We start from the raw sequence: 288,358 nt of genomic DNA, 5'->3' as shown, positions 1-288,358 counted from the left end.
TTGTTGTTTTTTTTACAGTGAGAACAATATACAACATGTTTATATAAAATGACTGAAGACACTTGCACAAGATGTTGACAGTATTGCACATACAGTTATTTGCAAAAGTTTGGGCACTCCTGATAATTTTCATGATTTTTCTTTATAAATCATTGGTTGTCTGGATCAGAAATGTCAGTTAAATATATCATATAACAGACAAACACGCTGATATTTGAGAAGAGAAATGAAGTTTCTAGTGTAACAAGATGAAGTCTGGAATGAAAAGTCGTTCCCGCTAGCTTGGCTAATGGGGAATTCCCCTTTCCCTGACCTGATAGAGTTCTGGTCTTTAGTGCGAGCAGTCAGGGGTTCGATCCCACCGCCGTCCCGGCCACAAAGGTCCTCCGGTCACAGTGAGGACCTTTGGACAGCCGTGAAAGATCAGTCAATAGACAAGAACTCTAGCAGGTCAGCCAAAGGGGAATTCCCCATTAGCCAAGCTAGCAGGAATGTCTCTTTCAATCTGGACTTCATCTTGCTACACTAGTATTTACAGAAAGTGTGCAATAATTGTTTAAACAAAAGTAGGCAGGTGCATAAATTTAGGCACCCTTGTTTATTGATTTTGATTTTTATTGATTTGAATACATTTGCTCTAACTATTGGAACACAAAATTACACAGGTGAATCCAATCATGAGAAAGGGTATTTAAGAAAGGGCATTTTACAGACCTGCAGCGGGTCTGTAATCAACCACTTCTGCAGTGCAACTCTACTTTGAAGCATGAACCAATGAAGCAATGCTTCGATCCACTGGCTCGTTGGTTCTTTGATTCACTGCTCTTCAGAAGCGGAACGTCTGCCACTCTCAAAGCCTGGGCCTCTTGTCTTGTTGCAGTCAAGAAATAAGAATCGTCCTCTGTTCAGTTGGCACAGCTCCAAACTCTGCGCGGCTGTCTGCTGAGACAGAGTCCGGTCAGAAGTAATAACTTCAAAGCGAATCACCACTTTAAATAAAATGACACCTCTTTCCAAACGCTGTAATACAGACAATAAACTACAATTGACTAAAGTGTTTTTTTCCTCCCAAAATGAGATGTCCTGCATTCTTTATAAATTACATCCTGACGTGCAGCACAGCCAGCTGTAAGAGCTCAGCTCAGATATATGGAAAGACATTCATGCCAATAATGTCTGAAAGGAAATGCTTTTGACAAAAATGACAGATTTTATTTCCATTTATGTCCAAGATCAAGGATACACCATGTAGAGTTTATTATGTCCAGAGTTTAATGATCCAGTGACAAATTTCATTAGGGCTGAAACGATTAGTCGAGTAATAAGAATAATTCGATTACAAAAAAATGTTCAAGGCAAATTCTGTGCCTCGGAAGTTTTGTTTAACGTTGTAGTACATATGCCAGGTCTGTGTGTGGCGCTGTAACATCCCCAGAAAAACAAACAGAAGAAGACTAGCGCATGCATGAGCCGTGTACACGCTAATCACATGAGAACAACGGGACACATAGAGTGAAATAAAGCCTTTTATGAGAAAGATGGTCCATGCTGATCATCTGAAATAGCTTACTGTGCATGTAAAGAGAAGCAGTGTGTTTGTCCGTTTTTTTTTTAAACACCGTTTGGTCCGCTGCCTGCTCTCCGCTCGACGTGGGGAGTGGGGGCCTGTGGCTGCCTCTCTCTGCCCGGTGTGAGCGACTCAGCACTGGCCTCACACATCTCCGTCCCTGGAAGAAGTCCACTCTTCCTTCTGTGTTTCCCTCAGACTCGCTCTGAGTGTTTCGCTTTTTAATTTTCCCTTTTTTTTGGAGCAACACACAACGCGTAACTCAAATCAAATAATTATAATAAAAAACTGACTGTGAGGCTTGTGTGTTCAACCTCCAGCTGAAATGCATCTGATGAATCACAGAGAAAGAGGGATAAAAAAAATGTCACACAGGGACCCGGTTCACTTACCTTTATTAAAAATAAATAAATACAATAAAATGGTTCAGTTTTACAAGTTGGGGAAAACAAAAAACAGAAAGCCACATCCCATCACCATTTGAGCAAAATATCAAGACTTTGGCTGAGCTCCTGACACCAGGAAAGATCCAAAACTTAAATAAATGATTACCCAGAAAAACAGAAAGGGATACACTAAATTTGACCATCTCTGTGATGATGGAGCGATATTGTGCCATTGCTTAGGGAGAGCCCTGAAGTGTTCATGCTGTTAAAAATGCAAAAGTACTTTTTATTTGATTAATCACCAGAATACTGAATTATGAAAATAATCGATAGCTGCAGCCTTAAATTTCATATTTATTTGCTTTAAGACTCAATAAAATGATGTTGACATAGAAAACCTGTAAAGCCTACTTTTAGTACACAGAAAATTCACAAGAGGTATCGATAAGGAATCAGCTCGATAAGCGGAATCGATAATGGCATTGATATCAATAAAATCTTATCATTAATCGTATTGCACCAAATCGCATCATATCACATTGTGAGGAATTGAATCACCATCAAATCCATGTTTTTATATATATCAGTGGAAAGTGATTAAGTTCTTAGTGAAGGAAACAAAGCAGTCGTGAATGTTCAGTTGACACGTTGTTGTAAATGACTTGATCAGAAAATCAAACATGTTTGTGGAGCCCTCAGGTGACATTAAATGGAAATATCTCAAAGACTTTCAGTATTTAAGCTTTTGGATGTGCTTATTGATTAATCGCAGGCCAATTTCTTATGAAAATAAAGATATTGTTGACAAATATTGCATTTGAATGCATTTACTTTCATGTGTAGTGTCCGTAGACGATGAAAAAAACCCACCGGCTTCACCATTAATTTTGTGATCACATTGAAAAAAATTCTGTTGCACCTTGTGCTCTGAAATTTTGCAGTCTCATTCCCCGGATAGCAGAGTGTCATTTCATCACAATTAATTTGTATTTTATTGCAAACAAAAATGGCACCCTATTTTTTTTTTAATGTTTAAATCATATTCAGAATCAGGTGAGTTTTTGCATTTACAAAAAAAAAAAAGCCCACAAATTTTTATTTCATGACAAATGAGCCGACACTATGAGGTCAGTGCTCCTGTGTTGTTTGTGATACACTACAAGCAGGCTGTGTCCTGCCGGACTGCGCCACAGGTTAGACATGTCCCCCTGCAAGTCAGGCCGGACATGCACCAGGCCCTCAGGCTTTGTCCAGAGTGCACAGTGTGAGTACACCCTTAGGGCTCCTTCACACATAGTGCGTAGTTTGGACGAAGTGCATACTTAGTGCGCATGATGCAGGAATCGTGTGTAAATCAAATCAAATCAATTTTATTTATATAGCGCCAAATCACAACAAACAGTTGCCCCAAGTTGCTTTATATTGTAAGGCAAAAGCCATACAATAATCACAGAAAAACCCCAACGGTCAAAACAACCCCCTATGAGCAAGCACTTGGCGACAGTGGGAAGGAAAAACTCCCTTTTAACAGGAAGAAACCTCCAGCAGAACCAGGCTCAGGGAGGGGCAGTCTTCTGCTGGGACTGGTTGGGGCTGAGGGGAGAGAATCAGGAAAAAGACATGCTGTGGAAGAGAGCAGAGATCGATCACTAATGATTAAATGCAGAGTGGTGCATACAGAGCAAAAAGAGGTGAATAAAAAGAAACACTCAAACCAAACTGTGTAATGTCGGCAGGTGCCGGCCAGATTCCAGGTGACACACACAAACAGCTAACACCGCTCACGTGGCACTTAGAAAATGTGTGGCCAGTCGCACTCTTCACATGACAACAGACTGCGCACAATCACCGTCATACTGCTGTGAAATTTGTCTAAGTTCCCCACAAGTATGACTTTGCAAACTCGCACACTGATACGTGGGTGTGTGCTCTCCACTCACGGGAGGCGTGGCTTCCGACAGAAGCAGCTATGGTAATCTGTCATTCTGGACATTCCAGCTGGACAACACCTACTGTGTTTGTACAGTCATGGACTAACAACTGTCCACTGTGAGGTGCATGTGTCTGTATTTACGTGGACATAAATAAAAACATATATCGCCGTGGCAGCAAGCGAGCGTGCGCACGGGGTGGACACTGAGCCCCCGAGGTTGTAATGGACTGTCAAATCAGAACATGCAACGGGCAATTATTTTTACAAAAAACAAATGCAGTAACAACGTCTAAAAACCCAGTTAATATATCCAGGAGAGTTTTAGGCACAATATACAAAGAGTTTTATGTTGCAATATTAATGCTGTTGTCCGTGTGCAGCAGTTTAAGTGCAGCCTGATCAGAGCGTCTCAGTGCAGTTCTCAATGTTAATGACAGCGCGCCTTTTTTGTTTGTAGCTGGAAGTTGAAAATCACATGATGCGTTACGTCACACTTAACAACCAGATAGGGGCTGAGGCCCCCTCCTAGTTTCTCCAGACACCACACCGACTTTCTTTTTGTCTCACTATTTCACTCTCCACTTATTTTGGATTTTACGTTTACTCCAGACTTTTACTTAAAGTACATTTTATATGAGAAATTTACTTTTGATACTTAAGTACAGTAAATGTCAGATACATTAAGACTTTTACTCAAGTATTATTTTTAAAGGTGACTTTAACTTTTACCAAAATAGTTTTATGGTAAGATACTTGTACTTCCACTCAAGTATCACTATGAGGTACTTTATACAAGACTGCAGATATCACACCCATCTCTGGATGGAGCCGCACCTCAAACAGAAAAAAAAAACATAATAAGGAAACAAATACAGTATAATTTATCAGCATTAAGCAACAAGAAAAACAGAGAAATACTAAGGTGATCGCCGGCCACTAGCCCTAAGCTTCACTAAAAGACCCAGAATTTAGGTAAAGTTGAGGCCGCGGCACGCTCCGTTTACTAATAAAATGAAATAAAAGTGTCATGGTTTGGCCCTGTTCAAGGCTTTGATTCTTTCTTTCTTTACATCTCCTTCGGCTCCTTTGTTTTATTAGTGGATTATTTTCATCATGTGTTTATTCTGTGTTCCATTTTGCTTTATTACTTGGTCTCTTTGTCACTTTGTATTTCTTTGTCATGATTCAGTTCCATTCTAGTGTTGTCCTGCCAGTTTGTTTTCATCATGAGTTTATCACATTTATTGTATATGCTTAGTCACATGTTATTATTTTTTTAACTTTGGTGTTGCTCATCCGATTATGTTCCATTTGTTATTCATGGCATTTTCTGTTCATCAGTTATCTTGTATTTATTGCATTATTCTGTATTCTCTGGGTTTTGGTTATTTGCAGTTCAATCCATAGTCGTTGTGCCTTCATCAGTTGTTGTATTCTCTTGTCTGCCAGTATCTGTTTCATCCAAGTTTGATTTAATTCAAAGGTCCTTGTTTTTTCTCTCTTTAGACTTGCCACCGTATTTCTTAGTTCTGCCCTTTTTGGTTTCACTCACGCATTATTGTTTGTCTAGAACACATCAGGTTATTCAGTTAGTTTTTCTGTCATCTACTTATCTTGCTTAGCACCGGCTTGTTTTGCCCTCCTGCACTTTCTTGCCTTTCTTCCCTTTTCTTTGTTCACTAAACCGCACCTCCTTCCACACACCTGCTCCACATCAACCTGATTAGTTTGCTCCTTTTTAAAACCCTCACAGTTCCACAGCTCACGGCCTGATTGTTGACTTTGTACACTTTCTCGCTTCACGTTCTTGTCCAGTTTGCTCTTGTGTGTTTTGACCTTGCTTTTGTGCTCCGATCTCCGCCTTGCCGTATCCTAAATTCTGCTTGTATTTTGACTCTGCCTTTGCTTTGCCTGCTATATTCCTCGACGCCGTGTGAATGACCCCGGCCTGGTTTGTGGACCACGTCCCAGCCTATACCATGTCTGATACCTCCACTTCCATGTCTGACTACCAGTGTACCGTACCTAATGCCTGGTTTCAAGATAAAGCCAATTATTCATCTAAACAAACCATGCCTGTGAGTCTGCATTGGTCTCCTACTACTTCTTGCATCAAACCAGCACCCGCCCTGACAAAAAGAGTAAAAAGCGTAAAACAAAACTGTGCCAGTATGCTAGCCATATGAAAGGGAAAATAAGTACGTCTTAAGTCTGGACTTGAAAGTCTCCACAGAATCTGACTGTTTTATTGACACAGGGAGATCATTCCACAGAACAGGGGCACGATAAGAGAAAGCTCTGTGACCCACAGACTTCTTATTCACCTTAGGGACACAAAGTCGTCCTGCACCCTTTTTTTTTTCTTTTTTTTTTTGCACATTAGTGGAACTGTTGTTCATGCACAAGCTCAAAATCCTCTGAGATTATCACACAGTCAAGTCTCAATAAAGTTGTTGAGGAATGTCATTCAGACTGGCTTTCTGTCACACCTGGAGTTCTCCAAGGCTCCATTCTGGGGCCATTATTATTTATCCTATATGTCATTGACAGGCCCAGCTCTGCCTATCACTCTGCACTGGTTTTGCTGATGATTTGAAATGATCTAAGAAGATTGTCACCTCTTACAGAAAGACACTGATTCAGTACACAAGCAGAGCATGAGCTTGGATCTGCACTTTCATCCCTCCAAGTGTTGCGTTATGACAGTGACTGTGAGGAGACATACCATCCCGTTTGAATGTCAGATGAATGGTACCACCGTTGGTAATGTGAGCTCCCTCAAGGATTTAGGACTTGAAAGCTCCTCCAGCCGTGTTTGGGACAATCATAGAAGCATCAGCAAATGTTATGGTGAGTAGTTGCTGGCTCCAAATCATATGCAAACACTGTATCAGGCTGTGGTCAGGAGTAACCTGGAACATGGTGCCCCATCTACAGCAGTACCTCTAAACACAGCGTGTTCATTCTTGAAGGAGTCCAGAAGGCCGAATGCGTTTATTCTGGGTAGCCCTGACCAAGATTCTAAAATCAACGCGCTCCGTCTTTCATCCAGAACGGATCTCCCTGATTCGAACCTGTTGGCGCTCCTCACCTCTGTTTAAACATGTCACTTTTCTGTCCTCTGATATCTGCTGTCCCTCCACCAGCTTATGTTCTGATGTGGAAGCACGTACCTCAAACCAACCAGACCCAAACAATCTTTTGGCATTTTCAAATCACAAGCTTCTGTTTTTTTTTTTCTTTCAAATTAACACTGAATTTGATGCCCTACTTTGTATTATCAGTTACCATTTTCTGCTCAGAAAACAACAGTAAATCATTAAGAATAATTAACAATTTAAAATAATTTCCTGTATTATTTCTAGTAATTTGCTAGTCAATGCATAGTTGAGTGTATTGTAGTCTAGTATGTGGGCAGCACGGTGGCGTAGTGGTTGGCGCTGTTGCCTCACAACAAGAATGTCATTGGTTCGAGTCCCGCCGGTGTCCTTTCTGTGTGGAGTTTGCATGTTCTCCCCGTGTTTCTGTGGGTTCCCTCCGGGTCCTCCGGCTTCCTCCCGCATTCAAAGACATGCAGATTAGATGGACTGGACACTTTAAATTGTCCGTAGGTGTGAATGTGTTCGTTTGTCTGTATGTGACCATGAGACAGACTGGCGTCCTGTCCAGGGTGAACCCGCCTCACGCCCTGTGACTGCTGGGATAGGCTCCAGCCCCTCCATGACCCAATCTTACACAAGCGGTTGAAGATGTGTTTTCTAGTCTTTTGTCCTTTAGTGGGACAGTTTGCAGTGTCTGTTTTGTTCCGTCCATGGTGTCTTTATTTTATTGCTCCCCATCTTGCTGGTACATACATGTCAACCCCTTTGAGGGTCCACCTGTATAACCAAGTGAGAAAATCCATAAAATCAACACAAAATCCTTATAACCTCCAAATCGCACCAAAATCAGTTTTATTACAGTACACACAGCCGCATGGCGGTGTCACATAACTGGGTTTTTGTCCACATATGATGTGTTGCCACAATGACATTAAAGTCAGGATCATTAGTTTTTCCTCCACAGTTGAATTTCAAACAATAGAGATCTAGTAATTATGTGTCAAGCTGAATGTTATAGAACTGAATGTGTCAAATTTATTTTTTACAGAAACAAGAACTGTGTGTCACTAGTGGAAATACATGAATAAAATCATGAAAAATAAATCGAATATAATGAACAAAATAAAACATACCTCAGAACTTCATCAAGTGTATCGAAAATCACCTCGCCAGTGCCGATGTTGCAGACGGGCATGTCGATGATCCTCAACTTCGCCACTGTGTTTATTAGGGATGGGTATCGCTAAGATTTTATCTATCGATACCATTATCGATTCTGCTTATTAATCCGATTCCTTATCGATTCCCTTATTGATACCTCTTGTGATTTTTTTTTGTGTACTAAAAGTAGGCTTTACAGGTTTTCTATGTCTGCAGGTCAAAGAGCTTTTTCTTATCGTACACTCGCTCTGTGGAACGGTCTTCCTGCGACCGTGAGACAGTCGGAGTCTGTGGACATTTTTAAGTCAAGACTTAAAGCCTATTTTTATTCTCTTATGAATAGTTTTTATTTTTTATCTGTTTTATTCTTTTACTTCTGTTTTTCATTATTCTAATTTTTTAATTTTTATTTATTTATTTTAATTTTTTTTATCTTGAACTGTTCTATGTGAGACGCCTTGAGTGTTGTGAAAGTGTAGTGACACGGACCCACAACAGGGGGCGCAAATGAACGGTCAATAGATGAGCCAAAAGGTAACAATTTAATGTTGTGAAATGTGCACAACGAATATACAGACAATCTCAGAATATGATTACAGTCAAATTACAAAGGTGACGTGTGGGCAGGCTCGAGGATAGAAGACGTCTGTCCTGAGAAGGGCCGGAACCACACGATTTCTGCCACCACCGAACCTGGTGAATACTGGAGCCGCCAAGTCCCGAATTCCCAGGTGATCACCGTCTCCGACTGTCGGATCTGGTACTGCTGGCGAGAACAAAGACAGTCAAGTGTGGGTGTGTGTACACCCAGTAACAACAACGGTGGGAATGCCACCTCCACCTCTCACTCAATATGTGATGAGTACCGCAGTGATTCCTCAGGGGAAAAGAGTGCCGTCCTGCACTCACTCAGCTTCCACAGATAGAGGAACCGGTACTCCTGCAAACACTCACAATATACAGATATATTGTAACACAAAACGGCTGAGGATATTACCTTCAATGAAGTACGATATCTCGGCGATGAGGTGGAGATGACGTCTGGGTTTTATGGAGTGAGGTGATGAAGAATGAGTGACAGCTGTCAGGAAGTAATGAGTAACAGCTGTCACTCCCGGCTGTGTCCGTGGCGGCAGCGCCCTCTCGTGCCTGAAGCCCGCACTTCAGGCAGGGCGCCCTCTGGTGGTGGGCCAGCAGTACCTCCTCTTCTGGTGGCCCACACAACATTGAGATGGATTTTGTTGTAATTTGGCGCTTTATAAGCCGATTATATTGAAATTGAACATTTTATTGAGTCTTAAATTAATAAATATGAAATTGGTCACTGGATCCTTAAACTTTGGACATAATAAACTGACATGGTGGATCCTTGATCTCTGGACATAAATAGGAATAAAATCTGTAGTTTTTGTCCAAAGCATTTCCTTTCAGACATTATTGGCATGAATGTGTTTCCATACACCTGAGCTGAGCTCAGCTGGCTGTGCTTCACGTCAGGATGTAATTTATAAAGAATACAGCATGTCTCATTTTGGGAGGAAAAAAAACATTTTAGTGGATAGTAGTTTATTGTCTGTATTACAGCGTTTGAAAAGAGGTGTCATTTTATTTAAAGCGGTGATTCGTTTTGAAGTTATTAATTCCAACTGGACTCTATCTCGGCAGAGAGCCGCGCAGAGTTTGGAGCTGTGACAACAGAACGGAAGACGATTCTCGTTTGTTGACTGCAACAAGACAAGAGTCCCAGTTAGTGACTTTAATCTGCACAAAAGTGACTCATGATATTTTAATGGCTTTGAGAGGGGATAAGAAGCGGACTTGCCGTTTCTGAAGAGCAGTGAATCAAAGAACCAACGAACTAGTGGATTGAAGCATTGCTTCAATGGTTCACGCTTCAAAGTGGAGTTGCGCTGCAGAAACAGTTGATTACAGAGTCGCTGCAGAGCAAACCTTGAATATCCGTAAGACTTTATTTGTACGTCCATATGACTCTGAAACTCTGAAAAATCTGTCTAATTTACGGACAGTCCGTATAGGTTGACATGTATGTGCTGGTGCTAAACAAAATATTTCTCATCTCTTTTTGACATTTTAGATGCTGTGTAATTTAGTATTTGTGATATATTTTAATTTTATGGTGCTGGATCTGTTTTTATAATATCTTGGTGATTTTATAGTATTTACCTATTTTCTGGAGTATAAGTCGTGTTTTTTGTTTTGTTTTTGTTTTACTAGTTTGGGATGCCCGACTACTTATACTCTGGTGGGACTTATTTACTGAAAATTCATGTTTGTTTTTAGTAATAGTCAATCAATCAATCAATCAATCAATTTTTTTATATGGCGCCAAATCACAACAAACAGTTGCCCCAAGGCGCTTTATATGTTAAGGCAAAGCCAAAGAACTTTCCCAGGAATCAAAGCACTAAACAAAATAAACTTCAGTAATAAAAGAATAATGCACAAAAATCCAAATTACCGGACAGCAGTCTGGACATGCCAAGTAACAGAGATATGAAATGCAGTTCGGCACTGACACTTATCGATTCGAGGGAAGTGGGACCATATTTCTGTGATTAAAAGACCGGCCATTTATTTTTCTCAAACTGTGGTCAGACCCGGCACCTAAATGACCCTTACCAAAAAGTAGTACATGCAAGTATGTTTCAAGTATACTTCCAGTTTACTTTTTATATACTTATCAGTACTATTTTTTGGTAAGGGGAGGCAGGATGTAATTCAAGGCCAGTGATTATTAAGAAAATGCTGCTTGCTGCCTGCACTGTAATATGGTGTTAAGTTTCACACATGGCACCATGGGACGAACCAAAGACAACCACTTTAGATCAGAGCTCTCTGTGGGGCGGCGAACCCGTGCACCTGCTAAATGGTGGACACCACATAGGTAGGGCAGTCACAATTATTACAATATTCGCCAGTCGCGATTATTTTTCATATTTGCGAATATTTTTCAGAATCGTGATTACCGTGAATTATTTATTTTATCAACAAAGTTGCATAAAACGACTTGGAATCTGACGTCATCGTGCTGCAGCAGCCTCATGCAGCCTCATGCAGCCACATGCAGCCTCATGCAGCCACGTGCAGCCTCACTCAGTCTGTTTCCTCTCGTCTTGGTCGGATGGTTAGCGAGGCTCGGATAATAACACGGAGCATGAGGAGGTTCTGGTTCCAAAGCCACGTACCGCTGTGGATGCATTTCGGTTTTGTAGGGCTGGCTCGATGAGTCACGACTACGTCGGCGGTTGAAATCGTTAACAACTAATTTAGTAGTCGACGAGTCATTTATTTTATTTAAGTCCTTGTTTTTTCTCTCAATTCATAGTTTTAGGCAGCGAGCCGCCCTGCCGTCATTTGGACGTTCAAATTTTGAATAAGACGGCCGATTAAAACAACGGCTGTCTTATTCAAAGCCGTTTAAAATGCGCAGTTTACCGAAGGAGGTGTGTGTGTGTGTGTGTGTGCGTGCGTGCGTGGAGTCAACTCGCTGCAGACTGAGGGAGTGAGATTCCTGAACGGAGGCACGAGACGTTACGTTCTGCTGTGAACCATCAGTGCACTTAAGACAGCGAGCGCGGAGCAGAGAGAGAAGATTTTAACCCGAGTGAACATATATATAAAAAACCAAACCAAACCGTGGAGCTGCCTTTACTCTCTGTACTTTCTCTACACTTGTGGTTCTGATGTCACCGACCTGTTCACACCATGTGCACGTCATATACTGAATTTATGAGATGAAATAAACGGTCAAATATCCTTAAAAAAATCCTTAAAAAATGAGAATATATAAATTAACTGAGCAAAAATTACAGAAAAGCTGTGCAGTGATGTTCAGAGGCAAAGATAACAAAAATCTGAATTTTAACAGCTGTTTATTTTCCAAAGGTGTGTATTTGTTCAATCTTGAGCTTAATGTAGTGTTTAAGCACAAAACGTGACTGAGGAAAAAAAGGATGACTTCATCACACTAAAATGAACTGGAGTCAGAATAAAAATACAAGCTGCTGATTTCTGTTATTTTTCAAAGTTATTAAGCTGCAGCTATATGTTTTAATTATTTCAGAGTGAGTTGCCTCTTATTATATTCTGATTTGCTTATACAAAAAAACAAAAACAAACAAAAAAAATACGGGGAGTGTAATCAGCCTGCATTGTTCTGTTAAGTTTATATCAGTTTTCCTGAACATTTCCAGGTGTTTTTTCCTTCTTTATAAGAGTTTGGTGTTTGCTCCACAAAGTTTTAAAACACAATAAAATGTTCACACTGTTCTTTATAGCAGTTCTGTAATTTCAGAAATTCAACAGAAACAACCACAAATCAGAAAAAGTTGGGACTGTATGTAAAATGAAGATAAAAATAAAAATGTTGCACTATTTCTCCACTCAGAGAAGCCAAATGTTCTTCCAGAGTTGTGTAATCATACTATGATAGTAGAATATAAAGAAGGGTAAAAAAGAAAAAAAAATAGACATCATAATCGTCAATCGCAATTATTTGTCTGACAATTAATCATCTCCAGAAATTCCTAATTGTGACAGCACTACACATAGGGCTGTGAATTGTCACTTTTCTGTGTTCACTCCTTCCTCTCCTGTCATATTTTAAAACTTTTTGCAGTGCCCATTACATTTCGATCATGGATCAGAAAGTCTGCAAATATGACCAACTTCATAACACTGAGTTTGAAAAAGACGCTCAAATGACCCATTATTGGTTTGGAGGCTGATGATTGTATAAAGAAGTAGAGCTCATTGAGGGACAAATTAATCCAGAAAAAAGCAGCTGTTCATGTGGTAAATTTCATAAAGATGTGACGGAGAACTTTACAAGTGTCACGCACACATCAACGTCATTGCATGGCTACAGAGTTGGAGAAGCATGAATCAGGATTTACGATTTTAAGGTATCACTCCACAGCGGACTTACAAAAACAGATTTTGTCCATTTTATATGTATAACGGATTTTTGTTTTATACATATAGCGGATTTTGTCCGTTTTGCACATATAGTGGATTTTGTTTTACATGTGTGGGAAATTGGACACGTTATCGTGCAGATAATCAGAAATGATAATGGTGATATAGATCCCACTTTTGACACCAAAATATGTCAAAGCAGATGGATTGTTTTAGTCATTGAGATGATCAGGAATAATGGTGGCAGTGGTAGTTTGAACTTCTGACACTGCCCTGGGAGTTGCACCCAGGGAACTCTTAAATTAAACCAACTCAATCACAAGGCACGCTGGCATGTTTGCAAATGAGAGGCAGAAAAGGTGGTTTCACAAACACAACATCAAATTTTGTATTTACAATGTATTTTCTCTTCTTTTAAAAGGCAACACAAAACATACTTAAAATACATTTTTCATATGTCTGAACACAAAACAAGCCCTAAGGGCTAAACAGAAAACTCATACATCACATAACCTGATTCATAAATAAAACATTCAGCATTCATCCCGATTCCAGGTTGAGCAACAGGCTGCACTCCCCCTGCAGAACACACACCCACCGGCCACGATAGCCAGGAACAGCCAACACACCAATGTGAACAACGACACAGCTCAGGGGCACCACAGCACACCACTAAACACGGCTGTCAGTCTAATCAAGACAGAACCGACCAGGAAGGAACAAGGTGAAGCAGCGAAGCTTCAAGGAAGCAGCAGAGCAAAGCAGCAGTGGTTTCCACCAGCAACTCAGACACGCCGCTCTCAACTGCAGTCCTAAAATTGAACACACAACCATAAGTTTACACACATGGCTGAAACAGGAGGCCAACGCCACCGCCTCACCTATTGCTCAATACAGCGTGGGGCACAACAGCAACGCCACACTTGCAAAGCTTACAAAGAACGATACACCGTGTGTTGCCAGCAGTAACACTCCCAGGAGTCCGTGCGGGCAAAACAACCAAATCAACACCTAACAGACGACTTCAGAAAACTGCAGCTGCTCCCAGCTGCTTACTTGTCACCGCAGGATCACGGATGTAAGAGACGCCAGATCATGACACAAGGCCCAACCTCCGGCAACGAGAGACAGACAGGTGCTCCTGACTCGCTTTTATGCAAGTCTTCTCCTGCAGTGATTGGCTGAATCCAGACACCTGCCGAACGTCACCAGAGCAATTACTTCATCCTGCTACATACAGTTGTATGTAAATGTTTGGGCCCCCCTGATGATTTCTGTGATTTTCCTTTATAAATCATTGGTTGTTTGGATCAGCAATTTCAGTTAAATATATCATATAGCAGACAAACACAATGACATTTGAGAAGTGAAATGAAGTTTATAGGATTTACAGAAAATGTGCAATAATTCTTTATCCAAAATTAGGCAGATGCATAAATTTGGGCATCCCAACAGAAAAAAATACATCAATATTTAGTAGATCCTCCTTTGGCAGAAATAACAGCCTCTAAACGCTTCCAATGAGAGTCTGGATTCTGGTTGAAGGTATTTTGGACCATTCTTCTTTACAAAACATCTCAGGTTTGTTGGTTTCTGAGCATAGACAGCCCGCTTAAAATCACACCACAGATTTTCAATAATATTCAGGTCTGGGGACTGAGATGGCCATTCCAAAACGTTGTACTTGTTCCTCTGCATGAATGCCTTAGTAGATTTTGAGCAGTGTTTAGGGTCGTTGTCTTGTTGAAAGATCCAGCCCCGGAGCAACTTCAACTTTGTCACTGATTCATGAACATTGTTCTCAAGAATCTGCTGATATTGACTTGAATCTATGTGACCCTCAACTTTAACAAGATTCCCAGTACCTGCACTGGCCCCACTGGCCCCACAGCCCCACAGCGTGATGGAACCACCTCCACATTTTACTGTAGGTAGCAAGTGTTTTTCTTGGAATGCTGTGTTCTTTTTCAGCTATGCATAGCGCCCCTTTTTATGTCCAAATAACTCAGTTTTAGTTTCATCACATCATCCACAGCACCTTATTCCAAAATGAAGCTGGTTTGTCCAAATGTGCTTTAGCATACCTCAAGTGACTCTGTTTGTGGCGTGTACACAGAAAAGGCTTCCTCTGCATTACAGCATCATATAGCATCTCTTTGTGCAAAGTGCGCTGTATAGTTGAATGATGCACAGAGACACTATCTGCAGCAAGATCATGTTGTAGGTCTTTGGAGCAGGTCTGTGGGTTGACTATAGGGCTGCAGCTATTGATTATTTTGTAATCGAGTATTCTATTGATTATTCTGGCGGTTAATCAAATAAAAAGTACTTTTGCATTTTTAACAGCATGAACACTTCAGGGCTCTCCCTAAGCAATGGCACAATATCACTCCATCATCACAGAGATGGTCAAATTTAGTGTATCCCTTTCTGTTTTTCTGGGTAATCATTTATTTAAGTTTTGGATCTTTCCTGGTGTCAGGAGCTCAGCCAAAGTCTTGACATTTTGCTCAAATGGTGATGGGATGTGGCTTTCTGTTTTTTGTTTTCCTCAACTTGTAAAATTGAACCATTTTATTGTATTTATTTATTTTTAATAAGGTTAGTGAACCGGGTCCCTGTGTGACTTGTATTTTTTTTATCCCTCTTTCTCTGTGATTCATCAGATGCATTTCAGCTAGAGGTGGAACACACAAGCCTCACAGTTAGTTAGTTTTTTATTATAATTATTTTATTTGAGTTACCGTGTTTGTGACGCGTTGTGTGTTGCCCAAAAAAGTGAAAATTAAAAAGCGAAACACTCAGAGCGAGTCTGAGGGAAACACAGAAGGAAGAGTGGACTTCTTCCAGGGACGGAGATGTGTGAGGCCAGTGCTGAGTCGCTCACACCGGGCAGAGAGAGGCAGCCACAGGCCCCCACTCCCCACGTCGAGCGGAGAGCAGGCAGTGGACCAAATGGTGTTAAAAAAAAAACAGACAAACACACTGCTTCTCTTTACATGCACAGTAAGCTATTTCAGATGATCAGCATGGACCATTTTTCTCATAAAAGGCTTTATTTCACTCTATGTGTCCCGTTGGAAAGCTGTAGTTATATAATGGCTGAGTGGTTCCTTGTCATTTGATTGGTGCTTTGTGTGTCACATCCATCCATCCATCCATCCATTTTCTTCCGCTTCCCGAGATACTTAAACTCCTCCACTTGAGGCAAGGACACTCCACCGACCTGAAGAGGGCAAAGCACCTTTTTCCGGTCGAGAACCATGGCCTCGGATTTGAAGGTGCTGATTTTCATCCCGGACGCTTCACACTTGGCTGCAAACCGCTCCAGTGCACACTGAAGGTCCTGATTTGACAAAGCCAACAGAACCACATCGTACGCAAACAACAGAGACGAGATTCTGTGGTTCTCAAACCGGACCCCCTCTACACCCTGGCTGCACCTAGAAATTCTGTCCATAAAAATAATGAACAGAACCAGTGACAAAGGGCAGCCCTGGTGGAGGCCAACGTGCACTGGAAACAAGCTTGACTTACTACCGGCAATGCGGACCAAGCTCCTGCTGTGGTCGTACAGGGACTGGATAGCCCTTAGCAAAGGACCCCGGACCCCATACTCCCGGAGCACCCCCCACAGGGCACCTCGAGGGACATGGTTGAACACCTTCTCCAGATCCACAAAACACATGTGGACTGGTTGGGCGAATTCCCATGAACCTTCGAGCACCCGATGGATGGTGTAGAGCTGGTCCAGTGTGCCGCGACCAGGACGAAAACTACACTGCTCCTCCTGAATCCGAGTTTTGACTACCGGTCAAATTCTCCTCTCCAGTACTCTGGAATAGATCTTACCGGGGAGGCTGAGGAGTGTGATCCCCCTGTAGTTGGAACACACCCTCCGGTCCTCCTACTTAAACAGAGGGACCATCACCCCGGTCTGCCAATCCAGAGGCACTGTCCCCGACCACCACGCGATGTTGCAGAGATGTGTCAACCAAGACAGCCCCACAACATCCAGAGACTTAAGGTACTCCGGACGGATTTCATCCACTGCAGAAGCCTTGCCACCAAGGAGCTTTCTGACCACCTTCTTGACTTCAGGTTGGGTAATGGATGAATCCGCCTCTGAGTCCCCCGTCTCTGCTTCCTCTTCGGAAGATGTGACGATGGGATTGAGGAGATCCTCGAAGTATTCCTTCTACCGCCCGACAACATCCCCAGTCATGGTCAACAGGGTCAACAGCTCCCCACCCGCACCGTAGACAGTGTGGGTGGGGAGCTCCTTCCGCCTCCAGAGGCGTCGGACGGTTTGCCACAATTTTTTTGAGGCCGACCGATAGTCCTCCCCGAACTCCTCCCAGACCTGAGTCTTTGCCTCTGTGACTGCACAGGCTGTAGCACGCTTGGCCTGCCGGTACCTGTCAACTGCCTCCGGAGTCTCACCTGCCAACAGAGACAAGTAGGACTCATTCAGCTTGATCCATCCCTTACTTCCGGCATCCACCACCGGTTCGGGGATTGCCGCCGCGACAGGCACCAGAGACCCTGTGACCACAGCTATGAGTGGCCGCTTCGACAGTGGGGGTGGAGAACATGGTCCACCTCCATGTCTCCAACCTCCCCCGGGATCTGGGATAAGCTCTCCCAGAGGTGGGAGTTGAAGACCTTGCTGACAGAGGGTTCCGCCAGTCATTCCCAGCAGACCCTCACGATACATTTGGGCCTGCCAGGTCTGACCGGCTTCCTCCCCTCCCAGCGGATCCACCTCACCACCAGGTGGTGATCAGTCAACAGCTCAGCCCCTCTCTTCACCCAAGTGTCCGAGACACGTGGCCGAAGGTCAGATGATACGACTACAAAGTCGATCATCAACCTCCGGCTCAGGGTGTCCTGGTGCCACGTGCACTTATGGACACACTAGTGCTCGAACATGGTGTTTGTGATGGACAAACTATGGCTAGCACAGAAGTCCAACAACTGAACACCACTCGAGTTCAGATCAGGGAGTCCGTGCTTCCTGATCACCCCCCTCCAGGTCTCAATGTCGCCGCCCACGTGGGCGTTGAAATCCCCCAGGAGAACAATGGAGTTCCCAGTCGGAGCACTATCTAGTACCCCTCCCAGGGACTCCAAGAAGGTCGGGTACTCTGCACTGCTGCTTGGTCCGTAGGCCGAGACAACAGTGAGAGACCTGTCCCCAACCCGAAGGCATAGTGACGCGACCCTCTCGTTCACCAGGGTGAACTCCAGCACATGGCGACTGAGCTGGGGAGCAATAAGCAGTGCTACCCCAGCCCGCCGCCTCTCCCCGTGGGCAGTGCCAGAAAAGTGGAGCGCCCAGTCCCTCTTCCGGAGTTGGGTACCAGAGCCCAGTCCAAGCTGTGCGTGGAGGTGAGCCCGACTATCTCTAGTCGGTACCTCTCAACTTCCCTCACAAGCTCAGGCTCCTTCCCCCCCAGCGAGGTTCCACTTCCATTCCACTTCCTGACAGCCAGAGACTGTGAGTGCAGACCGGGCCGCCAAGCCACCCGCCCTCGACCGCCACCCTGTCCTCTCTGCTCCTGACCCTCGTGACCCCCACTGCAGGTGGTGAACCCACAGGAGGGTGGGCCCACGTCGCTCTTTCGGGCTGGGTCCAGCTGGGCCCCGTGGGCTAAGGCCCGACCACCAGGCGCTCACGCACGAGCCCCAACCCCAGGCCTGGATCCAGGTTGGGGCCCCGGCTCCGACGTACCAGGCGACATCTCGGTCCTTGATTTCATACTGGTCATGGGAACTTCTGAACTGCCCTTAGTCTGACCTGTTCCCTAGGACCTGTTTGCCATGGGAGACCCTACCAGAGGCATGAAGCCCCCGACAACATAGCTCCTAGGATCATCCGGGTACGCAAACTCCCCGACCTTGATAAGGTGGCAGTTCGGTGGGGAGGTATGTCACATGGATTAATTCACCCCATTTGTGTTGCATTTAGAGTGCGGCTTGGTTCCATTTAGAGTGCAAATTTGGTTCCATACGTTTGGTACCATTGCACACGTATGCGCACGCAGAATCGTACACACAAAACAAATCCACTGTGCTGTCTGGAGGCTGTTAGCAGGAAGAGAGAAGAAAAGCTGGACTCATTTTTGATGTGATTTTTATTTTTTTGCTGCACTGAGGACGTACACAGTCGACTGAGCCTGTTGTGTGTATGCGCGCAGGAGACAACAACACAATGTTTTGATTGAGCTAACTGATGCTACTACACACACACACACACACACACACACACAAAATCTACTCCACTGTAAGCTGTCTGAATACATGAAGACCTGTTCACATGAAACACTGGTGTGATTTTTGGCTGGACTGAGGAACTACACAATTTTTTTTTTTTTAATGGAAGTCCGAAGTCAGTGCACAGCATGACAACACGTTACAACCAAAATATAAGTCCCTTTTCTGTTGTTTATAAATTAATGAAAAAGTTCAATGACAAGGATCTATATTAGCCATTATATAAAACAAATAATGAATGTTTAAGTAAGTAAGTAAATTTTATTTGTATAGCACCTTTCACAGACAAGAGCCACAAGGTGCTTCACAACATAAAAAGCACAATACACCACACAATAAACCACACAGTGGCCAAGACATTTAAAAACATAGCATAGCAGCCCAAAACCTAAGCAAAAGCTGGGGTAAAAAAGAAGGTCTTAAGTTGGCTTTTCAAAGTGTCAACAGAGTCCAGTGAGCGCAGAGAGAGCGGGAGACCATTCCAAAGCCTGGGAGCAACAGCCTGGAAGGATCGCTCTCCTCTGGTTGAAAAACAGGTGCGTGGAACCATCAACAAATTTTGATCCACAGACCTCAACGCCCTGGCAGGGGCATAAGGCTGGATGAGGTCACAGATATAGAAAGGCGCCTGACTATGTAGAGCTCTAAAGGTTAAAACCAAAATTTTAAAATTGATCCTGTAGGACACTGGCAGCCAATGAAGCTCCTTTAAAATTGGGGAAATGTGAGCCCTCCTGTTGGCTTGTGTCAGAATTCTCGCTGCAGAGTTCTGTACCAACTGCAGTCGACACGCAACTCCTTCTTGTTTAGACATGAAAACAAACTTACAATAGTCTAAACGTGTTGACACAAAAGCATGAATAATAAGCTCTAAATCATTTCGTGACACCATTTTCCTGAGCTTAGAGATGTTTCTTAGTTGAAAGAAGCAGTTACTCATCAGCTGTTTACAGTGCTGTACTAAAGACATCTCTTTGTCAAAGATGACACCCAAGTTTCGAAGACTTGATTTTGCAGACTGGCCCAGGTCACCCAAGTACTGTTGAATACCTGGAATATGGGTGTCGGGTTTAGAATACTGTACCATTGATAAGAGGAAGAGACAACCAGGCAATAAAACAAGTAAGAGATAGAATTCAATTTAAGCTCGCGAGGAGTGCAGTCAGGCTGTACACCAAAGCTACACTAAAGTCTGGCCTGCGCTCCCGCTCTTTTATTTAGGACTTCCCTACATACATGGGCGGTACAGCTCCTGAGGGGAAGCGTGATAGCGCGTGAGCTGTTGCCGCAGAACTGCTGATTGCACAATACATTCAGGATGTTCAGAACCTTTTTAATCTTGGGCTCGGTTAAGATGTGTTTAAGACATCTAACGATTAATCACACTTCTTCTGACAAAAGGACTGATGTATCACAATCACACTGTGGTTGGAACATTCAATTCTCTATTCTTTATCTTACTGCTCAGCTTCGGCTGCGTCCTGCATGAGTCATCTTCACATGTCCTAAAAAGAGCTTAGCGTGCACACAGAGATACCACAACTTGCAGAAACACGTCATGTCACATATCTTAAGTAACCTTCACCCATCACATCAGTACAATACACTTTATCAGAGCAGAGAGAACTACATTCTACCAGAGCAGAGAACACAAAACATGCATGATAAAATAAAACAGTGTATCTACAGAATAACTCCAACATTTCCCCCCTGTTTATCATGCATTCCAACGGTATTACATCTTCACCTAAAAGTAAACAATTGTTACTAAGCAACCACTTCTTATTCAGATTTTCAGCTGCAGGGTCATTAAACAATGGTAAGAATACATTTACACTCGGGAGGTCTTATCGTTGGTGTTGAGGTCATCGTCAGGTTCACCATAATCACCTGGATCAGGGAACAGATCTGGAAGATAGTGGTCGTAGTCGTCTTCTTCATCAGTTTCATCATCGTCATCGCCTGGATGGTTACCCAGAAGGGGGTATGCCTGAGCTCAATCCTGTCTGGCTGGTGAGATAGCAGTGGTTATCATTCTATTGACTAGACCACGTAGACAAGGAATACAACAGCATCCACACAAGGTCAGAATTGCAGCAAAAACTGCTATAGATATAAGCGCAGAGGAGACCAAAGTGCGATACTTCCCAAACACGTCCAGCCACGAGTCCCAGAATTCGGCATTAACGCCGCTGTGATCCTTCATCTTCTTGTTCAGTGTCCGCAGGCCCTCAATGGCCTGGGTCAGGCTTCCATCAGCTGCTGTGTTATTCGGTATGAATGTGCAACACTGTTCTCCAAACATTGCACAGACTCCTCCTTTCTCAGTGAGTAGCATGTCCAGGGCTATGCGGTTCTGGAAGGCCATCAGTGAGGTGGCTGCCAGTTGGGAATGCACCGCTTTAAAACCTTCCTCTGTCCAATTTCCCAATTTCTGCACGTTGTAGTGGATGTAGTTTATTCTGTCTACGTTCTTATTAATTGAGCACCACCACCAGATGGAGGATTCAAATCCAGCTGCTATCTGATCAGCCAGTTTGTACTCATCAGGCATTCCTCTGGGGACTCCTATTGCGTCAGTATATGTTGGATCTCCCACTCCTTTCCAATCTCTTTTTACTCTATGCCAATTTTCAGGCACCACAGACTTTAGGTGCGTCAGCAAGTCCTTGGCTAAAATGGGAATGGCTTTTACTGGGAGGAGTAGGGACACTAAAGCACAGTAGCCTGACACATTCCTAGGCAATCTATCAAAAATTCTATTATCTCCACACCACCACCACACGTCACTTCGGCTGACTGGTACAAATGAACCGTTTATCTGTATTATTCGACTACACCACTTAGTCTCGTTCAGATTTCCCAGTGGTTTCCCTGTTCCGGGCAGTTTGATACAGGAGAAATTTCCCAAAGCTACCTTTTCTGAGAATATTGGTTTGTTTTTTACCGCAGCCGCAACGGGGTAAATGTGGTCCCATACTGAACAATTGTGGTTTCGGTGTATTGTTGTATTTTTCATTACCACCAATAGGCAGTCGTCCGATATCGCTGCTGGAATCACCTGTAAAATTGGTCGGGGCCCCATACATACTACGCAGTCCTGTTTTGTGGATTTTACTGCTTGCTCCGCCATCAGGAGCCAATTGTTATTTTGTCCGCTAATTCCCGTAGTTACCAAAAACCAATCATCTGCTGACAGAGGCCCTTTATGCAAGCGGGCCTGCTTGGCTCTTACAGACCCCGGTCCGGGGAGAAGGTCACCCAGTATTGTTTGATTCGTGGTGTCTCTTGAGGCATTTGTATTTGGTGTCTTTGGGCATAGCACAATCTTCCAGCAAGGATCACACCCCGCTTTGTATGCACACAGTGCAAACGTGTGACATATCCGTTCGATTGGTCTGCTTATCGGGAATTTTAACGAGTTTATTGTGAATGTCACTGTTTTGGTTCGGCCGCTGACTGTTAGGTTTGATATGATATTTTTCCAACTATACGCTTCGTCTGTCCACCCATAGGAATTTTGTGGCCAGGCGGACGGGTAGCCATTCGTCAGAAAGGTATTTCCCCACCAATGACTGGCACGGGGAAAACCCGTAGTCATGTAGAAATCATAAGCCAGCCATTGTCCAGGATCACCAATCCAGCTATCTTGTCTGAGGGCCAAAAAGGGTATCTGTACAACATAATAGATCCTGGGCGTGGTGTAACAGGCATAAAACCATTGGTAGGATGTTTCCTGGTCTTCACAAGGATTTAGTCCGCATAGTATCTGCCTCCCATGATTGTAGCAGGTTACTCCCTTTGAGGTAACCACATATCGTTTAACGCGGCGGATTGAATTTCCACTTGTAGTTGCGTCTGTTCTGGTTGTGATGTTCTCTACTTCCCCAAAGTCAATTCCCTTTTTCATTAATGGTGTCCACACGTGCATTCCCCATATAGTGACTGTTATGGCTCCTAACACTAATGCCCAGCAGCACAATGCTGTTTTCATCCATAATGGTGTATGGCGCGACATAGTCAGGATCTCCCTAAAGTCAGTGTCCTAAGTTTCTGGTCAGTGGCTTGTAATTTCTTCTGCTGATTTTCGTGTCTGCCCTGGATCTTAACACCAGAGCCACACACTATTATCAGACTTGCTCACTTTCCGTACTTACACTGGGTTTACAGAGATCACTTTCGTACAATGTGTTAAATGTATCCACGTTTGTCTTTCTCCTATTTTTAAGGCTGTGGGTGTAGTGAGCAGTACTTGGAATGGACCTTCCCACTTAGGTGAGTGCCAGTGTTTCCTCTTGATGCTTCTTATCAGTACCCAGTCTCCAGGTACCACTTTAGGGTTGTCCTGTGGAGAGATGGGATCATCAATGTTTGAGGTCCTGTCCTTTTGCTTTTCCAGCATCTTTCTCATATAATCAGCTAGGTTTGCTTCTTTTGGTATTTCCCATGGATTTCTGAACTGAGGTAATCTGTACGGTCGGCCAAAAAGGGTCTCATATGGTGTTAATCCTGCTGTACTTGTGATGTTTATATACATTTTTACTAAGTCCACGCACTGTGTCCATGGTCTGTTTGTTTCTTCCATCGCCTTCTTTAGCCTATTTTTAATTGTCCCATTCATTCTTTCCACTAGTCCTGCGCTTTGCGGGTGATATGCACAGTGGTTTTTTAGGTTTATGCAAAACAGTTGTCCAATGTTTCTCACAACTTGGTTTACAAAATGCGGTCCATTGTCACTATATATTTTTTCTGGTATACCATACCTAGGTACTATGTCTTTGCACAGTGCTTTTGCCACTGTTAATGCATCTGCATGTTTTGTGGGGAAGATCTCGACCCATTTTGAAAATGCATCAATAATGACCAAACAAAATTCTTTCACAGCTGCCTTGACGTCTGCTTGTGTCCAAGTTCGGTACACAAGAATAGTTCTTGGTCCTGACGTATGTGGATTTGCCACATGAATCATTGGATAGACTCCTGATCCACCTGGTTCCTGATCAGCCGGTGGGGCTGATGGTCCAGGTTGATTTTCTTCATCTTTTAGTGTTTTGGATCGTGTTCTCATGACGTGTTGTGTAGGGTCTACATATGATGGGGGTTGTCCCTGCGGTAAATCTGGATAGAGTTTATTCTCCTTTATTTCAGCTTCTGGCTGACTGTGTTTTGTAGTATCCAATTTTACTACCATTTCTACTTTTGGAGCTGCAGGCCCTGTCTCATTATCTTCTTGTCTGTGAAACATCACGTTCCCCTGCTCCTTCTTATCATTTACTGTTTCTTTCTGTCTTTCCTTTGCTTCTCTAAGGCCCTTCTTTCGTTTCTCAACTTCTCTTTCCCATGCTACAATTTCACCTTGACCTTTTTCTTTCTTTTTCTCACTTGTTCCACACTTTTTCTCAATACTGTTCTTTAGTTTAGTTAATGACTCTTTCTGCAGGCGTCCATCAAATCCATGATCTTTTATCCACTTATCTAAGTGTTTTGTTGAATTTGGATAAATTTTATTCATGTATATCCAATCTTTTGTTTTTAGATCGTCCCGGGACTTAGGTCTCTCATTTTTACTGTTAGATTTTCCCATTTTGTGTTTTCAGAACGTTTTAGACCAGTGATGGTTTTGCCCCTACAGGGTCCTAATCCACTGGTGTTGTTACAATCACAGGGTAGTGATCAACTATTCTGAGAAGTGCGTTCCCTTTCGCCACCCCGGAGGGCACGGGAAGGCCTTGCCTTTGCTTCTTCTCAAAACTTACTACTTACTTTCCTGTGAGATTTTCATAGAGGGGAGTCGAAGTGACTCCACACTCTCACTCAGTCACTTTTATTACACTCACACACAGTTATTTTATTTACACAAATACATAGAAACACTTTTAATAACCGTACGAGTATTCTTAGGTCAGAAGAGCTCGCCCTCCCGTGGAATTTAACTAATGTCCTGCATTAGGGGACTCCACCATCCCTGCGAGGTTTAACTGCCTTTTCACTGTGCACTTATTTCCCTGTTTAACCGTGACTTTCTGTCACTATTTCACTATTTCAACATTTCTATTTTACGCAGCCTACTGCTACCATTCACAACAACAATTTTATCAGAATCAAATTCTATACTCACACTCCGTCGGTCTCTTTCCCTCTCGGTGATCCCGTCAACCTTTCAGATCCCAGCCAACGGATTGAGCCAGTCCCGTCAAAGGGTCTGAGTTACCTTGGCCAAGGATTTCTCTGGTGTCGATCACGCTCGCTGGATCCGTCAGGTCTGTTGGGATCCCGGACGAGCCCCCAGTCATTGTCGGGTTTAGAATACTGTACCTTTGATAAGAGGAAGAGACAACCAGGCAATAAAACAAGTGAGAGATAGAATTCAATTTAAGCTCGCGAGGAGTGCAGTCAGGCTGTACACCAAAGCTACACTAAAGTCTGGCCTGCGCTCCCGCTCTTTTTATTTAGGACTTCCCTACATACATGGGCGGTACAGCTCCTGAGGGGAAGAGTGATAGCGCGTGAGCTGTTGCCGCAGAACTGCTGATTGCACAATACATTCAGGATGTTCAGAACCTTTTTAATCTTGGGCTCGGTTAAGATGTGTTTAAGACATCTAACGATTAATCACACTTCTTCTGACAAAAGGACTGATGTATCACAATCACACTGTGGTTGGAACATTCAATTCTCTATTCTTTATCTTACTGCTCAGCTTTGGCTGCGTCCTGCATGAGTCATCTTCACATGTCCTAAAAAGAGCTTAGCGTGCACACAGAGATACCACAACTTGCAGAAACACGTCATGTCACATATCTTAAGTAACCTTCACCCATCACATCAGTACAATACACTTTATCAGAGCAGAGAGAACTACATTCTACCAGAGCAGAGAACACAAAACATGCATGATAAAATAAAACAGTGTCTCTACAGAATAACTCCAACAATGGGCATCAGTGGCAATAACCAATGTTTCTGTTTTGTCTGCATTGAGCTGAAGAAAGTTATTCCTTAGCCATTGTTTTATTTCCACTCAACAATGAAGGAATCGAGCTTCTTAATCTCAGATGGCTTAAAGGAGCAGTAAAGCTGGATGTCATCTGCATATAAATGGTAAGAAACATCAGTGAATCTTTGAATGATCTTACCTAAAGGGATCAAATACAATAAAAACAAAATGGGGCCCAAAACAGAACCTTGAGGGACTCCACATAATAGGTCCGCAGACTCTGACCTTATCTGGTTAGCAGAAACGCTAAAGCTACGCCCGGACAGATATGAGAAAAACCACCGAAGAACTGACCCCGACAGTCCGACATGATCCCTCAATTTACTCAGCAGGACCTGGTGGTCAACAGTATCAAAGGCAGAGGACAAATCCAAGAGTACTAACACAGTGCATTTCCCAGCATCAGCAGACATCTGTTGTGTGGGCCGCCTGAAGAGGAGGTACTGCTGGCCCACCACCAGAGGGTGCCCTGCCTGAAGTGCGGGCTTCAGGCACGAGAGGGCGCTGCTGCCACGGACACAGCCGGGGGTGACAGCTGTCACTCATTATCTCTTGACAGCTGTCACCCATCTACTCTACATCATCTCACTCCATAAAGACCGGACATCATCTCCACCTCGTTGCCGAGATATCATCTACCTGTGAAGGTAATATCCTCAGCCATAAACTAACTGTGTCCTAGTCTGAATTCATTTTGCAGCTGCTTTCCTGTGGAGTGCCTTATCAGTGAGGTTGGCGTAATCCGCGACGGCTTCGCTTCACACCCCAACCAGATAAGTGTTTGACAGGAGCTGCACGAGTGTGTATTAGAGGTGGAGGTGACTTCCACCTTCTGACTGTTTTTGTTACTGGGTGTGCACACACCCACGTCTCACTGTTTGTGCTCCTCGCCAGCAGTACCAGATCCGACAGTCGGGGACGGTGATCACCTGGGAATTCGGGACTTGGCGGCTCCAGTATTCACCGGGTTCTGTGGCGGTGGAAATCGTGTGGTTCCGGCTCTTCTCAGGACAGACGTCTTCTATCCTCGAGCCTGCCCACACTTCACTTTTGTGGATTGACTGCTATCAGATTCTGAGATTGTCTGTATATTCGTTGTGCACATTCACAACATTAAATTACCTTTTGGCTCATCTATTGACTGTTAATTTGCACCCCCTGTTGTGGGTCTGTGTCACTACACTTTCCCCAACAACATCATAATGTCGTTGGACACTTTCAGAAGAGCCGTTTCCGTAGCGTGTTGTCTACGAAAACCGGACTGAAACCTGTCGTGAATGTTATTCTGATCCAGGAAGAGTGTCAGTTGGTCTGAAACCACCCTCTCGAGGATCTTAGACAGGAATGGGAGCTTAGAAATAGGTCTAAAACTACTTAGCTCCATTTGATTTAAACCTGATTTTTTCAGTAGCGGCAACACTATGGCATGCTTGAAAGCACTGGGAAACACACCGGTGGACAGAGAAAGATTTACCATTTTAGTAACACACGGACCTATTACCTCAAATACTTTAGAAAAGAGCCTGTAGGGAAGGATGTCCAGTGAGCAAGAGGAAGGTTTCATCTTGTTCACCAATGCCGAAATATCAGCAAGTGTCACAGCCCTAAATGAAGACCAAATGCTGGGGACAGGCTCAACAACAGTAGAAGTACCACACAGGGAGGGTGGGATTTTATCCTTGATCAACTTGATTTTGTCAATGAAAAAACTCATGTTTATGAGTTCAATGGTACGAATATTTAATTCGGTGAAAGCAGATCACATACCATTCAACGAGGCGAAGCTGCTTTGTGATCTGCTTTTTTTCTACAAAATTAAACAACTGAATGAACATCCTCTGAGGCTGGTGATTCCATAATTATTGCCAGGGGTTGTAGAGCAAAAACTGTGAAAACATTCCTTGCAAAAAGACACATAGGGTCAATGTCATGGCCTGCAAATAGTCCGGATCTTAACCCAATTGAAAATCTTTGGTGGAAGTTGAAGAAAATGGTCCATGACAAGGCTCCAACCTGCAAAGCTGATCTGGCAACAGCAATCAGAGAAAGTTGGAGCCAGATTGATGAAGAGTACTGTTTGTCACTCATTAAGTCCATGCCTCAGAGACTGCAAGCTGTTATAAAAGCCAGAGGTGATGCAACAAAATACTAGTGATGTGTTGGAGCGTTCTTTTGTTTTTCATGATTCCATAATTTATTCTTCAGAATTGAGTGATTCCATATTTTTTCCCTCTGCTTGGTCTAAAAAAGTAACCGTTACTGACTGCCACAATTTTTTTCCTGATTTCTTATAGTGTTTCTTAAAGCCAGAAAGTTGCCATTTGAAATGACTTTAGTTTTGTGTCATGTCTGTGATCTGCTTTTTTTCTACAAAATTAAACAACTGAATGAACATCCTCCGAGGCAGGTGATTCCATATTTTTTGCCAGGGGTTGTAGAAGCTCTGAAATGCGATCTGGGACTATTCCAGACGATAAACTGCAGTGAGTACAGCATCCATTTAGTGAGAAGAAAAAACGACTTTCCTTATTCAAATCCATTCCAGTAGTATTCTGCTCTTACTAGGATGCAGCAGTTTTGTAGTTTGGCAGATAGTTCTGGAGGAAATCACTGAAGAAATTAACACATTGAAAATATGATTTGACCAAAACAAGCTGTCATTAAACTTAAATAAAACAGGGATGAAGTGGAGGTGTCCCGTTTTTAAGTTATAAAATACATTTATCAACAGTTTCAGAAGAACATAACAGGTCTGTGTAACATAACAGACATATGCTCTTTAGGGTTTTAGCATGGAAAAATTAAGATAAAGTGAAATAAAACAATGAATCAATGAAGCAGTAGATTGAAGCACTGCTTTGATCTGTGAATCACTGCTTCGATTGGTTCAAGGTTCAAAGCAAAGCAAAGCTGCAGAAAAGTTGATTACAGACCGGCTGCATTGTCTGTAATCAATGTAGGGAAATGATCATTTTTCTAACAAACACCCCTAAAAACAATGATCACTCTGAAGGACCGATAAGGGAATTGTTAAGCAAAAAGCTTATTGATGTCGGTGGATCGAATCATTTAACGATACCCGAAAGGAACCGGTTCTCGATACCCATCTCTAGGGGTGCCCAAACTTTTGCATACAACTGCACATACAAGGGCTGTCAATAAAGTATAGGTCCTTTTTATTTTTTTCAAAAACTATATGGATTTCATTCATATGTTTTTACGTCAGACATGCTTGAACCCTCGTGAGCATGCGTGAGTTTTTCCACGCCTGTCGGTGACGTCATTCGCCTGTGAGCACTCCTTGTGGGAGGAGTCGTCCAGCCCCTCATCGGAATTCCTTTGTCTGAGAAGTTGCTGAGAGAGCATTTGTATTGTGTATTTATATAGCAGTAGAAAAGTGTAATAAATAAATGTTCAGGACCTGTCCAGAAAGCAACAGAGTTTAGAGACAAAACTCTGAAATGCTGCTGCTTGCACACAACGTAGAGGTCATCATCCTCACAGTTTGACTCAGGTGCACGTGGTTGAGACATGAGAACAGGTGGGGCCTTCTCTGAGTGAACAAAATCTGTTCTGTGCTTTTCCACGTTTGTTATCCACCCCATAATGTTGTCTTTCAGGTCACCACACGACGTGGGGCTGGTGGCTCAGTGGAATTAGGACTAGGATCCTGATATGTGGACCCAGCCTGTAACTGGGGGCCGGCCTTGGCAGTGGAAGTCAAAGGTTCTTGTCTGCTTCTTGCTGTGACCACTGGCTGGATGGGCCTCAGGGCCTATTATCAGACTTGGCGGCTTTGATGTAACCCATGTTGGAAGGGGGCGGTCCTGAGTTTATTGATTGAAATTGTTCTTTGCTGTGGTTTATACCTTCTATGAAAACAATTTGAATGCATGTTTATGTTTAAACACAAGAGTTTTAGAAATGAAGCTGCTGGCCCGAGCAGCCAGATCAAGAACACATTTCAAACTAAGGCATGAAAAAAAGGCCAGATGATGCAGTGTTGTACTTCCGGAGCTCAGTCCGTCCCAACGTCCTCCATATGGATGTACTTGGATGAGGATGACTTCAGACTCTGCAGAAGAATAATGTGACACATGATTATGATTATTATTATTACAAGCGAGCTTAATTTATTACAGGCGAGCTCCGTCTACCATAGAGCGAATGGCACAAAAAATCTCCCCAGTGGGTTAAAGCCATAAACCCACAGTAGATGAACATAGACATTATGCAGAAGAGTAGATGCCGCATTAGTTGCTGAGGCACAACCCATGCGCCCGCCATCTTGGAGCAGTCACCATAGTGATTTTATCACAAGGCACAGTAAAGGTTTGATTGTATAATCTTATTTTCTTTTTTAATCTTTCTAACATAAAGCCCCCCCCCCCCCACCCCAGAAGCTGAAAGCATTTATCCATGTTCATGCTCCACCGAAGCATTTACTCAAAAAAAAAAAAAAAGTCTGAAGGACCTAACTGACGGTGAGATGCTGAGAGCGTCACTCATCATGTGTGCGACATACATGTTAATTTATAATATGAGCTCTTATGGTAGATGAAGGCACAAACCGGAAATGGCTCAAAAAATCTGCCCAGTGGAGAAAAAGCCACAAACCGGACAACAGTGTTGTAAAAAGCCACAAACTGACGGTAGATGAACATAGACATTATAGAGGAGTAGATGCCGCATTGGTTGCTGAGGCACAAGAAGTGTGGCCGCCATCTTGGAGCGGTCACCATAGTGATTCTATCAAGGCACAGTGAAGGTTTGATTTTATAATCTTTTCTTTTTTAATCTTTCTGACATAATATGTGTGAAATACCAACTGTTCCAATACTTTTGGAGGCCACAGTATCCTAACCTTATGATGAGTGCAAAATGAGTGTGGTATTATTACAGTTTTGTTTAAGAATGTTTTTCACTGTTGCTGCACTTTGTGTCAAATCATAACCATATCGTATAACATACTGATATGACAATATTGCAATATGATAATTTGGCCATATTGTAGGCAAAAAAAGAAAAATGCTTAAAAAGGCAGGGAGTCTGAAGCCAAAAGGCAAAAACAAACAAAAAATTTAAAAAGGTGAGACACCCTCCCCCCAGCTGACAGGTTTTATCCATGTTCATCCTCCACAAAGCATTTACTCAAAAAAAAAAAAAGGTCTGAAGGACCTAAATGACATGGTGAGATGCTGAAGAGCTTCGCTCATCATGTCTGCTACATATACATATTAATAATAATAATATTTGAATTTGGTTGAATTTGTGTTTACAATTATTTTGTCTTGATTTAAAGGTCTCTTGTATCAACATGTATATCATACATTGTACTTATTTTTAATTTAGTATTATATTGTGAAAATATGTAATGAATCGAACAAATCAAACTTTACAATATTTGATGCTCTTAGTGTGAAGGCAGCGTTGATTTGGTGCTTTTATTGTGAAAGCCGGGCGGCGGTGACCATTTAATCCTTTCCCACAATGCTTTGTGTGCTTGCTGCTTCCTGATTATTTTCGCCGTCTGGCCTGTCAAAGTCTCCTGTTTTTGGATCCAAACCTCCGGATCCGCTCTCCTGGGTCTCCGTGAGTACCACCCAGCGGATCTTTGCCATCTGAAAACCGGTTTCAGGCGTTTGCTCGACGGCTCGCTTCGAACCGTCTTATACTTCCGGCCGAACCCCGAAACACCGATCAGAAAACCGGTCGGCTCTGATCGATCGGTTCCGCGACGGACGCTGTCTGTGAACGGGGTTTTATGGGTTCTGGTCTGAGGTTCCGAGTGAATTATAGCCACAGAGAAGGTGACGTGTATCCGGTGACAGCGGCCCAACGCGGGCTCGTTTACGACCAAGTATCGCGAGAACGGGCGCGAACGGACCGACCAGAACCACCGTTTCATTGATCACCGTGACGTCACCGGATGTGTCAAGTGTGTGAAGTATTTGAACTTTAAAGGAAATGATGATTTCTATGACAATATACATATGTTATTATTTTCTGCTTCTGCCTTTTTCACTTTGATCTGACCTGCATGTTGATTTGGCACAAGTTTGGTTTAGAACCGGCAACTTTTTGTTTTTGGAAGCAGCACGTCCATCACAAATAATTATTTTGAGTTTGCTGTTTTTTATTTAATTTTATTTTTAAGTGTGCCTGCAAACCACTAACTGTAAAGTGCTTTATATGTCACGCTCTCGGGATGCTGCCACAACATTTTCTCATTTTCCTGGTTGGGAATTGAACTATTGACGGAAGATGGTCATCTGGGAACTTTACAGGCTTTTGGGTCACTTGTGGTTACAGCAACCAGCACTAGGTGGACGTTGTATTCCAGTGGAGTATGTGCGTTGTTGGCAGCATGCAAAAGTGGCACGGTGGCTTAGTCAATCAATCAATCAGTTTTTTTATATAGCGCCAAATCACAACAAACAGTTGCCCCAAGGCGCTTTATATTGTAAGGCAAGGCCATACAATAATTACGTAAAACCCCAACGGTCAAAACGACCCCCTGTGAGCAAGCACTTGAGGACAGTGGGAAGGAAAAACTCCCTTTTAACAGGAAGAAACCTCCAGCAGAACCAGGCTCAGGGAGGGGCAGTCTTCTGCTGGGACTGGTTGGGGCTGAGGGAGAGAACCAGGAAAAAGACATGCTGTGGAGGGGAGCAGAGATCGATCACTAATGATTAAATGCAGAGTGGTGCATACAGAGCAAAAAGAGAAAGAAACAGTGCATCATGGGAACCCCCCAGCAGTCTACGTCTATAGCAGAATAACTAAGGGATGGTTCAGGGTCACCTGATCCAGCCCTAACTATAAGCTTTAGCAAAAAGGAAAGTTTTAAGCCTAATCTTAAAAGTAGAGAGGGTGTCTGTCTCCCTGATCTGAATTGGGAGCTGGTTCCACAGGAGAGGAGCCTGAAAGCTGAAGGCTCTGCCTCCCATTCTACTCTTATAAACCCTAGGAACTACAAGTAAGCCTGCAGTCTGAGAGCGAAGCGCTCTATTAGGGTGATATGGTACTACGAGGTCCCTAAGATAAGATGGGACCTGATTATTCAAAATCTTATAAGTAAGAAGAATTTTAAATTCTATTCTAGAATTAACAGGAAGCCAATGAAGAGAGGCCAATATGGGTGAGATATGCTCTCTCCTTCTAGTCCCCGTCAGTACTCTAGCTGCAGGATTTTGAATTAACTGAAGGCTTTTTAGGGAACTTTTAGGACAACCTGATAATAATGAATTACAATAGTCCAGCCTAGAGGAAATAAATGCATGAATTAGTTTTTCAGCATCACTCTGAGACAAGACCTTTCTGATTTTAGAGATATTGCGTAAATGCAAAAAAGCAGTCCTACATATTTGTTTAATATGCGCTTTGAATGACATATCCTGATCAAAAATGACTCCAAGATTTCTCACAGTATTACTAGAGGTCAGGGTAATGCCATCCAGAGTAAGGATCTGGTTAGACACCATGTTTCTAAGATTTGTGGGGCCAAGTACAATAACTTCAGTTTTATCTGAGTTTAAAAGCAGGAAATTAGAGGTCATCCATGTCTTTATGTCTGTAAGACAATCCTGCAGTTTAGCTAATTGGTGTGTGTCCTCTGGCTTCATGGATAGATAAAGCTGGGTATCATCTGCGTAACAATGAAAATTTAAGCAATACCGTCTAATAATACTACCTATGGGAAGCATGTATAAAGTGAATAAAATTGGTCCTAGCACAGAACCTTGTGGAGCTCCATAATTAACTTTAGTCTGTGAAGAAGATTCCCCATTTACATGAACAAATTGTAATCTATTAGACAAATATGATTCAAACCACCGCAGCGCAGTGCCTTTAATACCTATGGCATGCTCTAATCTCTGTAATAAAATTAGTGGTGAGCACTGTTGCCTCACAGCAAGAAGGTCGTGGGATCGCTTCCCTCCCTTTCTGTGTGGAGTTTGCCTGTTCTCCCCGTGTCTGCATGTGTTCCCTCCTGCAGTCAGAAACATGCTCCTTTCTCTGCCCCTGACCGAGGCAGCCTCTCTACATCAGGAGTTGGTCACCGGACGGTGGCTGCATACGGCCTGGCATCCTCAGAGGATCAATTTCATTGTATATATGTACAATGACAGTAAAGGCTCCAGTCTTAAAAATGACAGTGATGGACACCTAACGAGGCCCACCATTATTTGAGATGCAGCTGTAAACAAGGCCCACATTCAGGCCACAGTCCTATGTTCTGCACATTTAATTTCATTCATTCATTTGTGATACCTGCTCACTCCAGTCAAGGGTCACAGGGGGCTGGGGCCTATCCCAGTGTGTCGCAGGGCGTGAGGCGGGGTCCTGGACAGGACGCCGGTCTGTCACAGGACCACACACAGACGGACAAACATCCATCTGTACTCGCACACGCCTACGGTCAGCTTAGAGTCTCCAGTTCACCTGCGTGTCTTTGGATGTGGGAGGATGCCGGAGCACCCAGAGGGAACATGTGGAGAACATGCAAACTCCACACAGAAAGGACACTGATTAGAATCGAACCCATTACCTTGCTGTGACACAACAGCGCTAACCACTAAGCCACTGTGCTGCTCCACATTTCATCTGCATATTTAAGTAAAATTATACTACACATTTTTAATGAATAAAACTCGTCTTATGCAAAATGATTGTCGCGTCACCGTCATGCTTCATGCCCACGTTCGGCTCAGCAGTGTCAGGTTTTCTTTGATGGCTCTAACACTTCAGGTGCTGGAAAAATAATGACAGACCTGCTGTTTATTGTGTTTTTTTCTCTGTTTTTGTGCTTCACTTGGCAGGGGTGTGGTCATACCAGTAGTTGACTATTTCCAGTGCAGAAGGTTCCCGGTTCAAGACCACTCCTGTTCATTTTCCACACAATGTGGGGTCACGTCAGGACGGGCATCCGGTGTAAAATCAGTGCCAAGTCAACGTGCAGGTCCACCTGTGACTTGCTGTGGTGATTCTGAGTGAAACAAGGGAGAACGTTAAGGAACTTAGTAATTTAATTTTGGTCGGTCCTTTCCATCGTATGGTCTCAGGTCCTCCCTGGTAGGTGATAAGAGTTTTACTTTGCTGAACACTTAAGGCTTTCTGTCCACCTGCTTCTGGCTCAGTGCACAGATGCTACTGGACTCTCTGTTTGCTCCCATGGGAGTTAATGTTACTGCACAACATGCTGCTGTCATCATCCTTATAAAAAGCCAAAACAAAAATCACAGCATCTCGGGATGAATCTGGGTTCACATCCCAGGAATCAGCATCCTAACTTTGGGAGTACTCCTTGGACATGAGCACATTTGGAACCTTTGTTGATTTTCTAAAGTGTTGGTTTGGGTAGACCGGGCTGCTCTCTGGGAGATCCTGAAAGTGTTGTGCTTCCTAAACTCTTCAGTGCTTGTTGGGTCAGGTTGAGGAACCCAGTGACTTGGGTTCCTCTGTCATTGAGGAAAGGTTCAGTGGCCTTGACTTTTTCAGATGAAGCTTTGAACTTGAAGGAATTAGCATCACTCAACCCTTTGATCTCATGACTTCACCATCCCAGACATCTCTGGGTCTCAAAGGGTGAGGACCCACAGATATGAAGGTCATTGCTGAGGTCAGTTAATGTCTACAAGTTCAACACTTTCACCACATAAAGATACACTTCTGATGGCCGAGTCCAGGAAGTCATTCTCTCTGAGCTTGGTGTAGAACCTGCAGTGGGCCTGCTCCAGGTCGAAGACCAGGCAGCTGGGAGTCTGACCAAGCTCTGGGAAACATTGAACATGTTCAAACTTGGAATGAATTTGAGTGAGTTGTGCTGAGCTGTGAAGCACGGAAGTCATGCATCACATTGCTGTTAGTCACATGACCTTTGACACTGGGTGACCTTGAAAAATCAAGGTCCTCGTGGTTTAACTCGGCTGTGGAAGGGCTTCGTGTTAGTCGAGCAAAAAGTGGCTTAGTTTTTGATAGACTTGATCACTCCACACAGGTGGTCCTCCTCGTTTCTATTTCAGGGTTTGGGGGGGTGATGTTTCTTGAGATGTGTTTAAAGCGTTACTGATCATCTGATTGATTTAATCGCAATTGGTCCTGATCTTAATTCAGTCCTGAAACGCTTACGTCACTTTTCTGCTCCTTGTCAGGCCTGCAGCTGTTCTCCTGTAATAACACTTCGTCAGAAGCTTCGCTGCTCCACTCAGGGATGGAGGACTCGGAGACAGAGCTGGTGGTGTCGGAGTCAGATGCCCTTGGTGCTGATTTCATCACAGTGGAGCTCGACACACAGCCAATTGAATATGTGGTGAAGTGGGCAGAGGTCGGCTCCAAGTTCACCATTTCCTGCGTGAAGAAGGACTCTGATGACTCGGACCTGGCAGCCGACCAGCTGAAGATCGAGACAGAAGAGGCTTTCTTTGCCCCGTATGAGGAGGTGTATCCCTGTGAGGTGACGGAGCAGAGTGTGGAGATAAAGACGGACTCTGATGAGGATGAGGAGAATGATGATCATTTGGCACTGGAGGTGGCAGGAGGCAGCCAGCTGGACCTGGACGGTGAGGCGGACTCGGACCAGTCAGACTTTGAGCCGGTTGAACGGCAGTATCGCTGCAGCTACTGTGGGAAGTGCTACAGCCACGCATCCAGCCTGTATCGGCACCAACAGACGCACACAAGCAAAAGTGCTGCTGGACCGCCGCTGCCCGCCGCCAAACGGGCCCTAGAGCCAGCGGAGCAGGAGGCACGTTACACCTGCCCCCACTGCGGCATGAGCTTCAAAGGCAGCAGGTGAGTGTGGCCTGAACTCTGACCCCGCTGTCTGTAAGCGCTGGCTGTCGAAACTCCAGTTTCACTAGTACAGACTGGAGTTCCCAGCCACGTGACGGGTTTGTTTGTTTTTCACTGTAAGTGGAATAAATCTGTCATATTTACAGCTGGCCAGTAAGAATTAATAGGCGGTGTTTCCGCTAGAATTCAGTTTTTTTCCAGGGCCGATGAGACTCCCAAAAAAGACTTGGAATCGCTGACAAAGATGGTGTCAGAAATGCTAAAGGATCTAATCGTACCATTGTCCCACACAGATTGACCCTGGGCTGAAACATGTTTTTTGTTTTCTATGAAATTGATCAGTTTTACTGTTGAGTGGGTTTATCACTTAGAAAAATCACTGTTTCAGCATCACTAACCTCATCGGCCAACTGCACGGTGCAAACAGTATATTTGGGGATGAAGCAAAATTTATTGCGCATGTTTGTCAGTCATCTGCACCCACAGTTTTTCATGAAAGTTTAACTCCAGGCCTGCGGTTCAAGCAGAGTCCAAGCAAACAGTGGCCGGCCCAAAGGTGGCCCACAGGCTCCACGTTAGCAGCGCTGACTCAGGTACTGTACAGCAACCAATCTGACAAGACCATCGTATTTAAAAAGAAAAAAAATCAGAATTTTTATACCTTTTCATGACACTTGACCTTCAACAACACAGCTGTCTGATGTAAACAGGAATTGTTGAGGAGTTTCAAGGAATCAACTTAAATCTATCAAGTAGGTTTCAGGTTCTGGGGCCTTCTGTTGAAAGCTGTGAAGTGATGTTTAACATCACGACACCATCAGCTGACCACTGGCAGCATCCGCTCCCTGCATCAATTAAACATAATATTGACACCTTGTCACATAACCTCCGAATAAAAAAAGCCTGTGTGTGTGTGTGGGGGGGCAATAACCAAAGACAAATGTGGAAAGAGTGAGTTGCTATCTGAGCAACGCAACAGAAATGCAGCAGAAAGACTGCAGATGTAAATATGTGTACATGTGAGAGCCGTGGTGGTCGAAGAGCTAACCCACCACCCACTGAGGTGTCGGACCATGCTCCGCTGCTGTTGTCACCAAAATGGTTACTGACTTTCAAATTGATGAACATTTGGTGTTACCGTTTGTCATTTTATCCACTTTATTTTTTGTTGCCATTATTACTTCTGCCAAGGATGTAATAAAATCATCAGCGTTTATTTATTCATTTGTCTGTCTGTTAACAGGATTTTGTCAGACCTGCTGCACAGATTTTGACAAAATCTCACCACAGATAGATATTAGACAATGGAAGACTCCACTGAATTTTGGAGGCGATCTGGATCCGGGTTGGCATATATGTCAGAAACGTCTGTTTGCTCTTGTTAAAAATATATTTCTGGCCTCATGATGAACACTGAGAAATATCACCGCACTATCTCACATTTAGCCAGTTTAGTTCATCACTGATTAAGCAATAGTTTAGAGCTGTTTAAAACCAGTTTTCTTGTTGTGACAAAGTATTTTCCCCTTCCTAATGTCTTCTTTGTTTTAGCACTTCATACATCAAACATGAACCAAAGCCAAGTAAAACTGTTGCCAGAACCAACGGTTTCTGTGTCTAAAACCTGTTTTTGCCTTCGTCATTAAATCTATGGAGGCTTTGCAAACACGTGTCCTGGTCACTTCAGGCCACTCCCATCACCACACTGCCAGTCAAGCGCAGGGCTTCCAGGAGTATTTACAAAAGAAACTCCTTACATACTGCAAAGGTTTGGACAAACTTTGAGATGAACTCACCCTAACCCTTTTTTTTTTTTTCTCTTCAGTATTTCTAACCCTACCTTTTGTGATATTCTTCATCATTAACTTCATTGACTATGCCGTGTGCTGCTGTGTGTTTGTGGAGAAAAATCCAGTTCACTTTTTTTTTTTTTTTGTGGTCCCTTAATGAAAGGAGTAATGTTTTAGTGGCACTTTTTTTTTTTTTTTTTCCAAAACTTACTATTTCTAACCCTAGCCATGGTGTAATAGCAGAGAAAATGGCAAAAAACAGAGGAAAGAGGAGTTGAGATGGCTTGTTTTCACAGCCAAGCGTATTGTGATGGGTTAAACTTGACCTGCAGCTGTGGGTGGTACTGCCCTGCACGTGACCTGTGAGGTCACGTGCAAAGCCTCTATAAATGTACCAAACTGCATTTCTAACGGTGTTCAGCTTCACTAAACACACTCAGGGATGATTACTACAAGCCCTTTCAGTGGCGTGAAGTTCAGTGAAGGGTCTCAGCCTCAATTACATTATGTTAAATTTAAAAGGAATTCTTCAAGAGATGAGGGGGAACGTACCCGTACCCCAACATCAAAAACACCGGTTTGTTGGCCTGATGCTCAAAACCAGACCAAGTCCTCAGCCCTTTGAGTTGTTCACCTTCTTTGTCTTTTCTCACATGGGATAAACAGTGCTGTAATCCGCTCTCACAAATATCGACATCATGCCTCTTGCGTCAGGGGTCTCTGATCACTCCCTTATTAAGTTTACAGTCTTGTTGCCATGTTTAGTGGAACAAGAATCTTATTTATCGCCGACTACGACTGAACTTGAAGCTAGACTGCCTGATATCTTAGTTAAAACTCAGTGCTCAAAACTACACTCAACATGATTGCTCCACCTTTATTAAAAACCATGCCCCCAAAACACAATCACCTTTGTTCAGTGATTACTTGCATGACCTCAAGCATAAGGCTAGAGGTCTAGAACGGAAATGGTGCAGTTCAAAACTACTATTATTTCACCTCGCGTGGTGTGATGCTATCTTAGACTATAAGCATGCACTACTGGCTACTCGGTATCTAGATACAAATGTGTGCAATGCGAGTGCATCGATTCATTCAGTGTGCATCGGTTCAATTGACGAGTTGAATCGTGTTGCATTGCTCACTGCCTGCTTGCATCAATTTGTAAAAAATTTTTCCGAGGCACAATGAATGCACCACGGATGGTTCTGGACACCAGAGCGGCTGTTGTTTTTGAGGGTGTTTATTGAGAAAATGACTATTTCTCTACATTGATTGCAGACTGCAGTGGGTCTGCTTGAAGCAACAAAACAACACTTCGACCCGCTGTTCGCTGGTTCTCTGCTTTGTTGGTTTCCAGAAGCGGCAAGTCCCCTGGCCGGTGCATAAACTGATGTTGTCCATCAGGTAAAGGAAAGAATAATATGAGCGAAGTGTTGCGCAGCTCAGTCATGGTACAGGGCATCCTAAACAGGAAGTGCCAATTTATCAGTCAAAGTGAAACAGGAAAAGTTCAAATGTCAAACACTTCCTGGCATGGGTGGAGCTAGAGCGGAGGCCAGGGTTTCACTGGACTCTCCTGAAATCTGATTGGACACAGATGATTGACATGTCACGGCACCACACGTCTGGTTGAAAGAGCTGCATTTTCAAATCGGTGAGTCACATTGACTGCTAGGTTCCTCCTGTCCAGTATTTGGTGCTGTATACCACAAAAAGTTCTAATCCACCTTAGTAGAAGAAGAAAAATGTGTGTTCCAGATTTGAACTGAACACGTCGTTTGAACTATGGACTTCTAATCACACCAAACTTATACTGGTGAGTAAACGACTATATTTTATGTCAGAAATGAGGTCTAGGTTGTTAAAAGCAGCATTTCTCCTTTAATTCGGGGGGGGGGGGGGGCTCTTATGTACACACGTTTAAGCTAACAGACAGCAACTGGTTCATGCTCTGTTGGCTTATTAGTGCAGCAGATAACTGAAACAATCCTTCAAGCATCAAATTCAGCTGGAGCAAAATTAATGGAGCAACTTTAACTTTTGACCCCTGTACAAACTGAAACTGACCTTTGTCACCATTCTTGCTACTTTTGCCTCATAACTCATAACATTCAGTCACAGATTTTCCAAACTATACCTTTTTGGAATCTTTATGATCAGGCAAATAATGTGGTATAGTTTTCTATATGATTGGAGCATCTTTTAATTTAGCCCAGGGGTGGGCAACTTGCTCCAGAAAGTGCCAAGAGGGTGCAGGTTTTCTTAGCAGCCACTGACTCCACCAGGTGATTTCACTGATTAACTGATTCCATCTGCTCAAAGTGATATTAATCAGTGAAATCACCTGGTGGAATCAGTGGCTGCAAAGAAAACCTGCACCCTCTTGGCACTTTCTGCCACCCATGCCAATTTCTTAAGCAGTTACTCAAAATAGTCTGAAGACCCTAAATGACATGGTGAGGAGATGCTGATGAGCTTCGCTCGTTCATGTCCACGACATATGCATATTATCCTCTGTTGTGCACAGATTTCGGTCAGAATTAATACCTTCTGAGCGAATCGACATTTTAAATCAAATGACACCTCTTTCCTGGCTTAAACATACAGTTGTCCTCCCCTTAAATGAGGCCTGCCCACCGGCATACACATTTAGTCACGTCCCTCGTGATGCGAAGCAAGGTGAGGGTGTTGCTTATTTAGAAATCTGGTTTTAGTTTACTAGCTGTTGGGGGTCAGAAATGAAAATCATTTGAACATCTGATTCTCTGCCCACGGTGCTATGCATAGCCAAGGTCAGATGAATAAAAGTCAGCCATATTACTTTGTCACTGTATACAGGCCTTTTGGCCCATACTCATTGGTTCATTCATCTCTAACTTGTCAACCAGTGCAGAGAGCATTCTGATTATTGGTGACTTTATCATTCATATAAATAAGCCTTCTGATCCCATCTGCACATCATTTATGGAAATTGTGGATATATTAGTATTGTAGCTTACAATAGAGCTATATGTCTGAGCTGAAGAAGAAGACAGCTGCTCATAAACTTGGGTCAACTTGGTCTAGTATGAATGCTATTGTGGACCCCCAAAATGCAAAACTTAGCACAAACATCACTTTAAATAGTTTCAGCTCAGATATTGCACTGGCTAATGCTCTTAATTGTTTTTTTAATCATCGTTTTAACACATTTTAGCAAGGAAACCCAGGAACTTGGTGTCAAGCTCCGTGACCCCCAGCATTTTTCCTTTAACCAATGGGATATTGAAAAAGCTATGCTGATGATACTCAGTTATACATGCCAATAACTGCTGGTAATCTCGTTCACATAAAATTCTTAGATTGCCTTGCAGCAGTGAGCAGTTGGATGTCTAGAAACCTCCTACTTTTAAACTCTGATAAGACTGAAATGATGGTTCTTGGTCCAGTGAGACATCGGCATCAGTTTGACCAGTTAACGCTCAGCCTCCACTCGTGTGTCATACATCACACTGACAAAGTGAGGAACCTTGGGGTAATTTTGATCCTACGTTGTCCTTTGACCTCCACATGAGAAATATTACAAGGACTGCTTTTTTCCACCTGTGAAATATAGCGAAGATTCGTCCCATCCTGTCTATGGCTGATGCTGAGATCCTGATTCATGCATTTATCTCTTCTAGATTGGACTACTGCAATGTTCTATTTTCTGGTTTACTGCAGTCCAGCATTAGGGCTCTCCAATTGGTTCAAAATGCTGCAGCCAGACTTTTGACACGAAGCAGAAAGTTCGACCACATTACACCCATTTTGGCATCTCTTGAACGAATGAGTTTATTCGGCACACAATTCAACAACAAAAACAAAAACTCATAACAAACCAACTTTACAAAGGCCCTGCATAGCCGAAAGGGTGAGGGCAGAAGCAAAGCTTATAAATACCCACTCCTTATACTAAAAAATAAGAAATACATGTATATACACACACACACACAGTGGTGGGCACAGTTCCGATAACAGATGATTATCAAAGATAATGTTTTCATTATCGGATTATCTTTTTAGATAACTTTAAAAACCATTATCGGACCAATTATCTTGTCCGATAACCTTTAGACCGATAAACAAAGCTTAACAGCGACAAATTTCTAAAATTTAAGTCACCTAAGTCATCCAGAGGCATACATTTTTAACTTGCGTTCAAAATTTAACCAAACTAATTTTGGACAAGTTATTTAAAATTACTGTCATGTCTGAAGTTTTATAAAGTGAAAATATCAGATATATGTTTTAGTTTTAAAGTACAACCCCTGGCAATAATTATGGAATCGCCGGCCTCGGAGGATGCTCATTCAGTTGTTTAATTTTGTAGAAAAAAAGCAGATCACAGACATGACACAAACTAAAGTCATTTCAAATGGCAACTTTCTGGCTTTAAGAAACACTATAAAGAAATCAGGAAAAAAAGATTGTGGCAGTCAGTAACGGTTACTTTTTTTTAGACCAAGCAGAGGAAAAAAAAATGGAATCACTCAATTCTGAGGAATAAATTATGGAATTACCCTGTAAATTTTCATCCCCAAAACTAACACCTGCATCAAATCAGATCTGCTCGTTAGTCTGCATCTAAAAAGGAGTGATCACACCTTGGAGAGCTGTTGCACCAAGTGGACTGACATGAATCATGGCTCCAACACGAGAGATGTCAATTGAAACAAAGGAGAGGATTATCAAACTCTTAAAAGAGAGTAAATCATCATGCAATGTTGCAAAAGATGTTGGTTGTTCACAGTCAGCTGTGTCTAAACTCTGGACCAAATACAAACAACATGGGAAGGTTGTTAAAGGCAAACATACTGGTAGACCAAGGAAGACATCAAAGCGTCAAAACAGAAAACTTAAAGCAATATGTCTCAAAAATCGAAAATGCACAACAAAACAAATGAGGAACGAATGGGAGGAAACTGGAGTCAACGTCTGTGACCGAACTGTAAGAAACCGCCTAAAGGAAATGGGATTTACATACAGAAAAGCTAAACGAAAGCCATCATTAACACCTAAACAAGGTTACAATGGGCTAAGGAAAAGCAATCGTGGACTGTGGATGACTGGATGAAAGTCATATTCAGTGATGAATCTCGAATCTGCATTGGGCAAGGTGATGATGCTGGAACTTTTGTTTGGTGCCGTTCCAATGAGATTTATAAAGATGACTGCCTGAAGAGAACATGTAAATTTCCACAGTCATTGATGATATGGGGCTGCATGTCAGGTAAAGGCACTGGGGAGATGGCTGTCATTACATCATCAATAAATGCACAAGTTTACGTTGATATTTTGGACACTTTTCTTATCCCATCAATTGAAAGGATGTTTGGGGATGATGAAATCATTTTTCAAGATGATAATGCATCTTGCCATAGAGCAAAAACTGTGAAAACATTCCTTGCAAAAGACACATAGGGTCAATGTCATGGCCTGCAAATAGTCCGGATCTTAATCCAATTGAAAATCTTTGGTGGAAGTTGAAGAAAATGGTCCATGACAAGGCTCCAACCTGCAAAGCTGATCTGGCAACAGCAATCAGAGAACGTTGGAGCCACATTGATGAAGAGTACTGTTTCACTCATTATGTCCATGCCTCAGAGACTGCAAGCTGTTATAAAAGCCAGAGGTGGTGCAACAAAATACTAGTGATGTGTTGTTTTTCATGATTCCATAAATTTTTCCTCAGAATTGAGTGATTCCATATTTTTTTCCCTCTGCTTGGTCTAAAAAAGTAACCGTTACTGACTGCCACAATTTTTTTTTTCCTGATTTCTTATAGTGTTTCTTAAAGAGGGAAAGTTGCCATTTGAAATGACTTTAGTTTTGTGTCATGTCTGTGATCTGCTTTTTTCTACAAAATTAAACAACTGAATGAACATCCTCCGAGGCGGGTAATTCCATAATTTTTGCCAGGGGTTGTAATGTGCTAATTTTTAAGGTTTAGTGAGCACATGCTGTGCCCAGCAGTGCATTATGGGTAGGATGATGTAATCTCACGTTCACGACAGGACAAATGCATTTTCAGACACTCTGTTCAGGCTCCACAGACAACAGCATTAAACTCTAGTGCCTAAAACTCTTGTGAATATGTTCTCTGGGTTTATAGATGTTGTTGTTGTATTTGCATTAAATTCCACGCATTTTAAATGTAGCAGACAGGGATTATCTGGAATTTTGTTTTCAAGGCCTCTACTCCCATCTACTGGCCAGTAGTGTTCATGGCAGTATTCGCCCTAAGTACTAAGCGTCTGGGAACCAGTAGATGGCAGTGTTGTATTTGTTTTGACCCCGGTTATATCAGATGATTGTCAAATAAACTTTTTGGCTTTACAAGACAGATCTGCAGTGTTTGCACAGGCACAGTGCGAGCGGTTGGATGCTTGTAGCTTTTCAGCAGGAGGATAACCTCACGATGGCCGACCAGAATAATATCAAACAGGTTTGATTTTCATTCGACCATACGATCGCGATCAGGAGGTGGTCGTGAGATGTTAAAGCTTGTTACTCCATGACTACACGATGCAGGACACGCGATTAACCTGAAAATCGGTCCAAAAATTCCTGCATGAAAAATCATCTCGCACAGTGTAAAGCACGTTTTACAACCTCATAAAACGTGCGCACATTCTCTCCTCATGCAAAACATTTTGCGATGACACTTCAACGGCTCCGTAAAAATGCCTGTTTTTACATATAAAAAAAATGAACACCAACACACGACATACGTCGCATTAACGTGTTGGTTTACATAATAAATGACTGAACCAATCAGTGTTTAGCAGAGGCACTTTTACCCAGAATCCATTGCGATCTGTCTGTTACAAAACCTCAGAATTAGTGCATTATTCAACATTAAAAGATATATGTTATATTTTAACTTTGTACAAATGACAGAATTGACATTAATGGACTTATTATATCGGTATTAATAAATATGTATGTAATGTAATTATGTTATTTATAAATCAAAACCATAAGTCAGCATGACTTTATTTTCTAAGACCTCCGCCTGACCGGAGTGTTGTAATTGATAGAGAGCTGTCTTCAGGGCTGCTCTCAGGGTGTCTCTGTGTTGGAAGCTCTGGAGTAAACAAGAGCTTCCAGCAGGGGCAGAATGTTCAAAGACAAAAGTGTGGCCTCATTGTTTGGGTCTGTTGTTACTTTTAATATTAGAAGTTATTGTGGCATTAAAACTTAAATTCGTTTTACTAATAGTTGCAAATGTACCAGAGAAAATATTGGAATTTATCGGTTATCTGTAACTTCTGATACATTTTTGGGTGGTTTATTGTTTTATCTTTATCGAAGATAACTTTTCAGTTATCTGTTTCTGTGTAGGCTCTCAGTTGTCCAGATGGCTTCCATAGTAGAGAAGCTTGAATCTTCGACTGGACTGGGTTGCTTGACGTGAGGACGTTTCGCTTCAAATCACAGAAGCTTCCTCAGCTAAAATTCTCTCTCGCTCCTCTTTCCATGACAAAACTGGATGCTGTGTTTTATCCGGGACGTCCTCTGACTAGCACAGGAATTGCGGAAGACGTGGACATCAGCACTTTTTCGGCACATTGAGACAGACGTGCGGAGGAATTCTGCGCGTCGCGGTGGAGCCGCATGGCGCAACGCAACGCCGTGATGAAGCCTCACAGGACATGTTCTGGCATGTCCAGGCTCATCCACAATTTCTCGGATAGTCACACGACTGAAATCCCACCGACAGCTGTCTGAAAGCCATCTGAAAGCCGTCCTGTGAGACCAACACAGAGGTGGTTTTGTGCCACGCCATGAGCGGCACGGTGGCGCATCCCTCTGCTTTTCTTTACATGAAAAAAAACTCCTGTAACAGTGGAATGTGCCAAAAAAGTACTGATGTCCACGTCTCCTGCCATTTTTGTGTAAGTCAGACGACGTCCCGGATCAACAAAGCCTTCACGTTGGAAATGATCCGGTTGTTTCAGCGGGGTGTCAGCCTGTCGATCGGCGCTCGGAGCGCGGCGCGCTCTCACCAGCTGTGGGCGGTCTTTAAACCGGCTGGAGCACTCCTTAATCTGTGTAATCCCCATAAAATCGTCCCTGAAAGCCATATTAATTTTCCGAACGGTGTCCACCTGGAGGTCTCTCACAGTTTCTGGAAATAATTGATGCAGCAAAGCTCCAAATCGTTCAGACATTTATTTGCAATAAAAATCCGAAGAGAGGGGTGGACCACTGCTCACACAAAGCCTGCTCACAGGCGAATGACGCAACCGACAGGCGTGAAAAAACTCACGCATGTGCACGAAGGTTCAAGCTTGGCTGATGCAATCACACATGATTCAAATCCATATGGTTTTTGCAAAAAATAAAAAGGTCTGATATATATATATATATATCCTGGGAATGGTGTCGGACTCTGTGGAGACTTTTAAAGCCAGGTCGAAGACACATCTCTTCTCCCTGTTTTATCATTAGTATTTTATTGTCTTTTTTTTTTTTTGTACGTTTTATTTATTTTACTACTTTTAATTTTTTATAGTTACATTTTTTATTGTATTTTAATCTTATTTCATTTTATTCTGTTTTAAATGCTTGTGAAGCGCCTTGAGGCGATTACTCGCGATTTGGCGCAATATAAATTAATAAATTATATATATACATACATACACGTATATGTGTGTGTGTGTGTGTGTATACACACAATACCAAAAAGAAAAAATGTGCAAAGTTTGTCAATGAACTCAAATTTACAAAATATAACCAGACAACCCTGGCACACAACACACAAACCCAAAAGTGATAACAAATCAATAGACCTAAGTCTTCAACTACATCATGCAGTTTTCTGTGTAGGCTCTCAGTTGTCCAGGTGGTTTCCATAGTAGAGATGCTTGAATCTTCGACTGGACTGGGTTGCTTGATGCGAGGACGTTTCGCTTCAAATCGCAGAAGCTTCTTCAGCTAAAATTCTGCAATTTGAAGCGAAACGTTCTCGCGTCAAGCAACTCAGTCCAGTCAAAGATTCAAGCTTCTCTAGCATGCAGTTTTGTTATTCTTGTAATGTTTCTTAAAGCCTACTAACGTACCAAGTACTTTAATGTTGTCGGGATGTGTCCATTGCACTTCACTGGCTTCCTGTCCCAGTGAGATCAGATTTTAAGGTTCTGCTACTAGTCTATAAAATTGTTCAGACTTGCACCTCTCTAGCTGACCTAATTAAACCTTACGTACCGGCCCGGGTTCTGCATTCTCAGGGTGCAGGACTACTTTGTGTCCCTAGGGTGAATAAGAAGTCTGCGGGTCACAGAGCTTTCTCTTATCGTGCCCCTGTTCTGTGGAATGATCTCCCTGCATCAGTAAAACAGTCAGATTCTGTGGAGACTTTCAAGTCCAGACTTAAGACGCACTTATTTTCCCTTTCATATGGCATCATACTGGCATAGTATGTTTCTACGCTTTCACTCTTTTAATTCATTTTATTAGTAAACGGAGTGTACTGCAGCCTCAACTTTACCTAAATTCTGGGTCTTTTAGTGAAGTTTAGGGCTAGTGGCCGGCGATCACCTTAGTATTTCTTCTGTTTTTCTTGTTGTTAAATGCTGACAAATTATACTGTATTTTTTTGTCTTTCTGATGCTTGATTCTGTTTTTTCTCTCTGTTTAAGGTGCAGCTCCATCCAGAGATGGGTGTGGTGTCTGTTCCAGAAACCATCCTGTACACTGGCAACATTTCCAGTATATTCATTTTGTGAATTGTTCTGTAATTTATCCCTGTAGCATAGCCCAAGCAGAGGGTCACCCCTTTGAGTCTGGTCTGCTTGAGGTTTCTTCCTCAGAGGGAGTTTTTTCTTACCACTGTTGCTCTGGGGGTTAGTAAGGTTAGACCTTACTTGTGTGAAGCTCCTTGAGGCAACCCTGTTGTAATTTGGCGCTATATAAATTGAAATTATAAATGAAATAAATTGTATTGAATCCAAATGTTATAATACAAAAAATAAACTACAGCTGATATAAACCAGGGTCCCCCCCCCAAAATGAGACGTCCTGCGTTTTTCATGAATTACATCCTGACATCCAGCCGGCTGAAGACCTCAGCTCAGAGTCTATGGAGTAACATTTGTGCCATTAATATCTGAAAGGAAATGCTTTTTTACAAAAACTACAGATTTTGTTTATTTTCTATTTATGGTAAATGGACTGCATTTATATAGTGCTTTTCCATCTGCATCAGACGCTCAAAGCGCTTTACAATAATGCCTCACATTCACCCCATTGTCAGGCTGCTGCCATACAAGGCGCCAGTGGTGGGAACAGTTCCGATAATCCGATAATTATTGAAGATAAAGTTTTAATTATCAGATTATCTTCTCAGATAACTTTGAAAACCATTATCGGACTAATTATCTTCAGATAAATTTTTGTCCAATAATTTTTAGACCGTTAACGTGGTAAATAAAAGTGAACAGATGTGTAGTTCTACCCTCTGCAAACAGGAGAACTGCTACTAGAAGAAACCGCTCTATCCTCTGCAGGCAAAGGAGAACTGGAACTTTTCAGTTCCTGGACTTTTCAAGCGAGCAGAGGAGATTTAGCCGGGTTAGCGTTAGACGTTAGCATCGTGTTTCATCTGAGATGCTGCTCCAAATTTCCTTTCTTCAGTAAAGCCACAGTTACATGGCAGATAAGACATATGGATTTGCCATTCGAATAAATGAAAAAATAATACAAGATGAATTTTTGTTATCCACCATAGAAGAGCTGCTCTTCTAAAAAGTAAGTCCCTTCGGCTGCTCCCTTGTTTGCACTGGGGGTCGCCACAGTAAATCCAAGGTGGATCCGCATGTTGAATTGGCACAGGTTTTATGCCGGATGCCCTTCCTGATGCAACTCCATATAACATGGAGAAATGTGGCAGGCGTGGGATTTGAACCCAGAGCCTTCTGAACTGAAACCAAGCGCATTAACCACTTGGCCACCACCCCTCCCTTCTGCTCTGACATTTAAAGGCAGCCAGCATCCTTGTTGGTGCATTGCTGCCACCTGCTGCATCAGTCTGTTATAGCAGCACTAAATCCTCTTGAGTCCAGTGACAGATTTTTTTTTTTTTTTTTTTTATGCGATCGACTGGAACTCAGTCCATTGACTGGTTCGGCACACCAGAAGTAGGGTGAAAATGTAACTTTTGAATGGGAACATGTGGGATTGTGAATGAACACTTTATTGCAGTGAAATCAAAGTGCTGATACAATTTATAACAGTTTGATTTAAAGTCAAGGTCATGCAAAGGTCATTTTTAAGTTGACACACAATGGTCACAGATTTGAGGACGAGGGCCATATTGGCTGCATATTTATGAGTGTGCAGTCCTATTGTTTAGCACAATGAAGATGTCAGGCTGCTGCCATACAAGGCGCTCACTACACACCGGGAGCAATAGGAGATTAAAGACCTTGCCCAAGGGCCCGCAGTGATTTTCTGGTCAGGCTGGGGTTTGAACCAAGGATCCTCTGGTCTCAAGCCCAGCGCTTAACCACTAGACCATCACCCCTTCTAAAAGCATGGTATGAGTATAAAAGGCAGGTGTCTGACTTCTCTGTGATGCTGACACCTCTCCCTGATGCCTGATAACAGTGTTCACTGCTCCATGTGTCCTCTAGCATGATAGACTTTGTGATGAAACCACCGATTCCATTACCTCAGTTGAGACGTGAAAAAACTTAAGGCCCTGTTGTTGAGGGGTCTTGAGAAGTTTGGAGAGGTGTATAAAACTGTCAGGATGAGGTTATGCATTTCCACAAAACGGGAACAAACTTTAAAAAAAAAAAAAAAAAAAAAAAGAGGTTGATGAATTCCAATCTCAGTCTTCATCTATGTCTGATGTTTGTTCCCTGGCTCCTGCTTCCAGGCGGCTCTGATCGAGTTTAGGGCAAATACACGATGAAACAAAAAGTGTCTGGTGCTGCAAGGGAGAGTCCACTAAGCACGCAGAATCAAAGTAGTTTCTGATTTCATATGATTATGCATGGGCAGTTTTCAAAAGCCACACAATGGCCCTGAAAGATCAGATGGTGTGGGACGGATAAACTGTCTGATTGATTCTGCAGCTGCTGATCCCTATCCACATCAGATTCCTTATCACAAATGCTCCTTGAAATATGTATGTAGTTAGGGTGGATGGGAGGCTCACCTTGCTTGATGGCCATATACGAGGTCTATTAGAAAAGTATCCGACCTTATTATTTTTTTCAAAAACCATATGGATTTGAATCACGTGTGATACATCTTACATGCTTGAACCCTCGTGGGCATGCGAGAGTTTTTTCACGCCTGTCGGTTACGTCATTCGCCTGTGGGCAGTCTTTAAGTGAGGAGTGGCCCACCCTCTCATCGTTTTTTCATTGTTTAGGAATGGCTCAGAGACTGCTGCTTTGTTTGATCAAAATTTTTTCAAACCTGTAAGGCACAACTGAGTGGACACCATTCGATAAATTCAGCTGGTTTTCGGTAAAATTTTTAACGGCTGATGAGAGATTTTGGTCTGGTAGTGTCGCCGTAAGGACGGCCCACGGCGCCTAACGGCGATCTGCGCTTCGAGGTGGCAGCGTCTCACCGTTTCAAGTTGAAAACTTCCACATTTCAGGCTCTGTTCACCCAGTAAGTCGTCAGAGAACAGAGAACTTTCAGAAGAAGTCGGCATGAGGAGTTTATTCTGACATTCCATTAACGGACATTTTGTAATGAAAGAACGTGCGGGCAGAGTCGCATGTCGGGCCGGACCTGATCGCGGGGGATCGCGACAGGAAAAACACCTCCGTTGGAAACCTTAACGGGCAAGTTGGAACATGCCCAAGCTGTTAAACAATTTCTCAGTTACTCACTTGTTGAAAGCCATCAAAAGCCGCCTGAATTTTACAAATGATTTTCAACACGGAGGTGTTTTTCCTGTCGCGGCGCACACAGATTCGCCGAGTCGTTTGCGTGCACGTCTTTCATTAAAAAATGTCCTTAAACAGTGGAATGTCCTCATGCCGGCCTGTTCTGAATCTTCTCTGTTCTCTCACGACGTCCTGGGTGAATTAAGCCTTAAATTAGGGTGTTTTCAGCTCGAAACAGGCTGATGACGGCGCCTGGAAGCGCTGCGCGACGTCCCGCTCCGTGGGAAGTCCTTACAGCGACAGAAACACCCCATAATCTCTCATCAGCCGTTAAACTTTTCACCGAAAACCAGCTTAATTTCTCGAATAGCGTCCACTCGATATTCCTCAGAGGTCCAGAAAAAATTTTGATAAAGCAACGCGCGCCGTCTCGAGCAGCGTGTGAAACAAAGGAATTCAGCCGAGAGGGCTGGACCACATCTCACTCAAGGCCTGCCCACAGGGAAATGACGTCACCGACACGCGTGAAAATACTCACGCATGCGCGCGAGGGTTCAAGCATGATTGGTGTAATCGCACGTCATTCAAATCCATATAGTTAAAAAAATAAATAAGTGTCGGTTTCTTATCTAATAGACCTCGTATGATGTAACTCCTTGTATCTCACATGCCTTGTCAGTCAGTGCCTGCGACTTCGATCAAGACTTATTCTCCAATAATAATTAGGGATGTCCCTACCCGATCACGTGGTTTCAGACTTGATCAAAATCAGACGTTGCATCCAGATCAGGAATCTGATATAGATTTTATCCTCATTATTTTGATCAGCGCTATTTCAAGCTCATTATTTGCAGATTAATGGGCCATTCACACCGGAAGTGTCAGAGGTATCAAGAATCGGTCTAAAAAGCATTATTTTCAATGAGACGCGTTGCTTTTAAGAGGCATCAGAAGCGTTGCGGGAGCGCGCATTGCCGCTTGTCGGCAGGCTGACACGGTCAAAGTTCAACCCAATCCAACTTTCGACGCTCTGAGCTGTGACGTAGCTTTGCGCTGTCCAATAGGAACGACACGTCAGGCCAAAACACGGAAGACTAGTGGCAGAAACCACTGATCTGTACAAAACAGAAGCTTGTCACAGGACTGCTCATTTATAGAGCAGTTTTCTGAAGAAAAATCCTTGGAAATGTTTTTGTTGTTGTTTACCTCAAAATTTCTGATTACTGTAAAAAAAAAAAAAAGTTTACTTGATTGTTCAAGTTACCTCAAGGAGAAGTGCACTGTTTAAGTGATAAATAATAAAATAAGGTGATTAAAATGAAAATATTATATATTTAGCCTTTGTTCATTGTTCACTCAGTTTTTTTAAAATATCGGATCGGGACTCTGTATTGACAGATACTCAAAATCAGATGCCTCAGAGTCAGATCGGGGCCAAAAAAAAACCTGATCGGGACATCTATAATAATCTGTAAGCTAATGGATTCCACACCCACATTTGTCATAAGCCTTGCAGGGTCTCTAATCACCTGCTCCGTGGCCTGCTGCAAATTCCTAATGTTATCCTCCATGTAGAGCTCTGTCTGTGTTTGCAGAAAAGATGGTGGCGCCTTCCCCAGTAGGGTGGAGGTCATCCGGCATCAGCAAGCCACGGCCGCCCCAGTTATTAATAAAGCTAAACCCTTGCTGTGTACCATATTGTGCCAGCCACCTATTTAATGATGTCAGCCTGCTAAATGCCTCATCAGTGTCCCTGGGAGGGGAGGGGACCAGAGGCTATTAATCGATGCCAGACACATCTGTCTGGCAAGGTCACAAGTTTTCTCTGTGTCCAATTTTGTGACCTCTGAGTGCTTCATCCTGACATCATTGGTGCCAACGTGAATAACTATGTGACTATATCTCATGTCATGTTACTTTGTCTGTCTTCCCTTCTGCAGTGTCAGCATCCTAAGATGGGATGCAGTGTCGGGAGCTCTGGCCCCAGGAATACATTTAACGTCAGCCGGCGTCTGTAACCTGACTTTGCGGGTGATAGAATCCCCTGTTACTAATGTCTGGCATTTCGGCCTGGAGACAGGAGTGGAATTCACTTGTGGGCTCAGAGAATTCATATCAGGCAAATCCAAGGGGGAGAACGGATTCACAGTTCACTTTGGCGAGTGTGATCAGGGTACCGCAACCGGGCACCAAGCCCTATGGGGCTTCCTCCGCCTAGCCATAATCCGAAAGCCGTCCTCCACAGCCAGCATTTCTAGGCTAATGCTAATGGGTTCGCTAGCCCAACACTAACCTCATCTGGAGTGCCTGTAACATCTAACGCCACTGAGCTAAGAAGCTGCTCTAACTTACGGACACGGCTCTCTAAGAGAGCCACCCTATCTTCCAACATCACGCAGGATTTATGGAGGGTGTAAAGTTGGTAAAGTAGTATACTTTGTGCACTAAGAAATTCAAGAGTATTGCCAAGCAAGCACGAGCTAACCAATAATGGATAAGCTAACCACTCTTAAGGCTCGCACAGACGTAAATAAATGAATTAAAATTCACAGCAGTTACACTGAAAAACTAACAAGTATTAGACTTGTAGGAACAGTAAAAAAAAAAACCTCCTACAAGTAAACCACTCCTAAGATTAACACAAGAGTAAAGTACTAAGCTAAAATTCACAACAGTTACACTAAAAAACTAACAGAAGTCTTAAAAAAATGGGGGGGGGGGGGGAGGAACTAGCTAACGCAAGCTAACCACTAGCAAAAATGCTAGCCACTCCTAAAATTTACACAGGAGTAAAATAATGACGTAAAATTCACAGCAGTTACACTGGAAAAACTAACAGAAGTATTAAACAAGTAAAAAAGAAAAACAGCCAAAAAGTAACGGCGGGGGGTGGACCTAGCTAGCAAATGCTAACCGCTAGCGATTCACAACAGGACTGGAGTTAAATAAGGTTCAGAGTAGATGCACTCAACAACTAGAAGAGTGCTAAACAGAAATAAAAGAAATGTATACAACCATGTAAAGTTCAGAAGAGTGTCACAACAGCAAACAATCCGTCGGAAGCAAGTTGCCAGATCTGTATGTGTAATGCATCCACAATTTCCATAAATGATTAGCAGAGGGGATTAGAAGGCTTATTTATATGAACGTTAAAGTCACCAATGATCAGAATGTTATCTGCACTAGTTGACAAGTTAGAGATGAACTCACCAAATTGATGTAAGAATTCAGAATATGGGCCAGGAGGCCTATATACAGTGACAAAGTAATACGGCTGATTTTTATTCTTCTGACCTTGGTAATACGTAGCATCGTGGGCAGAGCGGAGAATCAGATGTTTAAACGAATTATACAGCCCCAATTCCAATGAAGTTGGGACATTGTGTAAAATGTAAATAAAAACAGAATGCAATGATTTTCAAATCCTCTTCAAACTATATTCAATTGAATACACCACAAAGACAAGATATTTAATGTTCAAACTGCTAAACTTTATTGTTTTTGTGTAAATATTTGCTCATTTTGAGATGGATGCCTGCAACATGTTTCAAAAAAGCTGGGACAGTGGTATGTTTACCACTGTGTTACATCACCTTTCCTTCTAACACTCAATAAGCATTTGGGAACTGAGGACACTAATTGTTGAAGCTTTGTGGGTGGAATTCTTTCCCATTCTTGCTTGATGTACGACTTCAGTTGTTCAACAGTCCGGGGTCGCCGTTATCGTATTTTGAGCTTCATAATGCGCCACACATTTTCAATGGGTGACAGGTCTGGACTACAGGCAGGCCATTCTAGTACCTGCACTCTTTTTACTACGAAGCCACGCTGTTGTAACATGTGCAGAATGTGTCTTGGCATTGTCTTGCTGAAATAAGCAGGGATGTCCCTGAAAAAGACGTTGCTTGGATGGCAGCATGTGTAGCTCCAAAACCTGGATGTACCTTTCAGCATTGATGGTGCCATCACAGATGTGTAATTTGTCCATGCCATGGGCACTAACACACCCCCATACCATCACAGATGCTGGCTTTTGAACTTTGTGCTGATAACAATCTGGATGGTCTTTTTCCTCTTTTGTCCATGATTTCCAAAAACAAATTGAAATGTGGACTCATCAGACCACAGCACACTTTACCACTTTGTGTCTGTCCATTTCAAATGAGCTCGGGCCCAGAGAAGGCGGTGGTGTTTCTGGATGTTGTTGATGTATGGCTTTTGCTTTGCATGGTAGAGTTTTAACTTGCACTTGTAGATGTAGCGACGAACTGTGTTAACTGACAATGGTTTTCTGAAGTGTTTCTGAGCCCACGCAGTAAGATCCTTTACACAATGATGTCGGGTTTAATGCAGTGCCTCCTAAGGGATCAAAGGTCATGGGCATTCAGTGTTGGTTTTCAGCCTTGCCGCTTACGTGTCGAAAGTTGTCCAGATTCTCTGAATCTTCTGATTATATTATGGACTGTAGATGATGGAATCCCTAAATTCCTTGCAGTTGAACGTTGAGAAACATTGTTCTTAAACTGTTTGACTATTTTTTTCACACAGTTGTTCACATAGTGGTGATTGTCACTCCATCTTTGCTTGTGAATGGCTTAACCTTTTGGGGATGCTCCTTTTATACCCAGTCACGACACTCACCTGTTTCCAATTAACCTGTTCACCTGTGGAATGTTCCAAACAGGTGTTCTTTGAGCATTCATCAACTTTCCCAGTCTTTTGTTGCCACTGACCCAGCTTTTTTGAAATGTGCAAATACAAGGTCTGTTAGAAAAGTATCGGACCTTTTTATTTTTTTCAAAAACCATATGGATTTGAATCGTGTGATTGCATCAGCCAAGCTTGAACCTTCGTGCGCATGCGTGAGTTTTTTTCACGCCTGTCGGTTGCGTCATTCGCCTGTGTGCAGGCTTTGTGTGAGCACTGGTCCACCCTCTCGTCGTTTTTTTATTGCGAATAAATGTCTGAACGATTTGGAGCTTTGCTGCATCAATTGTTTTCCAAAAACTCTGAGAGACCTCCAGGTGGACACCATTCGGAAAATTCATATGGCTTTCAGCGACGATTTTATGGGGATTACACAGATTAAGGAGTGCTCCAGCCGGTTTAAAGACCGCCCACAGCTGCTGAGAGCGCGCCGCGCTCCGAGCACTGATCGACAGGCTCATAGCCCGCTGAAACAACCAGATCATTTCCAACGTGAAGGCTTTGTTGATCCGGGACGTCGTCTGACTTTCACAAAAAGGCAGAAGGCGTGGACATCAGCACTTTTCGGCCTATTCCACAGTTACAGGAGTTTTTTTCATGGAAAGAAAAGCGGAGGGATGCGCCACCGTGCCGTTCATGACGCGGCACAAAACCACCTCCGTGTTGGTCTCACAGGACGGCTTTGAGATGGCTTTCAGGTGGCTGTCGATGGGTTTTCAGTCGTGTGACTATCTGAGAAATTGAGCATGAGCTGGACATGCCCCAACATGTCCTGTGAGGTTTCATCACAGCGTTGCTTTGTGCCATGCAGCTCCACCGCGACGCGCGGAACTCCGCTCCTCTTTCCATGACAGAAACTCCTGTAACAGTGGAATGTGCTGTTCATTTCTAAACTGAACACTGTCTTGATCCGGTAAGTCGTCTGACTAGCACAGGAATTGCGGAAGACGTGGACATCAGCACTTTTTCGGCACATTGAGACAGACGTGCGGAGGAGATCCGCACATCGCGGTGGATCCACATGACGCAAAGCAACGCCGTGATGAAGCCTCATAGGACATGTTCTGGCATGTCCAGCTCATTCACAATTTCTCAGATAGTCACACAACTGAAAACCCACCGACAGCCATCTGAAAGCCATCCTGAGAGACCAACACGGAGGTGGTTTGTGCCGCGTCATGAACAGCATGGTGGCACGTCCCTCCGCTTTACTTTCCATGAAAAAACTCCTGTAACAGTGGAATGTGCCGAAAAAGTACTTTTTGTGAAAGTCAGACGACGTCCTGGATCAACAAAGCTTTCACGTTGGAAATGATGTGGTTGTTGTTAAAATTATGGAATCACCCTGTACATTTTCATCCCCAAAACTAACACCTGCATCAAATCAGATCTGCCAGATTGATGAAGAGTACTGTTTGTCACTCATTAAGTCCATGCCTCAGAGACTGCAAGCTGTTATAAAAGCCAGAGGTGGTGCAACAAAATACTAGTGATGTGTTGGAGCGTTCTTTTGTTTTTCATGATTCTATAATTTTTTCCTCAGAATTGAGTGAGTCCATATTTTTTTCCCTCTGCTTGGTCTAAAAAAGTAACCGTTACTGACTGCCACAATTTTTTTTTTTCCTGATTTCTTATAGTGTTTCTTAAAGCCAGAAAGTTGCCATTTGAAATGACTTTAGTTTTGTGTCATGTTTGTGATCTGCTTTTTTTCTACAAAATTAAACAACTGAATGAACATCCTCCGAGGCCGGTGATTCCATAATTATTGCCAGGGGTTGTATATATACTCATAACAACAATACCAAATAATTGTCTGAACAATATAACTTAATCAGTGTACTAAAATTTCAAAACACAGCCAAACAAGCAATAGTGCACAATCCCAGGCACAACAAAACTGGTAAACCTAATTCTTCAAACTGCAATGGGTAAATATATTATTTTTTTAAAGGGTTTTAAAGCCAACTAAGGTACCAAGTAATTTAATATTACCGGGACAATTATTCCAAATATTAACACCCCTAATGGAAACACAATTACTTTTTACAGTCTTTAATTTTTCAAATAATAATGTTCCTCTCAAACTGTCGCACAAGTCCCTTGTTTTAAACAGATCCTGGACATGATGAGGCAAAAGCTTATTTTTGACTTTTTACATAATTTGTATTGTGGTGTAATCAATTAAGTCCCAGAATTTTAAAATTTGTAGACAAGCAAATAACTGATTTGCTGGCTCACGATATGGTTTATTACTGATAATTCTTATAGCTTTCTTTTGCCACAGAAATATTGGTTTAGTATTAGTTCTATATGTGTTTCCCCAAACCTCAACACAATATGTCACATATGGAACGAGTAATGTATGATATAAAATGGTTAATGAATGTTGGGAGAGGAAGTCTTGTGCTTTATGCAGAACTGTAGTGGACCTTGACTTTTTAGATTTAACATAATTGTTTTCCAGCTCAATTTATCATCAATGCCAAGAAATTTTATACGAGTTACAATTTCAGTATCATGTAATAATTAATTTCTGCTCAAGTTCTTGGACTTATTCCCAAATATGATACACTGAGTTTTACCAAAATGGAGCGCTAGTTTATTTGAATTGAACCATTGTTTAAATTTCTGTAATTCCTTCTCCACCATGTCCAGGAGCTGCCCCTCCCTGAGCCTGGTCTTGTTAGGAGAGACGGCATCCATCCCACTTTAGAGGGAGCAGCTCTCATTTCTAGAAATCTGGCCAATTTTTTTGGATCCTCCAAACTGTGACTGTCTAGCGTTGGGACCAGGAGGCAGAGCTGTGGTCTTATACACCTCTCTGCAGCTTCTCTCCCCCTGCCATCCCCTCGTTGCCCCATCCCTGTAGGGACGGTGCCTGCTCCCAGACCACCAATAACCAGCAAAAATCTATTTAAGCATAAAAATTCAAAAAGAAAAAATAATATAGCACCTTCAATTGCACCACAGACTAAAACAGTTAAATGTGGTCTATTAAACATTAGGTCTCTCTCTTCTAAGTCCCTGTTGGTAAATGATATAATAATTGATCAACGTATTGATTTATTCTGCCTAACAGAAACCTGGTTACAGCAGGATGAATGTTAGTTTAAATGAGTCAACACCCCCGAGTCACACTAACTGTCAGAATGCTCGTAGCACGGGCCGTGGCGGAGGATTAGCAGCAATCTTCCATTCCAGCTTATTAATTAATCAAAAACCTAGACAGAGCTTTAATTCATTTGAAAGCTTGTCTCTTAGTCTTGTCCATCCAAATTGGAAGTCCCAAAAACCAGTTTATTTGTTATTATCTATCGTCCACCTGGTCGTTACTGTGAGTTTCTCTGTGAATTTTCAGACCTTTTGTCTGACTTAGTGCTTAGCTCAGATAAGATAATTATAGTGGGCGATTTTAACATCCACACAGATGCTGAGAATGACAGCCTCAACACTGCATTTAATCTATTATTAGACTCTATCGGCTTTGCTCAAAAAGTAAATGAGTCCACCCACCACTTTAATCATATTTTAGATCTTGTTCTGACTTATGGTATGGAAATAGAAGACTTAACAGTATTCCCTGAAAACTCCCTTCTGTCTGATCATTTTTTAATAACATTTACATTTACCCTGATGGACTACCCTGCAGTGGGGAATAAGTTTCATTACACTAGAAGTCTTTCAGAAAGCGCTGTAACTAGGTTTAAGGATATGATTCCTTCTTTATGTTCTCTAATGTCATATACCAAAACAGAGCAGAGTAGCTACCTAAACTCTGTAAGGGAGTTAGAGTATCTCGTTAATAGTTTTACATCCTCATTGAAGACAACTTTGGATGCTGTAGCTCCTCTGAAAAAGAGAGCTTTAAATCAGAAGTGTCTGACTCCGTGGTATAACTCACAAACTCGTAGCTTAAAGCAGATAACCCGTAAGTTGGAGAGGAAATGGCGTCTCACTAATTTAGAAGATCTTCACTTAGCCTGGAAAAAGAGTTTGTTGCTCTATAAAAAAGCCCTCGGTAAAGCTAGGACATCTTTCTACTCATCACTAATTAAAGAAAATAAGAACAACCCCAGGTTTCTTTTCAGCGCTGTAGCCAGGCTGACAAAGAGTCAGAGCTCTATTGAGCTGAGTATTCCATTAACTTTAACTAGTAATGACTTCATGACTTTCTTTGCTAACAAAATTTTGACTATTAGAGAAAAAATTACTCATAACCATCCCAAAGATGTATCGTTATCTTTGGCTGCTTTCAGTGATGCCGGTATTTGGTTAGACTCTTTCTCTCCGATTGTTCTGTCTGAGTTATTTTCATTAGTTACTTCATCCAAACCATCAACATGTTTATTAGACCCCATTCCTGCCAGGCTGCTCAAGGAAGTCCTACCATTATTTAATGCTTCAATCTTAAATATGATCAATCTATCTTTGTTAGTTGGTTATGTACCACAGGCCTTTAAGGTGGCAGTAATTAAACCATTACTTAAAAAGCCATCACTTGACCCAGCTATCTTAGCTAATTATAGGCCAATCTCCAACCTTCCTTTTCTCTCAAAGATTCTTGAGAGGGTAGTTGTAAAACAGCTAACTGATCACCTGCAGAGGAATGGTCTATTTGAAGCGTTTCAGTCAGGTTTTAGAATTTATCATAGTACAGAAACAGCATTAGTGAAGGTTACAAATGATCTTCTTATGGCTTCGGACAGTGGACTTATCTCTGTGCTTGTTCTGTTGGACCTCAGTGCTGCTTTTGATACTGTTGACCATAAAATTTTATTACAGAGATTAGAGCATGTCATAGGTATTAAAGGCACTGCGCTGCGGTGGTTTGAATCATATTTGTCTAATAGATTACAGTTTGTTCATGTAAATGGGGAATCTTCTTCACAGACTAAAGTTAATTATGGAGTTCCACAAGGTTCTGTGCTAGGACCAATTTTATTCACTTTATACATGCTTCCCTTAGGCAGTATTATTAGACGGTATTGCTTAAATTTTCATTGTTACGCAGATGATACCCAGCTTTATCTATCCATGAAGCCAGAGGATACACACCAATTAGCTAAACTGCAGGATTGTCTTACAGACATAAAGACATGGATGACCTCTAATTTCCTGCTTTTAAACTCAGATAAAAACTGAAGTTATTGTACTTGGCCCCACAAATCTTAGAAGCATGGTGTCTAACCAGATCGTTACTCTGGATGGCATTTCCCTGATCTCTAGTAATACTGTGAGAAATCTTGGAGTCATTTTTGATCAGGATATGTCATTCAAAGCGCATATTAAACAAATATGTAGGACTGCCTTTTTGCATTTACGCAATATCTCTAAAATCAGAAAGGTCTTGTCTCAGAGTGATGCTGAAAAACTAATTCATGCATTTATTTCCTCTAGGCTGGACTATTGTAATTCATTATTATCAGGTTGTCCTAAAAGTTTCCTAAAAAGCCTTCAGTTGGTTCAGAATGCTGCAGCTAGAGTACTGACGGGGACTAGCAGGAGAGAGCATATCTCACCCGTGTTGGCCTCTCTTCATTGGCTTCCTGTTAATTCTAGAATAGAATTTAAAATTCTTCTTCTTACTTATAAGGTTTTGAATAATCAGGTCCCATCTTAGGGACCTCGTAGTATCATATTACCCCATTAGAGCGCTTCGCTCTCAGACTGCGGGCTTACTTGTAGTTCCTAGGGTTTGTAAGAGTAGAATGGGAGGCAGAGCCTTCAGCTTTCAGGCTCCTCTCCTGTGGAACCAGCTCCCAATTCAGATCAGGGAGACAGATACCCTCTCTACTTTTAAGATTAGGCTTAAAACTTTCCTTTTCGCTAAGGCTTATAGTTAGGGCTGGATCGGGTGACCCTGGACCATCCCTTGGTTATGTTGCTTTAGACGTAGACTGTGGGGGGGTTCCCATGATGCACTGTTTCTTTCTCTTTTTGCTCCGTATGCATCACTCTGCATTTAATCATTAGTGATCGATCTCTGCCCCCCTTCTCGGCATGTCTTTTTCCTGGTTCTTTCCCTCAGCCCCAACCAGTCTCAGCAGAAGACTGCCCCTCCCTGAGCCTGGTTCTGCTGGAGGTTTCTTCCTGTTAAAGGGGAGTTTTTCCTTCCCACTGTGGCCAAGTGCTTGCTCATAGGGGGTCGTTTTGACCGTTGGGGTTTTTCATAATTATTGTATGGCCTTGCCTTACAATATGGAGCGCCTTGGGGCAACTGTTTGTTGTGATTTGGCGCTATATAAGAAAAAAGTTGATTGAAGTTGATTGACTACAAAACATGGTTGTATCTAGGGCTGCAGCTAGCAATTACACTCAACAAAAATATAAATGCAACACTTTTGGTTTTGCTCCCATTTTGTATGAGATGAACTCAGATCTAAAACTTTTTCCACATACACAATATCACCATTTCCCTCAAATATTGTTCACAAACCAGTCTAAATCTGTGATAGTGAGCACTTCTCCTTTGCTGAGATAATCCATCCCACCTCACAGGTGTGCCATATCAAGATGCTGATTAGACACCATGATTAGTGCACAGGTGTGCCTTAGACTGCCCACAATAAAAGGCCACTCTGAAAGGTGCAGTTTTATCACACAGCACAATGCCACAGATGTCGCAAGATTTGAGGGAGCATGCAATTGGCATGCTGACAGCAGGAATGCCAACCAGAGCTGTTGCTCGTGTATTGAATGTTCATGTCTCTACCATAAGCCGTCTCCAAACACGTTTCAGAGAATTTGGCAGTACATCCAACCAGCCTCACAACCCCAGACCATGTGTAACCACACCAGCCCAGGACCTCCACATCCAGCATGTTCACCTCCAAGATCATCTGAGACCAGCCACTCGGACAGCTGCTGGAACAATCGGTTTGCATAACCAAAGAATTTCTGCACAAACTGTCAGAAACCGTCTCAGGGAAGCTCATCTGCATGCTCGTCGTCCTCATCGGGGTCTCGACCTGACTCCAGTTCGTCGTCGTAACCGACCTGAGTGGGCAAATGCTCACATTCGCTGGTGTTTGGCACGTTGGAGAGGTGTTCTCTTCACGGATGATGCGAAGGAGATGTGTTGCACTGCATGAGGCAAATGGTGGTCACACCAGATACTGACTGGTATCCCCCCCCAATAAAACAAAACTGCACCTTTCAGAGTGGCCTTTTATTGTGGGCAGTCTAAGGCACACCTGTGCACTAATCATGGTGTCTAATCAGCATCTTGGTATGGCACACCTGTGAGGTGGGACGGATTATCTCAGCAAAGGAGAAGTGCTCACTATCACAGATTTCGACTGGTTTGTGAACAATATTTGAGGGAAATGGTGATATTGTGTATGTGGAAAACGTTTTAGATCTTTGAGTTCATCTCATACAAAATGGGAGCAAAACCAAAAGTGTTGCGTTTATATTTTTGAGTATATTTTAGTAATCGAGTGTTCTATCAATTATTCTGGCGATTGAGTAACTGGATAAAAACTACTTTTGCGGGGGGTTTTCTGTAATTCACTTTTTATTGCTTTATGAACAGTGAAACAACATAACACATACAAGAATGGGACAATAACTACAACATATTGTTAACAACAAGGAAAAAAGAAAAAAAAAAAGGAAAAGGTGTGTGTGTATCTATCTATACACACACCACAAGTCCAGGGTTGATGTTTTCCAACTCCTCTGCTCTGCTCCCAGTCCCCCCCCCCCCCCCCCCCCACACACACACACACACACACACACTTCACAGACAAGAGCTTGTTACAGTCTGAATATTTCATCATTTAATGAAAATCTGTCTACCATATTTCACTCATCACCCATCTTGAAAGTGATTCAAGTCGGGGCCCCATAATTTCAAAAACACCTCCTCTCAATCATTCAGCCTATGTCAACCATTCAAAGTTGGCCATTTTGGTCATTTCCTCTAACCATTCATTGACTAAATGACTTTTTGATTTCCAGTGTCTGAGAATGATCCTGCACCCCGTCGTGAGGGCCAACTTACACCATAGGGTCTGCTGACAGGACAACCTCATTTGACTTGTTATCAAACCCAGAATACACCAGGCGGGCCTCTGACATACGAGGTCTATTAGAAAAGTATCCGACCTTATTTAAAAAAAAAAACAAACAAAAAAAACATATGGATTTGAATCATGTGTGCTTGCATGAGCCAACCTTGAACCTTCATGCGCATGCGTGAGTTTTTTCATGCCTGTCGGTTGCGTCATTCGCCTGTGAGCAGGCTTTGAGTGAGGAGTGATCCAGCCATCTCGGCGGATTTTCATTGTCAGGGAAATGGCTGAGAGACTGCCACTTTGCTTGATCAAATTTTTTTAGAAACTGTGAGTCACATCCATGTGGACACCATTCGAGAAATTCAGGTGGTGTTTGGTGAAAATTTTATGGGCTTCAAAGACATTAAGGGATGTTACTGTCCCTTTAAGGACGGCCCACAGCAGCTGTGGGGCACGCCGTGCTCCAGCTGCCATCGACAGGCTGAGCGACCATTTCATTTCTAAACGGATCGCTCTGTGGATCCATGACCATCATGTGCAATTTCTCTGGTTATCACAAGAGCTGGACATGAACTATTTTCCTGCAGATTTCACTTTTAACGAGATGTTGTCATGGAAAGCCGAGCGGACGCTTCGCGCGTCACGATGGATTTGCTGCTGGACCGACACAAAACCACCTCCGTTTTGGTCTCACAGGACGGCTTTGAGATGGCGTTCAGACAGCTGTCGGTGGGTTTTCAGTCGAGTGATTATCCTAGAAATTGTGGACGAGCCTGGACATGCCAGAACATCTTCTGGGACATGTCCAGCTCTCCACAATTTCTCTGATACTCACTCGACTGGTAAGCACTGAAAGGCATGTCCCAGCTTGTCCTTCTGGCACTCCGAAATGGAGGTGTTCTTTGTCTCTCTTGCCGTCATGACGCGCGAAGCGTCTGCTCCTTTCCATGACAAACTCTTCGTTAAAAGTGGAATGTGCCGTTCATTTCCAAACTGGACGCTGTATTTTATTCGGGATGTCGTCTGGACTAGCACAGGAATTGTGAAAAGACGTGGACATCAGCACTTTTTCGGCAAATTGAGACAGACGTGCGGAGGAATTCCGCACGTCGCGACGCGCAAAGCAACGCCGTGGTGAAGTGTCACAGAACATGTTCTGGCATGTCCAGGCTCGTCCACAATTTCTTGGATAATCACTCGACTGAAAAACCACCGACAGCTGTCTGAACGCCATCTCAAAGCCGTCCTGTGAGACCAAAACGGAGGTGGTTTTGTGTCGGTCCAGCAGCAAATCCATCGTGATGCGTGAAGCGTCCGCTCGGCTTTCCATGACAAAATCTCTTGTTAAAAGTGAAATCTGCAGGAAAATAGTTGATGACCAGCTCTTGTGATAACCAGAGAAATTGCACACGATGGCCACGGATCCACAGAGCGATCCGTTTAGAAATGAAATGGTCGCTCAGCCTGTCGATGGCAGCTGGAGCGCGGTACGCCCCACAGCTGCTGTGGGCCGTCCTTAAAGGGACAGTAACATCCCTTAATGTCTTTGAAGCCCATAAAATTTTCACCAAAAACCACCTGAATTTCTCGAATGGTGTCCACATGGATGTGCCTCACAGTTTCTAAAAAAAATTTAATCAAGCAAAGCGGCAGTCTCTCAGCCATTTCCCTGACAATGAAAATCCGCCGAGAGGGCTGGACCACTCCTCACTCAAAGCCTGCTCACAGGCGAATGACGCAACCGACAGGCGTGAAAAAAATCATGCATGCGCATGAAGGTTCAAGGTTGGCTCATGCAAGCACACGTGATTCAAATCCATATGTTTTTTTTTAAATAAGGTCGGATACTTTTCTAATAGACCTTGTATATCTATCTCAAGAACATATCTTTTTCCAAAGGTTCTTTGTCATTTCACACTCATACAGCATGTGTACAAGTGTTCCCTCACACCTCTCACATCTCCAGCATGACTCCCAATCACAGAGTTTTAACCTTGCCATCTTACTGGGGGTCCAATACATTCTGTGTATGATTTTGTACATAATTAAGCGAATCTGTATCTCTCTTGATATCTTATGCCAAGATCTAGTAATTTCTTCCCACTTCTCCATAGCGATCTCGCCCCCTAGATCCATCTCCCAGGCTCTGTTAAGAGCCTCAAGTTTAGGTGGGTGAGATTTTCTCATGAAACTGTATTATTTAGATGCCCCACCTTTAGCCCCCTGATTATCCTGTATTAGTTTTTGTAACTTGGATTGAGTGAACAGGGGAAGTTTTTGTTATAATATACAGATTCTTAACTGTAAATATTTCCAGAAGTCCTGTTTGGGGAGTTTGTATTTAGTTGCCAGTTGAAAGGACATTAAGTTGTCACCATCAAAAACATCTCCAACATAAATAATCCCTGCTACAGCCCATGATTTCCAATACAGAGTTCCCCCCCCCACTTTAAGTTGTTTATTATGCCAAAGAGGTGACTGTTTAGTAAAGAAAGGGTCAAGTCCAATAATATCATGTGACTTTGCCAGGTTTCTTTGGCGAATGACAGCAATGGATTACTAGACGGAATTTCACCTCCAGTTTGAGACATAAAAGCCTGCAATGGAATAGGCTCCGTAACTTCCTTTTCAATCAGAACCCAACCCGGGACTTGAGTCTCTGTGATATCTATTTTAGCCAATTGATTGAGATAATCTGATAATGTGTCATTATCAGATTATCTTTTTAGATAACTTTAAAAAACATTATCGGACTAATTATCTTGCGATAAATTTTTGTCGGATACTTTTTAGACCGATAACGTGGTAAATAAAGCTGAACAGCTACAAATATTTCTAAAACTTAAAACCGGAGCATTGTGATTGAGTAGGGAGCTGGGCTTTATGGCTCCTCTCAGCTTGTTTCTGTGCTGGAAGCCAAGTAGAAAACAGGACCTTCCAGCAGGGGGCAAGATGTTCAAAGACAGAAGTACTGACTCATTGGATCTGTTGTCGCTTGACCTAATTAAACCTTACGTACCGGCCCAGGGCCCAGGCTTTACGTTCTCAGGCTGCAGGACTGCTTTGTGTCCCTAAGGTGAATAAGAAGTCTGTGGGTCACAGAGCTTTCTCTTATCGTGCCCCTGTTCTGTGGAATGATCTCCCTGTGTCAATAAAACAGTCAGATTCTGTGGAGACTTTCAAGTCCAGACTTAAGACGCACTTATTTTCCCTTTCATATGGCTAGCATACTGGTACGGTTTTGTTTTATGCTTTTTACCCTTTTAATTCATGTTATTAGTAATTGGAGCATGCCGCAGCCTCAACTTTACCTAAATTCTGGGTCTTTTAGTGAAGTTTAGGGCTAGTGGCTGGCGATCACCTTAGTATTTCTTCTGTTTTTCTTGTTGTTTAGTGCTGACAAATTATACAGTATTTTTTGTCTTTCTGATGCTCGATTCTGTTTTTTTCTCTCTAAGGTGCAGCTCCATCCAGAGATGGGTGTGGTGTTCGTGTTGGCGAGCCTCCTGTCCTGTGCACCAATAGCATTTCTTGTACATTTGTCCGTGAATTGTTCTGTAATTTATGTCGGTATCATGGCCCAAGCAGAGGGTCACCCCTTTGAGTCTGGTCTGCTTGAGGTTTCTTCCTCAGAGGGAGTTTTTCCTTACCACTGTTGCTCTGGGGGTTGGTAAGGTTAGACCTTACCTGTGTGAAGCGCTTTGAGGCAACTCTGTTGTGATTTGGCGCTATATAAAGGAAATAAATTGACTGAAAATATCGTACAGTGTCTGCCCAGCTTTAGGGCACATACTGCCACTGAACACTACTGGCCAGTAGATGGCAGTAGAGAGCGTGAAAACTTGCCAAAACAAAATTCCAGATAATCCGTTTATGCTACTTAAGATGCGTGGAATTTAATAAACGCAAACTGAATTTCAGACAGCTTATACGTATTACTCTGGAACAAAGACAACAGACAGTGTTTGACATAAGCAAACAGGAATCGATTGCAGTGATTTCAATTGAAAATAATGGAAAAGCAACCTGGGCTTCTTCTGGCATTTTTACATAAAACAAACACAATCACGTCTATAAACCCAGAGAATATAGTCACGAGAGTTTTAGGCACAATATACAAAGAGTTTAATGCTGTTGTCTGTGTGGAGCCTGATCAGAGCATCTCAAATGCATTTCTTCTGTCGTGACTGTACTGAGATTACCCATAATGCACCTGGACACAGCATGCCCACACTAAAACTTTCAAAATTAGTGCAATACTTTAAACTAAAACATATAGCTGATATTTTCACTTTATAAAACTTCAGACGTGACATTAATTTAAATAACTAAGTTAATTTAAATAACTTAGTTTGGTTAAAAATTTAACCATAAGTTAAAACTGTATGCCTCTGGATGACTTGGGTGATATTTCCAGCGTATTAGTATGGCGTCAAAAGAAATGGGCTTTTTTTTTCTTCTTCTTCTTTCTCTTTTCTGTGACTAGTTCTCCTTTGCCTGCAGAGGATAGAGTGGTTTCTTTTAGAACCAGCTCTCCTCTGTTTACACAGGGTAGAACTGCGCATCTGCTACAAAACATTTAACAGGTAGGTACTCAACTGATTTTAGACTTCATAAATGTTTGTAACTGTTAAACTTTTGTCATCACACCTGCAAAAATATGTTAGCGGGCTAAAATTTATCAGACCAAAATTTATCGGAAGATAATTAGTCCGATGATGGTTTTCAAAGTTATCTGAAAAGCTAATCCGATAATGAAAACAATATCTTAGATAATTAGCAGTTAACGGATTAGTGGAACTGTGCCCACCACTGCTAGTAGGTCAGCTGATTCTTCTTTATAGCTGGTTGAACCTCATCCAGTGTAATATGTTTTACTCTTTGGGCTAAAAATCTCCTTGCCACTTCTTCTTACTCATAATACTTCTGTCTACATTGGAATAATGAAAATTCAGCCTTTTTCTGCAGTATGGAATTTAGCACAAATTTCAATTCATTCAACTGTGTAAAAACTACTGGATCGAGTTGGGATGCATACATTTTTTTCAAGATCCTTAATTTCTTTCTCAATTCAAATAATGGAATAGTAGCTTGTTTTTTCCAAATAAGAACTGTGTTGTATTAAGCGACCCCTCAAGCAGGCTTTAAATGCATCCCATTCTAGTCTGGGATTGGAAGCTAATCCTTCATTAAATTCCCAGTACTCAAGAATTTCCTTTTTGATGAAATGGTGCAATTCTTCATTTTTGAGCAAAGAGCTGTTGAGTCTCCAACAGCCTCGAGAGGTTTCGGATTGTGGTTTTAAAACCCAACAACACTTCAACTGGTGCATGATTTTAAAGTACAATACTTCCAATTGAAGCAGAGACAACTGCACTAACTAACTGTGTTGATAGTAGGAAATAATCTCTTCTTGACTATGAAGAGTGTGGCTTTGAATAAAAGGTATACTCCCTTTCACAGGGGTGTAGAATTCTCCAGACATTGACTAAACCCAGCTCATCTAACAAAACATCTATGTCTAGTTGTGATTTATGTACTAATCCCACCTTAGTGACTTTTGATTTATCTAGGGCTTGGTCTCTTAAGCCTGGTTCACACGGCAAGATAATTAGGCTGATATTGGACCCGATCTTCGTCTTCCGACAATCTTAAGGACGCCCCGACAATCGTGATGACGGTAACGATAACGATACTTCACGTGTGGCTGAACACCACACACTGTACCGCCAAACCTGTTAGATCTATGATTTTTTTTTTTTTATCTCCACGTGTGGCTGAACACCACACACTGTACCGCCAAACATGTTAGATCTATGTTTTTTTTTTGTCTCCATGTGTGTGGCGTGTTGACTTCACGTGTGGCTGAACACCACACACTGTACCGCCAAACCTGTTAGATCTATGTTTTGTTTTTGTTTTTTTTGTCTCCATGTGTGTGGCGTGTTGACTTCACGTGTGGCTGAACACCACACACTGTACCACCAAACCTGTTAGATCTATGTTTTTTTTTTTTTTTTTTTTTTTGTCTTCATGTGTGTGGCGTGTTGACTTCACGTGTGGCTGAACACCACACACTGTACCACCAAACCTGTTAGATCTATGATTTTTTTTTTATCTCCACGTGTCGCTGAACACCACACACTGTACCACCAAACCTGTTAGATCTATGATTTTTTTTATTTTTTTTTATCTCCATGTGTGTGGCTTGTTGACTTCACGTGTGGCTGAACACCACACACTGTACCGCCAAACATGTTAGATCTATGTTTTTTTTTTTTTGTCTCCATGTGTGTGGCGTGTTGACTTCACGTGTGGCTGAACACCACACACTGTACCACCAAACCTGTTAGATCTATGTTTTTTTTTTTTTTTTTTTATCTCCATGTGTGTGGCTTGTTGACTTCACGTGTGGCTGAACACCACACACTGTACCGCCAAACATGTTAGATCTGTTTTTTTTGTTTTTTTTGTCTCCATGTGTGTGGCGTGTTGACGTCACGTGTGGCTGAACACCACACACTGTACCGCCAAACCTGTTAGATCTATGTTTTGTTTGTTTTTTCTTTTGTCTCCACGTGTGTGGTTTGTTGACTTCACGTGTGGCTGAACACCACACACTGTACCACCAAACCTGTTAGATCTATGATTTTTTTTTTTATCTCCACATGTGTGGCTTGTTGACTTCACGTGTGGCTGAACACCACACACTGTACCGCCAAACATGTTAGATCTATGTTTTGTTTTTTTTTGTCTCCATGTGTGTGGCGTGTTGACTTCACGTGTGGCTGAACACCACACACTGTACCGCCAAACCTGTTAGATCTATGTTTTTTTTTTTTTTTTTTTTTTTCTCCGTGTGTGGCGTGTTGACTTCACGTGTGGCTGAACACCACACACTGTACCGCCAAACCTGTTAGATCTATGTTTTTTTTTTTTTGTCTCCATGTGTGTGGCGTGTTGACTTCACGTGTGGCTGAACACCACACGCTGTACCGCCAAACCTGTTAGATCTATGTTTTTTTTGTGTCTCCATGTGTGTGGCTTGTTGACTTCACGTGTGGCTGAACACCACACACTGTACCACCAAACCTGTTAGATCTATGTTTTTTTTTTGTCTCCATGTGTGTGGCGTGTTGACTTCACGTGTGGCTGAACACCACACACTGTACCGCCAAACCTGTTAGATCTATGTTTTTTTTTGTCTCCATGTGTGTGGCTTGTTGACTTCACATGTGGCTGAACACCACACACTGTACCACCAAACCTGTTAGATCTATGATTTTTTTTTTTGTCTCCACGTGTGGCTTGTTGACTTCACGTGTGGCTGAACACCACACACTGTACCACCAAACCTGTTAGATCTATGTTTTTTTTGTTGTTTTTTGTCTCCACGTGTGTGGCGTGTTGACTTCACGTGTGGCTGAACACCACACACTGTACACCAAACCTGTTAGATCTGTTTTTTTTTTTGTCTCCATGTGTGTGGCATGTTGACTTCACGTGTGGCTGAACACCACACACTGTACCGCCAAACCTGTTAGATCTATGATTTTTTTTTTTTTTTTTTTTTTATCTCCACGTGTGTGGCTTGTTGACTTCACGTGTGGTTGAACACCACACACTGTACCGCCAAACATGTTAGATCTATGTTTTTTTTTTTTTGTCTCCATGTGTGTGGCGTGTTGACTTCACGTGTGGCTGAACACCACACACTGTACCGCCAAACCTGTTAGATCTATGTTTTGTTTTTTTGTCTCCATGTGTGTGGCGTGTTGACTTCACGTGTGGCTGAACACCACACACTGTACCGCCAAACCTGTTAGATCTATGTTTTGTTTGTTTTTTTTTTTTTGTCTCCACGTGTGTGGTTTGTTGACTTCACGTGTGGCTGAACACCACACACTGTACCGCCAAACATGTTAGATCTATGGTTTTTTTTTTTGGTTTTTTTTGTCTCCATGTGTGTGGCGTGTTGACTTCACGTGTGGCTGAACACCACACACTGTACCGCCAAACCTGTTAGATCTATGTTTTGTTTTTTTGTTTTTTGTCTCCACGTGTGTGGTTTGTTGACTTCACGTGTGGCTGAACACCACACACTGTACCACCAAACCTGTTAGATCTATGATTTATTTTTTTTATCTCCACGTGTGGCTGAACACCACACACTGTACCACCAAACCTGTTAGATCTATGATTTTTTTTTTTTTATCTCCACATGTGTGGCTTGTTGACTTCACGTGTGGCTGAACACCACACACTGTACCGCCAAACATGTTAGATCTATGTTTTTTTTTTTGTTTTTTTTTTCTCCATGTGTGTGGCGTGTTGACTTCACGTGTGGCTGAACACCACACACTGTACCGCCAAACCTGTTAGATCTATGTTTTTTTTTTTGTCTCCATGTGTGTGGCGTGTTGACTTCATGTGTGGCTGAACACCACACGCTGTACCGCCAAACCTGTTAGATCTATGTTTTGTTTTTTTTGTCTCCATGTGTGTGGCGTGTTGACTTCACGTGTGGCTGAACACCACACACTGTACCGCCAAACCTGTTAGATCTATGTTTTTTTTTTTGTCTCCATGTGTGTGGCGTGTTGACTTCACGTGTGGCTGAACACCACACACTGTACCGCCAAACCTGTTAGATCTATGTTTTGTTTTTTTTTTGTTTTTTGTCTCCACGTGTGTGGTTTGTTGACTTCACGTGTGGCTGAACACCACACACTGTACCACCAAACCTGTTAGATCTATGATTTATTTTTTTTATCTCCACGTGTGGCTGAACACCACACACTGTACCACCAAACCTGTTAGATCTATGATTTTTTTTTTTTATCTCCACGTGTGTGGCTTGTTGACTTCACGTGTGGCTGAACACCACACACTGTACCGCCAAACATGTTAGATCTATGTTTTTTTTTTGTTTTTTTTTTCTCCATGTGTGTGGCGTGTTGACTTCACGTGTGGCTGAACACCACACACTGTACCGCCAAACCTGTTAGATCTATGTTTTTTTTTTTTTGTCTCCATGTGTGTGGCGTGTTGACTTCATGTGTGGCTGAACACCACACGCTGTACCGCCAAACCTGTTAGATCTATGTTTTGTTTTTTTTGTCTCCATGTGTGTGGCGTGTTGACTTCACATGTGGCTGAACACCACACACTGTACCACCAAACCTGTTAGATCTATGATTTTTTTTTTTTTTATCTCCACGTGTGTGGCTTGTTGACTTCACGTGTGGCTGAACACCACACACTGTACCGCCAAACCTGTTAGATCTATGTTTTTTTTTTTTTGTCTCCATGTGTGTGGCGTGTTGACTTCACGTGTGGCTGAACACCACACACTGTACCACCAAACCTGTTCTGTTTTTTTGTTTTTTTTTTTGTCTCCATGTGTGTGGCGTGTTGACTTCACGTGTGGCTGAACACCACACACTGTACCGCCAAACCTGTTAGATCTATGTTTTTTTTTTTTTTTTTTTTGTCTCCATGTGTGTGGCGTGTTGACGTCACGTGTGGCTGAACACCACACACTGTACCGCCAAACCTGTTAGATCTATGTTTTTTTTTTTTTTTGTCTCCACGTGTGTGGTTTGTTGACTTCACGTGTGGCTGAACACCACACACTGTACCACCAAACCTGTTAGATCTATGTTTTTTTTTTTTTTTTTTATCTCCATGTGTGTGGCTTGTTGACTTCACGTGTGGCTGAACACCACACACTGTACCGCCAAACATGTTAGATCTGTTTTTTTTGTTTTTTTTGTCTCCATGTGTGTGGCGTGTTGACGTCACGTGTGGCTGAACACCACACACTGTACCGCCAAACCTGTTAGATCTATGTTTTGTTTGTTTTTTCTTTTGTCTCCACGTGTGTGGTTTGTTGACTTCACGTGTGGCTGAACACCACACACTGTACCACCAAACCTGTTAGATCTATGATTTTTTTTTTTTATCTCCACATGTGTGGCTTGTTGACTTCACGTGTGGCTGAACACCACACACTGTACCGCCAAACATGTTAGATCTATGTTTTGGTTTTTTTTGTCTCCATGTGTGTGGCGTGTTGACTTCACGTGTGGCTGAACACCACACACTGTACCGCCAAACCTGTTAGATCTATGTTTTTTTTTTTTGTTTTTTTTTTTCTCCGTGTGTGGCGTGTTGACTTCACGTGTGGCTGAACACCACACACTGTACCGCCAAACCTGTTAGATCTATGTTTTTTTTTTTTGTCTCCATGTGTGTGGCGTGTTGACTTCACGTGTGGCTGAACACCACACGCTGTACCGCCAAACCTGTTAGATCTATGTTTTTTTTGTGTCTCCATGTGTGTGGCTTGTTGACTTCACGTGTGGCTGAACACCACACACTGTACCACCAAACCTGTTAGATCTATGTTTTTTTTTGTCTCCATGTGTGTGGCGTGTTGACTTCACGTGTGGCTGAACACCACACACTGTACCGCCAAACCTGTTAGATCTATGTTTTTTTTTGTCTCCATGTGTGTGGCTTGTTGACTTCACATGTGGCTGAACACCACACACTGTACCACCAAACCTGTTAGATCTATGATTTTTTTTTTTGTCTCCACGTGTGGCTTGTTGACTTCACGTGTGGCTGAACACCACACACTGTACCACCAAACCTGTTAGATCTATGTTTTTTTTGTTGTTTTTTGTCTCCATGTGTGTGGCATGTTGACTTCACGTGTGGCTGAACACCACACACTGTACCGCCAAACCTGTTAGATCTATGATTTTTTTTTTTTTTTTTTTTTTTATCTCCACGTGTGTGGCTTGTTGACTTCACGTGTGGTTGAACACCACACACTGTACCGCCAAACATGTTAGATCTATGTTTTTTTTTTTTTTGTCTCCATGTGTGTGGCGTGTTGACTTCACGTGTGGCTGAACACCACACACTGTACCGCCAAACCTGTTAGATCTATGTTTTGTTTTTTTGTCTCCATGTGTGTGGCGTGTTGACTTCACGTGTGGCTGAACACCACACACTGTACCGCCAAACCTGTTAGATCTATGTTTTGTTTGTTTTTTTTTTTTTTGTCTCCACGTGTGTGGTTTGTTGACTTCACGTGTGGCTGAACACCACACACTGTACCGCCAAACATGTTAGATCTATGGTTTTTTTTTTTGGTTTTTTTTGTCTCCATGTGTGTGGCGTGTTGACGTCACGTGTGGCTGAACACCACACACTGTACCGCCAAACCTGTTAGATCTATGTTTTGTTTTTTTGTTTTTTGTCTCCACGTGTGTGGTTTGTTGACTTCACGTGTGGCTGAACACCACACACTGTACCACCAAACCTGTTAGATCTATGATTTATTTTTTTTATCTCCACGTGTGGCTGAACACCACACACTGTACCACCAAACCTGTTAGATCTATGATTTTTTTTTTTTTATCTCCACATGTGTGGCTTGTTGACTTCACGTGTGGCTGAACACCACACACTGTACCGCCAAACATGTTAGATCTATGTTTTTTTTTTGTTTTTTTTTTTCTCCATGTGTGTGGCGTGTTGACTTCACGTGTGGCTGAACACCACACACTGTACCGCCAAACCTGTTAGATCTATGTTTTTTTTTTTGTCTCCATGTGTGTGGCGTGTTGACTTCATGTGTGGCTGAACACCACACGCTGTACCGCCAAACCTGTTAGATCTATGTTTTGTTTTTTTTGTCTCCATGTGTGTGGCGTGTTGACTTCACGTGTGGCTGAACACCACACACTGTACCGCCAAACCTGTTAGATCTATGTTTTTTTTTTTGTCTCCATGTGTGTGGCGTGTTGACTTCACGTGTGGCTGAACACCACACACTGTACCGCCAAACCTGTTAGATCTATGTTTTGTTTTTTTTTGTTTTTTGTCTCCACGTGTGTGGTTTGTTGACTTCACGTGTGGCTGAACACCACACACTGTACCACCAAACCTGTTAGATCTATGATTTATTTTTTTTATCTCCACGTGTGGCTGAACACCACACACTGTACCACCAAACCTGTTAGATCTATGATTTTTTTTTTTATCTCCACGTGTGTGGCTTGTTGACTTCACGTGTGGCTGAACACCACACACTGTACCGCCAAACATGTTAGATCTATGTTTTTTTTTTGTTTTTTTTTTCTCCATGTGTGTGGCGTGTTGACTTCACGTGTGGCTGAACACCACACACTGTACCGCCAAACCTGTTAGATCTATGTTTTTTTTTTTTTGTCTCCATGTGTGTGGCGTGTTGACTTCATGTGTGGCTGAACACCACACGCTGTACCGCCAAACCTGTTAGATCTATGTTTTGTTTTTTTTGTCTCCATGTGTGTGGCGTGTTGACTTCACATGTGGCTGAACACCACACACTGTACCACCAAACCTGTTAGATCTATGATTTTTTTTTTTTTTATCTCCACGTGTGTGGCTTGTTGACTTCACGTGTGGCTGAACACCACACACTGTACCGCCAAACCTGTTAGATCTATGTTTTTTTTTTTTTGTCTCCATGTGTGTGGCGTGTTGACTTCACGTGTGGCTGAACACCACACACTGTACCACCAAACCTGTTCTGTTTTTTTGTTTTTTTTTTGTCTCCATGTGTGTGGCGTGTTGACTTCACGTGTGGCTGAACACCACACACTGTACCGCCAAACCTGTTAGATCTATGTTTTTTTTTTTTTTTTTTTTTGTCTCCATGTGTGTGGCGTGTTGACGTCACGTGTGGCTGAACACCACACACTGTACCGCCAAACCTGTTAGATCTATGTTTTTTTTTTTTTTTGTCTCCACGTGTGTGGTTTGTTGACTTCACGTGTGGCTGAACACCACACACTGTACCACCAAACCTGTTAGATCTATGATTTATTTTTTTTATCTCCACGTGTGGCTGAACACCACACACTGTACCACCAAACCTGTTAGATCTATGTTTTTTTTTTTGTCTCCATGTGTGTGGCGTGTTGACTTCACGTGTGGCTGAACACCACACACTGTACCGCCAAACCTGTTAGATCTATGTTTTTTTTTTTTTTTTGTCTCCATGTGTGTGGCGTGTTGACTTCACGTGTGGCTGAACACCACACACTGTACCACCAAACCTGTTAGATCTATGTTTTTTTTGTTTTTTTTTTTTGTCTCCATGTGTGTGGCGTGTTGACTTCACGTGTGGCTGAACACCACACACTGTACCGCCAAACCTGTTAGATCTATGTTTTGTTTTTTGTTTTTTTTGTCTCCACGTGTGTGGTTTGTTGACTTCACGTGTGGCTGAACACCACACACTGTACCACCAAACCTGTTGGATGTATGATTTTTTTTTTTTTTTTTTTTATCTCCACGTGTGTGGCTTGTTGACTTCACGTGTGGCTGAACACCACACACTGTACCGCCAAACATGTTAGATCTATGGTTTTTTTTTTGGGGGTTTTTTTGTCTCCATGTGTGTGGCGTGTTGACTTCACGTGTGGCTGAACACCACACACTGTACCACCAAACCTGTTAGATCTATGTTTTTTTTTTTTTTTTTTTTTTGTCTCCATGTGTGTGGCGTGTTGACTTCACGTGTGGCTGAACACCACACACTGTACCACCAAACCTGTTAGATCTATGATTTATTTTTTTTATCTCCACGTGTGGCTGAACACCACACACTGTACCACCAAACCTGTTAGATCTATGTTTTTTTTTTGTTTTTTTTTGTCTCCATGTGTGTGGCGTGTTGACTTCACGTGTGGCTGAACACCACACACTGTACCACCAAACCTGTTAGATCTATGATTTATTTTTTTTATCTCCACGTGTGGCTGAACACCACACACTGTACCACCAAACCTGTTAGATCTATGTTTTTTTTTTGTCTCCATGTGTGTGGCGTGTTGACTTCACGTGTGGCTGAACACCACACGCTGTACCGCCAAACCTGTTAGATCTATGTTTTTTTTTTGTCTCCATGTGTGTGGCGTGTTGACTTCACGTGTGGCTGAACACCACACACTGTACCGCCAAACCTGTTAGATCTATGTTTTTTTTTTTTTTTTTTTTTTGTCTCCATGTGTGTGGCGTGTTGACTTCACGTGTGGCTGAACACCACACACTGTACCACCAAACCTGTTAGATCTATGATTTATTTTTTTTATCTCCACGTGTGGCTGAACACCACACACTGTACCACCAAACCTGTTAGATCTATGTTTTTTTTTTGTCTCCATGTGTGTGGCGTGTTGACTTCACGTGTGGCTGAACACCACACGCTGTACCGCCAAACCTGTTAGATCTATGTTTTTTGTGTGTCTCCATGTGTGTGGCTTGTTGACTTCACGTGTGGCTGAACACCACACACTGTACCACCAAACCTGTTAGATCTATGTTTTTTTTTTTGTCTCCATGTGTGTGGCGTGTTGACTAAACGTGTGGCTGAACACCACACATTGTACCGCCAAACCTGTTAGATCTATGTTTTTTTTTGTGTCTCCATGTGTGTGGCTTGTTGACTTCACGTGTGGCTGAACACCACACACTGTACCGCCAAACCTGTTAGATCGATGTTTTTTTTGTTGTTTTTTTTTTGTCTCCACGTGTGTGGCCTGTTGACTTCACGTGTGGCTGAACACCACACACTGTACACCAAACCTGTTAGATCTATGTTTTGTTTTGTCTCCATGTGTGTGGCGTGTTGACTTCACGTGTGGCTGAACACCACACACTGTACCGCCAAACCTGTTAGATCTATGATTTTTTTTTTTTTTTTATCTCCACGTGTGTGGCGTGTTGACTTCACGTGTGGCTGAACACCACACACTGTACTGCCAAACCTGTTAGATCTATGTTTTGTTTTTTTGTCTCCACGTGTGTGGCATGTTGACTTCACGTGTGGCTGAACACCACACACTGTACCGCCAAACCTGTTAGATCTATGTTTTGTTTGTTTTTTCTTTTGTCTCCACGTGTGTGGTTTGTTGACTTCACGTGTGGCTGAACACCACACACTGTACCGCCAAACCTGTTAGATCTATGATTTTTTTTTTTTTATCTCCACGTGTGTGGCGTGTTGACTTCACGTGTGGCTGAACACCACACACTGTACCGCCAAACCTGTTAGATCTATGTTTTGTTTTTTTGTCTCCACGTGTGTGGCTTGTTGACTTCACGTGTGGCTGAACACCACACACTGTACCGCCAAACCTGCTAGATCGTTTTTTTTTTTTTATCTCCACGTGTGTGGCGTGTTGACTTCACGTGTGGCTGAACACCACACACTGTACCGCCAAACCTGTTAGATCTATGTTTTGTTCTGTTTTTTTTTTTTATCTCCACGTGTGTGGCATGTTGACTTCACGTGTGGCTGAACACCACACACTGTACCGACAAACCTGTTAGATCTATGATTTTTATTTTTTTTTTATCTCCACGTGTGTGGCATGTTGACTTCACGTGTGGCTGAACACTACACACTGTACCGCCAAACCTGTTAGATTTATTTTTTTTTGTCTCCACGTGTGTGGCTTGTTGACTTCACGTGTGGCTGAACACCACACACTGTACCGCCAAACCTGCTAGATCTGTTTTTTTTTGTCTCCACGTGTGTGGCGTGTTGACTTCACGTGTGGCTGAACACCACACACTGTGCCGACAAACCTGTTAGATCTATGTTTTGTTTTTTTTTGTCTCCACGTGTGTGGCGTGTTAACTTCACATGTGGCTGAACACCACACACTGTACCACCAAACCTGTTAGATCTATGATTTTTTTATTTTTATCTCCACGTGTGTGGCTTGTTGACTTCACGTGTGGCTGAACACCACACACTGTACCGCCAAACCTGTTAGATCTATGTTTTGTTTTGTTTTTTGTCTCCATGTGTGTGGCGTGTTGACTTCACGTGTGGCTGAACACCACACGCTGTACCACCAAACCTGTTAGATCTATGTTTTGTTTTTTTTGCCTCCACGTGTGTGGCGTGTTGACTTCACATGTGGCTGAACACCACACACTGTACCACCAAACCTGTTAGATCTATGATTTTTTTTTATTTTTATCTCCACGTGTGTGGCTTGTTGACTTCACGTGTGGCTGAACACCACACACTGTACCACCAAACCTGTTAGATCTATGTTTTGTTTTTTTTTTGTCTCCATGTGTGTGGCGTGTTGACTTCACGTGTGGCTGAACACCACACGCTGTACCGCCAAACCTGTTAGATCTATGTTTTTTGTGTGTCTCCATGTGTGTGGCTTGTTGACTTCACGTGTGGCTGAACACCACACACTGTACCACCAAACCTGTTTATTCTATGTTTTTTTTTTTGTCTCCATGTGTGTGGCGTGTTGACTTCACGTGTGGCTGAACACCACACATTGTACCGCCAAACCTGTTAGATCTATGTTTTTTTTTTGTGTCTCCATGTGTGTGGCTTGTTGACTTCACGTGTGGCTGAACACCACACACTGTACCACCAAACCTGTTAGATCTATGATTTTTTTTTTTATCTCCACATGTGTGGCTTGTTGACTTCACGTGTGGCTGAACACCACACACTGTACCGCCAAACCTGTTAGATCTATGTTTTTTTTTTTTTGTCTCCACGTGTGTGGCTTGTTGACTTCACGTGTGGCTGAACACCACACACTGTACCGCCAAACCTGCTAGATCTGTTTTTTTTTTTTTATCTCCACGTGTGTGGCGTGTTGACTTCACGTGTGGCTGAACACCACACACTGTACACCAAACCTGTTAGATCTATGTTTTGTTTTGTCTCCATGTGTGTGGCGTGTTGACTTCACGTGTGGCTGAACACCACACACTGTACCGCCAAACCTGTTAGATCTATGATTTTTTTTTTTTTTTATCTCCACGTGTGTGGCGTGTTGACTTCACGTGTGGCTGAACACCACACACTGTACTGCCAAACCTGTTAGATCTATGTTTTGTTTTTTTGTCTCCACGTGTGTGGCATGTTGACTTCACGTGTGGCTGAACACCACACACTGTACCGCCAAACCTGTTAGATCTATGTTTTGTTTGTTTTTTCTTTTGTCTCCACGTGTGTGGTTTGTTGACTTCACGTGTGGCTGAACACCACACACTGTACCGCCAAACCTGTTAGATCTATGATTTTTTTTTTTTTATCTCCACGTGTGTGGCGTGTTGACTTCACGTGTGGCTGAACACCACACACTGTACCGCCAAACCTGTTAGATCTATGTTTTGTTTTTTTGTCTCCACGTGTGTGGCTTGTTGACTTCACGTGTGGCTGAACACCACACACTGTACCGCCAAACCTGCTAGATCGTTTTTTTTTTTTTTATCTCCACGTGTGTGGCGTGTTGACTTCACGTGTGGCTGAACACCACACACTGTACCGCCAAACCTGTTAGATCTATGTTTTGTTCTGTTTTTTTTTTTGTCTCCACGTGTGTGGCGTGTTGACTTCACGTGTGGCTGAACACCACACATTGTACCGACAAACCTGTTAGATCTATGATTTTTTTTTTTTTTATCTCCAAGTGTGTGGCATGTTGACTTCACGTGTGGCTGAACACCACACACTGTACCGACAAACCTGTTAGATCTATGATTTTTATTTTTTTTTTATCTCCACGTGTGTGGCATGTTGACTTCACGTGTGGCTGAACACTACACACTGTACCGCCAAACCTGTTAGATTTATTTTTTTTTGTCTCCACGTGTGTGGCTTGTTGACTTCACGTGTGGCTGAACACCACACACTGTACCGCCAAACCTGCTAGATCTGTTTTTTTTTGTCTCCACGTGTGTGGCGTGTTGACTTCACGTGTGGCTGAACACCACACACTGTACCACCAAACCTGTTAGATCTATGTTTTGTTTTTTTTGCCTCCACGTGTGTGGCGTGTTGACTTCACGTGTGGCTGAACACCACACACTGTGCCGACAAACCTGTTAGATCTATGTTTTGTTTTTTTTTGTCTCCACGTGTGTGGCGTGTTAACTTCACATGTGGCTGAACACCACACACTGTACCACCAAACCTGTTAGATCTATGATTTTTTTTATTTTTATCTCCACGTGTGTGGCTTGTTGACTTCACGTGTGGCTGAACACCACACACTGTACCGCCAAACCTGTTAGATCTATGTTTTGTTTTGTTTTTTGTCTCCATGTGTGTGGCGTGTTGACTTCACGTGTGGCTGAACACCACACGCTGTACCACCAAACCTGTTAGATCTATGTTTTGTTTTTTTTTGCCTCCACGTGTGTGGCGTGTTGACTTCACGTGTGGCTGTACACCACACACTGTACCGACAAACCTGTTAGATCTATGTTTTGTTATTTTTTGTCTCCACGTGTGTGGCGTGTTGACTTCACATGTGGCTGAACACCACACACTGTACCACCAAACCTGTTAGATCTATGATTTTTTTTTATTTTTATCTCCACGTGTGTGGCTTGTTGACTTCACGTGTGGCTGAACACCACACACTGTACCACCAAACCTGTTAGATCTATGTTTTGTTTTTTTTTTGTCTCCATGTGTGTGGCGTGTTGACTTCACGTGTGGCTGAACACCACACGCTGTACCGCCAAACCTGTTAGATCTATGTTTTTTGTGTGTCTCCATGTGTGTGGCTTGTTGACTTCACGTGTGGCTGAACACCACACACTGTACCACCAAACCTGTTTATTCTATGTTTTTTTTTTTGTCTCCATGTGTGTGGCGTGTTGACTTCACGTGTGGCTGAACACCACACATTGTACCGCCAAACCTGTTAGATCTATGTTTTTTTTTGTGTCTCCATGTGTGTGGCTTGTTGACTTCACGTGTGGCTGAACACCACACACTGTACCACCAAACCTGTTAGATCTATGATTTTTTTTTTATCTCCACATGTGTGGCTTGTTGACTTCACGTGTGGCTGAACACCACACACTGTACCGCCAAACCTGTTAGATCTATGTTTTTTTTTTTTTGTCTCCACGTGTGTGGCTTGTTGACTTCACGTGTGGCTGAACACCACACACTGTACCGCCAAACCTGCTAGATCTGTTTTTTTTTTTTTATCTCCACGTGTGTGGCGTGTTGACTTCACGTGTGGCTGAACACCACACACTGTACCGCCAAACCTGTTAGATCTATGTTTTGTTCTGTTTTTTTTTTTGTCTCCACGTGTGTGGCGTGTTGACTTCACGTGTGGCTGAACACCACACACTGTACCGACAAACCTGTTAGATCTATGATTTTTTTTTATTTTTATCTCCACGTGTGTGGCATGTTGACTTCACGTGTGGCTGAACACCACACACTGTACCGACAAACCTGTTAGATCTATTTTTTTTTTTTTTTTTTTTTTTTTTTTTTTTGACTCCACGTGTGTGGCTTGTTGACTTCACGTGTGGCTGAACACCACACACTGTACCGCCAAACCTGCTAGATCTGTTTTTTTTTGTCTCCACGTGTGTGGCGTGTTGACTTCACGTGTGGCTGAACACCACACACTGTGCTGCCAAACCTGTTAGATCTATGTTTTGTTTTTTTGTCTCCACGTGTGGCATGTTGACTTCACGTGTGGCTGAACACCACACACTGTACCACCAAACCTGTTAGATCTATGATTTTTTTTTTTTATCTCCACGTGTGTGGCTTGTTGACTTCACGTGTGGCTGAACACCACACGCTGTGCTGCCAAACCTGTTAGATCTATGTTTTGTTTTTTTGCCTCCACGTGTGTGGCGTGTTGACTTCATGTGTGGCTGAACACCACACACTGTACCGACAAACCTGTTAGATCTATGTTTTGTTTTTTTTTGCCTCCACGTGTGTGGCGTGTTGACTTCACATGTGGCTGAACACCACACACTGTACCACCAAACCTGTTAGATCTATGATTTTTTTTTTTATCTCCACATGTGTGGCTTGTTGACTTCACGTGTGGCTGAACACCACACACTGTACCGCCAAACCTGTTAGATCTATGTTTTTTTTGTTGTTTTTTTTTTGTCTCCACGTGTGTGGCGTGTTGACTTCACGTGTGGCTGAACACCACACACTGTACACCAAACCTGTTAGATCTATGTTTTTTTTTTTTGTCTCCATGTGTGTGGCGTGTTGACTTCACGTGTGGCTGAACACCACACACTGTACCGCCAAACCTGTTAGATCTATGATTTTTTTTTTTTTAATCTCCACGTGTGTGGCGTGTTGACTTCACGTGTGGCTGAACACCACACACTGTACTGCCAAACCTGTTAGATCTATGTTTTGTTTTTTTGTCTCCACGTGTGTGGCATGTTGACTTCACGTGTGGCTGAACACCACACACTGTACCGTCAAACCTGTTAGATCTATGTTTTGTTCTGTTTTTTTTTTGTCTCCACATGTGTGGCGTGTTGACTTCACGTGTGGCTGAACACCACACACTGTACCGACAAACCTGTTAGATCTATGATTTTTTTTTTTTTTTTTTTTTTTATCTCCACGTGTGTGGCATGTTGACTTCACGTGTGGCTGAACACCACACACTGTACCGCCAAACCTGTTAGATCTATGTTTTTTTTTTTTTTTTTTTTTTTTTTTTGTCTCCACGTGTGTGGCGTGTTGACTTCACGTGTGGCTGAACACCACACACTGTACCGCCAAACCTGTTAGATCTATGTTTTTTTTTTTTTTTTTTTTTTTTTTTGTCTCCACATGTGTGGCGTGTTGACTTCACGTGTGGCTGAACACCACACACTGTACCGACAAACCTGTTAGATCTATGATTTTTTTTTTTTTTTTTTTTTTTATCTCCACGTGTGTGGCATGTTGACTTCACGTGTGGCTGAACACCACACACTGTACCGCCAAACCTGTTAGATCTATGTTTTTTTTTTTTTTTTTTTTTTTTTTTGTCTCCACGTGTGTGGCGTGTTGACTTCACGTGTGGCTGAACACCACACACTGTACCGCCAAACCTGTTAGATCTATGTTTTTTTTTTTTTTTTGTTTTTTTTTTTGTCTCCACATGTGTGGCGTGTTGACTTCACGTGTGGCTGAACACCACACACTGTACCGCCAAACCTGTTAGATCTATGATTTTTTTTTTTTTTATCTCCACGTGTGTGGCGTGTTGACTTCACGTGTGGCTGAACACCACACACTGTACTGCCAAACCTGTTAGATCTATGTTTTGTTTTTTTGTCTCCACGTGTGTGGCATGTTGACTTCACGTGTGGCTGAACACCACACACTGTACCGTCAAACCTGTTAGATCTATGTTTTGTTCTGTTTTTTTTTTGTCTCCACATGTGTGGCGTGTTGACTTCACGTGTGGCTGAACACCACACACTGTACCGACAAACCTGTTAGATCTATGATTTTTTTTTTTTTTTTTTTTTTATCTCCACGTGTGTGGCATGTTGACTTCACGTGTGGCTGAACACCACACACTGTACCGCCAAACCTGTTAGATCTATGTTTTTTTTTTTTTTTTTTTTTTTTTTTTGTCTCCACGTGTGTGGCTTGTTGACTTCAGGTGTGGCTGAACACCACACACTGTACCGCCAAACCTGCTAGATCTGGTTTTTTTTGTCTCCACGTGTGTGGCGTGTTGACTTCACGTGTGGCTGAACACCACACACTGTACCGCCAAACCTGCTAGATCTGTTTTTTTTTTTGTCTCCACGTGTGTGGCGTGTTGACTTCACGTGTGGCTGAACACCACACACTGTGCTGCCAAACCTGTTAGATCTATGTTTTGTTTTTTTGTCTCCACGTGTGTGGCGTGTTGACTTCACGTGTGGCTGAACACCACACACTGTACCACCAAACCTGTTAGATCTATGATTTTTTTTTTTTTTTTTATCTCCACGTGTGTGGCTTGTTGACTTCACGTGTGGCTGAACACCACACACTGTGCTGCCAAACCTGTTAGATCTATGTTTTGTTTTTTTGTCTCCACGTGTGTGGCGTGTTGACTTCACGTGTGGCTGAACACCACACACTGTACCACCAAACCTGTTAGCTCTATGTTTTGTTCTGTTTTTTTTTTTTGTCTCCACGTGTGTGGCGTGTTGACTTCACGTGTGGCTGAACACCACACACTGTACCACCAAACCTGTTAGATCTCTGATTTTTTTTTTTTTTTTTTTTTTTTATCTTCACGTGTGTGGCAACCTACAGATAATTTTAAAATCCTGCCGTGTGAACCAGGCATTACCTGATTAAAATCCCCCCAATAATTATGTAAGTATCCCCCACTTGTTTTGCCACATTGCAAATATTAGAAAAGAAATGGTTAGAGTCTGTGTTTGGTGCGATATATGAATGAGAGAGTATCTGCTACCAAACAGATGTGCGCTCACTGCCGCCCACGTGCCGTATCTGTCCCATAGTTGTTTGTGTATTCAATTGAATATAGGTTGAAGAGGATTTTCAAATCATGGTATTCTGTTTTTATTTACATTTTACACAACGTAACAACTTCATTGGAATTGGCGTTGTATATGATTTGCTTCACCCTTTTGGCCACACGGGGTCACTGTTGTTCTTTTTATGAGTTTTGTTATTCATCTGTGTGCCGAATAAATAAAAATAAAATTCATTCACAGTTAAATACAACACTTTGGTTTGAACTGTGGCCTTCCAAAAGGATTTAACAATATGGTTTCAGTGTATACACCCTTCAGTGATTGAAATTATCCCCCAATCTCAATTCTCTTTTGTACCCCTTTCCCCTACCCCTTCGCAACAAGGGGTAAGGTAAAGGATTATGCCTGTAGCCCTATGAATTGAGACACCCCAACCACCTTACAGGGAAAAAAAAAACTTTTACTGAAATAAATCAACTTTTTCATGATATTCTAATTATATGATCAGCACCTGTATGTATGTTTTGGCCTGCATCTAGTTCTGTTAACCTGATATTTCTTTTTCAAATTCTCCCACTTTTTGCATCCAGCCCCATTTCCTTTAGAAATTTCCTTGACAAATAATAGTTTATCAGGACATCAGGTTATGTGTCACACATATACATGTGCGCCTGTATATATTTTCCAACTTACTCCCATTGATGAAACGTCTCCTCATGTTCTGCCTCATTTTCTTATTAGGAGTCGAGTGTGTTCCGGGCTCCCTGTTTGTTTACTAAATACACACGTGTTACAGACCTTGAAATCCAACAGCAGGGGGCGCGATTCCCAATCCTTCCCAAGGCGTGCTCACAGGCGAATGACGTCACCGACAGGCGTGGAAAAACTCACGCATGCGCACGAGGGTTCAAGCATGTCTGATGTAAAAACATATGAATGAAATCCATATAGTTTTTGATAAAAATAAAAAGGACCGTTACTTTGACAGACCTCGTAAGCTTTAGCAAAAAGGAAAGTTTTAAGCCTAATCTTAAAAGTAGAGAGGGTGTCTGTCTCCCTGATCTGAATTGGGAGCTGGTTCGACAGGAGAGGAGCCTGAAAGCTGAAGGCTCTGCCTCCCATTCTACTCTTACAAACCCTAGGAACTACAAGTAAGCCTGCAGTCTGAGAGCAAAGCGCTCTATTGGGGTGATATGGTACTACGAGGTCCCTAAGATAAGATGGGACCTGATTATTCAAAACCTTATAAGTAAGAAGAAGAAATTTAAATTCTATTCTAGAATTAACAGGAAGCCAATGAAGAGAGGCCAATATGGGTGAAATATGCTCTCTCCTTCTAGTCCCCGTCAGTACTCTAGCTGCAGCATTTTGAATTAACTGAAGGCTTTTCAGGGAACTTTTAGGACAACCTGATAATAATGAATTACAATAGTCCAGCCTAGAGGAAATAAATGCATGAATTAGTTTTTCAGCATCACTCTGAGACAAGACCTTTCTAATTTTAGAGATATTGCGCAAATGCAAAAAAGCAGTCCTGCATATTTGCTTAATATGCGCATTGAAGGACATATCCTGATCAAAAATAACTCCAAGATTTCTCACAGTATTACTAGAGGTTAGGGTAATGCCATCCAGAGTAAGGATCTGGTTAGACACCATGTTTCTAAGATTTGTGGGGCCAAGTACAATAACTTCAGTTTTATCTGAATTTAAAAGCAGGAAATTGGAGGTCATCCATGTCTTTATGTCTGTAAGACATTCCTGCAGTTTAACTAATTGGTGTGTGTCCTCTGGCTTCATGGACAGATAAAGCTGGGTATCATCTGCGTAACAATGAAAATTTAAGCAATGCTTTCTAATAATACTGCCTAAGGCCTCTACTGGTGGTTGGCTCTCACTGCAGTATTGTATCACTTCCTGTTCCGGAGCACAGCGGTGTTTTTCTGTATCTGTTAGCTGTTTAATCTGCGCAGTTAGATTGATCTAGTTATCTAGATTACGATTTGTTTCCCAGTGTAATCTTTACGTGCCTTAACTAAAGCACTCCTTCTGCTGAATCACCTCTAAATTATTTACACATTATTCACTTTGCGTGTTTTTAGGAATCCGCTAGCTTAGCGTAGCTACTAGCTCTTAGTCGATTTAGCATGGCGGCTTCTCCTGTCTCTCCCGCACTTTTCTGCTCTGGGTGTAAAATGTTTAGTTATTCCTCGGCCTCCTTTAGCAGTAACGGTACTTGTAATAAGTGTAGCTTATTCGTACCTTTGGAGGCCAGGTTGGGCGAATTGGAGACTCGGCTCCGCACCGTGGAAAATTCTACAGCTAGCCAGGCCCCTGTAGTCGGTGCGGACCAAGGTAGCTTAGCCGCCATTAGTTCCCCCCTGGCAGATCCCGAGCAGCCGGGAAAGCAGGCCGACTGGGTGACTGTGAGGAGGAAGCGTAGCCCCAAACAGAAGCCCCGTGTACACCGCCAACCCGTTCACATCTCTAACCGTTTTTCCCCACTCGACGACACACCCGCCGAGGATCAAACTCTGGTTATTGGCGACTCTGTTTTGAGAAATGTGAAGTTAGCGACACCAGCAACCATAGTCAATTGTCTTCTGGGGGCCAGAGCAGGCGACATTGAAGGAAATTTGAAACTGCTGGCTAAGGCTAAGCGTAAATTTGGTAAGATTGTAATTCACATCGGCAGTAATGACACCCGGTTACGCCAATCGGAGGTCACTAAAATTAACATTAAATCGGTGTGTAACTTTGCAAAAACAATGTCGGACTCTGTAGTTTTCTCTGGGCCCCTCCCCAATCTGACCGGGAGTGACATGTTTAGCCGCATGTTCTCCTTGAATTGCTGGCTGTCTGAGTGGTGTCCAAAAAATGAGGTGGGCTTCATAGATAATTGGCAAAGCTTCTGGGGAAAACCTGGTCTTGTTAGGAGAGACGGCATCCATCCCACTTTGGATGGAGCAGCTCTCATTTCTAGAAATCTGGCCAATTTTCTTAAATCCTCCAAACCGTGACTATCCAGGGTTGGGACCAGGAAGCAGAGTTGTAGTCTTACACACCTCTCTGCAGCTTCTCTCCCCCTGCCATCCCGTCATTACCCCATCTCCGTAGAGACGGTGCCTGCTCCCAGACTACCAATAACCAGCAAAAATCTATTTAAGCATAAAAATTCAAAAAGAAAAAATAATATAGCACCTTCAACTGCACCACAGACTAAAACAGTTAAATGTGGTCTGTTAAACATTAGGTCTCTCTCTTCTAAGTCCCTGTTAGTAAATGATATAATAATTGATCAACATATTGATTTATTCTGCCTTACAGTAACCTGGTTACAGCAGGATGAATATGTTAGTTTAAATGAGTCAACACCCCCGAGTCACACTAACTGTCAGAATGCTCGTAGCACGGGCCGGGGCAGAGGATTAGCAGCAATCTTCCATTCCAGCTTATTAATTAATCAAAAACCCAGACAGAGCTTTAATTCATTTGAAAGCTTGTCTCTTAGTCTTGTCCATCCAAATTGGAAGTCCCAAAAACCAGTTTTATTTGTTATTATCAATTTCCACCTGGTCGTTACTGAGAGTTTCTCTGTGAATTTTCAGACCTTTTGTCTGACTTAGTGCTTAGCTCAGATAAGATAATTATAGTGGGCGATTTTAACATCCACACAGATGCTGAGAATGACAGCCTCAACACTGCATTTAATCTATTATTAGACTCTATTGGCTTTGCTCAAAAAGTAAATGAGTCCACCCACCACTTTAATCATATCTTAGATCTTGTTCTGACTTATGGTATGGAAATAGAAGACTTAACAGTATTCCCTGAAAACTCCCTTCTGTCTGATCATTTCTTAATAACATTTACATTTACTCTGATGGACTACCCAGCAGTGGGGAATAAGTTTCATTACACTTGAAGTCTTTCAGAAAGCGCTGTAACTAGGTTTAAGGATATGATTCCTTCTTTATGTTCTCTAATGCCATATACCAACACAGTGCAGAGTAGCTACCTAAACTCTGTAAGGGAGATAGAGTATCTCGTCAATAGTTTTACATCCTCATTGAAGACAACTTTGGATGCTGTAGCTCCTCTGAAAAAGAGAGCTTTAAATCAGAAGTGTCTGACTCCGTGGTATAACTCACAAACTCGTAGCTTAAAGCAGATAACCCGTACGTTGGAGAGGAAATGGCGTCTCACTAATTTAGAAGATCTTCACTTAGCCTGGAAAAAGAGTCTGTTGCTCTATAAAAAAGCCCTCCGTAAAGCTAGGACATCTTTCTACTCATCACTAATTGAAGAAAATAAGAACAACCCCAGGTTTCTTTTCAGCACTGTAGCCAGGCTGACAAAGAGTCAGAGCTCTATTGAGCTGAGTATTCCATTAACTTTAACTAGTAATGACTTCATGACTTTCTTTGCTAACAAAATTTTAACTATTAGAGAAAAAATTACTCATAACCATCCCAAAGACGTATCGTTATCTTTGGCTGCTTTCAGTGATGCCGGTATTTGGTTAGACTCTTTCTCTCCGATTGTTCTGTCTGAGTTATTTTCATTAGTTACTTCATCCAAACCATCAACATGTTTATTAGACCCCATTCCTACCAGGCTGCTCAAGGAAGCCCTACCATTATTTAATGCTTCGATCTTAAATATGATCAATCTATCTTTGTTAGTTGGCTATGTACCACAGGCTTTTAAGGTGGCAGTAATTAAACCATTACTTAAAAAGCCATCACTTGACCCAGCTATCTTAGCTAATTATAGGCCAATCTCCAACCTTCCTTTTCTCTCAAAAATTCTTGAAAGGGTAGTTGTAAAACAGCTATCTGATCATCTGCAGAGGAATGGTCTATTTGAAGCGTTTCAGTCAGGTTTTAGAATTCATCATAGTACAGAAACAGCATTAGTGAAGGTTACAAATGATCTTCTTATGGCCTCGGACAGTGGACTCATCTCTGTGCTTGTTCTGTTAGACCTCAGTGCTGCTTTTGATACTGTTGACCATAAAATTTTATTACAGAGATTAGAGCATGCCATAGGTATTAAAGGCACTGCGCTGCGGTGGTTTGAATCATATTTGTCTAATAGATTACAATTTGTTCATGTAAATGGGGAATCTTCTTCACAGACTAAGGTTAATTATGGAGTTCCACAAGGTTCTGTGCTAGGACCAATTTTATTCACTTTATACATGCTTCCCTTAGGCAGTATTATTAGACGGTATTGCTTAAATTTTCATTGTTACGCAGATGATACCCAGCTTTATCTATCCATGAAGCCAGAGGACACACACCGATTAGCTAAACTGCAGGATTGTCTTACAGACATAAAGACATGGATGACCTCTAATTTCCTGCTTTTAAACTCAGATAAAACTGAAGTTATTGTACTTGGCCCCACAAATCTTAGAAACATGGTGTCTAATCAGATCCTTACTCTGGATGGCATTACCCTGACCTCTAGTAATACTGTGAGAAATCTTGGAGTCATTTTTGATCAGGATATGTCATTCAAAGCGCATATTAAACAAATATGTAGGACTGCTTTTTTGCATTTATGCAATATCTCTAAAATCAGAAAGGTCTTGTCTCAGAGTGATGCTGAAAAACTAATTCATGCATTTATTTCCTCTAGGCTGGACTATTGTAATTCATTATTATCAGGTTGTCCTAAAAGTTCCCTAAAAAGCCTTCAGTTAATTCAAAATGCTGCAGCTAGAGTACTGACGGGGACTAGAAGGAGAGAGCATATCTCACCCATATTGGCCTCTCTTCATTGGCTTCCTGTTAATTCTAGAATAGAATTTAAAATTCTTCTTCTTACTTATAAGGTTTTGAATAATCAGGTCCCATCTTATCTTAGGGACCTCGTAGTACCATATCACCCCAATAGAGCGCTTCGCTCTCAGACTGCAGGCTTACTTGTAGTTCCTAGGGTTTGTAAGAGTAGAATGGGAGGCAGAGCCTTCAGCTTTCAGGCTCCTCTCCTGTGGAACCAGCTCCCAATTCAGATCAGGGAGACAGACACCCTCTCTACTTTTAAGATTAGGCTTAAAACTTTCCTTTTTGCTAAAGCTTATAGTTAGGGCTGGATCAGGTGACCCTGAACCATCCCTTAGTTATGCTGCTATAGACGTAGACTGCTGGGGGGTTCCCATGATGCACTGTTTCTTTCTCTTTTTGCTCTGTATGCACCACTCTGCATTTAATCATTAGTGATCGATCTCTGCTCCCCTCCACAGCATGTCTTTTTCCTGGTTCTCTCCCTCAGCCCCAACCAGTCCCAGCAGAAGACTGCCCCTCCCTGAGCCTGGTTCTGCTGGAGGTTTCTTCCTGTTAAAAGGGAGTTTTTCCTTCCCACTGTAGCCAAGTGCTTGCTCACAGGGGGTCGTTTTGACCGTTGGGGTTTTACATCATTATTGTATGGCCTTGCCTTACAATATAAAGTGCCTTGGGGCAACTGTTTGTTGTGATTTGGCGCTATATAAAAAAATTGATTGATTGATTGATTGATTAAGGGAAGCATGTATAAAGTGAATAAAATTGGTCCTAGCACAGAACCTTGTGGAACTCCATAATTAACCTTAGTCTGTGAAGAAGACTCCCCATTTACATGAACAAATTGTAATCTATTAGATAAATACGTGGTGTGTCCATAAAGTAACGGTCCTTTTTATTTTTTTTTTAAACTATATGGATTTCATTCATATGTTTTTACATCAGACATGCTTGAACCCTCGTGCGCATGCGTGAGTTTTTCCACGCCTGTCGGTGACGTCATTCGCCTGTGAGCACGCCTTGGGAAGGGGTGGTCCCACCCCCTCGTCAGCTTTTCATTGTCTTTTCCATCAGAATTTTTTCAGAAGCTGTTAGAGACTGGCACCTGGAAACCATTCGAAAAATTTATCTGGCTTTCGGTGAAAATTTTACGGGCTTCACAGAGAATAAGGACTTTAACTACAGCTGTAAGGACCCCTTTAAGGACGGTCGGTGCCCCGCGCTCTGAGCTGCGACGTCGCGGCACAAACCACTGGATCATTTCTAAGCTGATGGCTCTGTGGATACGAGACTGTCGTGTGCTCTTTCTCTGGTTATCACAAGAGTTGGACATCAGCCATTTTCCGGCAGATTTCACTTTTAACGAGATTTTGTCATGGAAAGCCGCGCGGAGGCTTCGCGCGTCACGACTGATTTGCTGATGAAGCGAGACAAAGGAACACCTCCGTTTCGGAGTGTTAGAGGACAGGTTTGGACATGCCTATCTCGGCTTTCAGTGCTTACCAGTCGAGTGAGTATAAGAGAACTTGTGGAGAGCTGGACATGTACCAACTTGTCCTCTAACACTCCGAAACGGAGGTGTTCCTTTGTCTCGCTTCATCAGCAATTTTTTCAATTCTGAAACCTGACTGAAACTCTTCAAATAGACCATTCCTCTGCAGATGATCAGTTAGCTGTTTTACAACTACCCTTTCAAGAATTTTTGAGAGAAAAGGAAGGTTGGAGATTGGCCTATAATTAGCTAAGATAGCTGGATCAAGTGATGGCTTTTTAAGTAATGGTTTAATTACTGCCACCTTAAAAGCCTGTGGTACATAGCCAACTAATAAGATTGTTCATATTTAAGATCGAAGCATTAATTAATGGTAGGGCTTCCTTGAGCAGCCTGGTAGGAATGGGGTCTAATAGACATGTTGATGGTTTTGAGGAAGTGACTAATGAAAATAACTCAGACAGAACAATCGGAGAGAAAGAGTCTAACCAAATACCGGCATCACTGAAAGCAGCCAAAGATAACGATATGTCTTTGGGATGGTTATGAGTAATTTTTTCTCTAATAGTTAAAATGTTATTAGCAAAGAAAGTCATGAAGTCATTACTAGTTAAAGTTAAAGGAATACTCGGCTCAATAGAGCTCTGACTCTTTGTCAGCCTGGCTACAGTGCTGAAAAGAAACCTGGGGTTGTTCTTATTTTCTTCAATTAGTGATGAGTAGTAAGATGTCCTAGCTTTATGGAGGGCTTTTTTATAGAGCAACAGATTCTTTTTCCAGGCTGTGATGAGTAGTAAGATGTCCTAGCTTTATGGAGGGCTTTTTTATAGAGCAACAGATTCTTTTTCCAGGCTGTGATGAGTAGTAAGATGTCCTAGCTTTATGGAGGGCTTTTTTTTATAGAGCAACAGATTCTTTTTCCAGGCTAAGTGAAGATCTTCTAAATTAGTGAGATGCCATTTCCTCTCCAACTTACGGGTTATCTGCTTCAAGCTACAAGTTTGTGAGTTATACCATGGAGTCAGGCACTTCTGATTTAAGGCTCTCTTTTTCAGAGGAGCTACAGCATCCAAAGTTGTGCTCAGTGAGGATGTAAAACTATTGACAAGATAATCTATCTCACTCACAGAGTTTAGGTAGCTACTCTGCACTGTGTTGGTAAATGGCATTGGAGAACATAACAAAGAAGGAATCATATCCTTAAACCTAGTTACAGCGCTTTCCGAAAGACTTCTACTGTAATGAAACTTATTCCCCACTGCTGGGTAGTCCATTAAAGTAAATGTAAATGTTATTAAGAAATGATCAGACAGAAGGGGGTTTTCAGGGAATACTTTTAAGTCTTCAATTTCCATACCATAAGTCAAATCAAGATCTAAAGTATGATTAAAGTGGTGGGTGGACTCATTTACATTTTGAGCAAAGCCAATTGAGTCTAATAATAGATTAAATGCAGTGTTGAGGCTGTCATTCTCAGCATCTATGTGGATGTTAAAATCGTCCACTATAATTATCTTATCTGAACTAAGCACTAAGTCAGACAAAAGGTCTGAAAATTCACAGAGAAACTCACAGTAACGACCAGGAGGATGATAGATAACAACAAATAAAACTGATTTTTGAGACTTCCAATTTGGATGGACAAGACTAAAAGTAAAGCTTTCAAATGAATTAAAGCTCTGTCTGGGTTTTTGATTAATTAATAAGCTGGAGTGGAAGATTGCTGCTAATCCTCCCCCTCGGCCTGTGCTATGAGCATTCTGGCAGTTAGTGTGACTCGGGGGTGTTGACTCATTTAAACTAACATATTCATCCTGCTGTAACCAGGTTTCTGTAAGGCAGAATAAATCAATATGTTGATCAATTATTATATCATTTACTAACAGGGACTTCGAAGAGATAGACCTAATGTTTAATAAACCACATTTAACTGTTTTAGTCAGTGGTGCAGTTGAAGGTGCTATATTATTTTTTCTTTTTGAATTTTTATGCTTAAATAGATTTTTACTGGTTGTTGGTGGTCTGGGAGCAGGCACCGTCTCTACGGGGATGGGGTATTGGGGGGATGGCAGGGGGAGAGAAGCTGCAGAGAGGTGTGTAAGACTACAACTCTGCTTCCTGGTCCCAACCCTGGATAGTCACGGTTTGGAGGGTTTAATAAAATTGGCCAGATTTCTAGAAATGAGAGCTGCTCCATCCAAAGTGGGATGGATGCTGTCTCTCCTAACAAGACCAGGTTTTCCCCAGAAGCTTTGCCAATTATCTATGAAGCCCACCTCATTTTTTGGACACCACTCAGACAGCCAGCAATTCAAGGAGAACATGCGGCTAAACATGTCACTCCCGGTCCGATTTGGGAGGGGCCCAGAGAAAAGTACAGAGTCCGACATTGTTTTTGCAAAGTTACACACTGATTCAATGTTAATTTTAGTGACCTCCGATTGGCGTAACCGGGTGTCATTACTGCCGACGTGAATTACAATCTTACCGAATTTACGCTTAGCCTTAGCCAGCAGTTTCAAATTTCCTTCAGTGTCGCCTGCTCTGGCCCCCGGAAGACAATTGACTATGGTTGCTGGTGTCGCTAACTTCACATTTCTCAAAACAGAGTCGCCAATAACCAGAGTTTGTTCCTCGGCGGGTGTGTCGCCGAGTGGGGAAAAACAGAAATGTGAACGGGTTGGTTTTGTACAGGGGGCTTGTGTTTAGGACTACGCTTCCTCCTCACAGTCACCCACCCAGCCTGATTTCCCGGCTGCTCGGGATCCACTGGGGGGCAGTTATGGGCGGCTAAGCTACCTTGGTCCGCACCGACTACAGGGCCCTGGCTAGTTGTAGGATTTTCCAAGGTGCGGAGCCGAGTCTCTAATTTGCCCAGCCTGGCCTCCAAAGCTTCGAATAAGCTACAGTTATTACAAGTACCGTTACTGCTAAAGGAGGCCAAGGAATAACTAAACATTTCACACCCAGAGCAGAGAAGTGCGGGAGAGACAGGAGAAGCCGCCATGCTAAACCGGCTAAGAGCTAGTAGCTGCGCTAAGCTAACAGATTCCTAAAAACACACAAAGTGAATAATGTGTAAATAATTTAGAGGTGAATTCAGCAGAGGGAGTGCTTTAGTTAAGGCACGTGAAGATTACACTGTGAAACAAATCTTTATCTAGTTATCTAGATCAATCTAACTACGCAGATTAAACAGCTAACAGATACAGCAAAACACCGCTGTGCTCCGGAACAGGAAGTGATACAATACCGCAGTGAGCACCAACCACCAGTAGAGGCAGTAGAGTAGCCGTCAGTCTGTCAGTTAGCTGTCAGAGCTGTATGTGCATTATAACGCCTCAGCGCACGAGCGAAGTTACGATATTCTTCAGAACGACAATATATGAGGTCTGTGGTGAAAAAAGCGGTCCTTTTTATTTTTTTCAAAAAATAAATATATTTGATTCATATGTTTTTACGTCAGACAAGCTTGAACCCTCGTGCGCATGCGTGAGTTTTTTCACGCGTGTCGGTGACGTCATTCGCCTGTGGGCAGGCCTTGAGTGAGGAGTGCTCCACCCCGCCCGTCGGAATCTCTTTGTCTGAATAGCCGCTGCGGACGGCGCGCGTTGCTTTATCAACATTTTTTCTGGACCTGTGAGGGATATCCGAGTGGACACTATTCGAGAAATTAAGCTGGTTTTCGGTGAAAAGTTTAACGGCTGATGAGAGATTACGGGATGTTTCTGTCGGTGTAAGGACTTCCCACGGATCTGGACGTCGCGCAGCGCTTCCAGGCGCCATCGTCGGCCTGTTTCGACCTGAAAACATTCTAACTTAAGGCTTAATTCACCCAGGACGTCGTGAGAGAACAGAGAAGATTCAGAACAGGCCGGCATGAGGACTTTATGCGGACATTCCACTGTTTAAGGACATTTTGTAATGAAAGAACGTGCGCGCAAATTCTCCGAGTCGTTTCCGTGACGACTCGGCGAATCTGTGTGCGCCGCGACAGGAAAAACACCTCCATGTTGAAAACCATTTGTAAAATTCAGGCGGCTTTTGATGGCTTTCAACAAGTGAGTAACTGAGAAATTGTTTAACAGCTTGGGCATGTTCCAACTTGCCCGTTAAAGTTTCCAACGGAGGTGTTTTTCCTGTCGCGACCCCCCGCGGTCGGGTCCGGCCCGACATGCGACTCTGCCCGCACGTTCTTTCATTACAAAATGTCCGTTAACAAAGGAATGTCGGAATTAACTCCTCATGCCGACTTCTTCTGAAAGTTCTCTGTTCTCTGACGACTTACTGGGTCAACAGAACCTGAAATGTGGACGTTTTCAACTTGAAACGGTGAGACGCTGCTGCCTCGAAGCGCAGATCGCTGTCAGGCACCGTGGGCCGTCCTTAAAGCGACACTACCAGACCAAAATCTCTCATCAGCCGTTACAATTTTTACCGAAACCCAGCTGAGTTTACGTGGTGTGTCCACAAGTTCTCTTATACTCACTCGACTGGTAAGCACTGAAAGCCGAGATAGGCATGTCCAAACTTGTCCTCTAACACTCCGAAACGGAGGTGTTCCTTTGTCTCGCTTCATCAGCGAATCGGTCATGACGCGCGAAGTCTCCGCGCGGCTTTCCATGACAAAATCTCGTTAAAAGTGAAATTTGCCGGAAAATGGCTGATGTCCAACTCTTGTGGTAACCAGAGAAAGAGCACACGACGGTCTTGTATCCACAGAGCGGTCAGCTTAGAAATGATTCAGTGGTTTGTGCCGCGATGTCGCAGCTCGGAGCGCGGCGCACCGACCGTCCTTAAAGGGGTCCTTAAAGCTGTAGTTAAAGTCCTTATTCTCTGTGAAGCCCGTAAAATTTTCACCAAAAGCCAGATAAATTTTTCGAATGGTTTCCAGGTGCCAGTCTCTAACAGCTTCTGAAAAAATTCTGATGGAAAAAAAGTCCTTTTCATTCCGCCATTTCCAGACAATGAAAATCCGACGAGGGGGCGGGACCACTCCTTCCACAAGGCGTGCTCACAGGCGAATGACGTCACCGACAGGCGTGGAAAAACTCACGCATGCGCACGAGGGTTCAAGCATGTCTGACGTAAAAACATATGAATGAAATCCATATAGTTTTTAAAAAAAATAAAAAGGACCGTTACTTTATGGACACACCACGTATCGAATGGTGTCCACTCAGTTGTGCCTTACAGTTTTTGAAAAATTTTTTATCAAACAAAGCAGCAGTCTCTGAGCCATTCCTAAACAATGAAAAAACGACGAGAGGGTGGGCCACTCCTCACTCAAAGACTGCCCACAGGTGAATGACGTAACCGACAGGCGTGAAAAAACTCTCGCATGCCCACGAGGGTTCAAGCATGTCTGATGTAATCACACGTGATTCAAATCCATGTGGTTTTTGAAAATAATAATAAGGTCCGTTACTTTTATCACAGTCCTCGTACACAACATGCATCCAGCAGCAGACACGTTGCTGTCAGACAACTGTCTGTAAAGTTTTTTGGCAATTTATAACTTTCTAAACAGTTTAATTTGTAATGAAACCGTTTCATTTGTGAGGCTCTTTCGGCGCCATGTTTTTCTTTGGAGACAGCAGTAAGCTCCTCCTACCCCTCCAAACAGAGTGTGCATCCAGATTCACTCCAAACAGAGGGGTTTGAAGCCCTCAGCCTACCCCTCCACCTCACTCCAAAAAGAGAACTGAGACACCCCTCTGTCTGTCCTGCCCACACAAAATGGAGGGGACGGGGTGACGGGGAGAATTAAGACTCAGCGTAAGTCTAAACCTGTTGTTTTATATAATACCATTTGGGGGTATCTTGGTATGACCATTCTAAAGGGGTCTTTCTGCCATCATTTTTAAGTTCATTTTTCTGACTACTGAGATGTGGCATTATTAATTATTAATTATTATGTAATGAAGTTGGTTTCAACTGTGCACCTTTTATGTTAAATAAACCTCTAATTACCACTAATTGTGTTCTTAATTAGTGCTTCCACCAAAATAAATGTTCTTAAGTTGGGTTTTTCCATTCAGTGAACAGTCCCACATCAATTGGCACATTGGCCATTTTTGGGGGTGTGACCCTTCTTAAGGGGTCTTTCCACCATCATTTTTGTTCTTAAGTTCATTTTTCTGACTACTGAGATGTGACACTATGTAATGAAGTTGGCTTCAACTGTGCACCTTTCATGTTAAATAAAACCGAAATGAAATGAAACCGGTTCAGACGCCAGTCTTTCTGCTGATAGAAATCCAGGTCTACATGGAGAAACGTACTTGGAGGTTCAGACTGGTGGCAAAAATATGATTTATGTGCATATTTGATTTAAATCTAATCTCATGCTGCTACTCTGAAAGGTCAAGCTACATGAAATCATGATTTTTTTTTTTTTCAAGCCTCATTTGTAGGTAGTTTGAAATGTGATTTTGAAATTGATTGATTTTGATGAATCACATATTTCCAAATTGGTTTTGGTCTGAACCTTCAGATAGAATTTGTGCCACATAAATCTCCCTCATGTGAGTTTACGCAGAGCTGTGTGACAGTGCTTCTGCCTCTCTCACCCCCCCCCCCCCCCCCCCAACACACACACACACACACACACACACACACACACACACACACACACACACACACACACACACACACACACACAAATCCAAAACTAACTTATTAAAAAAATATGTCTAAAACACAAATCACAAGTGTGGAATCAAAGAGAAATGATGTGGACTGTGCTCCTCAGGCACCTGTGTCACATGCAGCACTTGTACATGTGTGCACAGGGGGTGCCTCAATATTTCCACATCATTAATGCCTTGTGCAATCTCATGATTGCACACTGCCTTTTAGCTGTGCCCATGTTTTCACTATTTGAGTGTGGATGTGCAGCCGACAGCGGCATAAATATACAAAAATGCTTAGGCTTATCATCAGATGGAATTGTAATCCAGAGCACTGTGGGAGTGAAGTTGCAGAGTGACATAGACAGCAGACATGTGACTGCATTACCATAGCAACCAATGTGGATAAGAGTTGAACGTAGATTGTTTCAGAGTCAAACAGATTAGATCTGGTCACTTGATCTATATGGAATCCGCGCGTGTGATTTCCAGGACGTCCCGCACAAAATTCTGCCTGAAGAGAAACACAGCAACACAGTCAATATTACGTTTAAATGTCGATTTCAATAAAATGTTTGATTTCATCACAAATAAAAAAATTCACTAATGACTTGCCCATTTGTGTTTATTTTTGTCATGTTCCCATTTCATTGTCAGCTGATGTCTGGCGAGCCTGTTGGAAAGTTGTGTACATGTTTGAAAGTTTGCGCAGACATCAATTTTCCTGATGGTTGTTTTGTTCTGTCCTGGTTCACAGCTTGCCAGTGGACGTCCAGTTGACGTTAAGCTGCTTTCTCATGTCGGCAGCAGGAGTGAGTTGATCTTAACCTTCACAAAGCTAGCCATTGCGCTGGAATACTTACTTTTTTCTTGCACATGAATCTTTAAAAATAGGAGCTTATTTCAACATAAATTGTGATTCCACTACCAGTGCGCACATTGACGTTTTCAGTAAGATGCTGACGAGACGAGAAAAGCGTTGTAAAAACTCATTTTTTGCTTTTACAATGTGTTGGTGTCACAGAATAATTTATTGAGGGTGGCCTTTTAAGCGACTGTCCTCAAAAAGGGGGTGGGCTGATGCCTGGCCCTGGGAGGTCCAACGCATCGATGCCGTATAATGTGGACAGTCAGTCAGTGAGATCAGATTTGAATCATGCACAACTGTGAGTGTGAACAAGGCTGTGGTGTTTCCAGCCGTGTACTAATCAGGTCCTTCTCTGTCACCCAGAGCAACACAACGGTGTCTAAAAGCTTTTCAAGTTCATTGAGCCAGTTCTCTGAAGTTGTAGGTTATTTAAGTCTTAGTCCATGCTTTAGCTATTTTAGAATAAGCTGATAGGGAGCTGAAGTAGAGATTCAAATTAACTAAAGCTTGGGGAAAGCTGCATGTGAAGGTTTTTAGTTAACTGTGACGGTTTTTAGTTAACTTACAGTGGGGCCACAATGCAACAAGTGGTTTGAAGCATACGAGGTCTGTCAAAGTAACGGTCCTTTTTATTTTTTTCAAAAACTATATGGATTTCATTCATATGTTTTTACGTCAGACATGCTTGAACCCTCGTGCGCATGTGTGAGTTTTTCCACACCTGGCGGTGACGTCATTCGCCTGTGAGCACGCCTTGGGAAGGAGTGGTCCCGCCCCCTCGTCAGATTTTCATTGTCTGGAAATGGCGGAATGAAAAGGACTTTTTTCCCATCAGAATTTTTTCAGAAGCTGTTAGAGACAGGCACCTGGAAACCATTCGAAAAATTTATCTGGTTTTCGGTGAAAATTTTACGGGCTTCACAGAGAATAAGGTCTGTTACTACAGCTTTACGGACCCCTTTAAGGACGCTCGGTGCGCCGCGCTCCGAGCTGCGATGACGCGGCACAAGCCACCGGATCATTTCTAAGCTGATGGCTCTGGATACGAGACAGTCGTGTGCTCTTTCTCTGGTTATCACAAGAGCTGGACATCAGCCATTTTCCGGCAGATTTCACTTTTAACAAGAGATTTTGTCATGGAAAGCCGCGCGGAAGCTTCGCGCGTAAAGACCGATTCGCTTTGGAAGTGAGACAAAGGAACACCTCCGTTTCGGCGTGTCAGAGGACACGTTTGGACATGCCTATCTCGGCTTTCAATGCTTACCAGTCCAGTAAGTATCAGTGAAATTGTGGAGAGCTGGACATGTCCATATCCTTAAAGTGGTCCGTAAAGCTGTAGTAACAGACCTTATTCTCTGTGAAGCCCATAAAATTTTCACCGAAAGCCAGATAAATTTTTCGAATGGTTTCCAGGTGCCAGTCTCTAACAGCTTCTGAAAAAAATTCTGATGGAAAAAAAAGTCCTTTTCATTCCGCCATTTCCAGACAATGAAAATCCGACGAGGGGGCGGGACCACTCCTTCCGAAGGCATGCTCACAGGCGAATGACGTCACCGACAGGCGTGGAAAAACTCACGCATGCGCACGAGGGTTCAAGCATGTCTGACGTAAAAACATATGAATGAAATCCATATAGTTTTTGAAAAAAATAAAAAGGACCGTTACTTTATTGACAGACCTCGTATGTGGAAAAACATCTTTCTTGATGGAATAGGGTGGCCATGGTGTGCTGACTCAGGCAGATGCTGTTTTTGTTTGTTGTCAGGATGCTGGGCAGTCACCTGCGGCTTCATGGCAAGAGGCGGATCCATCCGTGTAACATCTGTGGGAAGGAGTTTAACCACAGCTCCAGCTTGTCACGCCACCGCCTCATCCACAAGAAGGGTAAAGGAATCCCTAAGGATGTCACCCTCAGCCCCAAGGTGGCTACCCTCCGCCACTCGCTGAAGGCTGGTGCCAAAAACAAGAGAGCCAAGAAGCAGCAGCAGGCGGCGGTGGCAGCGGCAGCAGCCATTATTCAGAGTCCCGGTGGCGATAAGTTCTATGCCTGCCCACAGTGTGACATGACTTTCAGGACATCGATGCAGCTAAACAAACATCAGGTAAGTCACGTCAAGGAGCTGCTGGACAGCTACACGCCGGGGAAGGAGAACCTCGGCGAGACCTCGTCTGACCTCAAGATCCGCCTCAAGCTCTGCTCTCGTGACAAACCAAACTTCTACACCCTGTGCAAGAACAGCCGGCGCCGCCGAGGAGGACGGGGCGCCGGCAAAGGAGCTCCAGTTCTGTCCGAAGAAGAAGAGGACGAGGAGGAGGAGGACGACGATGAGGAAGAAGAGGAGGACGAAGGGGATGTCATTGGAGGAGGAGCCGGAGGTCACAGCTGCAGTCAGTGTGGTAAGCGGTTCAGTGACACGGCCAGACTGGTTCGGCATCAGCAGACCCACAGAGCAGCGACGGGCAGCGGGCGAGGGAAGCAGCACAGCAAGGTGGGACTGTCTGTGGCCAAAACTAAAACGTACACATGCCAGGCCTGCAACAAGACCTTCATGCACTCGTCCAGCTTCTCCCGCCACAAGAAGGCCCACATGGATGAGGAGCAGCGCCAAATTCCGGCTCCAAACAGGCGTCGGAAGATACCCGTCGTGGATGAGACTGCTCCGCTGGAGTCTGACTCGGAGTGACATCAACCAGGTCTGGACTGGTTAGGACCTGTTCTGGACAAGTTCATATTTGGAAAAGTTCTGGACCAGTTTGGGACAGATTGTTGTCCAGATTCTGACATCTGGTACTGGTTGGCTCTTCCTTTGGTGTAGATAGAGACAGGTTGCCCATATTTGGTTATAAACAATCCATAAATAATTGTGCTTAAGGATGGGATTAGATTTAAAGTGGTATTCTCCTGGCCCCGCCCCTCCTATTGGACAGATTACACATGGACACTTGACACTCCATTTCCCATCAGCCACTTGGCAAGAGGGAGTGTACAGAGCTTCTTTAACCGCACCCACTCCACGTAAACATGGTACAGATGGCAGACGGGCAGCCAGCGCCTGGTTTCTGTCAGACTCTCAAAGCATTATGGGACACTGAACTCGTCTGAACAATAAAAAGTGTTGATGCAGTTTGTACTTTTGTTTTTGTGATTTCACTTTAATTGGAGAGCAGCATGCCCTTAGTAACCACAGGAACCAATCACAGTGCAGGTGTGAGAGTGTTGACCAATCAGATTTTGTCTTTCCACAAAATACAAAAGCAGTTTTAAAATGTCTATCAGGATGTTTTTTAGGTTCTACTTTAACATTTTGTTCTTTAATTCAACAGTCACATTAGGAAAGTCAATAACTGACATTCATCATTGAACCAACAACCTCAGGCGGGTTCTGGACTGGTTTAATACTCCAGCGGTCAGTTAAAATGGATTAAAAACCCTAAGTTTAATCTCTGCATGTGAGTTCTTGTTTTAGTTTTCATCACTTCATTGAAGAAAATAACCTCACTGATGACAGATGGTTTTATGGGTTCTGTTCGGATGGCGACTGTCGGGGCCGTTTCATTGGCCGTTCTGTTCTGGTCTTTGTGATTGGCTTATTAATGCTGTGCTCTGATTGGCCAGGGTCTGTTTACGGCTGTAGGCTTCACCCACAACACTGAGGATTCACAGTTCTGATTGGCTCTTTGATGTTTAAATGTGTTAAAAGGTGAAATCCAAGTCGTCTTAAAGTTGGTCAGAAGGGCCGGGGCCTACAGTGTGCATGAAGATGTGCACATTCCATCGTACTTTTTTCAGTTCATGTTTGGGTAAACTGGAACAATGTTGTAATATATATATATATATATATATATATATATATATATATACATAACACAAATCACATTTAATGTAATTGACAGATTTAAAAAAGTGTTGTTTCCATAGCAACGGCTTGATTTGCCGGCAGCAGTTAAAAACTTGAATGCTTAAAAACTTAAATGTCATTTTCAGGTCTAAACTCTGATGTCAGACTGGATGAGGAGTTGTTCATCCATATCGATCATTACAATCCGGCTTTTAACCAACATTTTTTTCATGTTTAGATAAAACTCCTCCCACTAAATCCAGGTGACAGTTGAGATCCCCGTTTCTTGTCCTCCACCAGCTTTTGGATGAGCATAAAAGTCTGAGCAGCGTTGGATTTGTTGAGGACTTAATTTAATTATTTATAAATGTTTGGTGGCACAAACATGCCGCCCCCCCCCCCCCCCCCCTTTTGTTTTAATTCCCACTTTCATCCTTTATTCATCTTTTGTGCACTTACTCCATGCTGTGTCCCCCCTGGGTTCGCCTGCAGAGTAGGTGTCCATTGTATCGTGTTTGCCCATAGTTTAAAAAAAAAAAAAAAAAAAAAAACAGTTGACATGTTTAGTCTCGTTTTGTAATAAACATTCAAAAGAAGTTTGCACTGTGTTTTCCTTTTCTTCGGACTGATCAAAACCCCTCAGGTCTGAGAGAATCTCCTTGAAGTCACCTGACATCTGCAGATAGGTGGAGCCTGTGTGTCTTTAGACGGCTGTACCGTGGGATCGTCTTTAGATAGGTGTAACTTTCTCCATTTGCTCTATTGAGATATCTATAATCCCTTGCGTGCCAGAGAGTTACTGCAGTCTAAACATAGAGAATCCACATGACAATTGCAAATGAACATTATACGACCAAAATGTATTTTATACTTTTTATCATGTTAAGAGATTGCTGCATGAAACTCTGAAAACTTGCGAAAACAAATATTCCAAATAACCTGTGTCTACTATGTTTAATCTGCATGGATTTTCATGAATGCAAACCGAATTTCAGACATATTACAAAGCTTCCTCTTCTGGTAGACAAAGGCACAAACTGGAAATGAGACAAAAAAATCTCCCCAGTGGATAAAAAGCCACAAACCGGACAGCATTGTCGTAAAAAGCCACAAACTGATGGTAGACGTATTGTCACGGTTTGGGACCGGGTTGCGTGTTGGACCCAAAAGCAGGAGCAGTAAGGCAGACACGGGGAGTTAGCCAAAAGTTTATTGAACCAAACAAGGGAGAACTGCGCATTAGACAAGACAGACGGGGCAACTAGACTGGAACCAGGAACTGACTGGATTGGGACCAATGGGAAACCTGTAACTGACAGGATTGGAACCAACAGGAAACCAGGAACTGACAAGGCTGGACCATAACCCGGGACTGACTGGACAGGGACCACGTGAAGAGAGCCTGTGGAGCTACTGGGGCTGGATGAACTGCAATGGAGATGAGAGGGCTGGTATGTGCAAGAGCACACCTAGACATAAATACACCAGTACAAACTTAAATAGTTCCTTCAGGGTAGGAGTCAGGATCAAAGTTCAACTGCAGTTCAGGAATGAAGTTCAAAAGATAAAAATAGAGTTCAAACCCAAAGTTCAGTTCAAATTCTAAGTTCAACAGATGAGAATATTATTCAAAACTTAAGTCCAGTTCAAAGTTCAGGATCGAGTCTCAGTGTGTTCAGTATTTCTGTTCTGCATGACAATTCCCCAGAGGCACGCCCATGTGACTGGCAGATAGAGTCGGGTGAAGGCTCAGGTGAATGCAGGAACAAACTGTCTGTTCTCTGTGTGCTGCACTCATATAACCAGTTACATTTATCTCAGGGATTTAGCTGTTGAGATGTGATCAGTAAGTGGATCTGCTCACAGAAGACACCAAAATGATTAAACAGTTCAGTTTGTAGAAAACTTCATTTCAGTGCTCACTGTTCCAGAACCGGCACAGACGGGGTTAACCGTGACTACTGAATAACCGCTGATCACTTTGCAGCGCAGAATAGATTGGATGCTGATAATTAGCAGCTGACTAATGTGAGACACAACATGAGAAAAAAACAGGAGGAAGCCGGTAAATACATCAAGGTATAAGCACTACGGCAGGTGGACATGGCCTTGGAATAGGCATGAATGATCCACTTAAAATACAGAAGTCAAGTTTAGAGCTAGAACTCATAAGACAATGAATACTTATTGATGACTGAAACATTACAATCCCAAGGCGTAAGAAATACACTGACAGTTATATCTGAGGCAGAAACCTCAGAGGAAATAAAGACTACATGAAGTCCGAACGCTTAATAGAGAAATCCCCATTAATTAAGTCCAGGGACCTGGAAGCTCCACTCTAATGCTCTCTAAGCCTGGAATACCACTGGAGTAAAAACACGCAGAGTTACATTCTGCGCCTGGAAGCGGCTGTGAAGAAATAGTAAGAATTATATGGTGCCTGGACATGGAAGCCCACAGCGGAGGAGTTCGACAGTACGTTCGGAGCGCGGAGGCTCCAGTCTGGAAAAATGAAAAGCTTGGAGGTTCACAGCGGAAAAAAAATCAGAGCTTCAGTAGTGGCGACGGAACGCCAAACAAAACAGAAGATAAAGGTTACCGGCTGAGAGCGATGGTATGGCACAGCTGGCACCCGTGGCAACCCGGTTCCGACCAGGAGGAACGCAGAGGTTCTTCAGGAGATGGTGAGGTAGGTGAGGAAAGAATCTGGCCCCGAACCGGACAAAGCGCCATGGTTAAATGCAGAACGATGATGAGCTACCATCAGATTCAGCTGCGAGGCTCCACTCTGCAGAATGAAAGTCAGCTGTGAGACGCCGCTCAGTCACTCCATGCACTGACTTGACAGATGGGGCGGGGCCCATGAGTAACATGACAGGTTGGAGCAGAGCCCTGACGTAATCCACAGCTGACATACCCGTGGCCACTTCACACAGCAGCTCCACCTCAACTTCACCTGGGAACACAGACAGACAAACCAGCAGACCAGGGGCAAACCACAACAGCACCCCCCCCCTCAAGGGAGACCCTGGGTGACTCACCAAGCCGGAAGCAGGAACCCCAGAGGAAGAAGGCAAGACGACCACAGGGTGGGAGACGAAGACGTGCGGTTATTATGCGACCTCTTCTAGAGCCCACGACGGAGAAGATGCCATGCAACCCACCAGGGTCCACATAGGAACAGGAGTCCCAGGGCCCATGACGGAGACGTTGCCGTGCGACCCTCCAGGGTCGATGGGGGACTGGAACGACCCTCCAGGGCCCACGATGGAGAAGCGCCGTGCAACCCTCCAGGATCCACGGGGAACTGGAATGATCCTCCAGGGCCCACGATGGAGAAGTGCCGTGCGACCCTTCAGGGTCCACTGGGAAACAGGACTGGAACCTCAAGGCCCTCCAGGGCCCACGACGGAGAAGGTGCCGTGCAACCCACCGGGGTCCGAGGCGGAGCCGAAAAAAAATTAAACAGGAGCCCCACGACCCCCCAGGGCACACGACGGAGACAGGTGCCGTGCGACCCCAAGAGGCCTGAGGCGGAAATAAAAAACAAAATGGGAGTGGTCTGCAGAGGGACAAGCTGGCAGAGAACAAACTCCACACAGGGAAGGTGGAGTGGAAATCCAGGGAGGAGGACAGGGAATCAAAAACAAGACATGACTAGGCTGAAACACATGGGGAACTGACTGGGCTGGTCTGGGAAACCAGGGAAAACTAGGACTGGCCTGGGAACCGAGAAACACTAAGGACCAAGGACTGGTTTGGGAACCAACAAGCACACAGGACAGGTCTGGGAACCAGGAAACACCAAGGACTGGTCTGGGAACCAGGAAACACCAAGGATGGGTCTGAGACCCGGGAAACACCAAGGACTGGTTTGGGAACCAAGAAACACACAGGACTGGTCTGGGAACCAGGAAACACTAAGTACTGGCTGGTCTAAGAACCTGGAGAGATAAAGACAGTGCTGGTCTGGGAGTCTAGGGACATAGGACTAGGACTGGTGTGAAACCAGGAGAACACAAAACTATGGACCAGAAAAACAGACTGGACCCAAGACAACCCCCCCCCCCACCCCCCGCTACCCCAGAGGACATTTACAATCAAACCCTGGAGCAGCAGAGGGAGGAAAAAGAAAAAAACAAACTCAGGACCCAGGGCAGCCACCCCAGAGGACATTCACGATCAAACTTTGGGGCAGCACTCCCACGACCGTGAAAAATGACGCCAAGGTCACCAATGGGGGTGATGCTTCCCAGGGGACATTTACAATCAAACCCCAGGAAGCACTCCCACGACCCAGGCTGACGAGTCCCACGGTCACCAGTGGGAAAAGGAGTAACCACCCAGAAAAGAAGAAACCAGGGAACTAGGAAAAAAGCGGCATAGGAGCCCAAAACAAGATCAGGAAGGGGCCAAAGACTAGAACAGACCAACCTAGGGACAAACTAAGGATCTCGGAAGGGATCTAGGACAGGACTAGGAACTGACTAGAAAAAAAAACAGACCAGAAGACTTGAACCAACTAGGGAAACAAACCAGGACCAAGAACTGACTAAAAAAAAAACACGAGCTGACAAGAACAGGAGACTAAGGAACTAACTAGACTAAAAATGGACAAGGGACTACACTAAGAACTGACAAAGACTATGAATGAGGAGGAACAAACAAGGGACAGACTAGAACCATACTGCTCCTGCTGGGTCAGAGGTTATGGCCAGAGTCTTCTATCACAGTGTTGGTGTTGGACCCAAAAGCAGGGTCCAACACAGACAGACAAACCAGCAGACCAGGGGCAAACCACAACATGTAGCCTGACAACCAGCCCTGAATTGGGGCCAGATACTGGCCTCGCTCTCTCCTAGCCTGTAACTGGTTGGCGGCCCTGGCGCTGAGGTCAGCCTCATATTGATGTGGCGCGAGCACTGCTCTCTTATTGGTCGTTTAGGAGAGGAAAATCTCAGTCCAAAATGGAGGCCAGTATTGGTCCAATTCATAGCCGGGCCAGTTCTCGGGCTAGTTGGGCTATGTAGATGAAGCCGCAAACTAGAAATGGCATGAATTGATTTGATCCACCAACATCAATAGACTTTTGCTTAATGATTCCCTTATTGGTCCTTCAGAGCGGCCGTTGTTTTTGAGTGTGTTTGTCGGGAAAATGATCATTTCTCTATGTTGATTACAGACCCTGCAGCGCCTCTGTAATCGACCTCTTCTGTAACAGTTTTGCTTTGAAGCTTGACCCAACGAAGCAGTGCTCCGATCCACTGCTTCATTGGTTCTCTGCTTCGATGCTTTTCAGAAGTGGCAAGTCCGCATCTTAACTCCTCTCAAAGCCATTTAAAGATGTCAATCGTGAGTCACTTTGCTCTCTGCCAAGTCAAGTTAGAATTCTGCTGGAATTAATACGAGTAACTTCAAAGCGAGTCGCCGTTTTAAATCAAATGACGCCTCTTTCCAAATAAAATACAAGCAGTAAACTACAATCAACTTTTTTCCTCCCAAAATGAGACGTCCAGTGTTCTGTATGAACTGCATTGATGCTGATGCACAATGGTATGGAGTTAAATTTGTGCCATTAATGTCTGAAAGGAAATGCTTTTAAGAAAACTACAGATTTTATTTATTTCTATTTATGTCTAGAGATCAAGGATCCAGTGACCAATTTCATATTATTTACTTAAAATGCTGGTGACATCAAAACCTGTAAAGTCTACTTTTAGTACAAAGAAAATTCACAGGAGGTATTGATAAGGAATTGCATCGATATCAGTAAAATCTTATCAGTTCCCATCCCTAGACCTAAATGACATGAGATGCTGAAGAGCTTTGCTCGTTCATGTCTGCAACACACACACACACACACATATTACTCTGGAACAAACAGTGTTGTTAAGGACAATAATCACGATGTTAAAGAGCAAACCACTTTCCCCAGGAACGACATGAACAGGAAGTGGGGAGAATCCAAGATGGCGGAGTGAGCGGTCACATTTTGCAGGCTCTGGTATTCAAGTTTTTCTTCCAGTCCTTGAATGCAAACTTGTGTGCATTTTACAACTTTTAGTGGTTCATCTGGAAACCTTTGAAAACTTTGTGGACAGAATATGAAGTCTGCAAGATTTTTAATTAGTTTTTGTCAAGTATAAGCGAGCCAGTCGCAATGGATGACCACGACTATCACCTGGACGCTCTCCCCAGTGAGAGTGACCATGGAGACAATGATGCTGAAAGCATTGAAATCGATGGACAGGCATCTAAGGTTGATAACATCAACCAGGCACACACTCTGATCAAATCTGTCCATCCTAAAAAGAATAAGAAGGGTAACAAAAATCCTCAACGGTGAATATATCGGCGAGACCATTCTGTTAGCGGTTAATTCACTCATGAAGAAAACGGATACAATTTCAATTTATTTTCATTTATATAGCACCAAATCACAGCACAGTTGCCTCAAGGCACTTTACACAAGTAAGGTCTAACCTTACCAATCCCCAGAGCAACAGTGGTAAGAAAAAAACTCCCTCTGAGGAAGAAACCTCAAGTAGACCAGACTCAAAGGGGTGACCCTCTGCTTGGGCCATGATACAGACACAAATTACAGAACACAGTAACATAGACTGAACTCTTGCTAAAGTTTGATTAACGGATTGAAGGCAGCACTGCTGCTGTCGTGAACAAGGAAAGCATTGATGGTCTGCAGAAAAAGGTCAATGAGCTTCAGGAAGAAAAAACAGCTGAAGGAATCTGTGGCAGCACAAGCTTGATACAAAAGGAGGTGGAATCTGAGGATAAATGGCTTAAGCAGAAAAAGATGTGGAGTACATCAGAGAGGTGGTCACTGGCAATTTTGACAAGAGTGGTGCCCGTTTCAGTAGAGCGGCTTCATGACATGGTCGACTCTGTACATCACATGGGCAAAAGGGCGACCCCACCACATGAAATAACGCTCTGAGATCAGTAATTATCCAGTTAATGGCGAGGACGCTTCGGGACAACATCTAGAGGAGGTCCGAGAATGCCAGGGTCTGTCAAGAAATGCATATCCACTTGAAAGAAGATTTCTCCAAAGAAGACAGGGAAGCTCACAAGAAGCTGTGGCCGCTGGTGCGGGATGCCAGAGAGAGAGGGCAGAGAGCTTTTCTGAGGGAAGGATATGCATTGATGAACAACAGGAGAGTTGACTCCAAACAGACAGAACTCATCGTCTGGAAAGTTTTTTTCTAATTCTCCTATTCAGTTTGAACGGTATGATGCACCTTATTTGACTGTAGTTAAGGACAAGAACTCTCTATCCTGCGCATCTTATGATTCAGTGTTCTACTTAAAAACTTTTCAGGTATATTATCTTTTATTTCCTTAAATGCAAGGGGGCTTAAACACAATGTGAAGTGAAAAGCTCTTTTGTGAGGAGCAAAAAGCTAGTTGTGTTTGTCTACAAGAAACGCATTCTGCTGAAGATGTTAATTTTTGGAGGTTACAGTGGGGTGATTCCATTCTTGTCAGCCACAGAACGTCTCACACAGCTGGTGTTAACAGATTTTCTGGTAAAATAATTAAACATGTTAGTGATACAAACGGGCATTGGTTGATAGTAATAGCAGAAATTAATGATGAAAACTTAATTATGTGTCGGACGCAGCTCGGAGAACCGACCAGCGTTTGAAGGACCCAGTATGAAATAAGCAGAGCACGGTACAAAGGCTAACTGAATTTAATACATAACAGTGATGTGATACAAAACGACAAAAGAGTGTGCGGTCTGGCGTGGTGGTGATACGGTGCGCTCCCAGCAGCGCTAACGGTCCGGAGCCAGAAGCCGTTCGGACCCAAGGACCCCGCGACACCCCCCAGGTGGCCGCAACAAACCGAGTCTGTGAAAGAAGGAACCATTATGTGAGTCCACACTCTACACACAGAGAGACCACTTAAAGGTGTACATAAACAGCAAACACTTCCTGGCTTAATTACTAATCAGCTTCCCAACCTGCAGGCATGGAACATCCAGTTCACAAAACTCCACTGCAGTGGAAGCCGATACATGACTAACGTACAGCTCAATATAATAAGGTGTGAGGGACACCACATTTACTGACTGTATAAACGTTAGTCACAAAATCTAACGTACCTCAGGAAGTGTGTTGACGAGCGTGAGACCTCACCCCCTCCTCTTTCACAGACCGTGCATCAAACCCTGGACGTTCTCTGCATCCACTGATGATGAGATGGCTCCCGAGACGACGATCTCACCCGTCTGGTCACAAGGTCGAGTCTCTGGCAAATACACACTGTATACTCCAGTCTTAAATGCCACCATGTTCCAATCCATATAGATGCACCACAGCTGTGAGTCCTGACGAGCCGCAGGTGATCAGGGTGAGGTCCTGATAACCTCAGCAACACAGCCACTCAGTCCCAAATGCAAGCCACCTGGAAGGAAAAACAAAAGACAGAAACAAAAAGGCAGCCAGGCCCCCCCAGCCATACAACATTAATTTTAGTGTTTAGGGTTACAAACGAAAAGGGGCAAAAATAGGACATTGATTTCTGACTTATGTAAATGTTTTATAGATAGTATGCATTCTTATTCAACTGATAAACTCATAGTTGGGGGTGATTTTAACTTGGTGCCTATCAGGCGTGGCACAAACCGGATGGACACAAATGCAAGCTCACAAGACTGATAAAGTTCAAATGGTTTAGTACCAAGCAGGGGTTCGGTACATGGGTGGTCCAGCAGCGAGGTAAAGGTAGCAAAAAGGTGAGAGGCTGAGATGTGGTACAATAAACAGGCACAGGTCAAAAAACACAGTGTAAGGGCTGTAAGAGGCAAGGCAAAATCAAGGTCAAAAAACAAGGCAGAGTCAAAATACATGCAGGCAAAAACAGCAATGTGATGTTTTAAATCCCTTTGCATCACTTTACCACGCAATGACGCAACCGACAGGCGTGGAAAAACTCACGCATGCACATGAGGGTTCAAGCTTGTCTGACGCAATCACACGTGATTCAAATCCATATGGTTTTTGAAAAAAATAACAAGGTCGGATACTTTTCTAATAGATCTCGTATAACCTGGGCAATGCACTGATCTCTTCCTGTACTCCAATGCCCTCTCCATCAATGTCAGAGCTAACCTCTGGTTCTCTGAGGTAGAAGTGTTGGCGCGACAAAGCCTCAGCATAAACATTCTGAGAACCAGGGCGATATTTTAACGTGAGGTCAAATGCAGCCAATTCGGGCACCCATCTCTACTCCGTCGCTCCCAACTTTGCCTGTCTTTGTCTGTCTCTGTGTTTGTCTCTGTCTCTGTGTCCGTCTCTCTCTGTGTTTGTCTCAGTCTCTGTATTTGTCTCTGTGTCTGTCTCTGTGTCCATCTCTGTATCTGCCTCTGTGTTTGTCTATGTGTCCGTCTCTGTGTTTGTCTCTGTGTCAGTTTTTGTGTCCGTCTCTGTGTTTGTCTCTGTCTCTGTCAGTCTCTGTGTCCGTCTCTGTCTGTCTCTGTCCGTCTCTGCGTTTGTCTCAGTCTCTGTGTCTGTCTCTGTGTCCATCTCTGTATCTGCCTCTGTTTCCGTCTCTGTGTTTGTCTCTGTGTCCGTCTCTGTGTTTGTCTCTGTGTCTGTCACTGTCTGTGTTTGTATCCGTCTCTGTGTTTGTCTCTGTCTCTGTCCGTCTCTGTGTTTGTCTCTGTCTCTGTGTCTGTCTCTGTTTTTGTCTCTGTCTCTGTGTCCGTCTCTGTGTTTGTTTTTGTGTCCGTCTCTGTGTTTGTCTCTGTGTCTGTTTGTCTCTGTGTCCGTCTCTGTGTTTGTCTCTGTGTCAGTTTCTGTGTCCGTCTCTGTGTTTCTCTGTGTCTGTCACTGTCTCTTTGTGTCTGTCTGTGTTTGTCTCTGTGTCTGTGTTTGTCTCTGTGTCTGTCTCTGTGTCTGTCTCTGTTTTTGTCTCTGTCTCTGTGTCCGTCTCTGTGTCCGTCTCTGTGTCAGTTTCTGTGTCCGTCTCTGTGTTTCTCTGTGTCTGTCACTGTCTCTTTGTGTCTGTCTGTGTTTGTCTCTGTCCGTCTCTGTGTCTGTCTCTGTGTTTGTCTCTGTGTCTGTCACTGTCTCTGTTTGTCTGTCTGTGTCCGTCTCTGTCTCTGTATTTGTCTCTGCGTCTGTCTCTGTGTCCGTCTCTGTGTTTGTGTCTGTGTTTGTTTTTGTGTCAGTCTCTGTGTTTGTCTCTGTGTCCGTCTCTGTGTTTGTCTCTGTCAGTTTCTGTGTCCGTCTCTGTGTTTCTCTGTATCTGTCACTGTCTCTGTTTGTCTCTGTCCGTCTCTGTGTTTGTCTCAGTGTCAGTCTCTGTGTCTGTCTCTGTGTCTGTCACTGTCTCTGTTTGTCTGTCTGTGTTTGTCTCTGTCTCTGTGTTTGTCTCTGTCTCTGTGTCCATCTCTGTCTCTGTATTTGTCTCTGTGTCCGTCTCTGTGTTTGTCTCTGTCTGTCTCTGTGTCCGTCTCTGTCTCTGTGTTTGTCTCTGTGTTTGTTTCTGTGTCCATCTCTGTATCTGCCTTTGTTTCCGTCTCTGTGTCCGTCTCTGTGTTTGTCCGTCTCTGTGTCCATCTCTGTGTCTGTCTGTTGTCTGTGTCCATCTCTGTTTGTCTCTGTGGCCGTCTCTGTGTTTGTTTCTGTGTCCATCTCTGTGTTTGTCTCTGTCTGTCTCTGTGTCCTTCTGTGTTTGTCTCTGTGTCAGTTTCTGTGTTTGTCTCTGTGTCTGTCACTGTCTCTGTGTTTGTCTCTGTGTCCGTCTCTGTGTTTGTCTCTGTCTGTCTCTGTGTCCGTCTCTGTGTTTGTGTCCGTCTCTGTGTCGGTCTCTGTGTCTGTCTCTGTGTCCGTCTTTGTCTCTGTCTGTCTCTGTGTCTGTCTCTGTGTCTGTCTCTGTGTCCATCTCTGTGTTTGTCTCTGTGTCCGTCTCTGTTTGTCTCTGTCTGTCTCTGTCTCTGTGTTTGTCTCTGTGTCCTTCTCTGTGTTTGTCTCTGTCTCTGTGTCCGTCTGTGTTTGTCTCTGTGTCAGTTTCTGTGTTTGTCTCTGTGTCTGTCACTGTCTCTGTGTTTGTCTCTGTGTCCGTCTCTGTGTTTGTCTCTGTCTGTCTCTGTGTCCGTCTCTGTGTCTGTCTCTGTGTCCGTCTTTGTCTCTGTCTGTCTCTGTGTCCATCTCTGTGTTTGTCTCTGTGTCCGTCTCTGTTTGTCTCTGTGTCTGTCTCTGTGTCCGTCTCTGTGTTTGTCTCTGTGTTTGTGTCCGTCTGTGTTTGTCTCTGTCTCTGTGTTTGTCTCTGTGTCCGTCTCTGTGTTTGTCTCTGTCTCTGTTTGTTTCTGTGTCCATCTCTGTATCTGCCTTTGTTTCCGTCTCTTTGTCCGTCTCTGTGTTTGTCTGTCTCTGTCTCTGTGTCCGTCTCTGTGTCCTTCTCTGTGTCTGTTTCTGTCTCTGTGTCTGTTTCTGTCTCTGTGTCCGTCTCTGTGTCTGTCTCTCAGGAGGCTCTGAGATGACTCTGAGGAGCTGCTTCAGTGATGTCCACATAACTTGATGCACTTCCGGCATTTTGGATCTGTGTGTGTGTGTGTGTGTGTGTGTGTGTGTGTGTGTGTGTGTGTGTGTGTTCAAAACTTTCAAACTGTCCTGTTGTAGGTCGATAGAACACAGCACAACATATGATTGCATGATTAATTTACCTGATTAGAACATTATATTGCTACACATTTTGTCCTAATGCATGAAACAAAGTTTTTTTTTTTTTTTATTAAGTAATATGTTTGGGTGGAATAAACCTTTCAGAGCTTAACTTTTTAAACAAAGTTTTTTTTCATTAATAAGTAATATTTTAGGGTGGAATAAACCTTTCAGAGCTTAACTTTTTAAACTTTTTTTTATTAATAAGTAATATTTTTGGGTGGAATAAACCTTGCAAAACTTAACTTTTTAAACAGTTTTTTTTTAATTAAGTAATATTTTTGGGTGGAATAAACCTGGTAAATGGTCATCAAAACATTCCAATCGTGTCTTTCTGAACTCTTCCGCATCAAACTCCATCGTGTCAATGTTTACAGTGTTCATAAACGTTTACGTTTCTTAAATATTTATTATGGCCACTCTTAAAACTTCAGTTCTCTTCATAATTTATTATTGGTAAATTTTAGAATTAGTTTAGATGAGATATACTCATTATCTCACAGGAATAGATCACGTTTTGCGCAGGAATTCATCAAGCAGAAAGGCCGCGGGCGCGCACGAACACAGAATACCCAGAAACTGTGGAAAGTTGTGCGGCCGGAACGAGAGCGTCCACTTTAAGCTTGTCATAAGCTAAGCTAGTGAGAGTTGAATGAACGGACATATACGAGACTGCGCGACTCTGGCGCGCAAAGGATTGTGGGATATGTCAATAGAGCGAGATTGCGCTGCAAAGTGTATAAAAATGGTTTCATATAATGTCATAAATAAACTTGTCATACCTGATTTGTTACATTATTTTGTCTATTTAATGTAATTTCCTGTGGTTCATGGGCGCGACTATACCCACAATTCACCGCGGCTTACGGAAACATCAATGGCGCCTTTAGTGGCTGGATCACGACAAATGATCGGTAAGAACTCGATCCGGTTCTGTTCGGACGGTTAGCGGTAGGTGACTGTTCGTTTGACCGGTTGTGGTTATTACAGCCTAAAAGCAGAAACAAGTCATCGTTTATGAAATAGATTCGCTAACCCAGCCCTACCTGGCTGGCCACAGTAAGCAGTATTAAATAGAGCAGACTGAATCTCTTTACAGCAGAATCCTCACACGTTCAAACATTCGATTACCACTCATACGTCACTGCTGAAATTTAATATTTGATAATTTGCTCAACTGAAAATCACACATTGATAATTTGTGCAACAAAGTGCAGCAAAGAATGTATTTTTTGAGACAACTGAGGCTTTATGGTGTTAGCAATCAGATCATGCTAATCTTTTACAAGCTATCTTAGAGAGCCTAATTAGATATGGAATCAGTGCCTGGTTTGGTAACCTTACAGTTCAACTTAAACTAGGTTGTCTAACATGCACAGAACAGCAATGAAAATAATTGGTATGAAAAAATACGAGTCCATTGAGAAGCTGTTTAACCAGTCAGTTATGACGCAGGCAACAAAAATCTGCTCAGACTCCACTCACCCACTGTCCTCAGAGTATGAACTTCTTCCTTCAGGAAGAAGATTAACGATTAAAACAAATCATCTCAAATTATCATTTGTTCCAGTCTCTATCAAACTGTTAAACAATGCAAGTAACTAATGCAATAGAACAACGCGCAACAAACTTCAGCACTTTAGCATCTGGCACTTTTCTCAGCACTTTAAGTAGTTGAATGTTTCTGTGTTGTCATTGTAATGTATTTACTGATTTTAAACTAGATTTTAATTATTGTGTTTTATGCGATTTGTGTCCTTTTGTAAATTGTTCTTTGCCCTGTGAGGCGATAATGTAGTGCAATGCCTAAGACAAATTTCCCTAATGGGACAATAAAGTTGACCTTGACCTTGAATACCATAGCACATTGTGACTAAAATTAAAATCGTTAAAGATCACAGATTAAAATTCTAAGTCAATGGAACATTAAGAGTGTCTTTCATTAGATAAATTGATATGATGGTGGTAAAACAGGTCATTGAATGGATTGTAGAACCATTAACATACATCTGTAACTTATCATTTCAAACTGGTAAATTTCCCAATCAAATGAAAATAGCTAAGGTTGTGCCGCTGTATAAGACTGGGGATAGACACCACTTCACAAATTATAGACCTGTTTCTTTGCTTCCACAATTTTCCAAATTATTAGAAAAGTTATTCAATAATAGATTAGACAAATTCATAAATAAACATAAATTACTTACTGATAGTCAATATGGATTCAGAGCACATAGTTCAACATCACTTGCTTTAATAGAATCAGTTGAGGAGATTACAAACGCCATAGACCACAAATTACATTCAGTTGGAATATTTATAGACCTAAAAAAGGCTTTTGATACAATCAATCATGACATATTAATCAGTAAACTTGAACAGTATGGGATTAGGGGGTTGGTGTTGCACTGGGTGAGAAGCTACTTGAAGTTGGGGGAATATACATCATCATGCTTGGACAATGCTTGTGGCGTCCCACAGGGGTCAGTATTGGGTCCAAAACTGTTTCTAATTTATATAAATGATATTGTCAATGTTTCCAAAATATTAAAATTAGTATTATTTGCAGATGACACAAGCATTTTTTGTTCAGGGGGGGATTTGCAGGAGTTACTGAGGAGGATCAGTATAGATGTGGGAAAATTGAAAATATGGTTTGACAGAAACAAATTATCATTAAACTTAAGTAAAACAAAATACATGTTATTTGGCTATTGTAATACAGACATACAGGTTCAGTTACAAGTCGAGGGGGTAGATATTGAAAGGGTACATGAAAATAAGTTTCTGGGGGTGATAATAGATAATAAGATAAACTGGAAGACTCATATAAAACATATACAAAGTAAACTGTCAAGAAGCATTTCAGTTCTAAACAAAGCGAAACATATTCTGGACCACAACTCACTCCGCATTCTTTACTGCTCACTGGTTTTACCATATTTACTGTGCAGAGGTATGGGGTAATACTTACAAAGGTACAACACAATCACTATCTGTAATGCAGAAAAGAGCTATAAGAATTATTCATAATACTGGCTATAGAGATCATACAAATCCACTATTTTTACAATCCAAATTCTTAAAATTCACAGACTTGGTTCATTTTCAAACAGTACAAATCGTGTATAAAGCAATAAACAATTTACTTCCAGCAAATATTAAAAATATGTTTTTTAACAGATCAGGGGATTGCAGTCTGAGTGGGAAATTTAATTTAAAGCATCAGTGGGCACGAACAACATTAAAAGGTTTCTGTATTTCTGTCTGTGGGGTGAGGATGTGGAACAGATTGGGAGTGGGGCTCAAGCAATGTCCAAGCATGAACCAGTTCAAACAGCGGTACAAAAATATGTTTTTTTCTAGGTATAGGGAGGAGGAAGGGTAATGAGGGCTAGGGTGTTTTTGTTTTTTGCTTCGGCTTGTAAATGTATAGTATTTTGTATGTAAGTAGGTATGTGTAGGTGTATATTTATGTTTGTGTATATATGTGTGTATATATATGTGTATGTATATATATGTATATGTGTGTATATATGTATATATATGTGTATGTATGTTGATATATATATATTGATATCGGTTTAGGTGTGTAGGAATCTATGTGTATATGTGGCAAAGGGTATTACTGGTTGTGGGGAAGAAGGGGTAGGGATAAATAAGCTGATGCTTCACCCTACCCCTTTTTGGACATGTTGGGTACACAGTAGGAACTTTTTTGTTGTTGTCTTTACTGATCTATCTTGTAATTGTTGTTGTATCAAATGTTCGAAATAAACAGTTTTCATTCATTCATTCATTCATTCATTCATTCATTCATTCAGACAGCACATAAATATCAGTAGTAGCACTAAGAGGCTGAGACAGTAATGGCACAATATCACGGCACACGACGATTCCTGAACGAAGGGAAAAAGTAAAAAACATCACAATTCATTGAGAAAAGGTGGACGAAAGAGCTTTTATCACCGAACAGTCTGAGAAGCAAGAGCGCAAAAGGGACGAAAGAGGAACTTAACAAAACCGAAGCTCACGATCTCGATGAAATGTGCCTGAAGCCACTCCAATTATAAAAAAAAAAAAAAAGTGTGTCATGGTCACTGCTGTATGTTCTAAGCCATATATATTGATTTATAACAGAAAACTGTCAAAAGGGAGAAAAAATATAAATATAAGTGTAAAGATGATTGAATATATCAGAGCAGTAAATTAATCAGTGCGTGTGAACGCGCGCATTGACTCACGTGCGGTTATTCCACCAGCTGATCACTGATCCACAACGTGAATTCTTCCTTCCAGAACAGCTCTTTATATCATTTTGATTCATCTACCCGTTGCCACATGTACAGAAGGACTGAATTGTCATTCCTACACTCATATTGTTATATTTAATACAAAATAATAATTGCACGGAGTAGCTCCTACTGCCGCTGAAGCTGCATTCAAGTACCGTCGGAAATTACACAACTTTTTCGTTGTTTCAAATTCAACAGTTGCTTGTGGCAAAATAATTAGTTTTCTCACAGACCTTGTAATTATCCTACCTTTTTATTTTTTTCAAAAAGTATATGGATTTGAATCACGTGCACTGGCATCAGACAAGCTTGAACCTTCGTGCGCATGCGTGAGTTTTTTCACGCCTGTCGGTTGCGTCATTCGCCTATGGGCAGGTTTTGTGGGAGGAGTGGTCGAGCCCCCTCGGCGGATTTTCATTCTCAGCAAACAGCTGAGTGACTGCCGCTTTGTTCCATGAAAATTTTTTTCAGAAACTCTGCCAGACAGCCAGCTAGAAACCATTTGGAAGATTCAGGTGGCTTTCGGTGAAGATTGTATCGGTATCACACGGATTAAGGAGCATTAAAACTGGATTAAAAATGGCCCACGGCCGCGGAGGGCGCACCGCGCCCCGAACGGTCATCGACAGGCTGGAACGAGCAGATCACTAACAAATTTAAGGCTCTGTTGAAGCAGGACGTCGTGTGACTAGCAGAGAAGTTTCATAAGAGGTCGGGATCAGCACTTTATCGGCACATTCCACTGTTAAAGGAGATTTTGTAATGAAAGACGTGCGGACGGATTCGCGCATCGGGATGCAGCCGCTCATGGCGCGGCGGAACAAAAAACACCTCCGTGTTGGAAACCATTCGTAAGATTCAGACGGCTTTCGATGGTTTTTCAGTTGAGTGAGTATCCGAGAAATTGTTTAACAGCTGGTTATGTTCCAACTTGTCCTGTGAGACTTCTAACATGGAGGTGTTGTTTGTCCCGCGCCATGAGCGGCTGCATCCCGACGCGCGAATCCGTCCGCACGTCTTTCATACCGATACAATATTCACCAAAAGCCACCTGAATCTTCCAAATGGTTTCCATCTGGCTGTCTGGCAGAGTTTCTGAAAAAAATTTCATGGAACAAAGCGGCAGTCGCTCCGCCATTCCTAAACAATAAAAATCCGACGAGGGGGGTGGACCAGTGCTTGCTCGAAGCCTGCTCATGAGTGAATGACACAACCGACAGGCATGAAAAAACTCATGCATGCGCACGAAGGTTCAAGCTTGTCTGATGCAAGCGCACATGAATCAAATCCATATAGTTTTTGAAAAAAATAAGGTCGGATACTTTTCTAACAGACCTCGTATATCCACACAAAAGATTAATTCTGGCCTATGTAATGTGCCTGAGCCTATCGCAGCTGCCCCCCCACAAAGATTAAAAAATCCAAGTAAGCAGGCTGAGTTTGTCCTGTAATTTCCAACGGCACATGAACGATGCAGCAGCCTCAGCGCTCACAAACCGGCTTCTGCACTGTGTGAAAACGTTCAGCTGCTCCAACGAAGTCAAATTAAACAATAACGTTACAAAAACTAAACAAACGATTAAAAAAACGTCAAGAATGAGAGCAAAACGAAACACAGACGAACTGAGGTTTTCGTTGCCCTTCGTTCAAATTTTTCAACAGTTTAAAAATCCTGACGAAGTGCCAGCTGCAGGAACGAAGCTGCGCGAAGGTTAAACAATGTCAATGACAGTCAACGAAAGTCCAGATTTCTTGTTTCGTCAGGGCTTCGTTAAGTGCCGTGTGATTGGGCCATTAGAGAAGGAAACGGGGACCGGCCGCAGATAATCAATGAAAACATATAATGACATTCTGATGCTGATTTCACCGGCGATTAAACGGGGAACGGCCGCAGATAATCAATGAAAACATACAATGACATTCTGATGCTGATTTCACCGGCGATTAAACGGGGACCGGCCGCAGATAATCAATGAAAACACGTAATGACATTCCGATGCTGATTTCACCGGCGATTAAACGGGGACCGGCCGCAGATAATCAATGAAAACACGTAATGACATTCCGATGCTGATTTCACCGACGATTAAACGGGGACCGGCCGCAGATAATCAATGAAAGTACGTAATGACATTCCGATGCTGATTTCACCGACGATTAAACGGGGACCGGCCGCAGATAATCAGTGAAAACACGTAATGACATTCCGATGCTGATTTCACCGGCGATTAAACGGGGACCGGCCGCAGATAATCAATGAAAACACGTAATGACATTCCGATGCTGATTTCACCGACGATTAAACGGGGACCGCTCGCAGATAATCAATGAAAACACGTAATGACATTCCGATGCTGATTTCACCGACGATTAAACGGGGACCGGCCGCAGATAATCAATGAAAACACGTAATGACATTCCGATGCTGATTTCACCGACGATTAAACGGGGACCGGCCGCAGATAATCAATGAAAACACGTAATGACATTCCGATGCTGATTTCACCGACGATTAAACGGGGACCGGCCGCAGATAATCAATGAAAACACGTAATGACATTCCGATGCTGATTTCACCGACGATTAAACGGGGACCGGCCGCAGATAATCAATGAAAACACGTAATGACATTCCGATGCTGATTTCACCGACGATTAAACGGGGACCGGCCGCAGATAATCAATGAAAACACGGAATGACATTCCGATGCTGATTTCACCGACGATTAAACGGGGACCGGCCGCAGATAATCAATGAAAACACGTAATGACATTCCGATGCTGATTTCACCGACGATTAAACGGGGACCGGCCGCAGATAATCAATGAAAACACGTAATGACATTCCGATGCTGATTTCACCGACGATTAAACGGGGACCGGCCGCAGATAATCAATGAAAACACGTAATGACATTCCGATGCTGATTTCACCGACGATTAAACGGGGACCGGCCGCAGATAATCAATGAAAACACGTAATGACATTCCGATGCTGATTTCACCGACGATTAAACGGGGACCGGCCGCAGATAATCAATGAAAACACGTAATGACATTCCGATGCTGATTTCACCGACGATTAAACGGGGACCGGCCGCAGATAATCAATGAAAACACGTAATGACATTCCGATGCTGATTTCACCGACGATTAAACGGGGACCGGCCGCAGATAATCAATGAAAACACGTAATGACATTCCGATGCTGATTTCACCGACGATTAAACGGGGACCGGCCGCAGATAATCAATGAAAACACGTAATGACATTCCGATGCTGATTTCACCGACGATTAAACGGGGACCGGCCGCAGATAATCAATGAAAACACGTAATGACATTCCGATGCTGATTTCACCGACGATTAAACGGGGACCGGCCGCAGATAATCAATGAAAACACGTAATGACATTCCGATGCTGATTTCACCGACGATTAAACGGGGACCGGCCGCAGATAATCAATGAAAACACGTAATGACATTCCGATGCTGATTTCTCCGACGATTAAACGGGGACCGGCCGCAGATAATCAATGAAAACACGTAATGACATTCCGATGCTGATTTCACCGACGATTAAACGGGGACCGGCCGCAGATAATCAATGAAAACACGTAATGACATTCCGATGCTGATTTCACCAGTGATTAAAGTACATTGTGTTCAATATGAGTCCATTATGTCTTTCGAGTGCTGGCTGCACAGGTGTTTCAATACATTGCACAGGTAGTGCTTCTGATGCTTGTCTGTAACTTATTGAACAGAATGCTCCCCCCCCCCTTATATCAAAACACATTCTTTGCACACTCTAGTTTAACTCTTGGTACAAACAGTCTGGCATCTGCATGCCGGCTACTGTGGGTGTGTGAAATTCACTAGCCCACATGAACTTGCCTCTTAAGTAGGAGGGTACCCTCCTCAATAAACAATTGCCCACCAGTAGGCATTCATGAAGTGTAATACTGTCCAGGCACGTTGGCCATCTGAGCGCTCTGTGAATGTCTGAAATGTGAGTTCTACGACTGCACCTGAGCACAACCCTAGCGGCTCTGTTCTGTAATTTTTTCACATTGTAGCCCCTTGGACCAAATAACATCACCATATGAGATGATGGGGCTATCATAGATTTGTAGAGCAGGTTTGCAGTGGCTGAGAAGGTCAAAGGACGAATTCTGCCCTGGATACCAATACGCTGCGAAATCTTTTTCCTAATATAAAGTACTACTTTGCTGTGCTTGACCACACTCGGCAGATCAATCAATCAATCAATGAATCAATTTTTTTATATAGCGCCAAATCACAACAAACAGTTGCCCCAAGGCGCTTTATATTGTAAGGCAAGGCCATACAATAATTATCTAAAACCCCAACGGTCAAAACGACCTCCTGTGAGCAAGCACTTGGCTACAGTGGGAAGGAAAAACTCCCTTTTAACAGGAAGAAACCTCCAGCAGAACCAGGCTCAGGGAGGGGCAGTCTTCTGCTGGGACTGGTTGGGGCTGAGGGAGAGAACCAGGAAAAAGACATGCTGTGGAGGGGAGCAGAGATCGATCACTAATGATTAAATGCAGAGTGGTGCATACAGAGCAAAAAGAGAAAGAAACAGTGCATCATGGGAACCCCCCAGCAGTCTACGTCTATAGCAGCATAACTAAGGGATGGTTCAGGGTCACCTGATCCAGCCCTAACTATAAGCTTTAGCAAAAAGGAAGTTTTAAGCCTAATCTTAAAAGTAGAGAGGGTGTCTGTCTCCCTGATCTGAATTGGGAGCTGGTTCCACAGGAGAGGAGCCTGAAAGCTGAAGGCTCTGCCTCCCATTCTACTCTTACAAACCCTAGGAACTACAAGTAAGCCTGCAGTCTGAGAGCGAAGCGCTCTATTGGGGTGATATGGTACTACGAGGTCCGTAAGATAAGATGGGACCTGATTATTCAAAACCTTATAAGTAAGAAGAAGAATTTTAAATTCTATTCTAGAAGCAACAGAGAGGCCAATATGGGTGAGATATGCTCTCTCCTTCTAGTCCCCGTCAGTACTCTAGCTGCAGCATTTTGAATTAACTGAAGGCTTTTTAGGGAACTTTTAGGACAACCTGATAATAATGAATTACAGTAGTCCAGCCTAGCGGAAATAAATGCATGAATTAGTTTTTCAGCATCACTCTGAGACAAGACCTTTCTGATTTTAGAGATATTGCGTAAATGCAAAAAAGCAGTCCTACATATTTGTTTAATATGCGCTTTGAATGACATATCCTGATCAAAAATGACTCCAAGATTTCTCACAGTATTACTAGAGGTCAGGGTAATGCCATCCAGAGTAAGGATCTGGTTAGACACCATGTTTCTAAGATTTGTGGGGCCAAGTACAATAACTTCAGTTTTATCTGAGTTTAAAAGCAGGAAATTAGAGGTCATCCATGTCTTTATGTCTGTAAGACAATCCTGCAGTTTAGCTAATTGGTGTGTGTCCTCTGGCTTCATGGATAGATAAAGCTGGGTATCATCTGCGTAACAATGAAAATTTAAGCAATACCATCTAATAATACTACCTAAGGGAAGCATGTATAAAGTGAATAAAATTGGTCCTAGCACAGAACCTTGTGGAACTCCATAATTAACTTTAGTCTGTGAAGAAGATTCCCCATTTACATGAACAAATTGTAATCTATTAGACAAATATGATTCAAACCACCGCAGCGCAGTGCCTTTAATACCTATGGCATGCTCTAATCTCTGTAATAAAACTTTATGGTCAACAGTATCAAAAGCAGCACTGAGGTCTAACAGAACAAGCACAGAGATGAGTCCACTGTCCGAGGCCATAAGAAGATCATTTGTAACCTTCACTAATGCTGTTTCTGTACTATGATGAATTCTAAAACCTGACTGAAACTCTTCAAATAGACCATTCCTCTGCAGATGATCAGTTAGCTGTTTTACAACTACCCTTTCAAGAATTTTTGAGAGAAAAGGAAGGTTGGAGATTGGCCTATAATTAGCTAAGATAGCTGGGTCAAGTGATGGCTTTTTAAGTAATGGTTTAATTACTACCACCTTAAAAGCCTGTGGAACATAGCCAACTAACAAAGATAGATTGATCATATTTAAGATCGAAGCATTAAATAATGGTAGGGCTTCCTTGAGCAGCCTGGTAGGAATGGGGTCTAATAAACATGTTGATGGTTTGGATGAAGTAACTAATGACAACAGTGTGACGAAGACGACAGTGCGATGACGACGACAGAGTGTGGCGACGATGACAGACTGACAAAGGCGACAGAGTGTGAAGGCAACAGTCTGTGACGAAGGCGACAGACTGACATCAATAGACTGACGACGGCGACAGACTGTGACATCAATAGACTGACGACGGCGACAGACTGTGACATCAATAGACTGTGACGACGACGGCGACAGACTGTGACATCAATAGGCTGACGACAACGACATAGTGTGACAACGGCGACAGACTATGACATCAATAGACTGTGATGACGACGACAGTGTGACGAAGACGACAGTGCAATGACGATGACAGAGTGTGGCGACGATGACAGACTGACAAAGGCGACAGACTGTGACATCAGTAGACTGACGACGGCGACAGAGTGTGACAACGACAGTGTGACGAAGGCGGCAGACTGTGAAAGTGACAGACTGTGACGATGGCGACAGACTGTGACATCAATAGACTGTGACGATGGCGACAGACTCTGACATCAATAGACTGTGACGATGGCGACAGTGTGACGACGATGATGACACAGTATGATGACGATGACAGAGTGTGACAACAACAACAGAGTGTGACGACGGCGACAGACTGTGACATCAGTAGACTGACAACAACGACAGAGTGTGACAACGGCGACAGACTATGACATCAATAGACTGTGATGATGACGACAACAGTGTGACGAAGACGACAGTGCAATGACGATGACAGAGTGTGGCGACGATGACAGACTAACAAAGGCGACAGAGTGTGAAGGCAACAGTCTGTGACGAAGGCGACAGACTGACATCAGTAGACTGACGACGGCGACAGACTGTGACATCAATAGACTGACAACGGCGACAGAGTGTGACGACAGTGTGACGACGGCGGCAGACTGTGAAGGTGACAGACTGTGACGATAGCGACAGACAGTGACATCAATAGACTGACGACAGCGACAGAGTGTGACAACGACAGTGTGACAACGGCGGCAGAGTGTGACACGGCGGCAGACTGTGACATCAATAATCTGTGACGACGACGACAGAGTGTGACGACGACAGACTGACATCAATAGGCTGTGACGACGACGACAGTGTGTCGACGACGACAGACTGTGACATCAATAGACTGTGACGACGACGACAGACTGTGACATCAATAGACTGTGACGACGACGACAGACTGTGACATCAATAGACTGTGACGACGACGACAGTGTGACGACGACGACAGACTGTGACATCAATAGACTGTGACGACGACGACAGTGTGTCGACGACGACAGACTGTGACATCAATAGACTGTGACGACGACGACAGTGTGTCGACGACGACAGACTGTGACATCAATAGACTGTGACGACGACGACAGTGTGTCGACGACGACAGACTGTGACATCAATAGACTGTGACGACGACGACAGTGTGACGACGACGACAGTGTGTCGACGACGACAGACTGTGACGACGATGACAGTGTGATGACGACAGACTGACGACGACAGAGTGTGACGACGGCGGCAGACTGTGAAAGTGACAGAGTGTGACGACGACAGACTGTGACATCAATAGAGTGTGACGACGATGACAGAGTGTGACGACGGCGACAGACTGTGACATCAATAGACTGACGACAGCGACAGAGTGTGACAACAGCGACAGACTGACATCAATAGACTGTGACGAAGGCGACAGACTGTGACATCAATAGACTGATGACAGAGTGTGACAACATTGACAGTGTGACGACGGCGGCAGAGTGTGAAGGTGACAGACTGTGACGATGGTGACAGATTGTGGCATCAATAGACTGTGACGACGATGATGACAGAGTGTGACGACGATGATGACAGAGTGTGACGACGGCAACAGACTGACATCAATAGGCTGACGACAAGGACAGAGTGTGACGACAGCGACAGACTGACATCAATAGGCTGACGACAAGGACAGAGTGTGACGACAGCGACAGACTGACATCAATAGGCTGACGACAAGGACAGAGTGTGACGACAGCGACAGACTGACATCAATAGGCTGACGACAAGGACAGAGTGTGACGACAGCGACAGACTGACATCAATAGGCTGACGACAAGGACAGAGTGTGACGACAGCGACAGACTGACATCAATAGGCTGACGACAAGGACAGAGTGTGACGACAGCGACAGACTGACATCAATAGGCTGACGACAAGGACAGAGTGTGACAACGGCGACAGACTGACATCAATAGACTGTGACGACGATGATGACAGAGTGTGACGGCGGCGACAGACTGTGACGACAGCGACAGACTATGACATCAATAGACTGTGATGACGACGACAGTGTGACAAAGACGACAGTGCGATGACGATGACAGAGTGTGGCGACGATGACAGACTGACAAAGGCGACAGGGTGTGAAGGCAACAGTCTGTGACATCAATAGACTGACGACAGCGACAGAGTGTGACAACGACAGTGTGACGACGGCGGCAGACTGTGAAGGTGACAGACTGTGACGATGGCGACAGACAGTGACATCAATAGAGTGTGACGACGGCGACAGTGTGAGACGACGATGATGACAGTGTGACGACGACGACAGAGTGTGACGATGGCGACAGACTGTGACATCAATAGACTGACGACAGCGACAGAGTGTGACAACGACAGTGTGACGACGGTGGCCGACTGTGAAAGTGACAGACTATGACGATGGCGACAGACAGTGACATCAATAGATTGATGACAGCGACAGTGTGACAACGACAGTGTGACGATGGCGACAGACTGTGACATCAATAGACTGTGACGACGACGACAGAGTGTGACGACGGCGACAGACTGTGACATCAATAGACTGTGACGACGACAACAGAGTGTGACGACGGCGACAGACTGTGACATCAATAGACTGTGACGACGGCGACAGACTGTGACATCAATAGACTGTGACGACGGCGACAGACTGTGACATCAATAGACTGTGACGACGATGATGACAGAGTGTGACGACGATGATGACAGAGTGTGACGACGGCGACAGACTGTGACATCAATAGACTGTGACGACGATGATGACAGAGTGTGACGACGATGACAGAGTGTGACAACAAGGACAGAGTGTGACGACCGCGACAGACTGTGACAATCAATAGACTGACAGCGACAGAGTGTGACAACGGCGACAGACTGTGACATCAATAGACTGTGATGAAGGCAACAGAATGTGAAGGCGACAGACTGTGACGACGGCGACAGACTGTGACATCAATAGACTGACGACAGCGACAGAGTGTGACAACGGCGACAGACTGTGACATCAGTAGACTGTGACGATGGCGACAGACAGTGACATCAATAGACTGATGACAGCGACAAAGTGTGAGATGACGGCGGCAGAGTGTGACGACAGCGGCAGACTGTGAAGGTGACAGACTGTGACGATGGCGACAGACTGTGACGACGATGATGACAGAGTGTGACGACAACAACAACAGAGTGTGACGACGGTGACAGACTGTGACATCAATAGACTGACGACGGCGACAGACTGTGACAAAGGAGACAGACTGTGACAAAGGCGACAGACTGTGACGACGGCGATGGAGTGTGACGACAACAGAGTGTGACATCAATAGACTGACGACAGCGACAGACTGTGACAACAACGCCAGTGTGACGACGATGACGACAGAGTGTGACGACGATGACGACAGAGTGTGACGACGGCGACAGACTGTGTCGTCAATAGACTGACAACAACGACAGTGTGACGACGGTGGCAGACTGTGAAGGTGACAGACTGTGACGATGGCGACAGACAGTGACATCAATACACTGACGACAGCGACAGAGTGTGACGACAGTGTGACGACGGGGGCAGACTGTGACGACGACAACAGACTGACATCAATAGACTGTGACGACGATGATGACAGAGTGTGACAACAAGGACAGAGTGTGACGACGGCGACAGACTGACATCAATAGACTGACAGCAACAGAGTGTGACGACGGCGACAGACTGTGACATCAAGAGACTGTGACGAAGGCGACAGACTGTGACGATGGCCACAGACAGTGACATCAATAGACTGATGACAGCGACAAAGTGTGACAACAACGACAGTGTGACGACGGCGGCAGACTGTGAAGGTGACAGAGTGTGACGACGATGACGACAGAGTGTGACGACGATGACGACAGAGTGTGACGACGATGACGACAGAGTGTGACGACGATGATGACAGAGTGTGACGACGATGACGACAGAGTGTGACGACGATGATGACAGAGTGTGACGACAACAACAACAGAGTGTGACGACGGCGACAGACAGTGACATCAATAGACTGTGACAAAGGCGACAGACTGTGACGACGGCGACAGACTGTGACATCAATAGACTGACGACTGCAACAGACTGTGACAACAACAACAGTGTGACGACGGCGGCAGACTGTGAAGGTGACAGACTGTGACGATGGCGACAGACAGTGACCTCAATAGACTGACGACATCGACACAGTGTGACAACAATGACAGTGTGACGACGGCGACAGAGTGTGACGATGGCGACAGACTGTGAAGGTGACAGAGTGTGACGACGGCGACAGACTGTGACATCAATAGAGTGTGACGACGGCGACAGACTGACATCAATAGACTGTGACGACGGCGACAGACTGTGACATCAATAGACTGTGACGACGGCGACAGACTGTGACATCAATAGACTGTGACGACGGCGACAGACTGTGACATCAATAGACTGTGACGACGGCGACAGACTGTGACATCAATAGACTGTGACGACGATGATGACAGAGTGTGACGACGACAGACCATGGGTCAGTCGTGGTGTCATGGGAAAAGTTATGCCCAAACAGTAACATGGCTAGCTGACAAAGAAGCTCAAAAGTTTGGGAGCATTTTAACCAAATGAAAGAGAAAAATGTGAAATGCAAAATCTGCAAGGCAGAACTTGACTTCCGCAGCAGTATAACAGCGATGCAGGAACATCTGAGAAGGAAATCTGAGATTCTGATGAGGAACAGTCATCTCGGTTAGCTAACTGGCTGGTTAGCCACTAACATAAACGTTTGTAGTGAGCTTCTTGCTTGTATTGATAGCTGTTAGTGTTAACATTAACGATGACTGTTTCATTAGCCTTAGCACACACGTTATGTGTTGCTGTAATGTTATAATATTGATGTCATGTTTGAATAGGAAATACTAATGTTTTATAATGCTACATTATAGTGCTAAAAAAGTTCCTCTTCAATGGATGACTTGTTACCAAGGCAACAACATGCACACCTCAGCAAGCCGAACTCCCTTCACCACAGTGACAGAAAAGAAACATGATACAACCTTTGAGAAGGTCAGAAAGTCTTCAGTTTCAATTTGCTTTATTGGCATCAATCAATCAATCAGTCAACTTTTTTTTTATATAGCGCCAAACCACAACAAACAGTTGCCCCAAGGCGCTTTATATTGTAAGGCAAGGCCATAGAATAATTATGTAAAACCGCAACGGTCAAAACGACCCCCTGTGAGCAAGCACTTGGCTACAGTGGGAAGGAAAAACTCCCTTTTAACAGGAAGAAACCTCCAGCAGAACCAGGCTCAGGGAGGGGCAGTCTTCTGCTGGGACTGGTTGGGGCTGAGGGAGAGAACCAGGAAAAAGACATGCTGTGGAGGGGAGCAGAGATCGATCACTAATGATTAAATGCAGAGTGGTGCATACAGAGCAAAAAGAGAAAGAAACAGTGCATCATGGGAACCCCCCATCAATGTGTTAAAACAATTCTGCCAACAATAGCGCATAGTAAAATAATTCATTAAATGATATAATAAACAATAGCAACCTTCAAAGACAAATAACAGCTGCATGCTGGTGTTATAAGCCGCACTTTACATATGATCCCATTAGTCGACTAATCGCAAAAATCATCAGTGACTAGTTGATTGTGAAGATAATCGCTGGTGGCAGCCCGAGTGGTAATCATAAGGTATCTGAAGATGGGTCATATGACAGCCCACTACAGAGCAAAACTGTTTGTTCAGATCACTCAACCACAAGTATTTGGATTTCTTTTTCTGTGGTTTTAGCAATTAGCTTAGCATAGGCCAGGTGGTTAGCTTTGTGAGGTTGCTTATTTGGCATGGGCCCTGATATGTGTCGGTCATCTATGACTGACACACTGAAAATGTTCTAAAAAGAGCATCACATGGAGGTGGCATCGTGCTATCACACTGCGTCTCATCTGACGGAAAATATGTCATCTTCACACGGGAGCATGATGATCCCGCAGAAGCCATGTGGAACAAAACGTAGATGACATCAACTGAACACTAATGGATCTGAAGATCCAGGAATAAAAACAAATCTCACATGAAGAATGTCGGTCAAACCTTCAGCTAATCAGGACAAAGTCCTGTTGTCATAGGGCAGTTTTTGACGTTGGGCAGCGCTGGGGAAAGTCGAACTAGAGTTCTGATGACATGCATGCATGGTGTTAGGTCCAGTAAGCATCTTACTAAGTATGTCAGGGAGCCGCGGCCTTCACAGAGCCCAAAATACTCAGGAGGAGATCAGACACTCCTCCATCGAGGAGGAGATAGAAGAAGTAACACAGGCAGGAGCTGTTCCACACAGCAGGGGGCATCAGTGAGCTAATGCAGCTGGCTGATATGATGCTAACTTGGTTGCACATGTCATCATGTACTACGTGAGTCACATGACCTACCCCGTGTGTCCAACAGTGTTTGTGCGTTATAACCTTGGGCCAGGAGTGGCTGTGGAGTTGCAGGAAGAGGCGAGTGTGGCTGATCTAAAGGAGGTGGTGGGCTTTCAGCATGGAGTCCGACCAGATCATCTCAGGGTCGTATTTGCCGGACAGGAGCTGCAGAGTGCTGCCAGGCTTCAGGTGAGGTCAAAGTCTCATTTATAAATGCAGCTATTTTTATTTTTTCCGTTCTTGTCATGATCCATGTTCACAACCTCGGTCATGTGGTGTTCATTGGTGTTCTCACACCCGGTGTCGCAGACCGAACAGTCCCCCTTAAAATTCGTCCACCTTGCCTCCATTGCACGTGTCATTTCGGAGCTCAGATTAATGTGATTATTAGCCGTCAGATGACAAGGTAAAACCTTTTAAATCATTCTAAAGTCAGTTTTAAGCAGAAACAAGGTGATAATCGGTGACGCTTTGAAATCACAGAGGCGCCGTGAACACAGCAGCTAGCAGCTCGTGTAGCTGTGGCGCTCTGATCGCTTCCTCCGTCATATGATGGAATGATGCTCAATTTATGTGGACAATTGTTGCACAAAAGCTTCAGATATCTGTGGCTAAGATAGATGATGACTGGGGGCAGTTTGAAGCCGAAACGAGGTGATAATCAGTGAACCATGGCTACAGACGCATGCCCAGTGAAGGCAGGGCAGACTGATTTTTGGGGGAACCGTTCGGTCTGCGACACGGAGTCCTGGTTTTCATTTCTTTTTGGTTTATTTCCCCCAGTGTGGTTCTTGTGGCTGTTTCCTCAGAGCATCCTCATGGTTTTTCTTTGTGGTGTCTGTGGTACTCTCATCACTCCTGCATAACTCCCCATGTCAGTTTATACCTCTGTTGTCCCACCCCCACTGTGATCTCCATAGGTCACCTTGGTGCTTGGGGCATTGTACTGGTTTCTCTTTGGTTTCCATTTCAAGCTTTGATGCCCTCAACCTGCTCTTCCACAGAGTGGGCGTGTCCTTTCTGCACAATATGGGAGGATTGACAGAAGTTTTGCACTCTTCTCGTAGGGTGCTGCATTATTCTGGATTCAGAGTGAAGCTCAGAGATGATGTTTCAGCTTTCTAGCAACCTTGTAAATTACAGGACATTTTAGTTGGTGTTTTTTCCCCTGGAATGCAAAAGAAGTCTGGAAATTTGAAAAACACTTATCAGATTTATACAATATGTGCACTTTCAAAAGTGTTACTCAGCAGCAGAATTCTGATATGTTCTGGCTCCACTTCTGGAATTTTTTTACTTTTACACTCTGTGTGGAACACTGGACTGTTTCATGCATCAGTCACAGAAGTGTTGTGTGTGTTATTGGTGGTGAAGGACAACCACCCCGGACTCACAGCTCTACATTAGACTGGTGAAGGTGGCAGGGATAGTGGACAAGCAGTTAGTCCGCTTCTTTCCAGAGCAGAAGGTTTCTGATTCATAGCCACCCCTCTCCATTCTGTATATAATGTGGAGTTGGGTCACAAAGGGCATCCGGTGTGAAATCTGTGCCAAATCAACATGCATATCCTTCTCAGATGTGTTGTGATGACCCCAAGTGTAAAAAAAAAAAAAATCGACAAGCTGAAGGGATGTTGTGCATAAGATTGGTGAACAGGTAACTGAAGTCCGGATGGTTGCCATTTTCCACAGAGCAACCCAGGACAACCACATCTTTTAATATCAGAAGTCACCAGTATCTGTAGGAGGAGGTGTTTCATGTCTGAGAGCACTCTGAGGATCAAGAAGAGTCGTAGTGCATGGCTTGATGGACATTCTGCTCTCTACAAGGAGCTAAGATGGGCTGTGATGACCTTAAGGTGAACAAGGAGGCATTTCTTAGAGAAGTCTGTTATCAGGTGACTCTATCACCTGTGGTCTAGTGACCCTCAGCCTGTTTTCAAAGCAAGCAGAGCACTTTGTTCCTGCAAACCATCACCTCATCCTGTCACTGTCATGGTAGGTAACAGATGAGTCCAGAAACATGCCTGTACTGTACTGTCCCGTTGGCCTGGCTACTTTGACCAGTTGTGCAGCACTGATCCTCCTGCTGGGTTGTTGGACATCTTCAGCTCCAGGGTTTGGCTGGCACCTGATGCAAGCATGGGCTGGACTCTGGGGAACTGTGTCAACTGTTCAAGGATGTTCTAAGGAAGAGAGCTGTCAATTGACTGACGATCCACATTGTGTTCCACTTCTAGAGTTCATGATCTTTATGTTTGATTGATTGGACAAGTAGTGAATACTGCTAGTGGACTTTGTATGTAACTGGAACATCTCTGTCTTGCATGTTTGCCATTTCTTTTTGTGCTTTGTTTATTTGACTTGTTTGTTATTGTAAGTATGGACAAAGTGAATGCTCACTCCACTGAGTCTGGTCTGCTTGAGGTTTCTTCAAAATAAAGAAATGCCTGAGAGGGTATTTCCTGACCACGCGGTGGGTAACGTTACCCTTGTGAAGCGCCTTGGGATGATTTGTAAGGTGATCTGTATGAGCCTTGAGCCTTCACTCAACTTTAAACCACCAATTGTAGGTGAGATTGCAAAAGCATGAAAAGGGCTGAGGCGGGGCAGTTCTCAGGTTCTGCACTGCTGGATTTGAACTCCTCTAGGTGGGTGGAGATGCCAATCTTCTGCCATCCCAAACAATCCTTGTATCATTCTGGGAAACGGTTTTCATCCCTGTGGACTGGATGAACTTGTCATCCCGCTCTGGAATGGGAAGAGTGGTCGCCAGTTGCTCTGTGTAACAGGGAAGGTGTTTGCAAGGATAATTCTGATCAGGATTCAGTATTAGTGGAATTCTTTCTCTTTTTCTGTTACCACAGTTTCGCCTCTTCTCTCCTTGTCCCTCTCCTCTTCTTCTTGTCATTTCTCCTCTCAGGGTTGTGACCTCCCAGAGCAGAGTACTGTCCATGTTGTCCTTCCTGCTCCAGGCCCCGCTCCCCCCAGACTGGACGTTGGCTCCTCACACCTTTCTTCCACCTCGGCAGTGATCAAGGATTGGAGTGATGGAGAAGAAGACATGAGAGGAGACAGAGCAGCGCTGGAGGACAGGCAGGAGGTGCAGACAGGTTAGTGATGACCCACAAGAACAGCTGCCTGTGGTTTTGACATCTTTATTGATTTATGTTTATGTATTGATTATTGCACCTGTGATTGCTTGTTTCTTCATGAGTGATCGTAATAAAATTCAATATATAGCGCCAATTCGCAATGAGATCACCTCAAGGTGCTTCACACAGCGTAATAAAAACAGAGACAACCAAATTAAAAATTTAAAACATAATATAAAGACAAAACCATAAAAGAACACAAGAATAAAAACACATCATAACACAATAAAACTAATGATAAAACAAGGAAAACAAATGAGTCTTTAAACGTGATTTAAAAGTCTCCAGAGTATCCGACTGTTGTATGTGTGCCAGGAGATCGTTCCACAGAGCTGGAGCACGGTAAGAGAAAGCTCTGTGACCGGCAGACTTTTTATTCACCCTGGGAACACATAAAAGTCCTGCACCCTGAGAACGCAGGGCCCGAGCTGGTACATAGGGCCTTACCAGGTCAGCCAAATAGGGAGGTGCAAGTCCATGAACAATTTTATAAACTAGTAGCATAACCTTAAAATTTGATCTTGCAGCAATGCCAGTGAAGAGACACCAAAATGGGTGTAATGTGGTCAAACTTTCTGCTTCCTGTCAAAAGTCTGGCAGCAGCATTTTGAACCAGTTGGAGAGCCCTAATGCTGGACTGCAGTAAACTACAAAATAGAACATTGCAATAGTCCAATCTAGAAGAGACAAACGCATGGATCAGGGTCTCAGCATCAGCCATAGACAGGATGGGACGAATCATCGCTATATTTCGCAGGTGGAAGAAAGCAGTCCTAGTATATCTCTAATGTGGAGGTCAAAGGACAATGAAGGATTGAAAATTAGCCCAAGGTTCCTCACTTTGTCAGTGTGATGTATAACACACAAACCTAAGCTAAGCGCTAGCTGATCAAATTGATGCAGATACCTCGCTGGACCAAGAACCATCATTTCAGTCTTGTCAGTTTAAAAGTAGGAAGTTTCTAGACATCCAGCTTCTCACTGATGCAAGGCAATCTTCTAAAGATTTTATGTGGAGGGTGTGGACTCTGCTTCTATATCAACAACGCCTGGTGCTCCGATGTGACTGTGATCTCCCAACACTGCTGTCCCTCTCTGGAATATCTCCTTATAAACTGCAGACCGTTCTACTCTCCACGTGAGTTTAACTCTTTCATACTTGGCCTCTCTTCATTGGCTTCCTGTTAATTCTAGAATAGAATTTAAAATTCTTCTTCTTACTTATAAGGTTTTGAATAATCAGGTCCCATCTTATCTTAGGGACCTCGTAGTACCATATCACCCCAATAGAGCGCTTCGCTCTCAGACTGCAGGCTTACTTGTAGTTCCTAGGGTTTGTAAGAGTAGAATGGGAGGCAGAGCCTTCAGCTTTCAGGCTCCTCTCCTGTGGAACCAGCTCCCAATTCAGATCAGGGAGACAGACACCCTCTCTACTTTTAAGATTAGGCTTAAAACTTTCCTTTTTGCTAAAGCTTATAGTTAGGGCTGGATCAGGTGACCCTAAACCATCCCTTAGTTATGCTGCTATAGACGTAGACTGCTGGGGGGTTCCCATGATGCACTGTTTCTTTCTGTTTTTGCTCTGTATGCACCACTCTGCATTTAATCATTAGTGATCGATCTCTGCTCCCCTCCACAGCATGTCTTTTTCCTGGTTCTCTCCCTCAGCCCCAACCAGTCCCAGCAGAAGACTGCCCCTCCCTGAGCCTGGTTCTGCTGGAGTTTTCTTCCTGTTAAAAGGGAGTTTTTCCTTCCCACTGTAGCCAAGTGCTTGCTCACAGGGGGTCGTTTTGACCGTTGGGGTTTTACATAATTATTGTATGGCCTTGCCTTACAATATAAAGCGCCTTGGGGCAACTGTTTGTTGTGATTTGGCGCTATATGAAAAAATTGATTGATTGATTGATTGATACTTTGCTCTGTGTATATTCCACCGAGCGCGGACGTGCACGAGGCCGAGCGCGCGCTCGCGGATCAGATTATGAGCGTGGAGAGAGACTTTCCAGACTCTTGTTATGATTCTCGGTGATTTTAACAAAGGGAATCTCAGTCAGGAATTACCAAAATACAAACAGTTTGTTAAATGCCCGACCAGAGAAGGGAGCACGTTAGATCATTGTTACACGACAGTGAGCGGCGCCTACCGCGCGGTGGCCCGTGCAGCTTTGGGACTCTCAGATCACGTGATGGTCCACTTCATCTCCACGTACAGACAGAGACTTAAACTCTCTAAACCTGTTGTGAGGACGTCTAAAGTGTGGAGCAATGAAGCTGTAGAGGAGCTACGTGCGTGCTTGGGCACTACAGATTGGGATATGTTTGAGGCTTCATCAGACAGTCTAGATGACTCCACGGACACTGTGACGTCATATATTCATTTCTGTGAAGACAGCATCATCCCACAGCGCACCAGGGTGAGATATAACAATGACAAGCCCTGGTTCACACCTAAACTCCGGCAGCAGAAAGAAGTGGCTTTCAGAGAAGGAGACAGAGACAGCTATAGAGGTGCAAAGTACAGATTTAGCAAGGAGGTGGCAAAGGCTAAATCCATGTACAGTTCACGTCTGCAGCAAAGGTTCTCTGCCAATGACTCGGCCTCTGTGTGGAGGGGGTTGAAAGAGATCACCAACTACAAGCCCAAAGCACCTCGTTCTATTGACGACCTCAAGCTGGCCAACGACCTGAACGTCTTCTATTCACGCTTTGAAGACAAGGACTCACACCTCCCCACCCCCCACACAACTGGATATTCAAACACCCTGGACCTCCCCCCTCTCACCGCTGCCCTCCCCCCGTTGCCCTCTCCGTCCAAGAGGAGGACGTGAGAAGACACTTCAAAAAGCTGAATCCACGTAAGGCCCCGGGCCCAGACTGTGTCTCTCCTGCCACACTGAGACACTGTGCTGATGATCTAGCCCCAGTCTTCACGGGGATCTTCAACAATCAGTCAATCAATCAATCAATTTTTTTATATAGCGCCAAATCACAACAAACAGTTGCCCCAAGGCGCTTTATATTGTAAGGCAAGGCCATACAATAATTATGTAAAACCCCAACGGTCAAAACGACCCCCTGTGAGCAAGCACTTGGCTACAGTGGGAAGGAAAAACTCCCTTTTAACAGGAAGAAACCTCTTGCAGAACCAGGCTCAGGGAGGGGCAGTCTTCTGCTGGGACTGGTTGGGGCTGAGGGCGAGAACCAGGAAAAAGACATGCTGTGGCGGGGAGCAGAGATCGATCACTAATGATTAAATGCAGAGTGGTGCATACAGAGCAAAAAGAGAAAGAAACAGTGCATCATGGGAACCCCCCAGCAGTCTACGTCTATAGCAGCATAAATAAGGGATGGTTCAGGGTCACCTGATCCAGCCCTAACTACAAGCTTTAGCAAAAAGGAAAGTTTTAAGCCTAATCTTAAAAGTAGAGAGGGTGTCTGTCTCCCTGATCTGAATTGGGAGCTGGTTCCACAGGAGAGGAGCCTGAAAGCTGAAGGCTCTGCCTCCCATTCTACTCTTACAAACCCTAGGAACTACAAGTAAGCCTGCAGTCTGAGAGCGAAGCGCTCTACTGGGGTGATATGGTACTACGAGGTACCTAAGATAAGATGGGACCTGATTATTCAAAACCTTATAAGTAAGAAGAAGAATTTTAAATTCTATTCTAGAATTAACAGGAAGCCAGTGAAGAGAGGCCAATATGGGTGAGATATGCTCTCTCCTTCTAGTCCCCGTCAGTACTCTAGCTGCAGCATTTTGAATTAACTGAAGGCTTTTTAGGGAACTTTTAGGACAACCTGATAATAATGAATTACAATAGTCCAGCCTAGAGGAAATAAATGCATGAATTAGTTTTTCAGCATCACTCTGAGACAAGACCTTTCTGATTTTAGAGATATTGCGTAAATGCAAAAAAGCAGTCCTACATATTTGTTTAATATGCGCTTTGAATGACATATCCTGATCAAAAATGACTCCAAGATTTCTCACAGTATTACTAGAGGTCAGGGTAATGCCATCCAGAGTAAGGATCTGGTTAGACACCATGTTTCTAAGATTTGTGGGGCCAAGTACAATAACTTCAGTTTTATCTGAGTTTAAAAGCAGGAAATTAGAGGTCATCCATGTCTTTATGTCTGTAAGACAATCCTGCAGTTTAGCTAATTGGTGTGTGTCCTCTGGCTTCATGGATAGATAAAGCTGGGTATCATCTGCGTAACAATGAAAATTTAAGCAATACCGTCTAATAATACTGCCTAAGGGAAGCATGTATAAAGTGAATAAAATTGGTCCTAGCACAGAACCTTGTGGAACTCCATAATTAACTTTAGTCTGTGAAGAAGATTCCCCATTTACATGAACAAATTGTAATCTGTTAGACAAATATGATTCAAACCACCGCAGCGCAGTGCCTTTAATACCTATGGCATGCTCTAATCTCTGTAATAAAATTTTATGGTCAACAGTATCAAAAGCAGCACTGAGGTCTAACAGAACAAGCACAGAGATGAGTCCACTGTCCGAGGCCATAAGAAGATAATTTGTAACCTTCACTAATGCTGTTTCTGTACCATGATGAATTCTAAAACCTGACTGAAACTCTTCAAATAGACCATTCCTCTGCAGATGATCAGTTAGCTGTTTTACAACTACCCTTTCAAGAATTTTTGAGAGAAAAGGAAGGTTGGAGATTGGCCTATAATTAGCTAAGATAGCTGGGTCAAGTGATGGCTTTTTAAGTAATGGTTTAATTACTGCCACCTTAAAAGCCTGTGGTACATAGCCAACTAACAAAGATAGATTGATCATATTTAAGATCGAAGCATTAAATAATGGTAGGGCTTCCTTGAGCAGCCTGGTAGGAATGGGGTCTAATAAACATGTTGATGGTTTGGATGAAGTAACTAATGAAAATAACTCAGACAGAACAATCGGAGAGAAAGAGTCTAACCAAATACCGGCATCACTGAAAGCAGCCAAAGATAACGATACGTCTTTGGGATGGTTATGAGTAATTTTTTCTCTAATAGTTAAAATTTTGTTAGCAAAGAAAGTCATGAATTCATTACTAGTTAAAGTTAATGGAATACTCAGCTCAATAGAGCTCTGACTCTTTGTCAGCCTGGCTACAGTGCTGAAAAGAAACCTGGGGTTGTTCTTATTTTCTTCAATTAGTGATGAGTAGAAAGATGTCCTAGCTTTACGGAGGGCTTTTTATAGAGCAACAGACTCTTTTTCCAGGCTAAGTGAAGATCTTCTAAATTAGTGAGACGCCATTTCCTCTCCAACTTACGGGTTATCTGCTTTAAGCTACGAGTTTGTGAGTTATACCACGGAGTCAGACACTACTGATTTAAAGCTCTCTTTTTCAGAGGAGCTACAGCATCCAAAGTTGTCTTCAATGAGGATGTAAAACTATTGACGAGATACTCTATCTCACTTACAGAGTTTAGGTAGCTACTCTGCACTGTGTTGGTATATGGCATTAGAGAACATGAAGGAATCATATCCGTAAACCTAGTTACAGCGCTTTCTGAAAGACTTCTAGTGTAATGAAACTTATTCCCCACTGCAGGGTAGTCCATCAGAGTAAATGTAAATGTTATTAAGAAATGATCAGACAGAAGGGAGTTTTCAGGGAATACTGTTAAGTCTTCTATTTCCATACCTGGAACACCTCCCTGGAGTCATGCCATGTTCCAGTCTGCTTCAAGTCCTCCATTATAGTTCCAGTCCCCAAGAAACCACGCATCACTGGACTTAATGACTACAGGCCTGTGGCTCTCACGTCTGTAGTCATGAAGACCTTCGAACACCTGGTTTTATCCCACCTGAAGTCCATCACCGACCCCCTCCTGGACCCCCTGCAGTTTGCCTACAGAGCCAACAGGTCTGTAGATGACGCCATAAACCTGGCCCTGCACTCCATCATGCAGCACCTGGAATCCCCAGGAACCTACGCTAGGATCCTGTTTGTGGACTTCAGCTCTGCATTCAACACCATCCTTCCGGCTTTGCTCCAGGACAAGCTTTCTCTGCTCCACATGCCCGACTCCACCTGCAGGTGGATCACAGACTTCCTGACGGACCGGAGTCAGCGTGTGAGGCTGGGAAAGAATGTCTCGAACACTCGGGCTCTCAGCACAGGATCTCCACAGGGCTGTGTCCTTTCCCCTCTGCTCTTCTCCCTGTACACTAACTGCTGCACCTCCAGCCACGACTCTGTAAAGCTCATCAAGTTTGCGGATGACACCACCCTCATCGGACTCATTTCGGATGGGGATGAGTCTGCCTACAGGAGGGAGGTGGACCAGCTGGTGACCTGGTGTAGCAGCAACAACTTGGAGCTCAACGCCCAGAAAACAGTGGAGATGATCGTGGACTTCAGGAAAGCCACAGCCCCCCCGCCCTCCCTCGCCCTCACCAACAGTCCCATCACCACTGTGGACTGTCACCGCTTCCTCGGCACCACCATCACCCAGGACCTCAAGTGGGAGTCAACCATCAGCTCCCTCATCAAGAAGGCCCAGCAGAGGATGTACTTCCTGCGGCAGCTGAAGAAGGCCAAGCTGCCTGTCCAGCTGATGGTGCAGTTCTACACGGCCATCATCGAGTCTATCCTCTGCTCCTCCATCACGGTGTGGTACGCTGGGGCCACAGCCAGGGACAGACACAGACCGCAGCGCATTGTGGCCTCTGCTGAGAAGGTGATCGGCTGTAGCCTTCCATCTCTCCATGACCTGCACATCTCCAGGACTCGGGGCAGAGCAGGTCGGATCACAGCTGACCCTTCTCACCCTGCACACAGTCTATTCAACCCACTCCCCTCGGGCAGGAGGCTACGGTCCATCCGGACCAGGACCTCCTGCCATAAGAACAGTTTCTTCCCTCTGCCGTTAGACTCATGAACTCCTCATAACTCAGTCACCTTAAGCTTAACTCTGTCACTTTATCATTTTATCATGGGTCACTTTAGACAATGTACTTTGGTTTTAATTGCACTCCTCCCATTGCACTGTTTTTTTTTTCTGTTCCTCTTTCTTTCTGTTTTTCTGTTGCACACAGCCTTTCATATTTCATATGTAATTTTTTTATCTTATATTTTGTCTTATTTTGGCACATATTGTATATTTTATCTTAGCATTTTATATTGCTCTCTGTTTAATGTTGCACCATTATATCGAAGCAAATTCCTAGTCTGTGAATCCTGTTCATTGGCAATGGCAATAAACTTCTTCTGATTCTGATGTGGATGAGATGACCAGCAGTTATCGGCCTGTAAAATTGGGTATCATCACCCTAGCAATGAAAGGTAATCCCAGAACGCCGCAGTATATCCCCAAGGGGTGCTACATAAAGGGAAAAAGCAGGGGGCCTAAAACGGAATCCCTGCGGAACCCCAAACTTCATGTCCCTAAGATCAGAGGAAGTGCCATTGCACAAAACACAGTGAGAACGTCAAGTATGACGTCAGCAGTGCAAGGGCACTCCCAGTAATCCCAAAATGATTTTCCAGCCTATCAAGTAGAATATGATGATCCACTGTATCAAATGCAGCACTGAGATCTAACAGCAACAGAACCATAGTGGTGTCTGAATCCATTGTAAGCAGAAGATCATTCACCACTTTAGTGAGAGCCGTCTCTGTGGAATGATATTTTCTAAAAGCAGACTGCAGTGGCTCAAAGAGATTATTCTCAGTAAGATAGTCTACGAGCTGCCGTGACACCACTTTTTCCAGAATTTTAGAGAAAAATGATAGATTTGATATCGGCCTATACTTTTTCACTACACTAGGGTCAAGATTAGGTTTCTTAAGTAATGGTTTAATCACTGCAGATTTGAAACATTTAGGAACAGATCCAGAGGTTAATGAGAGATTAATAATTTCCAGCACAGTCGAACCAAGAGTGGGCCACAGGTCCTTAAACAGTTTGGTTGGAACAGAACATGGGTTAAAGTTCTCTGTCACCATGACGGATTTCCATCATTTGGAAAATTTAACCACACATACGCCTGTGCACGTGGTGCCATGCGTGTTTTGTGTCCGAAATCTGATCCTCTCACTGTCAAAGCTACATCCCATTCTGCACTAATCAAAGCAGCAGCAGTGTCTGTGTGGACTGCAGAGGAAGGGACTGTGAATTTTCCTTCCTCTCCACTCTGTTTACTGCTTGCCATGAGCCACGGTCCTTCTCCTCCCTGTCTTCGTGAGAACATTGGCAGACACTCCCCAAGTAGAGAAGGGCGTGGCTTTGCTTTGAACCAGTGAAGCAATGATCTGACTCTGCTTCGATGGTTTGTTGCTTTATCTTAATTTTCTCCCACTAAAACCCTAAAGAGCATATGTCTATGAGTAATATTTACCTTTTTTATATTAAACCGACCTGTAAAACAGTTGATGTATTTTATAACTTAAAAACAGGACAGATGCTAACGCGTTAGCATGTCTATGGGGTTTTCAATGTTAAAGTTAGCATTAAGCTGTTCGCATCTCAGCGCAGTTTGTGTGCATGTTTTCTGTATAATAAATAATTAATGGCTTAGTGTTTGTTGTCAAAGAGTCAAATGTGTTACGAATTGTAATTTATTTATTTATTTTTATTCATATATTAAGGGGGAGGTGATGGTCTAGTGGTTAAGGTGTTGGGCTTGAGTCCAGAAGATCATAGGTTCAAATCCCCGCCTGACTAGAAAATCACTAAGGGCCCTTGGGCAAGATCCTTAATCCCCTATTGCTCCCGGTGTGTAGTGAGGGCCTTGTATGGCAGCACCCTGACCTCGGGGTGAATGTGAGGCATAATTTAAAGCGCTTTGAGCGTCTGATGCAGATGGAAAAGCTCTATATAAATGCAGTCCATTTACCATTTACCATAATAATAATAATCAGAAGAATCAGAATCAGAATCGCCTTTATTGTCATTGTAATTTGCATTACAACGAGATTTGAGTGCAACTCCAAAAAGGTGCTTTCCGTGGTGCGAGTGATTTTTAGCCAAATAAAAGATAGTGAAATTTAACGGTAAATTATTCAGAGTATATGCACAACTAATATAAACATAAGGTAAAATAAAATGAAATGTGGACAAAGTAATGTAAAACGAGAATTATATACAACTGTTTAAGTTTAATGATTTAATGATGATTTAATTGTTTCGGTCAAACCACATCTAAGCTGTGTTTTTACACAAGAAAAAAATAAAATACAGTAAACTGCACATTTGTGTCTTTTTTTCATGAAAATATCTTATTAAAGATCACATATTATACTTTAGCCAGGCCTTTAAAATACTTTTGTGGACTCTTGCTGTAATATGTTGTCAGTGGTTGAGATAGTTTCTGTAGACATCTAAAAATGCTCATAATTGGGTGAAACCTGATGGAAATGTCTCAAAATAAAACATTACTCGAGGTATATTTTTGACGAGAATATAAATTTAATAACTTTATAACAAGCTCAAATGTTGATGTTGCGTAATAAAGGCCTTTTAATAATAACTCACTTCAAGAAATAATGGCAAAACTCACATGTAAGTAAAAAAACAAAAACAAACAACAAAAAAATGGTTAATCAATTAGTAAAATAATTATTTGCAGCCCAAGTTTGTTTTAGGAGTGAGAGCATTTTACCGATTAAATTTGAATAAGCCAGTTTTGAGTTTCTGAGTGCGCATGTGTTTTCAAAACTGGTGACAGTGTTACTTTGTGCTCAGCAGAACAACGTTGCATTCACCAGATTAGAACAAATCAAAATACTACAGAAGACAAAGAATTTTTACTTGACAGATTGAAGTGAGTTTTCTTTGTTTCAGAGGGCTTCATACCCATTAAAATTCACCAGAATATACAAAATTTGACTTGCTCTTTTAAAACAAATTCTGTGGGAGCACCCCCAGACCCCCCATAATCAATACTGTGTTTTTACTTCACAGTTTGAAGTGAGTTTTCTTTGTTTCAGAGGGCTTCATACCCATTAAAATTCACCAGAATGTACAAAATTTGACTTGCTTTTTTAAAAAATTCTGTGGGAGATCCCCCAGACCCCCATAATCAATACTGTGTTTTTACTTGACAGATTGAAGTGAGTTTAATTTGTTTCAGAGGGCTTCATACCCATTAAAATTCACCAGAATATACAAAATTTGACTTGCTTTTTTTATAACAATTCTGGAGGAGATCCCCCAGACCCCCATACTGTGTTTTTACTTGACAGATTGAAGTGAGTTTTCTTTGTTTCAGAGGGCTTCATACCCATTAAAATTCACCAGAATATACAAAATTTGACTTGCTTTTTTTAATAACAATTCTGGGGGAGATCCCCCAGACCCCCCAGAATCAAGACTACACCCCACCCCCACCACTGTTTTATGTACCTTTATGTTCAAGTTTTGCATTCTTTTTATTCTTTGTCTGTCTCTCCTTAGAGGCTGTTTAGAATAGATTTATATGCTGTATAATGCGTTTATTGTATTTATTGAGGAAAAAACAGTGTGTGCCCCCACTAAGCCACATTTTTGGGAATTGCTGGCATTGATTTTTGCCAGGAAAAAAATTTCAGTCAGATGAAAATTTATTGCTTTAACCCATGATATACAACCCCTGGCAAAAATTATGGAATCACTGGCCTCGGAGGATGTTCATTCAGTTGTTTAATTTTGTAGAAAAAAAGCAGATCATAGACATGACACAAAACTAAAGTCATTTCAAATGGCTTTAAGAAACGCTATAAGAAATCAGGAAAACAAATTGTGGCAGTCAGTAACTGTTACTTTTTTAGACCAAGCAGAGGGAAAAAAAATATGGAATCACTCAATTCTGAGGAATGATGAATGAATTCAGATGCTCAAACAAGTTATATTTGTAACCCCCAACAGCTAATAAGGTAAACCTAGATTTATAAATAAGAGCAACACCCCCGCCTTGCTTCGCATCATGAGGGATGTGACTAAATGTATATGCTGGTGGGCAGGCTTCATTCAAAGGAAGAACAACTGTGGGTTTGAGCCAGGTTTCACATAACCCAACCATGTCCAAGTGAGTAATTACAGCTGACCATGCAGACGAAGTACTTCTACATGGACAGACAGGCAGTGTGACCAGGAATTGGACCCAGATCTCAGTATTGGTCGACCAAGTCCCTGTCCCGCTGAGCTAACTGCTCTTCCATATTTGCCGATGACTGATTAAAATGATGCATTAAAATTCTGTCACTTTACTTCATAATTAAATGTCTAAAAATAGAATTCCTTTATTGTCATTGTACATCAAACAAGATTTGTCCTCTGGTGGCCCAGTGGATTAGTGGTTAGCGCCGTTACCTCACAGCAAGAATGTCATGGTTTTGAATCCTTCCTGGTCCTTTTTGTGTAGAGTTTGCATTATTTCCCCGAGTTTGCTTGGGATCCCTCCAGGTACTAGGGGTTGGAGCCTATCCCAGCAGTCATAGGGTGGGAGGCTGTGTTTCCCCTGGAGAGGATGCCGGTCTGTCGCAGTGCTGCAGGACAGTACTGCCTGTTATTAAAGTACTGACATACTGTCTACCCACTGATGCAGAAGAACTGACAGATGATATGTCATTATTCTAGCAGTACATCAGTACTTCAGCTGTTCTCCTGTTGTGTACTCCTTTGACTGTGTACTTTGTCCTGCAGGTGGTCGCAGTACTTTCTTTGTATACTGTAAGAGCTGCAGGTGTATCCGAGCAGGTAAACTGAGAGTTCGCTGTGGAAGCTGCAGACAGACGACGCTCACACTCTGCTCAGTGAGTACTTCTACAAACCCTCAGCCAGATTAACTCAAATCAGCAACCAACTCTGACATTGGAAAACAGAAAGCAGACTAAGCACCTCATCCCACACTTCTCTATCCTCGGTCAAGTCCTGTAACTCTTCCCGAGCCATTACCAAACCAGCTGGGAAATATAATCCCTCCATCGTGTCCTGGGTCTTCCTCTGGGTCTCCTTCAAGATGCCAGGGGTAGAGAAATCCACTGGTCCAAGGACACAAGCCAGTAACTTTTGACTTATGTCTAGTTGATATTTTCCCCTGCTAGACTGATGTTGAGTTAAAAATCTTGACAGTCTAGTGATTAAAAGTGTTCGACAAGGCCGATGATTTTTTTCAATCTTGCGCCTTAAATAACTGACCGGCTGTTGGCAGATTACAAGGACCCACGCTGTGCCACTCAGTCACACCACTAACGTCATGACTGAAGCTCAGTTAACAAAGGAGAAGCTTAAATGGAACGGCTTTAACAGGAACAGCGCACAGAAAGAGCAGCAAAGCAGAGCCGGTCCACAGACAGATTCAGCCAGAGTTACTATAGCAACACTGCATGCCCATATATGGACACATAAAAAGTTAACTTAGATCAGCTGTTGTATTTTGCTATAAAATCTGAATGTGATGTAATATTTTAACATTATTTTCTTCAACCATCATAAAATTTTGATCATACTAGTCTGAGAAGCAACAGATATAATTGTTGCCCAAAGAAATCAGATATTATAGAGCTTCCACAGCTGTTTGGGCTGCATAAGACGAGCACAATGCCAGAATTAGAGGGCGAAGTATCAGGTGCACAGTACTTTCAGATGAGAGCAGAGGATCAGGTAAGCAAATGTTTATTACTTTACATACATTCAACACAAAATGCAAACAACCTATCATGCGATAGATTTATAAATACAATATTGATTGAAGACACGTGCGTGATGTGATGATTAATGCTACACTAAGGCTCGCTGTCTGAGGCTCTGAGCTTCCAAATACCTGGGGCCACGACCTTGGTCCAGAAGGACCAGTAACACAATTGGTGCTACTGGTCCTGACCAGTAGGTTCAAAAAATATTTCTCTAAGCCTGCGTGCCTGGAAGACCTCCCTCGGGAGACAACCAGGGGCATCCTCACCAGTTGCCCAGTCATTCTCAACTGGCTCCTTTAGATGTGAAGAAGCAGTAACTCTACTCAGAGTCCCCCCCTGGATAGTTGAGCTTCTCACCCTGTCCAGGAGTCTAAGCCCAGATACCCGACAGGGGAATGTCATTTCTGCCACTTGTATCCGCAATCTTGTTCTTTTGGTCATTACCCAAAATTCATGAGCATAGTTGAGGACAGGAGCATAAATTGACTGGTAAACTGAGAGTCTCAGCACCTTCATCACTACAACAGTCTGATACAGCATCCGTAAAACATCAGAAGCCGCCCCAATCCATCTATCGATCTCATGATCCACCTTATCCCCACTTGTGAAGAAGACCTGAAGATACTTAAAGTCCTCCACTTGGGACAGTAACTCTCTCTCCTGACCCAGAGGGTGCAATCCACCCTTTCTGAGAGTGGTCTCAGATTTGGAGGTGCTGATTCTCATCACAATTGCTTCACGCTCAGCTGCAAACCTGCTCGGTGGCATCGAAGGTCACCACTAGATGAACAAAACCACATCATCCGCAAAAAGCAAAGATGGATGTCACCAGACTGGACACCCTCTGGTCTCTGACTGTGCCTTGAAATCCCTTTCGTGAAGATCAAAATAGGATTGTGACACCCCGGGAACAGGTGCGATGCAATCTCGAGAAGGTGGACACAGCTTCTATTTTGGTCTTGGTCATATAGAGACTGCATGTTGCATCAGACCTGGTACCCTATACTCATGAACCCCCCCACTCCAACAAACTACACTCAACAAAAATATAAACGCAACACTTTTGGTTTTGCTCCCATTTTGTATGAAATCAATCAATCAATCAATCAATTTTATTTATATAGCACCAAATCACAACAAACAGTTGCCCCAAGGCGCTTTATATTGTAAGGCAAGGCCATACAATAATTACGTAAAAACCCCAACGGTCAAAACGACCCCCTGTGAGCAAGCACTTGGCGACAGTGGAAATTAAAAACTCCCTTTTAACAGGAAGAAACCTCCAGCAGAACCAGGCTCAGGGAGGGGCAGTCTTCTTCTGGGACTGGTTGGGGCTGAGGGAGAGAACCAGGAAAAAGACATGCTGTGGAGGGGAGCAGAGATCAATCACTAATGGTTAAATGCAGAGTGGTGCATACAGAGCAAAAAGAGAAAGAAACACTCAGTGCATCATGGGAACCCCCCAGCAGTCTAAGTCTATAGCAGCATAACTAAGGGATGGTTCAGGGTCACTTGATCCAGCCCTAACTATAAGCTTTAGCAAAAAGGAAAGTTTTAAGCCTAATCTTAAAAGTAGAGAGGGTGTCTGTCTCCCTGATCTGAATTGGGAGCTGGTTCCACAGGAGAGGAGCCTCTCCTTCTAGTCCCCGTTAGTACTCTAGCTGCAGCATTTTGAATTAACTGAAGGCTTTTCAGGGAACTTTTAGGACAACCTGATAATAATGAATTACAATAGTCCAGCCTAGAGGAAATAAATGCATGAATTAGTTTTTCAGCATCACTCTGAAACAAGACCTTTCTAATTTTAGAGAGATTGCGTAAATGCAAAAAGCAGTCCTACATATTGTTTAATATGCGCTTTGAATGACATATCCTGATCAAAAATGACTCCAAGATTTCTCACAGTATTACTAGAGGTCAGGGTAATGCCATCCAGAGTAAGGATCTGGTTAGACACCATGTTTCTAAGATTTGTGGGGCCAAGTACAATAACTTCAGTTTTATCTGAGTTTAAAAGCAGGAAATTAGAGGTCATCCATGTCTTTATGTTTGTAAGACAATCCTGCAGTTAGCTAATTGGTGTGTGTCCTCTGGCTTCATGGATAGATAAAGCTGGGTATCATCTGCGTAACAATGAAAATTTAAGCAATGCCGTCTAATAATACTGCCTAAGGGAAGCATGTATAAAGTGAATAAAATCGGTCCTAGCACAGAACCTTGTGGAACTCCATAATTAACCTTAGTCTGTGAAGAAGATTCTCCATTTACATGAACAAATTGTAATCTATTAGATAAAGATGATTCAAACCACCGCAGCGCAGTGCCTTTAAAACCTATGGCATGCTCTAATCTCTGTAATAAAATTTTATGGTCAACAGTATCAAAAGCAGCACTGAGGTCTAACAGAACAAGCACAGAGATGAGTCCACTGTCTTTTTCAGAGGAGCTACAGCATCCAAGGTTGTCTTCAATGAGGATGTAAAACAATTGACGAGATACTCTATCTCACAGAGTTTAGGTAGCTACTCTGCACTGTGTTGGTATATGGCATTAGAGAACATAAAGAAGGAATCATATCCGTAAACCTAGTTACAGCGCTTTCTGAAAGACTTCTAGTGTAATGAAACTTATTCCCCACTGCTGAGTAGTCCATCAGAGTAAATGTAAATGTTATTAAGAAATGATCAGACAGAAGGGAGTTTTCAGGGAATACTGTTAAGTCTTCTATTTCCATACCATAAGTCAGAACAAGATCTAAGATATGATTAAAGTGGTGGGTGGACTCATTTACATTTTGAGCAAAGCCAATTGAGTCTAATAATAGATTAAATGCAGTGTTGAGGCTGTCATTCTCAGCATCTGTGTGGATGTTAAAATCGCCCACTATAATGATATTATCTGAGCTAAGCACTAAGTCAGACAAAAGGTCTGAAAATTCACAGAGAAACTCACAGTAATGACCAGGAGGACGATAGATAATAACAAATAAAACTGGTTTTTGGGACTTCCAATTTGGATGGACAAGACTAAGAGTCAAGCTTTCAAATGAATTAAAGCTCTGTCTGGGTTTTTGATTAATTAATAAGGTGGAATGGAAGATTGCTGCTAATCCTCCGCCTCAGCCCGTGCTACAAGCGTTCTGGCAGTTAGTGTGACTCGGGGGTGTTGACTCACTTAAACTAACATATTCATCCTGCTGTAACCAGGTTTCTGTAAGGCAGAATAAATCAATGAATTCAAAGATGAACTCAAAGATCTAAAACTTTTTCCACATACACAATATCACCATTTCCTTCAAATATTGTTCACAAACCAGTCTAAATCTGTGATAGTGAGCACTTCTCCTTTGCTGAGATAATCCATCCCACCTCACAGGTGTGCCATATCAAGATGCTGATTAGACACCATGATTAGTGCACAGGTGTGCCTTAGACTGCCCACAATAAAAGGCCACTCTGAAAGGTGCAGTTTTGTTTTATTGGGGGGGGGGGGGGGGGATACCAGTCAGTATCTGGTGTGACCACCATGAGCCTCATGCAGTGCAACACATCTCCTTCGCATAGAGTTGATCAGGTTGTCAATTGTGGCCTGTGGAATGTTGGTCCACTCCTCTTCAATGGCTGCGAAGTTGCTGGATATTGGCAGGAACTGGTACACGCTGTCGTATACGCCGGTCCAGAGCATCCCAAACATGCTCAATGGGTGACATGTCCGGTGAGTATGCCGGCCATGCAAGAACAATGCAAGACATTTTCAGCTTCCAAGAATTGTGTACAGATCCTTGCAACATGGGGCCGTGCATTATCCTGCTGCAACATGAGGTGATGTTCTTGGATGTATGGCACAACAGTGGGCCTCAGGATCTCGTTACGGTATCTCTGTGCATTCAAAATGCCATCAATAAAATGTACCTGTGTTCTTCATCCATAACAGACGCCTGCCCATACCATAACCCCACCGCCACCATGGGCCACTCGATCCACAACATTGACATCAGAAAACCGCTCACCCACAAGACGCCACACACGCTGTCTGCCATCTGCTCTGGACAGTGTGCACCGGGTTTCATCCGTGAAGAGAACACCTCTCCAACGTGCCAAACGCCAGCGAATGTGAGCATTTGCCCACTTAAGTCGGTTACGACGACGAACTGGAGTCAGGTCGAGACCCCGATGAGGACGACGAGCATGCAGATGAGCTTCCCTGAGATGGTTTCTGACAGTTTGTGCAGAAATTCTTTGGTTATGCAAAACGATTGTTTCAGCAACTGTCCGAGTGGCTGGTCTCAGACGATCTTGGAGGTGAACATGCTGGATGTGGAGGTCCTGGGCTGGTGTGGTTACACGTGGTCTGCGGTTGTGAGGCTGGTTGGATGTACTGCCAAATTCTCTGAAACGCCTTTGGAGACGGCTTATGGTAGAGAAATGAACATTCAATACACGAGCAACAGCTCTGGTTGACATTCCTGCTGTCAGCATGCCAATTGCACGCTCCCTCAAATCTTGCGACATCTGTGGCATTGTGCTGTGTGATAAAACTGCACCTTTCAGAGTGGACTTTTATTGTGGGCAGTCTAAGGCACACCTGTGCACTAATCATGGTGTCTAATCAGCATCTTGATATGGCACACCTGTGAGGTGGGATGGATTATCTCAGCAAAGGAGAAGTGCTCACTATCACAGATTTAGACTGGTTTGTGAACAATATTTGAGGGAAATAGTGATATTGTGTATGTGGAAAAAGTTTTAGATCTTTGAGTTCATCTCATACAAAATGGGAGCAAAACCAAAAGTGTTGCGTTTATATTTTTGTTGAGTGTATATACATTACTTTTAAAGTCCGAACATCGAACTCAACCAATGGACAAAATCAGGTCAACCCTTTAACTAGCCACTTAGCTAATTAAATAGTCAGTTTCTGTGGGAAAACCACAGCAATGTTATTTCTGTTACATATGTCACATAGGTCTCCAACCAGCTGTATCAGGGCTCAGTGATGCTTAAATGAGGGGAATGTGAAAAAGCTGAGAATCGTGTAATCTTATTGAATCTGAGACATTTTCATGTTAAAATCTGCTCATTGAATGTTAAAATTGCTGGATTCATTATTGATGAACACATTAATGAGATTTGGTGTTACTTTTCATTGGTGCTCTGAAAAAGTTTTGGGCCTGACACTGATGTTTACAAAACTAGCGTGGACAGAATAATGGCTGGGTCAAAGGGCATCAGGAAGTACGATGAATCAAGGTTAAAAATTATTGATGTGTTACAGGTTCTATAATTAATCAGAACACATTATTTTGACAGCTATAAAAAGTCTACTTAAATGGTCATGACTCCTCTGGCTGGTAAAAGATGATTTTGTTATAAGGCTTGGCTGAAGCTGAATGTGCACATGCCATGAAATAGAATAGAATAGAATGCTTTTATTGTCATTATACACAAGGTACAACGAAATTAAAAAACAACTCCCGTAGTGCAAAGGTGTAAAAAAAGTAAATATAAAAAGACAAATAAGAATATATACATGTATTTAAAAGGAGCCAGTAGGTGTATATAGATAGAAGTCTGTACTATTCATTGCATTCACCTTTATAAAAATAAATGCAATGAACAGTGCAGACTGAAGGCTAATGTGCATTCAATACCCGTATTGCACTTGGGTAGAACATTCATTCAAACCTTTATTTAACCAGGAAAAGCTCATTGAGATTGAAAATCTCTTTTCCAAGAGAGTCCTGGCCAAGAGAGGCAGCAAAAGAGACAAAGTTAAAACAAACAAAAGAGACAAACGGGATAAAACAAACATTGATACTTGTGAAACATGTTGTTAAAAATAAGCATCATGTGATCATCTGTCCAAGCATCTACATACTGATGTTTCAGCCTCCAAGTCATGTCGTAGTGCTTTAAAAGTGTTTAAAGAGACCAGCTCCTGAAGTTTCAGGTAATTTTGTAAGTTGTTCCAGGTGAAGGGCGCGGCGAATTTAAAAGCCTTCTTTCTCCGTTCTGTTCTGACCTTAGGAACAGACAGCAACAGCAGATCCTGGGAGCGCAGACGATAACTACCTGCGGCTTTTGTGCTGATAAAAACCTGGAGATTTGAGGGAAGCAAGCCTAAAATACATTTTTAAATTAAAAGATTGCAGTGGCTTTTTCTTCGAGAAGACTCTTCTGACCAACCAACACGAGAATACAACAAACAATGATGAGTAAGAGATTTTAAGTTGGTGACAAACCTTAAGGCACCATGATAAACGGAATCTAAAACACGCAGGCTTTGAACAGAAGCATTCATGTAGATTACGTCACCGTAATCCAACACAGACATAAAAGTAGACGCAACCAATCTCTTTTGGCCTCAAACGACAGACAAGACTTGATCCTAAAGTAAAAACCTAATTTTACTTTCAGTCTCTTTGCCAGCTGCTGGATGTGAGATGTAAAAGAGAGACTGTCGTCAACTGAAATCCCAAGATATCTGTACTGAGGCACTTGTTCCATTTGTACTCTGTGAGAAGAGGTGATTACTGGCAAATTCTGTGATTTAGATTTGGAGTTTGAAAACAACATGCATTTGGCTTTGGCTGCATTTACGAGGTCTGTCTAAAAAGTATCGTACCTTTTTATTTTTTGCAAAAACCATATGGATTTGAATCACGTGTGATTGCATCAGCCAAGCTTGAACCTTCGTGCGCATGCGTGAGTTTTTTTCACGGCCTGTCCGTTGCGTCATTCGCCTATGAACAGGCTTTGTGTGAGCAGTGGTCCACACCTCTCGTCATTTTTTATTGCGAATAAATTTCTGAACGATTTGGAGCTTTGCTGGCATCAATTTTTTTCCAGAAACTGTGAGAGACCTCCAGGTGGACACCGTTTGGAAAATTAATATGGCTTTCAGGGACGATTTTATGGGGATTAAACAGATTAAGGAGTGCTCCAGGCGGTTTAAAGACCGCCCTCAACTGCTGAGAGTGCGCCGCGCTCCGAGCGCCGATCAACAGGCTCAGACCCCGCTGAAACAACCAGATCATTTCCAACGTGAAGGCTTTGTTGATCCGGGATGTCGTCTGACTTTCACAAAAAGGCAGAAGGCGTGGACATCAGCACTTTTTTGGCACATTCCACTGTTACAGGAGTTTTTTTTCATGGAAAGAAAAGCGGAGGGACGCGCCACGGAGCTGTTCATTACGCGGCACAAAACCACCTTCGTGTTGGTCTCACAGGACGGCTTCTTGTATTCGCGATCTCGTTCTTTTGGTCGTGAGTCAAATCTCATGACCATAGGTGAGGATCGGAACATAGATTGATTGGTAAATTGAGAGCTTTGCCCCCTACTCAGCTCTCTCTTCACCATGACGGTCCGATACAGCGACCCCCATCACTGCAGATGCTGCACTGATCCGTCTGTCGATCTCATACTCCATCCGTCCCTCTCTCATGAACAAGACCCTGAGATACTTAAACTCCTCCACTTGAGGCAAGGACACTCCACCGACCTGAAGAGGGCAAAGCACCTTTTTCCGGTCGAGAACCATGGCCTCGGATTTGGAGGTGCTGATTTTCATCCCGGACTCTTCACACTCGCCTGCAATCCGCCCCAGTGCACGCTGAAGGTCCTGATTTGACGAAGCCAACAGAACCACATCGTCCGCAAACAGCAGAGATGAGATTCTGTGGTTCCCAAACCAGACCCCCTCTACACCCTGGCTGCGCCTAGAAATTCTGTCCATAAAGATAATGAACAGAACTGGTGACAAAGGGCAGCCCTGGCGGAGGCCAACGTCCCAGGAAACAGGTTTGACTTACTACCGGCAATGTGATCCAAGCTCCTGCTGCAGTCGTACAGGGACCGGATAGCCCTTAGCAAAGGATCTTGGACCCCGTACTCCCGGAGCACCCCCCAGAGGGTGCCCCGAGGGACACGGTCGAATGCCTTCTCCAGATCCACAAAGCACATGTGGATTGGTTGGGCGAACTCCCATGAACCCTCAAGCACCCGATGGAGCGTGTAGAGCTGGTCCGGTGTGCCGCGACCAGGACGAAAACCACACTGCTCCTCCTGAATCCGAGGTTTGACTATCGGTCGAATTCTCCTCTACAGTACTCTGGAATAGACCTTACCGGGGAGGCTGAGGAGTGTGATCCCCCTGTAGTTGGAACACACCCTCCAGTCCCCCTTCTTAAACAGAGGGACCACCACCCCGGTTTGCCAGTCCAGAGGCACTGTCCCCGACCGCCATGCGATGTTGCAGAGGCGTGTCAGCCAAGACAGTCCCACAACATCCAGAGACTTTAGGTACTCAGGACGGATTTCATCCACCCCAGAAGTCTTACCACCAAGGAGCTTTCTAACCACCTCGGTGACTTCGGCCTGGGTAATGGATGAGTCTGCCTCTGAGTCCCCAGTCTCTGCTTCCTCTTCGGAAGACATGACAATGGGATTGAGGAGATCCTTGAAGTATTCCTTCCACCGCCCGACAACATCCCCAGTCAGGGTCGACAGCTCCCCATTCGCACCGTAGACAGTGCTGGTGGAGAGCTGCTTCCGCCTCCTGAGGTGTCGGACAGTTTTCTCAAGGCAAACAGGTCCTAGGTGATGGGTCAGACTAAGGGCAGTTCAGGAGCTCCTATGACCAGTAAAAAAATCAAGGACCAAGATGTCGCCGGGTATGGCGGAGCCGGGGCCCCACCCTGGAGCCAGGCCTGGTGTTGGGGCTCGCGCGCGAGCGCCTGGTGGTCGGGCCTGAGCCCATGGGGCCCGGCCGGGCTCAGCCCGAAAGAGTGATGTGGGCCCGCCCTCCTGTGGGCTCACCACCTGCAGAGGGGGCCATGGGGGTCGAGTGCAGAGAGGAATATATATATATATATATATATATATATATATATATATATATATATATATATATATATATATATATATGGGTATATCAGCACTTGTGTTGAGAACATCGTACCCACCATACAAGTGAGGAAGTTCCCCATCCAGAAGCCCTGGGTAAACAGAGAGGTGCTGCACTTGCTGCTTGCTCAGACTGCTGCTTTTAGATCTGACAACGAAGCCGAGTACAAGGCTGCACAGTACAGACTGGAGAAGGTCATAAGAGCGGCCAAGAGACAGCACAGAGAGGACGGAGGACTTCTACTCTAATGCTGACCCCAGGAGAATGTGGCAGTGTCTGGATCACATCACAGACTTCAGGACCAGCTCCAGAACCACCACCATCAGCTCGTCGGACAGCCTGCCAGACAACCTCAATGCCTTCTACACCCACTTTGAGAGCCCCACCCCCACCACCTCTACAGAATACAGACACACCCCGAACACTCAACCCCCTCCCCCGCCAGTCGTCACATCAGCCCTGGTACACAAAGCTTTGAGGAGCGTCCGTCCCGGAAGGCTGCCGGGCCAGACAATGTACTAGGACGCACCCTCAGAGTATGTGCTAACGAGCTGGCTGATGTTCTCACCTCCATCTTCAACCTTTCTCTCAGGCAATGCATCGTCCCGAGATGCTACAAGACCACCACCATCGTCCCCCTCCCCAAGAAGAGCCCCCCATCCTGTCTGAATGACTTCCGGCCAGTAGCACTCACTTCAATCATTATGAAGTGCTTCGAGAGAGTAATACTGTCTCACATTTATAACTGCATCCTGGACACCACCGACCCACTGCAGTACGCCTACAGGCACAACCGGTCTACGTCAGATGCCATCGCCACCGCCCTTCACATCTCCCTCTCTTATCTGGAAAATAAAGACTCCTACATTAGGATTCTCTTCATCGACTACAGTTCCGCCTTCAACACTGTCGTCACCCACAAACTGTTAGCCCACAGACTTCACCCCTCCCTCTGTGACTGGCTTCTCAACTTCCTGACTGGCAGGCCACAGTCTGTCAGGATTGGGAGAAGGACGTCAGCCACCATCACTACCAACATGGGGACCCCACAGGGCTGTGTCCTGAGCCCCATCCTCCACATCCTGTTCACCCATGACTGTGTCGCTTCCCACCCCAACAACACCCATCATCAAGTTGCCGACAACACCGCCGTGATAGCACGCGTCACTGGCGGAGACGAGGCAGCCTACAGGAGGGAGGTGGACAGTCTGGTGACGTGGTGTGGAGACAACAACCTCACCCTCAAGGGTGAATACCAAGGAGATGATAGTGGACATAAGGAAGGAGAGGAGGCCTCACCAGCTGCTGTTCATCCGAGGTCTTGAGGTGGCGAGGGTGAGGAACTTCAAGTACCTGGGGGTCCACATCAGCGATGACCTGACCTGGACATTCAACACCACACAGGTGGTGAAGAAGGCTCAGCAGCGGCTGTATTTCCTGAGGAGGCTGAGGGAATTTGGGATAGCACCCAAGATCCTCAGCAACTTCTACAGCTGCATCATTGAGTCAGTCCTGACCCCCTGTATCACTGTGTGGTATGGCAGCTCTACTGTGTGGGACCGCAAACGCCTGCAGAGAGTGATAAGGACTGTGTTTAAGATCACCAGGACCCCACAATCCTCTCTGCAGAGCATCTACCACCACAGAGTCCACAGGAGAGCTGTCTCCATCATCAAAGACCCCACTCACCCCCAACATGGACTATTCACACTCCGCCCCTCAGGCCACAGGTTCAGGACTGTGAGATGCAGAACCACCAGGTTCAAGAACTCCTTCTTTCCCACAGCCATTAGACTGTTAACTAGCTGAACTGGGGGACTGTGTGTGTTGAATAAATTCATTCATTCACATGTTTGTGTCCTCTCAGTTCATTTATTTGAGAATGTTTATGTTTTGTTTTGTTTAGAACCTTTGAACAGGTTTTTGTGTCACATTGGGAACAAAGATGTCAGTATGTGAGCCACAGAAAGGGTCAGACGGTGAAATTGAACCTTTACAGCAGATTTGCAGATGTGTTTCCTTGATCAATCAAAAGGTTTATAGGAAATATTTTGACTAAATAAAATAACGATACATAATCTTTCTGTCTCAGGGTCCATCCAGCTGGGATGATATTCTTCTGCGGGGTCGTCTCCATGGTATTTGTCAATCTGAGGGTTGTCGTGGAAATGAAGCGGTAAGGTGGCATGTTTATATAAAGTCATTACAGTCAGTGGCATTGTGGGAGTTGTAGTTCCCTCAGTGTCTCCTGATTCTTTGTGTGCAGGAGTTCTTCACCAAGTGTGCATCCCATCCAACCTCGGATGACGACCATTCTGTGGCCCTCAACCTCATCAGGACCAACATCAGAGGCGTCCCCTGCATCGCCTGCACAGACATCATGTGACTTCCACACACCAGCACTTCCTGTTAGCGTTAGCTCTGGACTGTGTCAACATCTTTCTGGTCTTTCTTTGTCAGGGACGTCATCCTGGTCTTCCAGTGTGCAGAGCGTCACGTGATCTGTCTCGATTGTTTCCGTCAGTATTGTCAGACTCGACTAAATGAGCGGCAGTTTGTCCATCATCCCATCATAGGTTACTCGCTGCCGTGTGCAGGTATGTTTGGTTCTGGTCCAGCTAATCCTGCTCTGTACTAGAGGCTGACATTCTTTCGGGAATCCCACGGGTCACGGGATTCCCGTGGGATTCCCACAAGATGGGAGTCAACTTTGATATTTATCACATGATTGGGACAGTACGGGATTAAAGGTTCATGGGAGCAGGAACCAAAGTTTTAGGTAGCAAGCCGTCCTGCTGTCATTTGGGTGGTCAATTTTTGAAAAAGAAGGCCAAAAAAATAGCGGCGTTTTTGCTTAAAGCCGTCTCTGAGTTGGCTTGCTGCAAGGAGGGAGAGGTGAGGGGGCGGGGGAGGTGTATGAGCTGCTTCAGTCAGTGGAGCGCGCACACAACACGTTATAAGAAACAAAAGGAGGCGCTGCCTTTATTTCTCCCTGGACTGATCTGTCGGTACGTCCTGTTCACACCGTGTGTGTGTCAGTGACAGTTATACTGAATTTATGAAATGAAATAAAATTCCTTAAAAAATGATAATATACAAGTATGAATGAACATTCTAAAAATCACACACGTGTGATAAAAAAAAAAAACCTGATGTGGAGAAACTCGGCAGTGATGTTCAGAAGCAGAAATCACATAAAGCAGCTGAGAACTCTGAACTTTAACAGGCTTAAAATAAAATATTAAATATATATTAAATATATTAAATATTTATATTTAAAATAAATATAAATAAATATTTATATTTATTTTAGATGACTTAATGTAGTTGTTTAATGTTCAAGCACAAAACGTGACTGAGGAGGAAAAAAAGAGGAAATGAACTCTAGTCAGAATAAAAATACAAGCTGCTAATTTTTATGTTATTTTTCAAAGTTATTCGGCTGCATTTCTGCGTTTCATTTATTTCAAAGTAAGTTACGGCTTATTATTTTCAAAAATCATGAGTCAAATCAGTCTGCATTGTTAAGTTTTTCCTGCACTTTTGTGTATTTTTTTCCTTCTTCGTAAGAGTTTGGTGTTTTTGTGTTTGTTCTACAGAGTTTGAAAGAACAATAAAATGTTAACACTTTTCTTTATAGCAGTTCTGTAGTTTCAGAAATGGAACAGAAACAACCACAAATCAGAAAAAGTTGGGACTGTATGTAAAATGAAGATAAAAATAAAAATGCTGCACTATTTCCAGTGGTGGGCCCAGTTCTGCTAATCCACTAACCGCTAATTATCGAAGCTAACGTTTACATTATTGGATTAGCTTTTCATGCAACTTTAAAAACCATCATCGGTTCAATTATCTTCTGATAAATTTTAGTCCGATAATTTTTAGAACGCTAACATATTTTTTGCAAGCTTAGTGAATAAAGCTTTAACAGTTATTAATCATTTTTAAAGTCTGATATCAAATATTTTAGTGCCTGCCTGTTAAATGTTTGTAGTAGACATACAGTACTATCCTCTACAAACAGAGCTGGTCACAAAACACAAACAAAATGAGACCATTTCTCTTGACACCCTACTAACAAGCCGGCAATATCACCTAAGTCATCCAGAGGCATACAGTTTTAACTTATGGTTAAAAATTTAACCAAACTAATTTTGGACAAGTTAATTGGCCCGCGAAATCGGCGGAGGCGAACCATCCAGGCCCGCGGCGTTGGCGCAGGAGGCGACCCATCCAGGCCCGCGGTGTTGGTGGAGAAGGCGAACCATCCAGGCCCGCGGCGTCGGCGGAAGAGGTGATCCATCCAGGCCCAGTTTTTCAGCATCACTCTGAGACAAGACCTTTCTAATTTTAGAGATATTGCGTAAATGCAAAAAAGCAGTCCTACATATTTGTTTAATATGCGCTTTGAATGACATATCCTGATCAAAAATGACTCCAAGATTTCTCACAGTATTACTAGAGGTCAGGGTAATGCCATCCAGAGTAAGGATCTGATTAGACACCATGTTTCTAAGATTTGTGGGGCCAAGTACAATAACTTCAGTTTTATCTGAGTTTAAAAGCAGGAAATTAGAGGTCATCCATGTCTTTATGTCTGTAAGACAATCCTGCAGTTTAGCTAATTGGTGTGTGTCCTCTGGCTTCATGGATAGATAAAGCTGGTATCATCTGCGTAACAATGAAAATTTAAACAATACCGTCTAATAATACTGCCTAAGGGAAGCATGTATAAAGTGAATAAAATTGGTCCTAGCACAGAACCTTGTGGAACTCCATAATTAACTTTAGTCTGTGAAGAAGATTCCCCATTTACATGAACAAATTGTAATCTGTTAGACAAATATGATTCAAACCACTGCAGCGCAGTGCCTTTAATACCTATGGCATGCTCTAATCTCTGTAATAAAATTTTATGGTCAACAGTATCAAAAGCAGCACTGAGGTCTAACAGAACAAGCACAGAGATGAGTCCACTGTCCGAGGCCATAAGATTATTTGTAACCTTCACTAATGCTGTTTCTATACTATGATGAATTCTAAAACCTGACTGAAACTCTTCAAATAGACCATTCCTCTGCAGATGATCAGTTAGCTGTTTTACAACTACCCTTTCAAGAATTTTTGAGAGAAAAGGAAGGTTGGAGATTGGCCTATAATTAGCTAAGATAGCTGGGTCAAGTGATGGCTTTTTAAGTAATGGTTAATTACTGCCACCTTAAAGCCTGTGGTACATAGCCAACTAACAAAGATAGATTGATCATATTTAAGATCGAAGCATTAAATAATGGTAGGGCTTCCTTGAGCAGCCTGGTAGGAATGGGGTCTAATAAACATGTTGATGGTTTTGATGAAGTAACTAATGAAAATAACTCAGACAGAACAATCGGAGAGAAAGAGTCTAACCAAATACCGGCATCACTGAAAGCAGCCAAAGATAACGATACATCTTTGGGATGGTTATGAGTAATTTTTTCTCTAATAGTTAAAATTTTGTTAGCAAAGAAAGTCATGAAGTCATTACTAGTTAAAGTTAATGGAATGTTGTTAAAGTTTATGTTGGTGATGTAAATGTAGCATATAATTCATTTATGAAAATACTGATGAAATCATATAATAAAAATTGTAAATTAATAAAAACTAGTAAGAAAAGAGTAAATAAATCATGGCTTACTAAGGGAATAAAAAACGCTTGTGTAGAGAAAAACTATATAGCTGCTTTTTAAAAATGCAAACAAAGGAAACAGAACACAGATACAAAAAAATATAAATATAAACTATTGACAATAATTAGGAAACAAAAAAAATATTATTATAGTGAACAATTGAATAAGAGTAAAGATAATATGAGGGCAACATGGGGAATTATAAAAAGTGTGATGGAGTGAAATCAACGTTTCCGAATTACCTTGTCAAGGAAAATAAAGAGATATATGACATAAAAGAAATTGTAAATGAGTTTAATGATTATTTTTCAAAGGTGGGATCAAGTCTGGTGGGAAATAAACTTGACAATGTGGAAAAGATGAAATAAGGAATATTGTAAAAAAAAACTGTAAGCAAAAGATCAACTGACTATGAAGATTTAGACATGATGACTGTAAAAAGTATAATAGAAACTATTATTGAACCATTCACTTACATTTGTAATCTGTCTCTGTCAACAGGAATTTTCCCAGACGAAATGAAAATTGCCAAGGTAGTCCCATTATATAAAAATGGAGACAAACATAACATTTCAAATTACAGGCCAGTGTCATTGATTCCACAGTTTTCTAAAATTATGGAAAAAGTTTTTGTGACAAGGTTGGATAAATTCATTGAGAAACATATTTTAAATAATGCTCAGTATGGATTCAGAACAAAACATTCGACAGCTATGGCAATTATGGAATTAACAGAGAAAATATCAACAGCAATAGATAATAAGGATTATTTTGTAAGTGTTTTTATTGACCTGACAAAAGCTTTTGATGTTATCAATCATTCAAGATTGCTTCACAAGTTACAACAATATGGAATAAGAGGGATTGCACATCAGTGGGTAAAAAGCTACTTAGAAAATAGAAAACAGTTTGTTCAGATAAATAATACTAAATCAGAATTGTGTAATATTATGTGTGGAGACCACAAGGCTCGGTACTTGGACCCAAACTGTATTTTGTATATCAATGATTTTGTGAATGTATCTAATGTACTTGGTAGCATTTTATTTGCTGACGATACATTATTTTACTCTGGATCAGATATACAGGAAGTAGCACAAGTGATAAATACAGAGTTGGAAAAAGTTAAATACCGGTTTGATATAAACAGATTGTCACTTAATCTTAATAAAACAAATTCCATATTGTTTAATGACAGAGTAAAAAAAAATGATGTGTCATTAAAAATAGATGGAAAGGATATTCAAAGGGTAAAAGAAACAAAATTTTTAGGAGTTATGATTGATGAAGATTTTACATAGAAGTCACACATAAATTACATAAAAGGAAAGATAGCAAAAGCCATTGCTGTTTTGCATAAAGTTAAATATTCATTAAATAGTTACGGATTATTAACATTGTACAATTCATTGATTGTTCCATATTTGACTTATTGTGTAGAAATCTGGGGATCAACATGTACAACTTATACACAACCTTTATTTATTTTGCAGAAAAGAGCTTTAAAAGTGATTAGCAACAGTCGTTTTAGAGATCCATCTAGTCCATTGTTCATTAAGTATAGGGTACTTAAATTTCATGATTTAGTTGATTTGAAATTATTACAATGTACCAAGCGAATAACCTTACCAATAAACATTCAAAATATGTTTGAAAAAAGAGTAAGTAGTTATAATTTGAAGGGCATAGAAGTCTTTAAAAAACCAAGATTCAGAACCAAGATAAAGGAACGGAGTATTGCAGTGAATGGTGTAAAATTATGGAACAACCTCAACAAAGAAATCAAAGAATCAAGGAAGCTTAAATTATTTAAAAAACATATTAAACTTGATGTATTTTATTTTTTAAGTATGAAACTATGAAAGACTAAGAAGACTTAACAGTATTCCCTGAAAACTCCCTTCTGTCTGATCATTTCTTAATAACATTTACATTTACTCTGATGGACTACCCAGCAGTGGGGAATAAGTTTCATTACACTAGAAGTCTTTCAGAAAGCGCTGTAACTAGGTTTAAGGATATGATTCCTTCTTTATGTTCTCTAATGCCATATACCAACACAGTGCAGAGTAGCTACCTAAACTCTGTAAGTGAGATAGAGTATCTCGTCAATAGTTTTACATCCTCATTGAAGACAGCTTTGGATGCTGTAGCTCCTCTGAAAAAGAGAGCTTTAAATCAGAAGTGCCTGACTCCGTGGTATAACTCACAAACTCGCAGCTTAAAGCAGATAACCCGTAAGTTGGAGAGGAAATGGCGTCTCACTAATTTAGAAGATCTTCACTTAGCCTGGAAAAAGAGTATGTTGCTCTATAAAAAAGCCCTCCGTAAAGCTAGGACATCTTTCTACTCATCACTAATTGAAGAAAATAAGAACAACCCCATGTTTCTTTTCAGCACTGTAGCCAGGCTGACAAAAGTCAGAGCTCTATTGAGCCGAGTATTCCATTAACTTTAACTAGTAATGACTTCATGACTTTCTTTGCTAACAAAATTTTAACTATTAGAGAAAAAATTACTCATAACCATCCCAAAGACGTATCGTTATCTTTGGCTGCTTTCAGTGATGCCGGTATTTGGTTAGACTCTTTCTCTCCGATTGTTCTGTCTGAGTTATTTTCATTAGTTACTTCATCAAAACCATCAACATGTTTATTAGACCCCATTCCTACCAGGCTGCTCAAGGAAGCCCTACCATTATTTAATGCTTTGATCTTAAATATGATCAATCTATCTTTGTTAGTTGGCTATGTACCACAGGCTTTTAAGGTGGCAGTAATTAAACCATTACTTAAAAAGCCATCACTTGACCCAGCTATCTTAGCTAATTATAGGCCAATCTCCAACCTTCCTTTTCTCTCAGAAATTCTTGAAAGGGTAGTTGTAAAACAGCTAACTGATCATCTGCAGAGGAATGGTCTATTTGAAGAGTTTCAGTCAGGTTTTAGAATTCATCATAGTACAGAAACAGCATTAGTGAAGGTTACAAATGATCTTCTTATGGCCTTGGACAGTGGACTCATCTCTGTGCTTGTTCTGTTAGACCTCAGTGCTGCTTTTGATACTGTTGACCATAAAATTTTATTACAGAGATTAGAGCATGCCATAGGTATTAAAAGCACTGCGCTGCGGTGGTTTGAATCATATTTGTCTAATAGATTACAATTTGTTCATGTAAATGGGGAATCTTCTTCACAGACTAAAGTTAATTATGGAGTTCCACAAGGTTCTGTGCTAGGACCAATTTTATTCACTTTATACATGCTTCCCTTAGGCAGTATTATTAGACGGTATTGCTTAAATTTTCATTGTTACGCAGATGATACCCAGCTTTATCTATCCATGAAGCCAGAGGACACACACCAATTAGCTAAACTGCAGGATTGTCTTACAGACATAAAGACATGGATGACCTCTAATTTCCTGCTTTTAAACTCAGATAAAACTGAAGTTATTGTACTTGGCCCCACAAATCTTAGAAACATGGTGTCTAACCAGATCCTTACTCTGGATGGCATTACCCTGACCTCTAGTAATACTGTGAGAAATCTTGGAGTCATTTTTGATCAGGATATGTCATTCAAAGCGCATATTAAACAAATATGTAGGACTGCTTTTTTGCATTTACGCAGTATCTCTAAAATCAGAAAGGTCTTGTCTCAGAGTGATGCTGAAAAACTAATTCATGCATTTATTTCCTCTAGGCTGGACTATTGTAATTCATTATTATCAGGTTGTCCTAAAAGTTCCCTAAAAAGCCTTCAGTTAATTCAAAATGCTGCAGCTAGAGTACTAACGGGGACTAGAAGGAGAGAGCATATCTCACCCATATTGACCTCTCTTCATTGGTTTCCTGTTAATTCTAGAATAGAATTTAAAATTCTTCTTCTTACTTATAAGGTTTTGAATAATCAGGTCCCATCTTATCTTAGGGACCTCGTAGTACCATATCACCCCAATAGAGCGCTTCGCTCTCAGACTGCAGGCTTACTTGTAGTTCCTAGGGTTTGTAAGAGTAGAATGGGAGGCAGAGCCTTCAGCTTTCAGGCTCCTCTCCTGTGGAACCAGCTCCCAATTCAGATCAGGGAGACAGACACCCTCTCTACTTTTAAGATTAGGCTTAAAACTTTCCTTTTTGCTAAAGTTTATAGTTAGGGCTGGATCAGGTGACCCTGAACCATCCCTTAGTTATGCTGCTATAGACGTAGACTGCTGGGGGGGTCCCATGATGCACTGTTTCTTTCTCTTTTTGCTCTGTATGCACCACTCTGCATTTAATCATTAGTGATCGATCTCTGCTCCCCTCCACAGCATGTCTTTTTCCTGGTTCTCTCCCTCAGCCCCAACCAGTCCCAGCAGAAGACTGCCCCTCCCTGAGCCTGGTTCTGCTGGAGGTTTCTTCCTGTTAAAAGGGAGTTTTTCCTTCCCACTGTAGCCAAGTGCTTGCTCACAGGGGGTTGTTTGACCGTTGGGGTTTTACATAATTATTGTATGGCCTTGCCTTACAATATAAAGCGCCTTGGGGCAACTGTTTGTTGTGATTTGGCGCTATATAAAAAAACTGATTGATTGATTGATTGATTGGCATGTCATGGAAATGTAATCTGTTAAATTATGTTGATTAATGATGCTTGATACTGTAAGATTGTATTGTAAAAAAGGGGCAGAATATATAAGACTTGTTCTTCCAATCTGCTCCTTTTCATTCAATGGTTTGTAATGTTTTGTTATTTCTGCTTTTCTGTTTTTTTTTTCTCTTAAATGAATGAAATATTAAATAAATAAATAAATAAAAATTTAAATTAATGTCACGTCTAAAAATTTCTAAAATGAAAATATCAGATGTATGTTTTAGTTTTAAAGTATTTCACTAATTTGAAATGTTTTAGTGTGGACATGGTGTGTGCGCAGTGCTTTATGGGTACTGACTGTAAATGTTCACGACAGGAGAAATGCATTTGAAATGTTCTGATCAGGCTCCACATGGACAACAGCCTTAAATGCTTTATATATTGTGCCTAAAACTCTCATGAATATATTCTCTGGGTTTATAGACGTTGTTATTGTGTTTGTTTTATGTAAAAATGCCAGAAGCAGCTCAGGCTGCTTCTCCATTATTTTCAATTGGAATCACTGTGAGCTGCAATCGCTTCCTGTTTGCTGTATAATGTCCTGGTTATTGTCCTTTACAACATTGTCATCTTTGTTCCAGAGTAATATATATAAGATGTCTGAAATTCGGTTTGTGTTTATTAATTCCACACAGATTAAACGTAGCAGACGCATTTGGAATAGTTGTTTTGGCAAGTTTTCATGATCTCTACTGCCATCTACTGACCAGCAGTGTTCATAGCAGTGCTATCAGGTTATATCAGATGGTTGTCTTATTACAACTTGACTTTTGGCTTTTGCAAAATAAAATTTATATATGAAAAAAATGGCATATTTTACAAAAGCACATTTATATGTAAACCAACACAGAAGTCACATTAATGTGTTTGTTTTTACATAGAATGAATGAGTCAACCAATCAGTGTTAGTGGAGGATCATTTACCCATAATCCCTTTGGCATCGGTCTGTTTGTTACAAAACTTCAGAATTAGTGCATTATTTAAAATTAAAAGATATGTTATTTTAACTTTGTACAAATGACAGAATTGACATTAATGTAGTTATTTTATACAGAAAAATTTGTTTTATAAATCAGAACCATAAGTCAAACCTGCTTTATTTTCCAAGACCTCTGCCTCACGGCGGAACTGTTGTATGCGATTAAGGAATAATGACTGTTTTTTGTGGCAACTTGGTGGTCAGACTCCTTTTACTGGAGTAGAGTAAAATATGTAGTAAACAGGAGCTTCCAGGAGGGAGCACAAAGACAGAACTGGTGATTCATTCAGTTTGGGTTTGTGATCGTGGTGTTAAAATTCAATTTTGAAAGTTATCAGTTATCGGTCAAAAAACTTTCTCGTGTTGGAGTTGTGTGGCAATAGGAATCGCCGTTTGAATGCGTGAATAACGACGTCAGTTGCACAAAGAAATCAAATAATAGTGAAAACATGTTTGGTGCGGTGTCATAACGCATCAATCACTCGCTCCGTGAGGCATCATAACATCCGATTGGTTAGCGGCTCGGTGCGGTGTCATAACAGATCAATCAGTCGCTCCATGAGGCGTCATAACGTCCGATCGGTTAACGGCTCGGTGCGGTGTTATAACAGATCAATCAGTCGCTCCGTGAGGTGTCATAACATCAAACCTGGTTCACATGACAAGATAATTAGGTCGATATCGGACCCGATCTTCCCCTTCCGACAATCTTAAGGACGCCCCGACAATCGTGATGACGCTAAATATAATCTTATCAGATATTCCTGCCGTGTGTGGTGTGTTAAGAAGGATGTGAGGAGCTAAATGTGACATGCAGCCAATCAGAAAGCGAGGTGTCTGACCTGGGAATGTTCATGTGTGAAATTTGTGTGTTGTTTTTACCGTGTGGCTGAACCACACACTGTACAACTAAACCTGTCAGATCTATGATTTGTTTTTATCTCCATGTGTGGGGTCTCTCAGCTTTTGGAAACCAACACATAATTTTAAAATTGTGCAGTCAACAACACTGATATAACCGGTCACCAGTAGATGGCAGTGTTCTATGCATTTTGACACTGGTTATATCACACGGCCTGAATCACAATTTAACAGACTTCTCGGCTTTTGGAAAAGCAACCTGGGCTTCTTCTGGCATTTTTACATAAAACAAACACAATAACAATGTCTATAAACTCAGAGAATATATTCACGAGAGTTTTAAGTACTATATACAAAGAGTTTAATGCTGTTGTCCGTGTGGAGCCTGATCAGAGTGTCTCAAATGCATTTCTCCTGTCGTGAACTTTTACCCACAATGCACCTGGACACAGCATGTCCTCACTAAAACCTTCAAAATTAGTGCATTACTTTAAAATTAAAACATACACTCAACAAAATACAAACGCAACGCTTTTGGTTTTGCTCCCATTTTGTATGAGATGAACTCAAAGATCTAAAACTTTTTCCACATACACAATATCACCATTTCCCTCAAATATTGTTCACAAACCAGTCTAAATCTGTGATAGTGAGCACTTCTCCTTTGCTGAGATAATCCATCCCACCTCACAGGTATGTCATACCAAGATGCTGATTAGACACCATGATGAGTGCACAGGTGTGCCTTAGACTGTCCACAATAAAAGGCCACTCTGAAAGGTGCAGTTTTGTTTCATGGGGGGGGGATACCAGTCAGTATCTGGTGTGACCACCATTTGCCTCATGCAGTGCAACACATCTCCTTTGCATCATCCGTGAAGAGAACACCTCTCCAACGTGCCAAACGCCAGCGAATGTGAGCATTTGCCCACTCAAGTCGGTTACGACGACGAACTGGAGTCAGGTCGAGACCCCGATGAGGACGACGAGCATGCAGATGAGCTTCCCTGAGACGGTTTCTGACAGTTTGTGCAGAAATTCTTTGGTTATGCAAACCGATTGTTTCAGCAGCTGTCCGAGTGGCTGGTCTCAGACAATCTTGGAGGTGAACATGCTGGATGTGGAGGTCCTGGGCTGGTGTGGTTACACGTGGTCTGCGGTTGTGAGGCTGGTTGGATGTACTGCCACATTCTCTGAAACGCCTTTGGAGACGGCTTATGGTAGAGACATGAACATTCAATACACGAGCAACAGCTCTGGTTGACATTCCTGCTGTCAGCATGCCAATTGCACGCTCCCGTTTATATTTTTGTTGAGTATATATCTGATATTTTCACTTTATAAAACTTCAGACGTGACGTTAATTTAAATAACTTGTCCGAAATTAGTTTGGTTAAAATTTTAACCATAAGTTAAAACGTTTTGCCGCTGATGACTTGGGTGGTATTGCCATTGTATTAGTATGGGGTCAAAAGAAATGAGCTTTTCTTTTCTATGACCGGTTCTGCTTTGCCTGCAGAAGATAGAGCAGTTTCTTGTAGAAGCACCTCTTCTCTGTTTGTAGAGGATAGAACTGAGCATCTACTACAAAAAGCTACATCTTCAAAAATGTTAGCAGTCTAAAAATTACTGGACCAAAACTTATCGGAAGATAATTGGTCCGATGATGGTTTTCAAAGTTATCTGAAATGCTAATCCGATAATGAAAACATTATCTTCGATAATTAGCGGTTAGTGGATTAGTGGACCTGCGCCCACCGCTGGTCTCTTTCCAGATTGATCTCTTTCAGTGCAGCTTCTTGTTCTGACTTTAACACCAAGTTAACACCCAAATCTTTCATCTCCAACTGTAAATGGTCATCAAAACATTCCAATCCCATCTTTCTGAACTCTTCCGCATCAAACTCCATCGTGTCAATGTTTACAATGTGCTTGAACAATAACAGGTGAAGTTGCTCATAAACTTTAAGTTTGTTAAATATTTATTACAGCCACTCTTAAAAAACGTCTGTTTTCTTCATAATTTTATTACTGGTAAATTTTAGGATTCATGTAGATGAGATATACTCATTATCAGTTATCTGGGAAGTACTTTTTGTGCAGGAATTCATCAAGCACGTTGGCCGCGGGCGCGTACTAACAGAATACCTACAAACTGGAGAGTTGTTCACCCATAACAAGAGCGTCCACTTTTACCTTACCATAAACTAAGCTAGTGGCACTCCTGAGAGTGTGTTTCAGCTTGCTAGCAGAACTAAGCTAATGCTAAAGCCTTTTTTACAGCATGGTTCTAATCTGTGTGACTGGTGGCTCTTTAGGGTTCGGTGCTTTGCTCAAAAGGTCAGTCAGACCTTTGGTTTGTGGACAGTTGGTCTCTGTTTGATGTGTTACTGCCCCTTGCAGGTTTATTCTGTGTTTGCTTAATGGGTGTTTTGTGTCCATCAGCTGGCTGTGGAGATTCCCTCATTCAGGAGTTACACCATTTCCGGATTTTGGGAGAAGATCAGGTGAGTTTTTCAGCCAACCCTATTCGCACGACGGCCATGTCCGTAACTCTCGTTTCACTATTCGCACAGCGGCCGTGTCCGTAACTCTCATTTCACTATTTGCACGGCTGGCGCCTAGCAGCTGACTTAGAACTGGTGCAGACCAGGGAAATCTGTTTAATTAAAACAAACACTATTCACACGGCAAGACTCTGGTGGTAAAATGTGGAACTACTTGTATAAACAAACATGCTGCATTTAGGATATCATACGTCCTTTAATATTTGTCTGATTTTGATGATTTTTTTATTGTTTTGAAGCTGAAGATGTCTTCTTTACAGTACACTAATCGATTTCATCATACAGCGAAAAGAGCGTGCTGAAGTGTCAAAGTGAAAATGTCTCACACTTCTAGATCAAGTCTACAGTCTGCATCACAAAATGATATTTAAAAGAGGACTTACTGTATCCCTAAGGATTACACTGGTGTAAAAATGGTTTAAATATCATAGATCCTGTAAGAAAGGGCTAAGAACAGGCCGACACTGTCTTTTGATACTCTGACACGAGAAGCTTTACCATATACTGCAGTTATCTTCCTGTCAGTATTAGAACTGCTAAGACTCAAAGATTTTACAATAAAAACCTGTCAGTTTTTTACATCTACCTGAAGTTTTACTATATCAGTTTTAGAATAAAATGTTTAGTCTTATATACTGCAACTGTCATGCTTTTATACATTTATATTAATACTGTAGGTATATTGTGCATATCTTATTGTAAACTGCATGTATAATTTTAATATATAATCATCCATTTCATATTGTATAAACGCTCCTTTATCACAAAATGAGGGCCAGGATTAAGATTAGTATTAATTAAACTGGTTGTTGTCAGTCTACATTCTACTCTTAACTGTAAACCCTCAATAAAATAAAGATCATTATTATTATTAGCACCTTCATAGTTCACGACTTCGCCACCAGAGTCTTGACGGGTGAATAGTGGAATGAAAGTTATTCACACGGCCGCCGTGCAAATAGCCATTTCCAAGTTCTTCCTCCTCTAACTGGAGTTTCTTTTGTCTTTGATCCCACAGCAGAATTCCTGTGCATTTGAATTATTTTCTGGATATTTACTCCACCTCCCAAAGGGGGGAGCGGGGGTATTGTTTTCTCTCTTTGTGTGCGTGTGTGTGTGTGTGTGTGTGTGCGTGCGTGCGTGCGTGCGTGCGTGCGTGCGTGCAGAGTTCTCCTCAGACATTGGAAAAACAATACTGCACCGTTATACTGTGGCGTCACGCTGTGTGTGTGTTGTGGGGTTTGCTGCAGCTCTCTGCTGAAGTTGGAAAGATATATCATTTCAGAATCAATAACTTCAAAAGTGAATTGCCATTTTAAATCAAATGACGTGTCTTTCTAAGCGTTTTAATACAGACAACAAACTACAACTGACCAAAACCTGTTTTGTTTTGTTTTTTTTTCCCCAAAAATGAGATGTCTTCCGTTCTTTATGAATTACAAAGATACTGATGTGCAGCCGGCTGCGAGACCGCAGCCCAGGGACTGTCAAGAAATTACCACGGCGAAAGGAAATGCTTTGATTAAAAACTCAATAACGTCACATTTGTGGTTTGTAGTGCCACCAAACTCACATCACACATCAGTGAGCTCCCTCTGGTTGTACTACAGCACTTAGATTAGAAAAAGATACTAAAAAAAAAAAAAGATTAGATTAAAGGTTAGAAAAAGATACAGGGATTTTTTTTTTTTTATTGTAATAAATATGAATAAAATTTCAATAACTTTTTTTATTCATGTCTGGTAGTGCAACAAAACACATCACACATTAATGAAGTCCCTCTGATTGTACAACCCAATTCCAATGAAGTTGGGACATTGTGTAAAATGTAAATAAAACAGAATACAATGATTTTCAAATCCTCTTCGACCTATATTCAATTGAATACACCACAAAGACAAGATATTTAATGTTCAAACTGATAAACTTTGTTTTTGTGCAGATATTTGCTCATTTTGAAATGGATGCCTGCAACACATTTCAAAAAAGTTGGGACGGGGCAACAAAAGACTGAGAAAGTTGATGAATGCGCAAAGAACACCTGTTTGGAACATTCCACAGGTGAACAGGTTAATTTGAAACAGGTGAGTGTCATGATTGGGTATAAAAGGAGCATCCTCAAAAGTCTCAGTCGTTCACAAGCAAAGATGGGGTGAGGATCACCACTTTGTGAACAGCTGCATGAAAAAATAGTTTAAGAACAATGTTTCTCAATGTTCAATTGCAAGGAATTTAGGGATTCCATCATCTACAGTCCATAATATAATCAGAAAATTTAGAGAATCTGGAGAACTTTCTGCACGTAAGCAACAAGGCTGAAAACCAACATTGAATGCCCGCGACCTTTGATCCCTCAGGTGGCACTGCATTAAAAACCAACATCATTGTGTAAAGGATCTTACCGTGTGGGCTCAGGAACACTTCAGAAAACTATTGTCAGTTAACACAGTTCGTCGCTACATCTACAAGTGCAAGTTAAAACTCTACCATGCAAAGTGAAAGCCAGACATCAACAACATCCAGAAACACCGCCGCCTTCTCTGGGCCTGAGCTCATTTGAAATGGACAAAGTGGAAAAGTGTGCTGTGGTCTGATGAGTCCACATTTCAAATTGTTTTTGGAAATCATGGACGTCGTGTCCTCCGGACAAAAGAGAAAAAAGACCATCCAGATTGTTTCAATTTCAATTCAGTATTATGATATGATATTATGATATATAAATCTTTACCTCGTGTGAAAGCAGTTATGAAGTTATTTATAACATGTTAGTTGAGAGTTATGATTTTTTATTGACTGATCTTTGAGCCCAATCAAAAACAAACTCAAGTTTTCATCAAGATTTAGCTATATTTGTAAACTGTTGTGTTGTTATATTGTGTACATGCTCCTCCTACAGGATGACACAGCATGCATTCAAAAGCCACATGTTGTGCCAAACTGCATGAGATCACAAGAGAACTTTAACAGCTGTTTCAGGTCCAAATTTAATCCAAAGAATGCACCACAGGGCACTTAGATTCTCCAAATTTCCAGGGGGGCCATCCCTCCTAGACCCCCCTTAGTTAACTTTTGCTGTCTTTTTTTTCTCCTAAGCATCCATTGTTGAACAAATGAAGTTATACATCAAGCAAGAATGGGAAAAAATTCCACCTACAAAGCTTCAACAATTAGTGTCCTTAGTTCCCAGACGCTTATTGAGTGTTGTTAGAAGGAAAGGTGATGTAACACAGTGATAAACTGTCCCAGCTTTTTTGAAATGTGTTGCAGGCATCCATTTCAAAATGAGCAAATATTTGCACAAAAACAATAAAGTTTATCAGTTTGAACATTAAATATCTTGTCTTTGTGGTGTATTCAATTGAATATAGGTTGTAGAGGATTTGAAAATCATTGTATTCTGTTTTTATTTACATTTTACACAACGTCCCAACTTCATTGGAATTGGGGTTGTAGAACAGTACTTTGATTAGGAAAATAAACTTTTTTTTATGATTAGCACTTTATTTGTTTTTTGTCAATACAACATACAGAACATAGTGAGGCAGTGAAAGAACTGTACACCACTACGCAGAAACAAAAGAAAATGAAATAGATAAATGAAAGTATTAACATACTTAGAGTATTAAATAGAATAGAAACAATAAATAAATAATAACAAAAATATATATAAATAAAAAAAATTAATACATAACTACCCAGTGAGGATGAGAGCATTGCAATCAGCAGTGAGAGTGATGCATCAAGAGTCGTGTCGAGTCCTTGGTTTAAGCTTTAGCCTAAAAGGTTCCTTTTTTTTTACTTCAAGTTTGAACGTGTTTTATATACTGGCTGATTATTTATTCTCTAAATCGGCAGTAAATTCCGTTTTCAGAGTTTATTCATTTATACTTATATGTAACTAAAACGTGGATTAATTCTTAAGCAAATTTAAATTAAATGAACCAAGGACACGGCTCAAATCCCTCACCTCGAGAGGTAAAGGTTTTAAGAGAACACTCCCACACTAATTGTATTTAGTCCAACCACCCTAGCATCATAGACATTTAACCTGAAGTTCCTATAAAGGAGAAATAGGCACTCCATTTGAGATAGAAACAGTCCATTCTGTCCAGTAGTTTATATCAAAGGCTTTCCAATGCAGCTAGTTTGCCCAGCTCCCTCAGCCAGTGAGCTACCGGAGGGGCTGTTGGAGATTTCCAGTAGGATATTATAAGTTTCTTCCCAACAACAAGACAAGTCTGAGTCCATTCCTTATCATTAAAAGGGGAGTCTTCCAAAGGTGATGGATCCCTGATCGCAAAAAGCCTCTGAGAAAATGGCACTTTATGTTTAACAATTTGTTCAATATGTTGATGGATCTCCAACCAAAAGCACTGAATTTGTGGACAATCCCACATGTGGATGAGTGTACCTTCCCCCTGAGAACACCTCCAGCAGTTTGCAGAGGGTATAAGCTTTGCTTTATACATTTTATGTGGTGTCCAGTATAATCTATTCAAGATCTTAAATTGGACAATCCTGGTTCTCAGTTCTCTGGAATTTTTTTTCCCATTTCGTAAAATATTTGTCCACTCAACATCATTGAATTGAACATTAAGATCTATTTCCCATGCTTTGGGGGTATGAAGGTCTTTATTTGAGCTCTTGAGGAGCATTGAATAGAAAATTGAGGCTATACAACCTTTACCGATAATGTCCAGGAAATTAAACTTTTATATACTTTGGGATTTTTTTTATTCCAGTAAACCTGAATAAAATCTCTAACTTTTATTTATTGCTTGTAGTGCAACCAAATTCACATCACACATAAGTGTGGAATAGGTTTGAGCATGATCACAATCACTATATACTTTATTATCCCAAAAGGGAAATTTCTTAGACTCATATGCACAACAAAAACAATAAAAACACACCCAGTATAAACATACAGCATAAATAGAACACAACAAACACAGTATAACACCATATTGCACACATCCCATAAACATGGAGCCATCACATAGTTCCTGCCGCCTTACACAGTCTCATTTAGACGTTTAATAGATGTAGGCACAAGTGACTTTGTAAAATGGTTCAGCTTGAATTGAGGAGCTCTGTATTACTGAGCAGAAGCCAAAACTTCATATTCTTTCTAGAGGATATGTGAGGATCCTCTGAGAACAGCCTGCTGATATAAAGACTGCAGGTCCTGGTTTATGACGTCAGATCAGTGACAAAACCCCACTTGCATAAAAAATGTGCTCACGCATAGATATTAAGACTCAGACTCACTTTTATTGTCACTCGACCCTTACAGGCAGAACAAAGTGCAGTTTCTCCAGGTCTTGGTGTCGTTAACTGGGACAATTTTTTTTTGTTTAACCTAACCTATTATATAAACCTTTGCAATATAAACTTTTTCAATGCGCACCCCTGTGGCTGTAGAATATATATACAAGGCACAGGGTCGGCAGCAGCAGCAGCAGCAGCGTTAGAGTATTAAGAAGGTGACAGTGTGCATGTAGTGCAGTGTTGACAGTTTGGTGGTGGATGTTGAACTGTTCAACAGTCTGACAGCATTCAGGTAGAAGCTGTTTTTCAGTCTGGACGTTTTTGCCCGGATGCTGCACAGCCTCCTTCCAGAGGGAAGGGGTGTGAACAGACTGTGCGCAGGGTGGGTGGAGTCTCAGAGGATGCAGGTGAATTGTCTCTACATCTGGAGATGTAGTTGTCCCCAGTGGGTGGTAAGCTGCATCCGATGGTCCTCTGTGCAGACTTCACCACCTGCTGCAGCGCTTTCTTCTCCGCCACCGTGCAGCCACCATACCACACAGGGAGGCAGCAGGACAGGACACTCTCCACTGCACAGCTGTAGAAGGCCCTGAGGACCTCGGTGTTCAGTCTGGCCCTTCCCAATTTCCTCAAAAAATAGAGACGTTGGTGGGCTTTCTTGATGACAGCCGTGGTGTTGGTATGCCAGGTGAGAGTGTTGGAGAGGTGGACTCCAAGATACCTGATGGAGGAGACGATCTCCACCACTGCTCCGTTGATGTAGAGGGGGGAGGGGGTGGTGGGGGCTGACCTGCGGAAGTCAACAACTATCTCCTTGGTCTTCTGGGTGTTGAGTATGAGGTTGTTGTCTCCGCACCACTGTGTCAGGTTCTCCACTTCTCGCCTGTACGCTGTCTCGTCCCCTTGGCTAATGAGCCCGATCACTGCTGTATCATCTGCAAACTTAACAAGATTACTCTTGTGCTGGGCTCTGCAGTCGAAGGTCATCAATGTGTACAGCAGTGGACTGAGCACACAACCCCGGGGTGAGCGAGTGTTCAGGATGATGGTGGAGGATGAGGTGGTGTTGATCCTGACACTCTGTGGCCTCCCAGTCAGCAAGTCTAGGATCCAGTTGCACAGTGCTGAGGGGGCTCCTACTTCAGCCAGCTTGGACACCAGTTTCTGCGGGATGATGGTGTTGAACGCAGAAGTGAAGTCCAGGAACAGCAGCCTCACATAGGAGTCCTTGTTCTCTGTGTGGGAGAGGGCCTGCTGCACCATGGTGGAGATGGCATCAGCTGTGGACCGGTTTAGCCTGTACATGTACTGTTGCTCATCTACAGTCACATCGATGGTCTGCTTCAGGCGCCTCATCACCAGCCTCTCAAAGCACTTTGTGGTGATGGGGGTGAGTGCAACTGACCTGTAGTCATTGAGGCAGGATGGTGCAGAGGTCTTTGGCACAGGGATTATCCTTGATGTCTTGAGGCACGGCGGAACTCTGGCTTAGGACACAGAGGTGTTGAATATTTCCACCAGAACCTCAGACAGCTGGTGTGCACAGTCTTTTAGGACCCTCCCGGGTATTCCGTCTAGGGCCCAGGGCCTTTTTGGGGTTGATCGTCTGCAGCACGTTCCTCACCTCAGCTGTAGTGATGTTGTTGACTGGGGGGTCTTTGGGGGAGGGAGGGACTCAGGAGGGGGTGGTGGTGTTGGACGCCTCAAAACATGCATAAAAGGCATTCAGAGTGTCCGGGAGCGCTGGGTCTGCAGAGCACTGTGCTACTGTTTTTGTAGTCTGTGATGCATTTGATACCCCTCCACATGCTCCGTGGGTCGTTGGATTGGAGGTGGCCTTGAACCTTGAGGGCATATGTGGACTTAGTTCTTTTTATTCCCGCTGACAGGTTTCTTCTGGCTGCTCTGTCTTTGAATGCAGCATCACGAATTTTCATTAACTGTGCGTGGCGTGCGTGGAGTGATTATTTGCGCAAAGGTGCTGCACACGAGGACCAGCGCTACTCCTGCCTGCTCGAACTTGATTTCTGCTCGTTCAAAGGTTATTTCTGCTAGCATAAAGTTAATTTCTGCTCGCTCGCAGAGAATGCCTGTTCACTCGCTTGAAAGTTATGGCACTATGGGGGAAGGAACCAGGTCAGCACTGGCTCTGCTGTGATTGGTCATCTCTGGAGAGCAAGGTTTGATTGACAGCCCTGACGGCGTTAAGCGATTATCACCTCGTTTCTGTTTCAAACGTCACTCCAGTCATCATCTGTCTCAGCGACAGATCTCTGAAGCTTCTGTACAACAACCATTTCCACATAAATTCAGCATTACTTCATAACAAATTAGAGAAAGTCCTAAAAATCACCTCCTGACACTCATCTGCAGACTCTGTCCACCCAAACCGATCAAAGGGAAGAATGTGATTATTAACCATGAGATGACAAACTAAAACCTCTTAAATCACATGCTAACCATGACGCCACCACCTCCCTGAAGGAGAGGTGGTATATATGTATATACATATGTGTGTGTATTAGGCATGTGACTCTCATCACTGACAACAATTCGATTCACATCTCAGTACACTACCAGCGATACGATACTGATGATATGATGCGATACGATTCACCCCTGTTCCCAGTTTGATGTGATTTGATATGTATTTGATGGTGATTCAATTCCCCACAATGTGATAAGATGCAATTTGGTGCAATACGATTAATGATGGGTACTGATAAGATTTTATTGATATTGATACCATCATTGATTCTGCTTAACAATCTAATTCCTTATTGATTCCCTTATATCACCTCTTATGAATTTTCTGTGTACTAAAAGTAGGCTTTACAGGTTTTCTATGTCAACATTTTATTGAGTCTAAAGTAAATAAATATGAAATTGGTCACTGGATCCTTGATTTCCTGACAAATAGAAAAAACAAAATCTGTAGTTTTTTTTTTTCAAAAGCATTTCCTTTCAGATATTAATGACACAAATGTAACTCCATAGACTGAGCTGAGCTCTTCAGCTGGCTGCTGTATGTCAGGATGTCATTCATAAAAAACGCAGGATGTCTCATTTTGGGGGGAAAAAAACCCGAGTTTTGGTTGGTTGTAGTTCTGTTGTTTGCATTATAACGTTTGGAAAGAGGTGTCATGTGACTTAACCCTCTGGGGTCCGAGGGCATTCTTTGGACAGTTCGCTCGCCTGGCATAAATGTTTTATTATTGCTGTTAACAGCTCTCCCTGCATCCCACAATCAAGTTTAATGTCTCTTTTTTTCAGGACAATCTGTGCTTTCAGAATATATATGTTTTTGTTGTGTTTTATAAGTGTAATAAAGGTTTACAATCAAAAAATAGGCAAGGAAAAAATAAACCGAAAAATAATTTTCCACACACATTTATTCAAAACACACAGCAAACTATAATAACCAACTGTTTTGACCCTTTATAAAGGCAATTTGAGGTCTTATGTGAAATACTGTACAACAAAAAGGTTCAAACAATAAACACAAATGCACATTTTGAACAATATATACAAAATGGTCTATGCGTTTTGTTGTCCATTGATATCAAATCAATTTTTTTTATATAGCACCAAATCACAACAAACAGTTGCCCCAAGGTGCTTTATATTGTAAGGCAAAAGCCATACAATAATTACAGAAAAACCCCAACGGTCAAAAAGACCCCCTGTGAGCAAGCACTTGGCGACAGTGGGAAGGAAAAACTCCCTTTTAACAGGAAGAAACCTCCAGCAGAACCAGGCTCAGGGAAGAGAATCAGGAAAAAAGACATGCTGTGGAAGAGAGCAGAGATCAATAACCAATGATTAAAAGCAGAGTGGTGCATACAGAGCAAAAAGAGATGAATAAAAAGAAACTCAGTGCATCATGTGAACCCCCCCAGCAGTCTAAGTCTATAGCAGCATAACTAAGGGATGGTTCAGGGTCACCTGATCCAGCCCTAACTATAAGCTTTAGCAAAAAGGAAAGTTTTAAGCCTAATCTTAAAAGTAGAGAGGTTGTCTGTCTCCCTGATCCGAATTGGGAGCTGGTTCCACAGGAGAGGAGCCTGAAAGCTGAAGGCTCTGCCTCCCATTCTACTCTTACAAACCCTAGGAACTACAAGTAAGCCTGCAGTCTGAGAGTGAACTGCTCTATTGGGGTGATATGGTACTATGAGGTCCCTAAGATAAGATGGGACCTGATTATTCCAAACCTTATAAGAAGAAGAATTTTAAATTCTATTCTAGAATTAACACGAAACCAATGAAGAGAGGCCAGTATGGGTGAAATATGCTCTCTCCTTCTAGTCCCTGTCAGTACTCTAGCTGCAGCATTTTGAATTAACTGAAGGCTTTTCAGGGAACTTTTAGGACAGCCTGATAATAATGAATTACAATGGTGTGTGTCCTCTGGCTTCATGGATAGATAAAGCTGGGTATCATATGCGTAACAATGAAAATTTAAGAAATGCTTTCTAATAATACTGCCTAAGGGAAGCATGTATTAAGTGAATAAAATCGGTCCTAGCACAGAACCTTGTGGAACTCCATAATTAACCTTAGTCCGTGAAGAAGACTCCCCATTTACATGAACAAATTGTAATCTATTAGATAAATATGATTCAAACCACTGTAGCGCAGTGCCTTTAATACCTATGGCATGCTCTAATCTCTGTAATAAAATTTTATGGTCAACAGTATCAAAAGCTGCACTGAGGTCTAACAGAACAAGCACAGAGATGAGTCCACTGTCTGAGGCCAAAAGAAGATCATTTGTAACCTTCACTAATGCTGTTTCTGTACTATGATGAATTCTAAAACCTGACTGAAACTCTTCAAATAGACCATTCCTCTGCAGATGATCAGTTAGCTGTTTTACAACTACCCTTTCAAGAATTTTTGAGAGAAAAGGAAGGTTGGAGATTGGCCTATAATTAGCTAAGATAGCTGGGTCAAGTGATGGCTTTTTAAGTAATGGTTTAATTACTGCCACCTTAAAAGCCTGTGGTACATAGCCAACTAATAAAGATAGATTGATCATATTTAAGATCGAAGCATTAATTAATGGTAGGGCTTCCTTGAGCAGCCTGGTAGGAATGGGGTCTAATAGACATGTTGATTGTTTGGAGGAAGTGACTAATGAAAATAACTCAGACAGAACAATCGGAGAGAAAGAGTCTAACCAAATACCAGCATTACTGAAAGCAGTCGAACATAAAGATATGTCTTTGGGATGGTTATGAATCATTTTTTCTCTAATAGTTAAAATTTTATTAGCAAAGAAAGTCATGAAGTCATTACTAGTTAAAGTTAAAGGAATACTCGGCTCAATAGAGCTCTGACTCTTTGTCAGCCTGGCCACAGTGCTGAAAAGAAACCTGGGGTTGTTCTTATTTTCTTCAATTAGTGATGAATAGTAAGATGTCCTAGCTTTACAGAGGGCTTTTTTATAGAGCAACAGACTCTTTTTCCAGGCTAAATGAAGATCTTCTAAATTAGTGAGACGCCATTTCCTCATGGGTTATACGAGTTTGTGGGTTATACCACGGAGTCAGGCACTTCTGATTTAAGGCTCTCTTTTTCAGAGGAGCTACAGCATCCAAAGTTGTGCTCAATGAAGATGTAAAGCTTTTGACAAGATAATCTATCTCACTCACAGAGTTTAGGTAGCTACTCTGCACTGTGTTGGTATATGGCATTGGAGAACATAACAAAGAAGGAATCATATCCTTAAACCTAGTTACAGCGCTTTCAGAAAGTCTTCTACTGTAATGAATCTTATTCCCCACTGCTGGGTAGTCCATCAGAGTAAATGTAAATGTTATTAAGAAATGATCAGACAAAAATGGGTTTTCAGGGAATACTGTTAAGTCTTCAGTTTCTATGCCATATGTCAGAACAAGATCTAAAGTGGTGGGTGGACTCATTTACATTTTGAGCGAAGCCAACTGAGTCTAATAATAGATTAAATGCAGTGTTGAGGCTGTCATTGTCAGCATCTATGTGGATGTTAAAATCACCCACGATAATTATTTTATCTGAGCTAAGCACTAAGTCAGACAAAAGGTCTGAAAAATCACAAAGAAACTCACAGTATCCACCAGGTGGACGATAGATAATAACAAATAAAACTGGTTTTTGAGACTTCCAATTTGGATGGACAAGACTAAGAGTCAAGCTTTCAAATGAATTAAAGCTCTGTCTGGGTCTTTAATTAATTAATAAGCTGGAGTGGAAGATGGCTGCTTATCATATCCTTAAACGGGGGTGGGGTAATGAGGGGATGGCAGGGGGAGAGAAGCTGCAGAGAGGTGTGTAAGACTAGAACTCTGTTTATCAGCTTTATTGTCATTGTAATTTGCATTACAACGAGATTTGAGTGCAACTCCAAAAAGGTGCTTTCCCTGGTGCAAGTAATTTTTAGCCAATATAGAAGATAGTGAAATTTAACGGTAAATTATTCAGAGTATATGTACAACTAATATAAACATAAGGTAAAATGAAATAAAATGTGGACCAAGTAAAATGTAAAACGAGAATTATATACAACTGTGGAATCATATTGCATGGGAATATTGCACATGGTTTACAGATATTGCCCAGGAAACTTGAAGGTGTGGATTAGTGATTTGTTATTGTTCAGTGCAGTGATCGCTCTGGGGAGAAAGCTGTCCCTGAGTCTGCCCTAGTTTTGATTGACCTATACCGTCGGCCGGAGGGTAGTAGGTCAAACAGGTGGTTGCTGGGGTGGGATGTGTCTTTGCAGATGCTGGCAGCTCTGCTGAGGTAGCGAGAGAGCTGGCAATGTCTTCCATGCTGGGCAGAAAGCAACCAGCGATCCTCTGGGCCGTTTTGATCACCCTCTGCAGCGCTCTCCTGTCTGCTGCTGAGTACCCCCCGTACCACACTGTGATGCAGTAAGTCAGGATGCTCTCGATGGTGGCTCTGTAGAACACCAGCAGCTTCTCCTCCAGATTGTTTCTCCTGAGCACCCTCAGGAAGTGGAGTCGCTGCTTGGCTTTCTTCACCACCACTGTGGTGTTGGCAAAACAAGTGCTTTGCGCAGAGAAAGCAACAGAGTTATTCAGTAACATTCACATGCAAACTAGTGGAGCAATCCTGATAGTTACACACTCTGATCGCTGTGCGTAATGGTGCAGGGCGCACTGAGTATGTACTAATAGTATGTACTCATTGGAGCACCCAGGGGGCTATTCAAACTGGCCAACTAGTAACATATCACTCCTGAAAACAATTTTTGGCTTTTCACATGAAGTAAATCTGCCCTACGATTGGATTTTGGAAAACCGTGTGACAGTGAACCAATTCCGATTGGACACTCACATTGCGCACGTCATCACACAGCTTCTATGAGGAGTACATAGATGGCCGATGGCTGGCTCGAAAGTCTGGGGAGTTAACTTCTCAGCAAAAAAAAAAAAAAAGTACGTTTCTATCTCATATCATTAAAAAGTTATTTATAATTTAGTAAAGCTTGGTCTTAGCCGTCGTATACGACGGCGTCGGCCCCAGAAGGTTAAAATGGCGAATCGCTCTTTGGAACGGTCTGCTTCGTCCCACAAAACAGAGGATATTATTATTATTATTACTGTATTATTATTATTATTATTATTATTATTATTATTATTATTTCCTTTACCTGATGGACAACTTCAGTTTATGCACCGGCTGGTGCTCATATCGGTGGACTTCCCACTTCTGAAAACCAGCGAAGTAGAGAACCAATGAACAGAGTTGAAGCGCTGCTTCATTGCTTCAAGCAGGCCCGCTGCAGTCTGCAATCAACATAGCGAAATAGTCCTTCTCTCAATAAACACCCTCAAAAACAACGGCCGCTCTGGTTGTCCCGAACCATCCATGGTGCATTCATTGTGCCTTGGAGAAAATCGATGCAAGCAATGCAACACGATTCAACCCGGCAATTGAATCGATGCACACTGAATGAGTCAATGGACTCACATCACGCACGTTTGTATCTAGATACCGATTCATATCAATTAATCTCCACATGCCTAATATGTATAGTTGTATGTAAAGGTTTGGGCACCCCTGATAATTTTCATGGTTTATCCTTTATAAATCATTTGTTGTCTGGATCAGAAATTTCAGATAAATATATCATATAGCAGACAAACACAGTGATATTTGAGAAGTGAAATGAAGTTTATAGTATTTACAGAAAGTGTGCAATAATTATTGAAACAAAATTGGGCAGGTGCCTAAATTTGGGCACCCTTGTCATTTTATTGATTTGAAAACATTTAGCACTAATTATTGGAACATAAAATTGGTTTGGTAAGCTCATTGACCCTTGACCTCCTTACACAGGTGAATCCAATCATGAGAAAGGGTGTTTAAGGTTGCCATTTGCAAATGTTTCTCCTCTGAAATATATTGTGGAGTTGATCCGATTAGTAACATTTTAAAATATATTGTAAAATGGACTAGAAACCAGTGAAGAGAAGTGAGGATCAGGGTGATGTGTTCATGTTTTCTAATGCCTGTTAAAAGACGAGCAGCAGCGTTTTGGACCAACTACAAGCGTGCCAGGGAAGCCTGGTTAACACTGAAATAAAGTGCATTGCAGTAGTCCAAACGTGTGGAAATAAAAGCATGAATCACTTGTTCAAAATCATTAAAAGATAGAATAGATTTAATCTTGGATAAAAGCCTCAGATGATAAAAAACGGTTTTTACAACAGAGTTAATCTGTTGGTCCAATTTAAAATCACTGTTAAGCTTTACACCAAGATTAGAAACTGTGGGTTTAAAATAAGGTAAAAGGGGGTCCCTTAGGGTCAAAAATGATTATTTCAGTTTTTGCTTCATTAAAATTTAAAAAGCTCTGGGCCATCCAGGGTTTGATTTCCCTGAGACAGTCCAGCAGACGTGTGGCAGAGCTGCCCTCGCCTCTTTTTAAAGGGAGATATACTTGGGTATGTTCTGCATATAAATGATATGATATGTTGTGTTTTTTAAAAATTTGCCCAAGTGGGAGAAGGTATAGAGAGAAGAGAGCTGGTTCAAGGATTGACCCTTGTGGAACTGTCCAAGGTAGGGGGGCACATGAGGAGACACAATCACCAATTTTAACTTTAAAACTTCTCTCTGACAGGTGGGACCTGAACCAATCAAGTGCTGTTCCCTTTAAACCCACATACTGTTCCAGGCGAGCAATGAGAGTTACATGATCTACCGTATCAAAAGCTGCTGTTAAATCTAAAAGCATTAAAAGGGCTGCATTACCAGAATCAGTGGTCAGTAAAATATCATTAAAAACCCTTAAAAGTGCAGACTCAGTGCTATGAAAAGCTTTAAAACCAGACTGAAAGATATCAAGGATGACATGAACATCAAGATAAAACTGCAGTTGTAAAAGTACAGCTTTCTCAAGGATCTTGGAAATAAAAGGAAAGTTCGATATTGGTCTGAAATGTGACAAGTGGTCCAGATTTGGCTTTTTATTCAGAGGTTCCACTATGGCCTGTTTAAAATATACCAGAACAGTGCCTGAGACACGGCTGCTGTTTAGAATTTGGTGGACATTTTTTAGTCTCCCAAACGTCTTTAAAAAGGTGAGGTGGGATAACATCGGTGGGAGAGCCAGCAGGTTTAAGCCGGGAGACAATTTTGTTGAGGAGAGACACTGGCTCAAACTGGTTCAGTACAGCAGGGCAAGTGTGAGCAATAGAAAGGTCACATAAAGGGGGGAAGGGGGTATGTGAGCCCTAATATTTTCTACCTTTCAACAAAATAAACAAGAAATTTTTCACAGACCTCAGAAGAAACCTCAAGACAGGTGGATTGGGGAACATTTAAAATAGAATCGATTGTTTTAAACAGAACACGTGGTTTGTTAAAATGACTGGAAATGATATCAGAAAAGTGCTTTGTCTTTTCCTGTTTAACAATTTTTTGATATCTTTTCCAGCTGTCCCTCATGAGATCATAAGAAACATGGTTTGTTTTTCTTCCACTTACATTCAGCTTGCCTGCATTCACGCCTCGCAGCACGAGTGAGGTCATTTTACCATGGCTCAGATTTAGGTTTGGGATGCATCATCTTAAAAGGAGCAACACAGTCAATGATACTATTGCAAGTGTTCAGAAATGAAGGCATTAACCCTTCAGTGTTCATGTCAAGGGGTGCCACAGAGTCAGACATGGTAGCATAAAAAGCAGAGGACAACTGTGCAGCGGTGCCACGGTTAATCATCCAGCACCTGCGCACAGCAGTGCACGGTGTGTTTACCAGGCAGGGCGAGGCAAACTCAAACAGCACAGACGTATGGTCAGAAAAAACAGCATCACAAACTGACATTTAGTCCAGAATGTTTTTAGAACCTAAAACCCCTTTCACACTGGACCAACGTAGAGTGCTCTACATTGATTACAGACCCTGCAGCGGGTCTGTAATCAAATGCTTCTGCCACGCAACTCCAGTTTGAAGCGTGAACCAATGAAGGAATGCTTCGAACCGCGGGCTCGTTGGTTCTTTGATTCACTGCTCTTCAGAAACGACAAATCTGCTTCTTAAGCCCTCTCAAAGCCATTAAAATATCATGAGTCACTTTTGTGTGGATTAAAGTCACTAACTGGGCCTCTTGTCTTGTTGCAGTCAAGAAACAAGAATTGTCCTCTGTTCAGTTGGCACAGCTCCAAACTCTGCGCGGCTGTCTGCTGAGACAGAGTCCGGTCAGAATTAATAACTTCAAAGCGAATCACCACTTTAAATAAAATGACACCTCTTTCCAAACGCTGTAATACAGACAATAAACTACAATTGACTAAAGTGTTTTTTCCTCCCAAAATGAGACGTCCTGCATTCTTTATGAATTACATCCTGACGTGCAGCACAGCCAGCTGTAAGAGCTCAGCTCAGATATATGGAAATACATTTATGCCAATAATGTCTGAAAGGAAATGCTTTTGACAAAAACTACAGATTTTATTTCTATTTATGTCCAAGATCAAGGATCCACCATGTAGAGTTTATTATGTCCAGAGTTTAAGGATCCAGTGACAAATTTCATTAGGGCTGAAATGATTAGTCGAGTAATAAGAATACGAGGTCTGTTAGAAAAGTAACGGACCGTTTTATTTTTTTCAAAAACTATATGGATTTGATTCATATGTTTTTACGTCAGCCAAGCTTGAACCTTCGTGCGCATGCGTGACTTTTTTCATGCCTGTCGGTTGCGTCATTCACCTGTGGGCAGGCTTTGAGTGAGCACTGCTCCACCCCTCTCGTCGTTGTTTCATTGCGAGGAAATGGCGGAATGATTTGGGCTTTTTTCCATCAGAATTTTTTCAGAAACTGTTAGAGACAGGCAGCTGGAAACCATTCGAAAAATTTATCTGGCTTTCGGTGCAAATTTTACGGGCTTCACAGAGAATAAGGACTATTACTACAGCTTTAAGGACGGCCCACAATGGCGCACGGCGCGCCGCGCTCTGAGCCACCATCGAGAGGCAGAAACCACCACATCATTTCTAAACGGATGGCTGTGTGGAGCCGGGACTGTCGTGTGCAATTTCTCTGGTTATCACAAGAGCTGGACATCAGCCATTTTCCGGCAGATTTCACTTTTAACAAGAGATTTTGTCATGGAAAGCCGCGCGGAGGCTTTGTGCGTCACGACCGATTCGCTGATGAAGCGAGACAAAGGAACACCTCCGTTTCGGAGTGTCAGAGGACAAGTTGGGACATGCCCAGCTCTCCACAATTTCTCTTATACTCACTCGACTGGTAAGCACTGAAAGCTGAGATAGGCTTCAAGTCCCTACTTCACCAGACTGTGAATTCCTCAAAATATATTCGATACTGGATCTATTGGACTGCTATTGGATTAACCATGGAATTGATCAGCTGGTCTCTGAACGCTATTAACACCATTTTTTCTACAAGAAGGTCAGGACCGGGGGATCCTACCTGCCCAGATGGAACGTATCCTGCGGGATATGTCCTCGACTCCTGGGGGTCTTGGTGTGTGGCATGCTTGGCGCCTTTCTCTGTTGAGGACGTCGAGAATTTATTCATTTTTGGTCTTATGGTAGCAGGGCTGGTACTTTATGGCTTATGTGCTGCCCTGATCTATCGGAAAATTGGCAAGACGGCGGCATCAAGAACCACGGCCACTCACTTGTCCGTCATGATTAACGAGGTTGGCAAGGCAGTGCATTCTCAGACTGCAATGACTCTTGAACTCAGATGCAAATTGGATGACATCTTGGAGCAGATGCGTGCCTTGCAGATGAAGTTGAAGATTTCAGAGGCCAGTGAATATTCTTAATTCATAATTGGGATTTGGTTGTTCAAGTGAAGCTGTAAAAAGTGTTTTTCACTGCTCAAACCACAACACGGCAGGTTTATCAGGCCTGAAGGACAAATTGCCCGACTGTTTTCCTCCAGAGGAATGTCTTTGGCCTTGGTGAACATTTGGCTGTTTTCTTATCTCAACTCACAAAGACAATAAACTGTTTCACAAGACTGAAGCATGCTCCACCCCCCATCACACACCCCCCACTCCAGCTTCTGCTCATGTCATCCCTTCCCTTCTGCGGGGGCGGCATGGTTTTAGCTATGCCTGGTCCCCGTTCCTCCCCCCAAGCTGACAGTGGTGCAACTCAGGGTTGCTCCGCGACCTTCACCCACTTGCCTCAATTCGGATAACGGACTTCTTCAAATTTAGTGCACATAAATAATGTCAAATGTGTATGTGCTGTCTTTAATTCTGATGTGTGCCATTATTACGGTAAACAAGTAATTGTGGACTAATTGCTGTCTGAGGTAACTGGAGTGTAAACATAATTTCTCCACTGTGAGATCAATAAAGTATATCTCAACCAGAATCCTGACTCTCATTGGAAGCTATAGGAAGCGTTTAGAGGCTGTTATTTCTGCAAAAGGAGGATCTTCTAAATATTGATGCATTTTTTTTCTGTTGGGGTGCCTAAATTTATGCACCTGCCTTATTTTGTTTAAAGAATTATTGCACACTTTCTGTAAATCCTATAAACTTCATTTCACTTCTCAAATATCACTGTGTTTGTCTGCTATATGATATATTTAACTGATATTGCTGATCCAAACAACCAATGATTTTATAAAGGAAAATCATGGAAATCATCAGGGAGGCACAAAGCTTTGTGCGTATATATATATATATATATATATATATATATATATATATATATATGTGTGTGTGTGTGTGTGTGTATACGAGGTCTGTTAGAAAAGTATCCGACTTTTTTATTTTTGCAAAAACCTGATGGATTTGAATCACGTGTGCTTGCATGAGCAAACCTTGAACCTTCGTGCGCATGCGTGATTTTTTTCACGCCTGTCGATTGCGTCATTTGCTTGTAAGCAGCCTTTGTGTGAGGATGGGTGGAGTCTCTCATCGTTTATTCTTTGCAAGGAAAATGGCGGAACGACTGGAGCAGCCCCGCATCAAATTTTGCCGGAAACTGGGCGACAGCCAGGTGGAAACCATTCGGATGATTCAGACGGATTTCGGTGACGATCCTCTGGGCATCACACAGATTAAGGAGCGGTACAACCGGTTTAAAGACGTCCGCACAACGGTGGAGAGCGAGCCACGCTCCGGTCGGCCATCAACATGCTGAAATGACCAGATCATTTCCAAAGTGAACCCTGTGGTGATGTGGACCGTCGTGTGACTATCCGAGAAATTGCGGAAGAGGTGGACATCAGCACTTTTTCAGCACATTCCACTGTGACAGAAGATTTGGCCATGAAAAGCGTTGCAGCGAAATTCATCAGCATGAAGCTGATGGTGCAGCAAAAGCGCCACCGTGTTGAAGCCTCACATTACATGTTGTGACATGCCCAGCTCATCCACAATTTCTCGGATAGTCACATGACTGAAGAGCCACCGAAAGCCGTCTGAGTCTAGCCGAATGGTGCATACGTGATTCAAATCCATCAGGTTTTTTAAAAAATAAAAAGGTCAGATACTTTTCGAACAGACCTCGTACAGTACGTGTGTGTGTGTGTGTGTGTGTGTGTGTGTGTGTGTGTGTGTGTGTGTGTGTGTGTGTGTGTGTGTGTGTGTGTGTGTGTGTGTGTGTGTGTGTGTGTGTGTGTGTAAAATTTTGATTTTCACCATTTTCACCAATTATTTGATAAAAATGGTTTTGTTAATTGTTACATTCCACTTGTTTGAATGATGTGAAGTCTCTGATTGCCTTATTTTAGATGAATTGATGATTGATTGTTCTGATCGTTGATTAATAAGTTTAAATATTGATTGTTTTACTAAATTGATTTTCTGGGTTTTGTCACTTGGCTTATGACTGATAACTGCAAGACAAACATGCATAAAACTGGAACCTACATCCGGTTTTGGTGGTGTTGGTAAATGAGAGTGACTGAGGAACTTTTGATTGAGAAATAATGGTTTTGGGTGGCAGACAAAATCTGTTTTCCGAAAAATCCTTCACAGCCACGACACTGACCTCTAGTGGCCACCAGAATCCTGCTGCTTGGCAGGTCTGTGTGCATTTTAGTAATTGGACAGGTTAAATATGAGGACAGTTGTCTGGAGACAGTCAGGTGATCCAGATAGTGTGGGACTGTTGGTGGGACGACACCGAAGCACCCAAACTGAGGGGGAGTAATCAGGAGTGACATCACAGCCTGAAGAACGTCCCCTCTCCCTGTCTCAGTATGGGCGGTACCAGCTGTACGGGGCAGAGCAGTGCCTGCTGACCATTGGAGGAGTGGTATGTCCGTCACCGGGATGTGGGGCGGGGCTTCTTCCACCAAACGATAGCAGACAAGTGGAATGTGACAGACGGCTGGGTTGCGGAGTGAGACGCACAAAATCACACACACACACACACACACACACACACACACACACACACACACACACACACACACACACACACACACACACAGTGACACTAAACAGCACACAACAACATGATGGCAAACAATTCATAACAATACACAACAACACAAACCAACAATACAAAACAACAACACACAATAACACCACAACAACAATACACAACACAAAACAACAATACAAACCAACAACACAACACACAATAACACCACAACGACAACAATACAAACCAACAACACACACTAACAAGACAAAATAACAATACAAAAATCCACACAATACAAAATACGCAACAACACAAAATAATACAACACCACAGCACAAAATTACACAATACAAAATAATACACCACTGCACAATAACCATACAATAATGCCAACACAAAACAACACACAGCACAAAACAACACACAATAACATAACACAATACAAAAGCACAAAATATTAATACACTAACACAAAACAATACACAGCACAAAATAAATACACAGTAACACAAAACAATACAGAATACCAAAACAATAAAACAAGATAACAGCACACAATAACAATACACAATAACACAGCAACACAAAATAACACAAAATATAAAGTAATCCACAGCAGGGGTGGTGGCCACGTGGTAAATGCACTTGGTTTCATTTCAGAAGGTTCAAATCCCACCCCTACCACATTTCTCCATGTAATGTGGAGTTGCGTCAGGAAGGGCATCCAGCGTAATTCAACAGTTGCACCTTGGATTTGCTGTGGTGACCCCGAGTGCAAACAAGGGAGCAGCCGAAGGGACTTACTATAAAGTAATCCACAACAACACACAATACAAAAAATACAACAATACAAAATAACAGCAACACACATTAACAAAAACAAAGACAAAGGTGATGGTCTAGTGGTTAAGGCATTGGGACTTCAAATACCAGCCGGACTGGAAAATCACTAAGGGCCCTTGGGCAAGGTCCTTAATCCTCTATTGCTCCCAGTGTGTCGTGAGCACCTTGTATGGCAGCACCCTCACATCAGGGTGAATGTGAGGCATTATTGTAAAACGCTTTGAGCATCTGATGCAGATGGAAAAGTGCTATATAAATGCAGTCCATTTACCATTTAAAGCGACAGGTCTAAAATCATTAAATTGCTTTGGATTAGTCATCTTTGGGACTGGGATCGCTGTAGATGATGTCCAACTTACCAGGATTTCATTAGAATTAAGAGACCATTGAAAGATATGCTGGAGTGCACCACTAAGATGGTCCGCACAATGTTGTAATGTGCACCCATAGATGTTATCTGGACCAGGCCTGGCCTTTCTAATGTTTATACCCTTCAGAATGTTTCTGACCCATTCCTGGTCAATAACAACATCCCACTGAGGACTGAGAGACTCTCAAAACAGGGAGATTTTTCTGGAAAAGTCATGCTTGTCAAAGCGAGAATAAAATCATTAAACATGTTAGGGAGAACAGAATCCTTGGTTGCCTTGATTTTAAGAAGTACCCTGTCAGAACAGCTATATCTCTGACTGGCCAAGGACATGGATTTTATTCCCCTCCAAGCTGGCCTTAGATCACCACGGCTGTACTTCTGTTATGCTTTATCCTTACACTTTAGTTTAGCTTTCCTTATCTCATACCTTACCTCCCTTGTGATTTCTTTCTTTTCCTGACTATTCCCTTTATTAAAAAATGTTTCTTTTTATTTAAGACATTTTTCGAGTCCTTAGTATCCCAAGGTTTATTGTTAGGGAATACAGCAATGACCTTCTGGGGAATATTATAGTCCAGACAAAAGGATATATATGATGAAACCATAAATGCCAGATCATGTCTATCAGGGCATGAGCTACAAAAAACATCCCAGTCAATACAGTCCAAACAAGCCTGTAAGATGGCAGTGCTGTTTTCTGTCCAGCATTTCACTGTTTAGCGGTTTGCGCATGACTCTTACAAATAGGCTTGTAGGTTGGTAAGAGAAGAACACTGTTGTGGTAAGATGCTCCAAAGGAAGGAATAGGTAACACCCTGGAGGTGCCAGGTACTGAGCCATAGCATAAGCCTGTGGAGGCAAAAGGATTTCAGACCAGGCAGTCTCAGGCTGTCTCTGGAAAGAAAGAGTCAGGACATTGACCATTTGTCAAAATAACAGGCTCTTTAATACAAAGCTTCGGACACCAAGCCAAACAGTATACAGCTATATTCAGATTGAGACAGTGTGAAGTGTGGCTCTCTGGGCTCTGTTTTTATGCACATGTCAGGGTGGGGGCTTGCGTGTGGGCAGTCATTCACACAGTATCTAAAGAATGTGTCTATCAGTAATATAAACAGGGAGTTAACTTAAAACAGGTTATGAAAACAGAGTCCCAACTGAAAGGTTGAAAGATTGTCCTTTCATCTGCAAGAATGATGGATTTTGTCACAGTGTTTGTGGGTCACAGTACTGTGGTTGATCAAAGAGTTGTCTTTCATCTGAGAGAATATCTTTTTATCATGGTGCTGCATTGGAGATCGTGAAGGTCATGAACAGAGTCCCACTGTGAGACTGCCTTTATTTAAGACAGTGTCTTTGTCTCTGTGTTGTGACTGATCACAATGTGGAGTCATTTCAACCTGCAACTGTCTGTGTCACTCAGAGGTCATTCAGGTGCTGTAAGGTAGAAGGAATGTCTTGATCAGATGTTTTGCATACTGAGCATGGGGTCACATGCAGTCAAACAGAAGATATACAGTGGGGTAAAAGTATTTAGTATAAGTATTTAATCCAGGAAATCACATTGTAGGATTTTTAAAGAATTTATTTGTAAATTATGGTGGAAAATAAGTATTTGGTCACCCACAAACAAGCAAGATTTCGGACTCTCACAGACCTGTAACAACTTCTTTGAGAAGCTCTTCTGTCCTCCACTCGTTACCTGTATTAATGGCACCTGATGGAACTTAACTGTATAAAAGACACCTGTCCACAGCCTCAAACAGTCAGACTCCAAACTCAACCATGGCCAAGACCAAAGAGCTGTCAAAGGACACCAGGAAGAAAATTGTAGATGTGCACCAGTCTGGGAAGAGTGAGTCTACAATAGTCAAGCAGGTTCGTGTAAATAAATCAACCGTGGGAATAATTGTAAGAAAATGGAAGACATACAAGACCATTGATAATCTCCCTTGATCTGGGGCTCCACACAAGATCTCATCCCATGGGGTCAAAATGATCATGAGAACGGTCAACAAAAATCCCAGAACTACACGGAGAGACCTGATGAATGACCTGCAGAGAGCTGGGACCAAAGTAACAAAGGCTACACACTACGCAGAGAGGGACTCAAATCCTGCAGTGCCAGGCGTGTCCCCCTGCTTAAGCCAGTACGTGTCCAGGCCTGTCTGAAGTTTGCCAGAGAGCATATGGATGATCCAGAAGAGGATTGGGAGAATATCATGTGGTCAGATGAAACCAAAATAGAACATTTTGGTAAAAACTCAACACGTCGTGTTTGGAGGAAGAAGAATGCTGAGTTGCATCCCAAGAACACCATATCTACTGTGAAGCATAGGGGTGGAAATGTCATGCTTTGGGGCTGTTTTTCTTCAAAGGGGACAGGACGACTGATCTGTGTTAAGGGAAGAATGAATGGGGCCATGTATCATGATATTTTAAGCCAAAACCTCCTTCCATCAGTGAGAGCATTGAAGATGCAATGTGGCTGGGTCTTCTAGCATGACAATGATCCCAAACACACTGCTCAGGCAATGAAGGAGTGGCTCCGTAAAAAGCATTTGAAGGTCCTGGATTGGCCAAGCCAGTCTCCAGACCTCAACCCCATAGAAAATTTGTTGAGGGAGTTGAACGTCCATGTTGCCCAGCAACAGCCCCAAAACATCACTGCTCTAGAGGAGAGCATGGAGGAATGGACCAAAATACCAACTACAGTGTGTGCAAACCTGGTGAAGACTTACAGGAAACGTTTGACCTCTGTCATTGCCAATAAAGATTATGTTACAAAGTATTGACCAAATACTTATTTTCCACCATAATTTACAAATAAATTCTTTAAAAATCCTAAAATGTGATTTCCTGGATTTTTTTTCTCATTTTATCTCTCATAGTTGAAGTGTACCTATGATGAAAATTACAGACCTTTCTCATCTTTCTAAGTAGGAGAACTTGCACAATCAGGGGCTGACCAAATACTTTTACCCCACTGTAGCTAACAGAAAACAATATTTATCATTTTGTTTCCACAAGTCAATGGTGGAATTCTTTTTAGTAGTTGTGCAAGTAACATATTGTTCATATGTTTTTAAAATCTTATGAACCTGGAAATGATTAAAATCACCTAAAATTAATTTTGGAGCGTCAGGTGAAAGGGCATCTAGTCTGTTTGTCACCTCCTCGATCAGCTGGGTGGCTGACGTCACATTAGCACGTGGATGAATGTATACAAGGGTGAAAAAGAGCTGAGGGAACTCCCTTGGCAAGTAAAAGGGGCGGAGTAAAATAGACAACAGCTCCATGTAGGGGTGCACATTGTTTCCCAAACTACAACCGTTTTGCAATAGTTTTTGTTGATGTAAAAGCACACTCCATCTCCACACGATTTGTTTGCAATAACAGGTGACCATTCCATACAAACAGGCTGCCCAAAGCCGCTGATGTAAAGTTCCTCGTTGAGATCTATATCTCCCAGCCACATCTCTATAAAAGCCAGCAGATGTTTCCCTGAAGTCACTTTTACATCTGGCGTTTGCCTCCAGTATCAGGCACGGTGGACAGGAATGGCTGGACACAAATGCAGGACTCAGACTCATAACTCTGTAGGTTAACACGGTTTACTGAAACAGTAAGCTGGGTCTGGTACACATAAAGGCAGTCCAACAAGAGCGAAAGTTCAACTAACATCAGGCTATGTTGAATAAACAGGCAGGTGGTCATAAACACAAGGAGACTAGCAGGATGAGGAAACACAATGAACGGTGCTGGAAACGAAGGCACAAGGTGCATTGATCTGGTGGGGAACAGGTGCAACTGGTGGAACTTAAATACACTCAAGGTGATGAGCTACAAATTGGCAGCGGTGGGCACGGCGAACCAAAAAGTTAGCGTCGATAACAGCTAATCAGCTAACTGAAAAGTTATCTTTTGTAAAGCTAAACCAATAAACCACCCAAAAATGTATCGGAAGCTACAGATAACCGATAACTTTCAGTATTGCTTCCAATACACTTGCAACTACTAACAAGCTGATTTTGAGTTTTAACACCACGATCACTTCTGGTAGCATCAAAGGCGACTACAGACCCAAACAATGAGTCAGCACTTCTGCCTTTGGGCACCCTGCCCTGTGCACCCTGAAGCTCCTGTTTACTACATATTTTGCAGCAGTGAAGCAATTGAGAGGAGCTAAGCTCAACTCTACTAACACACAAAACAAGCCATTCCGAATACAGCCATGCCACAGTGAGGCAGAGGTCTTGGAAAATAAAGTATTTTTGAGTTATGGTTTTGATTTAAAATCATCAAATTATTCTGGATACAATAACTGCATTAATGTCAATCCTGTCATTTGTACAAATTTAAAATATAATGCATATCTTTAAATTTTAAATAATGCACTAATTCTGAAGTTTTGTAACAGACAGATTCCAAAGGGAGTATGGGTAAAATGTGCCTCTGCTAACACTGATTGGTTGACTCATTCATTCTATGTAAAAACCTATGCCTTTGTGATTAGACAGCCATCTTATATATCCGGGGTCAACATAAATAGAACGCTGCCATCTACTGGCATCCAGACGCACATACTGCCATGAACACTACTGGCCAGTAGATGGCAGTAGAGACCATGAAAACTTGCAAAAACGAAATTCCAGACAGTCCGTGTCTGCTACGTTTAAGATACGTGGAATTTAACAAACGCAAACTGAATTTCAGACATCTTATATATATTACTCTGGAACAAAGACCACAGACATAAGCAGGACTCTAAAGAGCAAACAGGAATCGATTGCAATGACTCCAATTGAAAATAATGGAGAAGCAACCTGGGCTTCTTCAGGCATTTTTACATAAAACAAACACAATAACAACGTCTATAAACCCAGAGAATATATTCACGAGAGTTTAAGGCACAATATACATGTTGGGAAAGTGTAAGTACACGGACCCACAACAGGGGGCGCAAATGAACGGACAATGGAATAGGTCAAATAACACACTTTACTGTTGTGAATATGCACAACAAGTACAACAGATTACAATAATGGACAAAGTCAAATTCACACAGGTGTCGTGTGGGCAGGCTCGAAGATAGGAGACGCCTCTCCAAAGTAGAACCGGAACCACACGGTTTCCTCCGCCACCAGACCCCGGGAATACTGGAGCCGCCAAGTCCCGAACTCCCAGGTGGCCACTGCCTCCGCGTGTCGGACCTGGTACTGCTGGCGAGGAACAAAGGACAATTAAAGGAGGGCGCGTTCGCACCCAGGAATCCGAACGGCAGATAAGTTACCTCCACCTCTCGTTGGAAAATACTCTCAGAGCAATGCACAAAAGTCACAAAGATCACTGTTAAACAGTCAGCTGAGCACGTTACCTTCTCGGTAGAAACGATATCTCGGCAAAGAGGTGGAGGCGTTGTCCTGCTGATATTCCCCTGTTGATCAGATGATGGGTAACAGCTGTTGCAGGTGATGCGTGACAGCTGTCACCCTGGCTGCTCCTGTGAGGCGGCTGCGCCCTCTCGTGCCTGAAGCCCACACTTCAGGCAGGGCGCCCTCTGGTGGTGGGCCAGCAGTACCTCCTCTTCTGGCGGCCCACACAACAATACAAAGAGTTTAATGCTGTTGTCCGTGTGAAGCCTAATCAGAGCATCTCAAATGCATTTCTTCTGTTGTGACTGTACTGACATTACCCAGAATGCAGCTGGACACAGTATGTCCACACTAAAACCTTCAAAATTAGTGCATTACTTTAAAACTAAAAGACGTGATGTTAATTTAAATAACTTCTATCAGTATGGGGTCAAAAGAAATTAGCTTTTTTTTCTTTTCTGTGACCAGTTCTCCTTTGCCTGCAGAGGATAGAGCGGTTTCTTCTGGAACCAGCTCTCCTCTGTTTGCAGAAGATAGAACTACACATCTACTACAAAACATTTAACAGGTAGGTACTCAACTGATTTTAGACTTCATAAATGTTTGTAACTGTTACACCTGCAAAAATATGTTAGCGGGCTAAAATTTATCGGACCAAAATTTATCGAAAGATAATTAGTCCGCTGATGGTTTTCAAAGTTATCTGAAAAGCTAATCCGATAATGAAAACATTAGCTTCAATAATTAGCGGTTAGCAGAACTGTGCCCACCACTGCAAATTGGAAACACGTGCATGGAAAGCACCAGAACAAGAGTGTGGCCAGACACAGGGAAACACCTACCACCAAACACCAGGAGACAGAAAAGAGAGATAGAGACAGACAAACCCAAGTACGACAAAACCAAGCAAGAGAATAAACACACACAAAACCAATGAACAAAAAATAACAAAACAGACCAGAAAATAAAACAGAAGACATGGCAAATCTCAAACCCTGACATCCAGTCCATCCATCTTTTTCCAAATGGACTGTACATTTGAGTATGGATGGAAGCGGAGGGAGCCAGCGTCTGTCACTGAGCCCATATTTCCTCATTCTGCGCTGAACGCCACCTCTCCTCCCTCTCTTCCTTCGGTGCCTGCAGCAGTATGTAAGTCACCTCACTGACTTCTCTGAAGAAAATGGGGAATATTCAAACAAATGTCTCTTGCTTCTAGTGGCCAAAGGGTGAGAAGGAACCCACAGCTGTAGGAGATTGTGTTAGCAACCTCCCCACCGCCAACATGAAGTCCCAGGACAAATTGTCCTAAAAAAGTCCAAAGTGCAACAAAAACTCTGAGGTAAGCTCCCCTCATGGTCAGAAGCACTTTCCAGGGCTGTGAAAACTCCGCGGAATTCCGCGGATTTCATCATGGGGAATGGTGTGGGATTGTCAGTGTTGTACTCTTTAATTGTGATCATTACTGAGTTTTTAAAATGTTTATCGCAAAGCATTCTCTTTTTTTACGACATAATGCAAGTTTTATAAGTCCGCGGACACTGATCTGTGTGTTACAGATACAAATCAGTTTCCTTGGATCCGCGGAGTTTCGAGGAAAATAAATGGCACTCAAAGCCTGGCTGTTACGACAGTTGTCGTAAAGCGGGGACTGGTTGGTTGCTGCGGTGACGCTGTGTGGTTCCTGTGCGAAGCTAGCTGAACGTAGCATGTGGACATCGCAAACTTTTAGAACTTTCAAGTTTTTAAAAGAAGAATTTTGCAGCATGTCTGTGTCACAGAGCGACGTCAGACAGAGCGAAGATGGCGAGAAAGATGGTTTGAAAAAGTCTGATAAGGACAAGAATCTGTGGAATTGTTGCTGGCTTCATCAACACACCTGAAAGATAAACGGGAAAAGTGAACTGGTAAGAATTTTTTTTCTCTCTGGAAAATAAACACTGTGCTGTTCAAACAGGATTTCAGAAATTATGTGCCTTTTTTCTTTCATTAATCTAGACTTTCTTTCATTGAAAAAAAGACTGTGGCTTTGAATTAATTTAGGCTACATGAATTTACACAACAATGTAAATTAGTTTTTATTAATGTAGACTTTTTTCATGGGAAAAAAGACATTGTGGCTTTGAGTGGATTTACAGGAATTTACACAAGAATGTGTGGCTTTTTATTGTTAGGTATGTTATTGATATTTTACCCTGATTTTTTAAAAAATATTCTACAATCTTTAGCTGTGGTTTTTGACATGGTTTAACAGTCTTTTCAGTCTTCATGAATTTCATGTAGTTTAATTGTTCTGAGTTAATGAATAATTTGGTTTACAATTAAAAGGAAAATCATTCCAAGTCCTACTTCCATGTCATATTCTGTTATGAAAGGTTGAATCGAGGATCATTTAAATATGCACTAATTTTGAGATTTGTTCTTCCAGGAGATGTTGAAAATGTATCAGTAGATGAAAATTTAATTTGGTTTCTGGGGCCCCACAAGGCCCAAGACCCCAGCTCCTTGGGGGGGCAGACCCCCTGCGAATTTTCCTTGGATTTCACAATTTTCATTTCACAGCCCTGACTTTCACATTAACTCCAAAACAAGAAAGATAAAACAACACACAAGCAAACAATGACTAAAAGACAAGTAAATGAGCAAATGGACTCTGCTCTCAGGTTGCACAGGTAGCGTGAGCGCCCCGCCTCTCTTAGGAAAAACATCAGGTGGGTTGGGGTACTACAGGAACAGTGGCTTTTTCTGGATTAATTTGTCCCTCAGTGAGCTACACTTCTTTATACAATCATTATACAATCATGTTTCTATTTGTAAACAATTTGAATTTTTAGAATTAAAGATTGAAATTGCCAAGGGCTTGCATGTAAATGTTGTGGGATGTTATAGGCCTCCCTCTGCCATCTCAAATGCACTCCAGTCATTGAAGGATTTGTTATTTAAATTTGACTCAAATGAAACTATACTAATTGGAGATTTAAATTGGGACTGGCTAAATTCAAATTCAGATGATTTCAAAACTGTATGTGATCAATTGAATTTAACACAGCTAATTTCATCCCCCACTCGTCCAAATAATAAGTGTCCTTCGAAGTCCACATTGATTGATTTGATCTTAACAAATGCCCCACATAAATACTGCTCAACTGGGGTTTTTTTTTGCAATGATCTCAGTGACCACTGCATCGTGGCCACTGTTAGGAATAATAAAATGGATAAAAAGAAACCACGAGTCATTATAAAGAGAGATTTAAAACATTTCAGTGAACAGGCATTTAATCATGACCTTTCTAAGTGCCAGTGGAACAGAATTGAACTCATTCCAGATGTTGAAACAGCTTGGTCATTTTTCTATGAGTGTTTCATGGCTGCAGTTAACCAGCACGCCCCCTTTAAGAAATTTAGAATTAAAGGAAGAGATAATCCTTGGTTTACACCAGATTTGGAAAATGTTTTACGTGAGAGGAACCTTGCCTGGGCAAAAGCAAGAAAAACTGGTCTCAAATGTGATTGGGATATTTTTTAGAAAATTAAGAAATAAAGGTTCCTCCCAAATTAAAAAGGCCAAGTCCCAATTCTGTTTGTCAGCTACAACTGATAGTCTTAATGACCTAAAAAGATTTTGGAAAACTAAAATCTCTAACCGCTGGAATTGACTCACAGGCTCTTCCAAATGATATTGTTCATAACTCAAGAAACATTTATGATAAGGTTGAAATGTTAAATTGTTTCAACAAACATTTTATTTCCTTTACACCCTCTCTAAATTCAACCAGTCCAGTGACTGTGTCTGAACCATCCACTGATACATCAGCTTTTAGTTTCCAGCCATTTACCTTGGGCCAAGTCCACAAAGCATTAAAATTGTTAGATGCTCAAAAACGTCAAGGACCTGATTTAATTGATCCCTACTTTCTGAAAATTGCTGCTGATTTCATAGCACAACCCCTGAGTTATATTTTTAATTTGAGTGTGAGCACTATGCAAATTCCCAAAATATGGAAATCAGCTTTTGTCAAACCATTATTCAAAGGTGGTGACCCTACAATCTTTAATAACTATAGGCCAATTTCAAAACTTTGTATTTTATCTAAAATTTTGGAATCTTTAATAAATGACCAGCTGAAAGAATTCTTGTATTACAATAGACATGCTTGTATGAGTCTGCCGACATCCGCACACATCCACAATATTCCACAGAGGCACGTTTTCCCGTTGCCAGGAGTTTTGAGCTGCACAAAATTTTGGTTGAAGATGACATCCGCCTTACATACTCAATATATACTCAATCTATGCGCTGTATATCCGCTGATATCCGCAACTGACGGGATATTGCGGCTTGGCAGCGGACTTGGACAGTGTGTAAAACGGCTATATAGCGTGCCTGTCAGGTCCACATCACAAACTAAAATAAGTTGTAGTGAATGCAGACAGTGGACATAAATAAAGCGTTTGTATTATGTCTGCTTTGCATCTAATTTGGGAACAATTTGCAACACAAAGTGCTATATAAATGTGGCAGAAATCGACATACCTGCCAATCAGTGCCAGTCCAGCTGTGGAGACGTACAGATGTAGTTATGGATCCCCAAAGACGTAGTGTGATAGTTGCTGACATCCAACAACAACACCAATCAGGGAATGGGGTGGGAGACGGGGCCCTATCTGTTGCTGGAGGAGGTGGAGTAGGAGACAGAGCCCTCTCTTCTGTATCAGCAACAGCCTTCTGTCTCTTCCTCCCCTGCTTCGTTCGTGTGGGCATGTTGTTGCTGTCGTGTCGGTGTGAATAGTGATCCCGAAAGGCCCGGGTGCACATCTTTTATGACCGCAATGCAGATGCCGCAAATGCACAATACAACCGCTGTTTCTGCAACACTTGCGCAATGCATTCTCAAATATTGTCATGATTGGGTCTGTGCGGGCTATTGTTTATTGTTTTGGGTATGCATTTAGTTTTTGCACTCGGGTTTGGTGACTGGATTTCTTTTGTGTTGTTTGGTGTTTCTCTCCTGTCTGAGTCCACACACTCAGTAATTCACAGTCCAAACACAGTTAGGAGGGAGCACCTCCACCTCCAATCACACACACTCGTGCAGCTCCTGGTCAACCACTTATCTGAGTTGGGGTGTGAGGCGAAGCCGTCACTGTCACACCAAACGCCAATCCTCCAGATAAGGAAACACTCCAGGAAAACGGCTGCAATAGAAGTTCAGGTTAAACACACACAGTGTCAGTCAGCAGAGAAATTACCTTGTTACTGGTAGTCGATTTCTCGGCGAGGAGGTGGCGTTGCAGTCCGGCTTTTATGATGGTGATGATGATGAACGACTGACAGCTGGTGCAGGGGATGAATGACAGCTGTCACTTCTTCTAGGTCTGGCGCCCTCTCGTGCTTGGAGCCCGCACTCCAAGCAGGGCGCCCTCTGGTGGTGGTGGGCCAGCAGTACCTCCTCTTCAGCGGCCCACACAACAGCTATACGTCAAGGTGGAAAAATGTGAGTTCCACAAACCCACTGTGTCTTTCCTGGGGTTTGTGATATCTGAGGGGGTGATTCAGATGGATCCAACCAAAATGGCAGCTGTAGCGGAATGGGGCACTCCTCGTAATCGCAAGGAAGTCCAACGGTTTCTAGGCTTTGCCAACTTTTATGGAAAGTCCATACGAAATTTTAGTACCGTGGCGGCTCCCTTATACAATGTTACCTCCATTCATCAGGCATTTGTCTGGTCTCGTGAGTGTGAGGAAGCTTTCCGGGAGCTAAAGAAAAGGTTTATGTCCTCCCTTCTCTCTGACCCAGGTCGGCAGTTTGTGGTCAAGGTAGATGCCTCGGACGTTAGGGTGGGGGCGGTACTTTCACAAGTTAGTTCATGTTGTGTGGGCCGCCCGAAGAGGAGGTACTGCTGGCTCGCCACCAGAGGGTGCCCTGCCTGTCGTCGGGTTTCAGGCACCAGAGGGCGTAGTCACCTCACAGGAGCCCCAGGAGCCTGGAGCTCACAGCTGTCAGAGATCAGTCATCATCCTCACTTTCCATAAAAGCCTGGAAGAGACACCACAACTCTGCCGAGTTATCAGCTTACCCGTCAGGTAAACCTACTCAGCCGCTTTGTGCCGTTCGCACATTTATTGCTACTGACCTTTGCAGTCGTAACCTCTGGCATACTCGCAGCTTGGAGCTGGGTTTGTGGAAGTTGGAAGGAGTTGGCGTTTCCACTCCTCACTTTCCTTATCTAAGTATACTGTTAGTACCGCACGTTTTCAGTGTTCCTGTTTTCTGGGAGTGGTGGATTTTTCCCTCAGGAGAGGAACTGAACTTTTTTGCTGACTGTTTGCTGGGTGTACACACACCCACCTATAACTTCATGGGTCCCGGCTCTTCTCTGGATAGGCGTCTCCTACCCTCAGGCCTGCCCACACGTCACCTTTTTGTGTAGATTGATTGACAGACTAAAAGCATATTGGGTTGTTGTGCACATTTGCAGAATAAATTGTTATTTATTCGGACTCCCTATTGGCTGTTCATTTACGCACCCTTTCGTGGGTCCGTGTACTTCACTTTCCCAACAGTTCCTCCGATAATAAAATGCATCCCTATGCGTTCTTATCCCAAAAAGCTATCTCCCGCTGAGCACAACTACGACATAGGTGACCATGAGCTGTTGGCCGTTAAGGTGGCCTTGGAGGAGTGGTGTCACTGGATAGAGGGGGCCCAGTTACCATTTCTCGTTTTAACTGACCACAACAACCTGGAATTCTTGCGCACGGCCAAAAGACTTAATGCAAGGCAAGCTTGATGGTCACTGTTTCTGTGTAGGCTCTCAGTTGTCCAGGTGGTTTCCATAGTAGAGAAGCTTGAATCTTCGACTGGACTGGGTTGCTTGACGCGAGGACGTTTAGCTTCAAATCGCAGAAGCTTCCTCAGCTAAAATTCTTGCTCTGGAAGTCTGACTTCTGTCTGACTCTTGTAGAGAAGAATAAAATAATAATTTTATTCTTCTCTACAAGAGTCAGACAGAAGTCTCTCAGACTCTCTCAATCCCCAAATGTCCATGGTCGCATATAGCCATAGACTTTGTCACCGGCCTTCCGGTTTCGCAAGGTCACACCATGATTCTTACAGTTATTGACCGGTTTTCCAAGATGTGTCACTTTTTGCTTCTCTCTAAACTCCCCACAGCCAAGAGGACCGCTGAGGTTCTGCTTCAAAATGTGTTTAAGCTGCATGGATTTCCACAGTTTATAGTGTCCGACCGGGGTCCTCAGTTTATGTCCCATTTCTGAGCTGAGTTTTGCAAGTTGATCGGAGCAACAGCTAGTCTTACAACCAGGTATCATCCACAGGCCAATGTCCAAGTCCAAGTCCAACGTGCAAATCAAGAACTGGAGAAGGGACTTCGCATTCTAGCATCCCACAGTCCATCAAACTGGGCTGCACAACATCACTGGGTGGAACTGGCCCATAACCAACTTCCGACCTCAGCCACCAGTTATTCCCTTTTCCATGTGGTACACGGTTATCAGCCAGCTCTGTTTTTTTTCCCACGGACTCATCTGCTTCTGTTCCCTCTGCACTAACTCTTATCCAGCTCTGCAAGAGGATCTGGGTCTGGGCCCGGCGAACCTTACTCAAGACCTCCTCCTCATACAAGACAGCAGCGGACTACCATCGTTCTCCCGCGCCTCCCTACGTGCCCGGCCAGCGGGTTTGGTTGTCAACCAGGGATCTGCCACTTCGGGGGTCAGTTCACAAGCTCGCGCCCAGGTTTGTGGGTCCCTTTCCCATCACCACGGTGATCAACCCTGTGTCAGTTCGTCTGTGTCTCCCTGGGGCATTACGGGTCCATCCTACATTCCACGTGAGTCGTATGAAACCTGTGAGGACTAGTCCTTTATGTCCTCCGGCCGGTCCCCCACCTTCACCCGCTTCATGGGCAGCGGTCCTGCCTTCTCTGTCCGCTGTCTCCTGGCTGCTCGTCGTCGGGGGCATGCAATACTTGGTGGATTGGGAGGGCTATGGTCCTGAGGAGCGTTCCTGGGTGCCGTTCTGCTTCATCCTGGATCCGGCTCTCATCCGTGACTTTAATGCCTCGTGTCCGGGGATTCCTGGGCCATCCGGAGTCGGTCATGGGGCGGGGGTGATGTCATGATTGAGTCTGTGGGGGTTATTGTTTATTGTTTTGGGTATGCATTTAGTTTTTGCACTGGGGTTTGGTGGCTGGATTTCTTTTGTGTTGTTTGGTGGCGTTTCCCTCCTGTCTACCCTTCCTGGGGCCACGCCTCTTTTGGGATCTTTCTTCACACACCTGCGGTGCATTTACCCTGATCACATCCTTTTTATTAGTCAACCCTTATTCCTCTCTCACTTGCAAGATCGTTGTGCCTTGTGCCTCTTTCGAGTGTTTGTCTTCAGAGTTTTCACAGTCCTGTTTTTGCTTTACTGTGTATCGACCTGTCTGCCTGTTTCTGGAACCTGTCTCTGCCAAATGCTTCGGTTACTGTTGTTATTTTTGGACTGTCTTTTTGTGTACCGACTCACGCAAGTCCTGACATTAAACACTGTGAAGCTGAGACCTGAATCCTACATTTGTGTCCGTCCACTTGGTGCCGTTTGGCCCGTCAAATACATCTGTAACACTTCGGTGATAATCGCAATGTGTCCGATCTGTGTCCTCAATACATGCGTTACACATCCGTGATTGTTCGTTATACGAGGTCTGTCAATAAAGTATAGGTCCTTTTTATTTTTTTCAAAAACTATATGGATTTCATTCACATGTTTTTACGGATTGCAGCGTCGGCTCGCAGCCGCTGCGACGCTCCACCACAGGGAAAAACACCTCTGTTGGAAGCCTTAAGGACAAGTTGGAACATGTCCAGCTGTTAAACAATTTCTCATATACTCACTCCACTGAAAGCCATCAAAAGCTGCCTGGATTTTACAAATGGTTATCAACACGGAGGTGTTTTTCCTGTGCCGCCGCACCGCGCCGGCTGCGTCCCGACGCGCGGAGCCGTCCACACGTCTTTCATTAAAAAAATCTCCTTTAACAGTGGACTATCCGGATAAAATGCTGAAACCTACTTCTTCTGAAACTTCTCTGTTCTCTCACGACGTCCTGGATCAATAGAGCCTGAAATGTGGAGGTTTTCAGCTTGAAACAGGCTGACGACGGTGCCTGGCACCGCTGTGCGATGTCCCGCTCCATGGGACATCCTTAAAGCGACAGTATCACCTCAAAATCTCTCATCAGCCGTTAAAATTTTTACCGAAAACCAGCTTAATTTTTCGAACCGTGTCCACTTCGATGTGCCTCACAGGTTTAGAAAAAATTTTGATCAAACAAAGCGCCAGTCTCTCAGCAACTTCTCAGACAAAGGAATTCCAACGAGGGGATGGACGACTCCTCCCACAAGGAGTGCTCACAGGCGAATGACGTCACCGACAGGCGTGGAAAAACTCACGCATGCGCACGAGGGTTCAAGCATGTCTGACGTAAAAACATGAATGAAATCCATATAGTTTTTGAAAAAAATAAAAAGGACCTATACTTTATTGACAGCCCTTGTATATTCACTATACATTATTAATATATCCATAATTCATACTGGGGAATTTGCCATTTTTGGCCAGTTTTGTTGCGGACGACAACGAACGCCCGAATTATGTATACTCAATTCATGCGCAATTAATCCTCTCTCCAGTGGGACCGGGCCCTTAATGGTGCAGACTGAACTCAGGAATCATCTTCTTAATGGTGCAGACTGAACTCGGAATCTTATTCTTAATGGTGCAGACTAAAATCTGGAAACTTTTTCTTAATGGTGCAGACTGAACTCAGGAATCTTCTTCTTAATGGTGCAGACTGAACTCAGGAATCATCTTCTTAATGGTGCAGACTGAACTCAGGAATCATCTTCTTAATGGTGCAGACTGAACTCAGAATCTTCTTAATGGTTCAGACTGAACTCGGAATCTTCTTAATGGTTCAGACTGAACTCGGAATCTTCTTAATGGTTCAGACTGAACTCGGAATCTTCTTAATGGTGCAGACTGAACTCAGGAATCATCTTCTTAATGGTGCAGACTGAACTCAGGAATCATCTTCTTAATGGTGCAGACTGAACTCAGGAATCTTCTTCTTAATGGTGCAGACTGAACTCAGGAATCTTTTTCTTAATGGTGCAGACTGAACTCAGGAATCTTCTTCTTAATGGTGCAGACTGAACTCAGGAATCGTCTTCTTAATGGTGCAGACTGAACTCAGGAATCATCTTCTTAATGGTGCAGACTGAACTCAGGAATCATCTTCTTAATGGTGCAGACTTAACTCAGGAATCTTCTATCAGGACTAGCGGTCGGATATGGCTGGACACAAATGCAGGACACAGACAACTGGCTCTGTAGGTAAAAACTGTTTACTAAAACAGTAAACATGGTCCGGTACACAGCGAAGCAGTCCAACAAGAGTAACAAAAACAGAATCATCAGGCAAAAGGCGTGGTCGAAGATACAGGCAAGTAGTTATACACACTTGAGGCTAGCAGGTCAAGAATACAAGAAAACAGAGCTGGAACGTAGGCACAGGGCGCAACAATCTGGCGAAGAACAAGGAGAACAGAGGAGCTTAAATAAGCCCTGACAAAGAGGTGCTGATTAGGAACAGGTGTGCCTGGAATGAACCAGAAACAGGGCGTGACCAGAGAGAGAGAGAAAGAACCACCACCAAGAGACAGCAGGGAAAGACAAGAGAAAAAGGGACAGACAAAACCCAACCGGAAAAACTCCAATCCTGACATCTTCTTAGTGGTGCAGACTGAACTCGGGAATCTTCTTAATGGTGCAGACTGAACTCGGGAATCTTCTTAATGGTGCAGACTGAACTCGGGAATCTTCTTAATGGTGCAGACTGAACTCGGGAATCTTCTTAATGGTGCAGACTGAACTCGGGAATCTTCTTAATGGTGCAGACTGAACTCAGGAATCTTATTAATGGTGCAGACTGAGCTCAGTAATCTTCTTAATGGTGCAGACTGAGCTCAGTAATCTTCTTCTTAATGGTGCAGACTGAACTGAGGAATCATCTTCTTAATGGTGCAGACTGAACTCAGGAATCATCTTCTTAATGGTGCAGACTTAACTCGGAATCTTCTTAATGGTGCAGACTGAACTTGGAATCTTCTTAATGGTGCAGACTGAACTCAGGAATCATCTTCTTAATGGTGCAGACTGAACTCAGGAATCATCTTCTTAATGGTGCAGACTGAACTCAGGAATCATCTTCTTAATGGTGCAGACTGAACTCAGGAATCTTCTTCTTAATGGTGCAGACTGAACTCAGGAATCTTCTTCTTAATGGTGCAGACTGAACTCAGGAATCGTCTTCTTAATGGTGCAGACTGAACTCAGGAATCTTCTATCAGGACTAGCGGTCGGATATGGCTGGACGCAAATGCAGGACACAGACAACTGGCTCTGTAGGTAAAAACTGTTTACTAAAACAGTAAACAGGGTCCGGTACACTGCGAAGCAGTCCAACAAGAGTAACAAAAACAGAATCATCAGGCAAAAGGCGTGGTTGAAGATACGGGCAAGTAGTTATACACACTTGAGGCCAGCAGGTCGAGAATACAAGAAAACAGAGCTGGAAAGTAGGCACAGGGCGCAACAATCTGGCGAAGAACAAGGAGAACAGAGGAGCTTAAATAAGCCCTGGCAAAGAGGTGCTGATTAGGAACAGGTGTGCCTGGAATGAACCAGAAACAGGGCGTGACCAGAGAGAGAGAGTCTTCTTAATGGTGCAGACTGAACTCGGGAATCTTAAACGGTTGAGGATGAGTGAGTCAGATAAAATAACAATACACAACAACACAAAATAATACATATCACAAAATGACACAAGACACAAAAACACATGACAACAATCCACAATGCAAAACAACAACACAATAAAAATACACAATACACAATAACACACAAAGCAAAACAACACAATAACAATACACAATCCACAATAACACACAAAGCAAAACAACACAATAACAATGCACAATACAAAATAACACAATAACAATACACAAAGCAAATTAACAATACAATAAGTTATAATCTACCCCAGTAATAAACAATATGTGACCATGGACATCAAAAGAGTTAGAAATGAACGAAATTTGACCTTTAAAAACAAAGATACAGTAACACTTGGGCAGACAGAAAAACGACTGAGAATCAAAATAAGAGAAGCAAAATTAAAAAATAAATAAGATTTAGAAAACACGTTTAAAGCTAACAATTCAAAAAAGGTGTGGGACACCATGAAATCAATGACAGGGATGGTGTCACAAAACAAACCTATTGTTACAACTTGAACAGTTATTTCACAAGATTTGAGTTATCAGACAGTTTTGAGAAATGTAATCAAATTCTTTCAAATATTCATCTGGGACCTTCAGATAAAATTGAGATCACTGTTGATGAAGTTAGAAAAACATAAAAAACAGTAAAAAAAAACAGAAGGACCAGATAAATGTCGTCTTTTTATTTTAAAAACCTTTGCGGTAGAGATGGCACCGGCCTGGCAACCAGTGTTTCAACTCTCAGTTGACACTCAACACAGTTCCAACAGGGTGGAAAACCTCACACATAAAACCTCTGCTTAAAACTCAATGTCCAAAAGAACACAGAGATTTCAGACCCACAGCTCTGACCTTTGCGATTATGAATGCTCTAGAAAGACTTCTGCTCAAACATCTGCAAGCCTGCACTAATGACAAACTAGATCCATCACAGTTTGCATATAGAACAGGCTGTGGCACTGAAGATGCTGTGGCCACTGTGGTTTATATCATCACAAAACATCTTGATAAACCACATAACTATACAAGAGCACTCTTTCTGGACTGTTCTTCAGCTTTCAACACAATACAACCCAATATTCTACTTTCAAAAATGTCCTATCTGGGAGTGAACCCTTACCTGATCCACTGGTTTGCCTCTTTTTTAACAAATAGAGTCCAGTTGGTTAAGGTAAACAAGACCCTTTCTTCTGCCATCTCAACCAACGTTGGTGCACCTCAGGGCTGCGTAAGTTCTGCAATACTTTTCACTCTACACATAGATGATCTCCGTTCAACTTTAAATAACCAGTATGTTTTGAAATACTCTGACGATACTGTTTTGCTGACATTACTACATGATCAGAAAATCCTGATGTTCCCCAACAAGGCGTTAATAAAGTGGTCACATGGAGCAAAAACAACGCTCTGGAGATAAACACAAAGAAAACCAAGGAAATTATGTTTAATCCAAAACCAATAAGGGTAAACTCCACAATTGTCAATAATGAAACAGTCCAACAGGTGGTAGAGAAGCTTGAATCTTCGACTGGACTGGGTTGCTTGACGCGAGGACGTTTTGCTTCTAATTGCAAATTACTTCTCTACACGAGTCAAGACAGAAGTCAGACTACCAGAGCAAGAATTTTAGCTGAGGAAGCTTCCGCGATTAGAAGCGAAACATCCTCGGGTCAAGCAACCCAGTCCAGTCGAAGATTCAAGCTTCTCTACTATGGAAACCACCTGGACAACTGGGAGGCTTCACAGAATAAAAAAAAATCCAACAGATGGAGTCAAATAAATATCTTGGCATCATGACAGATGCCACTCTATTCTGGAAACATCATATTGATGACGTGTAAGAAAACCAAACAGAGGATGTATTTTCTCCGTCGTTTAAGATCGTTTGGAGCTACATGACAAATACTCCTGCTGTTTTATACTTCTGTTATTCTCAGTGTACTGCAGTATTGTAATGCTGTGTGGTACAGCTGCCTGTCCACTTCTGTAAAATCTGGACTGAAACACTTATTAAAAATCTGTTCAAAAATTGTTGGTCAGCCTTTAGAGGGTCTGTATGAGACCTCTTATCACAACAAAACAATAAGGCTGGCAAAAAACATCATCTCTGACACTAACTGTGTTCTGAGCAGTGAATATATCGTTCTCCCATCTGGACGCCCATACAGTGTTCCACGCTTTAACAAGGTCAGACTGAAACATTCTTTTGTGCATCAGTCGATACTTAAACTAAATAAGGAGCTTAATCCATAACAACATTATCATGGCTGCAATGTGAGTAAATTTTTATGACCCGCACGGCGCTTGCGCCGCGAGGCGGGGTATGTTGCATCCAGGTTGTCCGTCTATCTGTCCAGACACAATTCATTCATCGCAACGTAGCTCGGCACCTATTGCTCACAAAACCTTCATATATGGTGGGTACATGCCTTGGAGGAGTACTTTGCATGGGTTCGAAGGCCAGTGACCTTGACTTGCTTTCCAAGGTCACCAATGGTCACAACTGCCAAATCCTTTGCCGCAATGTAGCTTAACACCTGTTGCTCACAGAAACTTCATATTTGGTGGGTACATGCTTTGGAGGAGTACTTAACATGGGTTCGAAGGCTGGTGACCTTGACCTACTTTTAAAAAATTACCAGTAGTTGCATTTGTTCGAAGGCTACTGACTTTGTATGATCACTGTTGGCAACATCCTCTAAATAAATATAATGTCAATCTCCAATTTTTCCACTGTGTATCCCAGTTTACATCAAACACGTAAGGGGTCAACCAAATACCTACCCCACACATGTACATGTTACTGCACTTTAAATGGAAAATAGCACTGTACGTGGGGCATTTCGTGACAAATGTCTCTAGTTGTTCTATGGATTGTTTGTGAAATATCCATGTCTTTTTGTGTTGTTTATGTATTGTGTTGTAACAGAGCTACTGAATATGTAAGGCAAATTCCAGATCTCTGATCTGACAATAAAGTATTATCTTGTCTTATAACAATACACAATAACACAATAACAGTCAATGCAAAACAACACAATAACTACACAGTGAAAAACAACACAATGACAATACACAAAGCAAAACAACACAATAACAATACACAGTAGCACAAGACAAAAACACATAACATTCCACAATGTAAAACACAATAACAATACACAATGCAAAACAACACCACAATAACAATACACAAAGCAAAACAACACCACAATAACAATACACAAAGCAAAACAACACCACAATAACAATACACAAAGCAAACTAACAATACAAACTGAAAAATAACACACAATGCAATATAACAATACACAATAAAAATAACACAAGAAAATATTGTGTATTGACACAATGAAAAACACACAATACAAAATAACAATACACAACCATGCAAAGTAACATATATACACAATGAAAACTAACACACAAAACAAAATGACAGTAATACACACAGTATCACAAGATAACACAAAGCACAACATACGAAAACATGTTTTTCATCTCACATAACACGTCAGCAACTGCCTTCAGCCAGTAGAAGGCACTGTTGACTCTGTGTGTGTGTGTGTGTGTGTGTGTGTGTGTGTGTGTGTGTGTGTGTGTGTGTGTGTGTGTGTGTGTGTGTGTGTGTGTGTGTGTGTGTGTGTGTGTGTGTGTGTGTGTGTGTGTGTGTGTGTGTGTGTGTGTGTGTGTGTGCGCGCGCAGTTTGTCTTTTGCAGACTCTGCAGAGAGCGGTACCATGAAGGGGCGTGTCATACTCTGACATCACCACTGACCAATGTAGGATCACAGGTGAGCTGACCAATCACGGCATGCGGCGATATGCAGAAAGCTTGTTCTGTTCAGTTCAGGGACTGTGGATTTTCCACAAGATGTCGCTGTATACTGTGTTATTGGTTTATTTCAGAGCGCGCAGACCACCACCGCAGTTACATTAACAATCGGTAACCCTCAGAGCGCGCAGACCACCACCGCAGTAACATTAACAACCGGTTACGGCTCAGAGCGCGCAGACCACCACCCCAGTAACATTAACAACCGGTTACGGCTCAGAGCTCGCAGACCACTACCGCAGTAACATTAACAACCGGTTACGGCTCAGAGCGCGCAGACCACCACCCAGTAACATTAACAACCGGTTACGGCTCAGAGCGCGCAGACTACCACCCAGTAACATTAACAACCGGTTACGGCTCAGAGCGCGCAGACTACCACCCAGTAACATTAACAACTGGTTACGGCTCAGAGCGCGCAGACCACCACCCCAGTAACATTAACAACCGGTTACGGCTCAGAGCGCGCAGACCACCACCCCAGTAACATTAACAACCGGTTACGGCTCAGAGCGCGCAGACCACCACCGCTGTTACATTAACAACCGGTTACGGCTCAGAGCGCGCAGACCACCACCCCAGTAACATTAACAACCGGTTACGGCTCAGAGCGCGCAGACCACCACCGCAGTAACATTAACAACTGGTTACGGCTCAGAGCGCGCAGACCACCACCGCAGTAACATTAACAACCGGTTACGGCTCAGAGCGCGCAGACCACCACCGCAGTAACAGTAACAACCGGTTACGGCTCAGAGCGCGCAGACCACCACCGCAGTAACAGTAACAACCGGTTACGGCTCAGAGCGCGCAGACCACCACCGCAGTAACAGTAACAACCGGTTACGGCTCAGAGCGCACAGACCACCACCGCAGTAACATTAACAACCGGTTACGGCTCAGAGCGCGCAGACCACCACCGCAGTAACATTAACAACCGGTTACGGCTCAGAGCGCGCAGACCACCACCGCTGTTACATTAACAACCGGTTACGGCTCAGAGCGCGCAGACCACCACCGCTGTTACATTAACAACCGGTTACGCCTCAGAGTGCGCAGACCACCACCACAGTAACATTAACAACTGGTTCTGGTTGACCTGTGTGCTGGGTCACGTCCACAGAGAGATACCACATGGACATTATGTTGTCTCCAGTGGTCCCTCAGAATGTGTTGACGGACTGAGAGAACGTCTCTCTGAGTTCAACACGTCTCTAAACCGTCGGCAGGACGTTCTTGTGCTCCTCTAGTTCCTGGAGTTGATTTTTTCATGTGTCCTCTGCTTGACCTTGTCCTCAGGGTTTTGTTGTGGGGGAGGAGGCGTCTGTCAGGGGGAGGTGGGACCAGGCCTCCCTTCTCCTCATCCAGGAGGTGACTAAACGCTGCCCCCAGTGTTCGGTCCCGGTGGAGAGAAACGGTAATGACAAACAGAAAAATAATGAATTGTTGAAATAAAGTTTGAAAATTAAAAACTTGGTTGAAGTAAAAAATAACAAAAGTTTGTTCTGCAGGCAATATAGTTCAGATTTGTCATACAATTTGATGTGTGTACACTAACCTCATAAATGTAATAATGGATGTGAAGCGGGTTTGGAGCCGAGCCGATGAGTTGTGTTTGTGTCCCAAATGTTTAGTTCTGAGTGGGTTTAAAAACGCAGTGTGCTGATTGTCCCTCCACATGTTTCTGCACGTTCTCTGTGGAATGATATTCTTGTGCTTGTCAGGCAGTTACTCTGTGGAGACTTTTAAATCTCGTTGTTTTATATGTTTAATATGTTGTTTACTGTGTTTTGATTCTTTTATTCTTTTTTTTTTTTACTTTTTTATCATGTTTTTAACCTTTTCATCATGTTCCTTAATTTTTTTTTTTATTTAATTTGTTTTGGTTTTTATTGCTGAGTTGTTTTATGTGACGCGCCTTGAGATGACACTGTCGTGATTTGGCGCTTTATAAGTTTAGTAAATTGAAATAGTACAAAGTGTTGCATCACGCTGTCCGCCCTGTGGTGTCAGTCTTCTACCCCTCAGTGCACCTGCCAGGTGAGCTGTCGGGTCAGCAGGTTAGAACCCAGACGGTGGCGACATAACACCGTTGGCCAGTGTTGTAATGTAACAAAGTAGAAATACTTCATTACTGTACTTAAGTAGAATTTTGACGTACTGTATTTAAATTTCTGGCAACTTTCACTTTTACTTCACTACATTTGCTCAAGAAAATGTATACTTTTACTCCGATACATTTCCCTGAACCATCTTCATTAATCGTTACTACAATATACGAGGTCTGTTAAAAACTATTGGACCTTTTTATTTTTTGCAAAAACCTGATGGATTTAAATCACGTGTGATTGCATCAGCCAACCTTGAACCTTCGTGCGCATGCGTGAACTTTTTCACGCCTGTCAATTGCGTCATTTCCTGGTAAGCAGCCTTTGTGTGAGGACATGTGTTGTACGCTCGGCGGATTTTCATTGCAAGGAAAATGACGGAACGACTGGAGCAGCGCTGCATCAAATTTTGCCAGAAACTGGGCGACAGCCAGGTGGAAACCATTCGGATGATACAGTTAGCTTTCGGTGACTTTTCAGTCATGTGACTATCTGAGAAATTGTGGAAGAGGTGGGCATGTCACAGCATGTTCTGTGAGACTTCAACACGGAGGCGCTTTTGCTCCGCCGTTAGCAGCAGCTTGAATTTCGCCGCCACTCTTTTCATGGCCAAATCTTCTGTCACAGTGGAATGTGTCGAAAAAGTGCTGATGTCCACCTCTTCCGCAATTTCTCGGATAGTCACACGACGGTCCCACATCACCACAGCGTTCACTTTGGAAATGATCTGGTCATTTCAGCATGTTGATGGCCGACCGGCACGTGTCTCGCTCTCCACTGTTGTGCGGACGTCTTTAAACCGGTTGTACCTGTCAGGTTTGACCTCGGCTAGACATACAAGACAGAACCAGACAGAGTTGAGATGTCTTTAGTGAGCTTTGCAAAGGAGAGATACAGCAGAGGCTGGCAGCTTCGTGCAGTTTCTCTAACTGACCTCCTCTCGCGGTCCTTTTATTGTGTAAAGAAAACAAAAGATAAGTGTGGCTACATGAGTCCATGGTTGCAACATGTGCTATTAGTCAAGTGCAGATACGTTTGCAAACAACTGAATCATTCCAATTTTAGGTACAGAGTGACAACTGAATCATTCCAATCTTAGGTACAGAGTGAGCGATTTTGCTGAAGCTTGCTAAATGTCAAACTGTAAACAGGCTGCAGCTGTGAATATCTGAGAGAAACAGTTTGCAGATTTTAAGACACAGAACAGTTTGAAATGAGCAGACGTAATAGATGATAATAAATGATAAACATGTTTTTACAGTATAATTTATCTAACAGTACCGCTCCTTAATCTCTGTGATGCCCAGAGGATCGTCACCAAAAGCCATCTGAATCATCGGCTGGAGTTAACACACTTTAGTACTGATAAAACTGGCCAGCATGACTGTTTTTTTCAATTATTTTATTTGAAATTTCCCTGGACATGTGGTGCATAAAAGCGGCGCCACGTTTGGTTGCTTTGCAGTGGTTGGTGGTGATGTCGCTTGCATTTTTTTTCCTTAAATTTGGCAGAACTGCGTAGCTATAAATGACTGTTCTGTTTCACACGAGTCTGGCTGTTGTGTTTAACAGAAGAGTGTGTGTGTGTGTGTGTGTGTGTGTGTGTGTGTGTGTGTGTGTGTGTGTGTGTGTGTGTGTGTGTGTGTGTGTGTGTGTGTGTGTGTGTGTGTGTGTGTGTGTGTGTGTTCCAGGAAAAATGAATATATATACACATGTATATACATCCACCTGTTGCTCACTCATCCTGTCACCAACACCGACTGATCCAGCCTTTTATAGGCGCTGAGGCCCCCTCCTGGTTTCTCCAAACACCACACCAACTTTCTTTTTGTCTATTTCACTCTCCACTCATTTTGGATTTTACTTTTACTCCATACATTTACTCAAGTAACAGTTTTTAAGGAGATGTTAACTTTTACCACAGTAATTTTATGGTAAGATACTTGTACTTTCACTCAAGTATCACTTTGAAGTACTTTATTGAAGACTGCCGTTGGCTGTTCACGTGGCTGCTCTGAATCACTCGAGGTCTTGTTTGTTGCTGCGTGCTTCTTATTGTTGTGTGATTGTGCCCCCTGCAGGCGGCTGCATGCACATGGTGTGCTCTCTGTGCCGGGTTGAGTGGTGCTGGCTCTGTGCCGTCCCCTGGAACAGGGACTGCATGGCAAACCACTGGTTCGGCTGACTCCAGATGCTCCACTGCTCATCTCTACATTCAAATAAAGTTCTCTGATTTAATCAAACCAGGATTCTGCTGCCAGGAATTAAACCGTCGACCTTAAGCTCAGGGGTCGGGCCAAAACACCCAGCCTACATGCATGAACCAGGTTGAAAGCTGGTTGGTTTAAAACCAGTATCTAGCTTTAAATCCATTTCAGACGTGAATTAGAACTAGTTTGAAGTAGTACATCTATGTTTTAAACCAGTTTAAACTACTTCAAACTAGTTCAGGCCACTGATTGATTTATCGTCTGAAACCAATGTAGACTGATGGCCTGCTCTAAAGCACTGTTAAACCAGTGCAACACAGTTTAAACTGGTTTGAGGGTTTGCACAGAATGAATCAGCTGGGACTCGGTTCAAAGGTGAAGGTGTTTACACACAGTATCAGGATTTTATTGATCCAGAACACTGGACCTGATCCAGAGCAGACTGCTGCTGGAGAAATGTGTCTGTAAATAAACACCAGATTATCTTTGTTTCAAATTCTGCCTCAGTCTGTTTCTTTCTGAACCGTGTCAACCTGGACACTAGAACTCAAAACCTCCTGGATGGATCTCCTTCAAACCTGGTGGGAATATTTCCTGCATGGGTATCTGGAGATGATTTGACTTTGGAGTAATTTGGTCAAAGGTTGTGTTTCCCAACAACCAAGAAGCCTAGATGGATGATCTATGACACTTGGACATTTAGAAGGTTGCGTGTGGGACATGAATGGGAAATGTACTGTGTATGTGTACTGTGCACTGTGCATGTACTGGGAAATGTGGAAATCTTTTGTTTTCATTGGAAAATGCAAGATGGTAATAAATAATGAACGTTACAGAGCAGAGCAAAAACCCAAATGATGACCACAAAAGGGTGTTGGGAAAGTGTAGTGACACGGACCCACAACAGGGGGCGTAAATGAACGGACAATAGAGGGAGTTAAATTAGAACACTTTACTGTTGTGAATGTCACAACCACACACAGCAGATTACAGAATAAATACAAGTCAATTAATGAAGGTATCGTGTGGGCAGGCTCGACGATAGGAGACGCCCATCTGGAGATGAACTGGAACCACACGATTTCCACCGCCACCGAACCCGAAGGATACTGGAGCCGCCAAGTCCCGAAGTCCCCAGGTGGCCACCGTCTCAGCGTGTCTGATCTGGTACTGCTGGCGGAGAACAAAGACAGTTAAGTGTGGGTGTGTGTACACCCCGTAACAATAATGGTGGGAATTCCACCTCCACCTTTAACACACACTCGTGCAGCGTCTGTTTAACCACTTATCTGACGGGACGTAGGACGAAACAGTCGCGACCCACGCCAGTCCTCTGGTTGACAGCTGCAACACAATAGCTCTTGAAATCACTGAATGCTGGCAGAGAAAGTTACCTCTCACAGAAGTCGATATCTCGGCGATGTGGTGGAGGTGTCATCCTGCTTTTATCCCGGGTGAGATGCAGATGATCGGTGACAGCTGTCATAGTTGATGAGTGACAGCTGTCACCTCGGCTGTTCCTGTAGGCGGCTGCGCCCTCTCGTGCCTGAAGCCCGCACTTCAGGCAGGGCACCCTCTGGTGGTGGGCCAGCAGTACCTCCTCTTCTGGCGGCCCACACAACAAAGGGTGCAAATTGATGGATAGGTGTGTGAATGTGTGTGTGTGTGGGGGGGGTTGCTGCATCCAGGAAGGCGTTGATGCTGCCGGACATCCGGAGACTGAACTGACCTCAAAGGTCACAAATGAAAACAGCCATTCTGTTATGATTTAAACCACTAAACGGTGATGGATGGGTCACAAGATGCAAGCAGCCGACACAGGAAGGTTAGTGACTACACAAGGAATTTATTGTCCAGGTGATAAGGTGAACACAGTCCAGTGACAAAATCTAAAACTATAGTGAGTCTTTTGCAAAGTGATGGAATCCACAATGACGATAAAAAACCCCAAAAAGTCACTAGAAACGTATGAAGTGACCAAATCCAAGGTAAAACCAAAACCAAAATACAACAGAGTCTTTAGCAACGTGCAACAAAAATCCACTGATCAAAAAAACAAAAACAAAACAAAGGCCAACAGTCATATCTGAAAATAATCACAAACCAAACTGCCAAAAATGTTGGAGGAAAAGTAACTATCTGTGACCGCTCCCCAGTGCCATAACCCTCCCAGTCGACCAAATACTGAACCCCACGACCACGGTGCGAGAGTCCAGGACCGCCGCACGGTAAAAACAGGGTCCCCATCCACACACCGGGTGGGAGGCAGGGAAACAGCCGGAGGGCACAACGGCTTGGAATGAACAGGCTTGATGTGGCTAACATGAAAGGCAGGGTGGATGTGCATAGTCCTTGGGAGACGGAGGCGGGCAGAAACTGAATAACTTTGGAAACTGGGAATGGCGTATAGTCCAACGGCCAACGCAACAGTAGAGGAGCCATGAAATTAATAGTGTAGCAAATTCCAGGTTATTCACTTTGAACATGGCTGTAGAGGCTTCATTGGTGTTATTGCTCATGGTTCAGACTTTCTTTTGCTATCTTACTTATTTTTGTTGTCTGGCTGCTGCTAGATACTTCCTCTTCTTCTGGTCCCTGTGGCTGGAATGACTGGGGCGTGCCGGTGCCTTGGTTCTTATAGGCTCCGTCGCTCCTCCCCCTATCTGAGGAGGGGCTTCTCGTCTTCCTCCTTTGACCAATCTAACCCTAACCCTGCCTCTAAAGTTACAGCGCAATGCCTCTAAAGTTACAGCGTAATGCCTCTAAAGTTACAGCGTAATACCTCTAAAGTTACAGCACAATGCCTCTAAAGTTACAGTGTAATACCTCTAAAGTTACAGCACAGTTGTTATGTGTAGGACGCGGGTTAGAGAACCGAACCAGCGTCTGACTGAACCCACCCTAAATAATCAGAGAGCGGTTCCAAAAAAACAAAATTTCCCTCCTGTGCAATAATACAAGTGCAAACAAAAGACATAATGGCCTGGCGAGGTGAACAACGGCGTGCTCTCACAGCGCCCAAACGAATCGGAGCCCAGCAGTTCTGGACCCAAGAAACCCCGCCGACACCCTCCAGGTGGTTAGGACACGAACTGGCTCTGTGAAGGACGGACAAGGTGAGGTAAGTTAACACTGTAACACAAAACACCATTCAGAGGCACACATCATCAGCAACACGTTCATCTTTAAATTCAGGCTTAATTTAAAGGGGCAGCTTCTCACGGCAAGTGGAGGATCATTAATCTGCACGCCATGGCAGTGAGGAGCAAACCACACAATTTTCACCACTGTTCCAATAAAGCTGCGTTAGACGCCAAATTACAATCATTAATTACTCAAGCAGTAGTCACCTCTGAAGTGTGCTGACAGAGTGTATCCCTCACCCCTGACCTTCACAGGCACGATGTGTCAGAACCTGGAGCGGCCCTCAGCGTCACACAAACGGTCGTCACAAGGTCGTATTCTCCAGCAATTCAGCCCTGGTCACTCAGGGCTTAAATGCAGTACTTCATCTCATAATTGGTCCCAGCTGAAAGTCCTTAGGTCCGCACGTGAGCGTCATCCACAGGTGCAGCAGATAGGCTTAATGAGGGTGAAGGATTCTTCTGTACAGCACATTCCTTTCAGGAATCAGTTCAAAACCACCTGGAGAGAAAAACAAAATAAAAGCAGCACCAAAAGTCCAGCCAAACCCCCCAACACACAACAGTACCCCCCCATCAACGGGAAACCTCCCGGCGACCACACAGACCTGGTCCGAAAACAGCCCCTCCCTCCGGGGTCCACGGCAGGAATCAGGCAGTGCAACGCCCCCAGAGTCCACAGCAGGTAACAGGACAGGGTAATGCGGCTGGAAGGCCGGCTGGCATCAAAACCAAAACAGACCCAACAACCCCAAAAGAAGTCCATAACACAGTCTAACATGAAAACAAAAACACACAGAAAAACCCCCCAACATACCCCCCCCAGATGACAGTACAAACACACCCCAGGGAAGCACACCGGGGAACAACATAAAATAAAAACACAATAACCACCCCAACTCCTCCCCAGAGGACCGTCCCATCAAACCCCGGGGAGAAAAGAAAAAATACAATCCCAAAAACCCAACAGAGCCCCATCAACACAATATAAACACAAGTTCCATAAATTAAAAATAACAAAACACCCCCCCAGACGACTAGTGGAGCACAACACCCCCCAGAGGACATTAGCGCCAGCTCCAGGAGTAATAACCGTGGCTGGAGCCCTCCTGAGGTCCCCAGGCATATACGGGAGCCTTAGCGCCCCCCAGAGGACCGTCCCATCAACCCCAGGAGACACCCCCATGACCCAGCCCCAGCTACACATGGCTAGTCAGTCCCAAAGTCAACTTCCCCCCCCAGAGGACCGTTCCATCAACCCCGGAGGTGGAAAACAGGAGGAAACATAAACAACATAAAGATCCCAAACCCCCAGAGGACCCCAATAAACTACCCCGGGGGCAAATAAAAACAAAAGGAAGCCCCGTTGTCCCCCCCAGCACACTGAAAGACCCCGGAACACCCCCAGAGCCTAACGACAGTAAACGTTTTGGCGAACGGCTCAAAACAACCGAGCCGGGGAAGAAAACAGGAGAAAAAAAACAATCCAGTCAGGCCTGGATTCTGTAGAACGTCTCTCACAGACGAGATCCGCTTGTTCAGAATCCCGAACAATGGACACAAACAGTTTTTATAAAACTCAACATAGGTGGGACAAAGGCAGACCTTATTTCGCAAAATCTTTTCCTTATTGGCCCCCGTGGGCATTCGAGGGAGATTCAACCCCCTGCCTGACACCCGTGCAGTAACGGAACATGTATGATTTATAATGTAACGAGTCTCTTTGTCCTAAGTGATAAAAAAAAAAAAAAAAAAAAAAACTGGTTAAATCCAGTTTGACATAAACATTAAAACAGAGAACAAAGGAAAGTAAGAATAAGAGTGAAAACTAAGACTACAATCCGGAGTAAAATACTTTAATACCAAAAAACGTACAGCAAACAAATATAGAAAACCATAATTAAACACAGAAATATATCTAACAACAGTGTAAAATCAACTCTTATTGGAGTAGAAACACTTGATTTGACAAGACAGTAGAGCTGATTTCACTCTACCATATTATTTCACTCTATTTTCACTCTATATACTTTAAGTGATTCTGAAAGTCTTATTTTTAAACTATGGTGTTGGGGAGAAGCGTGCACATGCACGGCAGCTGCGGGCAGCTCCAAAATCCCCCCCCCCCCCCTCCTGCCGCTCCGCACCCTCACCGCTGCTTAGAGAGAAGAGGGAAAAAGGAAAGAGAGAGAAAAAAGCATAAGGTGCTGCAGAGTGTTATCAGTTTATTTGGGAACACGGTGTGATTAACCTCTCAAGTCAGCGAGGAGAACAGTGAGCCAACTGAAAAGTATAACAATGTTTTTGGATCCTCACTTCTGATGGGTTTCCTTTGACAGGAAGGCAAGGTGCCACTGTGTGTTGTTTTCCCTACATGATACGTCTACAGACGGTGAGGGCCCTACAAAAACACTGGGTAATGACAGTGAGGGGAGATCGGTCACCTATGAATGTAAACGATCCCACTAAAGTTCTGGCACCTGACTGGAGCTCTGGACACCCGCATGACAGCTGTATCACTGTGGAAAGATGTTCTGTTTTAAATCCAGCCACACTCCTCCCTGTTGCAGGTGAAGGTGAGCCACATGACTGTCTCGCTGACTCTGAGGAGATTCATAAACCTCGTTCTGATTTAAGTGATGCACCACTTCCTGATTCTGAAATTATTTTTGTTGATGGGTCCTGTAAAAAAAATCCTGATGGTACTAATGCTTCAGGCTATGCTGTAGTCTCGGCCGATAAAGTCCTTATTGCTCAATCTCTACCAAACCACCTGTCAGCCCAGGCTGCAGAGCTCGTACCCTTGACCGAGGCCTGCAAATTGATGAAAGGAAAAAGAGTGACTATATATACTGATCATCAGTATGCCTTCTCCACAGTTCATGTTTTTGCTCAATATTGGGAAAATAGAGGGATGATTACATCATTGGGAAAACCAGTGCTACACAAAGATCTTTTGCTGTCCCTATTGCAAGCAGTCCAACTTCCCGCAGCCGTTGCCATTTGTAAATGCGCTGCGCATACTACCAGTCAGGACCCCGCTTCCTGTGGGAATCATTTTGCAGATGAAACTGCTAAATCTGCAGCCCAGGGGGAGCTGACGGTCCTGTTCTCTGCAACTGACAGTATAGATTTGCAAATTCTTAAAGATATGCAAAGTAATTCTTCGGCATCAGAAAAGGCTCTTTGGGAGCATCACAATGTGCATCAAAATGCTGATGGCGTTTATGCCTGACCCTCAAACAAACCGGTCCTGCCCCGCAGCTTTTTCAGGTGGGCTGCTGTTTTGAGTCATGGGCTGTGCCACGTCTCAATAGGAGGGATGGTTGGACTGGTTAATAATTATTTTTTGACGTTCGGGTTTCAGGCATATGCAAAAAACTACTGCAGAGCATGCTTAATTTGTGCAAAACATAACCCACAGGGAAATGAGAGGCCAAAACGAGGAAAAAAATTCCCAATACCTAAATACCCATTTCAAATAATCCACATAGACTTTATTGAATTGAACCAATGTGAGGGGACGTATATAGCAAATGGGTAGAGGTGATCCCTGTTAAACAAGCAGATGCACTAACAAATCAAATCAATTTTATTTATATAGCGCCAAATCACAACAAACAGTTGCCCCAAGGCGCTTTATATTGTAAGGCAAAGCCATACAATAATTACGGGAAAAACCCAAACGGTCAAAACGACCCCCTGTGAGCAAGCACTTGGCAACAGTGGGAAGGAAAAACTCCCTTTTAACAGGAAGAAACCTCTAGCAGAACCAGGCTCAGGGAGGGGCAGTCTTCTGCTGGGACTGGTTGGGGCTGAGGGAGAGAACCGGGAAAAAGACATGCTGTGGAGGGGAGCAGAGATCAATCACTAATGATTAAATGCAGAGTGGTGCATACAGAGCAAAAAGAGAAAGAAACACTCAATGCATTATGGGAACCCCCCAGCAGTCTAAGTCTATAGCAGCATAACTAAGGGATGGTTCAGGGTCACCTGATCCAGCCCTAACTATAAGCTTTAGCAAAAAGGAAAGTTTTAAGCCTAATCTTAAAAGTAGAGAGGGTATGGTACCTAAGATAAGAAGGGACCTGACTATTCAAAACCTTATAAGTAAGAAGAAGAATTTTAAATTCTATTCTAGAATTAACAGGAAGCCAATGAAGAGAGGCCAATATGGGTGAGATATGCTCTCTCCTTCTAGTCCCCGTCAGTACTCTAGCTGCAGCATTTTGAATTAACTGAAGGCTTTTCAGGGAACTTTTAGGACAACCTGATAATAATGAATTACAATAGTCCAGCCTAGAGGAAATAAATGCATGAATTAGTTTTTCAGCATCACTCTGAGACAAGACCTTTCTAATTTTAGAGATATTGCGTAAATGCAAAAAAACAGTCTTACATATTTGTTTAATATGCACTTTGAATGACATATCCTGATCAAAAATGACTCCAAGATTTCTCACAGTATTACTAGAGGTCAGGGTAATGCCATCCAGAGTAAGGATCTGGTTAGACACCATGTTTCTAAGATTTGTGGGGCCAAGTACAATAACTTCAGTTTTATCTGAGTTTAAAAGCAGGAAATTAGAGGTCATCCATGTCTTTATGTCTGTAAGACAATCCTGCAGTTTAGCTAATTGGTGTGTGTCCTCTGGCTTCATGGATAGATAAAGCTGGGTATCATCTGCGTAACAATGAAAATTTAAGCAATGCCGTCTAATAATACTGCCTAAGGGAAGCATGTATAAAGTGAATAAAATTGGTCCTAGCACAGAACCTTGTGGAACTCCATAATTAACCTTAGTCTGTGAAGAAGATTCCCGATTTACATGAACAAATTGTAATCTATTAGATAAATATGATTCAAACCACCGCAGCGCAGTGCCTTTAATACCTATGGCATGCTCTAATCTCTGTAATAAAATTTTATGGTCAACAGTATCAAAAGCAGCACTGAGGTCTAACAGAACAAGCACAGAGATGAGTCCACTGTCTGAGGCCATAAGAAGATCATTTGTAACCTTCACTAATGCCGTTTCTGTACTATGATGAATTCTAAAACCTGACTGAAACTCTTCGAATAGACCATTCCTCTGCAGATGATCAGTTAGCTGCTTAACAACTACCCTTTCAAGAGTTTTTGAGAGAAAAGTCATGAAGTCATTACTAGTTAAAGGAATACTCGGCTCAATAGAGCTCTGACTCTTTGTCAGCCTGGCTACAGTGCTGAAAAGAAACCTGGGGTTGTTCTTATTTTCTTCAATTAGTGATGAGTAGTAAGATGTCCTAGCTTTACGGAGGGCTTTTTTATAGAGCAACAGACTCTTTTTCCAGGCTAAGTGAAGATCTTCTAAATTAGTGAGACGCCATTTCCTCTCCAACTTACGGGTTATCTGCTTTAAGCTGCGAGTTTGAGAGTTATACCACGGAGTCAGGCACTTCTGATTTAAAGCTCTCTTTTTCAGAGGAGCTACAGCATCAAAGGTGTCTTCAATGAGGATGTAAAACTATTGACGAGATACTCTATCTCACTTACAGAGTTTAGGTAGCTACTCTGCACTGTGTTGGTATATGGCATTAGAGAACATAAAGAAGGAATCATATCCTTAAACCTAGTTACAGCGCTTTCTGAAAGACTTCTAGTGTAATGAAACTTATTCCCCACTGCAGGGTAGTCCATCAGAGTAAATGTAAATGTTATTAAGAAATGATCAGACAGAAGGGAGTTTTCAGGGAATACTGTTAAGTCTTCAATTTCCATACCATAAGTCAGAACAAGATCTAAGATATGATTAAAGTGGTGGGTGGACTCATTTACATTTTGAGCAAAGCCAATTGAGTTTAATAATAGATTAAATGCAGTGTTGAGGCTGTCATTCTCAGCATCTGTGTGGATGTTAAAATCGGCCACTATAATTATCTTATCTGAGCTAAGCACTAAGTCACACAAAGGTTCTGAAAATTCACAGAGAAACTCACAGTAACGACCAGGAGGACGATAGATAACAACAAATGAAACTGGTTTTTGGGACTTCCAGTTTGGATGGACAAGACTAAGAGTCAAGCTTTCAAATGAATTAAAGCTCTGTCTGGGTTTTTGATTAATTAATAAGCTGGAATGGAAGATTGCTGCTAATCCTCCGCCTCGGCCCGTGCTACGAGCGTTCTGGCAGTTAGTGTGAGTCGGGGGTGTTGACTCATTTAAACTAACATAATCATCCTGCTGTAACCAGGTTTCTGTAAGGCAGAATAAATCAATATGTTGATCAATTATTATATCATTTACTAACAGGGACTTAGAAGAGAGAGACCTAATATTTAATAGACCACATTTAACTGTTTTAGTCTGTGGTGCAGTTGAAGGTGCTATATTATTTATGCTATAACAGTAGCGAAGATTCTCTGTAGCGATATAATCCCAAGACATGGGATACCTGAAACAATGTACAGTGATAATTGCACACATTTTGTAAATAAAATCATTCAGCATTTAACAGATCACTTGGGAATAAATGCAAAAACACACTGTGCTTACCATCCTCAAAGTGCAGGATTAGTGGAAATAACAAATGGGACAGTTTATTATTTATTTTTATTTATTCGTTTATTTGACAGGGACAATGTACATTAATGAACATTTCTGTAAATGCACCAGAATTAGCCTTAGCGGCTATTTTTCATCTGCAGTCCCTGGACAGGTGGTAGCAGTCACCCTAAAAATAAGTGTTAGTTAAAATACATACATAAAACACTTCACATTATTATACAATTTAGTAAACATTATATATATATATATATATATATATATATATATATATATATATATATAAAGAATTAAACATGTTGTGTGTTGGGGGGTGTGGCTGGATGTTTTGGTGTTCTTTTCTTTTCTTTGCTCTTCAGGTGGCATGGAAACTGATTCTTCTGTGGAGAAGGTGCTGGCTGAAGAGTCCTCACCCTCATCAACATCATGTGAAGCACCTGTGACTGGTGCTCACATGCAACCTTAAAGACTTTCAGCTGAAGCAGATAATTGGATGGCGTTCTGCATTTAAGGCATGTGTGATTCAAGCAGAACTGCCGGGAACTCGACCTTGTGATGTCCGTTTGTGAGACGCTGAGGACCGCGCCTGGGTTTGACACATCGAGCCCGTGAAGCAAGGAAGGGTGAGGACACTTGCTGTCAGCACACATTAAAGGTGATTAAGTGTTCGACTAATTGTTGATAGTAACTTGGTGTTTGTTACGCAGTATACTGGAATTGTGATGAGAATTGTGCAGTTTGCTTCTCACTGCTGTGGCGTGCAGGATAAGTGATCCTCCACTTGTTGTGAGAAGCTGCTCATTTGCATAAAGTTAAAAAAGATACAGACCTGAATGTGTTGCTGATAGCGTGTGTCTTTTGAAAGATATTGTTGTAACTGCTGACTTACCTCACCTCTTCTTTGCTTCACAGAGAGTCGGTTTGTCGTGTCCACCTGGGGGGTGTTGGCTGGTGTAGTGAGCCAGGAACGCCGGGCTTTGATCCTTGCGGGCACTGGAGAGCGTGCCAACAGTCACTCCACCAGAGGGACGCTGTTTTTGTTTTTACACCTTTTATGCACAGTGGGGGTAATAAATATATTGTTTTTGGAACCACTTTTCTGGTTATTTGTAGCGCTGGGTTCCGTCTGACGCAGGTCCGCTCCTCAAACCGCGTCGACACATAACAAAACATGCAGGTCAAATATATTTTCTAAGAATACGAGGTCTGTCCGTAAAGTATAGGTCCTTTTTATTTTTTTCAAAAACTATATGGATTTCATTCATATGTTTTTACGTCAGACATGCTTGAACCCTCGTGCGCATGCGTGAGTTTTTCCACGCCTGTCGGTGACGTCATTCGCCTGTGAGCACTCCTTGTGGGAGGAGTCGTCCAGCCCCTCGTCAGAATTCCTTTGTCTGAGAAGTTGCTGAGAGACTGGCGCTTTGTTTGATCAAAATTTTTTCTAAACCTGTGAGACACATCGAAGTGGACATGGTTCGAAAAATTAAGCTGGTTTTCAGTGAAAATTTTAACAGCTGATGAGAGATTTTGAGGTGATACTGTCGCTTTAAGGACTTCCCACAGTGCGAGACGTCGTGCAGCGCTCTCAGGCAGCGTCATCAGCCTGTTTCAAGCTTAAAACCTCCACATTTCAGGCTCTATTGATCCAGGACGTCGTGAGAGAACAGAGAAGTTTCAGAAGAAGTCGGTTTCAGCATTTTATCCGGATATTCCACTGTTAAAGGAGATTTTTTTTAATGAAAGACGTGCGGGCGGATTGCAGCGTCGGCTCGCAGCCGCCGCGACACAGCGCCACAGGAAAAACACCTCTGTTGGAAGCCTTGAGGACAAGTTGGAACATCTCCAGCTGATAAACAATTTCTCATATACTCACTCCACTGAAAGCCATCAAAAGCCAACTGGATTTTAACAAATGGTTATCAACACGGAGGTGTTTTTCCTGTGCCGCCGCACCGCGTCGCTGCGTCCCGACGCGCGGACTCGTCCGCACGTCTTTCATTAAAAGAATCTCCTTTAACAGTGGAATATCCGGATAAAATGCTGAAACCGACTTCTTCTGAAACGTCGCTGTTCTCTCACGACGTCCTGGATCAATAGAGCCTGAAATGTGGAGGTTTTAAGCTTGAAAGAGAAGACTATTAAGAGAAAGAAAGAACTGGTCATCTCTGAAGTGTGATGGTCCATTCCAAGTGCTGCTAACCACCCCCACTGCAGTAAAAATTGCAGAGGTCATCTTGGGTGCATCTATCCCACTGCAAAAGACAAAGATATCTGAAAGATACTGAACTGGATAAGGAAAACGACATGTAACAGTGTCGGCTGATGGCCTCGTATATGGGTCCAGCAACGGCTGGAAGTGTGTCTGACAACCAAGAGAGGGTGACCAGAGTGTGATCAGAGAACAAAGATAAAGTTGAACAAGATAAAACACCCAAGCCCATCCAGGGTCTGTCATGGTTTGGCCCCCTCCGGGCTTCTGCTATGGTTTGCCATCTGTCTGTGACCCTGGCCGGTGATTTCAGTTTGGTTGTTTCTTTTGCCTCATTGTTAGTGCCGTTTAGTTTTGTCTCTCTCCTTTATTTGCGCTATTGATTTTCTTTTCAGTCACTGGATGTACTGTCAGTTTACATATTTTTGCCACATGTAGTTCCGTTCTAGTTTAGTCTTGATCTTTTTCCTTGTATTATTTTGGATTCATTTTATTTCTAGTTTTTGTCACTGTTTCTGTTTATCTAGCTTCACTCTCCTGCACTCTCTTGCCCCAGCTTTCACTCTGCTTCTGTTTAGTAAAGTTTCACTTTCCTGCACTCTCTTGCACCTGCTGGACTCATCTTTGTCATGTCCTCACCTTCTCCACACCTGACTCCTATCACGTCCTGATTACCCCACCTGCATTTAAGCCCTGTCTTTCATGTTTTTCACTGCTAGTTCGTTGTGCTCCATGCCTTGTGCTTCTGCCCTCGTCCAAGCCCTTTTTGCTCTTTTTCATGCCATAGTTCTGACTTAGATCTGGTTGCCTTTACTGTGGATGACTTTGCTTGTTTTTTGGACTCTGCGCTCGTCTCTGCCTGCCTACTCTGCCTCACTGTGTTTTTGAACATTGCTTGTTTTTGACCACGCCTCAGCCCTACGTCTGCCTGTTACCTTTGTATCGCTGCCTGCCTACCCGTGTACCGGACCACTGCTTAGCCTCCAGATAAAGCCTTTTGATTATTTACTCATTTCTGTCTGTGGGTCTGCATTTGTGTCCTCCTCCTTTTGTGCCACTCGTTCAGGAACTCTGACTGAATGAACTAGCCACACCTGGGCACAGCAGACTCAAGCTTCATCCTGCAGACTGCCATTATGAACCTGGACATTGTCACCATAAAGGAGATTTTCTCTGACCTCAATTTCTTTTTTGTGTGCTTTCGTGACTGCTACTCTCCGAAGGAGAAGTTCGATTCTTTGGCTCAAGCATGGGAACTTCTTGAAGCCAACACCTGGCTATATGACATCTTTCCTGAACTTGAGGACCTGGACAGCATATTCACTGAGAAGAAACTCCCCGACTGGGTGAGGCATCCCGAGCTGTACCTGCCTTCAGAACATCAACCTCCTGACAATGAGTCGGACTGGACTGACCTGGATGATGACGATGATGACGGTGATGAGGATGATGATGATTCCTCAGAGGCAGAGGTGTTAGAGCTCCAGGGTATGACAACTGTTTTATTCAAGATACAGGACTTGTTTTTTGAATACCAGGACAGTCCAAGTCGACTGAACAAGCAGAGAGTTCTGTCGGCACTCGAGCAGCTCCTGCAGTCTGAGCCTGATGTTTTGACAACCTTTCCTGAACTAGCTGACATCAAGACACAGTTCAAGCTGGGTTGGGTACCTCCATGCATCGAGGACCCCATCGACTTTTTATATGAAGCAGACATTTATGCCGCCTGTTCCGAAGCACCCCGAGTAATAACCCTGTCAGATGCCGCTGTGGCACCACTCCAGCGCAGTCTTGCGCTAAAGCAGGCTGCACCTAATCGGCCTGAAAGACCGGATATGTGGTCATGCTCAGCACCAAGCCCAGCCATGCCCACTGAGAAGTCTCCACAGCTCACTCCATGTACGCCTCAAGCAGCGCCAGCGCGCACACTTCAGCCGCAAGTGGAGCCGATCACGAACGCAGGGAAATCTCCAGAGCCCACTCCACGCACGCATCGAGTGGCACCGACGCGCGCGCCTCCGGAGAAAGTGAAGCCAACCATGCCCACTGACAAACCTCCACAGCCCACTCCTCGTACGCTTCAAGCAACTCCAGTGCGCACGCTTCAGCAGCAAGTGGAGCCAATCACGAATGCAGGGAAATCTCCACAGCCCACTCCACGTATGCTTCAAGCAACTCCAGCCCGCACACTTCAGCAGCAAGCGGAGCCAATCACGAACGCAGGGAAATCTCCAGAGCCTACTCCATGTACGCTTCAAGCAACTCCAGCGCGCACGCTTCAGCAGCAAGTGGAGCCGATCACGAACGCAGGGAAATCTCCACGGCCCACTCCACCTACGCTTCAAGCAACTCCAGCGCGCACGCTTCAGCAGCAAGTGGAGCCAATCATGAACGCAGGGAAATCTCCAGAGCCCACTCCACGCACGCGTCAAGCAGCACTAACGCGCGCGTCTCCGGAGCAAGTGAAACCAGCCATGCCCGCTGAGAAACCTCCAAAGCCCATTCCACGTACGTTTCAAGCAGCCCCAGCACACATGCCTTTGGAACATGTGGAGCCGCTCATTTCCCACTCACTGTCTGCAGCAAAATGCTCCATGCCTTGTGCTTCTGCCCTCGTCCAAGTCCTTTTTGCTCTTTTTCATGCCATAGTTCTTAGATCTGGTTGCCTTTACTTCATAGATAATTGGCAAAGCTTCTGGGGAAAACCTGGTCTTGTTAGGAGAGACGGCATCCATCCCACTTTGGATGGAGCAGCTCTCATTTCTAGAAATCTGGCCAATTTTCTTAAATCCTCCAAAACCGTGACTATCCAGGGTTGGGACCAGGAAGCAGAGTTGTAGTCTTACACACCTCTCTGCAGCTTCTCTCCCCCTGCCATCCCCATCATTACCCATCCCCGTAGAGACGGTGCCTGCTCCCAGACTACCAATAACCAGCAAAAATCTATTTAAGCATAAAAATTCAAAAAGAAAAAATAATATAGCACCTTCAACTGCACCACAGACTAAAACAGTTAAATGTGGTCTATTAAACATTAGGTCTCTATGATATAATAATTGATCAACATATTGATTTATTCTGCCTAACAGAAACCTGGTTACAGCAGGATGAATATGTTAGTTTAAATGAGTCAACACCCCCGAGTCACACTAACTGTCAGAATGCTCGTAGCACGGGCCGGGGCGGAGGATTAGCAGCAATCTTCCATTCCAGCTTATTAATTAATCAAAAACCCAGACAGAGCTTTAATTCATTTGAAAGCTTGTCTCTTAGTCTTGTCCATCCAAATTGGAAGTCCCAAAAACCAGTTTTATTTGTTATTATCTATCGTCCACCTGGTCGTTACTGTGAGTTTTCTCTGTGAATTTTCAGAACCTTTTGTCTGATTTAGTGCTTAGCTCAGATAAGATAATTATAGTGGGCGATTTTAACATCCACACAGATGCTGAGAATGACAACCTCAACACTGCATTTAATCTATTATTAGACTCTATTGGCTTTGCTCAAAAGTAAATGAGTCCACCCACCACTTTAATCATATCTAGATCTTGTTCTGACTTATGTATGGAAATAGAAGACTTAACAGTATTCCCTGAAAACTCCCTTCTGTCTGATCATTTCTTAATAACATTTACATTTACTCTGATGGACTACCCAGCAGTAGGGAATAAGTTTCATTACCTAGAAGTCTTTCAGAAAGCGCTGTAACTAGGTTTAAGGATATGATTCCTTCTTTATGTTCTCTAATGCCATATAACGACACAGTGCAGAGTAGCTACCTAAACTCTGTAAGGGAGATAGAGTATATTGTCAATAGTTTTACATCCTCATTGAAGACAACTTTGGATGCTGTAGCTCCTCTGAAAAAGAGAGCTTTAAATCAGAAGTGCCTGACTCCGTGGTATAACTCACAAACTCGTAGCTTAAAGCAGATACCCGTAAGTTGGAGAGGAAATGGCGGTCTCACTAATTTAGAAGATCTTCACTTAGCCTGGAAAAGAGTCTGTTGCTCTATAAAAAAGCCCTCCGTAAAGCTAGGACATCTTTCTACTCATCACTAATTGAAGAAAATAAGAACAACCCCAGGTTTCTTTTCAGCACTGTAGCCAGGCTGACAAAGAGTCAGAGCTCTATTGAGCTGAGTATTCCATTAACTTTAACTAGTAATGACTTCATGACTTTCTTTGCTAACAAAATTTTAACTATTGGAGAAAAAATTACTCATAACCATCCCAAAGACGTATCGTTATCTTTGGCTGCTTTCAGTGATGCCGGTATTTGGTTAGACTCTTTCTCTCCGATTGTTCTGTCTGAGTTATTTTCATTAGTTACGTCATCCAAACCATCAACATGTTTATTAGACCCCATTCCTACCAGGCTGCTCAAGGAAGCCCTGCCATTATTTAATGCTTCGATCTTAAATATGATCAATCTATCTTTGTTAGTTGGCTATGTACCACAGGCTTTTAAGGTGGCAGTAATTAAACCATTACTTAAAAAGCCATCACTTGACCCAGCTATCTTAGCTAATTATAGGCCAATCTCCAACCTTCCTTTTCTCTCAAAAATTCTTGAAAGGGTAGTTGTAAAACAGCTAACTGATCATCTGCAGAGGAATGGTCTATTTGAAGAGTTTCAGTCAGGTTTTAGAATTCATCATAGTACAGAAACAGCATTAGTGAAGGTTACAAATGATCTTCTTATGGCCTCGGACAGTGGACTCATCTCTGTGCTTGTTCTGTTAGACCTCAGTGCTGCTTTTGATACTGTTGACCATAAAATTTTATTACAGAGATTAGAGCATGTCATAGGTATTAAAGGCACTGCGCTGCGGTGGTTTGAATCATATTTGTCTAATAGATCACAATTTGTTCATGTAAATGGGGAATCTTCTTCACAGACTAAAGTTAATTATGGAGTTCCACAAGGTTCTGTGCTAGGACCAATTTTATTCACTTTATATATGCTTCCCTTAGGCAGTATTATTAGACGGTATTGCTTAAATTTTCATTGTTACGCAGATGATACCCAGCTTTATCTATCCATGAAGCCAGAGGACACACACCAATTAGCTAAACTGCAGGATTGTCTTACAGACATAAAGACATGGATGACCTCTAATTTCCTGCTTTTAAACTCAGATAAAACTGAAGTTATTGTACTTGGCCCCACAAATCTTAGAAACATGGTGTCTAACCAGATCCTTACTCTGGATGGCATTACCCTGACCTCTAGTAATACTGTGAGAAATCTTGAAGTCATTTTTGATCAGGATATGTCATTCAAAGCGCATATTAAACAAATATGTAAGACTGCTTTTTTGCATTTGCGCAATATCTCTAAAATCAGAAAGGTCTTGTCTCAGAGTGATGCTGAAAAACTAATTCATAGCATTTATTCCTCTAGGCTGGACTATTGTAATTCATTATTATCAGGTTGTCCTAAAAGTTCCCTAAAAAGCCTTCAGTTAATTCAAAATGCTGCAGCTAGAGTACGACGGGGACTAGAAGGAGAGAGCATATCTCACCATATTGGCCTCTCTTCATTGGCTTCCTGTTAATTCTAGAATAGAATTTAAAATTCTTCTTCTTATTATAAGGTTTTGAATAATCCAGGTCCCATCTTATCTTAGGGACCTCGTAGTACCATATCACCCCAATAGAGCGCTTCGCTCTCAGACTGCAGGCTTACTTGTAGTTCCTAGGGTTTGTAAGAGTAGAAGGGAGGCAGAGCCTTCAGCTTTCAGGCTCCTCTCCTGTGGAACCAGCTCCCAATTCAGATCAGGGAGACAGACACCCTCTCTACTTTTAAGATTAGGCTTAAAAACTTTCCTTTTGCTAAAGCTTATAGTTAGGGCTGGATCAGGTGACCCTGAACCATCCCTTAGTTATGCTGCTATAGACGGAGACTGCTGGGGGGTTCCCATGATGCACTGTTTCTTTCTGTTTTTGCTCTGTATGCACCACTCTGCATTTAATCATTAGTGATCGATCTCTGCTCCCCTCCACAGCATGTCTTTTTCCTGGTTCTCTCCCTCAGCCCCAACCAGTCCCAGCAGAAGACTGCCCCTCCCTGAGCTGGTTCTGCTGGAGGTTTCTTCCTGTTAAAAGGGAGTTTTTCCTTCCCACTGTAGCCAAGTGCTTGCTCACAGGGGGTCGTTTTGACCGTTGGGGTTTTACATAATTATTGTATGGCCTTGCCTTACAATATAAAGCGCCTTGGGGCAACTGTTTGTTGTGATTTGGCGCTATATAAAAAAAATTGATTGATTGATTGATTGATTTACTGTGGATGACTTTGCTTGTTTTTTGGACTCTGCACTCGTCTCTGACTGCCTACTCTGCCTCACTGTGTTTTTGAACATTGCTTGTTTTTGACCACGCCTCAGTCCTACGTCTGCCTGTTACCTTTGTATCGCTGCCTGCCTACCCATGTACCGGACCACTGCTTAGCCTCCAGATAAAGCCTTTTGATTATTTACTCATTTCTGTCTGTGGGTCTGCATTGTGCCACTCGTTCAGGAACCCTGACAGGGTCCTGAAGCAGATGAGAAACCAGCTAAAACTGAGGAGAATCCTGTCAACACAAGCCAGGATAAAAAGCAGGCGGACTACTGCTTGAAATAGAGCAAAGAAGTAGACGAGACCAGACCAGGAAGAGAAGCAGATGAACCTGATTCTTTGAGAACAGGAGATGAGAAAATCCTGTTCCATTCCTGTGTACCTGTGTTTAAGTAACGTCAAGAACAGGACACGGGACAAAGTACATAACACATTATTTTACTTCCAACTGCACCATGCCTTGCACATACTGATATAGTACAGATTCATGTATCACATCTAATGGAAAAACCACATAAAAAGAGTTGGTGATAACTTCAGTCACCAAGCCCAGAACTGCTGAACTGAAATCCTGAACTGTCACTTTCAGTCCCTAAGCCCAGAACTGCTGAACTGAAATCCTGAACTGTCACCAAAGAAAGAAGACATCTACTCTCCGAGCATAGAACTAAAAAAAAAAAAAAAAAAAAAAAAAAGAGAGAGAAGGAGAGATATATTACGTGAAATGTTCCAGCTATGGAAAGATTTGCCGCCAGAGCGGGGTGTAAAGTTCACACTTTACTGATAATTCTGACGATTATTGCTATAATTGTGGCATCTACTGTGTGGTGGTATGATAAAATATATGAACCACGTGACAATTCATACCAGAAGCAAGTGAGGCTGCGATCGAGTTATGAGTGGATGTTTGATACGCCACGTAACCCATATCAAATGAACATGTGGTACAGATATGCTACGTCTTTGGCTAATGAGGTAAATTTGAACAACTGTTATGTGTGTTCTCTGATGCCTGTTTCTGCAGCACATCCACGCATAAAACCACTGCCGCTCCTAAATGTCAGCCTTTTGTTTCCACATGTTAACATCAGCAATCGATCCCATGGTACTTAATCAATCAGTTCACCGACATACAGGCAACCTCCAAGGCACCAAAAAACATATCATTTGAAAATTTCTTGCCTGCAGAAGGGTCACTCAATACACCTGTGCACACTAATCTTTTCCTTGATCCCGGAGCTCGACTCACCTGTTATGCAAACAACCAGCCTTTGTTTTCTGGTCCAGTTACCAATTTGGGAAAGATAGGTAAGCCACTGTGTGAGATCATTTCGGGGCCGTGGACTCACCTGTCGGATGGAAGCCTTAATAATACCCAGGCTCCCTATGGTGGTAAATGTATAGATTACTTCCAAGCGCCGGATCCGATGGGAACTTATGCTCAGGTGAGCATGTATTGGCTGTGTGGCCACAATACCTTCATAGCCCTCCCAGCGGGATGGACAGACAGATGTGCCCCAATAACCACAGTTCAGCACTCCTACATCGTAGCCACTCACCTCTTGACCAGTCATCGCTTTAAGCGTGCTCTGGACGCGAAGCTATGGTCCACAGACCAGAAAGTCCTGCTGTCACTCTTCCCCTGGTTGGGCGTGGGCAAAGTGATGCTGCGCGTGGAGACACTAAATTACAGATTTAGCTAATTCATCAACTTCACTGTTGAGGCTCTTAGAGGCTTAAGGGCGGAGTTGACAGCTCTGAGGATCATGGAAATGCAAGATCGAATGGTTTTGGATCAACTAACTGTGGCCTCGGATGGTGTGTGTGCCATGGTGGGTGAAAGTTGTACATTCATCCCTGACAACGATGATGATGGAGGTTCAATAAGTCTGGCCATCAAGAATTTAACAATGTTAAGAAACACTGTGAGTAAGGAGTTGATTACAGATAAAGCTGGACCTCATGGCTCTCGTCTGGATCATGGTATCACATCCTGTCAAAACTGCTTACCCCAATTATTGTATTGCTGGGCTTGCTGAGCGTTATGATTTGCTGTATAATTCCTCTCATATGATCATTGAGCCAACAAATGATTTCGGGCACAGTCAATGGTTTGCTGCTAGCTTGTGATTACATAGCTCTGCTGTAGTCTGATCTCGCTTCTTGTTACCCCACTCAGATGGGGAAAAATGATGGTTGAAAACATTGCTTCGCCTGAGTGTAAGATTTTGATGTTTCTATAAATATGACCGGGCCACCGAAAGTCCAGTGATGGAGGTGGTGGCTTTGTGATCATGAGGATATAGACATTATCATTGATAAACAGGGGGAAAATGTCAAGAATAGTTAATACGAGGTCTGTTAGAAAAGTATCCGACCTTTTTATTTTTTTTCAAAAACCTGATGGATTTGAATCACGTGTGCTTGCATGAGCCAACCTTGAACCTTCGTGCGCATGCGTGATTTTTTTCACGCCTGTCAGTTGCGTCATTTGCTTGTAAGCAGCCTTTGTGTGAGGATGGGTGGAGTCTCTCGTCGTTTTTTCTTTGCAAGGAAATGGCAGAACGACTGGAGCAGCGCGACTGCATCAAATTTTGCCAGAAACTGGGCGACAGCCAGGTGGAAACCATTCAGATTATTCAGACGGCTTTCAGTGACGATGCTCTGGGCATCACACAGATTAAGGAGCGGTACAACCGGTTTAAAGACGTCCGCACAACGGTGGAGAGCGAGCCACTCTCTGGGTGGCCATCAACATGCTGAAATGACCGGATCATTCCAAAGTGAACGGTGTGATGTGGGACTGTTGTGTGACTATCTGAGAAATTGTGGAAGAGGTGGACATCAGCACTTTTTCGGCACATTCCACTGTGACAGAAGATTTGGCCATGAAGAGTTGCATATAATTCTGATATTGTTGGGAAAGTGTAGGAACACGGACCCACAACAGGGGGCGCAAATGAACGGACAATGGAGTAAGTCAAAATAACAACGCTTTACTGTTGTGAATGTGCACAACGAATACAACCAATCACAGCAATGGACAACAGTCAATTCACAAAAGTGTCGTGTGGGCAGGCTCGAAGATAGGAGACGCCTCTCCAAGGTAAGACCGGAACCACACGGCTTCCTCCGCCACAGGACCCCGGGAATACTGGAGCCGCCAAGTCCCGAACTCCCAGGTGGCCACTGCCTCCGCGTGTCGGACCTGGTACTGCTGGCGAGGAGCAAAGAACAGTTAGATGGGGGGCGCGTATGCACCCAGGACTCCGAACAGCAGGAAAGGTACCTCCACCTCTCGTTGGAACAGTAATCCAAAAAACTAGCTCAATCCAAAAGATGCACTCTATTTGCTTTGATACGTTACCTCTCTGGTAGAAACGATATCTCGGCAAATGAGGTGGAGATGCCGTCCTGCTGATATACCTCCGTAGTGATTGGGATCAGCTGTCTCTGGTGATGGGTGACAGCTGTCATCCTGGCTGCTCCTGTAAGGCGGCAGCGCCCTCCGGTGCCTGGAGCCCGCACTCCAGGCAGGGCGCCCTCTAGTGGTGGTGGGCCAGCAGTACCTCCTCTTCAGCGGCCCACACAACAGATATAGCACCTTTACTCAAACTGTTTTTTGAAAGTATTTTTTCCAAAACTGTTTTTTTTTTTTGAGGTTTGATTAGATTATTCTGATTAGTTCTGATAAAATTTCTGAGTTGAAGAATTTTAAACAAATGTTTTTTTTATCTATACTGTACTGGCTTGTTATTTCCTCAAATGACATTAGAGTATTTGAATTTGGCATGTACAGGTCCTGTATCGTTTTTAATGCCTTTAAAGCCCACTGTTGAAAAACAGCATCTGCCGTTCCTGGAGTAAAACATTGATTGCCCCAAGTCAAAGTATATGGAGACAGGCTACAAGGCTCGGATACATATTTGCAAACATTAAACCAAATATTAATCATGTTTTTAACAATTGGGTTCTTTTTTTTTTTTACTAAATTAGATACCTTGTCAGAGTACAATAATTGTGGAAATGGTATATTCAGACCCTCAGATTCCATTTCCTTCCACTGTGGGACATTTTTAGTTTCAAAATAAAATTTAATTGACCGCAGTTGTGTGGCCCAATAATACCAAATTATATTAGGACATTTTAGTCCTCCCTTATTATATGGCAATTGTGGTAAGGACAATTGGATCCAAGGTTTAGCATTTTTCCAAATAAATCCTAAAAGTAACTTTTTAGTCTTTCCAAAAAAATAAATTGGTGGAGGCAAAGACAAATTCTGAAATATATATAAGATTTTGGGGAGCATATTCATTTTTATAACATTAATTCTACCAATCAAAGACAGTGGTAGAAACATCCATCTCTCAACTAATCCAGTAATATCATTCATTAAGGATTCATAATTTGATTTGACAATTTAGTTTAATTTGTGCCTAATTTCTATGCCTAAATACGTAAAATGATCAACCACCCTAAATGATAAAGTTTGTGGAGCAGGATTTTCAGCTTCTTTCTCATTAAGCAGTAAAATAGAAAATTTGGTATTATTTATGGTGTAACCTGAGATTTGATTAAATTCACTTATCAGATGTAGAATGATTGGAATTGATTCATGTCTGAGATAAACAGAATAATGTCATCTGCATAAAGTGCAACTTTGTGTTCAGTATTGTAAAGACTTATTCCACCTATTTCAGTATTTTGCCTTGTAGCAATTGCCAGAGGTTCTGTTGCTAAGGTAAACAATAGAGGCGAGAGAGGGCAGCCCTGATGACATCCTCTTTTTATTGTAATTGATTGCAAAATGTTTTTGTTTGTAATTATTTTTGCTGTTGAGTTTAAGTACAATATTTGAACCCATTTTAAGAATCTGTTCCCATCAATCAATCAATCAATCAACTTTTTTCTTATATAGCGCCAAATCACAACAAACAGTTGCCCCAAGGCGCTCATATCCAAACTTTTTCAGAACATTAAAAAGATAAGGCCATTCAACTTTATCAAAGGCCTTCTCAGCATCCAGAGATAAGAGCGCTTTACAGTAAACGTCTCATTGAACCAGAGCTACGTTGTTGAGTCCTGCATTTGTCTCCAGCCTTCTTTGTCCGACAGTTCTGATACATACCAGTGAAAGGTAACCCCAAAGTGCTGCAATATGTGCCCAAGGGGTGCTATATAAAGGGAGAAAAGCAGGGGGCCTAAGTCTGTGGATCCCCAAATTTCATGTCACTAAGGTTAGAGGTAGTGTTACTGTACAAAACACAGTGAGAACAACCGGTCAAGTATGACATCAACCATGCAAGGGCACTCCCAGTAATCCCAAAATGATTTTTCAGCCTATCAAGTAGAATATGATGATCCACTGTATCAAATGCAGCACTGAAATCCAACAGCAGCAGAACCATAGTGGTGTCAGAATCCATTGTAAGCAGAAGATCATTCACCACTTCAGTGAGAGCCGTCTCTGTGGAATGATATTTTCTAAAAGCAGACTGCAGTGGCTCAAATAGATTATTCTCAGTAAGATAGTCCAGGAGCTGCCGTGACACCACTTTTGCCAGAATTTTAGAGCAAAATGATAGATTTGATACCGGCTGATAGTTTTTCAATACACTAGGGTCAAGATTAGATTTCTTAAGTAATGGTTTAATCACTGCAGATATAAAACATTTAGGAAAAGATCTAGAGGTTAATGAGAGATTAATAATTTCCAGCACAGTCGATCCAAGAGTGGACCACAGGTCCTTAAACAGTTTTGTTGGTATAGGATCAAATAAAAAGGTTGTGCTTTTTGTTGACGCTACAGGTTTCATCAGCGTGTCTAGTGAGATACTATCAAATTCTGTAAATCTTGGTAATACCTCAGTAGTGGTGCCCACCTCAATAGCAGGGTGTAGTGGCTGGGTTAAGGCATGCTGGGATATGTTTAACCTAATGTCTTCTATTTTCTTCTCAAAGTAATCCAGGAAATCTTGTGCTGTAAAAGGAGAGCGAGCTACAGGTGGTTGTCCATGAATAAGTGTTGCCACCATGTCGAACAAGAACTTTGAGTTATGCTTGTTTTTGTTGATCAAATTAGAGTAATAGGTCCACTTTGTAGCCAGTAATGCATGATTATAGTCTAAGACAGCATCAAATCATGCAAGGTGGAATACTTCTAATTTTGAACTACACCATTTCTGTCCTAGACCTCTAGCTTTATGCTTGAGGTCGCGCAGGTAATTATTGAACCAAGGTGACTGTGTTTTGGGGGAGCGCGGTTTTAGCAAATGCGGCGCAATCATGTCGAGTGTAGTTTTGTGCACTGAGTTTAAAGTATCCACAAGACTGTCTACTAATTGGGCATTTGCCAAATGTGAAGCTAAGACATCAGGCAGTCTAGCTTCAAGTTCAGTCGTAGTTGAGGAGTTGATGCATCGCCGTAGTGATAAATAAGGTTGTTGTTCCACTAAACATGGCAGCAAAACTGTAAACTTAATAAGTGAGTGATCTAAGACCACTGATGTAAGAGGCATGATGTCAATATTCGTGACAGCAATAGCATGTGCATGAACCAAATCCAGGGTATTTTCACTAATGTGCATTGAGTCCTGAATGCATTGCCGAAATCCTAATGCATCCACAATTTCCATATAGGATTTGTAGAGGGGATCAGAAGGCTTATTTATATAAACGTTAAAGTTACCAATGATCAGAATGTTAGAGATGAATGCACCAAATTCATCTAAGAATTCAGAATATGGGCCAGGAGGCCTATATAAAGATAAACTTTATTGATCTCACAGAGGAGAAATTCACATGTTACGTCAGCTCTTAAAAAACACACAAGGTGGGTGCAAGTTGAGGAAAATGTTCATCAAACAGCGTGTGCAAGGATAAGCAATAATAATAATACTTGTAACAGTACAAGACATAAGGAATGAGGTAGAAATAGAATATATATATATATATAGTGACAAAGTAATACGACTGATTTTTATTCTTCTGACCTTGGCAATACATAAGAGCAACACCCCCACCTTGCTCCGCATCACGAGGGATGTGACTAAATGTATATGCTGGTGGGCAGGCCTCATTTAAGGGGAGGACAACCGTAGGTTTAAGCCAGGTTTCACATAACCCAATCATATCTAAGTGATGATCAATAATTACATAATTAATCAACAATGATTTTGAGGATAGTGATCTTATGTTAATATCTCGTGTCATGCCTGGCCAATACCAGTGCACTCTGGCCAGAGCCTTGGTGCGCTGCATGCCCTGATGAGCAACATGCACCCTTTGTAACATGTCAGACCTCATGTTGCTTGGTAGAATAATTTTGTCTCCTGCAAACATTATTCCATCTCTTAAGCCCCTTTCACACTGGTGTAAATGTAGTGCTGCATATTGCTGCATTAAAGCCCCGCTGATGTACAACGGCAAGAGGATCAGCATCTTTCCAGACTACACTACAGCTGTGGCTAAAGCTCGAGCTGCCTTTTCAGATGCCCGGAAAGCTCCTCGTGGACGCCATGATGTATGTTTTGGACTACTTTTTCCAGCAAGGTTTAGAATTACCTTCAAGAACGAGAATGTGGAGTTTAAAGATCCCGCAAAGGCCATGGACTACATACAGAACACTATCCTCTGTGGCGCCGAAGTCGACCCTTAATGTCAAGGTTTGGTGTGATTGAATACTATATTATTTTATAAACTAACTCTTGGATGAAGCAGTTTGTTGTGTGAAAAGAATCATAGTGTATCGGTAACGATAAGTGGCCTTTTTTTTTTTGTCTTTTAAGATGTGTCGAGTAATTTACAGAGATTTGTTTTTGTTTCTGTAAAAGGGTATTGTGCACTTTTGGTTGTTTTAAGGTACTTTATAACAGGTCTGCAGGGGCCTGAGCTTCACTGTTTTTCCTTAGTTGTTGTTTTGCTCCCATCCTATTAGTGCACACTGCCCTTCGAGTGGACTGTTTTGTGCTGCTTCTATACTGGCTTGGGACCTAAACCCACCTTTTTGTGTTTCAGATCTTCAAGTTATAGTTAATAATTTTGTTTTCTGCATTCCGATCACACTAATGAAATGGAGCAGACAGTCAACGAATGTGATTAAATATGATTAACTTAACTACTTTTATTTAATTATTTTGAAGCAAAATGGAGCGAAATGGGGACTGATAATGAAACGGAAGTAAAACATAACATTTCTTAAATAAAGTTTCTTAAATATTTATTATGGCCACTTATTAAAACTTCAGTTATCTTTCTAATTTTATTACTGGTAAATTTTACAATTAATTTAGATGAGATATACTCATTATCTCACAGGAATATATCACAATTATCTGGGAACTACTTTTTGCGCAGGAATCCATCAAGCACGTCGGCCGTGGGCGCATACTAACACAGAATATCCAGAAACTGGCGAGAAGTTCGGCCAAAACGAGAGCGTCCACTTTTAGCTTGTCATAAGCTAAGCGAGTGGCGCTCGTGAGAGTGAGCAGCAGCAGCAGCAGCAGCTCAGAGCTGAGGGAGAAAGATGGCGACGGCTGGCTCGGATCGTTCGTCCGTTTTATCGTCTGAATTCTTGGACTTTTCTGCTGAAGTCGTCGCAGCGGTGAGCTTCCGCCGGCGGACTGTCTGTTCCTCGGTCACGGCCTGACACGTAGCTGTGGCTCCGCTAAATGGCCTCCAGCTCGGTTTGCTTTTCCCTGCGCTAATGCTAATGCTAATTACAGAGATACAAAACATCTGAATGGAAACAGGAAATATTTAAAAAGAGAAAAACATCAGAGTGAACATTCACAGTTTACAATAAAAATAACTTTGAGTCGGTTTGGTTAAAGGAGCTGTCAGTAGTTTGACGGTTGAACTCCTGCTGTGTTCCTCTCCAGCGGTGGCTCGCGGTCCCGGACCTGCAGATGGAGGTGTACCGGCACCTGGGCCGCCACGTCCCCGGGATCCTGTGCCAGGGGCCCGGCGGCGGCCGGGAGGAGCAGCGGGAGGAGCTGGCCTGTCAGCTGCTCCTTCTAGCACCTCTGGAGTGGTTCCTGCTGGGACAAGAACCCTCCGCTGGCTTCGCTCTGCTGCAGGAGAAGAACCAGCCCTCACTACTGTGTGGCCACGTCTTCAAGGTGGGAGAGCCCACCTACTCCTGCAGGTACACACACGGCAACTACACACGGCAACAGACTGCTTTAAGGTGGGAGAGCCCACCTACTCCTGCAGGTACACACACGGCAACTACACACAGCAACAGACTGCTTTAAGGTGGGAGAGCCCACCTACTCCTGCAGGTACACACACGGCAACTACACACAGCAACAGACTGCTTTAAGGTGGGAGAGCCCACCTACTCCTGCAGGTACACACACGGCAACTACACACAGCAACAGACTGCTTTAAGGTGGGAGAGCCCACCTACTCCTGCAGGTACACACACGGCAACTACACACAGCAACAGACTGCTTTAAGGTGGGAGAGCCCACCTACTCCTGCAGGTACACACACGGCAACAGACCGCTTTAAGGTGGGAGAGCCCACCTTCTCCTGCAGGTACACACATGGCAACTACTACAGCCACGACACACAGCAACGAACCAAGACTATACATCATCTGTACAAATGACACCTTTACCTGCGAAGTATTCAGCTAGTAGGTGTCTATACTGGATCACTACAAATCTTTAGTGTAACAGTGCTGGAACAACACGCTGGGGGAGTAGGTCTTCCTCCTCCGGAGGAAGCTCGAGCATGTTGAATATATATATATATATATATATATATATATATATATGTATGTGTATATGTGTATGTATGTATATATATGTATGTGTATATGTGTATGTATGTATATATATGTATGTGTATATGTGTATGTATGTATATATATGTATGTGTATATGTGTATGTATGTATATATATGTATGTGTATATGTGTATGTATGTGTATATGTGTATGTATGTATATATATGTATGTGTATATGTGTATGTATGTGTATATGTGTATGTATGTATATATATGTATGTGTATGTATGTATATATATGTATGTGTATGTATGTATATATATGTATGTGTATGTATGTATATATATGTATGTGTATATGTGTATGTATGTATATATATGTATGTGTATATGTGTATGTATGTGTATATGTGTATGTATGTGTATATGTGTATGTATGTATATATATGTATGTGTATATGTGTATGTATGTGTATATGTGTATGTATGTGTATATGTGTATGTATGTATATATGTATGTGTATATGTGTATGTATGTATATATATGTATGTGTATATGTGTATGTATGTATATATATGTATGTGTATATGTGTATGTATGTATATATATGTATGTGTATATGTGTATGTATGTATATATATGTATGTGTATATGTGTATGTATGTATATATATGTATGTGTATATGTGTATGTATGTATATATATGTATGTGTATATGTGTATGTATGTATATATATGTATGTGTATATGTGTATGTATGTATATATATGTATGTGTATATGTGTATGTATGTGTATATGTGTATGTATGTGTATATGTGTATGTATGTATATATGTATGTGTATATGTGTATGTATGTGTATATGTATGTATGTGTATATATATGTATGTGTATATGTGTATGTATGTGTATATGTGTATGTATGTGTATATGTGTATGTATGTGTATATGTGTATGTATGTGTATATGTGTATGTATGTGTATATGTGTATGTATGTGTATATGTGTATGTATGTGTATATGTGTATGTGTATATGTATGTGTATGTATGTATATATATGTATGTGTATATGTGTATGTATGTGTATATGTATGTGTATGTATGTATATATATGTATGTGTATATGTATGTGTATGTATGTATATATATGTATGTGTATATGTATGTGTATGTATGTATATATATGTATGTGTATATGTATGTGTATGTATGTATATATATGTATGTGTATATGTATGTGTATGTATGTATATATGTATGTGTATATGTATGTGTATGTATGTATATATATGTATGTGTATATGTATGTGTATGTATATATATATGTATGTGTATATGTATGTGTATGTATGTATATATATGTATGTGTATATGTATGTGTATGTATGTATATATATGTATGTGTATATGTATGTGTATGTATGTATATATATGTATGTGTATATGTATGTGTATGTATGTATATATATGTATGTATATGTATGTGTATGTATGTATATATATGTATGTGTATATGTATGTGTATGTATGTATATATATGTATGTGTATGTATGTATATGTATGTATGTGTATATGTATGTGTATGTATGTATATATATGTATGTGTATATGTATGTGTATGTATGTATATATATGTATGTGTATATGTATGTGTATGTATGTATATATATGTATGTGTATATGTATGTGTATGTATGTATATATATGTATGTGTATATGTATGTGTATGTATGTATATGTGTATGTGTATATGTATGTGTATGTATGTATATGTGTATGTGTATATGTATGTGTATGTATGTATATGTGTATGTGTGTATATGTATGTGTATGTATGTATATGTGTATGTGTATGTATGTATGTATGTGTGTATGTGTATGTGTATGTATGTATGTGTGTATGTGTATGTATGTATGTGTATGTATGTGTATGTGTATGTATGTGTATGTATGTGTATATGTGTGTATGTACACAGTTGTATGCAAAAGTTTGGGCACCTCCTGATAATTTTAATGATTTTCCTTTATAAGTCATTGGTTGTCTGGATCAGAAATTTAATTATATCATATAGCAGATGAACACAGTGATATTTGAGAAGTGAAAAGAAGTTTCTACAACCCCAATTCCAATGATTTTAGGATGTTGTGTAAAATGTAAATAAAAACAGAATCCAATGAACCAAGATGGGGTGATCCTCACCCCATCTTTGCCTGTGAACGACTGAACCTTTTTTTTTTGTGGTTACTGTTCCTACAAGTCTAATACTTCTGCTACTTTTTCAGTATAATTGCTGTGAATTTTAATTCATTTATTTACATGTGTGTGTGAATTCTGTGCGAGCCTTGGGAGTGGTTAGCTTATCCATTATTGGTTAGCTCGTGCTTGCTTGGCTATACTTTTGAATTTCTTAGTGCACAAAGTACACTACAAATCCTACTTTACACCCTCTGTAAATCCTGCGTGATGTTGGACGATAGGGTGGCTCTCTTAGAGAGCCGTGTCTGTAAGTTAGAGCAGCTTCTTAGCTCAGTGGAGTTAGCTGTTACGGGCACTCCAGATGAGGTTAGTGTTGGGCCGCCTAGCGAGCCCATTAGCATTAGTCTAGAAACGCCAGCTGTGGAGGATGGCTTTCGGACTCTGGCTAGGTGGAGGAAGCCCCGTAGGGCTTGGTGCCCGGTTGTGGTACCTTGATCACACTCACCACTGCGAACTGTGAATCGGTTCTCCCCCTTGGATTTGCCTGATGTGAATTCTCTGAGCCCACGAGTGACTTCCACTCCTGTCTCCAGGCTGAAACACTGGACTTGAGTAATAGGGGATTCTATCACCCGCAAAGTCAGGTTACAGATGCTGGCTGACGTTAAATGTATTCCTGGGGCCAGAGCTCCCAACATTGCATCCCATCTTAGGGTGCTGACACTGCAGAAGGGAAGACAGACGAAGGAACACGACATGAGATATAGTCACATAGTTATTCACGTTGGCACCAATGATGTCAGGATGAAGCACTTAGAGGTCACAAAAATGGACATAGAGAGGACTTGTGACCTTGCCAGAAAGATGTGTCGGCATCGATTAAAAGTTTCTGGTCCCCTCCCAGGGTACAGATGAGGTCTTTAGCAAGCTGACATCGTTAAATAAGTGGCTGGTGCAGTTTTGTAGACAGCAAGGCTTTAGCTTTATTAATAACTGGCTTTCTTTCTGGGGCAGCCATGGCTTGCTGGTGCCAGATGGCCTCCACCCTACTGGGGAAGGCGTCGCCATCTTGTCTGTGAACATAGATAGAGCTCTACAGGGAGGGTAGCATTAGGACTTTACAGCAGGCCACAAAGCAGGTGATTAGAGACCCTGCAAGGCTTATGACATGTGGTTGTGGAATCCATTATCTTAGCGGGGAAATTAGTGCAGAAAAACCACTATGGTGCATTTTATCTGCCGAGGGGGAAATTCAACAAGTTGAGACTGTGGCCTGTTTCTGTAGACGTGTACATAAAAATCATAGAGGGATATGCTTTGCAAACTTAATACCCATTACTATATTGGATGATGTTGAAATTGAGGATGGCCCAATGGTTGTTCCAGCAATATCAAAGATTTTGTGTCTGCTACCTACAACCCACGTGGAATGTCTCAAGCCTACACCTACTTCTAGGCATCTTATATATGCTACTCTGGAACCACCCCTAAACCCAAACAGTCCAACTGTCAACCCCACTGAGGTCCTTAGTCTGGGTCTCATGAACATAAGATCACTGTCCTCAAAATCATTGTTGATTAATGATCTAATTATTGATCATCACTTAAATATGATTGGGTTATGTGAAACCTGGCTTAAACCTACAGCTGTCCTCCCCTTAAATGAGGCCTGCTCACCGGCATATACATTTAGTCATGTCCCTCATGATGCGAAGCAAGGCGGGGGTGTTGCTCTTATTTATAAATCTAGGTTTAGCTTATTAGCTGTTGGGGGTCACAAATATAACTTCAAGCATCTGATTCTCCGCTCTGCTCAGGATATTACGCATTGGCAAGGCTAGAAGAATAAAAATCAGCCGTATTACTTTGTCACTGTATATACAAGATACAAGATAATTTATTGCTCATATGAAGGTTAACACAGAGTCAACAGTGCAATGAAATGCTTAGGATGAGAAGGACTGTTCAAACTCGCAGGAAGTACTAATAGCATGCAATATAAATGCTGAAAATATAAGCATATGTTAAAAAAAAAAAATAATCGTCAGCAATAGTCAGGTTGTAGTGTTCACATGTTGTAGTATTGTTCATATTGCACATAGTATTATTGCACGACATATTGCACAGTTGTGTAGCAAGTTATTGCACAGGTAATAATAAATAGTAAAAACTGAGATGAGTTATGAAAGGTAAGGTGGTGACATACAAGATACAGTCACACTGATAACAGCAATAGACATATAGTGTTAAAGAAGTGGCTTAGTGCAGTGTTATTATCATAGTTCTGTGTTATTTAGAGTTCAGTAGTCTGACAGCCTGTGGATAGTAACTGTTCCTGAGTCTTTTGGTACGGGCTGGCAGACTCCTATACCTCCTGCCAGAGGGTAACAGTTCGAATAGTCCTTTTGTGGGGTGAGTGTGATCCATAATGATGCTGCGTGCCTTACGCTGGCACCGACTGTAGTAAATGTCCTAGATGGTGGGAAGACTGCTGCCAGTGAGGTCCTCAGCCGTGCACACCACCCTCTGCAGTGCTTTCTGACTCTGGCTGGTGCAGCTCCCGTACCACACTGTGAGGCAGCCCGTCAGCACACTGATGATGCACCTGTAGAAGTTCGTGAGGATGGTGGTGTTCCTGCCAAACTTCTTCAGCCTTCTGTGGAAGTAGAGTCTCTGCCGGGCTTTCTTAACCACAGTGTCTGCATGTAAGGTCCAGGATAAGTCCTCGGTGATGTGGACGCCGAGGAACTTGAAGCTGCTGACCTGCTCCACCTCGGTGTTGTTGATGTGGATGGGGGAGTGCTGACCTCCATGTTGTCTCCTGAAGTCCACTATCATCTCCTTAGTTTTGCTGACGTTCAGAGAGAGGTTATTCTCCTGGCACCAGCTGGTCAGTGATTTCACCTCATCTCTGTAGGCAGTCTCGTCGTTGTCAGTGATGAGGCCCAAGATGGTGGTGTCGTCAGCAAATTTGAGGACAAGTGTGGAGGAGAGGTGTCTGCCGATTCTCACCGCCTGTGGTCTGTTAGTGAGGAAGTCCAAGATCCAGCAGCATATGGACTTCTTAACGCCTAGGGCAGTGAGCTTGGTGACCAGTTTGGAGGGGATTATGGTGTTGAATGCTGAGCTGTAATCAGTGAAGAGCATTCTCACATACGTATTCCCCTTCTCCAGATGGCTGAGGGAGGTATGAACTGCCAGGGCAATGGCGTCCTCTGTCGACCTGTTTGCTCTGTATGCGAACTGCAGGGCGTCTAGGGTGTCGGGGAGGGAGGCACAGATATGTTTAATGATCCGCTCAAAGCACTTCATGATGACAGATGTGAGTGCTATGGGCCGAAAGTCATTTAGGCAGGTTGCTGTGGGGGTCTTTGGGATAGGAACAATGGTGGAGGTCTTGAGGGTGGTGGGCACAATAGACAAGCTCAGTGACAGATTGAAGATGTTGGTAAACACCTCGGCGAGTTGGTCAGCACAGACTCTCAGCACCCGCCCTGGGATGCCGTCGGGCCCGGGAGCCTTACTTTCTTGAACGCCCGTCTCACTGTAGCTGTGTCTATGTGGAGTGTGGCATCCTCACTGTCCACATGTGGTTTGGTGACAGGTGTGGTGTTGTCTGCATCAAACCGGGCGTAGAAGGTGTTGAGCTCGTCCAGGAATGATGCGCTGGACATCTCCACAGACCTGCTCCTCCCCTTATAGTCCTTCATGCAGTGGAGGCCATATCACACCTGCTGCGCGTTGTTGCTCTGTTGGGCAGATTCGACCCTCTTCCTATACTCCCGCTGTGATGTTCGTACAGTCTTTCTAAGGTCGTACTTGTCTGCGTTGTAGGCCTCAGGGTCTCCAGAATTAAAGGCAGCGGTGCGTGCTTTGAGTTTGGCACGTTCCATGGTTTCTGTTTTCTCCTGGCCTCCTGGCCCATATTCTGAATTCTTAGATGAATTCGGTGCATTCATCTCTAACTTGTCAACTAGTGCAGATAACATTCTGATCATTGGTGACTTTAACGTTCATATAAATGTCTTCTGATCCCCTCTGCAAATCATTTATGGAAATTGTGGATGCATTAGGATTTTGGCAATGCATTCGGGGCTCAATACACATTAGTTGAATTACCCTGGATTTGGCTCTTGCACGTGGTATTGCTGTCACGAATATTGACATCATGCCTCTTACATCGGTGGTCTCTGATCACTCACTTAAGTTTACAGTTTCGCTGCCGTTAGTGGAACAACAGCCTCATATATCACTACGGCGATGCATCAACTCTTCAACTAAGACTGAACTCGAAGCTAGACTGCCTGATGTCTTAGCTTCACATTTGACAAATACCCAATCAGTAGACAGCCTTGTGGATAGTTCAAACTCAGCGCTCAAAACTACACTCGACATGATTGCCCCACCTGTGTTAAAACCGCGCTCCCCCAAATCACAGTCACCTTGGTTCAGTGATTACCTGCGTGACCTCCAGCATAAGGCTAGAGGTCTAGAACAGAAATGGCTTAGTTCAAAATTAGAAGTATTCCGCCTTGTGTGGCGTGATGCTGTCTTAGACTATAAGCATGCATTACTGTCTACAAAGTGGACCTATTACTCTGATTCGATCAACAAGAACAAGCATAACTCAAAGTTCTTGTTCGACACGGTGGCAACACTTATGCATGGACAACCACCTGTAGTTTGCGCTCCTTTTACAGCACAAGATTTCCTGGATTACTTTGAGAAGAAAATAGAAGACAGGTTAAACATATCCCACAAAACTTGTAACATCAACAAAAAGCACAACCTGTTTGTTTGATTCTATACCAACAAAACTGTTTAAGGACCTGTGGCCCACCCTTGGGCTGACTGTGCTGGAAATTATTCATCTCTCATTAACCTCTCTGCAGTGATTAAGCCATTACTTAAGAAACCTAATCTTTATCTCGGGGGCAGTCGCGGCAACATGTGAAGACGTGTAGCCTAGTTGGTCCGCAGGGACGCGGTATTTTTCATTAATATGCTTAAAATCTGACATTTTCACATCTCCTCTCACCACCCAAGGTAAACAAAAGGACTGGACCCGTGCACAAGAGCTGTTTCACGATGTCTGGCTCAAAAGGCAACAAAAAGTCGGAGTTGGCTAAAGCTGCTGATAGCCATGCTACGTCCCCGGACACGGCTAAGCTAATGGCTGCTATCTCTAGCTCGGCGCAAACGGTGGCTAAAATCGAGACGCTAGAGACAAATGTTGATTCAAAGTGCCATGCACTTAATGATAAGATAGATAAACTCCGCGCCCACTTCAAAGAGCAACTTGAAGAGGTTCGGACTGAGTTTTGTTCCAGGATTGATCCGCTAGCTGCTAACTTCTCAGAGCACCGGACTCGCCTCACTACCCTCGAGGAAGCTACTGATACACACTCCGACAGAATAGTAAGTCTGGAAGAAGAAGTCCGCAGTCTAAAGGAGAATTTGGCGGCCCTAATGGGGAAAACAGAGGATTTGGAGGGAATCCTGGGGGTGAAAGAGCGGTTTGAGGCCGGGACGCGGCCTGTCGAGTCCATGGCTAAGCTACTTCAGGAAGTTTTGTGTTTGGATGTGGCTCCGACGCTGGACTGGGCGCACCGTGGCATGCAGTCTTGTACGGGAGGTGGAAAGAGGCCCAGGCCGTTTGTTGTCAAGTTTCACTACTTCCAGGAACTGGTGAAGTGCTCCGTAAAGCGGCGAGGGCCGGTCCCCTGCTCTACAAGGGTGATAAGATTCTCATTTTCCCTGACCTGCCGTCTACGGTTGTGAAAAGAAGAGGTGCATTCAAGGAGGTGAAAGAGCTGCTCCGAGGCTGCCAGGACGTCAAATACGGGATGTTATATCCAGCCAGGCTGAGAATCTCCTCACCTTTAGGTGATAAGGTATTTGTGAATGCTGATGCTGCCAAAGATTACGTGATGAAGCATCTGGTGCAGAGCCATCAACAAGACACTGATTAAACAAAGTGAGGTACTAAGTTTATGACTTAATTAATGACTGCATAAGTTCACTGACTATTGTGTTACAGTATTAAACTAGTTCCTGTTCTGTTTTTGATCTCTTTATGTATAATATATAATCAGCGGTGAGAGGTAGTTTTGATTTGAACAATTTATACCTCCGTGCTGTCAAATATAATTTTGTTCCCTGTCCATGGGCAGTGGGCACATTTTTGATTTTGAAGTATGAGGCAAGGAGTTGAGGTTTACATGTTGTGTTTAAGCTCCTGGGGGGATGGTAGTTGTCTCTCTCAAGTTGGGAGGAGAAGAATCAATGGGTTTTGTTTTTTGGGATTTTTCTTCTTTTTCTTTTTCCTTTTTTGGCTGCAATTTTCAGCAATCCTTTTTTGTCATACATACATCAAGATAATTCCAAATGATTTTAGACATGGCTGCCCCTGCTAATGTGGTGCAAACATTAGGGCCCCATCCTACAACCTTTGTAACTTGGAATGTTAAGGGACTTAATAATTTAGTAAAACGCAAAAGAGTTTTTGCACATTTACGGACTTTTAACCCAGATATTGTCTTTCTACAAGAGACACATTTACGCTCCACTGATTGCAATAAGTTCTCACATAATTGTTTTTCTCAGGTTTACTATCCAGGCTTTGACTCAAAAGCCAGGGGAGTCGCCATTTTGGTCAAGAAAATCCTCCCTTTTGTTTGTTCTAATACAATCCAAGATGCGAATGGACATTTTATTATAGTAACAGGCAAGCTGTTTAACACTGCAGTCACATTATTAAATGTCTATGCCCCTAACTGGGACAATCCATAATTCTTCAAGAGGATGTTAGACATGTTACCAGCCTTGGACACTCATTATTTAATTATGGCAGGGGATCTAAATTTGGTTTTTGATATGAATCTGGACCGATCAATAGTGCGACAATCCACAATAACCTCTAAATCAACCTCTGTGCTAAACTCCTTCCTCCAGAGCTATGGTATCTCTGATCTGCTACATATCATTGAGCCCTTAGCAAAATACTATTCTTTTTTTCTCTCCAGTACACCACTCCTACTCGAGAATAGATTATTTCTTAGTAGACAACTCTCTTATTCCTAAAGTTACCACTTGTAAATACCATGCAATTGTAATTTCTGATCGCGCACCAGTTCAGATGGATATTGCATTCCCAGATGCTTGTGCCGCGCCACGGGTCTGGAGATTTGATTCAATGTTACTGGCCGATGAAGAGTTCTGTAAATATGTTGAATCTCAGATTGATTTTTTTCTTGAAGTACTCGTAAACAACACTCCAGAAGTCTCAAAGGCAATGATATAGGAGTCCCTTAAGGCAGTGATTCTCAACCAGGGTGCCGCGATCGATCGTCAGGGGTGCCGTGGGCAATTACCAAATATCACCATTATCGGGTGTATGTGCTGTAATAGTGTGGCAGATGGTGTAATGCTCTTTTATTCCGGTAGATGGCAGCAAAGCGCGCCGTAGCGCTGAGCCGTGTGCCGACAAGGAGGCGTGATCGCCATTTTAATTCCGGTCAAGTTAGTGATTTGTGTGCATAGAATTTCACTTAGTCTCGTCAAGAAACAGGTGGAATATGCCAGAAAGCTGCGCATGTTGGCAAAGTCACAAACGGAGGAACAAGGGAGACAATATTTCCTTCCATAAGTAAGTGGTTTTGGTTATTGTTGTCACTTTGACCGTGATATTTGGATGATAAACAGCTGTATGTTTCCTGCCGTACCTGTGTCGCCCGATGACACGGATCATTAATTTCACTTATGTCTAGTTGATATTTTCCACTGCTAGACCAATATATAGTTAAAATTCTTGTCGTTAGTGACTAAAAATTGTTCGACAAGACTGGGGAGGTTTTTTTTTTTTGTTTTTTTTTTTTTTTGCACCTTAAAATAATGAGATTAATGACCTGCGCTGTGCTGCCACACACACAGAGATGTGCACACACACACCGCTGACTTCATGAATGAAACTCGGTCAATAAAGGATAATTGTGTAAAAATATAATATATATAAATGTATTGTAATGGTTTTAGGAGCCGCGCTGCGTTGAACACAGCAGCAGCTCAGCCGAGCAGCGTAGCTTGAACAGCACAGATCCGTGTAACTTTCAACACTAATATTTGAGAATGTGTGTGTGTCAGAGTAAGTTTAATACTTTCCTGACATAATTTAATGTCATTTAATTTTACTGGCTCGCTATCCAGGACAAAATGGCATTTTAACACGTATTTTGCGAGCATTTTTCTGAGTGTGTTCAGTCGCGAATCTCCATTGAAAATGCATTAACATCCGGGTACTTCATCAATATTTTGCCCGGTTAGGAGATGTCATGTCGCTGTTCATGAAGGGATGTTTTCATTTAGTGTGCAGCAATGGGACTGCGCTCTCTAGTTCTTATATACAGCTCCATGACTATAGTATACTATGTTACGTTATATCTGTACCGCACGTGTTGCTAACGTGCTAACGCACCGTGTAGAGACAGTCGAGTTAGTGGTGCGTGACACATGACAGTGGTGTGCCGCAGGATTTTGTAAATATAAAAAGGGTGCCGCGGCTCAAAAAAGGTTGAAAATCACTACCTTAAAGCATATCTTCGTGGTCAAATCATTTCATTTGTAGCTCAAAGAAATAAAATGTGGTGAGCGATTATGACAATTAACTGAGCTGATAGCTAATTTGGACTCACAATATGCTACTAATCCATCACCAGACCTTTTATAAGCAAAAGCTCTTGTTACAATCTGAATTTGAAACTCTATCAATAAAAGACACTGAGAAACTACTTAGAGTGAAGCAAAACATATATGAACATGGGGAAAAAGCGGGCAGGCTTCTCTCACACCAATTGCGCCAGTCAGTTTCAAATAATATAATATCAGAGATCAGAACAGATCTTAGTCGGACAACAACAGACCCAAAGGAGATTAATGCAGTTTTTAAGAAATTCTACCAGAATCTATATACCAGCCACACAGCATGTACAAATGTCGAAACAGATTCCTTCCTGGATCAACTTAATATCCCAGTTATTGACTCAGATAAACAGCAGTCACTTGACAGACCTATATCCACAGCTGAAATCTTGTATGCAATTCGGTCTTTACAAAGTGCAAAGGCCCCGGGGCCGGATGGGTTTATTAGTGATTTTTACAAAAAATTTGGTACCAAACTCGTCACTTTATTGTGTGATATGTATACGGAAACTCATAAGACTAAAAATCTACCACAAACTCTATCCCAAGCCACAATTTCTGTGATACTAAAAAAAAAAAAACACAAAGATCCTCAAAAGTGTGAATCATATAGGCCAGTCAGCTTGCTTAATGTTGATTACAAAATTCTGACCAAAGTTCTTACAATACGCCTTGAAAAGATTGCCCCCAGTATTATCCATGAAGACCAAACCAGTTTTATTGCTAACCGCCAATCATAGTTTAATGCCATGCGCTTATTTAATATCATATATTCTGACCATTCAGTAAATTTCCCCGAACTATTAGTTTCACTTGATGCTGAAAAGGCTTTTGATTGTGTGGCGTGGGATTATTTAATATCTGTCCTAAACAAATTTGGCTTCGGCCCTAGCTTCACTTCATGGATTAAGATTTTATATTCTTCGCCACGTTCTTCTGTCCGTACAAATATTATTTCAGATTACTTCCCCCTGCATAGAGGTACACGCCCCTCAGTCCTTTACTTTTTGATCTTGCTGTAGAGCCTTTGGCTGCGGCATTACGATCAGAGGTTGGTATAAAGGGGATTGTTTGAGGAGGCATAACTCAAAAGTTATCATTATATGCAGATGATCTATTGGTGTATATCACAGACCCCGCTGTGTCTATTCCGCATATACTTGATCTGCTTGGGGCCTTTGGACGTTTGTCGGGTTATAAATTGAATTTGGGCAAGAGCACTTTGTTTCCTATCAATCAGCTGGCAAAAGATTTTGATTTTTCAAATTTTCCTTTCAAAGTTGAGAAAAATTCATTCACTTATTTGGGAATAAAAGTCTCTGATACTTACAGTAATCTTGTTAAATACAAATTTTCTCCCCTTTTTGACAAAACAAAAGCTGATCTGTTGCGCTGGTCGGCTCTACCTATTTCTTTAGCCGGCCTTATTAACACAATTAGAATGGTGGTCCTGCCCAGATTCATATATTTGTTCCAGATGATACCAGTGCTTCTCCCTGGTACATTCTTTAACAAATTAGATAGTATTGTGTCTTCATTCATATGGAACCAAAAATGTCCAAGGATATGCAAGTCTAAATTACAAGGTTCCAAATCCGAGCGGGGGGTTCGCCTTACCGAATTTCAGGTTTTATTATTGGTCAGCTAATGTAAAATTGGTTACTTGGCTTCGTACATTCAAAGAAGAAAGTGGCCCGCTTTGTTCCATTATGGAACTCAGCGTTAATCCTTATATCTCGCCTGTAGCCTTAATGAGCTCAGCTTTACCAATTAGTGGAAAAAAGTATTTTGGAAATCCAGTGGTGAGGGACTCACTCTGTATTTGGTCTCAATGTCATCGTCATTTTGGTTTCAAACATATATTTGTATATGCTCCTGTCACCTTGAATCCATCTTTTTTTACCAGCCCTATATGACTCTGGTTTTAAGATCTGGCACAAAAATGGTATTGTTCTTCACTGATATGTTTGTGAATGTGTCCTTTGTCTCATTTGATGTTTTGTGCAAAGACTTTGATATTCCCAAATCTCACTTTTTTTTAGATACTTACAGATCTGCAGCTTTGTTCTAAAAGACTTCACTGCTTATCCAAACCAACCACCTTCTTGCCCACTGGAGGAATGTTTGACTTTCCAACCCACCTCGAAAGGACTGATTTCACGGACTTATGGCTGGCTACACCAAACAGCTCCTATCTCACTGAAGGAACTAAAGTTCTCATGGGAACAAGACTTGAACTTAAAAATCTCAGATACCATTTGGAACACAGGTATCTGTCGTATACATGCATCATCTATTTATATCCGGCAGTGTTTAATACAGTTTAAAAATTTTCATCGATCCTATCTAACCAAAGCCAGATTGGCCAGGATTTATGGCACCTCAGATGATGGCTGCCCAAGGTGTGGACAGGCCCCTGCAGCTATTGGTCACATGTTCTGGTCTTGTATCAATTTGAATAGGTTTTGGGGTTCTATTTTTGAGGCCTTCTCACATGTGTGTGGCAGAGTAATAGATCCCAATCCATTTACAGCTGTATTCGGTGTTCTCCCAGTTCAACAGGGCTTGACCTTTTATCAACTTAACGCTGTAGTGTTTTCATCTCTTTTGGCCAGAAGGTTGATATTAACAAAATGGAAAGACGCACCCTTTATTCAATGGGTGAGGGAAGTTATGATGTGTTTACAAATGGAGTACTTAAAATACAGTTTACAGGGCTCCTTACAAAAGTACCAGAAGACATGGGCATCCTTCATAGAGTATGTTGAGGGTCTGCCATTTACATGAGTGGGGAGTATGACACTCTGAAATGAAACAATATGATGTGTATATGCAGCCTTTTGTGTGTGTGTGTGTGTGTTGTATTGTTTGTGTTGGGTTTTTCTTTTATCTCTTATAATACTTTGCACATAAAGGGGTGACTTTGTACATTACATGCCACTGGTTGGCATGACTTTGATATATTTCATATGTGCATATGCCAGACTTTATTTCTTGTACTGTTTGCTTTTGTGTTTTTGTATTAAACTGAAAATCTTAAATAAAATGTTCCAAAAAAAAAAAAAACCCTAATCTTTATCTCCTGGATCAAACTTCTATATAATGAACCCGTAGCTTCAGTGACAACAAACATCTCAACCTTTCAGACTTTACAGGGGCACGCGCCAGGGCTGCCCATTAAGCCCCCTGCTTTTTGCTCTAGCATTAGAGCCATTAGCAGTAGCTCTTCGCAAAGAGTACAACTTTCCAGGTATTAAAATTCATGGCAAGACCCACAAGATTATGTTATACACAGATGATGCTTTAGTACTGATTACTCAGCCACAAAAATCAATCCCAATTCTTCTTAAAATTAATGCATTTTCACGTCTGTCTGGGTATAGAGTTAATTGGAGCAAGTCAGAGGCTCTCCCTCTAACATCTTACTGTCCTAAAACACTGTTCACAACAGGGGATGGACAGATTTTTGTTGGCCCCAGGTAGGAATTAAATACCTTGGTATACTATTTCCCCATGATCTATCGAATATAATTCAAACTAATCTAGAGCCTTTATTAGATAATTTTACAGCAGACATTGAACAATGGTCTACTCTTTTTCTGTCTCTTTGGGGCCGGGTTAATGTTATTAAGATGATTAGTGCTCCGAGATTTAATTACAAGTCTTCCCTCTTAAAATTCCAGCTGGTTATTTTAGGCGAATTGATAGGCTGTGCAATAGGTTTATATGGAATGGCAAACGCCCTAGATTGAAGTTGAAAAAATTACAAAAACCTACAGACTTGGGAGGTCTTGGTGTCCCAAATTTAACTCTATACCACTACGCCTTTAGCCTCCGACATGTAATTTAGTGATGTCAGTCTGACACCAAAGCTCCGATCCTTCCTTCAAACTCGAAGTTGCGTTCTCTTTGAACCCCTGTTTTAAAGCTTGCTTTGCAGCGGAGCAAATGACGTAAGCGAGAACGTATGAAGCAGTGACTGCTTCAGTCCTGAATGAATCACTTCATATCGTGAGATGAGTTGTTGACGCAAGACTTGCTTCAGGAAGCTTCTGCGCCCCCAAACACACCTTAAAGGCACCCGTCACAACAAACGTGGGTTTGTTGTCGGTGTTGTTGTTGTCGTCATCATCATCGCTGCTTTTGGATTAACATGGAGCCAACCAGGAAGAGAAGCTGTTCTCAAAAGTGAGAACACTTTGAGCTGATCAGTCCTAATAAGGTGAGTACTTTCCCTTACCAAAAATAGTACTGATAAGTATATAAAAAGTAAACTGGAAGTATACTTGAAACATACTTGCATGTACTAGTTTTTGGTAAGGGTGATCACTAAACAACCAACTTTAAAGGTACTAATGTAGCAGTTTGTAAGTTAGGTACAGCTGCATAAATATTGTTTAACCAACAAGAATAAATGTGGGTAAACGGTTCTGTGGTCATTACAGTACACCAGAGGATCCTCCCATCTTTGCAAGGGAGGATCAGTCATGTATCTCTGAACTTCAGTCGTGGCATCCGATGTATAATTCCTGTGAGCCCTTGTTTTTTTTTTTGTTTGTTTTTTTTCAAAAGCTGGAGAAGTTGTCAGCAAAAAAAAGAAATCGCCTGAGTCCACAAACAGTGGAAAAACTTATTCCTCAATAAAAACCTCTGAATTCCCATCCCCAAATTTCATGACTGTCTTGAGCTACACAAGCACAGCCCACTTTCCCTGCACATACTTTGTTTCCTCACTCCTTCTCTCAATCCCAGATACTAGTCAACATATGTCTACTGAATCAGCTGAACATATTTTGAGTGTTGTCTAGTATTTCACCACTAGATGTCACTGAAATGAAACTTTGAATGAATGAACCCATGTTCAATACAATTGGCAAAGTGGTTCAATACTGCTTTATTGCTTCATTTGAGCATCACTAATATAATTCACTGGGCCCTCCCACCAGAGAGTGCTCCCCTCTAGTTTGATCTAGAGAGTTATCTGAGTAGTCCTCTCCCTTTAAGTCATCTTACTACCACAAAACATTCCTCTGAACTTCAGACACACCCAGTAGTATCATTTTTACAGCATGTATGGAAAAGGATCTCTGCTATACTGGGCACGAGCACCCATCTTCATTCATTAGCCTCCATTTGGCTAAACTCAAGCCTACGTAGTGAAAACTCACCATTTATTTGGAAGCTGTGGGTTAGGAAGGGCATTCTTATGCTAAGAGATCTTTATGAAGGGGGAACCCTCAAATCATTTATGGATTTACAAGCTCAATATCGCTTACCTCAAAATCAATTCTGGAAATACAACTTCCACATCTGTTATGTCAAGTCTTTGGATCTCCCACAACCCCTCCCCCTGTTTTAGATTGGCTGACTAAGACACTGGACATTATCGGTAAAGGTTGTATAGCCTCAATTTTCTATTCAGTGCTCCTCAAGAGCTCAAATAAAGACCTTCATACCCCCAAAGCATGGGAAATAGATCTTAATGTTCAATTCAATGATGTTGAGTGGACAAATATTTTACGAAATGGGAAACAAAATTCCAGAGAACTGAGAACCAGGATTGTCCAATTTAAGATCTTGAATAGATTATACTGGACACCACATAAAATGTATAAAGCAAAGCTTATACCCTCTGCAAACTGCTGGAGGTGTTCTCAGGGGGAAGGTACACTCATCCACATGTGGGATTGTCCACAAATTCAGTGCTTTTGGTTGGAGATCCATCAACATATTGAACAAATTGTTAAACATAAATTGCAATTTTCTCAGAGGCTTTTTGCGATCGGGGATCCATCACCTTTGCAAGACTCCCCTTTTAATGATAAGGAATGGACTCAGACTTGTTGTTGGGAAGAAACTTATCCTACTGGAAATCTCCAACAGCCCCTCCGGTGGCTCAGTGGCTGAGGGAGCTGGGCAAACTAGCTGCATTGGAACGCCTTTGATATAAACTACTGGACAGAATGGACTGTTTCTATCTCAAATGGAGTGCCTATTTCTCCTTTATAGGAACTTCAGGTTAAATGTCTATGATGCTAGGGTGGTTGGACTAAATACAATTAGTGTGGGAGTGTTCTCTTAAAACCTTTACCTCTCGAGTTGAGGGATTTGAGCCGTGTCCTCGGTTCATTTAGTTTAAATTTGCTTAAGAATTAATCCAAGTTTTAGTTACATATAAGTATAAATGAATAAACTCTGAAAACGGAATTTACTGCCGATTTAGAGAATAAATAATCAGCTAGTAAATAAAGCATGTTCAAACTTGAAGTAAAAAAAAAAAATAGGAACCTTGTAGGCTAAAGCTTAAACCAAGGACTCGACACGACTCTTGATGCATCACACTCACTGCTGTTTGCAATGCTCTCATCCTCACTGGGTATTTATTAAATTTTTTTATTTATATATATTTATTTATTTATTGTTTCTATAGTATTTAATACTCTAAGTATGTTAATACTTTTATCTATTTCATTTTCTTTTGTTTCTGCGTAGTGGTGTACAGTTCTTTCACTGCCTCGCTATGTTCTGTATGTTGTATTGACAAAAAACAAAGTGCCAATCATAAAAAAAAAAAAAAGAAACCTAATCTTGACCCTAGTGTATTGGAAAAACTATCGGCCGATATCAAATCTATCATTTTTCTCTAAAATTCTGGAAAAAGTGGTGTCACTGCAGCTCGTAGACTATCTTACTGAGAATAATCTCTTTGAGCCACTGCAGTCTGCTTTGAGAAAATATCATTCCACAGATACGGCTCTCACTAAAGTGGTGAATGATCTTCTGCTTACAATGGATTCAGACACCACTACGGTTCTGTTGCTGTTAGATCTCAGTGCTGCATTTGATACATACAACAAACAGTTGCCCCAAGGCGCCTTATATTGTAAGGCAAGGCCATACAATAATTACGTAAAAACCCCAACGGTCAAAACGACCCCCTGTGAGCAAGCACTTGGCGACAGTGGGAAGGAAAAACTCCCTTTTAACAGGAAGAAACCTCCAGCAGAACCAGGCTCAGGGAGGGGCAGTCTTCTGCTGGGACTGGTTGGGGCTGAGGGAGAGAACCAGGAAAAGACATGCTGTGGAGGGGAGCAGAGATCAATCACTAATGATTAAATGCAGAGTGGCGCATACAGAGCAAAAAGAGAAAGAAACACTCAGTGCATCATGGGAACCCCCCAGCAGTCTAAGTCTATAGCAGCATAACTAAGGGATGGTTCAGGGTCACCTGATCCAGCCCTAACTATAAGCTTTAGCAAAAAGGAAAGTTTTAAGCCTAATCTTAAAAGTAGAGAGGGTGTCTGTCTCCCTGATCTGAATTGGGAGCTGGTTCCACAGGAGAGGAGCCTGAAAGCTGAAGGCTCTGCCTCCCATTCTACTCTTACAAACCCTAGGAACTACAAGTAAGCCTGCAGTCTGAGAGCGAAGCGCTCTATTGGGGTGATATGGTACTATGAGGTCCCTAAGATAAGATGGGACCTGATTATTCAAAACCTTATAAGTAAGAAGAAGAATTTTAAATTCTATTCTAGAATTAACAGGAAGCCAATGAAGAGAGGCCAATATGGGTGAGATATGCTCTCTCCTTCTAGTCCCCGTTAGTACTCTAGCTGCAGCATTTTGAATTAACTGAAGGCTTTTCAGGGAACGTTTAGGACAACCTAATAATAATGAATTACAATAGTCCAGCCTAGAGGAAATAAATGCATGAATTAGTTTTTCAGCATCACTCTGAGACAAGACCTTTCTAATTTTAGAGATATTGCGTAAATGCAAAAAAGCAGTCCTACATATTTGTTTAATATGCGCTTTGAATGACATATCCTGATCAAAAATGACTCCAAGATTTCTCACAGTATTACTAGAGGTCAGGGTAATGCCATCCAGAGTAAGGATCTGGTTAGACACCATGTTTCTAAGATTTGTGGGGCCAAGTACAATAACTTCAGTTTTAACTGAGTTTAAAAGCAGGAAATTACAGGTCATCCATGTCTTTATGTCTGTAAGACAATCCTGCAGTTTAGCTAATTGGTGTGTGTCCTCTGGCTTCATGGATAGATAAAGCTGGGTATCATCTGCGTAACAATGAAAATTTAAGCAATGCCGTCTGATAATACTGCCTAAGGGAAGCATGTATAAAGTGAATAAAATTGGTCGTAGCACAGAACCTTGTGGAACTCCATAATTAACCTTAGTCTGTGAAGAAGATTCCCCATTTACATGAACAAATTGTAATCTATTAGATAAATATGATTCAAACCACCGCAGCGCAGTGCCTTTAATACCTATGGCATGCTCTAATCTCTGTAATAAAATTGTATGGTCAACATTATCAAAAGCAGCACTGAGGTCTAACAGAACAAGCACAGAGATGAGTCCACTGTCTGAGGCCATAAGAAGATAATTTGTAACCTTCACTAATGCTGTTTCTGTACTATGATGAATTCTAAAACCTGACTGAAACTCTTCAAATAGACCATTCCTCTGCAGATGATCAGTTAGCTGTTTAACAACTACCCTTTCAATAATTTTTGAGAGAAAAGGAAGGTTGGAGATTGGTCTATAATTAGCTAAGATAGCTGGGTCAAGTGATGGCTTTTTAAGTAATGGTTTAATTACTGCCACCTTAAAAGCCTGTGGTACATAGCCAACTAATAAAGATAGATTGATCATATTTAAGATCGAAGCATTAAATAATGGTAGGGCTTCCTTGAGCAGCCTGGTAGGAATGGGGTCTAATAGACATGTTGATGGTTTGGATGAAGTAACTAATGAAAATAACTCAGACAGAACAATCGGAGAGAAAGAGTCTAACCAAATACCGGCATCACTGAAAGCAGCCAAAGATAACGATACGTCTTTGGGATAGTTATGAGTAATTTTTTCTCTAATAGTTAAAATTTTATTAGCAAAGAAAGTCATGAAGTCATTACTAGTTAAAGGAATACTCGGCTCAATAGAGCTCTGACTCTGTCAGCCTGGCTACAGTGCTGAAAAGAAACCTGGGGTTGTTCTTATTTTCTTCAATTAGTGATGAGTAGTAAGATGTCCTAGCTTTACGGAGGGCTTTTTTTATAAAGCAACAGACTCTTTTTTCCAGGCTAAGTGAAGATCTTCTAAATTAGTGAGACGCCATTTGCTCTCCAACTTACGGGTTATCTGCTTTAAGCTGCGAGTTTGAGTTATACCACGGAGTCAGGCACTTCTGATTTAAAGCTCTCTTTTTCAGAGGAGCTACAGCATCCAAAGTTGTCTTCAATGAGGATGTAAAACTATTGACAAGATACTCTATCTCACTTACAGAGTTTAGGTAGCTACTCTGCACTGTGTTGGTATATGGCATTAGAGAACATAAAGAAGGAATCATATCCTTAAACCTAGTTACAGCGCTTTCTGAAAGACTTCTAGTGTAATGAAACCTATTCCCCACTGCTGGGTAGTCCATCAGAGTAAATGTAAATGTTATTAAGAAATTATCAGACAGAAGGGAGTTTTCAGGGAATATTGTTAAGTCTTCAATTTCCATACCATAAGTCAGAACAAGATCTAAGATATGATTAAAGTGGTGGGTGGACTCATTTACTTTTTGAGCAAAGCCAATTGAGTTTAATAATAGATTAAATGCAGTGTTGAGGCTGTCATTCTCAGCATCTGTGTGGATGTTAAAATCGCCCACTATAATTATCTTATCTGAGCTAAGCACTAAGTCAGACAAAAGGTCTGAAAATTCACAGAGAAACTCACAGTAACGACCAGGTGGACGATAGATAATAACAAATAAAACTGTTTTTTGGGACTTCCAATTTGGATGGACAAGTCTAAGAGTCAAGCTTTCAAATTAATTAAAGCGCTGTCTGAGTTTTTGATTAATTAATAAGCTGGAATGGAAGATTGCTGCTAATCCTCCCCCTTGGCCCGTGCTACGAGCATTCTGGCAGTTAGTGTGACTCGGGGGTGTTGACTCATTTAAACTAACATATTCATCCTGCTGTAACCAGGTTTCTGTAAGGCAGAATAAATCAATATGTTGATCAATTATTATATCATTTACCAACAGGGACTTAGAAGAGAGAGACCTAATGTTTAATAGACCACATTTAACTGTTTTAGTCTGTGGTGCAGTTGAAGGTGCTATATTATTTTTTCTTTTTGAATTTTTATGCTTAAATAGATTTTTGCTGGTTATTGGTGGTCTGGGAGCAGGCACCGTCTCTACGGGGATGGGGTAATGAGGGGATGGCAGGGGGAGAGAAGCTGCAGAGAGGTGTGTAAGACTACAACTCTGCTTCCTGGTCCCAACCCTGGATAGTCACGGTTTGGAGGATTTAAGAAAATTGGCCAGATTTCTAGAAATGAGAGCTGCTCCATCCAAAGTGGGATGGATGCCGTCTCTCCTAACAAGACCAGGTTTTCCCCAGAAGCTTTGCCAATTATCTATGAAGCCCACCTCATTTTTTGGACACCACTCAGCCAGCAATTCAAGGAGAACATGCGGCTAAACATGTCACTCCCGGTCCGATTGGGGAGGGGCCCAGAGAAAACTACAGAGTTCGACATTGTTTTTGCAAAGTTACACACAGATTCAATGTTAATTTTAGAGACCTCCGATTGGCGTAACCGGGTGTCATTACTGCTGACGTGAATTACAATCTTACCAAATTTACGCTTAGCCTTAGCCAGCAGTTTCAAATTTCCTTCAATGTCGCTTGCTCTGGCCCCCGGAAGACAATTGACTATGGTTGCTGGTGTCGCTAACTTCACATTTCTCAAAACAGAGTCGCCAATAACCAGAGTTTGATCCTCGGCGGGTGTGTCGTCGAGTGGGGAAAAACGGTTAGAAATGTGAACGGGTTGGTGGTGTACACGGGGCTTCTGTTTAGGGCTACGCTTCCTCCTCACAGTCACCCAGTCGGGCTGCTTTCCCGGCTGCTCGGGATCTGCCAGAGGGAAACTAACGGCGGCTAAGCTACCTTGGTCCGCACCGACTACAGGGGCCTGGCTAGCTGTAGAATTTTCCACGGTGCGGAGCCGAATCTCCAATTCGCCCAGCCTGGCCTCCAAAGGTACCAATAAGCTACACTTATTACAAGTACCATTACTGCTAAAGGAGGCCGAGGAATAACTAAACATTTCACACCCAGAGCAGAAAAGTGCGGGAGAGACAGGAGAAGCCGCCATGCTAAACCGGCTAAGAGCTAGTAGCTGCGCTAAGCTAGCGGATTCCTACAAACACACAAAGTGAATAATGTGTAAATAATTTAGAGGTGATTCAGCAGAGGGAGTGCTTTAGTTAAGGCACGTGAAGATTACACTGTGAAACAAATCGTTATCTAGGTAACTACATCAGTCTAACTGCGCAGATTAAACAGCTAACAAATACAGCAAAACACCGCTGTGCTCCGGAATAGGAAGTGATACAATACCACAGTGAGAGCCAACCACCAGTAGAGGCAACATAACCTCTAACCTTAGTGACATGAAATTTGGGGTTTCACAGGAGTCCGTTTTAGGCCCCCTGCTTTTCTCCCTTTATATAGCACCCCTTGGGCACATATTGCGGTGTTTTGGGATTACCTTTCACTGCTGTGCTGATGATACTCAGTTATACATGCCGATAACTGCTGGTAATCTTGTTCACATAAAATCCTTACAAGATTGCCTTGCAGCAGTGAGAAGTTGGATGTCTAGAAACTTCCTACTTACTATTATCATCATTGTTGATTTTATGAGTATATTTTGTATTCTCAGTTATACAGCTTCATGAATAAGTCTTTAGAGAGGAGGATTTTTCTTAAAAAGGAGACCTGAAAGTTCACCTACAATTTGCCAGAAGGCACATCTAAGATGCAAGCCTAGACTTGATGTTTTCGTGAAAGAATAAAATACTCTTATATAATTTTCAATTTTAGTGGAGCTTTGTTGACATGGGAAACATGTTTACATTGTCAAAGCAAGTGGTACAGAGTAAAAATTAGAAGTTAAAATTAAGTCCCGTCTCTCTCGCACTCACTGGCTCTCCTGCTAAGAGCAAATTTGGAACTTTTTGGAAACATGAAGCCTTTCAACTGTAAAATTAACTGTGAATTTCTAAATGTATCATCAGCTACACTCACGCGAGGAACTCTGGTGTAATACTGAAGAATTTTGATGGAGTTTTTTTTCCTACTCAGCAGATAGAAACTCTGTCTAGCTGTTCTCTGAGCAGCTGTTATTTCGGCTTGGGACACTGAAGAGGCTGATTTTTCAGCAACAATTGTTAATTTTCCGGAAAATCTGTGCTCAGCGGCACAGACAACTTGAACCTGAAAGCTGGGCGGAAATTTGGCTAGAACACTGCTCCTCATTTGTGGAAGAGAACTCTCTCAAACAGCTTGGCTTCAGATCAGAAACCTCCCCCTCACCTCCTCACGCTCAGCAGCAAACAGCAGGGACCCAGCAGCAGTTGAGAGGTTTCACAGACGAGACTTCTCTCCAATATGAGAAAATGCCGCAGGTTGTATCGGTATTTCCTGATACTTGAATTACTTTGGTAGTGAAAGCTGATACCGGTTCGGATCAGTCCCATCCTTAACTGCAACACAAGACCACACACTTACCATATTAAAGATAGGACGAGACACAAACAAATCTGTCGGTGAGCTTCTCAAGGTGACTGATTTTTACTGTAGAGCTGTTTAAACCATCTCACGCATCACAGTTCAAATCCAAGTCTTGCCTTTAAATGAATAAATGACTTAAATCTGTTAATTGGTTTGTGTGTGTGTAGGGAGTGTGCAGCAGATCCTACGTGTGTTCTGTGCATGCAGTGTTTCCTGGGCAGCATCCACAAGGAGCACAGATACAGAGTGAGTACCAAAACACACAACTCACAGGCCACAGGGGAAATAAATGTTTTCTTTCATTCCTCCAGACCGCTAGACGGTGGTGCTTAACATCTGGATTATTCCAATGCACGCATGCTCAGAGGAGAGGTCGAGTCTTAAGGGCCTTTCACACTGGACGTGTTGCAAGTGTCAGAGGCGTCACAAATTGGTCTAAAAAGCATTATTTTCAGTGAGACGTGTTGGTTTTTAGAGGCGTCAGAAGCGTCACATCAAAAGCTGAGCGAAACTGACGCTTCTGACGGGAGTGCGCATTGCCGCTTGTCAGACGTGACGTGTCGAGAACGTCTCTCCCGCTTTAAACTTGAACATCCCAAAATCGAAGTTTTTTTATTCTTAAACTGGACAAGATTGTTACTAGGGATTATATTCACTAGAAAACAAAGCCAAAATGCCTAAATCTCAACCAGAAAAGAACACTTCATCTGCTAAAGCTAGCTCACACTCAGACCAAGCTAAAGCTAGCAACAACGCCACGCCAGACACAGACTCTGAGGTACTGAGAGCAATAAAAGAGCTGAGAGAGGAACTTTAAGGCAGCACTGCGCTTAACCTGGATAAACTAAGTCAAGAAATACATGAAAAGCTGGACAGATTTGGCAAAGACTTTAACGGTAAGCTGGACAGCGCCATGAGCGAAATCAAAAGCCTGGCGCGCAGAATCACGAACAACGCAAGTGGAGAGCTGGGCTGAAGAAGCCACCAAACTACTGTGCACATGTCTGGAGCAGCAGAGAGAACTTCAGCTTAAAGCTACTGATATTGAATCAAGGTCACGCAGGAATAATGTCCGTATTTTTAACTTGCCAGAGGGCATCGAGAAAAATAAGCCCATCCCGCAGTATATCGAGAGCTGCTGCAAACACCTGCAAATACCTCGTGACCTGAGGATCCAGCGCGCCCACCGCTCCCTGGCGAGCAAACCACCTCCCGGCGCCCCTCCAAGAGCTGTCATTGTCAATTTCCTGGAATATTCAACGAAGGAGCTGGTCTTGAGAGAATCGTGGAAAAAGAATAAAGTTCAGGTGGGCTCTAACTCTATTTACTTCGATCACGACTATCCTCCAGAGATCGTGGCCAAGCGCAAGGAATACAGCATGATCAAGAAAACACTCAAAGAAAAAGGAGTGCGTTTTCAAACCCCGTTCACCAATTTGAGGATACACTGGGAGTCGGGCGCGCGCACTTACAGCAGCGAGCAGCACGTCTACGAGGAGCTGCGGCGCCGTGGTTTGGATGTGGAGGTGCCTGTCCCAGAGGACAACGTGACCAGCGCGGTGAGCCGGCTCCGGGGGCTTCTGGGATGGCAGCAAGTGGACAGCGGCGGATTTGCAGTGACACGAAGAGTTGAGACCAAACTGCGGAGCTTCCAGAGAGAAACAGATGAGTAGGATGATGCAGAGCATCCTCTTGATTAAAGGGCAGCGAATCATTGGCTTTGTTTTCTTCTTTCAGCTAAACCACAAACGTGGGAAGGAAGGCAACCCTTACTACTTATTTTTAGTTGGACATATAGGATAGAAGTGTTTACTCAGACACATCAGCTATCCTTTTTGTGCCTTCTCCATCTGAGAGGCTTTCCCTTGGACCCCCCAACAGGGTCCGAACAGAGGAGGTGACTCTTCTTTTTGGAAGTCAAGTTTTGTTACGCTTTTTCCAGTTCCATATTGTGTTATTGTTCATTTGTTACTTGGGGTCACTGTTTTAAATGTGCATTACAGAGTTTTACAGCTTCTGAATGTTAAATGACATAAAAATAGCATCTCTGAATGTAAACGGTCTAAGTGGTCCAGTAAAACAGAAAAGGATTCTCACAAAAATTAAAAAAGACAATACAGGTTGCTTTCTTACAGGAAACGCACACGTCAGTGACTGAGCATGGAAAATTTAAAGGCTTTGGGTATACCAATGCATTTTATAGTTCTTGTAAAAATACCAGACAAAGGGGGGTGATAACTCTTATCTCTAATTCTGTAAATTTTGAAGCTGACACTAAAGTTGCAGACAAGGAGGGCAGGTATATAATAGTAAAGGGGAGGGTGGATAATGTGGTGGTCACATTTGCTAACGTCTATGTCCCACCTGAAAGTGATAGAACATTTCTCAAATCGCTCTTTGATATAATTATCACCAACAGTGATGGAATACAATTCAAAATTTTTCTTTAGACACAAGTTATAAAAGACAAAAAACATATAGATCCAAAGATCTGAGGGCCTTAATTAAACAATCCGGGCTGTGCGACATCTGGAGAGACCTGAACCCTAAAGACAAGGTTTTTACTCATTACTCCCACACACATAAAGTGCACTCAACACTTGATTTCTTTTTGTTAAATACGAAGTATCTTATAAAACTAACCGGCAGTTTTATAAAAAAAAAACTATATGGATTTGATTGACATGCGATTAATCATGCTTGAACCCTCATGCGCATGCGTGAGTTTTTTCACGCGTGTCGGTGACGTCATTTCCCTGTGGGCAGGCCTTGACTGAGATATGGTCCCGCCCTCTCGGCTGAATTCCTTTGTTTCACACGCTGCTCGAGACGGCGCGCGTTGCTTTATCAAACTTTTTTCTGGACCTGTGAGGAATATCCGAGTGGACACTATTCAAGAAATTCAGCTGGTTTTCGGTGAAAAGTTTAACGGCTGATGAGAGATTATGGGGTGTTTCTGTCGCTGTAAGGACTTCCCACAGAGCAGGACGACGTGCAGTGCTTCCAGGTGCCGTCGTCGGCCTGTTTCAAGCTGAATTCATCCTAATTTAAGGCTCTGTTGACCCAGGACGTCGTGAGAGAACAGAGAAGATTCAGAAGAGGCCGGCATGAGGAGTTTATGCGGACATTCCACTGTTTGACATTTTGTAATGAAAGACGTGCGCGCAAATTCGTCATTTCCGTGACGACTCGGTGAATCTGTGTGCGCCGCGACAGGAAAAACACCTCCGTGTTGAAAACCATTTGTAAAATTCAGGCGGCTTTTGATGGCTTTCAACAAGTGAGTAACTGAGAAATTGTTTAACAGCTTGGGCATGTTCCAACTTGTCCGTTAAGGTTTCCAACGGAGGTGTTTTTCCTGTCGCAACCCCCCGCGGTCGGGTCCGGCCCGACATGCGACTCTGTCCGCACGTTCTTTCATTACAAAATGTCCGTTAACAATGGAATGTCAGAATAAACTCCTCATGCCGACTTCTTCTGAAAGTTCTCTGACGACTTACTGGGTCAACAGAGCCTGAAATGTGGAAGTTTTCAACTTGAAACGGCGAGACGCTGCCACCTCGAAGCGCAGATCGCCGTCAGGCGCCGTGGGCCGTCCTTACGGCGGCGACACTACCAGACCAAAATCTCTCATCAGCCGTTAAAAGCCGTTTTTACCGAAAACCAGCTGAATTTATCGAATGGTGTCCACTCAGTTGTGCCTTACAGTTTTGATCAAACAAAGCAGCAGTCTGAGCCATTCCTAAACAATGAAAAAAAATCGACGAGAGGGTGGGCGACTCCTCACTCAAAGACTGCCCACAGGCGAATGATGTAACCGACAGGCGTCAAAAAACTCTTGCATGCCCACCAGGGTTCAAGCATGTCTGATGTAATCACACGTGATTCAAATCCATATGGTCTTTGAAAAAAATAATAAGGTCGGATACTTTTCTAATAGACCTCGTAATGTTGATAGACACAGAGTGAAGGAGTGCTCAATTGGCACATCTGACATATCAGACCACCACATTATCTATCTGTCACTGCGACTGTAACATACCCAAGGTTACTCTGTGGAGATTAAATATTGGGATACTCGATAAAGAAGCCATAGTAAAAGAAATAAAAAAGGAAATAGCAGAATGTATAAAGGTTAATGACAATGGTCAAGTGAGCCCAACTATGGTGTGGGATACAGTTAAAGCAGTGTTGAGGGGGAAACTCATTTCGAGGACATCCTATTTACAGAAGGTGAGAAGAGAAACATACGACAATTTTGGAAAAAAATTAAGAAATCTTGAACTCGAATTAATACACAATAGTGACAAAAAATTGTTAGATAAAATAAAACACACTAAACACCAAATAAATGATTTAGTCCAGGAAGAATTAGAAAAATGGTTAAGCTTTTGTTAACAAACCTTCTATGAATCAGGCCCCAAGGCAATAAAAATATTAGCGAGACATCTTCTGACACAAGAGCAAAAACATGCAGTCCTCGGAATCAGGGACCCCTCCTCAGGTAAACTGACTCATGACATAAAGCAAATCCATACTATCTTTGAAAAATATTATGAAAAATTGTATTCAAGCCCCTCCCCAGTGATGGATAGTGATATCACTCATTACTTATCCCAACTAGATTTTCCTTCACTAGGAATAACGCAAAATGAAGTCCTAACCGCTCCCATTACTAGAAAAGAATTAGATACTGCAATTGGCCATTTTAAAAACTCTAAAATGCCTGGCAGTGATGGATACCCTAATGAGTTGTATAAATTATTCAAACAAGATCTTGCACCTTTATTGCTAAAATCATTTAATTGGACATTAGACAGAGCTGAAATACCCCCATCCTGGAGAGAGGCAATCATATCTGTCATACCCAAAGAAGGTAAAAACAAAGAATATTGCGAATCCTACCGCCCCATCTCAATTTTGAATGTAGACTACAAACTGTTTACCCATATAATGTCCAAAAGACTAGAGAACTATTTACTGGAGGTTATACACGAAGACCAGACAGGATTCATAAAAGGTCGACAAACACATGATAGCATAAGACGAACACTGCATATTATTGAGGAAGCGAAGAAACAGAAACTGAACATGGCCTTAGTAAGCCTAGACACGGAGAAGGCCTTCGATCGGGTCAGCTGGCCATTTTCATACAAAGTACTGGAACGACTTGCATTTAACAGTAAATTTATTACTTGTATCCAGACGCTTTATAACAATCCAGTAGCTAGAATCAAAATTAATGGCCATCTGATACCTAGTTTTCAGTTGTATAGGGGAAATCAGGGTTGTGGGTTCAGTCCCTCCCTCTTTGCTTTATTAATTGAGCATCTGGCTCAGGCAATATGACAAAATGATGAAATTCAAGGTATCACAATAGCCAACACTAAACATGTAATAGCCCTGTTTGCCGATGATATTATCACTTACCTACAGAATCCTAATGAAACAATTCCAAAACCTATGTCAATTCTAAAAGAGTTTGGGTGTTTGTCAGGTTATCACTTAAATATTACTAAGACCCAAGTTTTGACCATCGACTATCAACCTAGTAATTTAATAAGACAACAATACAAACTAAAATGGGACACAAAACAGTTAAAACATTTAGGTGTGTTCATCACACAGGAATTTGATAATCTCTTTTCCTTAAATTTTAATAAAATAACTGACTCGATACAGAAGGACATTAGTCGATGGTCAGAATAGAGACAGTGAAGTTTAATATTTTACCAAGATTTTTATTTTTTATTTTTTTATGGCACTGTCCATTATAATTCCAGTCTCACATTTTAATACTTGGAACAAACTAATTTCACGTTTTATATGGGCAGGTGCCAGACCAAGGGTTAAATTTAAAACACTCCAAATATGTAAAGAAAGTGGTGGCTTGGCTGTTCCTAAGCTGAAAGAATATTATTTTGTAGCCCAATTAAGAAATATAGCATGTTGGTGTTCTCCTGAATTTGAAACAGGATGGAAACAAATTGAGATAGATTTAGAGCCTATACCACCAATGGCATTATTGGGAGACAGTATGAACAAGCCAAATAGCAAAAACTGTACTGTAAAGAACACTTTATTTATATGGCATACAATAATCAGAAAATATAATTTGTCGAAGACAGTTGGCATTTTGGTCTGACTCTCCTTCTTTTTATGGTTTCAACCAGGCAAGTTGGATTCCACATTCTCAACTTGGAAAGAAAAAGGTTTATCAGCTCTGTGTGCATTTATTGAGGGAAATACTTTTAAATCTTTCGGAAAATTTAAAGTAGAATGTAATTTGGATAATTCAGACATATTCAGATATCTGCAGGTTCGTCATTTTTATAATGGTGAAATTAAATCTGATGACCCCCAGCACAAATAATGCTTTTTTGAAAGTATTCACAGACGCTTATAAACTTTTACCCGGTAAAACAGTATCCAAACTTTATAAAGGGCTGCAAAAACAAAAAGGTAATAACACATTTTACATAAAATCTAAATGGGAAGAAGAACTCCAGCATTGTCCTGTTAGAGGGTGATTGGCTCAAGATGTGTAACACACAACAAACCACAACAAGCTCCAAAAGGTGGAGGGAATTTGGGTGGAAGTGCCTCATGCGTTTCTTCATTACTCCTCAAATTACAGCTAAAGTACAAGGGTTTGATCAGCCGTGTTGGAGACAGTGTGGTCACTCGAATGCCAATCACTCTCACATTTTTTTGGACATGTACAAAATTAAAACTTTTCTGGGACATTGTATTTGAAACAACACAAAGTATTTTCTCATATGCAATTCCCAGGGATCCCCAAATTTATCTCCTGGGCCTTCTAACAGACGAGCTTTTTCAGAAAGAGGACGTACCTTTTTAAAGTTTTGTCAGTTGCATCGAAAAAAGCTATCACAAGGAACTGGATTAAACCCGACCCTCCAAGTCTTAATCACTGGCTGGACATTATAGAAGAAATCTACATTATGGAGAAACTGACCTTTTCTCTTAGAGTTAAAGGACATGTCATTTTAAAATGCTGGAAAAAATGGTTAGAATACACACAGAATGTAAACTAAATGTAAACAGTGACCCACATGTTTTGTTTGTTTTGTTACTGCAAAAACTCCAATAAAAAATAAGTATTAAAAAAAAGTGAAGTCAAAAAACATTTATTCATCCAAAAGATGTGGTTGAAACATAAAAATCAAGGAGGTGACAAGTCCAACAAAAATACAATTTCAACCTCTCAGGTTAAAGGGAATTAGGAAGGTGACAGGAGCATTCAAAAATACAAAACAAAAAGGACCGAAACCTCTTACCCAAATACAACTGGAAGGAACCACTGGCAACACAGGAGAAAGGTAACAAACCACAATGAGCCCACAAAGCAAAGAGGTCAAGGGTGTGGTTTACCCTTATAGACACCCTATACACAAACACATTAACGCACAGGTGTGGTAATCACAGGTAATTGGAAACGTGTGACGTCTGAGTTGGCTGCAACAAGAACCAATAAAAGAACAAATCACAAGAGGGCGGCAGAGAAGAACTAACATAAGCAAAGGTGACTGAAGCATGAACTGCACAAATGACTAGTGAATCTACAACATAAAAACTCATTCTGAATGAAGACCTAAACAGCAAGGTGATCAAACTGAGAGACAAAAGAAATAACCACAAACAACCAGACGCAGACTCAACACAAAAAATTCAAAGACATGATCACAGAAGAGAGTGTGACAAATACTGCAAAACTAGAAAGCAACAGGGTGTTATATCACAAATGAAGGAGACAGACAAAAGAGACATCACATGCAACAGAGTGGGGAGAATTTAAAGGACAACTGACAGAACAGACCTAACCACAACTTGACACACCAGATATGGTTAAGGGTGGAGACAACGTGCACAACACAGCAACACAGCAGGGAGGTGAAAGCCCACAAGGGAGGATACCTGACAGACACTAACAGCAGTGACAAAACATCCAATAAGCAAAAAGGAAGTATATAAATAAAACTCAAATCTAAACAGAACTCACAAAACCCCCAGAACGAACAGGACAGTAACAGGAAGACTAGTGGCAGAAACCACTGATCTATACAAAACAGAAACGTGTCACAGGGCTGCTCATTTATACAGTTTTCTGAAGAAAAATCCTTGCAAATTTTTTTTTTTACCTCAAAATTTCTGATTACTGTAAAAAAAAAAACGTTTAGAACACTTGTAATTAAAATAGCAAATAAATAAATAAAATTCTTTAGAAACCTTTCTTCATCTGTAAATTAAAACCACCTGTTATTTCAGATTAGATAATTTCTTGTTTAACATAAGGAACCTTGGACATTTATTTTTAGACAAATAAAATAGCATAGAAATTGTACTTTTTTCCCCCCCAAGTCTGGTAGATTATTCGTGTCTCATTTCAACCATAGAAAACCAAAACAGAGACTGTAAATACAAATGTTTATTATAAATGCAACAGGAAATAATTTAACAATGACTGCACTGTGATTGTAAAGTAGGATTTCTGTGACATAAACCTCATGATGATTTTTTTTTTTTAATTGAGTCATTTCAGCTTGTAATTACATCAAAATTTGTGATTGCCTTTAATCTTGTGACAGGGGTTGAAATACATTTTTTAACCTATTTGCACTGGTGCTAGTAACAAAAAAATTACTTGCACCAAAAAAGGTTACTTGCACAACTAAAAGTCAGTCTTATATCAACCTTAAAACTCCTCTTCTGATGTGTCAGACTCTTCCACTCTGGGGAGAGTTTGAGGGGAGAGCAGCAGCAGCGGCAGACAGTTTTTTTTTTTCTTTTTTTCACGTGCACGCGCGAACGAATCATCTGTGAAGATTATTTTATTTATTAACTACACATGTATAATAAAACAAATGGTGACTGGTTTATAACACAATGATGACAGATTTTGAGGGTAGACAGAGTGAGGAACCGCCACGTCAGCCAGTTTTTTTTTTTCTTTTCTTTGTTTACATGTGTGCGCGCAAACGGGACAGGAGGTCCTCAAACTGGAGCTCCTGCAGCTCCAGTTATTGGAGCTGGCAAATAATGAAACTTCCCGAATTGGGAACGTCTCATGAGGATGTTGTGAACCCACGGACGGTGCCACTGGCGAAGTTTGGCAGCTTTCCACAACAAATGAAGCACAGCAACTCACTCTGTGTGAGAGTCATAAAACGCAGGGAAGATGAAGACAACACACTGGAAAATTTTTTTTTTTTTCCTTATTTAGTCCTTTACTTGTTCATTCTCCTGGTGCTTATAGTTGATAAAACTTGGATAAAGGGTTAGCACCAGTGCTAGTGCAGTATAAAATTACGTGCACCGCTCGAATAATATGTGCACAAACTAGCACATGCACGTACTAATTTGACCCCTGTGTGATTAGGCCAGAGTCATTTCTAAAATATGATTTTGACTATTGATTGTGAATGTTTTAAAATTGTGCACAATAAGGGGAGAGCTTCAACCTGTGCAAATGTCTTTTGACTTAACTTTGATTTCGTGGATATTTTTAATGATCCATTCATTTATTGTTAAAATATAAAATGAAACAGCTTTTTAAAAAATAATAAAATAGTTGCTGTTTAAAGAGCCTTTTATTTAGAAGCAGGTGATGTTATGCTGGATTCTTTGGACCAGATGAAGTTCTCTTCTGCAGCTTTGACCTCTGGTCGAGGACACTTCCAATTTTGAAGAACAGAGATGTTTTCTGAGTGGACTTCATGGTGTTCAGCTCATGAATGGAAGTTTTTGAAGCGCATCTACATTTAGGTTGTCTGCACAGCAAATGTTCCTGATTGGGACAAATCAAGTATTTCTTAAAATAGGGTCATTCCATGTCAATTCAGTGAGGGCCTCATGCACTTTCTCAGATTTTCTTCAAATTTAAATCAAATATTCCCAGACTATTCAGAACAACAAATCTGAAGTTTGAGGCCTGTAGGCCAAGTAGTTTCTGAGATATGGCCAATTTAGTGTGCATGGGTCTGCCATTTTTTTAGGCAAAAATTATGGCTGTCAGAAGACATGATGATGAGATATAAGCCTAGTAACCGTGGATACCTTGAGGAATCCCCTGGCAGATCTATGTGCAAGCATTCTGGGGTGTGCTATGAATCATATGAATGCAGTGTGTGCACACAATTAAAATGAAATTGTCATTTCAGCACAAGAAATACATTCGCAAGTGCACAAATTAGCCATAATTGGATGCTTAAATTAACCAGGAAGGAGTTTCATAAAGGTCATATTTATAACACATAAAGTAGATATCAATACCTTCAAAATGGAATCAGTTTGAAGAGTTTTATTTACTGCCCACATGAGCTTTTCTTCTAATAAAATTCGACCACAAAATGTTTTTTCCATATTTCAGAGGTTTCTCCCACAGTAACTGTTTACCACAGATATGCCAAATTTACACATTTCTTAGCCAGTATAGCTGGCATTAAGGAGCCAAGAAATGAAAAGGCTAGGTTGGAGTGTGATTGATTGTGTGAACAGGTGTCTTTTATACAGGTATCAAGTTCAAACAGGTGCAGTTAATACAGGTAAAGAGTGCAGAATAAGACGGCTTCTTAAAGAAAAATTAACAGGTCTGTGAGAGACAGAATTCTTGCTGGTTGGTAGGTGATCAAATACTTATTTTATGCAACAAAATGCAAATTAATTATTTAAAAATCATACATTGTGATTTCCGAATTTTTTTTTTTTTTAGATTGTCTCTCACAGTGGACATGCACCTAAGATGAAAATTTCAGACCCCTCCATGATTTCTAAGTGGGAGAACTTGCAAAATAGCAGGGTGTCCAAATACGAGGTCTGTTAGAAAAGTATCCTACCTTTTTATTTTTTTCAAAAACCTGATGGATTTGAATCAACTGTGCTTGCATGAGCCAACCTTGAACCTTCGTGCGCATGCGTGATTTAACCCTAACCTCGTCCACCAATCGGAAGATTCAGACGGCTTTCGGTGGCTTTTCAGTCGTGTGACTATCCGAGAAATTGTGGATGAGCTGGACATGTTACAACATGTCCTGTGAGGCTTCATCCCGGAGGCGCTGTTGCTGCGCAATCAGCTTCGTGCCAATGAATTTCGCCGCCGCTCCTTTTCATGGCAAAATCTTCTTTCACAGTGCAATGTGCCGAAAAAGTGCTGATGTCCACCTCTTCCGCAATTTCTCGGATAATCACACGATGGTCCCGCATCACCACAGCGTTCACTTTGGAAATGATCCGGTCATTTCAGCGTGTTGATGCCGATCGGAGCGTGGCGCGCTCTCCACCGTTGTGCGGAGGTCTTTAAACCTGTTGTACCGCTCCTTAATTTCTGTGATGCCCAGAGAATCGTCACCGAAAGCCGTCTGAATAATCCGAATGGTTTCCACCTGGCTGTCGCCCAGTTTCTAGCAAAATTTGATGCAGTTGCGCTGCTCCAGTCGTTCCGCCATTTCCTTGCAAAGAAAAAACACAGAGAGACTCCACCCATCCTCACACAAAGGCTGCTTACAAGGAAATGACGCAACCGACAGGCGTGAAAAAAATCACGCATGCGCACGAAGGTTCAAGGTTGGCTCATGCAAGCACACGTGATTCAAATCCATCAGGTTTTTGAAAAAAATAAAAAGGTCGGATACTTTTCTAACAGACCTCGTACTTATTTTCCTCACTGTATATCCATCCTTTGTCTTTCGGCTGTTCCCGTTAGGGGTCGCCACAGCAGATCAATCATTTCCATCTCACCCTGTCCTCTGTATCTTCCTCTGTCTCACCAACCACCTGCATGTCCTCCCTCAGCACATCCATAAACCTCCTCTTTGTCCTCCCTCTTCTCCTCCTGCCTGGTGGCTCCATCCTCAGCATCCTTCTCCCTATATACCTTGGGTCCCTCCTCTGCACATGTCCAAACCATCTCAGTCTCGCCTCTCTGACTTTGTCTCCAAACTGTCCCACCTGAGCTGTCCCTCTGATATGTTCATTCCTAATCTTGTCCATTCTTGTCACTCCCAAAGAGAATCTCAACATCTTCAGCTCTGCCCTCTGTCTTTTTGTTAGTGCCACCGTCTCTAAGCCGTACAACATAGCTGGTCTCGCTACTGTTTTGTAAACTTTCTCCTTCACTCTTGCTGATATTCTTCGGTCACAAATCACTCCTGCCACCTTTCTCCACCCACTCCACCCTGCCTGCACTCTCTTCTTCACCTCTTTACCACACTCTCCGTTACTTTGAACAGTTGACCCCAAATATTTAAACTCATCTACTTTCATCACTTCTACTCCTTGTAACTGCACTATTCCACTGGGCTCCCTCTCATTCACACACATGTACTCAGTCTTGCTTCTCCTGACTTTCATTCCCCTTCTCTCCAAAGCATATCTCCACCTCTCCAGACTAGTAGACTCAACTTGCTATCTACTCTCACTTCAGATCACAATGTCATCTGCAAACATCATAGTCCATGGGGACTTCTGTGTAATCTCATCCCTCAACCTGTCCATCACCACTGCAAACAAGAAAGGACTCAGAGCTGATCCTTGGTGTAATCCCACCTCCACCTTGAATGAGTCTGTCATTCCGACTGCGCATCTCACCGCTGTCACACTATTCTTGTACATCAATCAATCAATCAATCAATTTTTTTTTATATAGCGCCAAATCACAACAAACAGTTGCCCCAAGGTGCTTTATATTGTAAGGCAAGGCCATACAATAATTATGTAAAACCCCAACGGTCAAAACGACCCCCTGTGAGCAAGCACTTGGCTACAGTGGGAAGGAAAAACTCCCTTTTAACAGGAAGAAACCTCCAGCAGAACCAGGCTCAGGGAGGGGCAGTCTTCTGCTGAGACTGGTTGGGGCTGAGGGAGAGAACCAGGAAAAAGACATGCTGTGGAGGGGAGCAGAGATCAATCACTAATGATTAAATGCAGAGTGGTGCATACAGAGCAAAAAGAGAAAGAAACAGTGCATCATGGGAACCCCCCAGCAGTCTACGTCTATAGCAGCATAACTAAGGGATGGTTCAGGGTCACCTGATCCAGCCCTAACTATAAGCTTTAGCAAAAAGGAAAGTTTTAAGCCTAATATTAAAAGTAGAGAGGGTGTCTGTCTCCCTGATCTGAATTGGGAGCTGGTTCCACAGGAGAGGAGCCTGAAAGCTGAAGGCTCTGCCTCCCATTCTACTCTTACAAACCCTAGGAACTACAAGTAAACCTGCAGTCTGAGAGCGAAGCGCTCTATTGGGGTGATATGGTACTACGAGGTCCCTAAGATAAGATGGGACCTGATTATTCAAAACCTTATAAGTAAGAAGAAGAATTTTAAATTCTATTCTAGAATTAACAGGAAGCCAATGAAGAGAGGCCAATATGGGTGAGATATGCTCTCTCCTTCTAGTCCCCGTCAATATTCTAGCTGCAGCATTTTGAATTAACTGAAGGCTTTTTAGGGAACTTTTAGGACAACCTGATAATAATGAATTACAATAGTCCAGCCTAGAGGAAATAAATGCATGAATTAGTTTTTCAGCATCACTCTGAGACAAGACCTTTCTGATTTTAGAGATATTGCGTAAATGCAAAAAAGCAGTCCTACATATTTGTTTAATATGCACTTTGAATGACATATCCTGATCAAAAATGACTCCAAGATTTCTCACAGTATTACTAGAGGTCAGGGTAATGCCATCCAGAGTAAGGATCTGGTTAGACACCATGTTTCTAAGATTTGTGGGGCCAAGTACAATAACTTCAGTTTTATCTGAGTTTAAAAGCAGGAAATTAGAGGTCATCCATGTCTTTATGTCTGTAAGACAATCCTGCAGTTTAGCTAATTGGTGTGTGTCCTCTGGCTTCATGGATAGATAAAGCTGGGTATCATCTGCGTAACAATGAAAATTTAAGCAATACCGTCTAATAATACTGCCTAAGGGAAGCATGTATAAAGTGAATAAAATTGGTCCTAGCACAGAACCTTGTGGAACTCCATAATTAACTTTAGTCTGTGAAGAAGATTCCCCATTTACATGAACAAATTGTAATCTATTAGACAAATATGATTCAAACCACCGCAGCGCAGTGCCTTTAATACCTATGGCATGCTCTAATCTCTGTAATAAAATTTTATGGTCAACAGTATCAAAAGCAGCACTGAGGTCTAACAGAACAAGCATAGAGATGAGTCCACTGTCCGAGGCCATAAGAAGATCATTTGTAACCTTCACTAATGCTGTTTCTGTACTATGATGAATTCTAAAACCTGACTGAAACTCTTCAAATAGACCATTCCTCTGCAGATGATCAGTTAGCTGTTTTACAACTACCCTTTCAAGAATTTTTGAGAGAAAAGGAAGGTTGGAGATTGGCCTATAATTAGCTAAGATAGCTGGGTCAAGTGATGGCTTTTTAAGTAATGGTTTAATTACTGCCACCTTAAAAGCCTGTGGTACATAGCCAACTAACAAAGATAGATTGATCATATTTAAGATCGAAGCATTAAATAATGGTAGGGCTTCCTTGAGCAGCCTGGTAGGAATGGGGTCTAATAAACATGTTGATGGTTTGGATGAAGTAACTAATGAAAATAACTCAGACAGAACAATCGGAGAGAAAGAGTCTAACCAAATACCGGCATCACTGAAAGCAGCCAAAGATAACGATACGTCTTTGGGATGGTTAGGAGTAATTTTTTTCTCTAATAGTTAAAATTTTGTTAGCAAAGAAAGTCATGAAGTCATTACTAGTTAAAGTTAATGGAATATTCAGCTCTATAGAGCTCTGACTCTTTGTCAGCCTGGCTACAGTGCTGAAAAGAAACCTGGGGTTGTTCTTATTTTCTTCAATTAGTGATGAGTAGAAAGATGTCCTAGCTTTACGGAGGGCTTTTTTATAGAGCAACAGACTCTTTTTCCAGGCTAAGTGAAGATCTTCTAAATTAGTGAGACGCCATTTCCTCTCCAACTTACGGGTTATCTGCTTTAAGCTACGAGTTTGTGAGTTATACCACGGAGTCAGACACTTCTGATTTAAAGCTCTCTTTTCAGAGGAGCTACAGCATCCAAAGTTGTCTTCAATGAGGATGTAAAACTATTGACGAGATACTCTATCTCCCTTACAGAGTTTAGGTAGCTACTCTGCACTGTGTTGGTATATGGCATTAGAGAACATAAAGAAGGAATCATATCCTTAAACCTAGTTACAGCGCTTTCTGAAAGACTTCTAGTGTAATGAAACTTATTCCCCACTGCTGGGTAGTCCATCAGAGTAAATGTAAATGTTATTAAGAAATGATCAGACAGAAGGGAGTTTTCAGGGAATACTGTTAAGTCTTCTATTTCCATACCATAAGTCAGAACAAGATCTAAGATATGATTAAAGTGGTGGGTGGACTCATTTACTTTTTGAGCAAAGCCAATAGAGTCTAATAATAGATTAAATGCAGTGTTGAGGCTGTCATTCTCAGCATCTGTGTGGATGTTAAAATCGCCCACTATAATTATCTTATCTGAGCTAAGCACTAAGTCAGACAAAAGGTCTGAAAATTCACAGAGAAACTCACAGTAACGACCAGGTGGACGATAGATAATAACAAATAAAACTGGTTTTTGGGACTTCCAATTTGGATGGACAAGACTAAGAGACAAGCTTTCAAATGAATTAAAGCTCTGTCTGGGTTTTTGATTAATTAATAAGCTGGAATGGAAGATTGCTGCTAATCCTCCGCCCCGGCCCGTGCTACGAGCATTCTGACAGTTAGTGTGACTCGGGGGTGTTGACTCATTTAAACTAACATATTCATCCTGCTGTAACCAGGTTTCTGTTAGGCAGAATAAATCAATATGTTGATCAATTATTATATCATTTACCAACAGGGACTTAGAAGAGAGAGACCTAATGTTTAATAGACCACATTTAACTGTTTTAGTCTGTGGTGCAGTTGAAGGTGCTATGTTATTTTTTCTTTTTGAATTTTTATGCTTAAATAGAATTTTGCTGGTTATTGGTGGTCTGGGAGCAGGCACCGTCTCTACGGGGATGGGGTAATGAGGGGATGGCAGGGGGAGAGAAGCTGCAGAGAGGTGTGTAAGACTACAACTCTGCTTCCTGGTCCCAACCCTGGATAGTCACAGTTTGGAGGATTTAAGAAAATTGGCCAGATTTCTAGAAATGAGAGCTGCTCCATCCAAAGTGGGATGGATGCCGTCTCTCCTAACAAGACCAGGTTTTCCCCAGAAGCTTTGCCAATTATCTATGAAGCCCACCTCATTT

At 42.6% G+C, this 288,358-nt stretch overlaps 3 protein-coding genes and 3 long non-coding RNA genes across 14 annotated transcripts in view; 4 read left to right on the top strand and 2 right to left on the bottom strand.

Moving 5' to 3' along the window:
• The window catches only part of LOC117523225 (zinc finger protein 85), a 108,299-nt gene extending 2,196 nt beyond the window's left edge, over positions 1-106,103 (top strand). Inside the window, exons 2-3 of the mRNA XM_034184681.1 lie at positions 36,514-37,153; positions 103,434-106,103. Of these exons, the coding sequence (XP_034040572.1) occupies positions 36,573-37,153; positions 103,434-104,352 (1,500 nt within the window). The 5' untranslated portion in view covers positions 36,514-36,572 and the 3' untranslated portion in view covers positions 104,353-106,103. The remainder of the gene's footprint in view (positions 1-36,513; positions 37,154-103,433) is intronic.
• An 11,866-nt stretch (positions 106,104-117,969) lies between these two features.
• prkn (parkin RBR E3 ubiquitin protein ligase) lies at positions 117,970-220,669 on the top strand. 3 transcript variants are annotated; one of them, XM_034184898.1, is made up of 12 exons: positions 117,970-118,117; positions 134,480-134,643; positions 137,378-137,567; positions 149,259-149,368; positions 161,248-161,331; positions 161,422-161,537; positions 161,616-161,752; positions 173,739-173,800; positions 193,841-193,984; positions 216,159-216,245; positions 217,586-217,703; positions 220,476-220,669. In XM_034184898.1, the coding sequence occupies exons 1-12, from the start codon at positions 118,081-118,083 to the stop codon at positions 220,577-220,579; spliced, it is 1,353 nt and encodes a 450-aa protein (XP_034040789.1). In that variant the 5' UTR covers positions 117,970-118,080; the 3' UTR covers positions 220,580-220,669. The 3 variants fall into 3 exon arrangements, with proteins under 3 accessions (XP_034040789.1, XP_034040790.1, XP_034040788.1); XM_034184897.1 differs by lacking the exon at positions 117,970-118,117 and having other exon boundaries at positions 134,354-134,643; XM_034184899.1 differs by lacking the exons at positions 117,970-118,117; positions 193,841-193,984 and having other exon boundaries at positions 134,352-134,643.
• LOC117523393 lies at positions 173,707-193,904 on the bottom strand. Its single transcript, XR_004564493.1, has 3 exons — positions 193,821-193,904; positions 189,669-189,675; positions 173,707-173,738 (listed from the first exon to the last, which is right to left on the bottom strand). It is a non-coding gene; the product is annotated as an uncharacterized LOC117523393 (long non-coding RNA).
• LOC117523392 lies at positions 201,423-224,740 on the bottom strand. The gene is made up of 3 exons (XR_004564492.1): positions 224,730-224,740; positions 206,915-206,921; positions 201,423-201,742 (listed from the first exon to the last, which is right to left on the bottom strand). It is a non-coding gene; the product is annotated as an uncharacterized LOC117523392 (long non-coding RNA).
• Positions 212,592-214,554, top strand: LOC117523391. The gene is made up of 2 exons (XR_004564491.1): positions 212,592-213,956; positions 214,220-214,554. It is a non-coding gene; the product is annotated as an uncharacterized LOC117523391 (long non-coding RNA).
• Positions 224,741-247,301: 22,561 nt separating the features above from the next.
• ubr2 (ubiquitin protein ligase E3 component n-recognin 2) overlaps positions 247,302-288,358 on the top strand; it is a 256,169-nt gene continuing 215,112 nt past the window's right edge. For all 7 annotated transcript variants that reach the window (XM_034185748.1, XM_034185745.1, XM_034185746.1 and 4 more), the window contains exons 1-3: positions 247,302-247,449; positions 247,727-247,992; positions 272,245-272,323. In XM_034185748.1, the coding sequence (XP_034041639.1) occupies positions 247,372-247,449; positions 247,727-247,992; positions 272,245-272,323 (423 nt within the window). In that variant the 5' untranslated portion in view covers positions 247,302-247,371. The remainder of the gene's footprint in view (positions 247,450-247,726; positions 247,993-272,244; positions 272,324-288,358) is intronic.

Source organism: Thalassophryne amazonica, chromosome 13 (assembly GCF_902500255.1).
Source record: "Thalassophryne amazonica chromosome 13, fThaAma1.1, whole genome shotgun sequence".
In the NCBI taxonomy this organism is placed as follows: Eukaryota; Metazoa; Chordata; class Actinopteri; order Batrachoidiformes; family Batrachoididae; genus Thalassophryne; species Thalassophryne amazonica.
This window is presented reverse-complemented; position numbering and strand designations above follow the sequence as displayed.

Bases quoted from the DNA above. Each gene is read 5' to 3' on its own strand.
- prkn (XM_034184897.1), top strand. From the start codon at position 134,437: ATGTACTACGTGAGTCACATGACCTACCCCGTGTGTCCAACAGTGTTT. The intron at 161,538-161,615 runs GTGACTTCCACA...TTTCTTTGTCAG, and splicing joins ATCGCCTGCACAGACATCAT to GGACGTCATCCTGGTCTTCC. The intron at 217,704-220,475 runs GTAATGACAAAC...TGCCCCCTGCAG, and splicing joins GGTCCCGGTGGAGAGAAACG to GCGGCTGCATGCACATGGTG.